Source organism: Capricornis sumatraensis, chromosome 6 (assembly GCF_032405125.1).
Source record: "Capricornis sumatraensis isolate serow.1 chromosome 6, serow.2, whole genome shotgun sequence".
Taxonomy (NCBI): Eukaryota; Metazoa; Chordata; class Mammalia; order Artiodactyla; family Bovidae; genus Capricornis; species Capricornis sumatraensis.
This window is the reverse complement of record NC_091074.1, coordinates 95,217,414-95,505,771: the sequence shown is the minus strand read 5'-3', so window position 1 is coordinate 95,505,771 and position 288,358 is coordinate 95,217,414. Positions and strand designations below refer to the sequence as shown.

The 288,358-nt window shown below is 40.2% G+C and overlaps 1 protein-coding gene across 3 annotated transcripts; it reads right to left on the bottom strand.

The window, feature by feature from the left end:
• Positions 1–21,192: 21,192 nt before the first annotated feature.
• Positions 21,193–34,109, bottom strand: NFIL3 (nuclear factor, interleukin 3 regulated). Of its 3 annotated transcripts, none has more exons than XM_068974265.1 (2): positions 33,986–34,109; positions 21,193–22,952 (listed from the first exon to the last, which is right to left on the bottom strand). In XM_068974265.1, exon 2 carries the CDS (start codon positions 22,778–22,780, stop codon positions 21,392–21,394), a length of 1,389 nt encoding a protein of 462 aa, XP_068830366.1. In that variant the 5' UTR covers positions 22,781–22,952; positions 33,986–34,109; the 3' UTR covers positions 21,193–21,391. The 3 variants fall into 3 exon arrangements, with proteins under 3 accessions (XP_068830366.1, XP_068830368.1, XP_068830367.1); XM_068974267.1 differs by lacking the exon at positions 33,986–34,109 and adding an exon at positions 27,696–27,748; XM_068974266.1 differs by lacking the exon at positions 33,986–34,109 and adding an exon at positions 26,678–26,794.
• Positions 34,110–288,358: the final 254,249 nt, after the last annotated feature.

The following is a 288,358-nucleotide window of genomic DNA, read 5'->3' as shown; positions in this document are numbered from 1 at the left end:
TTACCAGATAAAAGATATGTTCACCAGTTTTTTGCATTTGTTTTTCTAAGTAAATTACAGACATCATGACTCTTCATTGCTAAATGTTTCAACATGTATTCCTTAAGAATGAGAAAATTCTGTCTCCATATGTATACTCACTATCACATCTCAAACCTAAAAACTGGTCCAAAGGATCATTTATACTTAGAATTTCTGAGAATGTCATCCATAGCTTTTTCCTACTTAAAATTCCTATATTGCACGAGTGATGCCTCTTTCAGTTCAGTTCAGTTCAGTCACTCAGTCATGTCCGACTCTTTGAGACCCCACGAATCGCAGTACTCTAGGCCTCCCTGTCCATCACCAACTCCCAGAGTTCACCCAAACTCATGTGCATTGAGCCAGTGATGCCATCCAGCCATCTCATCCTCTGTCATCCCCTTGTCTTCCTGCCCTCAATCCCTCCCAGCATCAGGGTCTTTTCCAATGAGTCAACTGTTCGCATGAGATGGCCAAAGTATTGGAGTTTCAGATGCCTCTTTAGTCTCTTTTAATTTAGAACCTTATTGACTTTTTAAAAAGAGTTTGACAGGCCAGTTGTCTTGTAGAATGTCTGGATTTCAGGTTTCACTGATTATTTCCTGAGGGTGAGGTCCAGGCCACATACTCACATCACATCAGAATTTCACTCTGCCTCATTCTGTTAACTGCTGTTTGATCACTTGACTGTGGGAGGTTTGTATTTGCTTTTTTGTTGTGCTGCTAGATTGGCATTCTTTTGATAGAAAAGTAAACATTTCTGGTTGTTTAAACACTGGGATATAAAGAAAATAAGACAGCGGTACCATCAAGGGACAAAGATAGCAAATTTAGCTTCATTGAGAGGAGGCTGTATTTGCCACCTCCTGCTAGGTTGGGGGCAGGACAGTGAGGAAGGGAGATGTGAGGATGTGGGATCTGCTGCTCCTGCCCACAACATTGACACCTCCAAGATACCTGTGTTGAGTGACAGTGACTTGAGTAATGAGTATGCTGTGTGCTAAATAGCTTCAGTTGTGTCTGACTTTGAGACCCTATAGACTGTAGCCTGCCAGGCTCCTCTTGTCCATGGGATTCTCCAGGCAAGAACACTGGAGTGGGTTGCTCAACCCTCCTCTGGGGGGTCTTCCAGACCCAGGGATCGAACCCACATCTCATGTCTCCTGCATTGGTAGGTGGGCTTTTTACCACTAGCACCACCTGGTAATGAGAACACAAAGTAAAGTCAAAGTTGCTCGGTTATGTCCAAGCCCATGGACTGTACAGTCCATGGAATTCTTCAGGCCTGAATACTGGAGTGGCTAGCTGTTCCCTTCTCCAGGGGATCTTTCCAACCCAGGGACTGAACCCAGGTCCCCTGCATTGCAGGCAGATTCTTTACCAGCTGAGCCACCAGGAAAGCCCAATGAGAACATGTTCCAAATCAACTTGTCTTTCTCTTAATTTCATCCTCTGCATTGTCATAGCATCCAACAGATCATGGTAGTCCAGCAGGCTTTCACATTCATTCTCTGGTGTGATACTCCAGTCATCATTGTGGTGGTCCAAGGGCACAGCATCCTTTTTCTCTTTCCTACAATATTGCTGCTTATGGCTCTCCCTACCAATCTCTTGCCCTTAACCACCACTCTAGTTTATCCCACGGGGTGTATGGCTGGATCACTTCACTCTTCTACTTAAAAGTCTTCACCAGATCCTCATTTCTTACAGGGCAAATTCAAATATTTTCTTGGGACACAAATTTCCCATCCTGTTTTTCAGTGTAATGTCTTTATCAATAAACTTTGTTAGTTGAAATATAACACATGTACAGGAAAGTGCAGAATAATAAGTACACAGTTTGATCAGTCTTCACAAAGTGACCTGCCTGGTCAGGAAACAGCTTTGGCAACATCCCAGAAGCCCTCCTCAATTCTTCCCCCAGTTACCTCTCCCTCCCTAAAATTTACCAATGTGCTCCTGACTTCTAACACTATAGGGTAGTTTTGCCCCTTTCAAAAAAACTTTATGCAAATAGAATTATATAGTGTGTATTTTTTAAGTCTGGTTTCTTTTGTGCAATATTATATTTGTAAATTTTACCCAGGTTGTTCATTGTCTTCATTGTGTGACTATACCAAGATTAATTGATCAATTAATTGATCTGTTCTACTGTTGATGGGTATTTGGATTATTTTCAGTTTTTAGGTGTTGGGAGTAACATTGCTATACAAACATTTGTGTACAGGTTTTTTGGGTGGATGATGTCTTCATTTCCATAGGGGATGTATCTAGAAGCACAATTGCTGGTTATAAGGTATGCATATATCTATCTTTATCAGTAACTGACAAGTTGATTTCAAAGTAATTGTACTAATTTACAGTCCTACCAACAGTGTATGAACATTTCACTTGCTCCATATCCTTGTCCAAACTTGGTATTTTAAGCTTTAAAGTTTTAGCCATTCTGGTGAGTATATAGTGTCCACTGTGGTTTTAATTTGTGTTTCTCATATAACTAAGAACATGAGCCAACTGGATATCCTCATTTGTGAAGTCTGTTCTTTTTCTTACAGATTTATACAAGTTCTTACAGATTTATACAACACATTTTATGACTCTCTTGTTGGTTATGCTGAGAGAAATAAAATGTATTGTCAGTCCCTAGCTGTGGGTTGACAATACATTCACCTGGTATATTTTGATGAAGAGACCTTTCTCCTTTCAACATAGTCCAATTGCTGGGGAACTCTTCTTTTGGATGTCAGAGGATGTCTGTGGTTTTCTTGGCCCTCCCTCTGGGCCTGGCAGCCTCATGAGACTTTATCTAATGATAGAGAAAACCATTTGTAGACAGCTTTCCTCTTATCAGGAGAAGAAACAGATCACTCTCAGCAGTATAAGTGAATTCCCTTATATTATGCTTACAAATCAGGTCACATCTCCCCTGCTAGCTGCAAGGGAGTCCACGAAAGTGAGCATCTATTTTGTTCCTATTTCTATATTCTGAGAAGGCAAGAGGGAAGGAATTAGAAATAGTTGTTAAGAGTCCAATGGGCAAGGTCTACACAAGAAAAGAATTGAGTGCTAGGGCTTTCTGCTATTATTGGCAAGTGGAAGTCCTGTTATTTGCCCCTCCCCTCATTGAAAGGTGTTGATTATCTGTCAAGTTGAGTCGTTAAATGAATTCCACTGAAATTGCATTATGAAACTGGGATATTAAGATGGGTGACATGACTGATAAAAGTGAAATGGGTATGAAAATACCTCCATATGGAATCTCCATATGTGCATCTCTTTTAGTGTAAATTTCCACATACAAGCCTTTTTAATATGAAAAAATACAAACTTAACATTGGTCATCTTAAGAGGATCACATTAGAAGAGGGAAGCCTTAAAATTTTTCTTCCTATACTTCTATATTTCTCTTATATTTTTATAACTTGAAAAATATTGTGAAAATTGATACATTTGTATCATGTTAGAATCAAATCCCATTTACCAAGGATAAACTGTTTTGGTTCACCACTGTTAATTTAACATTGCCTTCATTTCTGAAATTACCCACTGTTGTAAAAAAAATTAGAAACAGACTTTCCTGGTGATCCAGCCTTTAAGAATCTGCGTGCCAATGCAGGGGACACAGGTTTGATCCCTGGTCAGGGTAGATTCCGGAGAAGGCAATGGTAACCCACTCCAGTACTCTTGCCTGGAAAATGCCATGGACGAAGTAGCCTGGAAGGCTGCAGTCCATGGGGTCGCTGAGGGTCGGACACAACTGAGCGACTTCACTTTCACTTTTCACTTTCATGCATTGGAGAAGGAAATGGCAACCCACTCCAGTGTTCTTGCCTGGAGAATCCCAGGGACGGCGGAGCCTGGTGGGCTGCCGTCTATGCGGTCATACAGAGTTGGACACGACTGAAGTGACTTAGCAGTAGCAGTAGCAGTAGCAGGATAGATTCCACATGCCGCCGGGCAGCTAAGCCCACGCATCACAAATGTTGAGCCTGTGCCCTAGGGCCCATGCTCCACAATAAGAGAAGCCACCATAATCCCATGCACAACTAGAGAGTAAGCCTTCCTTGCTGTTACTAGAGAAAGTGCATGTGCAGCAACTAAGACCCAGCACAGCCAAAAATAAACGAATAAATTTTTTTAAAAACTAGCAGGTTTTTGGAGTGGATAAACCACATAGGAGATACCTTAGCTTTATACTTACTATGCAAAGTTAAATAATTACTTATAGGCTGAATGGTCTCATGTGCATATGCTGACATTCTAACTCCTGACACCTCAGAATGTGACTGCGTTTGGAGATAGGACTTTTATAGAGGAAACAAGGTTAAAATGAGGTTATTAGAGTGAATGCAAATCCAATATTAGTAATATTGGATTCCAAAATTAGTAATGGTTAGTAACTGGTTTCCTTACCTGAAAAGGAAATTAGGACACAGACATGGACAGAGAGAATCATGTGAAGCTGCAGGGAGAAGATGCCACCCACAAGCCAAGGAGAAGGGCCTCAGAAGAAACCAACCTTGCTGGCACCTTGACTCAGACTTCTAGAACCTAAAACTGTGAGAGAATAAATTTCTACTGTTTAGTCCACTCATGCTTTAGTATTTGTTATGCAACCTGCCCTAACTAATGCAGTTACCTAATATTCATATATGGTATACTTTCAGTCCTTTATTTCCATCTTTACTGAGTTATGAAAGAAAGTGAAGTTGCTCAGTCGTGCCTGACTCTTTGAGACCCCATGGATAGTAGCCTGCACCAAGCTCCTCTGTCCATGGGATTTTCAAGGCAAGAGTACTGGAGTGGGTTGCCATTTCCTTCTCCAGGGAATCTTCCCAACCCAGGGATCGAACCCAGGTCTCTCACATTGTAGACAGATGCTTTACCGTTTGAGCCACCAGGGAAGTCCAATTGACAAAATTATAATATATTTAAAGTATACAATGTAATGATTTGATATTCACATACATTTTAAAAGGATTCCCACCATCAAGTTCATTAACACACCCATCACCTTTCATATATACCTATTTTTTTTTTTTTTGGTGAGAACACTTAAGTTCTACTCTCTTAGCAAATGTCAATTATACATTATAGTATTTTTAACTGTAGTTAAAAATTATTAACTATTCTAATGAATCACATTATTCATTAGATCCTCAGACTTTATTCCTCTTATAACTGAAAGCATGTTCCCTTTTATCAGCCTCTATCTATATCTCCCAGCCTTCATCCCCAAACAACCACTTTTCTACTCTGTTTCTGTGCATTCAACTTTGGTATGTCTTCATTCTAGTGGGATGATAAAAGAGAAATTATGGCCTCATACTTACACCTAATCTTTTGTTTAATGTTTTAGCTTTCAACTTGATAAACTCTTTCATAAGTCCTTTCACTGTCAGGATAAATCAGTGAAGTAAAGTAAAGCAAGTGTTCCTGCCTTACAAATAAAGAAACTGAGACCCCTACCAAATAAGACTCAACCAAAGTCACATAATGTGTGAGGGGCAAACTGAGACCAGATTTGGAGATCTAGTCATCTAGACCAGTAGCCCTTTCCATTGACCATTTTCATTCTATCAAATAGAATATTTAATGATAACTATTTCAAACAGGGCTTATTTCCAAGTATGTCAAAGCCACTCAGCAAATGCATATTGAGCATATGCGTGTGTGTGTGTGTGTGTGTGTGTGTGTGTGTTTCTTAGGAGCTGAGAAGACAGTGATAGAATGTGGTGTCTGTTTTTGAGAAGCATGCTGTCTAGATGTGTTGACTGACATCTAAACGAGCAATATTTTATGCAATGTGAAAAGCACTATAATAACAGTGTGAGCAAAGCATCATAGCAACACCATTGAGGAGGACTTCACAGGTATAGACTTTGTGCTGGGCTGGAAGAAAGTGAAGAACTTGTCAGAAGGAGGTCTGGTTTCCAGCAAAGGAACTTCACTCAAGGAGTCCAGAGCTGTGGGAGGTGAAGACTAAAACCTGGTGGCTGGAGAACTAAACGGAGGACAATGGTGGGGATGGGGGCTGGAGGAGGGGTGACAGTTCTAAAGAGCATGTGAGGGACTTTGGCCTTTGCCATAGCAGATATTCTCAGATGATTGCATTTCTTTTACAAGGTAAAGAGTTAATAGCTGTCATACGACTGTTGAATTTTTTACTAAGTAAAATCCAAACTGCTATCATTTGAAATTAACATCATTTTTATAAGGAATAATGCCAAGAATGTAGGTGGGTCATATATCTACTAAAAAAAAAAAAAAGCTGAATACATTAAGCTTTATGAAAAACTCACCATATTCTCCACTTTTCACTAATTTCACCACAACAGAGTTTGGGGGAGGCCACCCTACAGATCACATTTCTCAGACTTTAATGGGGATATGTGAATCACCTGAAGATCTTGTTAGAATGCAGATTCTAATTCTGGGTGGAGCTAAGAGTCCACGATTCTAGAAGCTTCTATGTCAAGTCCTTGCTGCTGGAGTCTCGAACACACTTGAGTAGCAAAGGTTAGTCTACACAGCAAGATTGGCTCGACTGCATTTGTATTTTATAAAGTTAAACCAGAAAACTATGTGTGAAATTGGTTGCAAATGAATTGCTACTGCAGTTAATCGTACAACAAAAGTTCTGCAGACATTTGTCCCATACATTATGAAAAATTACTGTAACTTAGCTTTCTGGTCCCCTGATTCATTGCAGGAATTCTTCAAATGGCAAGAACTCCTCAAAGACTTGCAAAAAATTACATTCTTTGAATGCACTATATATGTTTCCCCTGTTTAATAGTTTGGTCTTACTATAGAAATGGAATTTAGCAAAATTCTTATATGTTGTATATTTCAAGAAGAGAGCATCTACAGCCAAAAATAAAATGATTTTAAAATAGCATAAACTGAAACAGCAGTAGTTGATTTGCTGCCATCTTTTCTCAGGGATTCCAGCAATGATTGAGTCCTGTACACGGAGAACAGATTGTTCCATGTGAGGCCTATTAGAAGTTAACTCCAAAACAGATGTTTTTGAAGATTCTGTTACCATTATAGACAAGCTGTTCTCATTTTGTAGAAAAACAAATATGTAATAATAAATTATCATACTTACCTTAATGACTTAATAATGATTCTTTAGTAAACATTCACAAAAGGGGATAGGAAGTTTAAAAATGTACTATTTAAAATAATATTTTTATTACATTAGAAGCCTAACATATAGTGAGCAATAACAGATGATGAATCTTACAAATATCTTACACTTATTGGGAAGGCTGCTGGAACCCAAGGCAGAAAACAGCAAAAGAGAATGACTTTGGGGTCAGTTGTCATTTTCAAGAAGCTCTAAGTTCAGAGACCAGATGGTATTCTTTAAAAGATTAATCTGGAGATGCTCCCCATAAAATCTTTAATAGGTGATTATTTTTCCAAAGCTATTTGAACTCTAGCCCTCAGAGAACTTACAATTTTTAAAGGGGGTCTTAATATTCTTTGGGCTTCCCTCATAGCTCAGTTGGTAAAGAATCTGCCTGCAATGCAGGAGACTCTGGTTCAATTCCTGGGTCAGGAAGGTCCCCTGGAGATGGGATAGGCTACTCAGTAGCCTATCCAGTCCAGTATTCTTGGGCTTCCCTTGTGGCTCAGCTGGTAAAGAATCAGCCGGCAATGCGGGAGACCTGGGTTCGATCCCTGGGTTGGGATCCTCTGGAGAAGGGAAAGGCTACCCACTTCCGTACTGTGGCCTGGAGAATTCCATGGTCTGTATAGTCCATGGGGTCACAAAGAGTCAGACATGACTAAATGACTTTCACTTAATATTCTTTGGTCTTTTATCCCATAATTGGATACCCAGTACTCGAATAAACACAACCCCTGATGGATTCAAAGCTCAATGTTATGTAGTTCCCAATGCCTCAATAAATTTCGCTTAGTGATACAGCCTTTCCCTGAGCCCTGGGAGAGACTTAGGCAGGCCCATGACTCTCCTGCTCAGTTTAGTAACAGACAGTATTGGGCACCTTGTGAAACTAACCCAGCCTCAGTTCTAAAATATAGTATAGGCATTCAAAATCAGTTCAGTTCAGTCGCTCAGTTGTGTCCGACTCTTTGTGACCCCATGAATCGCAGCACCCCAGACCTCCCTGTCCATCACCAACTCCCAGAGTTCACTCAGACTCACGTCCATTGAGTCAGTGATGCCATCCAGCCATCTCATCCTCTGTCGTCCCCTTCTCCTCCTGCCCCCAATCCCTCCCAGCATCAGAGTCTTTCCCAAAGAGTCAACTCTTCGCATGAGGTGGCCAAAGTACTGGAGTTTCAGCTTTAGCATCATTCCTTCCAAAGAAATCCCAGGGCTGATCTCCTTCAGAATGGACTGGTTGGATCTCCTTGCAGTCCAAGGGACTCTCAAGTGTCTTCTCCAACACCACAGTCCAAAAGCATCAATTCTTCGGCGCTCAGCCTTCTTCACAGTCTAACTCTCACATCCATACATGACCACAGGAAAAACCATAGCCTTGACTAGACAGACCTTAGTCGGCAAAGTAATGTCTCTGCTTTTGAATATGCCATCTAGGTTGGTCATAACTTTTCTTCCAAGGAGTAAGCGTCTTTTAATTTCATGGCTGCAATCACCATCTGCAGTGATTTTGGAGCCCCCCAAAATAAATTCTGACACTGTTAAAATAGTTGAAAATTTTAAAATATTTATATTACCTATAAATATTATGCACTAAAATCTTGGCTAGTGAGAAGAAATAGGAGGAATAAATAGGGATGTGTGTATATCTTTATAATTCAAAAATACTGAGGAGCTTTGAACTGAGGTCCTAAAATACACCTTAAACAAAATTACAAAGAAAGTCCCAATTGGTTCATCAAGTATATGAAGAGCAGTTATACCTCTACTTCTGTGCCCCCTATACAGATCAGTGGTCTTTATGTGGGGTCATCATGTCCAGGATGTTACAAGATTATCCTCCTTGAAAAGGGAACCCTCTTACACTGTTGGTGGGAATGCAACCTAGTACAGCCACTATGGAGAACAGTGTGGAGATTCCTTAAAAAACTGGAAATAGAACTGCCTTACGACCCAGCAATCCCACTGTTGGGCATATACACTGAAGAAACCAGAACTGAAAGAGACACATGCACCCCAATGTTCATCACAGCATGTTTATAATAGCCAGGACATGGAAGCAACCTAGATGTCCATCAGCAGATGAATGGATAAGATAGCTGTGGTACATATACACAATGGAGTATTACTCAGCCATTAAAAAGAATACATTTGAATCAGTTCTAATGAAGTGGATGAAACTGGAGCCTATTATACAGAGTGAAGTAAACCAGAAAGAAAAACACCAATACGGTATACTAATGCATATATGTGGAATTTAGAAAGATGGTAACGATAACCTTGTATGCGAGACAGCAAAAGAGACACAGATGTATAGAACAGTCTTTTGGACTCTGTGGGAGAGAGCGAGGGTGGGATGATTTGGGAGAATGGCACTGAAACATATATATTATCATATGTGAAACGAATCTCCAGTCCAGGTTCGATGCATGATACAGGATGCTCAGGGCTGATGCACTGGGATGACCCAGAGGGATGGTATGGGGAGGGAGGAAGGAGGGGGGTTCAGGGTGGGGAATATATGTACACCCATGGTGGATTCATGTTGATGTATGGCAAAACCAATACAATATTGTAAAGTAATTAGTAATTAGTTATAAAATAACTTTATATTAAAAAAATAAAAAATAAAAAGAATGTATATATACACACACACACATACCTATCACTGAATAACTTTGCTGTACAGCAGAAATTAACACACTGTAAATCAACTATTCTTCAATAAAAAATATTGATAAAGAGTGAAAAAAAAAGATTATCCTCCTTGATGCAGGGAAAATATTGGAATTTCTTTTTACATTTATTTCTCTAAAATCAGTAGATAAAACCTCATTATCATTTAATGCTTTGACTCTAGTACACATACTGAGTGTGAGTGTGAGAACTGGGTGATGTGGATGGAGAGACAGATAAATGGATGGATGGATGTACTTTTTCTTGGTATAGCTAGAACTGTGTGATAAACAAATGAAAGTTGGAAATCTTTGGTCTAAAATACTAGAACAGTTTTCCTTTGCATTTTCAGAGACTTGTCAGGTGACTTAATTTATTCAAATTGTCCGTAAGGGGTATAATATCAAATAATCTTTATCTTTTTTTACATAAAATTTATTTCTATTGAGATATAATTGACATATATCATTGTATTAGTTTTAAATGTACAATGTGAGAACAATTTTTAGATGGAAAAATCAGAAACACTAGTAATAATACATGGTGGTACTTTAGTCGCTAAGTCATGTCTGAGTCTCTGCCTCAAATCTGTGGGTAACAGATAAGACTGGAAAAATCAGTATTGGCCAAAATGTTGAGTGCCAAATAAAGGAGTTCGGCTTTTATTATTTATTAACAAGAGGACCTACTGAGGTTTTAAAAAAGTGAGTGGAGGTCAATCTGCAACAGTGGGCGTGAGGTATGTATATATGTGTGGGCTTAGTCCATCAGTTGTGTCCAGCTCTTTGTGATCCCACGGACAGTAGTCTGCCAGGCTCCTCTGTCCCTGGGGGTTCTCCAGGCAAGAATGCTGGAGTGGGTTGCCATGCCCTCCTCCAGGGGATCTTCCCAACCCAGGGATCGAACCCAGGTCTCCTGCATTGCTGCCAGATTCTTCACCATCTGAGCCACCAGGGAAGCCCTTGTGTATATATATATATGTATATTATATAATTACTATATATAGTATATACACAACACACACATATATGTGTATATTTTTGTTGAGATATAATTGACATATAATATTGTATTAGTTTTAAATATATAACATGAGAACAATTTTTAGATGGAAAATCAGAAATACCAGTAGTAATACATGATGGTGGTTTAGTGTGTTAATACAAACACACACACATATACATATAGACATATATACACACAAAGACATATATATGTGTGTGTGTGTATACTGTATATAGCATATTATATAATATAAGCACAAAGTAAAGAAGATTTGGGAGTTAAGGGACTGCTGTAGCACCCCACAGACATGAGGCAAATAGGCCTAAACCAAGAGGATAATATACTTATTGTCCTTTTTCTTTTTTTCTTTCTTCTTTCTGCCTTTTAAAGCACCGCTAGTTTGAATAACAGGCAGTGTGGACCATAGTCAGGAACATGGCTCCTGAAATCACATCCTGACTCTGCTACCTGCCAGTTCTGTGAGCTTAGGCAGGTGTGATGGTTAGTTTTATGTGTCGACTGACTGGCCACGGGGTGCCTAGATTAAATATGATTCTGGCTGTATTTGTGAGGGTATTTCTGGAGGAGGTTAACATTTGAATCCATGGACTGAGTAAAGCAGGTTGCCCTTCCCAGTGGGCAGGGCCTCATCCAATTTGAGGCGCTGACTAGAACAAAAGGTAGAGGAAGGGAGAATTCTCTCTCTCTCTCTCTCTCTCTCTCTCTCTCTCTCTCTCTCTCTGCCTTACTGCTTGAGCTGGGACATCTCCTCATTTTTTTCTGCCCTCGGACTGAGATTTGCACCATCTGCTCTCCTGGTTCTCAGGCCTTTGCACTCAGATGGTTATACAACTGGCTTGGCTTTCCTGGCTCTGCAGCTTACAGAACCAGATTGTGGGCCTCTCAGGCCCCATATTTGCATGAGCCAATTCCTCATAATAAATCTCAATCTCTCTCTCTCAATAGATGGAGAAGTAGATATAGATATCCTTAAATGCTATTGGTTTTGTTTCTCTAAACACACTTGACTAATACAGCTGGTTAAGTTCACACTTCCCTGATGGACACAAGAGCTCTCAGAAGTATAGACAGTACTGTTCACACTGTGTTGAAACTCAGCGCTCCCACATCCTTACTCTGACCAGCTATATTTCCTAAGGCAAACAATTTCTGTCACTACAGGCAGAATATTCCTCTGAATGAAGTTTCAGAATCTGCTGTCACCACACCCTGGTGTCCCCATCACTTTGTTCTCCAGTCATGTGGGAGTGAGGAAGTGGGGCGGGGATGAGAAAGGAGGGTGCAGAGGAAATGCTGCCTGTGTTCCCGACTTGACACACACAATAATTTTATATGTTTAAAGCCTTGAGTTCTTATAAAGGCATGCTCAGGAATATCACCTGTTATTAGTTCTCTATTATGCTCTCATCAGAAACACATATTACTGTATTTTTAAGGCAGACTTCAATTTTGGCACCCTTGTTCGTGTTTTTTAGGCATCAGAGAAATTGGCAAAAATGTTAGGCAGTGACAAACAAAAAGTAGTAGGTTCTAGTAATTGCTTGTATTTCCTTCTGCTTAGCCATTGTTTATTGCTTTCATCAGTTATTATATTACACTTTTCTCCATCACTGAACATTTTGGCCTGAAGTTAATTTACCTTCAAATTCAGTGAACACAAGAGTGACACTTTCTGCATTTCTGCTTTATTGCATGACTCTAAAGAGATGTTAAGATGATTCCTTCTACCTAGTGAAAACACACTTTCTGAGTGTTTTGCGAGCTTTAGGCCTAATTTGCATATTCATAGCAAGGCAATTATCTTGATTTTTTTTGAAAAAGATGTTCATTTACAATATCAAAAATTTCAGAATCCTTTCACTTGAATTATCAAAATAATTATCACAATTTTGCACAGCAGTGATCTAGATGTGATCTCAGTTGCCACTTGGCCTACAGTACAAAAGCATCTACAAATCAAAGAAGCAAAACATCATTTACTGTGACATTTATCCTACTTTGTAGAAGACTAAGAATACGTTCACTCCAATCCACCTTCTCAGGAACCCTGGTTGGCTCAATTCATTACTGGTGAAGCGTCCAGAAAATGCTGATGCATGCCGGCATGTCAGAGCTTTTCAGCTAAATTTCACACTTGTATTTTTCAGATTGTATGGTGACATGATTTTAAGGAGAGAAAAGAAGCGATCTTATGAACTGTCTGCTGGAAAAGGCTGGTTGTATGGCAACTTAGCAGTTCTCGGTAAGTTCCGAGAAGAAAAACTGCTGCACGACCTCTCTGATTCTGCCCAGGTGAGCCAGCCTCCTGTCCCATCAACTTCCTGGAGTTGCCCCTTTCTCCTGCCAGGAGCCTCCCTGTGGGTTTCTTCTTAGCAGGTTCAGTTCAGCACTGCCATGTTTTCTAACCTTTCTCCCCATCCTCTTTTCTGGAGAATTCTGTGCACACCTGGACAGGTCTAGGGGACCTGCTTGCTGGGAGAAGCTCTGAGTCCAGACTTCAAGACTAAGTGGAAGTGGGTGACTCCGGAGCACCCTTAGGAAATTTCCAACCTGGCAACATGGATGCGTGAAAATGCTCTGTCACTTAATCTGCACCCAGGCCAGGCACAAGGGCGGCTCACGGCTGTAGCGGAGGTCAACGTCAGTGACTGTCAGGGCACAAGGAGAGCGCACACTGTCTGCTCACATTTGCCCAGTGGATTGTGGGGCTCCTGGCATGAGCCCACACCCCAGCCCCACATGACTTCAACCCAGCCCCCCTCCCCAAAACTCTGGAGACCTCTGCTTGTGTGTCTACCCACAGCATCCTTTTCCGTTCACCCTTTGCTCTCTGACCATGAATCTCTCTCCCTGATTCATCCCGGCCTTCCGCAAATCTTTCCCTTCACCCTTGCCCACCTGCTCTCCTGATCGCACACTTGAATTTGTTTTTCAGCAGGCAGTTAGGAGACTGAGACTGTGTTTTCCTCTAGCCATTCCTAAGTGAATCAGGGGTAGTTTTTCAAACCAGGAACTCAAAGTCCTTACACAACAGGTTCTACACTTACTTTTGAATTTTATTTCTTACCAATCTTCTGTCTTTTAAAATTTATTTATTTCTAATTGGAAGATAATTGCTTTACAATATTGTTTTTGGTTTCTGCCATACATCAACCAAATACAGTATCATAAAGCAATTATCCTCCAATTAAAAAAGAAGCAACCTAGATGTTCACTGGCATATGAATGGATAAGGAAGTTGTGGAACATACACACAATCGATTATTATTTAGCTATAAAATGGAATGCATTTGAATCAGTTCTAATGAGGTGGATGAACCTGGAACCTATTATACAGAGTGAAGTCAGTCAGAAAGAGAAAGACAAATACTGTATATTAACTGCATATATATGGAATTTAGAAAGATGGAAGCAACAATCCTATATGCAGGGCAGCGAAGGAGACACATGTAAAGAAAATACTTTTGGACTCAGTGGGAGATGAGGATGGGATGATTTGAGAGAATAGCACTGAAACATGTACATTACCGTTTGTAAAACAGATGACCAGAGCAAGTTTGATGCATGAAGCAGGGCACCCAAAGCCAGTGCTCTGGGACAACCCAGAGGAATAGGGTAGAGAGAGAAGGGAGGGGAGTTCAGGATGGGGTTGAGGGGAACACATGTATACCTGTGGCTGATACATGTTGATGTGTGGCAAAAACCATCATAATACTATAAAGTAATTATCCCCCAATTAAAATAAATTAATTGGGAAAAAGAAAAGGTTTCTGCCATACATCAACGGGCTTCCCAGGTGGCACTGGTTGTAAAGATCCCATCTGCCAATGCAGGATACATAAGAGATACCAGATCAATCCCTGGGTTGGGAAGATCACTTGGAGGACAGCATCACAACCCACTCCAGTATTTTTGCCTGGAGAATCCCATGAATAGAGAAGCCTGGCAGGCTATAGTTCATACGGTTGCACAGAGTCACACGTGATTGAAGCAACTAATACGCTTGCATCCGTCAACATGAATCAGCCACAGGTATGTATATGTCCCCTCCCTCTTGAATCTTCCTCCCACCTCCCACTCATCCCACCCCTCTAGGTTGTCAGAGGGCACCAGGTGTGAGCTCCCTGCATCATATAGCAAATTCACACTGGCTATCTACTTTATATATGGCTTATCAATCTTCTAAATGAATTCACTTCTTCAGGGATCGAGAATACCTGCACTGCTCCTCAGCTCCTCTGTGAGGTCCAAGTGCTAATGCCCCTTGCAGCCCATTCTTTTCTTGCTGGGATGTCCCCCAGGTCCTTGCTATGGCTGCAGTCCACTCTTCATCTTCTCTTGCAGGCATACTTTTCCCCATACATTCTACCTCTTGGTAATGTCTACTGGCTGTTTCCACTTTTAGTGTCTTGGTCTTTCCATCACAAGCAAATCAAAACTCTTCAAGAGGAGAGACTGTCCTTTTTTGCTGTTTCCTCCATAGCACACAGCACAAAGGCATCTAGAGGCAATTCTTAATAATGGGCAGGGCTTCCCTAAGCCCCCAAGATCCAGCTAAGGTGGTCGCCTAGCCTCAGTTACATGGGTGGTCAAGGTCCAGATGCCCATCTAGATTCTGCAGTTTCCTCTGGGTGCCAACCCTCACCACCCCTGCTCTCAGGCGAGTTACCTTGCTCTGCCTAATGCCGACCCAGAGTCAGCAAACAAAAACCCACTCACAAAGCAGCTGAGTGCCTAGTAGGACTTACCGAAAATTTGAGAAGGATATGTTATTAATGTATTTGCCACATACTCATCAGTGGCCTGCTTGGGCCTCCTCTCTCCTGTCTCTCTCCTCTTTTCTCTCTACCCTCATCCTTTCAAAAGTACCCTCCTGAACACAGCACAAACCACCCCACCTTCTTCTGCTCTCATTTTCTCTGCAAAGTAACCTACCTCTTTCTTATGGTGCCCAGCACCTGCTGACATCATTGTTTTCAGGGCTTCCCTTGTGACCCCAGTAGTACATCAAAGTTATTTTCTAAAAAAAAACAGAAGTCCCTTCTCATGGTATATCTGTTAGAATAACTTTATTATTTTTTTTTATTAACTGGGTCTTTTGTTGTTGTTGTTGTTGTTGTTGTTTAGTCACTCAGTCATGTCCAATTCTCTACGACCCCATAGACTATAGCTCGCCAAGCTCCTTCATCCTTGGGATTTCCTGGGCAAGAATGCCGGAGTGGGTTGGCATTTCCTTCTTCAGGGGATCTTCCTGACTCAGGAACTGAACCTCTGGCTCCTGCATCTCTTCCATTGTAGGCAGATTCTCTACCACTGAGACACAAGGGAAGCCCCAGAATAACTTTTGGGAAAACTTGTTACATTGAAATATCTGCTCACTTCAAGGACGGTTCATTCTGAGGCTTCTGCTAGTCTCTCTTTGGTTAAATCACCATGTATTGTTACCAAATGATCTTCCTCTCTTTTCCTATCTTCAGAATTTTACTCGTGTGCACTTTCAAGTGGGTCTTAATCTTGACTTCCAGAACCTTGGACTTTATTCAAGCACTTTCCCCAAAGTAACCTTTTCCTCCTCACGTGGCAAGGCTGACAAAATGGAAATATAAAAAATGGCAGTGGTATCTGTCTGGGTTGCTTTGCTTAGTTTACTTTATGAAGTACTTCTATTTGTTGCCAGTAACACTATCAATGCTCAACAACAGCAATCACGCCTTGGCAATCTCCATCATGGCTCAATGGAGATAGTGGCATGCCCTCCTGACTTTTAAGAAATGTTCTTTGTCACCGTCTAATGTTACCTGCTCTCCTTTGCCAAGACTGCTCCCACTTACCTCCATTAGCTCTTGAATTATTTTTTCCCTTATATTCATTAGAATCAGGAAAAGCTAGCTCTGCAGAAAATGCTGCCAAAGTCTTTAAACCAGTCATATTTTACTTCACCCTCCCATAAGACATCCTAGTTTATGTTTCTAACTCAACTGCAACTCATAATTCTAAAGTCTCTTTATTTCTCTATCTTCACTGGAAACTTGAGTATTCCTTATTTAAATTTTCCTGGTGTGAGTAGTTTGTGGACACCATAATGTCACTCCAGTGGTTGTACTACTTCCTAAACAAGCCCTAGCACCTGCCCCACGAAGTGCATGAACGCACATGCACACACACACACACACATAAATGGGTGCTGCTAGTGATTCTCGCTTTTGAGAAACAATTTTGTTTTCAAAAATAAGCTCAATAGCTACCATTAAAAAAAATCTAACATGGTTTTTTAGACCTACCCAGATGTTAGTGGTTTTCATTTGGGACTATTCGCTCCTTGAAGATGAAAATGAGTCATTACACAACTATGATGTCACTCAAAAGGAGATGCTTACATAGCACTTCCACTAATTTGCAAAGAAAGGGTACTTACAGCTTGGACACCTCCTTAGAGTCCCCCCTTCGTTGCTGCAGATTAGAGAGACTCTCTAGTCTCATCTCCCTGGATTATTTTAGGGGAAAACTAAAGTGTCAGATGATACTTGTCTGGCCGGCCTTGTCCTGGTCCTGTGGGGCCTGGGTTCTGGCTGCTGTGAGAAATCTTGGCAAGTTAACCTCTGAGAGTCCAGGTATTTTCCTTTATAAAGTGGGCACAATAATAATGAGATACTGCTGAACACAGGAGAGGTGTGCTAACAGGGGACACGTATCTGTGTTCTATACATTGGCCCCGCGACACTGCCTGTCTGTCTTGACTTCCCCACCCACCCACCACACTCCTTGCTAACCTCGTCCTGGGGCAGGTGGAGGGGAAATCCAGTTGTTTCTGCTGCAGCCTCTCTCTTAGCTCCACTGCTGACCATTCAGGTTTCCCTCTCTCTGCTCGTGGCCAGTGACTGACATGGGGCCTCTGTGTTTTCCTGGCTGCCACTTTCTGCCTGATAGCCATCTTTCTGGGAATCCCTAAGAATTTTGGTGCTCTGAGGCTTCCCTCTCTTACTTTTTGAGTATAGTTAGAGAATTATTTGGCTTCCCAGGTGGCACCAGTGGTAAAGAACCCACCTGCCAATGCAGAAGACATAAGAGATCCCTGGGTTTGATCCCCTGGATCGGGAAGATCCCCCTGGAGTAGGAAACAGCAACCCACTCTAGTATTCTTGCCTGGAGAATCCCATGGACAGAGGAGCCTGGTGGGCTAGTCTATAGGGTCACAAAGAGTCAGACACGACTGAAGTGACTTAGTACACTCAGATTCATGTGGCTTTAAACACATTTTATACCACTGTTTTGAACCTTGTGAGTGGGACAGAGAAGCGGTAGCATTTCCTCAGCTGACACTGTAGAGCAAAAGTATCACAGTGTTATCTGACTTGATCTCTCTTTGGTTCCTAGTGAGTCTGGAATTCCTTATTTCAACTTTTAATTTTTTTAAGCTTTTTATTTTGTTTTGGGGTATAGCCAATTAGGGGTTCCCTGGTAGCTGAGCTGGTAAAGAATCCACCTGCAATGCAGGAGACTCTGGTTCGATTCCTGGGTCAGGAAGATCCCTAGAGAAGATACAGGCTATCCACTCCAGTATTCTTGACCTTCCCTGGTGGCTCAGATGATAAAGAACTCCCCATGTAATGTGGGAGACCTGGGTTCAGTCCCTGGGTTGGGAAGATCCCCTGGAGGAGGGCATGACAACCCACTTCTGTAATATTGCCCAGAGAATCCCATGGACAGCGGAGCCTGGCTTGCTACAGTCCATGGGGTCGCAAAGAGTTGACACAACTGAATGACTAAGCATAACACATAGCTGATTAACAGTGTGATAATTTCAGGTGAAAAGTGAAGGGATTCATCCACACATATACATACATCCATTCTCCCCCAAACTCCCCTCCCATCTATGTTAACAATGAGCAGAGTTCCATGTGCTATACAATAGGTCCTTGTTGTCCTCCTTTATGCTTAAGAAGTACCATTTTAAATATCCTAGCGATGTCTTCAGTTCAGTCGCTCAGTCGTGTCCAACTCTTTAGGACCCCATGGACTGCAGCATGCCAGTCTTCCCTGTCCATCACCAAACTCATGTCCATCGAATCTTAGATGCTTGAAATTATAAGACAAAATGACTAGGGAGGGGGGCGTCCAGATGCAATATAGTTACCACAATAGCTAACGTTAGCAATTCACAGGGGAGGTAACACAGCCTCAAGTAGGCAGGGTGCTTTGCTCCTGATCTGACAGTCACATTTCAATTCTTCCTGAAAACAACTCAAGATTTACCTTTTTTGCTATTATCCACTTGGACACTTATATAGTAAGTACCACACAGTCTATGGTTCATCCCTTTTGGGGGCAATTTATCAACAGTTTTCTTAATATTTTCTATTTCATAGCTGCAAAATCTCCCTGGGAGCCTACTACTGACTCTCTTGGCAGGCATGCCCCCAGGACAGCAGGGCCGCTGTCTCTTTGTCTGGACACTGCGTTGACACAGCCCAGCACTCCACTGGGCGTGCTGAAGGGAACTAGAGCTTTTTTTCTTCCATGTGGAGTTATTGTTTTCTCCCCAGTTGTGAACTTGGACAGCCTTTTGTTTTCCCACTTAACACAGGAACCTGACTTTACACCTTGTCCTATTTTGATTCATGTTGTTATAGTCATTCCATCCATTCTAGGCTGTGAAATGCTTTTGGAGGTCGACTACCATCCAGTATCTTAACCCTCCTCTGCCCTGTAACATTTGCAGATGATATAGGTGTCCCTCTGGGCCTCATTCAGTCACTAAAAACTGCTGAAAAGACAAGTCCAAGGGCTGAGACTGGCAACACATTCCCTAAGCGTCAGGAGATTTCAGAGCAAACCGGTCACTGTGTCCAAGAGGACAAAGTGGATGGCCTGTGTGTGTGTCCCAGCATTCCCTTTAACTCAAAGGATCTCCTTTTAAAATATAAAAGTGTAGGAAGTTTAAAATACTAAAAATCAGGCAGTCAAAAGGGCAGGGGCCCTCTAAACTGGGATGTTATAATTGGGAGATATGCGTAACAGAGTGAGGGCTAAGTCATCCTTCACATGTATTATGAAGGCTCAAGACCCCCTCCCTATGCCCCCGGCATACACACATACTTCTAGGATGAAAAAGAAGGCAGCGTGGGAACAGTTCTGGAGAGGCTATGGTGAGGAGAACAGCTCTGGAGGAAGCTGTTCTTAACCAACATCCACTCACCCCTTCCAGCCTACCCAGAAGCCAGTCCCACCTTGCAACAGAAGACACACTTGTCTGTATTTAAGGACACTTACTTCTATGGGACGATTGAGGATCCTGGACCAATCATCAGTCATGATCTTGTCATTGGTTTACTTAGAATGATGCTTTCTTCTGGACGTCTATATTATAGTTTCCAAACTGGAGCTATTATTTATAGTCATCATTAACAAACTGTAAAAAGCCAAGTCATTACATATATTCAGGTTGAATATGATGAAATGTGATCATTGATGTGTTCTTTGAAATTTTGGAAACTAAGTAAAAACAGTATTTCACTAGCTTAATTTCCTAGACTGTTATACTCTGGAACTGTTAAGATTTACAATAACATAAAAATGACTTCATCCTTAGTCTTTAATCCACTCTTTTAATAGAACCTCTAAATAACAAAGTGGGTCAATGACTCAACTATTCACTTCCATGTGTCATACTTAAAAGAGATGACTAAAGACATGCTGATGCTAAACAACTTGGGTTTTTCTACTTAAAAACAAAAAGGATATAGAAAACGAAACCTTAAAGAAAAATATATAACAGGGAGTAATTTAGTAAATTACTAGGCTCAAATGCAAGAAAATGCATTCCCCACCCCCTTTTCTCTACTCTCCTCCTATGGAAGGTTTTCAAACTTACCATACCCTGGACCAAACTAGAAAAAGAAAATTATGTGTTGAACTTATGTTTTAGTTTTCCCTCAGACAGTAAAGAATCCACCTGCAGTGTGGAAGACCTGGGTTCGATCCCTGGGTTGGGAAGATCCCCTGAAGGGAACGGCTACCCACTTCAATGTTCTGGCCTGGAGAATTCCATTGACAGAGGAGCTTGTTAGGCTACAGTCCATGGGGTCACAAAGAGTGACTTTCATTTACTACAGGTGGGAGAAAACTCTTCCAAATAAGTAAAATGCAGAGTATCTTAATACAGTATCCACTTTGTTATTTAAATTGCTTTCTTTCCCATAAAACTAAGTGCAATGGAGCAAAAGTTCTGTGTTTGTCACCAATCCTTTATTGAAACTGGTAACTTACACACTTTATAATAGAACAACAAAAATAATGTTCAATATATACAGCCTTTGCGATGGACTATTTGACTATACACAAGGCAGAGTGATAACACAGTCTAATCTTCATAATAATTTGTGCACAAAAAGACACCCAACAGACAACATGTGAATGTTATACAGTGAAATGACATCACAGGTCCAGTGAAAATTCAGCCTAATACAAAACGTACTCATCTATTGCAAATGACATCTCTAAAGGCCCAGAGCTTGTTCAGTAGTAATTTTACCCAGAGTCTGAAGCAGAGATTTGGTGTGTGGCTATAAGTCTTTTAAGTGAGACGACCTCTGCAGACAAGTTTGCTATCCCCTGCTTCAGAAACAAATTCTCTGGGTCAGAGACTTTGTAACCACTGTCTTTCACTTCCACCACTCCAGTTTTGAAACTACTCTGAATTTTGCCATTAAGTTCTTTTTGATGCCAGTGTTCAGATTTGAGAGACCAATCTTGAATGTTAGTCACTTGGACTGAAAAGGGAGTGAGAGAAGAATGTACCAGGTTGGGGGTGGTATGCTTCTCAAGTTCGAAATGTCTCTTCGACGTCATGTCAACAGGAGAGGAAAGTTTTTGCGTGCCCTCAAACTCATGATCGAAGGCTTCCACTTTTATCTGCATGGCTTTGCCTTTAATCCGAAGCTTGTGTGGCAAGGCAGAGGAATTCACTTCTGGAACTTTAACCACTGTGGCGTGGACACGCTGAAGTTCGACGGGAGAGTGGATCGGGCCCTTGGGAACCTGCTGCTCATCTTCTCCATCGGATGACTTTCCTACTGCACCTTCATCAGTTTCCGATGTCCTCGGAGAGTTACTGGAGGACCGGTTGGCCTGCAGCAGAGGGGGAGAGTGCGAGTATCCGGGAAAGGAATTCCCCATGTAGTTCTGATACACGGCCCCTCGGTAGGCACCCCGGTCATCTCTGGGTTCCCTGGCATAGCTCTCCAGTTCCATTGGCTCTTGCTTGATGACCTGGAACTTGCTTTCTGGGCTTCTGCAGCCACTCTGCACAGGGCCCTCCTGTGAATGTTCTAGCGAGGATACTTCTGAAACATCAGACAGAGAACTCTGAGGAGAGTGCTTGATGACAGAAATGCAACTGCTGGCCACCATCGAGGGCTCATGCTCATCCACAAAGGCGCTCACAGTGGATTTGGAAGTCTGGTAGTCTTGAAAGTACACAGCTGTAGAATTACTGAGTTTCTGAATCTCCTGGGCGTAGGCTGTTGAGCTAATTAAACCAAACTTTAATTTTAGGGAAAGCAGTTCAGCTTTTAAAGTGGCGTTTTCTTCTCCCAGTGCAATGAGTTTGTTCTCCAAAACCAGGTCATTCAGTCGACGTTTCTCCCGGGACCTCTTGGCAGCTTCGTTATTTTTCCGCCTCTTTTCCCAATACATGGCATCTTTCTTCTCGTCGGGAATGAATTCCCGTTTCCTCCGACATGCTGAGGACTTGTTTTTCCCCACACTTCCTTCACTGAGAAGGAGTTCTTCCCCTGTCGTCAAGTCTTCGGAGACTTCGGTCAAGGCAGAATTAAGCACCATCATCTTGTCCACACTGGTACCAGCATCAAGAGATGCCTGCTCCTTCTTGACGCTCTGCATTTTTCTCAGCTGCATCGGCTGCACCTTAACGTATATATGCAGTGCAGAAGAAGTTACTTCCTCAGTATTCTCAAGTGCTTTAAAAACTGCAGTTTAAAATCCATCAATATTCTTCCTTTTGTTCTACCATCCAGAATAAATCTCTTCTGCTCTTCTCGCTGAATGAAGTAGGGGTCTTCTAGATGACCTGCAATGCACGAAGAGAAATAGTTATCTATTTGGTAAATATTTATTACCAGCTATGTACAAGAAACTACATGAAGCATTGAGGGGCAATAGTTCTGTCCTTCAAAGAGTTTACAAGTTTGAAAAGAAAGTAAGTACCCAAATATCTATACTGTAAAGTTGTAAAGGACAAGTCCCCACTGAGAACGGTCAGCGGGGGAATATGTGGTCCAGGGGAGTGAGAAAAAAGAACAGATCTGCCCTGGGGAGAAATAGAAGGCGGCTGTGTTTCAGGAGAAAAAACAGTGGGGTGGGGCATGTGGGGATAGGACATTACAGGAAGGAAATGACAGATCGCCTCTGGTTAGTACATTTTTAAATAGTACTTGCATCTTGTGGGGCTTCTGAATACCTTTAGATAGCATTTATATGACTGCCAAGCAAACCAGTTCACCTCATAAAAGGAACTTTTCCAAGAAAACCTTTTAATGTCAGTAGACAGATTCTGTAATTATATGGAAAACAGAAATGGAGCTAGATTTTTATTTCCACAGAAACAAAAATAAAAGTCACACAAACAACTGAGTTGTAGTTGTTTAATTCTTATGTGGTTTATGTCACGGTCATTCTGCCAAGTGACTCAGCACACCTGAAAAGGACTCTTCTCAATAAAGCTGTCTCTTTGACACATTTGTGCTATGAGAAAATGCTTTACTCCCCCCTGGTTCCCTCAAATTCATTTATCAAACATTCACTTAAAGTTGTAGCATCTACAATGCCTTTTTGATCCCGATAATTCTGTCATAATAGATTTCACTGATATAGTAGTTTCAGCCTAAAACAAATGGTTACTATTCAAAGGGATTTTTTTTTTTTTAAGTACAGTGCCTTCTTGAAACTTAAAATTATTTTAAACTGAGAGCATTTAATTATGGAAAGAATTTCTTTCCATTTTACGAATTAGTTTCAAATAAGATATAAGAACTCGAAAACAGGACTATCAACTAGCTCCCTTTTCCACTGATGACAAATTTATAATCTGAATTTGGCCTGACAGGAGATAATAAATCCATATTAGGCTCCAATAACAATCTTTTCATGGTGGTTTCGGATCTGTGTTTCTGGACAGGGTTTCTCTGCCTAGTTTTCCAGTAGGTTATACGTTCATGAAGGAGATATGCTAAAACAACTGTTTATCCAGCACTATCTGTATATAGCACTCTCTCCTGTCCTGTTAGAAAGATTTAATGTTTTCATGTCCCTCTTTCCTGTGCATAGTTTTATATTGACTAATGAAGTTTAATTTTATCAGTTGGAAAAGCCTGCCAGCTTCTTGTGTCTTTTCAAGAAGGAATAGAAGGAATGATGTAATCACTTCAGGATCATCAAGGATAAGGTTTAATGCCACATTTTCGTCCATCAAACTGAGCCAATGCAAACAGTGAGTTGCAATTCAGCAAAACTTAATGGTATGAATACTGAGCTTCTGTTTGTCTTTGATAATATCTTTTAGTGGGAAATGAAGGCAACAAGTCTGCCACAGCAGGCAGTGATGGTGTGAGAAAGGGAGCTTCCTAGTTATCACTTAGTAAACAACACTACTTCCTATATTTGCACTTAACATTTCTTGGTCTGACATGAAAACTCCTTTTCCTTCTACATACTGAATGGATTATTTTCTTGTCAATAATTTGTATTTCTTAAATCTGTTAAGTCCTCCCCACTAAAATCAAATCAATGCTGAAGCAAGAGTAAAAATTCCAACTCCAGGAAGATAACTATATTGAAATTTTCCAAGATGCATTTCAAATCTCCACTGTATCCCCAGGTACTACTATTTATTTCCTTGTACACTATGATCCTAAGTATTTTTTTTCACTTGACAATCTTTCTCTTCCATGCATTTTTAAATTTATCCTTTCCTTGGAAAAAAATTAAATTCCTTCTACATTTCATCTAACCTATGAATTGTTAGTTATGCTTTTGAAATGCCCCACCATTCTGTCTGTATTACTCTTTCTAAACTTTTTGTTCTTTCATCATTTCATATCCGTTTCATCATTTCAAACCTATGTTGAGTGAGTTGAGACTCTAATTTCAATCTCTTGTTCCAAAGAATCACGCTGAGTCTAGTGTGAGTGAGGGCAGGCAGGCAGCCTTTGCCACACCACATAGAGAAAATAATCCTACTTCTGTTTAACAAAAATATCTCACTTATTCTAAAATCTCTTAACCCACTTCTATGTGTCTAAGTACTGTATGTCCACTTTTTCATCTCTGTTTGGTATGTTCAAAACCTGCAGAAAAATCTCATTTCTTTTCAGTTAATCTTCTTCCAATTTCAATTTCACTAGGTATACTAGAATCTGGATTCTTCCCTCATCTGCACATAATAACTGCCTCTATGATTCCACCAGCAAATCACCACATACTACATAAGGGTATTTTCTATAATATTATTTATCAAATAACTTTGCTGTATTGAAAATAATTTATTAGCAGTTCAAGATACTATAGAGAGAGGTGCTGATTTTGTACAATGTTTATCTTCCTACATGTTTGTTTTGTATGCCCAACTAGAATACCGATTAGTTCAGGGAGCATATTAATATATTTGTATCCTAGCAACAAACTGAACCTCTTAGGTGCTCGTCATTTGACTGACACTTATTTGCCTTACGTAAGAGAGCTTTGTAACAAAAACTTGCTGATACATTCTTTTAAATTTGATATTATTACATAAATTATAAAAAAGTTTGTTTTACTTATTAAGAGAGAACTTCTCTTATTCATTACTTGTCTTATGCAACAGATATGGAGCACCTACTGTATATCTGGCACTGAGCCAGACTTGGGGCAGATAAAGACGGAAAGAAGAATCAAACTCCCAAGAATCAAGGGACCCCTTAGTCTTTGGTGAGAGGCAGGCTCATGAATACAGATGAGCACTGTACTCACACACAGGTGTGGCAGGAACGTTGCCAACATGAGGAGTCAGTGTACGTATCATGTTGTTTCTAGCCACGTGGATTTTTTCTTGGTATGGTGACAATAAAAACAATCATTACAGGCGCCATTTACTCAATACTGACTATGCAACAGGCACCCTGAGCCTGGCCTGTCATTATTTCACTGCCCTCATAATAATAACCACTTTCAGATGAGAAAACTAAAGCTGGGAGAAGTTAAGCAACTTGCCCAGTGTCACACAGCTAGTTAGGTGGAAGAGCTAAGATTCTCAGTTCTGTTCTTCTCATTTCTGTGTAATATATACCCATTTACTAAGTGCTTTGGGGGCAGCAAAGCACTATTAGATGTTGCCAGAACTTCTTTCAGACATCAAAAGTACCATCTGGAACTTTTTTCCATCTTCCTCAGAGTTGTTTTATATCCTGTGATTATTTAGTGAATTGAGAAAGCATTCTAAATTTTCATCTCTCTCTAAAATTTTAATCTCCTGGCAGTCCTATATGCTAAAATAAATGAGAAGAAAAGAAAAGTCACAGCTGTTGGCATTGTCATCTGCGATTTTTTTTTCTCACAAACCCAAAATATATCAATTTTCAACATGGGGATAGGGTACAGTTAAAACAAAGAAGACTGAGCGACTTCCCCAAGATCATGCAGCACTAGAAGGCAGAGATGTTGAGGGGAGAGATCTATCTGCCTCAACAATAAATTTAAAGAGCATGCAAAGGTGGATTGCAGTGCTTTCTAAAAACATCAGTATTTATGTTCAACTAATACCTTTATTTCAGATTCCAGTGTTTTCCCTTATGATTAATTTAACAGTCATTTCACCTCTGCCTCAAGTTTTCAGATCACCACTAACGCTGTGTTATATCAGTCACCGCTAGTTTCCTTTCTGGTGAGTAACTGACATTAAATGCCAATTCTATGATGCTGGTGTGTTCAGCAGATCGGTTTCATTACACCCATTAGATAATATGGCTGCTTCTTAAAAACACAAATAAAAAGAGAAATTAAGAGCAGGAATCATCACATTCCAATGACATATTTTCCCACACCTAACACGGACGTGCCATTGCTAATTAATGCTTTTTCATAGTACATCACAAGATTTCTATAGCCAGGAGTTGTTTCGTAAGCCCAGATTTAAAATTCTACTTAAGTCAGATGACCTAAATATTGTTTTTATTAAGATTAAATTTGGTTTAGAAAATTCTCTAAACAAATAAAGCTTTACAACACAAATTCTAGCCCTAGCTTCTTTTTGAGGAGGGACCTTATGACTTACGTTTACAGTAACAGACCTTTATCTTCCCTGGCCTCCAACACATCTCTCAGGGAAATACTAGTGGACAATTTAAACTTATTTCAAAACAAGAAAAGAAACATTTTGTTTCAAGCATCTAAAATCTGACTAATAGCTTAGACATTAAAACCTACTATGAAAAAATTTTATCATCTCTTTAAAGAGACTGCAAATTGCTTCTACTCTATACTCTGATCTTAACATTCTGTCAATACAAGATGAAATACTATTTGGTATGCCCAATGATTTGGAAATATTTTGACAGAATTACCTCATTTTTCCTCTACTCTCTGAATGTACTATTTACACTCTCAGAGATATAGTATAGATACCATTAAAGAAAAAAAATCTTTTATGTTAAACTACATCTCTCCACTAGGAAGACAACAGCTTAGTCTTGAGATAAGTGCCATTTTAGTGAAAAAAGATAAAGTTAATGAATCAATTCACAGTTCTTTAAACTAGTAATACTAGCAAATATTAACCTACATTTTCTTCCTGTGGGTAAAATCCATGATGTGATTGTTTCAATAAAACGCTTTACTTTCTTTTCCTGGATGAAAATAAAATCTGGGGGTGAGGGATGAAAAAACTAAGGAAACACTGAAGTTGCACGAGGATCTTCTAATCAGGCTGAAAAATAAAATGTTTTTTTCAATTAAGAAAACTATGTTAACCCTCATAAATGCCTCCCATTAATAATATAATTCTGTCTCTAGTAACATAGACTTCAACCCTGAAGTCAGAGAGAAATGTATACTTGATCAAGATATGAATACACACACAAACAGATTCTCACACTCTGCCAAAATCTATCCTATAATAGCAACAAACTGACCAACATTTTCTATTCAGGTACTTTTGTAAATGAATGTGTCAAAACCAGAGAAAGTTTATGATAAATGAAAATACTTCAAATTCCTTGCTCTCTCATCTTCAACAAAGGGCTACTTGAAAATTAGATTTAAACTTAATAAGTACAATGACAACATTGCATTTTACTATAGCACTGATATAATTTACGGGATTGAAATACGAAATAGTATAGTATAACCTGACTTTTTTTTTTTTTTTAATAAAAAGAGTCCACTATTTGTAACCGAGCTCTTAATGGAAATATTCTGAAGACTACTGGGGGTAAATGCATAGATGCTAACACAACCAAACAACTTCAAGGCTTGAGGGAGAGGAACTAGAAGGGTGGGGGTGATGAAATACTAATACATTAACAGCAACAAAAACGTGCAGTCACTTCAAAATGGGGACCATCTGCTTTCTTGAAACTTTCAAAAAGATAACTTCTCATTAACTAGCAACTAATCTGAAATCCTAAGGGACACCAATAATCATGAAGTAACCCAGTTATAGGAAATTTCTGCAACAGGTAAGTAATGCCAGAATACATGCAACATGTGGCAATGATGGGGAAAACAGGGCGCATGCGGGGCTGAGTGAGAAAAGGGTATGAAAGGGCAAGGTTTTGAATGTTCCTAATTAAACTGAGGAGTCATTCCAGTTTTCCTCAGCTTGACTTTTTAATTTCTTGTTCACTTTCTTTCCCAGTGAACAGACGATTACACATGTCATTTGCTATGTGCCTCATGAGCAGAACAGATTATTTTAAATGTTTATTTTTAGTGTTTATTTGAAGGCTACTTAATTCCAGTTTTAGATCCCTAGAAAGTTAATTAATAAAAGACACCATGTTCTGAGAACTAAAAGGCTTATAAACACCATTCTGCTTCCAAGGAAAATGAATGCTCAAAGCACAGATTATTACGAAAGGTATCTAGTAAATCTCTACTAAACTTTCTTATCATAAAAACAAGCTAGCATACTCTAATTAAAACCATATGAGAAACAGTGTTTTTTTAACTACAAGAAAGTTATTTGTAATGAAATTTGAGAGATAATTGGGGTGGTGGTAATATAACTTCATTTTGAAACTGAAAAGCTCTTATGTAATGTCTGTGATCAAAGGTCAATGTCTTTCGACATTCTCACACAAGTCCAATCTGGATAAAAATCAACTCAAATGTAATTTAGAAAAATAACAGGATATCAAACAATGTGTTAACCCTGTGAAATACAGGCATACCTTACAAAAACAAGAAATGAATATTAAAGGAAACTTCAATTACATTGTTTCTGTCATATTTTGAATTGAATCCCAAGTGTGCTCTCATTCCTTAATACAAATTAAAAATAAACAACTCTGAACAGCATCAATGCCATCTGGATTACAATGGAAATAATGAAGTATGTGTGATTTTACTTGGGTAAAAATAAAGCCTCGGCAATATGACTGTACCTTTTCCATTCTATGCTGCAATCACATTCACATCTCGGAACTGACTCTATGGACCAAAGCAAGGTCAACTAGAAATATCCACTCAGCTGGTGAGTCAAGCATATTGCTCAACATGGGAAAGGGCCCAAACAAAGGGTTTTAATTTTCAGGTTGTTGCATCACAGTGATGTTATAATTGCACTTAGCAAAGATAAGTCTTTAACACAGAAAAGGAAATTGTTTCAAAAACTCCAGTGAGCTTGCACTCATACTCAGGGAAGAGACAGAGGCCCCCCGCCCTCGCCTCCCCCGCAAACCCATTTTTCAGGTTCCTGGCCTGGACTGCTAATCAATTTCTCCTAAGGTCCACTTTCTTAAGTCTAAACTGGGGATGATAATAGAACAGTCAACACAGTGCCTGGCACAGGCAGGGTCCATGTTTAGTAAATACTAGCTTATCATCTCATTTCTGAAGAATAAGCAGCATTAAGGCAACAATTATGACTAGTTCCAGGCCTAATTTTTGCCTCTTACAATTCTTAGTGAAGCATTGTTCTATGTTACAAGGATAAACCAAATGAAATTTAATTCTACGTTCATCGGTCAACCACTGACAGTTTCATGGGGCATATCCTAGGGTTTTAACCATAAAGGATTCACACACTCCCTCCCAGGATAGCTCATCTGTGAGGTCTAACCAGCCTGTGATCTCAGACTGGAATTTTAGACCCAGAGATTATCCAGGCCCAGGAAAACCATCAAAAGAAGTCAAGGGAACTGGAAAAAGACAGCTGTTTGGCCCTTTTTACACCATTAATGCTACCATCAACTCACCTCTCTCTCCTTTAAACAGTTTCCCCAAACATTAACCCAATGACTTGGGAAGTATGAGGTTCTGCAATCCTGTCAAGAATTTCCTTCAAACTAAAATTACCATTTAATGAAATATCAAATAGTTTTGAGAGAAAAATTAATCATTACTAGAACAACAACAACAACAACAAAAGCACAGTATTTCAAGAAGAATCTTTAACTTTAGGCTTAGTTCAAACTTCAACCCTTATTGCACAGAGACTTAGTGAAAAATAAAGATGAATATTAAAATACACACACACACACACATATCTGCTTCCTGGTCACTTAAGTCACTTAGACAGGAAGCATTTACTGAGCTCCCCACAACTCTCCAGCTAAATAAACAGGTTTTATTCCCTCAGTTTGCCTCGGAGGCCTATCAGGGCAGTGCCCAAGACTGGGGCCTGGGACCCAGCTCTTCTCAGCCCAGAGCCTGTATTCCTAGGTAGCACTTCACTGTTTCCTAGCTACTGACCTGCCTGAAACTCAAGAAAAACCATTAGGGACGGGGGTGTAAGATTTGATCCCATAGAAGCCAACTTTTTAAACAATACACTTTTCGCTGATGGCTTTTAGAGAACTGTGACGCTGCCCTGAATTTACCGCGATTTATTGCATGAGCACAGTCTCAGAAGACTTACTGCCAGGATGAAAGTACCGTAGTCTTACTCAGCAGGACAGCGGTATCCCATCCACACAAGTGTTGTGATTTTTTAAAATACTTAACTCGGGGGGATTCGAGTTCTCTCTACTCTAGCCACATAACTAATGTGCAAAATATATATATACCGACACACACACACACAAAAACATATATATATATATATATATATATACGTGACTCGACAGTCAAGTTGGGGTTCTCCTTGTCATTATCAATACTGAAGCGACCCCCACCCCCCACCCCCAATTTTTGTGGTCTGTTGACATTTGGTGGTTTTCTTAGGTCTTTTTCATTTTACAAGAATCGGAAGCGCTCCTCTCGGACACACAATGACGCTTTCTCGAACAAAGGTGTCGGTGGTTGCTCAGGGGCTCAAGCGCGCAAAAAGAGCAAGAAGGCAGGCCCCTGGAGCAGCCCGGGCCGCGGCGCTGAAGCGCTCAGGGGGCCGGGCAGCCCTCTCCGCGCGGAGCAGCCTCGCCCTGGGTCCCTCCAGCTCGCCCGGCTCCGCTCCCCCAGCTCCAGCTGCCCTCTTTTCTCTCCCTCCTCCCTTCCCCTTTCCCTCATTCCGCGCAAGCGAACCTAGGGAGCACTGCACTCCCCGGCAGCGGACGGTCCCTCGGCGGCCCCCGCCCGTCCCCCGCGCCACGCCCCCCCCGGGCCCGCCCCCGCCGGGTGGGCGGCGCAGCGGGGCCTCGGTGCAGCCTAGACCCCCGCGCCAGAACAAAGGAATGTGGGGAGGGGGCGAGAAGGAGGAGCGCAGGCCGCCTTGCAGCCCCGGTCCAAGCGCCGCCCAAGGGCGCTCCCTGCCGTTGACCGAGGTCCGCGCCCGCCACCCCCACACACCCCCCCCAACCCCAGACCCGAAGGGGCCGCAGTTGGGAGGAACGCGCTGGGAGGAAGGGAGCACCCCTAAGGTCGCGATCGGAAGGTGGCGCTACGCGGCCCCTTCAGGCCCAGGGCTCCCAACCCGAGCTCCTGAGTAGGTCGGGGGTCTGACACTGGGGCTCTGGAGCAATATTAGCTTCTAGGAAAGCGACTTCAATTACTTGGGGGCAATAAATTTGTTCCAGAGGTGAATCTCTGTAATCTTTGTCCCCTTCTCTGCCCGCTCCCCGCCCCTGAAAAACCCTCCACAACCCTGCTCTTTAATTATTTTACTATTACATTAGGGGGAAACAATCTGACATATACACACCATCGTACACATATATTCACACACACACTACATAAGAGTCCAGGAATAAATTTAAAATCTGAGTATATCACATAGTCACATAATTCTCACATGAATAAAACTGGGACATCCATTAAAAAATACAATCTACTAACCTATATCTGTTTCCCATAAATCATATCTGGTCTGGACGAAAAAAAAAATGTGAAATAATACTGCGGCCTCATTCGCTGTTATTTACAAAAGCCAAGACCAAAAGATGACACTCGGTCATCCCCTGCTGTTCTCAGGGAACAGCACTTTCCTAAAGTGTCCTTTAAAAAGATAAATGGGAGTCAGCATCCAGCAAATCACCGGGCTCTGCGAAATGCCTTCCTAAAAATACAATCTTATCAAAGGTCTCTCGGAAGGCGTGGAGTTAAAACTACAGCAAATGGCCTTGAACTTGTATTTGCACACAGCCCTGGAGAAAACACCAGAAATAGCGCTGTGAGGCCACAATTGTTAAAATGCGATAGTTAGGGCTAAATTTAGAAGAACGCACATTTCATTTAGGGCAAAAGACGCACATTCGGCAACATGAGCAAACTCAATGCTTACCCAGTTGTCTACTTGCTTGTTTAAAATATCCTTTTAAAAAACTGTTACAGTGACATTTTAAAGGCTGAGATTGTCCTACTTTCTTTGTAGCAAGATTATAAAATCACGTAATTAGCTCCCTCTTCCTATGCTCACTGCCAGCAAATTCGTCAGTTACATAATGCAACATTTCCAGGAAACTATTATGTGCTGTCTTGTCGTGTCTGAAAAAGCAATGACAATAAGGTGAAAAAAAGGGCTGATCGAACGGAATGCATTAAAATTAGGAAGGTGGGGAGGTGAACGTCACAATGGTTTGTCCCAGATTTAAAAAGAATAGTTCAGAACACCAAAGGGACGAGCTCGGGTAGTATCCAAAATCAGAATGCAACCCGAGGAATTCTTCCTTTTCTGTTTTGTAGGAGTGTTAAAAAAAAAAAAAAAGACACATCCTTTTCGTTTGGGACGTAATATACAGGCAAATAATGATCTAATATCCAACGCTGCACTACAATTACCAAATCATTGCCCACGTACGCGCACATTCCCACATTAACCCTTAATCCTTGCCAGTATTTCACCGTGGGCAGATTATGCAATGTATGCAAGGACAAATCCCACAACCTCCCCGAGCGCTGGTAAAACACGCTGACGACAAACAGGGTGGAAAACGTCTGTGCAGACTCAGCCCCGGACACAAACAAACGCAGCGCAGGCATTCTCTGAATGCCGTCACCGTTCACGCTACCGACGCTCTTTCTCAACGAGAAAATCAAGACTATTCCCCACTACTCAGCCCCCTTCCTCTCCTCCGCTGCCAGTCCCACTGAAGGGACCAGAAAGGAGAGAGCGCAGCCCTTCCCCACGAGATGGCTCAGCCTCCCCGGCGCTCTTCTCTACCAAAACATCAATTTTCCTGAAATCAGGAGACATTATGCAACAGCAGCGGGGGGAGCGCAAGCCAGCCCGGACTACGTGCCGGAGCGAGGGTGCTGCAATCAAAGCAGCCACCTTAAGGTGGCGAGTCCCCCCCTGACAAGGCAGCAAAAGTTTATGTAATGAATGCCCCGCGCACACTCGCAGCCGCGGGCCAGCCCCGCGCACAGCCGGGCCCCACGCACAGCCCGCCCCGCGCCCAGCGCCCGCCGGCCGCGCGCCTCAGGAGCCCGCGGGGAGCCGGGCGCCGGGCCCGGGCCAGCGGTGGGCGGAGCGCTTACCGTGATCCTGCTCTCCGGCTGGCGAGTCGGGGCGGCGGGAAGAAAGAACGGGGGCCAGGAGCCGAGCCGACGGCGTTCGGAGACCGGGGTTCGGCCGGGCCTCCGGGGCGGCAGGCGGCGGTGAGGGCGCGGCGCGGGAGGCAGGCGGCGCGCCTGGTCCGCGGGCGCCGTGGCCGCGCCGGGAGATGTGTGTTAGTAGGTCAGTTCCGAGCGCGGCGCTACGTCGCCACCCGCCAGCCCCGCCGTGACGGGCGGCCCCAGCCCCAATCGCCGCGCCCGCACCCGCCCCCAGCCCGCCGCCAATGGCCGCAGACGGCGGGGGCGGGCTCTCCGATGCCCCGCCCCACTCCGCCCCCGCCCACTCCTCCTCCCGGCAGCGCAGGCAGCGCCGGCAGCGCCACCAGCGCCCGGCCCGCGTCCCTTCCCGGCCGTGGTCACCACCGTCGCTTGAGTACCGGGAGGACCAGCGCTCCGCGCCCCGCGCCCTGCTCCAAGGTTGCGCAACGGCCGGCGAGGCCGCCTCGGTTGGGGCGAGCCTGGGAAGGGGCCGGAGACCTCCGCCTCGCCGTCCGGTTCCCCTCACCGCTGTCTTCACCCTCTCGGTCACCGAGGTGCCTCCCTGAGCCCAGCGACCCTTGCTCGCTCGCCGAGGCGCGTTTTGTTTCCCCGCACGCCGGCCTAGCTACCTGTTGCTGACCGAGTACCGGGGCTGAGAGCCGCAGGCCTCTTCGGCCGGGGCGTGGCAGGGACCTCCGCCGCCTCCTCCGCGCACACTCTTGGAGGACCCCTCCTCCTGGAGGTGGGCGAGAGGGAAGGCGGGGGGCGCTGGCGAGCGGCCAGGACTCCGGGCGGGCCGCGGAGGGGAGAGGGCCAGGCAGCGGATCAGAGCCCAGGGTTGCTGCGTAGGCAGCAGTTACAATGCTCCGCGCGCGTCTCCACTGAGAGCGCGACGGCCGGGAGCGAGGGGTTGGCTAGGTGGGGAAGCGCAATGCACGAATAAATGTCGTTCACTACACAATTAGGACGAAGATGACGGCTGCGAAGTTTTTCCATAATATGACTGGGAAACCAAGCTGGCGGAGGTCCATCTGCCACTCCCCCAACCCCCCTGGCCACGCCGAGAGTGGCTGCCCGGGATGCGGTTTCCCGGGCCCGGTGCGCCCAGCTGATACGCCCGCTGGCGTTTGCTGCTGGGGCTTGAGACGGCCGTTCACGGTCTCCTTGATCTTGAAGCTAGGAGCAAGTCTGGCTTTCTGCCTCTAAGTGGTTGTGGTTGGCTTTTCCCCCAAATTCTCTGGCTACGTAAGAGACATAAAGTGATAGGAGAAAGGGCACCTCGCAACGAGTTAAGTCATGGAGCTACAGACTGAAAAGGCACGTGACATACACAGGGCTCATTTACACATAGAGCAGCAGTGCCTGCCTTTGCGAAGGGAGCCATATTCCTGATGGTGATGCACAGACTTGCCCAAACAGAGAATGTGGCAGGTGCAGAAGGGTCTCCTGGTCTGCTTGGACTATGTGGGAGTTGGGCTAAATGCCTTTCACGAGTGCCCACTTATTTTTTCCTATGATAAAAACTCACTTTTTAGAAAAATAAAAATCCGACCTAAACACCAAAGAGTAGAGTGAACACCCCCCTTCCTCCAGTTACCATCACCGACCTCCATCGTCAATAGAAATTCTGCTTGCTGCTTGTCTGTTTTCTGTCTTCCCCATTCTCATATTACAAAATTATAAGTACCCGAAGACTGATGCTTAAACATGCTTATTACATAGCAGTTAGGTTTTCGGAAGGCTTTACATTTCAAACTATTCTCCAAGGGCAATATTGTGGTTCAGAACACACACATGTTCACAATTCATCTGATCAAGTGTAGACTTACCAACAGGGCCCTGTCAACGCAGACATGCGGTAGGGGTTTTAGCATCTTCCCCAAATTCACCTTTCCAGATGCTCACCAATTCGAGAAGCACATCTGTGTGTGGCTTTTGAGTCAGCTACCTATATTAGACATCTATTTCAAAGAGTTGACTCCCATGATGAAAATGAATCCTGATTTTAGTTTGTATTTTCCACTTCTTTCACTTTTACTAATACATTTCTTTTTTTCCAAATTCTCATAATGCCCATTGTAGCTTTGAAAATCTCTCTTAGATGAAATTAAAACCATATGCATGTGAGTTACCTTTTTCAGGGTTATGAATGCATCTAGTCCCTAGAAGTCCAGAGACACTAAGAGCATATCACCCCAACCCCAACCGACAAACATGTCCACATTGTTCTGTTTTTTAAATAGTTTTGCAGAATTCCAAAGCTGTCCTAGAATGGGTAGTGTAGTGTTAGTTGCTCAGTCGTGTCTGACTTTACTTCTGCATGGGCTGTAACCCACCAGGCTCCTCTGTCCATGGAATTCTCCAGGCAAGAATATGGAGTGGGGAGCCTTTCCCTTCTCCATGGGATATTCCCCACCCAGGAATCGAACCCAGGTCTCCTGCCTTGCAGGTGGATTCTTTCCTGTCTGAGCCACCAGGGATGCCCAGGATGGGTAGTAAGTAGCCTGATAGAAAAACAGATTAGAAATTCAAGAAAGGTAGGGGAAATGCTTGGAGTCATCCCAATTGGTGATAGAGGAGGAATTCTCTGAATCTGGTAACTGGTTCTTTATGCTGAATTTGGAAAACTTTTGTTCCTCTAATTACTTGAGTATATTTGAGATTGTGCCTGCATCATTTTTAATTGCCATCTTACCTGGAAATCATATGAAGCATAAAAGATATCTGTGATACTAGCTTAGAAAATAACTCTTTAGCTCCTCCTGGTGATTAAGAAACCACTAAAGAATATAATGAAGGATCTGTCCCCATGACTCAAGAGGTGATGTGTCCAATGTTATACCCTAGAACATTCACAGACTCGGCAAGCACTTGCAGATTAACAGGAGTAAATGGAGCATACAAACTGAAACATTGGAAACAAATTGCTCAGGTTGGGGAAGCTTCCAGAAAGTCAGCATGAGCCAGAGTGTAGAACAGGCTTGCTACCAGGTCCTTGAGAAGAGGAGGAAGAGGGGTCTGATTGAAGTAGTGAAGTCAAAACTTCCTTACCCTCAGTTCCTTTCAGTGCTGGGGAGGAATGAGGGAAGAGAAGGTCAGGACTGTGATGAGAACTTCTGGCAGAAGACAATGAACCAGCCTCATCTGCTTATACTACCAACATGCTTTCTGACTGAGCAAATATAACAGCAGAGGGGAATGATTAAGAATGTGACCTTATCTTCCTGAAATGGGAAGCACCCTACAATAGCATGTGTTCTGAGGGAGAACATACCTAACAGGACATATGTATTGAGAAGTTTTTACCTGGGGCCCCTTCACACAGGGGTAACAGCTGCAAACTGGGCTATCTAATGAGAATTCAGGTTTCCTGTGTGTGGACCATGGCAGAGAAAAAGAAAATGCCCCATCTAAAGTAAATGGGGGTTGGATGGTCTCCCCTCTGATGGAGGAGTTCTGAAGAGATGCCCCAGGGAAAAGGAGGTTGGGAAGCTGAAAAACAGGCACACTACCCAGCGATCCAGATTGGACAGCTCCACCTAATGTGTTCTAGATATTGGCTTCTGGCTTTCTTTGCAGAAAACTTTCCATAACTAAAAATCCTTTGGGGACCTCAGGGCCCCACAGCCAGCATTTTGTGTCCAGAACCCTTGTCCTTCCACTGCACTGTGTTTTTTTTTAGTCTCTTGTGTCCTTTTATTAAACTTTATGGACAGAAGGTGAAACAATTTCTAGAAATCCATAGGTTATAGTTTCGTTTTGCTTTTGCATTGAGGCTCTAAAATGTGAGATAGGGTGGAAGCAATGGTCAATGCTGGTCACCCACAGGAGGCCTGCCCACACCCATCAGTATGCAATTTATGCTGATGTTTTGACCTAATGAGTCATTGAGTATTCAGGCAGAAACTTCCTGGAATGGCATTTTTTTAATTTCCCTCGTGTACTTTGTTTTATTTCTACACTTCATGTTATTTCCAGTCCTTAGCCTTGCTCTGCTCCTTCCCTTTCCATTCATCCACCGTTGTTGACCTTTATTCTTTCTGAGTTTTTTTCTTTTTGCATTTTTTCTCTTGATTTATTTGATTCATCCTTATTTTTTCCCTTGACCTTTACTCAATCGTCAAATCCTCATTACTCCTTTGGATTCTTTCCTCTACCAACTTTCCACCCCCTTTTTTCTGTTGCCCCCTACCTGGCCCAGCCACAACCCAGATATTGTGAACGTTCAAAATTTCCACTCTGTCTTCCAGCCTCAGCTGCTCAGTCCCCTGCTTCTGCCACATGGTTAAATTAGTATACTTGGCCTTATTCTTCAAAAGCTAGTTTTTGTGGGAAATTGAGTAATAGAAGATGGTCAAATAACACTCACCATGGAAGTACAGTCTTTATGGTAAGTTGAAATGTGTCCTATTAAATGGCGCTTGCTCAAGCTAAGAAAGAAATTGGATCTCTACAGTGATTATATGATTTCCCCAGACAAAAGCAGCTGATGGTCTGAATATGTTTCAAAGCATTGATTTCCAAAAAGACCCAGGAAAAGATCAGAAAGAGGTGATTTTGCAAACGAAGAGAGAATGTTGCAAGTATACCATTACAGAAATTGAAACACGTCTTCAAATTCAGCCGCCACAGATGGCACGCATTTCAATTAGCATTTTTGTTCACTCAGATTCAATGGTCTATGTGAGTAAAGGTGTCAAAATAAAGGAAACTAACAAAAAAGTAGAAGAGAGACAAGCAAATGTACTAAAAATGGTCAAGACTTGGGAAGCAGCTTAATTGTGTTCATTGCAAAACCTGCAGTGATGGAGCAAGCATGTAGCAGCAGTTAGCTGGTGACTGGGACACAGTTAGCTGGGTTACAAGAGTGTGAAATATAAAATTGTGAAATGTGTTCTAACAAAAGTCATTTTACTAAGAATAAGAGATGACACGTCCACTTTGCAATGCAGCTCCAGCCACTGAGGCAAACCTTATCTAAACATTTCTGCAAAGTCACACAGAGTAGTTCGCTGGAAAGAGCCAAGGCTGCAACTGAGGAGGCTGGGGTTCTAATGCATTCCTTACCCCAGACTCACTAAGGGAATCATTCTATCTTTCTGAACCTGCTTTCTTCATATGAGGCCCGAGGGAGTTGGGCAGAGTCTCTGTAGCATGCCTTCTGGCATTGCAATGGGGGTAATCCTTCAACAGAAGCCACAGGCATGCAGTGCAGAAAGGAAACCTTGCAAATTTGGCATTTTCAGAGAAGCTGCCCCAGGTTAATGCTGGCCAACCCACAACCTTTACTTTTCCTAACTGTAGCATGCACCAGAGGAAACTGCACTGTGAAATGTATACAACGACGGATTTAGGGACAAAAATTGTCCTCTGCAGGTGTGGTTTGTTTCAACAAGAGATTAAAATGAATGTTATCAGTTTGGTAAATGCACTAGAAGCCCGGAAATTGGGTGCTTGACCACATTTCTGGTCTTCTGAGAAACTTCCAGTTTAATAGACTCTGAGCAGCTCAGCAGAAGTGCGTGAGACGTTAGCTCAGCTCCTGCTGTGTGATGATCTCCGTAAGCGGTACACACACAAGTGTGGAGGGTTTTTGCTGGGCTGGTGGCCTGTTGGGATGGCAGGAAAGCAGACACTGAGCCAGTCATCCAGACCAACAGGCAATAGAGCCCAGTAGTGAGAAGCAGACAGTGGTGTGTCAGAGTCTCAGCCCCACTGCTCGCAGGCTATATGGCTGGGGCAAGATACTTTCCTTAACTGCATTGGGCCTTGGTTTCTCCTTTTGGCAGCCATTGATAATAATATAATCAATCTCATCAAGTTTTTCTGAGGATAAGCTGAGCTAAGATATGCTAACTGCTTAGGAAAGTATCCAGTATGAGGTAGTGATTCATGTTAGGTATGATTATTATTACCCCAATCAAAATTTGTCTGCATTAGGGAAATGGTATCATCAACTGAAGATGTGTGTGTATATATGTGGGACTCCACACATATATGTGAGTGTGTGTGCAGAGTGTGGATCCCTATTGATTGAATATGGACAATGAATTCTGAGGGATAGTCAGTCCCTTATTCAATTCACTTCAACAAGTGCTTGGTTACATCTTTTTTTAAGAAAAAAAAAATATATATATATATTTATTTTTAGTTGATTGATGGTTGTTTTACAATATTGGTTTGATTTCTGCCATACATCAATGTCAACTAGCCATGGGTGTACTTATATCCCCTCCCTCTTGGACCTTCCTCTCACCTCCCACCTTTCCCACCCCTCTGGTTGTTACAGAGCCCTGGTTTGAGATTCCTGAGTCATACGGCAAGTTTCCTCTGGCTATCTCTTTTACATATGATAGTGTATATACTTCCATGCTACTCTCTCCATTGATCTCACCCTCTCTTTCATCTCCCCAACCCTGGTCCATAAGTTGGCTATCTATATCTGCATCTCCATTGCTGTCCTGTGAATAGGTTCATCGGTACCATCTTCCTGGATTCCATATATATGCATGCTTGGCTCCATCTTGAAGAGAGTATAGCAGAGGTGGATAGGGACAGGAGTTCATGCATTCTTCCATTTAATTGACCATCTTTTGTTGAGGCATTCCTGGGAAAGATGGAAGAGGAAATCTGGCAGTGGGAGAGCAGGGGAGGAAGGCAGACCAGGTCCAGGCCTGGGGAACCCCAAGTGGTCATGCCAATGAGGCTTGTGTGTTGTTCAGGCAGGCAGAGCACAAATGGCTTGAGAAACAAGGTCTACCAAAGGGACACTGTTGTACAGCAGAAACCGACACAACATTGTAAAGCGATTATCCTCCGATTAAAAATAAATTTAAAAAAATTTTTAAAGAGACACAAATGTTTTAAACATATTTTTATGTAAAATGTCATACAGAAGAATCAGTGTGAGGGAGGGGTTGAAAGCCTGGTTTCCAGAGCTCAACAGCCCTGGATTCCATAGATCTCTACCGCATGCTAAACAATCCTGGGTAAGTCACGTGAAACCCTGGTGCCTCAGTTTCCTCATCTAGAAAGTAGTATGATAATGACCTTATACTCGATCCTAACATTGTTGAGAGGAGAATGTGAGGGGATTTCTGGAAGGCCCGGAGTGAAGTGCATGGCAGACGGGCCACTAGCATTGGTCAGGATGGAAGTAACTTCAGACATGTAGAGACAGAATGCCCAGCCACGGGGCTGTGTTTACATACTAGTTTTCTTACTCAAGTGTGACAGAGGACCCTTAGGCCTCGCTGCTCCCTGGGTAGCCTTGCAGACATCCAGAGCCGGCTGTAGTTCTGAAGGAAACAAAGGGCTGGGTGTTTTCTCAGAGCTGTGTGCTAGGCAGGGCCAGCTGGGAGTGGCAAACAGGGTGAATGCTGACAGGAGAGAACTAGAAACGAGTTCTTCATTCAGGTGTAAAGAGCCGAGGTGGAAAGGCATGGGAAGAGGGGACAAGGAAGACGACAAAGAGGCCCTAGAGGAGACAGGCAAGGAGGCAGAGACCCATGGAGTGGGGCCAGGTGAGCATGATAACCCCCCAGTGACCAGGGAGTGCCAGATGTTGGGTGTCCTGGGGCTTTGAGCTGCGGGCCTCCCTCCCACGTGGGGTCTCCCCTGAGATGCTCCCCTTTTGCTCCAGGGAAGGAAGCTGTGTGGTTTCTGGAGGGTGAGTGCAGGTGTCAGCATCAGGGCAGGGAAGTGGTCCCCTTAAGGATTTGTGTGAGTGCCAGCCATCCAGTGAGATGTCTTGTGAATGCCAGGCAAGTGTTTCCATCCCTCCCAAGTGCACCATAATAATGGATTCCTTTAAGGCACCACAAGGGCTTCCCCAGCGGCTCAGCGGGTAAAGAATGCAAAGCAGGAGACACGGGAGATGCAGATTAGATCTCTGAGTCAGGAAGATCCCCTGGAAAAGGGGAATGGCTACCCATCCGGTCTTCTTGCCTGGAAAACCCCATGGACAGAGGAGCCTGGCGGGCTACAGTCCAACGTGTCACAAAGTCAGATACAACTGAGCAGCTAAGCACAAGGGCTAAGGCACCACATTGTTTGATGGGTGTTGTCTGTTTTAAGGCGTTTCACCCATGCAGAGGTGAGAGGTGTTGGGGCCAGGAGTCAGACTTGAAAGGTTGTTGCTGAACCACAAAAAGACACTGGGATTCTTGGCCTCCGGAGGAAAAGAATTCAATCTGGGGCCAGAGACGAGGCTTGATTGCTCAGAGCTTTTTGTGCAAGAGTTTTATTAAAGTATAAAACTTTACATAGACATAGACATCAGAAGGAGCAGAAAGAGTACCCCCGTGCTCGTGTTAGCAATGAAGTTATATACTCCCCAATTAGTTATTACAATGAATAATCCAAAGAATATCTGGAGGTTGTAAAGACCTCACTAGACCTATTCCCATAATTTACATTTTAAGATAACAGGATTAGCCAGAAGGTTTTTTCCAGAGACTGTCCTCGAGCAGGATACAGTATTGTTATGTAATCCTAAGGAATGTAGAGGGGGAAAAAAAGTTTGTCCTTTCTGCCTCCATGAGAATTCCAGACCCCTCTCTCCTTGGAGACCCCTGGACTTCTTATCAACCTGTCTAGGAAATGACTCTCTCAGATTCAGGCTGTCCCTTTTTGACTGCCCGAGGGCTCAGTGCCACACGGGAAACCCGCCATCCTGTGCAGTTACATGCTATGTGACTTCTTCACCCAACCTGGGGACACAGCTCAGCTTGAGACTCTATGGTGTGGAACTGGGCATGAAAGGGTTAACTGGGCAGGAAGCTGAGGCCCATGTGACTTGTGACTTCTGCCTCCAGGTGGTGTTCTTACCTGGAGTGCTGCACCTTGGCCTGTTTGCTCCCAGCCATCTGTGGGTGGTTCCTGAAGCAGGACTCATGCTACCCCATGACTTGTGCCACACAGGATTTTCCCCTAAAGTGCAAGAGGATATCCACTCCCCTTAGAAAAACAGCAGCTGTACAAGCCCTAGCGTGGGCTCCTTCTGGATTCCCTCGGCCTCAGCTAGCCTAGGCCTCAACTGCTTGCCAAGTGGAGAGACCTAGTCTGGGAGACCTTCACCCCTCCAGCTATCTCTGATCCCTGTGGGAGTGTGGCTGGCTACCTTCTGGCTTCTTTCATGCACCAGGTCCAGCAGATCCTGTAGATGTTTGGGCTCCATCACTTAGGAACTCGAACAAACACAAAAGCTGGGGACTGGCCTTTCCCAAAAGCTGCTTATGGGGCAGGTAACACCACCCCAAACCGCAGAGTATTTGGTGCATCGTATGGTGGAATTCTGAGCAGTGAGAGGCAGGAGATGGTACCCACAATGCTTACCAGCATGGTGATCCACATCACTGAGCAAGGGCAGGGTTTGCTTAGGAAGCTCTAGTCAGCTTGGTAACACATCACTGCCTGTTATTTTCCCTGCTTCTATGCATCCCTTTCCCCCACCCCCTTGCAGTTCGAGGGTTGTCCCTCCCAAGAAAGCCTTTGTGCTCCATTTTCTTAGAAATCCAGGCCCAGACACCTTGTTTTTTTCTCTCTTCCAGAAACTGCAGAAGATACAAAAGGCAGTAATATTCTCAAAGATAGGTTTCTTGATAATATATACCTCATTTAAAGGAGCAAACAGAGAAGAACAACATCCCTGGTGCTTCAGTGATTAAAGTGTCTGCCTGGAATGCAGGAGACCAGGATTTGATCCCTGAGTCGGGAAGATCCCCTGGAGAAGGAAATGGCAACCCACTCCAATACTATTGCCTAGAGAATCCCATGGAGGGAGGAGCCTGGTAGGCTACAGTCCATAGGGTCGCAAAGAGTCGGACACTACTGAGCAACTTCACTTTCACTTTTCACATTTAAAGGAGCAAACAGAGAAGAAGAATATTTTTAAGTCTTGCAGAGAAATTGGTGTCCAGTTTTCTTATATCTCACAGGACTGGGAGAGTCCTCTGCTTTATACCCCAGAAATGTTGTTTTGTTTCTTGCCAAGAGGTAATGCTAGTACAAGTTATAGGGCTTAAACAAAAAAAGCATGAGGTTGTCAGAAAAGTGTCAGGCAAGTCCTCTCCAGCACTCTTTTTGAGTATGATATGCGTTTGTTAGAAGACAATTGCTTCTTTCAAGGAAAGCTATGACAATCCTAGAGCTGCAAAGCAAAGAGGTTTGTGTATTGAAAAGCAAAGACATCACTTTGCTGACAAATGTCTGTATAGTCAAAGCTATGGTCTTTTCAGTAGAAATGTACCAATGTGAGAGCTGGACCATAAAGAAGGCAGAGCACTGAAGAACTGGTGCTTTTGAACTGTGGTGCTGGAGAAGACTCTTGAGAGTCCCTTGGAAAGCAAGGACATCAAACCAATCAATACTAAAGGAAATGAACTCTGAATATTCATTAGAAGGACTGATACTGAAGCTGAAGCTCCCATACTTTGGTCACCTGATGCAAATAATGGACTCATTGGAAAAGACCCTGATGTTGGGAAAGATTGAAGGCAGAAGGAGAAGAGGGTAACAGAGGGATGAGATGGTTGGATGGCAGCACCATTTCAGTGGACATGAACTTGCAAAAACTCCAGAATATGGTGAGGGACAGGGAGACCTGGCATGCTGCAGTCCATAGGTTGCAGAGTTGGACACGACTTGGAAACTGACCAAAACCAAACGCATTTGTTAAGTTTACTGGAAACTAGCCAGATATATGGATATTTGTTGTTATAAAAGGAAAACGTTTTAAAGTTATCAACTAAAAAAGATGTCTTACAACTAAAATATATCTGTGTTTACTATAGACTATTTGAAGAGTATTCCTTTTCAGGATAATTTTAACCATTACCTCACAGTGGAACAATAAAGATGTTCAGTTTAAATTGAAAAATAAAAAAGAATAACCATTATTACCTGAAAACAGCAATGAGCAATAAAACATACTCTCACTGTTACAAGGAAGCTATTATTTAACATGTCTGTTAATCTAAAGTATGGAGGAAAACTAAAGCTTGTAGAAATAAAAGGAGAGTTCCTGCCTAGAAAGTGCTTAATAAATTTTAAACTCTTTCACTATATTTAAAATATTATATTTAAGTATATTCAAAATATAATTCAGGAAAGGTAGTATTTATAATAAGAATATAATTTATAATAAAAAGTGGTTAAATAATCAAAAATACTACATCTAATAGAAAAGTACAAGCTGATCTATGTAAAGGAAACTATTAAACACTGAATAAAGACATGAAAGGAGATGTATACATGAAGAGACTGAACACATTTCTGGATTAAAAAAGTCAATGTTATTAAGATTACAGTTATCCCCAAATTAACCAATAAGTCCAAGTGCACCTAATCAAAATTCCAATGGATATTTTGAGAAACTTGAAAAGTTCATTCGCATTTGCCAGTGGATGGTTAAATATTCTAAAATAATGGAACTGACTTTGAAAAAGAAGAAATACGATGAACTTATTTGATTTATGAAACCAGATATTAGAACCGCACTAATTAAAACAATGTGGCATCAGTGAAATACAAATTGATCAATGAAATGGAACTGAAATTCAAAAAAATAGATTCATTTCACATCTAAATGTAAAATCATAAATGATAAAGAAGATCATTGCAATCAAAGACCATATCAGTGCTGGAAATACAAGTTGTTCTTGGTATTTTGGACAGGTGATTTAATATAGGAAATTAGATGTTTACAACACTGTTGGGAGAGCTATGGGAACATGTTCAAGGCTGGGTCTCCTGGAGTAAGGATAAGAAGGGCTGATTCAGTGGGAGCCATAGGAGCTAAATGAGACTCTGTCACCAAAGCTGTGTCAGAAATAAGAAGCCTTGCCTTTGCAACTGTCTGTCACATTCAGGAAACCGGACTGTGGTGTCCAAAACTTAGTCTGGGAATTAAAAGTGACATTAAGAAGGTATCCTTATTCATATTACTTTTGGATTCCCAGGAAGCTGGCAGATGGGCCCTGGAGGACTAATGCTAATGGCAACGTACAAGAGCCATAGGAAGATGATTGTCTTCTGCCTTCCAAAATCTCTCACGAGTTCATTTAAGTGATGGAACATAGCTTCCTTCCAGAACCTCAGTTCTGGGGGAGTCTAGAAAATGTTTTCTTTACTGTTCCATTCTCTCCAAGTAGAAGCCAGATAAAGTGGCCGTGGAGAGAACTGGTCTAAAGTATCTACTAGTAACGGGAAAGTGCCTCGTATTGGGATCACTGGTTATTCCCTCACCTAGTTCTGAACTTAAGAATATTCTCATGCGATTAAAGACTTAACTGTTAAAATTACACATAAAATTACTAAAACAAACTATGGGAGAAAAGGTTTATAATCTTGGGATAGGGTACAAAGTAAAACCCAAAAGATAAGCATATTTAATTAAGTGAAAGTCAAGCAGGTTTTGTTTGATGAAGGACAAACAAAATTAAAAGCAAAAAGTTGGGGAAAATATAATTTTTATTCTAGATAAAGGATGAATATTTTTACTATGTTGAGTTCTTATACAGCCAAAGGAAAAAAAATCAGTGTCTAATGGTACAATAGGTAAGAGATACGAACACAAATAACTCGCTTCTGAAAAAAATCAAATGCAAATTACTTTGAACCATAATGAGTCACTTCATTATTAGTAATAATGAAGAAAATAGCATTAAAATGAAATTTTTTTTACTTATCCATCTGGAAATGATGGAGTGGGATACAATCCATTGTTGGGAGGAGTGTTAGGGAAATCTGGTGCTGCTGCTGCTGCTAAGTTGCTTCAGTTGTGTCCGACCCTGTGCGACCCCACAGACGGCAGCCCACCAGGCTCCTCCGTCCCTGGGATTCTCCAGGCAAGAACACTGGAGTGGGTTGCCATTTCCTTCTCCAGTGCATAAAAGTGAAAAGGGAAAGTGAAGTCATTCAGTCCTGTCTGACTCCTAGCTACCCCACGAACTGCAGCCTACCAGGCTCCTCTGTCCATGGGATTTTCCAGGCAAGAGTACTGGAGAGGGTTGCCATAGCCTTCTCTGAAATCTAGTGCAAATGAATATAGATTTTAAAAGTGAATTTTGACAAGTGTGTATCAGCTTTTAAAATGTCCCCGCCTTTTAACCTAGACACTTCCTAGAATTTGTTTTACAGAACTAGCAACACACTTCTCAGAATCTGTCCCACAGAAATAATCACATAAATGAGCAAAGACAAGCGGCACAAGGATATTGACTGCAGCGATATTTGTACGAGGAAAAATTGAAAACAACTTTTAGTGCTAGTCATCAGGTCATTAGCTAAATAAATAATGATACACTCTACAATGAGCTACTTAGTAGCTATTAAAAAGAAGTAGCTCTATTTATATTGATATTGAAAGATGGCAATATTGTAGTAAGTCAAGTAGATCAGTATAGGTAACATAATCCCACTTGTTCCTAAAGATAAAACATGTGTATTAAGTATGCAGAAACCCTGGAGGGAGGCACACCCAATTGTTCATGGTGGTCATTTCTGGGCTACAAAGGTAGGGGTTCATGTGGGTAAAACATTCACTTTTCTATATGTACTTCAAATTTTAACATCATTTGACTAGTTTCAAAAAGACTTTATTTTAAAAAAATGAAGCTCTGTAAACAAGTAAACTTCCAAATTCAGTCATTTGACATATAAGCAGGGCAGCACAGCCTCTGACCCCCATTAAAGCCAAAAGAAGTTTAGAGCTCACTTGTTGACAGATGCGAAAACTGTGGCTCAAACCTTATTGGTCCCAAGCCTAAATGGAAGGACTTGCATTATTTCCTGAGACCATATTTCTGAATTCTAAAACCAGAATCAAAGAATGCTTTAGCATTTTAAAGTTGCATTGCACCTTTCCCTAGAGAAGCTGCTGCTCCTGGCTTAGGGTGGTCAACTTTTCTTGCCAAGGTTGTCCTGTCTGTAAGATATCTGCCAGGCAACCTTGAGCTGTATGCAGAATTTTTCTTCTCCTTAACACCTGCAGTTACTGCCTCTGGCACTTATTGTCTGCCTCTTGCCTGTCCAATCTGCATATTACGTTTTTGCTTAAACTTAGTCACCTTATCTTGGCTTACTGCTTGCCCCTGCAAGCTGTTGTAATTGGCTGATTGCTGTAATTTCCTGAATACAATCATAGATGTTACATTGCTTAAAAATTTCCTTTGAAATTTTGTACTTGAACTCTTATTCTCAACCCAGTGTCTTCTATAAACCTAATCTTTGGTTCTTTCTTACAAATGACTCAGTATCCAATGTGCTTCAGTTTTTTAAGATCATTTAAAAAATTTTTAATTTATTTTATTGAGGTATAGTTGATTTACAGTACTGTGTTAATTTCTGCTGTACAGCAAAGTGATTCAGTTATACACATATATACATTCTTTTTCATATTCTTTTGCATTATGGTCTATCGTGGGATATTAAATATAGTACCCTGTGCTATATAGGAGTATCTTGCTTATCCATTCTACATGCAATAGTTTGTATCTGATAACCCCGAACCTTCAGTCCACCGCCCCCTCCACTCCCCTTGGCAGCCACACGTCTGTTCTCTGTCTGTGAGTCTGTTTCTGTTCCGTAGATAAGTTCACTTGTGTCATATTTTAGATTCCACATGTAAGTGATATCACATGATCTTTGTCTTTTTCTTTTTGACCTACTTCACTTAGGATGCTAATCTCTAGTTTCACCCATGTTGCTGCAAACGGCATTATTGCATTCTTTTTTAGGACTAAGAAGTATTCCATTTATATATTACCACATCTTCTTTGTTTGTTCATCTGTTGATGGACATTTAGGTTGCTTCCATGTCTTGTGTTATTGTAAATAGTGCTGCTATGAACTTTGGAGTGCGTGTGTCTTCTTGAATTATGGTTTTGTCCAGATATTTGCTCAGGAGTGGGACTGCTGGATCATACAGCAACTCTATAACTTTAGTTTTTTGAGGAACCTACATATTGTTCTCCGTAGTGGCTGCACCAGCTTCCATTTCCACCAACAGTTGTTTGAAGTTTCCCTTCTCTCCTCATCCTCTCTGGCATTTATTACTTGTAGACCCTTTAATGATGGCCATTCTGACCAGTGTGAGGTGGTACCTCACTGTAGTTTTTGATTTGCATTTCTCTAAAGGTCCATCTAGTCAAAGCTATGGTTTTTCCAGTAGCCATGGATGGATGTGAGAGTTGGACTGTGAAGAAGGCTGAGCACCGAAGAATTGATGCTTTTGAACTGCGGTGTTGGAGAAGACTCTTGAGAGTCCCTTGGACTGCAAGGAGATCCAACCAGTCCATTCTGAAGGAGATCAACCCTGGGATTTCTTTGGAAGGAATGATGCTAAAGCTGAAACTCCAGTACTTTGGCCACCTCATGCGAAGAGTTGACTCATTGGAAAAGACTCTGATGCTGGGAGGGATTGGGGGCAGGAGGAGAAGGGGATGACAGAGGATGAGATGGCTGGATGGCATCACTGACTCGATGGACGTGAGTTTGAGTGAACTCCGGGAGTTGGTGATGGACAGGGAGGCCTGGCGTGCTGCGATTCATGGGGTCACAAAGAGTCGGACACTACTGAGCAACTAAACTGAACCGAATGATTAGTAATATTGAACATCTTTTCATGCACCTGTTTGCCATCTCTGTGTTTTCTTTCGAGAAATGTTTATTTAGGTCTTCTGTCCATTTTTCAATTGAGTTTGTTGTTGTTACTGAATTGCATAGGCTGTTTGTACAAAAAAGGCATTTATTTTAAAATTGTCAAAATGGCTGAATTTGGTATGTGGAGAAAGGTAACAGTGTATTGATTGAGAGCATGCATTGGAGCTGCTGTGGCTGTGCCAGTAACCAGCTATGTGGCCCCAGGCACATCGTTTGACCTCTCTGGGCTTCAGTTGCCTCATATATAAATCCTATATTGAGTGCTTATTACATTAAATAAAACAATATTATGGTTGTTGCTGTTATGGTAGTTTTTACTTAATTTTCTGATCAATAAAGCACCTGTATATCATAACTTCATTCATTCAACAAACATTACCTGATTAACAATTTAAGGAGAGCCTCCTGACTGTTAGGGGTTTCCCTGGTGGCTCAGATGGTAAAATATCTGTCTGAAATGAGGAGACGTGGGTTCGACCCCTGGATCTGGAAGGTCCCCTGGAGGAGGGCATGGCAATTCACACCAGTATTCTTGCCTGGAGAATCCCATGGGTGGAGCACCCTGGCAGGCTATAGTCCATAGGGTCTCAAAGAGTTGGACATGACTGAAGCGACTGAGCATCCGCACATGCTTTGATTGTTGGGTAATGACAGTTTTTAGAGGGGTCCAGGTATAGCAGGAAGACCTCCAAAACACATCTCTTATCTAGCCATGTCCTTCCATCTTCATTGCCATCACCTTGGTCCAAGCCACTTTCATCTTCACAACAACCTAACTTCATACAGCATAAAAAAGTGGGCTCTGGTCAGCCCTGATTCAGTGGATTCTCATTATACTCAGGAAAGAAAGCACATTCTAACTGTGATCCTGGTCTGTTCTGCCTTTCAAATTCATCTCACACTTTTCTTCTTGGTCCTTAGTCATCAGAAACACTTTCCCTCCTTCAGTTTTTAAAATATTTTAATCTCTTTCCCACACCAGGGCCTTTTGTTCCCTGTTCCTTTCTGTTCCCTCTGCCTGAAACATTCTTCTCAATGCTTTGTATGGCTTTCTCCTTCTCTTTCTTTAGGTTTAAATATTACTCCCCCTGATAGATAGGTGTTTTCTGCTCAGTACCCACTCCTATTTCCATTTTTTGTATAGTAAGCCCCCCAAATTTCCTTTACAGAAATGTCCTTCCCAGACTCTCCATGGGACTTACACATGATAAGTCACACAAGGTACAGCAAATATGAAGATATGAAAGTCTTTCTTTTAGGTTTTCCAGAGAAGAATCCTTCAGGCATCCTGGTGTTGGGGCAGGAAGAAGCCTGAAGGATAAAAATTACTTTATATCCAGACTTTCAACCAATACCGTCAGCCAATAGCTCCCTACATCACCCCCACATGCCTACTGGTCCCACATCTCCTGGCACCTGAGAAGGGAAACTGAGTCCCTTTTCACTGAACTCCCTTCTCAGGGCCCCTGTGGGGTAGCCACCTCCACTCTGCAAGACCAATTCCTCTTGCTACTAAGTTTGCTGAATTATTTTATCCCTGGATGGTTCCTTTCCCTTATTCTTTGTCTTGGAGGTTAATACCTTTAGAAACTTATCCCTCTCACTGTTTTCCTGCAGTCTGGGGAAGGGAAGAATACTTAAGGAGAATGACTGTGTATAACCAGATCTAACTTCAGGTGGGCCCCTAAAAACTTCTCATTTTCTTCTGTCAGGAGATGACTGTAAACCTTTTCTGCTTTCCGCAGACTTCATTACCTCCTTCCTCAGGCCCAGGAAATGACCTCATGTCTTGCAATCTCACAACGAAAAAATGAATAAACTCCCTCCATTTCTTACCACTCTCCAACAGTGCAAGGTTACCCAAGTACACACACTCCTTTATAGTTTCTCCATCACCAAGGAAGAGACGCCTCCCCTAAGGCTGATAACTGTTCATTTCTCAAGCTCTGTCTCAGTACCCCCATCTTCCCAGAACCTTGCTTAGTAACCGGGTGTCCCTCTCTCTGCATTCAGTATTAATAGATGGTATAACTAGCATCTGAATTTAGAATGACCAACCATCATGTTTACTGGGAAATGAGAGGGTTTCCTGGGCTCATGAGACCCTTTGTGTAAAAACCAGAATGAATTTGTGGCCTATTTTGCCCCATAGTTTGAATTAATCCTCCCTCAACCATACACTCTCTCTTCATCCGGTTTCCTTAATCTCTCCTACTCTCACAACCAAGCTTCTCAAAACAGGTAGTCCGGATAGACTGCTCACCTCCTACTCACTTCAATAAAAGAGGAACATAATCATGACATGACTGAAAGAGAAGTTTCAGGAATCTGCCAGCCATCCTTGCTGTAGGTTGCCCTGGTGTCCTGCAGAGCTTCAGATGGGATTTCTTTCATCCTATCCCACTGCACACTGCCTTCAGCCTCACCATTTCTCTGGGAGTGTTCCTGGCAGGGTTAGCAGCACACACGCAGGTATACCTCCCATCATCATCCCACTGGATGTTCAGTCAGTGATGCTCAACACATGTGAGCCTTGACTTCTGTGCCCGTACATAATCTTAGTGTCCATTGAGTTTTGCATCTTTCTTGCAAGGTCCGTCATCGAATCATAGAATTCCTAGGTCCTCTTCTCATTATATACACTTACCCTGGAGAAGTCATACACTTGCCAGGCTCTACTTTGCCCTCTATATGCTGGTGAATCCAAATCTATGTCCAGTTCAAATCTCTTTTCTGTGGATGAGATTGGTATATCCAGTGCTTACTGGAACTGTCCATTTGGATTGCTCCAAGTAAACTCATGCTCAATTTGTTCAAACTTAATCTCACCATCACCCACTACTTAAACCTGCAGCAATTTCTGTGTACCCATCTCAGACAATGGGACCACTATCTACCAGGTTGCATGGTCCACTGGATATCTAACTTTCATCCCTGACTCTTCCCTCACATACTATATCAGGAAGTGTTCTGAGTTGCTGGCCAGGGAAAGCAACATTGGTTAATCTAAGTTGGAAGAATTTTGGTGAGAGGATTTTCAGTATCTCACAGATTCCACAGCAAGATTAGAAAACAAACGTGCATCTTAGCAGCCACAGAGCCGAAGTGAATCGACCAGTAGAACTGCCACAGATATTTTGCATCACTAGCATTTCTGACCCTAGAACAGGGATGCTACTGCTAAAATTACAACTGATTCCAGTGTTAACACCTTCACTAGAATAGAGTCTGTGTGTTGTTGCTGTTGTTCAGTTACCCAGTTGTGTCCGACTCTTTGTGACCCCATGGCCTGCAGCAGGCCAGGCCTCCCTGTCCCTCACCATGTCCCAAAGTTTGCTCAAGCTCATGTCCATTGTATCGGTGATGCCATCGAGCCATCTTATCCTCTGATTCTGCCTTCTCATTCTGACCTCAATCTTTGCCTGAGTCAGGGACTTTCCCAATGAGTTGGCTGTTCTCATCAGGTGACCAAAGTACTGGACCTTCAGCTTCAGCATCAGTCCTTCCAATGAATATTCAGGCTTGATTTCCTTTAAAATGACTGGTTGGATCTCTTTGCTGTCCAAGGGACTCTCAGGAGTCTTCTCCAGCACCCCAGTTCAAAGGCATCAATTCTTTGGTGCTGTGCTTCTTTATGGTCCAGCTCTCACAACCGTGCATGATCACTGGGAAGACCATTAACTTGACTATATGGACGTTTGCCAGCAGAGTAATGTTTCGATTTTTCAACACACTGTCTAAGTTTGTCATAACTTTCCTGCCAAGAAGCAGTTGTCTTCTGATTTCACCATACGCAGTGATTTTAGAGCCCAAGAAGAGGAAATCTGTCACTGCTTCTACCTTTTCCCCTTCTATTTGCCATGCAGTAATGGGGTCAGATGCCATGATCTTATTTTTTTTTTTTTAATATTTAGCTTTAAGCTGGCTTTTTTGCTCTCTTTCTTCATCCTCGTCAAGAGGTTCTTTAGTTCCTCTTTATTTTCTGCCATTAGAGTGGTATCATCTGCAGATCTGAGGTTGTTGATGTTTCTCCAACCTATCTTGATTTCAGCTTGTAACTCATCCAGCCTGGCATTTCTCATGATGTGCTCAGTGTATAGGTTAAATAAACAGAGTGACAACAGACAGCGCTGTCATACTCCTTTCTCAATACTGAACCAATCAGTTGTTCCATACAGGGTTCTAACTGTTATTTCTTGACCCACATACAGGTTTCTCAGGAGACAGATAGACAATCTTGTATTCCCATTTCTTTAAGAGTTTTCCACAGTTTGGTATGGTCCTCACAGTCAAGGGCTTAAGTATAGTCAATGAAACAGGGACATTTTTTTTGGAATTCCCTTGCTTTCTCTATGATCCAGTGAATGCTGGCAATTTGATCTCTGGTTCCTTTGCCTTTTCTAAACCCAGCTTGGATATCTGGTAGTTCTTGGTTCACATAATGTTGAAGACTAGCATGCAAGATTTTAAGCATGACCTTACTAGCATGGGAGATGAGTGTAACTGTCCAATGGTTTAAGCATTCTTTAGTACTACACTTCTTGGAAAATGGGATGAGGACTGACATTATCCAGTCCCATGGCCACTGCTGGGTCTTCCAGACTTGCTGACATATTGAGTGCAACACTTTGATAGCATCATCTTTTAGGGTTTTGAGTAGCTCTACTGGAATCCCATTGCACCCACTAGCTTTATTGACAGCAGTGTTTCCAAAGGCCCGCTTGAGTTCACATTCCAGAACGTTTGGCTGTGGGTGACTGACTTAATTTGATTCATTAAGATCTTTTTTTGTACAGCTCTTCTGTGTATTCTTTCTGTCTCTTCTTGATCTTTTCTGTGTCTACTAGGTCTCTACCATTTCTGTCTTTTATTGTGCCCATCTTTGGATAAAATGTTCCCTTAAAATTTCCAATTCTCCTGAAGACATCTCTAGTCTTTCCCCTTCTGTTGTTTTCCTCTCTCTCTCTCTCTTTTTTTTAAAATGCATTGTTCATTGAAGACAGCTTGCTTGTCTCTCCTTGCTATTCTTTGGAACTCTGCATTTAGTTGGGTGTACCTTTCCTTTCTCTTTTGGTTTTTGCTTCTCTTCTTTCTTCAGCTATTTGTAAAGCCTCCTCAGACAACCACTTTGCCTTCTTGCTTTTCTTTTCCTTTGGCGTGATTTTGCTTGCTGCTTCCTGTGCAATATCATGGGTCTCCATCCATAGTTATCCACTTTGTTTACTAGATCTAATCCCTTGAATCTATTCATCACCTCCACTGCAAATTCATAGGGGATTTGATTTAAGTCATACCTGCCTGGCCTAATGGTTTTCTCTGCTTTATTTAAGCCTGAAATTTTGCTATGGAAGCTGATGATTTGAGCCACAGTCAGCTCCATGTCTTGCTTCTGCTGACGGTATACAACTTCTCCATCTTTGGCTATGAAGAATGTAATCAATTTGATTTCAATATTGACCATTTGGTGACATCCATGTGTAAAGTCATCTCTTGTGTTGTTGTAAAAGGGTGTTTGCTATGACCAGTGGGCTCTCTTGGCAGAATTCAATTAGCCTTTGCCCTGCTTCATTTTGTTTTCCAAGGCCAAACTTGCCAGTTACTCCAGGTATCTTATGACTTCCTACTTTTGCATTCTAATCCCCAATGATGAACAGAACATCTTTTTTTTTAATGTTAATTTTAGGAGGTCTCCTAGGTCTTCTTAGAAGTGATCAACTTTACCTCTCTGGCATCAGTGGTAAGGGCATAGACCTGAATTATTGTGATGTTGAATTGTTTGCCTTGGAAATGAACCGAGTTCATTCCATCATTTTTGAGGTCACACCCAGTAAAGTACTGCATTTTGGACTCTTTTGTTGAGTATAAGGGCTATGCCATCTTCTATGGGGTTTCAACCCACCATAGTAGATATAATGGTCATCTGAACTAAATTCACCCATTCCTGTCCATTTTAGTTCACTGATTCCTAAGACGTCAATGTTATTTACCATCTCCTGCTTGACCACGTCCAATTTACTTTGATTCATGGACCTAACATTCCAGGCTCCTATGCAGTACTATTCTTTGCAGCATCGGATTTTACTTTCATCAGCCGACATAGCCGCAACTGAGGGTCGTTTCCGCTTTGGCTCAGTTGCTTCCTTCTTTCTGGGGCTATTAGTAGTTTTCTTCCACTCTTCCCCGGTAGCATGTTGGACACCTTCCAACCTGGGGACCTCATTTTTCAGTGTCATATCTTTTTACCTTCTTATACAGCTCATGAGGTTCTCACGGCAAGTACACTGGAGTGGCTTGCCATTCCCTCCTCCAGTGGATCACACTTTGTCAGGACTCTCCACTATGACGCGTCTTTCTTGGGTGGGCGTGAAGAGGAGAATCTGCGTAGCACCTGATTATTTTAATTTGCTAATTTATAACCAGGAAATGGGGGGTGGGGTGGGGGGAAACCAATGCATTTGACTAACACATGTACGTGACCTATACTACAAAGAGAGTTGGGAAGTAGGTATCTGGGGTTTTTGACTTTAGGGTTGAGAGTAGTGGTCTGTATCAAAAGACGGTAGATTCTCCAAACATAGGAATGACGCTCGGATGCCAGGTGACCAGAAAGAATGAATATATTCCTATTCACAGTCCATCCCTTGACTGTTCAATATACCCTCTTTACATTTTTACAAAACGTTTCTTAAAAAATGCTTCTTCCTAGCATAGTGCAACACTGCCTCATTAAAAACACACATGTTTATTGTCTCTCCATCTAATCTTTTACTGCATACAGTGCCAAGTACAGGATACTTAGATAATGACCATTTCTGATCTATTTCTAAAATGACCACATCTCTCTTTTGTGTAATCTAAGGACTAAATAGAGCACCAACATGTCCTTTGTAGTTTGGAAGAAGAAGATAGAAAAGAGAAAAATTTCACAATATACGTAAGTCGAGTCATTATGCTGTATAACTTGAGCTTATACATTGTCCATTATATCTCAGTAAAACAGAAAAAGCCTTATTTTTAAAGGCTTTAAAAGAAAAATTATCTAAAACGATTTTGTTTATACTTGAAATGTAAGGAAGAAAATGCAGGAAACTTTTATGGTCATTGTTTTTGCAATCATTTTAAAGTTCTAATAATCATATCTACCAAGTGATTCTTTGAATTCTTATTCCCTTTCTCTTGTCATTCCTCAGTTAATCTTGTGGGTTAAGGCAAGCAGTCATCTCTGAAAGATCTGAGACAGGATTTGGCGATCCTGTCATCATAAACTTTTGGACTTTCTTTTCTATACTATTGGAAAAGAAGTCAGGAGTTATTAGGGATCCCCAGAAAATCCCTTGAGTCCCTCCATACTCTCCACCGTCCTCCCATGTGTGAAACCATTCTTCTTTCCCTTTGATAATTGAAACCAGTCCTTGCATCTAACGGCACAGTTTCTCACTTATTACCTTTTGACTGAACGTCATATGAAGCCATAAAATGGCCAGATGGCAATTTCACTTCTGATATAAATACACAATTGCAGTGTCAACTGGTGGAAGCATTTCCCTCTTGGATATTTAGTCCTTTAAATGATCAGAGTCTAGAGTTATGAGGATTGGAATAAAATATTTTGATGCAGCTGAATGATAGATTAGTACAAGTGTCAGGCCCTTGGAGATGCTGCCACAGAAAAACCCAATATCTCTATGACCTTTTTCCTGCTGCGGTTGTTAAATCCACAGAAAGATGAGCCTCACCCCTCCTGCACCATCAAATTTTCTCTCAATTTGCATCCAAACCCCAGCTGCAAGAGAAGCTAATAAAGGGAGGGGGGTGGAATTCAGCTTCTGTGGGTACATGAAACGACCCTTTAAGGAGATTGGAGTGGGGCCTGAGTGCCAATTCACCATGGCCCTCCCTCTGAGGCCCAGTCTAATTGGTCTGCTACAAGGGAGCTGCATAGCCACTCTGGTAGTGGCTCAATTATAGTCACTGCTGCAGGCTATAGTCCATAGCGTTGCAAAAAGTTGGACATGCCTGAAGCAACTTAGAGTGTACACACCTTGGCAAACTGGAGACTAGTTTGTCTTATGGGGTAAGGACTAGGATTTTACCATGTCTCCAAGCTGATTATTCTATCCCTTGACAGTGGTTATTCAGACCCCTTGGTCAGCTTTCAGTGAGTACTGTATTCCAGGGTCCACAGTTGATAACCTAGTTCACCATTCACCTATACACACCAGATGCTATTAGTCCTCCTATCTCTAACACTAGCTGGATTTTTGCTCCTTTCAGTTACATATTGTTCAGAAAAATCCATCCCATATTTCACTCAACTTCCTGAGGACCTGGGACAAACTTTTACATCATTCAGCATACTTGGTTGCATGCAACACCGACCATTTCTAACTAAAGCAAGCAGAACAGCCATTTATTCTAAAAACACCAGGCAACTCATAGAACCTATGCACTGGTTGGCAAACCAGGTGTGAAGGCCATGGAGCCAGAAGCCATCCTCCAAAGCAGACTGCAGAAATGGTCCCTTGAAAGCATTGCCATCTCTCTGTTGGTGCTGCCACCAGATTCAATGCCCCTGCAAATGGGATGCAGCCAACTTCACAGGCACTACCCCCACGGGGAAGCAACCTGCATGACTCTACTGTTTCAAATCATCTTCTGATTAGGAGGTGGGGATGAGGAGCTATAAAGAGAGTAGGTATTTCTGATTGTCAGAGATCATGTGCCAGAGCTGTGGCTACCAGGAGGCTGGGAAAATGAACAGATGCTTTTTCAACTTCTGTGATAGGAGGCAGGCTATGTTCTTAAACATAAGAAGAGGTTCAGCTGCTGAGTGGCCAGAAAGAATGACACATATTTTTTACATCCTCATGTATAGTAAATGACAGTTTCCTACTGATTCTACCTCCTAAATCTCTCCTTTTCTAAACAGCTTTATTGAGATACAAGTCACATGCCATAAAACCTATCAATTTAAAGTGTACAATTCAGTGGGATTTGATATGTAACATCAGGTTGTTCATGTTTGTAAATCGTGGTAAAAGATAGCTCAACATTCAGAAACTAAGATCATGGCATCCGGTTCCATCACTTCATGGCAAATAGATGGGGAAACAGTGGAAACAGTGGCTGACTTTATTTTTCTGGGCTCCAAAATCACTGCAGATGGTGATTGCAGCCATGAAATTAAAAGACACTCCTTGGAAGGAAAGTTATGACCAACCCAGACAGCATATTAAAAAGCAGAGACATTACTTTGTCAACAAAGGTCGTCTAGTCAAGGCTATGGTTTTTCCAGTGGTCATGTATGAATGTGAGAGTTGGACTATAAAGAAAGCTGAGGGCTGAAGAATTGATGCTTTTGAACTGTGATGTTGGAGAAGACTCTTGAGAGTCCCTTGAACTGCAAGGAGATCCAACCAGTCCATCCTAAAGCAGATCAGTCTTGGATGTTCATTGGAAGGACTGATGTTGAAGCTGAAACTCCCACACTTCGGCCACCTGATGTGAAGAGCTGATTCATTTGAAAAGACCCAGATTCTGGGAAAGATTGAGGGCAGGAGGAGAAGGGGAAGACAGAGGATAAGATGGTTGGATAGCATCACCAACTCAATGGACATGGGTTTGGGTGGACTTCAGGAGTTGGTGATGGACAGGGAGGCCTGACGTGCGGCAGTTCATGGGGTCACAAAGACTTAGACACGACTGAGCGACTGAACTGAACTGAACTGATATAGCATATTTAAATTTGACATTTTAACCATTTTAAGCATACAATTTCATGGCATTTACTACATTCATGATGTATAACCATTACCACTATTTCTAATTTTTTTTCATCATCCCAAACAGAATCTGTGTAACCAAAGGAATAACTCTCTACTCCCCTTCTCCTAGGTCCCTGGTAATCTCCAATCTACTTTCTGTCTCCATGAATTTGCCCATATTAGAGATTTCGTGTAAGTATAAATATATATGTATATAGATATATTAAATATCTATATCTAATATCTAATATATTCATATTTCCAGTTACACCAATCCCTTTCTTGCCTCCTGGCCTTTGCTTTAATTTTTTATGCTGCTTAGAACTGCCTCTCATTCTTCTTCTCTACCACTTCACATATAGAATTCTTATTGATCCTTTAAGTGTCAATTAAGCTATCAAATCTTACAGGAAACACACATTGACTTCCTTATACAAAATCAGGTAGTCTCCTCATCCTTTTAAAAAATTCCAAGCTTCTATGTATTTTGACACTTTTCATACCACCTAATATTCCATATTGGAATTATCTTTTGGCTTGTTGCTCTCCATCGCTAGAGCCTCTAGCATTGTGCCTGGCACATAATAACTCTGTTGAAGAGGCAAGCCACAGTTGATCCTGAGTATTTTTGCATGTTTTTGCTGAGTATACCAAGAATATAAGGCCTTGAGCACTCTCTTTGGGCCACTTCTCAGAGTTGTTTGCAGTAAGTAATCCTGAGAGATGAGCTCGTGTCTCTTCACAGATAAAGAGGAGGCCTCGTTCCATCTACTATAATAGGGATGATTCTCCTAAAGTTTGTGTTCTCCCGTCCTGTAACGCAACTCATTGCACCTACAGGCATTCATCATGGAACCTTTGTTTTGGCCCTGTGGGATATGCAGGCAATAGGGAACCCATGTACACTTGCTGCTTTTGCCATCAGTAATGAAGTCCTATCTCTGACCCAGGAACCTCATGCCTTCTACTGGCAGTCAAGAAGCATTAACAGGCTAAATATTTAGCTTGGTAGTAGAGTAAAATCCTAGAATATTCACAGTCCTTGATATGATCAAGAGATATTTATTGGCTGTAAGAATGAGAACTGGAATTAACACCTGTTTTAGTTTTCTTGGGCTGCCTTAACAAAGAACCGGAGACTAGGTATATACAACAGAAATTTATTTTCTCACAGTTCTATGAAGCGAGACATCTGTGATTGAAGAGTTAGAAGTTTTATTTCCTTCTGAGGGCTGTAAAGGAGTATCTGCTCCAAATGTCCCTCCTTGGCTGGTAGATGGCCATCTTCTTGTGTTTACACACTGTGTTTTATGTCCAAACTTCTTAGTAGGGCATCAGTCATATTTGATTGTTGTTTATTTGCTAAGTTATGTCTGACTCTTGTGACCTCTTGGACTGTGTAGCCCACCAGGCTCGTCTGTCCATGGGATTTCCCAGGCAAGAATACTGCAGTGGGTTGCCATTTCCTTTTCCAGAGGATCATGCCAACCCAGGGATTGAATCTGTGTCTCCTACTTGGCAGGCGGGTTCTTTACCCACTGAGCCACCTAGGAATGATCTCATACAACTGAATTATCTCTGTAAAGATCCAATCTCCAAATATGGTCACATTCTGAGACTGGACTCAAACATATGAATTTAGAGAATAATACAATTCTGCCCATAACAGCATGATAAACAAAACCAGCATGCAAACATTCATCAGGTTTTATGGCCTAACATCCTTTTTTATATATAATAACCTATTAACAAAAACATTTAAAAATAATCTTGATGGTTTCAAGATTATTTTGGATTGATAAAAACTTAATTTTTGCCTAGATATTTCAAAAACTGTTCTTAAATCCTTGCAATTTGGCATTTTCCTCAAGTGATTATACTGATAGATCTTTTTGATAATTTGAAACTGTATTTTAAAGCAGGGACATTTCTGACAATACACTAAAACAGTCATTTATTACACATATTAGTCTGAATTTTTCTCTGAAATTAAAACATAAGAATAGAGTGAACTTTGTATTGGTAGATATCTAATTAAGAGAACTGATAGAATTAAACCACTATAAGTAGTCATAAAATGAGGACAGTCTATATTGACTTGAGATTTATCTTTATAGTTTACAGTATCTCATCTCTGGTTTTGTTTATTTGATAGAATTAAGCATAAGCTTTTGATGTGGAAAAGAGATTTCAAGTGAATGAGCCTTGAGGAATACAATTAAAGAACAGAATAAATATAATAACTCATAACTTATGTTTCCTAAGTATAAGCAAACAAGACAGTTGTACATGAAAAATTATTCCTATTCCATGGAAAATATCTTTTAGGAAGGCTTTTTATCCCAACAGCATTTGCTGCTTTGTGTGTTTGTTTACAAAATCCAAGGTCTTTGTCTCTGAAAAATACTATCATAGAACCATGGTGCCTTGATTTTGTAGAAGATCCATACATTTTCTATAAAGGGCCATAATAATAATAATAATAATCAAATTTTACTTTCTAAAAGCTTCCATAAGAAACATCACAATTCAGGAGAGACCCAAGATAACGGACAACTAGGAAGAACCTGAGCTTGCCTCCTCCCACAAACACAACACACCTGAACCTACATATAGAGAAATTTTTCCTGAAGAAGACCTGAGGGTTAACTGAACAGCTACTGCACAGAATAGAAATGGGTGGGAAAAAGAGAGACACAGTATCCACAGGAATGCAACTCCTGATGCAAGAAACTGCGGGACAGAGGGATACAACGGAGAGGTCCTAGCACACACTGGCCTGCCTGGAGACACAGCAATAAACCCCCGGAGTTTATAGGGCATTTTGACTATACAGGAAGGAAATCCATTTACTAACCTTAGACTTCCTGCCAAATAGGAAGGAAATTGCTGGAGCCTTTCTGGGGGTTGGAGGCACTGGTGAGTGCTTTTGAGTTCCTCCAGGACTCTGCCCAGACTAAGCCCATTCTCACTTAAGCTGCCCCTCAGTGTGGCACTCTGCAGGGACTGTCCCTGGGCAGGATCCACTCCAGCTCCAGCCCCCATGCGAAGATGGCCTTAGGTTCTGCTCTTCTCAGGGACTGCCCGTGGCCTGTGGCCATGCTGGCTCAGCCAGCTGGCCAGAACTGCCAGGTGCAGGTCGTCTACAAAGGGAATGTTTCTCACAAGACCACTCCTTCAAGATCAGGAGATGTAGCTCTTTCACTTAATTCACAGAAACAAACACGGAAAGTCAAACAAATGAGGAGATGAGGAAATACATTCCAAATGAAAGAACAAAACAAGGAATCCCCACACTGTCTTCCATAGTGGTTTACATTCCCACCAACAGTGCAAGAGGGTTCCCTTTTCTCCACTCTCTCTCCAGCATTTATCGTTTGTAGATTTTTTGATGATGGCCACTCTGATTAAGAGTAAGGTGATACCTCATTGTAGTATTGATTTGCATTTCTCTAATAAAGAGTGATGGTGAGCATCTTTTCATGTGTTTATTAGCCATCTGTATGTCTTCTTTGGAGAAATGTCTGGTTAGGTCTTTTGCCCACTTTTTGATTGGGTTTTTTATTTTTCTGGTCTTGAGTTACATGATCAGTTTGTATATTTTTGAAATTAATACTTTGTCAGTTGTTTCATTTTCTATTATTTCGAAAGAACAAAATAAAACCCCAGAAAAACCCCAATGAAATGGAGATAATTAATTTACCTGATAAAGAATTTTTTAAAAATGGTAATAAGATGCTCACTAAACTCAAGAGAAGAATAGAGGAACTCAGTGAGAACTTCAACAAAGATTTTAAAAGTTAAAAAGAATCAACCATAACTGAAGAATATAATCACTGAAATTAAAAAAAAATACATAGAGGGAATAAGAGCAGATAAGATGTAGAGAAGAAGAGATAAGTGATATAGAAGGTAGAATAATGGAAATCATAGGAAAAGGAAGAAAGACATTTTTAAATTGAGGAGTATTTAAGGAACCTCTGAGACAACATCAAGCATGCTAGCATTCACATTATGGGAATCCCAGAAAGAGAACAGAGAGAGAGAGAGACAGAAAACTTATTTGAAGAATTAATGACTGAAAGCATCCCTAACCTGTGAAAGAGAACAGACATCAGGAACAGGAAGCACAGAGAGTTCCAAACAAGATGATCCCCAGAAAAGCCATACCAACCTACACTGTAGTTAAAATGAGTGAGTGAGTGAGTGAGTGAGTGAAGTCGCTCAGTTGTGTCCCACTCTTTGTGACCTCATGGACTGTAGCCTACCAGGCTCCTCTGTCCATGGGATTTTCCAGGCAATAGTACTGGAGTGGATTGCCATTTCCTTCTCCAGGGAATCTTCCTAACCCAGGGATCGAACCCAGGTCTCCTGCATTGTAGACAGACACTTTACCGTCTGAGCCACCAAGGAAGTCCATAGTTAAAATGGGGGAAGTTAAAGAGAAAATCTTAAAGACAGCAAGAGAAAAACAACTAATCTCATACAAGGGGAACTCTATAAAAATATGAATTGACTTTTCAGCAGGAACTTTACAAGCCAGAAGGAAGTGGCAGAATATATTTAAAGTGCTGAAAGGAAAAAACTTACAACCTGGAATAGTCTATCTGGAAAGATTATCATCAAGATTTGAGAGAGAGATAAAGAGCTTTCCAGACAAGCAGAAATCAAAGGAGATCATCACCACTAAACTGGTGTCCAAAGAAATGTTTAAAGATTTTCTTTAAGCAGAAATACCACATTTAGAAATAAGAAAATATATGAAAGAAAAAATCTCATTGGTATAGGCAAATATATGGTAAAGATAGTGCATAAGTCATTGAAAAAGCTAATATGAAGGTTAAAAGATAAAAATGTAGTACTTTCAGAAAGCGTTTGAACTTAAGCGACTGTCAGTTTAAAATAGAGAGCTATATATAAGGGTATATATAAATGCATGCGTGCATACCAAGTTGCTTCAGTTGTATCTGACTCTTTGTGACACCAAGGACTGTAGCCTGCCAGGCTCCTCTGTCTGTAGGATACTCCAGGCAGGAATACTGGAGTGGGTTGCCATGCCCTCCTTTAGGGGATCTTCCCAGACCGAGGGATTGAACCCGTGTCTCTTACGTCTCCTGCTTTGGCAGATGGGTTTCTTACCTCTAGAGCCACCTGGGAAGCCTATATATACACCTCATGGTAACCACAAATCAAAAACCTACAAGGGACATATGAAAAATAAAGAGCAATCCTAACATAACACTAAAGGAATGCATTAAACAACGAAGGATGGATCCAAGGAAAAAAAGACAAGAACAGAGAAGAATTACCAAAATGACCAAAACACAATAAACAAAATGGCAATAAGTGTATACCTGTCAATACTTACTTCAGACGTAAGTGGACTAAGTGCTCTAATCAAAAGACATAGTATAGCTGGATGGATAAAAATCCAAAACCCATGTGCATGCTGTCTACAAGAGACTCAGCTCAGATCTAAAGACACACATAGACTGAATGTGAAGAGATGGAAAAGGATATTCCATGCAAATAGAAAAGAAAACAAAACTGGGTAGCAATGCTCGTATCAACCATGATAGACTTTAAAACACAGACTATAACAAAAGAAAAAGGTATTGCGATAATCCAACAAAGGATTTTCAATCATTTATGTACTCAACAGAGGAGTACCTAAAGTATGATATTGTTGTTCAGTCACTAAGTCATATCTGACTTTTTGTGACCCCATGAACTGCAGCACACTGGGCTTCCCTGTCCTTCACTATCTCCCAGAATTTGCTCAAACTCATGTTCATTGAGTCAGTGATGCCATTCAACCATCCCATCCTCTGTTGCCCTCTTCTTTTCCTGCCCTCAGTCTTTCCTAGCACCAGGGTATTTTCTAATGAGTCAGCTTTTTGCATCAGGTGGCCAAAGTATTGGAACATCAGCTTTGGCATCAACCCTTCCAATGAATATTCACAGTTGATTTTCTGTAGGATTGGCTGGTTTGATCTCCTTGCAGTCCAAGGAACACTCAAGAGTCTTCTCCAACACCACAGTTCAAAAGCATTAATTCCTCAGTGCTCAACCTTCTTTATGGTCCAACTCTCACATCTGTGCATGACTACTGGGAAAGTTATAGCTTTGACTCGTTGGACTTTTGCTGGCAAAGCAATGTCTCTGCTTTTTAATATGCTGTCTAGGTTTGTCATGGCTTTTCTTTCAGTGGGCAAATTTCGTTTAATTTCATGGCTGCAGTCATTGTCCACAGTGATTTTGGAGTCCAAGAAAATTAAATCTGCCACTGTTTCCATTTTGTCCCCTTCTATTTGCCATGAAGTGATGGGTCCAGATGCCATGATCTTCGTTTTTTGAATGCTAAGTTTTAAGTTAACTTTTTCACCCTCCTCTTTCACCTTCATCAAGAGGCTCTTTAGTTCCTCTTGACTTTCTGCCATTAGGGTGGTTATCATCTGCATATCTGAGGTTGTTGATACTTCTCCTGGCCTGGCGATCTTGATTCCAACTTGTGAGTCATTCAGCCTGGCATTTCTCATAATGTACTCAGCATAGAAGTTAAATAAGCAAATGACAGTATACATCCTTAACATACTCCTTTCCCAACTTTGAACCAGCCCAATTTTCCAGCTCCAGTTCTAATTGTTGTTTTTGACCTACATACAGGTTTCTCAGGAGGCAGGTAAGGTGATCTGATATTCCCATCTCTTTAAGAATTTTCCACAATTTGTTGTGATCCACACAATCAAAAGCTTTATGGTAGTCAATGAAACAGAAGTAGGTGTTTTTCTGGGATTCTCTTGCTTTTTCTATGATCCAGTAGATGTTGGCAACTTGATCTCTGGTGCCTTTACCTTTTCTAATTCAGCTTGTACATCTGGAAGTTTTTGATTTATGTACTGCTGAAGCCTGGCTTGAAAGATTTTGAGCATTACCTTGCTAGCATGTGAAATGAGCACAACTGTATGGTAGTTTGAACACTATTTCTCATTGCCTTTCTTTGGCATTGGAATGAAAATGGACATTTTCCAGTCCCCTGTCCAGTGCTGAGTTTTCCAAATTTACTGACATAATGAGTGCAGCACTTTAACAGCATCATCTTTCAGGATTTGAAATAGCTCAGTTAGAATTCCATCACCTCCACTAGCTTTGTTTCCAGTAATGCTTCCTAAGGCCCACGTGACTTCACACTCCAGGATGTCAGGCTCTAAGTGAGTGACCACACCATTGCGGTTATCCAGGTCATTAAGATCTTTTTTGTACAGTTCTTCTGTGTATTCTTGCCACCTGTTCTTAATATATTCTACTTCTGTTAGGTAGTTGTGGTTTCTGCCCTTTATTGTGCCCATCTTTGCATGAAATGTTCCCTTGGGATTTCTAATTTTCTTGAAGAGATCTCTAGTCTTTCCCATTCTCCTGTTTTTTTCTATTTCTTTGCATTGTTCACTTAAGAAGGCTTTCTTATCTCTCCTTGCTATTCTCCGGAAATCTGCATTCATTTGAGTATATCTTTCCTTTTCTCCTTTGCCTTTTGTTTCTCTCTTCTCATCTATTTGTAAGGCTTCCTCAGACAACCATTTTGCCTTTTTGCATTTCCTTTTCTTTGGGATGGTTTCTGTCACTGCTCCTCAGGGGAACAGAGACTTGACTCTTGGAGAGTGCATACAAGGTTTCATATGCACTGGGAACTAGCACAATGCAGTACCTCCATGGGAATCTGGGGTACATCTACCTAGGGATCTTGGAAGTTCTCCTGAGGAGGTGAATGTAGACTCTTCCTGACTGTGGGTACAGGACACCTGTAGCAGAAGCTCCAGGGAAAATTTATCAAAATGAGCACTCCTGGTATTCTAACATTTCAGCACCAAGACCCAGCTCTACCCAACAACCTACAGGCTCCAATGCTGGAAAGCCTCAGGCCAAACAACCAATAGATAGGAAGACACCCCATCCATCAGGAGACAGGCTGCCAAACATACACCTTGATACAGCTCTGCACATTCTTTTCAAGTGTACATGGAGCATTCTTGAGGATAGAATTAATGTTAGGACACCAAAAAAGACTCAACAAATTTAAGAAGGTTAAAATCATATCAAGCATCTTTTCCCACCACAGTGGTATAGAAATAAACTACAGGAAGAAAATGGGAAAAACAATAAACATGTAAAGACTAAAAACATGCTACCCAGCAATCAATGACCAATAAAAAAAAATCAAAGTGGAAAGTGAAAAATACCTTGAGACAAATGAAAATGGAAAACAGCTGTCCAAAATCAATGAGATGCAGCAAACACAGTTTTAAGAGGGAAGTACAGGCCTACCTCAAGAAAGAAGAAAAATCTCAAATAAACAATCTAAATTTATATTTAAAGGAACTAGAAAAAGAAGAACAAAGTCCAAAGTTAGTAGAAGGAAGAAAGTGATAAGAATCAGAGAGGAAATAAATGAAATAAACACTAAAAAAATAGGAAAGATCAATGACTCTAAGTGCTGATTCTTTGAAAATATTAACAAATCAAAAACCCTTAAGGAGTCTCCTCAAGAAAAAAAAGAACTCAAATAAATAAAATCAGAAATGAAAGAAAAGAAATTACAACAAACACCACAGAAACACAAAGGATCATAAAAATATACAAGACATAATTTTATGTCAAGAAGTTAGACAACTTGGAGAAATGGATAAGCTCCTAGAAATATACAATTTCCAAGAATGAATAATGGAGAAATAGAAAATAGGAAAAGACCAATGACTTAAAATGAAATTGAATCAGTAATTTAAAATTCCCCCAAAGTAAAAGTTAAGGTCCAGATGTCTTTACAGGTTAACTCTACCAAACATTTTAAGAGGAGTTAATACCTATTATTCTCAAATTATTTCCAAAAATTGGAAGGAACACATACAAGTTCATTTTATGAGACTACTATTACCTTGATATAAAGCCAAACCAAAGAAAAAAAGAGAAAAGAAAAAATTTACAGCCCAAAATCTCTGATGAAAATAGATGAAAAATCCTCAACAAAATATTGGCCAACTGTACTCTACCATACATTAAAAAAATACACCATGATCAAGTGAGATTCATTCCAGAGATACAGAAATGATTTAACAGCTGTTAAGTCAATCAATGTGATATACCACACTAACAAAATGAAGAATAAAAAATCATATAATCATCTCAATAGATTCAGAAAAAGCATTTGACAAACTTCAACATCCACTATGATAAAAATTCTTGGAAAGTGGATATAGAAGAAACATCTGCTGCTGCTGTTGCTAAGTCACTTCAGTTGTGCCTGACTCTGTGTGAACCCATAGAAGGCAGCCCATCAGGCTCCTCTGTCCCTGGGATTCTCCAGGCAAGAATACTGGGGTGGGTTGCCATTTTCTTCTCCAACAAGAAGTATACATCAGCATCATAAAGGCTATGTATGACAAACCCATAGCTAGCAATACATCTAATAGTCAAAAGCTGAAAGTTTTTCCTCTAAGATAAAGAACAAGGCAAGGATGCCTTACTCTTGCCACTTTTATTTAACATAGTATTGAAAGTCCTAGCCCCAGAAATTAAGCAAGAAAAAGAAAGAAAAGGCATCCAAATTGGAAAGGAAGATGTAAAAATGTCCCTGTTTGTGGATGACATGATTCTATATGTTAGAAAAAAGCCTCAAATATTTCATCAAAAAATTACTAGAACTAATAAATGAATTCAGTAAAGTTGCAAGAGGATACAAAAATGATATAAAGAAATCTGTTGCATTTCTATACACTAAAATGAACTATAAGAAAAAGAAGTTAAGGAAGCAACTTAATTTGTAATCATATCATAAAATAGTAAAATACCAAGGAATCAATTTAACTAAGGAGGTGAAAGATCTGTATTCTGGAAACTGTAAGATATTGTGGAAGGAAATTGAAGACAATACAAATAAATGGGAAGATTAACTATACTCACAGACTGGAAGTATTAATATTTTTAAATATCTCTATTACCCCATGAAATCTACAGATTCAAGGCAATTATTATTCAAAATACAAATGGAATTTTTCATAGAAACAGTACAAAAATTTTTAAATTTATTTGGAACCACAAAAGACCCCAAATTGCCAAAGCAATCTTGAGAAAAAAGAACAAAGATGGCGGCATCATGCTTTCAGCCTTGAAACTATACTAGAAAGCTATAGTAATTAAAACTGTATGGTACTGGCACAAAAAACAGACAGACACATGGATCAATGAGAAAGACTAGGGAGTTTAGAAGTAAAAACCACTATCATATGTTCAATTAACCTATGACAAAGGAAAACATCTATTTCAGAAAATAATCTACTTCTGCTTCACTGACTACATTAAACCCTTTAACTGTGTGAATCATAACAAACTGGAAAATTCTTAAAGTGATGGGAATACCAGATGACCTTACCTGCCTCCTGAGAAACCTGTATGCAGGTCAAGAAGCAACAGTGAACTGGACATGGAACAACAGACTGGTTCCAAATTGGGAAAGTAGTACGTCAAGGCTGTATATTGTCACCTTGCTTATTTAACTTATGTACAGAGTACATCATGAGAAATGCTGGGCCAGAAGAAGCACAAGCTGGATTCAAGATTGACAGAAGATATATCAATAACCTCAGATATACAGATGACACCACCCTTATAATAATGGCAAGCGAAGAACTTCAGGGCCTCTTGATGAAGGTGAAAGAGGAGAGTGAAAAAGCTGGCTTAAAACTCAACATTCATTAAACAAAGATCATTGCATCTGGTCCCATCACTTCATGACAAATAGAAGAGGAAACAATGGAAAGTAACATTTTATTTTCTTGGGTTCCAAAATCACTGCAGATGGTGACTGCAGCCACAGAATTAAAAGACACCTGCTCCTTGGAAGGAAAGCTATGAGAAACCTAGACAGTGTATTAAAAAGCAGAGACATTACTTTGCCGACAAAGGTCCGTCTAGTCAAAGCTATGATTTTTCCAGTAGTCATGTATGAATGTGAAAGTTATACAATAAAGAAGGCTGAGTGCCAAAGAATTGATGCTTTTGAACTGTGGTGCTGGAGAAGATTCTTGAGTGTCCCTTGGACTTCAAGGAGATCAAACCAGTCAATCCTAAAGGAAATCAATCCTGAATATTCATTAGAAAGACTGATGTTGAAGCTGAATCTCCAATACTTTGGCCACCTGATTCGAAGAGCTGACTCAGTAGAAAAGACTCTAATGCTGGGAAAGATTGAAGGCAAGAGATGAAGGGGACAACAGAGAATGAGATGGTTGGATGGCATCACCAACTCAATGGACATGAGTTTGAGCAGGCTCCGGGAGATGGCGAAGGACAGGGAAACCTGGTGAAATGCAATCCATGGAGCTGCAAAGAGTTGGACATAACTGAGCGAGTGAACAACAACAACATGACAAAGGAAGCAAGAGTACAAAATGAAGAAAATATAGCCTCTTCAATAAATGGTGTTGGGGAAACTAGAGAGCTACATGCAAAAGAATTAAATTGTGCTACTTTCTTATACCATACACAAAATAATCACAAATGTATTAAAGACTTAAGTATGATACCTGAAATCATAGAACTTATAGAAGAAGACATGGGCAGTAACCACAGTGACATCAATCTTAGCACCCCTTTTTTGGATATGTCTCCTAAAGCAAAAAAAAACAAAGTAAAACTACAAACTAAAAAGACTTGTACAGCAAAGGAAACCATCGACAAAATAAAAAAGCGATCTACTGGATGGGAGAAGAGATTTGCAAATGATATACTTGATAAAAGGTTGATATCCAAAATATACGAAGAGCTTATACAACTCAATATCAAAGCACCAACCTGGTTTAGAAATGGGCAAAGCACCTGAATAGACATTTTTCCAAAGAAGACCTCAGATGAACAATGGACACTTGAAATCATTAACCATCAGGAAAATGCAAGTTGAAATCACAATGAGGTATAACTTTACACCTGTCAGAATGCCTATTATCAAAAAGATAAGAAACAATAATTGTTGGTGAGGATGTGAAAAGGGGAACCCTGGTGTACTGTTAAAGGAACTGGAAATCGGTGCAGTTGTTATGGAAAATATTATGGAGATCCCTCCAAAAATTAGAAGTAGAACTACCTTATGATTCAGCAATTCACACTCCTAGATATATATCTGAAGAAATTAAAACACTGATTGAAAAAGATACAGGTACTACAATGTTCACAGAAGCATTATTTAGAATAGCCAAGATAGGGAAGCAACCTGAGTATCTGTCAAAAATGAATGGATAAAGAAATTTAAAAATGTATTTTTAGCCATAAAAATATCAAATCTTGTCATTTGTGGCAACATGGGTGGACCTGGAGGATATTATGTTAAGTGGAATAAGTCAGAGAAAAACAAATACTGTATAATTTCACTTATATGTGTATTCTAAAAAAATAAAACTAATGAGGAAACCAAGCAAAACAGAAAAAGACTCAAATACAGAGAAAAAAAATGCTGGTTGCCAGAGGAGAGGAGTGGAGGGACAGATGAAATAGGGTTGAAGAGGTATAAACTTCCAGCTAAAATAAATGTCATGTGAATATACACCTAAGGAAAACATCAATAATACCGCAACACTTTGTATGGTGACAGATGGAATAGTTTATTGCAGTGATCATTTCATGATGTATAAAAATATTATAGGTTGTACACTAATATAATATTGCATGTTAATTATAATTCAACAAAAAAAAGCATCATAATTCTTTTCAGTAAGTGGAACACTTTTCCATTTCATCATTCAATACATACTGATTAAATGACTTTAACATTTGAAGCATCATGATAATTGCTAGGAGATTCAGTGGCAAACATGGCACATGTTTTTTTTTAATAAGGAAATGCTGTCTCTTCTCTTATTTATTTATTTCATAAAATCAGTATGAGCACATAGGAGTTTCCCAGGTGGCGCTAGTGGTAAAGAACCCACCTACCAATGCAGGAGATGCAAGAGACGTGGGTTTGATCCTTGGATCAGAAAGATCCACTATACGGAATTTCTCCCCATTTGCATACTCTTTCCTGGGAAATTCCATTGACCAAGAAGCCTGGTGGGCTACAGTCCATGGGGCTGCAAAGAGTTGGGCACGACTGAGTCATTGCATGTGAACATATGGATATTTATTTTATTCTATTCAATAGTATTAGTTATTTTATGGCTTAAATTGCTCTAGCTGGGGCCCTTAGGAGCTCCTTCAGGTTGGTTCCTGCGCCCTATTGATAAGTCTCATCACTTTTTCTTATAAATCTCTTTCAGGATTTGTTCTGAACCTATCGTCTATCAGGAGCTCATTTATTGCTTTATTTTACATGGCATTTTTTTTTTTTTGGTCTTTAAATAACTGATTTATTGATTTTTTTAAAAAAGGATTTTCTGATGTTAAAATCTTCTGATTCTTCATAGTTTCTAAAATTTATGTAGTGGAAGTCACACAAATTTCTTTCTGGCTTCTTTTATCAGCATAATTATTTTAAGATATTCCATATTACTGTGTATATCAATATTTAATTTCTTTTTATTGCTGAGTAATATTCTACTGCATGGATATATCACTATTATTCCATACTCTGTTTATCTGTTGATGGATATGTTGGCTGTTTCTTGATTTTCTTATTACAGATAAGTTGATATGAACAGTCTTACTATAAAAGTTTTTGTATGAACTGGAAGATCTTGGGAAGGGTTGGAGAGAAGGTGTAGAGACTGGGATTTTATATGCTCCTTTCAGGAAACATTTTTGAAAAACAATGTCTGGTCCAGGAGGACCCAGATAGAGTCTGAGGCATGGACTTATATGTAGGTAGTTTGATAAGTAATCCCAGGAGCAAAAATGAAACACAGAAGTGAGTGAGACAGGGAGGAAGTAAAATCAATATAAGGTGCTTTTTTGAGGTTGCCATCTTGAGCAATGGGAGCTTGATTATTAATGGACAACTTGTGAAGCCAGAATCATCCATCTGATGGATAGAAGGTGGGAATGCCTACCCACCAGATCTTATTTCCTCTTGTTCAAGGGTTTTCTGTGGAGGAATTACTTAATACTTCTGAACTATGCATGTGCCAAAGCCCAGCAAACAGAGCTTGACTTTGTAGTTATTAAACAGGAAAGTAAAAAATGAGCATCTGGCTCATTATGCATGGCATATGGTGTGAGTGCATCGGGTACCCTCTGAAAAGCATCATAAATCCAATAGTACTATTTTTCTTATATCATGAAAGCTGCAAAAATACCTCATCCATCTTCAACATATGGGCAATACAGAAAGATTTAGAATAGAAATGAAACATTACATTGCAATCCAATTCCTTCTGTGTAACTTTAAGGGCAATGAATAAACTGCTTTCATTATTTTCATGCCTGGGAATTTCTACGTTCTGTGCCCTCCAAGTATGTAATCTATACTATGTTTGTAGTTGCTCATGCTTCTTGGGTGAAAACTTATTCCTGTTCATTGATTTGTGGAAGATTTACTCAATCAGCAATGATTATGGAGAACTTAAGCTACACTGTGTTTAGAGCAATAAAGGAATTCAGTTATTTTGTCAGTTCTACAGTTTTACATGTTCCAATTGATACATGGAATAAGAATACATAGCCTTAGGAAATGAGGTTAGTTTGACCTTTCAAAGCTTTATAAACTAAACATGAAATACTGATAAAAAATGTAAAACAGTAGAACATAAAGCAGAAAGTAATAAAACTAGAAGAAAAATTGAATTGACCTTAAAAATCAAAAGATAATTGTGTTAGTTTACTAGGGCTCCTATAATAAATTACCATTAAGGTGGAGGCTTAGAACAAGAGAAATGTATTTGCTCACAGTTTTGCAGGCCAGAAATCTGAAATCAAGATGTGGACAGGGCTGCACTTCCTCTTCAGGATCTAGAGGAGGACACTTCCACGACTCCTCCAGCTTCTGGTGGCTATGGGCAATTCTTGGCTTCCTTAGCTTGTGGTCACATCCCTCCAATGTCTGCCTTCATCTTCATATTACTTTCTCCTCTGTGCTGGAGTCTTCTCTTTTGCCTCAACTCTTCCTCTACGTTTCTCTTACAAAGAAACTTTCATTGGGTTTAGGGTTCACTCAGATAATTGTTGAAATGAGGATGATTTTCTCTTCTCAAAATTCTTAATTACCTCTGAAAGGGTTGTTTTTCCAAACAAAGTAACATTCAGGTTCTGAAGATTAAGAACTGGACATATTTTTTGGAGGGGAGTCACCATTTAACCCAGTACAGTAATTCTTTGAAAAAAGTAATAAAACAGGTATATACCATGTAAGTTAGATCAAGAAAAATAGAGAAGGCACAACAAAAGAATGGTAGCATAGGAAAGGAGGCATAATAAAAGAAACAGAGATTTAAAATTACAGGGTAATGAAACATACAGCTTTATAACAAGACATTTAAAAACTTAAGTAAATTTGACAATTTTCTAAAATGCTCTAATTTGTTTTTCACTTGACTCCAAAAAGGCATAACTAAACAGACCGTGAATCAGAAGAGAATTGGAAATAAGTCAAACATCTTCAAAAATAGATATTATTCAAAATGAAAAAAAGATTTATTTGTATATTTTTTATTTTTGACTGTGCTGGGTCTTCATTGCTCTATGCAGGCTTTCCCTAGTTGCAGTGAGCGAGGGCTACTCTCTAGTTGTGGTGTAGGCTTCTTGTGGTGGTGGTTTCTCTTGTTGTGGAGCACAGACTCTAGGGCTTGTAAATATCAGTAGTTGCAGCGCACAGGCTTAGTTGCCCTGCAGCATGTTGAATCTTCCTGGACCAGGGATCAAACCTAGGTCTCCTGCCTTGGCAGACAATTCCGTACCACTGGACCACTAGGGAAGTCTCAACTGGTTTTATGGATAAGTTCTAACAAACCTTCAAGGAATAGAAAATATTATCTTATATTCTGAAAGAGAAGTAGAAGAAGGAGGAGGAGAAGAAGAACAAAGAGGAGAAGTAGGGGAAGTAGAGGAAGTAGGGAAGGGAGGAGAAAAAGGAGGGGGAGGGAGAGAAAACATTATGTTATTTGGCTTGAGCTGCCATAATAAAATACCACAGGTTGGGTGGCTTTAAAAACAGCCATTTACAGTTGCACAAATTCAGAGGTGAGAAGTTCAAGTTCAAAGTTAAAAAAAAATTCAGATTCCTGTGAGACCTTTCTTTCTGGCTTGCAGTTGGCCACGTTCTTGCTGTGTCTTCTTGCAGACTTTTCTCTGTATGCAGAAACAGAGATATCTTTCTTTTCCTATGGGGACACCAGTTCCATAACATTAGGGCTCTACTCTTATGAATTAATTGTAACCCTAATTACATCTTTAATGTCTTTTTCTACAATACCATCACATGGGGGTTAGAGATTCAACATATGAATTCGAGGAGAGAATATAATTCAGTCCAGAATGAAGATAAAAAGTAAATGCCTGATTTTAAGCCTAGAGCATAAATCTGTTATCAGAACAGGAAAAGAACATTGGAAATACTAATTTATAGGTAAATGCAGAGAAGGCAATGGCACCCCACTCCAGTACTCTTGCCTGGAAAATCCCATGGATGGAGGAGCCTGATAGGCTGCAGTCCATGGAGTTGCTTAGAGTCAGACACGACTGAGAGACTTCACTTTCACTTTTCACTTTCATGCATTGGAGAAGGAAATGGCAACCCACTCCAGTGTTCTTGCCTGGAGAATCCCAGGGACGGGGAGCCTGGTGGTCTGCTGTCTATGGGGTCGCACAGAGTCAGACACGACTGAAATGACTTAGCAGCAGCAGCTGCTTACCTATGTGTATAGATGGGAAATTCTTAAAGTTTTAAGATAAAATAAATGTGCAAGGAATGGGGAATGCTTCAAAACAACGACAACAAAAATACCTGTTAATTTTTTCAATGCAGGATAATATTAAAAATCAAATTCCATATTATTTTCAATTCGACACTATGATATGAAAAAAAGCATAGTTTGGAAAAATTCATCTTAGTAGAAAACTGCCTAAACTTGGTACCTAATAAAAATTTTCTTCAGATATCAGAATATGCTGGTTAAGATCAGAAACAAAAAAGTGGCTTGTTACTATGCCTGTGTAACATTATACTGAAAGTTCTATCTCATGTTTACGCATGTGTGTGTTCGTGTGCACGCAATGCTAAGTAACTCAGTCATGTCTGACTCTATGTGACCCTGTGGACTATAGCTCGCCAGGCTCCTCTATCCATGGGGATTCTCCAGGCAAGAATACTGGAGTGAGAGGGATCAAACCTATGTTTCTTATGTCTCCTGCATTGGCAGGCAGGCGCTTTACTACTAGCGTCACCCGGGAAGCCGGAAGGTTTTAGCTCAAGTAATAACAAACAGAAAGAGGCATAAACATCAGGAAGGAAGAAATAACAGTGTGATTTTCAAATGACGTGATTTCTATCTATAAAAAATCTAGGGGTGTCAACTGACAAACTGTCAGTTCCAACAAAGTAATTCAATCAGACCACCAGACACAAGATGAATATAAAAAAAAAGTAGCACTTTTAGATGACCATAACCAATTACAGCAACAGCAGAATTTTAATATCTGTAAGAATAAATCTCATATAATGAGTGGAAGATTTATATAGGGAAATCTGTAAAATATTACTGGATGAGTTTGAAGAAAATTTAATAAATAGGGAAATATTCCCAAACTTCATTTCTAAACTCAATGAATAGCAATCAAGTTCTCAACTAATACATTTCATAGAAATTAACTATCTGATTTTAAGATTCATATGGAGCTATAAATGTGCATAAATATCCTAGACATTTTTAAAAGAGGAGATGAGACTGTTTCACAGGTATAAAAATATTACAAATTTGCTGTACCAGATGTTGTTAGTGGTCTACCCAGTATACATTCTTCCCTCTGTCCTACTAACACAATGCTAAATTTATTTGGGGTGGTAAAATTCTCAATTTCCCCTGCTCCTTTTGAAAGAGTCATTTCCTAGGTAGGTTGATAAGAAGTCTAGGGGTCCCCAAGGAAAGAAGGGTCTGGAATTCTAAAGGAGGAAGAAAGGACAAATTTTTTTTCCCTCTACATTCCTTAGGATTATATAACAATAATGTATCCTGCCTGAGGACAGTCTGTGGATTAAACCTTCTGGCTAATGCTGTTATCTTAAAATGTAAATTATGGGAGTAGATCTGGTGAGGTCTTTACAACCTCCAGACATTCTTTGGATTCATTGGAGAGTATATAACTCCACTGTTAACACTAGCAAGGGGGTACTCTTTCTGCCCCCTTCTGAGGCCTATGTCAGAAGCTTTCTCTATCTCCTTTATACTTTAATAAAATTTTATTTCACAAAAGCTCTGAGTGATTAAGCCTCGTCTCTGGCCCTGGATTGAATTCCTCTCCTCCAGAAGCCAAGAATCCCAGCATCTTTTTGTGGTTCAGCAACAACCTTACACTTTGCTCTTAAAGTGGCCCTGTGACATAGTTTTGGCTGAGAAGATTTAAGAAAAGTTTTTCACGTGAGGCTCCTGAGAGAAGTATAGTTTTCTCAACAAAAAGGGATATACTCATATTAGATATAGCTTTTTCCCAGGTCTAACTCCCTCCCCCTTTAATGTATCTATTATGATATGATCCCTAGGGGTTCATCAGCTATCTGGCAACCTTGAGGACCAAAGCTAATGTTAAAACAAGCAGCAAAGTTAAAAGTAAGAATGATTCTGGGTCCCAGATGTATTCTTAGCCTCGCCATCCCTGACTTGGACCAACCAACCCTGGCATTTTGGTTACATGAGAAGAACTAACTCCAGTTCAGCCACTGTTATCAGGACTTTGTAACATGTAGCCAAATACAGTGCTAACTGATAATAGCTATATTATGAAAACATCCTGCTATTGATATTGACAGAGGCATAGACAAATTGACCTATTGAACAGAATACAAAATCCTAAATGAGACTCATGGAAGAATGTGATTTTGTATAAAGCAACTGTAAGTTGCATGTTAAATCAATGAAGAAAGAATGGGCTAGTAAATGCATTTTGATTGGCTACCCCTTTAAGAAAAAACTGAGATATTTACCTCATACAGTTGGAAGTGAGTTTGAGCAAACTCTGGGAAAGAGTGAAGGACACGGAAGCCTGGTGTGCTGCAGTCCATGGGGTCACAAAGAGCCAGACACAACTGAGTTTCTGAACAACAGTTGTAAAAGAGTAAATATTGTAAGAAGTAGGGCGACTTCACGTCTTGGTTTCCTCAGGACAGCCAGTTTAATCCCGTCATTGATGTGTAAGTATCAATAGCCTTCCATTTCAGGCTCAAAAATGAATAGTATGGCCACTTTCACTTGAGAAAGGAAATTGACAAAAATGCTGGTGAGTTTTGCTTGGTCTAGGACCTGTAAGATCCTGTAGTGCCCAGGGTGTGAACATAACTATAGCTTTTGACTAGTTACTGAAATGAATTGCCTGCTGGCATGGAGAATGTGTTCAACATTCCCATTATCACTGTAGGGCAGGGAGTCAGAATCATTCAGGTCAGATCTGGTTCTAGACTTAGGGCCTTGGGGCACCATGTGAGCAAAAAAGAGCTTTTTAAAAAAATATAGAATCAAAACAAATCTCTGAATCATAATTACAAAGCACACTAAGGAATCAAATAATTAACCAGATAATTTTGAAAGTGATTTACTCCATGTGAATTTTGTAAAAAACAGCTTTTAATACTTTTAAATAAGTATGTGAGGGCCCTTAAATGAAAGAATAATGTCTTTTAAAAAGAAATAAGACATTGTAAAATGCAAAGTCAAAAATCAAACAATAACAGTTGCTTCTAAAAATTAATCAATTAGAAATCTTGAAAACAAGATGTATAATCTTCTTAAAAATTAACAAACTTTATTTTCTAGAGGAATTTTAGGTTTACAGAAAAATTGAACAGAAGGTACACAAGATGCTATATACCTGCCATCTCCTCCCTACCAACAGATTCCCTTGTTATTAACATATCACGTTACTGTGGTATATTTGCTACAATTGATGAACTGATAGTGATATATATTAGCTACAGTCCGTAGCTTCCATTTGATTTCACTCTTTGTGTTGTATATTCTATGGGTTTTGACAAACATGTGTCATGTACCTAGCATTACACTACCATATGGTTTCACTACCTTAAAAATCAGATATATAATTTTCAAATATAAAAAATACTTAAACAGAAAACAATCTATATTGAACACACTAAAAGCAAGAAAGTGGTAAAGTGAAGATATGTTCATTATGTTTTTAATACTCAAGTGATTAGTAGTAATGATCCTTCTATTTGTAATATTGATAATTTATGTCTTCTTTCTTTTTATCTTGGGTAGCCTATCTAATGGTTTCTCAATCTTTTAGAAGAATTAGCTTTAAATTTAACTGATTATTTTCTATATAGGCTTTCTGTTTTCAATCTAATTGTTGTCCTCTTTAATTTTTATTATTTCCTTTATTTAGCTTGCTTTAGACTTAAATTACCTTTTTTTCCCCTCTAGTATCAGAATAGGGAAGCTTGGTTATTGATTTTAGATTTATCTTTCCTAAAGGTCCATCTAGTCAAGGCTATGGTTTTTCCAGTGGTCATGTATGGATGTGAGAGTTGGACTGTGAAGAAAGCTGAGTGCAGAAGACTTTTGAGAGTCCCTTGGACTGCAAGGAGATCCAACCAGTCCATTCTGAAGGAGATCAGCCCTGGGATATCTTTGGAGGGAATGGTGCTGAAGCTGAAACTCCAGTACTTTGGCCACCTCATGCGAAGAGTTGACTCATTGGAAAAGACTCTGATGCTGGGAGGAATTGGGGGCAGGAGGAGAAGGGGACGAGATGGCTGGATGGCATCACTGACTCGATGGACGTGAGTTTGAGTAAACTTCGGGAGGTGGTGATGGACAGGGAGGCCTGGCGTGCTGCGATTTATGGGGTCGCAAAGAGTCAGACACAACTGAGCAACTGAACTGAACTGAACTGACCCTTTACTTCTAATCTCTCTGTTTGTATTTAAAGCATCTTTCTTGTAAACAACATAGAGCTTTTTGTTTTTATGTTCTCTGACAATTTGTTGCACTTAGACATTTAAACTGATTATTGATACGATTGGATTAATATCCCTCATCTTGTTTTGCTGAATTTACTGCACTTTTTCTCTATTATTCACTGTCCTCCACCATTTTCTGCCCTCTCTGGTTTTATTTTGAAATTTTTTATTGAAGTATATTTGATTTACAATATTATACTAGTTTCAGCTGTACAAGATAGTGATTCAAGTTTTCTGCAGATTATAGTCCATTCATAATTATTATAAAATATTGGCTCTATTCTCTGTGCTGTACAGTATATCCTCAAGCTTATTTGCTTTATAAATAGTAGTTTGTATCTATTAACCCCCTCCCTAACATTGCCCCTCCCCTTTTTCTCTTGCTCTTGGTAACCACTAGTTTGTGCTCTATGTTTTTCCTAGTTTTTATAGTCATTTGTTTTACTTCTTGGATTCCACATATAAATGATATCATACAGTATTTGTCTTTGATTTATTTCACTAAGCATGATAACCACATGGTTGCAAAAGGCAAATTCCATTCTTTTCTGGCTGAATAGTATTCCATTGTATTCCAATAGTATTTCCTTTCTCGTCTTCTTTATCCATTCATCTGTGATGAGCACTTCAGTTGCTTCCATATCATGGCTATTGTAAATAATGCTGCTATGAACATTGGGGTACATGTACCATTTTCAATTAGAGTTTTCATTTTCTTCAGATATATACGCAAGAGTTGAATGGCTGGATCTTATGGTAGCTCTATTTTTAGCCTTTTGACAGACCTCCATACTGGTTTTCACAATGGCTGCACTGATTTCCACTCCCACCAATGGTGAATGAGGGTTCCCTCTTCTCCGCATCCTTGCCAACTTTTGTTATTTACAGTCTTTTTGATGATAGTCATTCTGACAGATGTAAGGTGATATCTCATTGTGATTTTGATTTGTATCTCTCTAATAATTAGCAATGTTGGGCATCTTTTCATTTCTGTTGGCCATCTGTGTATCTTCTCTGAAAAAATGTCTATTGAGGTCTTTGGCCTAGTTTTTAATCAGGTTATTATCTTTTTATATTGAGTTATATGAACATTTATATATTTTAGATATTATCCCCTTATTTGTCATATCATTTGTAAATATTTTCTCCCATTTAATAGGTTGTATTTTCATTTTGTCATGGTTTTCTTTGTTATGAAAAAACACTTTTAAGTTAAATTAGGTTCCATTTGTTTATTTTTGCTTTTGAAAAAACTAGGTAATTAGTCTTACGAGGTTTCCCATAGTCAGAATTTTACTGATTATTTCTCTGTTCCTTGTATTCCCTGTAAAGTGAGAGTAGGGGAAAATTTGATCAGATTCAGATTCCTCTTTGTTCCCCTCTTTTTGGACATGATTATTTCATAACTAACTGCTGCATAGGGTTCCATCTGGAGGTACAGGATGCTATACAGGGACATTTATAGACCTAATCCATGACTTCATTAGGGATGCCAAAACACAGTTTTACAACTCACAAAGCCATCTTCAATTCCTTGCTGGAACATTTCTATAGAGAAGGACTTTCCCTTATGAGACTGCGACTAGGCCATGGTGGTGGGCGTGAAGTTGCCCTTCAGTGATGTGCAATCAGGTGGGCTCTGAGGGTAGGGCAAGGAGGACCAGCAGGAATTGAGTTCTCCTGTTTACTCTCTCTTTGTGGAGACAGCATGTTGCGATTCAAAACCTATACAACTGCCTCCACGATCCCCCAGAATTCCCACATGTAATCCATTTAAAAATGAAGCAAAAATGGCAAAATATTGAAGTGTTTTAGAATTGGGCACTAGACGTGGGTATTTATTATATTCTTTTCTAAACTTTTCTGAATCTTAAAGTATCTTTTGACAGCATTTTTTTAAAGGGTAAGAAAATATGTTCATGACCTTGAGGCAGTGAAAACTTATGTAAATAATTTCTACAAAATCATAAGACTACCAGGGTGAACGAACATGTGAATAGATTATTAGTCAATCTCACCAATATCAAGACAATGCAAACTTAGGTAAGTGTAAGATGTAAGATGGGCTTCCCAGGTGGTGCTAGTGGTAAAGAATCCACCTGCCAATGCAGGAGACATAAGAAACCTGGTTTGATCCCCGGATTGGGAAGATACCCTGGAAGAGGGCATGGCAACCCACTCTAGTATTCTTGTCTGGAGAATCCCATGGACAGAGGAGACTGGTCCAACTCCACAGAGCATTGCACATGACTGAAGTGACTTGGCACACACAAGATGTAAGATATATTAACTTACATTTACTTTTATTCTTTGGTACTTAGCAATGGAAGTGTTTGGGGTCTAGACTTTTCCATTAAGTACCACTTAGCTAAATGCCATAGTTTTGAAATGTACATTATAAAAATGCATTACTTGTTAGGTATTGTACAATTTTGATTTTGAATGCCTTTTTGGGTCCAAATTTGTTTATTGTCTAATAGGGGGTTAGATGTTTTTTGATGTTTGGATTTTTCTGGTTGTTAATTTTCTTTTATTTCTCCTCAAAGCATCTTGATATGAAAATGTTATCTGAACTATATCCATCTAGAATTTTTTTGACATTTCATCTGCAGCTTCAAAGACAATCAGTAAATATTTCATGAACAATTCAAAATAAGCTGTATTCTCTTTTTTCAGGCATAGTGTTCAATATCAATTAGATTTGCCTTATTCAGTTTGTCATTTAGATTCTCCATACAGTTTTGCTTTGAAGTGTTGTCTGTGCTTCAGAATCATCTGGAGAGTGTATTAAGTTCAGATTCTTTAGTGTTGATCCACACCTACTGGACTAGAGTATTCTGAATGGCATTTTAAAAGCATCACAGATAATTCTGATGCACATTGCATTTTGAAAACTATTTTCTATATTCTTACTTTATTGTTCTCTGCTTGATCTGTCAGTAACAGATTGGTCAGTTTTTGCTATTGGACTTCCATGACTCCTTGTGTTTTTAGCATTTTTTGTTTTATTAATTTTGATACCAGATTACTTGGGACATGGAGATCAGTGATTGCTCTTCATGTATGTTGTACCCTTTATTGTGATAAAGTGAGCCTGCTCATTTAATGCTCTTTGCCTCAAATTTAATCTTTATTATTACTTCCATGCTTTCTTCTAGTTCAGTGTTTGCTGAATACTTCTTTGCCTGTCTTTTGTAATTTCAAGTCTTCTGTCTCATTTGTTTTGTCTTTGCCACATTTGTTTCTAAAGACAACTTTTAGATGGGTTTTGATTCAATCTAGAAATAATTTTCCCTTTAAAACACTATCCATTACTTGATATTATGCATACATTTGCCTTTACCTCTTCATTTTTCTGTCTTCCTTGCTTCTTTTTTCTTTGAGTCTTTGGCTATATGGCTTTTCTTTTTGAGTGTGTTGGTATTTTCCTTTTGATAATTTTGAAGATTTATAGCCAATTTTATTTCTTCTAGCTTAAATCCTTTTTACTTTAATAATAGCTGCAAACTTTAATAATAGCTATGGATTCCCTATAATGAAACAAGCGCTTCCCTTACCTTCTAATCTTTATATTATAATATGTTTGGCAAGTGTTTTCTTTTATATCTTTTAATGTACTTCCTCCATTCAAACTTTTCCCTTGGACTCTAGATTTTCTATTTAATATTACTACTAGGGGAGTTCCCAGATGGTCTGGTGGTTAAGACTGCATGTTACCACTACAGGCAGCGAAGGTTTGATCCCTGGTTGAGGAACTAAGTCCCACACGACTCAACTAAGAGTTTGCATGCTGCAACGAGGATGGAAGATTTTGCATGCAGCAATATCACTACTGAGTGTCTGAATAAGTATCTCCATCTTGATATGCACAACCAAATTGTGGTTCTAGTTTCCCAAATGTCTGTCTTTCACATTCTTCCACATTTCAATAAAGATATTACTCTCTACCTATTAGTTAAAGCCAAAAACTGAGGGGTCATTCCTAGGTTCTCCTTTGTCCTTATCCAACAGATTCAACTCAACATTTCATCTTCAAAACATATGTGAAGTCATTCGTTTCTCTCTCTCATGACCCCGGTCACCTCAGTTCAAGACACCAGCATCTTTAGTTGGAGGAGGCAGTCCCCTTGACAGCTCATTCTTCTGGCCTCCACCCCGTCACACTTTTACCGTCTCCAATCCATTTATCTGAAACAGAGAGAGAGAGCAGAGCTGTCCTGCTTTAGACCCTTGGAGGATCCTACTATCCTTAGAATGAAATCCACTCTTCTTCTCACTGTCTATGAGGCAGGCCTCTATTGGGGCCACACTCAGATCATAGGGCAGCCCCTTCTTATCTATATCACCCCTACACAGTTATTAATAGTGCCCTCTTTCCTTCTCCGACTGTCTTTGGGCACTAAATCACAGAATCATCTTAGCTTCTGCCTATCTTGCCCACCTCAAACTCAGACCTCTCTCCCTCCTCCTCTCTCTGTCCTTGCAGTTGCCCCTCAGAGAGGACTTTCTTGACCCAGATTCTGAAGCAGGCCCTCCTCTTCTTCCTTCTCATCACATCTCTGCATTATTATCTTTATAATGACGGCCACCACGTTATACAATCTTGCTTCTTTCTTGACTTGTAGTCTGTCTGCTCCCTTCACTAGAATACAAGCCCTGTGAAGACTTGTCTGCCAAGTTCATGGCTGTCTATCATGAGAGGATGCAAGCTGAAATATAATGAAAGGATGGAGTGGGGTGGGAAATGTGAGACAGACTAGATGGGAAGCAGTGGCACAGGGAGAAATTGTAACAGTAGGATCTTAGGGGAGCAAAAGTAGTGAGACTATATGCAGTGTTAAGTTACATGTCAGACTAACAATCACAGAACTCAAGAACTGTGGTCATCAGCTGGAAGGGAAATAGAAGCAAGAAGGAAACACGAATACTGAGAAGACCGTGGAGCTGGAGACGATGAGGAAGTATAAAGCAAGCAAGTTTCTCAACTTCTGTGGTAGGAAACTGTTATGTACTGCCTAGATTTGATAAATGATAAAGATGATTAAGTATATGCATTTATTCATTCAACAAATACTTTTCACGAACACATGATGAACCAGGCACAGGCCTGGGGTAAATAGCTGTGAACTGAGCAGACATGGTCCAGGAAGTTTTCTCCTTTTAAACCTACCTATTCTGGGACTTCCTGGGTGGTCCAGTGGTTAAGAGCCTGCCTGCTGATGCAGGGAAACAGGTTCTATCCCCGGTTTGAGAGGATCCCACAGGCCACGGGCCCTCAGGATGATGTCCAGTTGTCAGCAGGCCAGGCTCTTATCTGGAGGCCTGGACAAGAATCCACTTGCAAACACATTCAAATTCTCAATCAAATTCAGTCACTTGCATCTGTAGGACTAAGGGCTCCACTTCCTTGTTGGCTGTTGAATCTGGCATCTCTGGTTATCTGCTTTTCTTCTCACCTGGCCTCCTCCATCCCCAACCAGCAGCATCCCACCGAGTCATTCCTTCACTTCAAATCTGACTTCCTTCTCCTCATTCACTCTGACTCTGCTTTTAAAGGGTCTTATGTGACAGAATTAGGTCCCTAGGGATAATCGTTCTGTTTTAAGGTCAACTGTGTCATATAGCATAATGGAGTCATCAAGTGGTACCTCACCCGCATCACAGTTCTGGGCATTAGGGCATGAAAACTTGGGGGGCACATTTAGAACTCTCCTGACCACATGTCCGTATATTTTAAAATATTTTTTAAACTGCAAGCTGGCATTGTAAGTAATTTAAGAAGGGAAGTAGAATGGTGCTGTTTTGTGAGCTCTTCTTTAACATATACATTGTGATATTTTTTCTCCCATCAAATGTTTTTCTAGAATGTGATGTTTTAGGACTGCAGGATAGTCTGTTGGATAGAGGTACAGAATCTATTTTATCATGCCTGTATTACTAAGCATTTGCACTGTTTCAAAATTTTCTATCTTACAAACCATGCAGCAGTGAACTAATTCAATATGTGTGTCTCATAAACTCTTGGGTGTGAATTGCTGTGTCAAAGGGGATAAGTAGTTTGTGGCTTCTAGGACATACGGCCAAACTGGCCTCATGCCAGCTCATACTCCAGCCTTGCGTAAGCAGCTCACTTCCGTGTGGGAGTGTTGACATTGGATGACCCTTTTTGTTTAAAGAAGATAACAGCAATTTGAGACTATGACGCTATGGACAAGCCAAACTTTAACACCCATGCTTCGTGATTCTGGTTGCCCATAGCATTTCCCCTCCCCTGTGCATTGTCACTGGGAGAGCGGACATTGAACACCTCAACATTCTTGCCACCCACAGGGTCACATTATCTCATAATCTTCTGCAAAGGCTACAATTAGAGTCCCTCCCTACTGATGGACCTCGACAGTGAAAACTAGTGACTTGAACTCTCCAAGATTGTGAGGATCTTGGCTGCTCAAGTCTCCTGGCCTCGCTATTTATCATCCTCAGTCCTTCTTGGAATAACCCTTTTGCTCTTTTAGCCATTTCTGTCATTTAGTCCCATTCTGGCACTCTGCTGTGCTTTCCTGGGATGAAGCCAAACTATGCATCTCCCTGAAACACTAAGCCTTTCTTTAGGAGAGGTAGGTGTGGTGCCAGGGTCTAGACTCAAGAGGGTGTGAATCTGGGACCCCAATCTGCAGTCCGGATGCTATGTGTCCAGGCAAGGTCTTCTTCCACAACCAGGAGAGTGTAATCTGGTCAGTGCAGATCCTCCCATGATGGTCAAGTCCGTTCAGGCCAAATGGCTGCCCAACACTCCTTAGATCTCCTCCAATCAGAGTCCCTGTATCAGAAAATAACATGAAGTGCTGAGTTGGGTTCCCTTAGGGGACTTCAGCTTTTAAGGGTGGTTGTTAATGACAGTGGTTTCACATGGGTTTGAAGTATGGCAATGCAGTCACATGCTGAGACCCTCTGCAATCACCATGGCCTCCTCTTCTGTATCGAACTTGGTAACCATTGCCAGAATGCCAACAACTTCATCATGAGAGTGTCCTGGGTGACGCTGCTAAGTAGGGTGGGCTCAAAGACATGTTTTCCTCATTGATGTCATTTCCCACCTGTTGTTATAGTGGTCCTGTTAGAGCCTGCCTTTCCATGGCTTTCCACTTTAAGAGGTGGCCTTGCTTTCACTTGGCTCAAGTTCATGAAACAAACCTCTAACTGTAGGCTTTTGTAGATTGCAGACTCAGTAAAAAAAAAAAAAATGTAGGTTTTTAACCAGAGCCCTAAAACTACACCAGAGTAAGCTAACTACTTGGTCTATATGTACAGTCAGCCTGTAAAAGGAGACCTTTTGTCTGATAAATAACTTTAGTATTGGCTTATGAGAAAACTCACATTTACCATAGCTAGTCAGTGAAGACTTTCCCCAGGACTCAACACTCATTTATAAACAATACTTTTATGTAGTTCCACGGCCAGAGAATTTGCTTTGAGTCAAAACAATAGATACTAATGGTTTTTCTAATGGAAACATTTTATGTAGTTTTGAATTTAGGATCCAATGCCTGACTTGATAGAAGTGACAAAAGTTATCACATTTATTGAACACTGAATGGAGTGACTTAGATATAAAGCTTCCCACAGTCTGAATTGATTATTCAATGCAGCATAATACGTGATCATAGAAATGGATAATGACATCAACAGCAATTCAGATATTGTATATCCTTTATTGATAACTCAGGTTTTATTTTGTGCAAATAAAATACAGAAGGTCCTATGATAAAGAAGCACCATCATTGTTACGGGTACATTTTCACATGCAGATGTGAAGGGGATGTTCAGGGAGACTCGGGGCCATTTGAGGACCACTGGTGCTGGTGAATCAGTTGTGCTGTTACAAAGTCTGAATTCACAGGTGCCCCACTGTGAATGCAGTGCTGAGACTGATCCTGGGCACGTTAAATCAATCCACAAGCCCAATACAGCATTTTTTTTATGCTGAATTATAGCCACTGCAGAAAGCCATATTTCTCTTTGTACATGATTTCTTAAATCTAGTAAGCAACCTATAAAGCTAAGAGTTTCTTTTTAAAAAAAAATACATCCCAATGGGGCTCTGTGTCAAGGTGTGTGTGTGTTTATCATTGTTGTGGATGCTATTGCTCCAGACTGTTTTGGAACTTGGGTATTGACTTCAGGGCCAGTTTACTGGTGAAAGAAGCAGATGGATATTCTTAAATGCAGTCTGAGGACAGTGCACACAGCAACATGTCTGCTTCTCAACTTCTCTCCTTTCCCCCATGCTTTCCTTCTTCAATAGTCAGGATAAGATACCAGTGATTCCCAGAGACAAGCTGCATTGCTCTCCTCCAGCACTCAGCAATCTTAGAGCGACAAGCTTACGGAAGTGAAATTGAAGCAAAAGAAGGCAGAGTGGTGGTGTCAGTCAGCCCATGGCCAGGGCCAGGTGAGAATCCAGCAGGAAACGACAGCATCATCATTACAACCTTCATCACAGCTAACACGTGGCTCTCTCCCATGGCACTGTGCATTTCTCAAACCTCACAAAACCAGATGAGGAGGATGCTCATCAACAGGTGAGACACTGAGGTGCTGAGAAATCTAGGACTCACCCACATTCACATTTCAGAAAGTCATGGCTTTCTCACACTTCAGGAAGCATCACAAGGACTGCTTCCTCAGATGCATTTCCTGACCATCTCCCTCAGTCTCCTGAGGTCAGAACTAGGTCCTGATGCTCCCTGGGAGTCACGTGCTTGCCTTGTCTCTGGGTTTAATCTGTTGCTTTGATATTGCTTCCTTAGTCCTCTGCTCTTTCACTGGGCTGCTGCTAAAGGCAGCACAGCTTGATTGTGAGGAATTTAGACCTAAAGTCAGACTGCCTGGGTCTCAGCCCCAGCTCTGCTACCTGGGAGTGGCAGAACACAGAGAAAGTAACTTACCTTTTCTGTGCTTTTATTTCCTTATCTGCAAAATGGGACTCCCCTTCATGGATCACAGCCTTGCCATGGAGAAGAGGCTTGCATAACGCAATGAAGCTATGAGCCATGCCCTGCAGGGCCACCCAAGACAGACGGGTCATAGTGGAGAGTTCTGACAAAATGATCAAATTGCCAGCATTCACTGAATCACAGAGAAAGCAGAAAAACATCTACTGATTCATTGACATTGCTAAAGCCTTTGTCTGTGTGGATCACAACAAATGGTGGAATATTCTTGGGAATACCAGATCATCTTACCTATCTCTTGAGAACATGTATGTAGGTCAAGAAGCAACAATTAGAACAGGACATGGAACAACTGACTGGGTTCAAAATCGGGAAAGGAGTATGTCAAGGCTCTATATTGTCACCTTGCTTATTTAACTTCTATGCAGAGTACATCATGCAAAATGCTGGGCTGGATAAATCACAAGCTGAAATCAAGACTGCTGGGAGAAATATCAACAACCTCAGATATGCAGATGCATGCATCTGTGCTAAGTCACTTCAGTCATGTCTGACTCTGTGATCCTCTGAACAGTAGCACACCAGACTTGTCTGTCAGTGGGTTCTCCAGGCAAGAGTAATGAGGTGGGCTGTCATATTCTCCTCCAGGGGATCTTCCCGACCCAGTGATTGAAATTGCATCTTTTACGTCTCCTGCATTGGCAGGCAGGTTCTTTACCACTAGTGCTACCTGGGAAGCCCCAGATATGCAGATGATACCATTCTAATGGCAGAAAGTGAAGAAGAACTTAAGAGTCTCTTGATGAGAGTGAAAAAGTGGCTTAAAACTTAACATTCAAAAAACTAAGATTGTGACATCTGGTTCCATCATTTCATGGCAGTTAGAAGGGTAGAAACTGGAAACAGTGACAGATTTTATTCTCTTGGGCTCCAAAATCACTGCAGACAGTGACTGCAGCCATGAAATTAAAAGATGCTCGTTCCTTGGAAAGAAATCTATGACAAACGTAGACAGCATGTTAAAAAGCAGAGACATCATTTTGTTGACAAAGTTCCATATAGTCAAACCTGTGTTTTTTCCAGGAGTCATGTACAGATGTGAGAGTTGGACCATAAAGAAAGCTGAGCACCAAAGAATTGATGCTTTTGAATTGTGGTTTTGGAGAAGACTGTTGAGAGTCCCTTGGACAGCAAGGAGATCCAACCAGTCCATCCTAAAGGAAATCAACGTTGAATAGCCATTGGAAGGACTGATGCTGAAACTGAAGCTCCAATACTTTGACCACCTGATGTGAAGAGCCAACTCATTGGAAAAGACCCTGATACTGGGAAAGATTGAAGGCAAAAGGAGAAGAGGAGACAGAGGATGAGCTAGTTGGATGGCATCACTGACTCAATGGACATGAGTTTGAGCAAACTCTGGGAGATAATGAAGGACAGGGAAGCCTGGTGTGCTGCAGTTTATGGGGTCACAAAGAGTAGGATACAACTGAACAAAAATGATAATAAAATAATAATAATGATACCTACTTATAGGATCATTTTGGGAATTAAATGAGTCAACAGTTGGAAGAGATTTAAAACAGCTCATGGTGCACAGTATTAGAAAAGTGCAAATGTGTGACAGCAATGGGCCACAGGGACAACACAACAGGGACCATGTCTGTACGTTTGCCACTTTATCTCCAGAGTTGAGAGTGTCAAACACAACACCTGTTATGTACTATGCTCAATATATTGTTGTGGAACATTGCCTACTGTTGTATTAAAGTATGCTGCATAGCAAAAGCCATAGTTTTAGTTACTATAGTTACACTGCCTCTCTAAGATGTCAAATTTTCCCTAACCACAGTGCTTGAAGTTACAAAATTGCCCTAATTCCAGTGCTGAAAACTACAGCATATGATTGGCATTTAGATGTATATGGAATATTATTAAGTAAAAAAAGGGAATTCTCAAGCCACGAAAAGACATGGAGGAAATTAAGTGCATTTTGCTTAAGTAAAGAAGCCAATCTGAAAAGGCTAGATAGTGTATGATTCCAGTAACATGACATTTTGTAAAAATAAAGCCATGGAGACAGTTCAAAGGGCAGTGGTTCTGGGGATTAGCAGGAAAGGAAGGATGAATAGACAGAGCAGAGGATTTTTTTAGGGCAGTGAAACTATGCTGTGTGATGCCGTAGTGGTGGATATGTGATAGTGTGCATCTGGCAAAACTCATAGAACTTCGAAACACAGAGTCAACCCTAGTGTAAACTATAGAATTTAGCTAATAGTAAGATATCAATATTGGTTCATCAATTTTAATAAATGTACCATACTAATGCCAAGATGTTAACAGTAGGCAGTGTGGATGAGGGAGAGGGGGTACATAGGGAGCTCTCTGTACTGTTGAAACAATTTTTCTATAAACCTGAAACTGCTCTAACATTCTGTTAAAATAAAATTTTTAAAAGCATATGAGGGAGAGGGGAGGGAAGGTCTGGGAGTTTGGGATTAGCATATTCAACATTTATATATAGGATGGATAAACAACAAGATCCTACTATATAGCACAAGGGACTATATTCAATTTCCTTTAATGAACAGTGATGGAAAATAATATGAAAAAGAATACATATATACATATGAAAGAAAGTGAAAGTGAAGTCGCTCAGTTGTGTCCAACTCTTTGCGACCCCATAGACTGTAGCCCACCAGGCTCCTCTGTCCATGGGATTCTCCAGGCAAGAATACTGGAGTGGGTTGCCATTTCCTTCTCCAGGGGATCTTCCCAACCCATGGATTGAACCCAGGTCTCCCACATTGCAGGCAGATGCTTTAACCTAGGCAGACGCTTTAACCTCTGAGCCACCAGGGAAGCCCATATATATGGCTCAGATGTTAAAGCATCTGCTGGCAGTGCAAGAGACCCAGGTTCGATCCCTGGGTTGGGAAGATCCCCTGGAGAAGAAAATGGCAACCCACTCTAGTACTCTTACCTGGAAAATTCCATGTACTGAGGAGCCTGGTAGGCTACAGTCCATATGAAACTGAGTTACTTTGCTGTACAGGAGAAATTAACACAACATTGTAAATCAACTGGACTTCAATAAAATTTTTTTAAAAAGCATATGAGAACTCCACCTCATCTCCAAATCAAAGAAAGAATAAGCACTAACTTTCATTAAGTACATATAGCTTGCTAAGCATTTTGTTTATCTTGTTTAATCGCCACAACAATAATAAAGTATGATTTTCATGAGTAGAAGCCAAAAGATGGGTACATTGTATTTGTATCTTCTGATTTCTCCCCAATCAGGAGGAGATTGTTTTCTCGGCCTGACTATGTCTTTTCAAGTATGAAACACAATATTTATCTAATTTGACTGAGTTATCCCTTAGCCAGTATTAAGTTTCTTTCAAACCCACTTGAAGTACTTTTTTGCTTTTTAAACACATTGAAAGAGAAGTGACATTTTTTAAAACAAAACTTTCCAAGAACACAAAGGAAGACTGAGGGAGTATTTCAACTGAATAAAATATTCCAGACTCTGGGAAAGTAACCCCAGACTCTGCTTTATCCTGGAAAGATAACAAAGTATTACTAAGCTTATCCTTCCTTTTCAATCTCCTTCTCACAACAGTTCTCTGATTTCCATTTTGCCTCTTTTAGGTTGTATGTGTGTGTTAGTTGCTCAGTTGTGTCTGACTCTTTGCTACCCCGTGGACTGTAGCCCGACAGGCTCCTCTATCCATGGAATTCTCCAGGCAAGAATACTGGAGTGGGTTACATTCCCTTCTCCAAGGGATCTTCCTGACCCAGGGATAGAGCCTGGGTCTCCTGCATTGCAGGCAGATTCTTCTTCTTTTTTTTTTTTTCTAACTTTATTTTACTTTACAATACTGTATTGGTTTTGCCATACATCAACATGAATCCGCCACGGGTGTACATGTGTTCCCAATCCAGAACCCCACTTCCACCTCCCTCCCCATACCATCTCTCTGGGTCATCCCAGTGCACCAGCCCCAAGCATTCTGTATCCTGCATTGAACCTAGACTGGCAATTCATTTCTTACATGATATTATACATGTTTCAATGCCATTCTCCCAAATCATCCCACCCTCTCCCTCTCCCACAGAGTTCAAAAGACTGTTCTATACATCTGTGTGTCTCAGAACTAGGGAAGTACACTATCTCAGTCATTCATGAGATATTTATTGAGCACCATGTGCCAAATACCACTTAGTGTTGAATACAGAGTGAAAGAAAAAGAGGCTCCCAATTCTCCTCCTTTCCCAGCCCTGTACCCTTAACACTATTCTACCTTTCACTCACATACTGTCTGTCTGTTTTCCAATGTTCTGCTGAGGGCTTCTTCCTTCTTCAGAAGGCAGTTGACGACATCCAATTCCTAAGAAATTGCCAGTAAGACACTGTCATAGTGTAATGGATGACTAGTGAAACACTGAATGTGACCTTCCAATATGCTGTCACTCTTCAAGCATCTATGCCATTTAGCAGAAGGACTGATTGTTAGCTGATGATACTCACTCATGTATGTGTCAGGGGGTAAATTTTAGTTTTGTGGATTGACGACGTATACTCAGTAAGACTCAATTGCTGGTTTTTTGTCTACCTTAAATTTCCAAAAAATTTAATTATGTTGAGTACTTGTTCTGAGAATCTAGAGTCATTTTAAGGTCATTTTTTCAGATTCCATCTATCTTCTTTTATCCAACTTTGTTAAACCTTATCTCTCTCTTCCCTGATGGTATGATGAGGTTCTACAATGAGAAGGAGATTCCACTTCCTGCCGATGTTTACCAGTTGGCCAGATCTCCTCTGGAACACTTTTTCTTTTGAAATACCATCTACTGTTAGTTGTTGTGTAACACTTCCTGTCAGTGGAGTTGTTTCAATAAGGCATTCCTGAAAATTACCTTATTCCAACAATCATTTTTCAGTTTCGGGAGGGAGGAACTCAGAGCTTTGAAGAATCCACTTGAAGGATGGTGTAACAGGGCCACTGGCAAAACCATTTGAGTTTTTTACTTTGCCATAACATTCTGTTGTGGTTCGTAATTGTTCTGTGATAAAGCTTGTCAGTGAAAGAGGAGAGTGAAAAAGTTGGCTTAAAGCTCAACATTCAGAAAATGAAGATCATGGCATCCGGTCCCATCACTCCATGGGAAATAGATGGGGAAGCAGTGAAAACAGTGTCAGAATTTATTTTTTGGGCTCCAAAATCACTGCAGATGGTTAGTGCAGCCATGAAATTAAAAGACACTTACTCCTTGGAAGAAAAGTTATGACCAACCTAGATAGCATATTCAAAAGCAGAATTATTACTTTGCTGACTAAGGTCTGTCTAGTCAAGGCTATGGTTTTTCCAGTAATCATGTATGGGTGTGAGAGTTGGACTGTGAAGAAGGCTGAGCGCTGAAGAATTGATGCTTTTGAACTGTAGTGTTGGAGAAGACGCTTGAGAGTCCCTTGGACTGCAACGAGATCCAACCAGTCCATTCTGGAGATCAGCCCTGGGATTTCTTTGGAAGGAATGATGCTAAAGCTGAAACTCCAGTACTTTGGCCACCTCATGCGAAGAGTTGACTCATTGGAAAAGTCTCTGATGCTGGGAGGGATTGGGGGTAGGAGGAGAATTGGGACGACAGAGGATGAGATGGCTGGATGGCATCACAGACTTGATGGACGTGAGTCTGAGTGAACTCGGGGAGATGGTGATGGACAGGGAGGCCTGGCGTGCTGCGATTCATGGGGTCGCAAATAGTTGGACACAACTGAGAGACTGAACTGAACTGAACTGAAAGCTTGTCAATCTCTGTAGTTATCAAAAGGTGTTAAGACTGACATAATGGTTTCAGCAGACATCAACAGTGCATGTGAGTTCCTTCAAATACATGTAAAGGATCATATAGTGTCCACCTAGCAAAGCAGCCCCAGCCTGCCCTCAAGTCCCTGTGAAGGTACCTGGCTGGATCATAACATCTGCCTGGGAAGGATTCCACTGGGTGCTTCAGGAAGTTCCACTCGGCATTCTCTGGGCTGATTTTATCCTCTTGGACCCTCTCTTTTTTCTGGAGACTGGCTATGCGCTTGCCTGGTCCCTGAGTGCAAGAGATTATAAGATTCCTCTATTTCTGAGTTCTTCCAGAGTCACTACATTTCCCAGGTACACATTCCTTTTACAGAAGGGGTTCAGATCCTTCTGGAATCCATCCTTCAGTCACATTTGCATGCGTACTGAGTCATGTCTGACTCTTTGTGACCCCATGGGCTGTAGCCTGCCAGGCTCCTCTGTCCATGGAGTTTTCCAGGCAAGAATACCAGAGTGGGTTGCCATTTACTACTCCAGAAGATCTTCCCTACCCAAAGGCTGAATCCAAGTCTCTTGCATTTCTTGCACTGGCAAGCAGATTCTTTACCACTTTAATACCTGGGAAGCCCTCAATCACCCTTGATAAAGGCTAAATATTCTAGCAGAGTCAAGTCAGCATTACTGATTTTTCTCTTAGAAACTTTTCTTGCATCTGAGACAGAAAACAAAACAGATATATTCCCTGCTGATACAATAACTATTTGAACTAAATGATAAGAAGAAAATATATTAATTAAACCGGTACTTCTCATACTTTTGATCTCAAGATTCCTTTATAATTTTAAAAAGAATTGAGTCCCTACCCCACAAATTTTATTAGTTTACTGATATTTATTGTAGCAGAAATTAAACCTGAGCTTAAAACATAATTAATTCATTTAAAATAGCAAAGATAAATTCATTATATATTAATGTAAATAACATATTTTAAGCAAAAATAAAAATTCCTGAACAAAACAATTGTGAGCAGAGTGGCAGCATTGTCCATTCTTGCAAATCTTTTTCTTATCAGCTTCTTAGATGGAGGGTGAGCTTTCATCTCTGCTTCTGTGCTGAATCTGTGTGACAGCGCAGATTGTGAAGCTTCTGGAAACCTTTACTGCACGCTCATGAAAGGATGAGACTGAAAAAGACAAATACTGTCTTAGCACTATGATAAAGAATTTGACCTCATGAAATACCATGTATCTGTGAACCACACTGAACAGTCATGTGTTAAACAAACCAAGTGTTTTACCTAATAATAATAATAGAGAACAATAGTAGTGGTATAATTTGTTCCTTTGTTTACTTCTTTTTTCATGTTGGGGGAATCCTATACCTCTACAGCCCAACATTAATTCACTCTAGAGGCACGTCTCTCCTCTAGCATATTTGATGTGATTTGGACCTTTTGCATATTAACAAGTACTTACAGCTTTTCACACATTTAAATGATTCCAGTGGACCCAAATCTTTGCTTTCTTTTTGATGTTGAAGTCATCATTACTAGGACCTGAATACAGAGTTCCAAAGAATAGCAAGGAGAGATAAGAAATCTTTCTTAAGTGAACAGTGCAAAGAAACAGAGGAATGCAAGAGAATGGGAAAGATGAGATCTCTTAAAGAAAATTAGAGATACCAAGAGAACATTTCATACAAAGATGGGTACAATAAAGGACAGAAATGGCAAGGACGTAACAGAAGCAGAAGAGATTAAGAAGACGTGGCAAGAATACACAGAACTATACAAAAAAAAGGCCTTAACAACCCAGATTATCATGATGGTGTGATCAGTCACCTAAGAACACACATCCTGGACTGTGAAGTCAAGTGGGCCTTAAGAAACATTACTATGAACAAAGCTAGTGGAAGTGATGGAATTCCAGCTGAGCTAATCCTAAAAGATGATGCTGTTCTCAATACACCAGCAAATTTGGAAAACTCAGCAATGGCCACAGGACTGGGAAAGGTCAGTTTTCATTCCAATCCCAAAGAAAGGCAATGCCAAAGAATGCTCAAACTACTGCACAGTTGTACTCATCTCACATGTTAGTAAAGTAATGCTCAAAGTTCTCCAAGCCAGGCTTCAACAGTACATGAACTGTGAACTTCCAGATGTTGAAGCTGGATTTAGAAAAGGCAGAGGAACCAGAGATCAAATTGCCAACATCCGCTGGATCATCAAAAAGCAAGAGAGTTCCAGAAAAACATCTGCTTTTGCTTTATTGACTATGCCAAAGCCTTTGACTGTGTGAAAGTGAAAGTCACTCAGTTGTGTCTGACTCTTTGCTCACAACAAACTGAAAAATTCTTAAAGAGATGGGAATAACATACCACCTTACCTGTCTCCTGAGAAACCTGTATTCAGGTCAAGAAGCAACAGAATCAGACATGGAACAATGGACAGGTTCAAAATTGGGAAAGGAGCATGCCAAGGCTGCATATTGTCACCTCTCTTATTTAACTTCTATGCAGAGTACATCATGAAAAATGCTGGGCTGGATGAAGCACAAGCTGGAATCAAAAACTGCTGGGAGAAATATCAACAACCTCAGATATGCAGATGATACTACTCTAATGGCAGAAAGTGTTGAGGAGCTAAAAGTCTCTTGATGAAGGTGAAAAAGAGTGAAAAAGCTGGCCTAAAACTCAACATTCACTTCATGGCAAATAGAAGTGGAAAAAATGGAAGCAGTGACAGATTTTATTTTCTTGGGCTCCAAAATCAATGCAGATGGTGACTACAGTCATGAAATTGAAAGATGCTTGTCCTTGGAAGAAAAGCTATGACAAACCTAGATAGCATATTAAAAAGTGGAGACATCACTTTGCCAACAAAGGTCCATCTAGTCAAAGCTATTGTTTTTCCAGTAGTCATGTACAGATATGAGAGTTGGACCACAAAGAAAAATTGATACTTTTGAATTGTGGTGCTAGAGAAGACTTTTGAGAGTCCTTTGGACAGCAAGGAGATCAAATCAGTCAATCCTAAAGGAAATTAACCTTGAATGTTCATTGGAAGGACTGATGTTGAAGCTGAAACTCCAATACTTTGGCCACCTGATGCGAAGAACTGACTCACTGGAAAAGACTCTGATGGTGGGAAAGATTGAAGGCAAAAGGAGAAGGGGGCAGAAGAGGATGAGATGGTTAGATAGTATCACTGACTCAATGGACATGAATTTGATCAAACTCCAGGAGATAGTAGAGGACAGGGGAGCTTGGCGAGCTGCCGTCTATGGAGTCACAGAGTCAGACATGACTTAGTAACTGAACAACAGCAACATACATTATACCAAACAATATGTTTGAATTACAGTATGTCCTCACATGTAGAAGTCTTTATTATCTGTTTCCAGTTGTGACCTTTGGTTCAAGATCTTGGAACCAAAGTCTACATATTCAAACATCTTCCTTACCACCATCACTGATGAATACAGAAAGAAATCAACAGCCTTTCAAGAGAACACAAAAGAATTCAATGCAGCAGCAGAGTTGAGTAGTTGCAACAAAAATGCTAAGGTCACGAAGCACAAAATTTTACTATCTAGCTGTTTACCAAAAAAGTTTGTTGCCTTTTTGTCAAATTCATCTTAATGCATAGATATCCAATTTATTGACATCACTGGAAAACTATCTTTTCTCCAATGGTCTGCTTTTGCATTTTTGTTCTTACATACATTGACCATAAATGTAAGGTTTATGGCTGAATTTTCCCTTTTCTTCCATAGACCTATATATCTGCAGATACCCTGTATTATAAAATTTTAGTTGCTACAGCTTTATAAAACATTTTGAAACTGGTAACTGTCCCTTCTAAGTTTGTTCTTTTTCAAAATAATTTTGGCTATATGGGTACTCCACATTTCCATATCATTTTCAGGGTCAATTTTTCCTGTGAAATAGCCTGCTGGTACTTTGATAGATAGTAACATCAAAGCCATAAATCAACTTAGGAAAAATGGTCACCCTAACACTGTCGTCTTCCATTATGAATATGAAATAGCTCTCCATTTATTTAGCTCTTTGATATTTCTCAGTAATATTTTATAGTTTTTAGTGTGTAAGTCTTACATTTATTTCGTGGAATGTATTCCTAAGTTGTTTCCTTTAATGTTGTTATGCATGGAATTGTTTTCTTAGCGTATAGAAATACAATTGGCTTTTGCATATTCATCTGCTATCCTGTGATGTTGCTGAACTTATTATTTCTAGTGGGTTCTTTCTATGGGATACTTAGGAATTTCTATGTATAAGACTATATTATCTATGACAGAAGACAGATTTATTTCTTTGTTCCACTCTGGATACCTTTAATTTCCATCTTCTGTTTTGGTTTTGTTTTTGCCTTATTATTCTGGCTGAAACTTCCTGTACTATGTTGAACAGCAGTGGTAAAATGCACATCCTTGTCTTGTTCCTAATTCAAGTATAAAGCATTTGTGGGATAAATCTTATTTGATAATATTGAATAAGCATTTTTATATGTTGCTGGATTGTTTGTTAATGTTTTATTGAGAACCTTTTGGTCTGTATTTATTGGGATTATTGGTTTATATGTTTCTTTTCTTGTGATACCTTTGCCTAGCTTTGTTATTGGGATAATACTGGTCTCAAACAATCAGTTCTTCTTCAATTCACCTGTGAAGTCATCTGGTTTAGGAATTATTCTTTGTGGGAAGATTTATTTCTCTTTTTTATTGTGGTAAAATCTGAATTTATTTATTTATGGGGTCCTTTTCATCAATCTACATGTATTCTTTCATCACTTCATTTTGTTAATGTCATGTATTATTCGGATTGATTTGTGTATGTTGAGCTATCTTTGTGTCCCAGGAATAAATTTCACTTGGTCATGTTATATAATCTTTTAATATACTGTAGTTTTTGTTGTGATCGCATTTGCTGAAAATTTTTGCATCAATATTCATAAAACATATTGGTTTATAGTTTTTCTTTCCTGTGGTGTCTTTGTCTGGTTTTGGTATCAGTGTAATGCTGTATTTTTCAGCTTTGGAATTTCTGTTTGGTTCTTTTAAAAAAGAATTTATAACTCTTTGTTGATATTCTCATTATTTTCATGAATCATTTTCCTGAATTCCTTTAGTTTTTTAATCATAGTGTTTTAGTCTTTGTCTAGTAAGTCCAATGTCTGTGTCATTCAGTTCAATTCAGTCACTCAGTTGTGTCCGACTCTTTGCGACCCCATGAATTGCAGCATGCCAGGCCTCCCTGTCCTCCCTGTCTGTGTCATTACCATCTTTCTAAATTCTATATAAATGCATTGATACACAGCATTTGTCTTTTTCTTACTTCACTCTGTATAATAGGCTCCAGTTTCATCCACCTCATTAGGACTGACTCTAATGTGTTCCTTTACATACCTGAGTAATATTCCATTACTTATGTACAACAACTTCCTTATTCATTAATCTGCCGATGGACATCTAGGTTGCTTTCATGTCTTCAGTTCAGTTCAGTTCAGTCGCTCAGTCATGTCCGACTCTTTGAGACCCGATGAATCACGGCATGCCAGGCCTCCCTGTCTACAACCAAATCCGGGAGTTCACCCAAACTCATGTGCATTGAGTTGGTGATGCCACCCAGCCATCTCATGCTCTGTTGTCTCTTTCTCCTCCTGCCCCCAATCCCTCCCAGCATCAGGGTCTTTTCCGATGAGTCAACTCTTTGCATGAGATGGCCGAAGTATTGGAGTTTCAGCCTCAGCATAAGTCCTTCCAATGAACACCCAGGACTGGTCGCTTTCATGTCCTGGCTACTGTAAATAGTGCTTCAGTGAACACAGGGGTACATGTGTCACTTTCAGTTCTGGTTTCCTTGGTGTGTGCGCCCAGCAGTAGGATTGGTGGGTCGTATAGTAGTTCTGTTCCTAGTTTTTAAAGGAATCTCCACACTGTTCTCCATAGTGGGCTGTACCAGTTTGCATTTCCACCAACAGTGTAAGAGGGTTCCCTTTTCTCCACATCCTCTCCAGGATTTATTGTTTGTAGACTTTTTGGTGATGGCCATTCTAATGAGCGTGAGATGATACCTCATTGTGGTATCATTTTACTGATTTTTGTGGGTTTTTTTTTCTATTTTATTAGTAAATTTATTAGGATATATTTTATCTGTTATGTAAATCACAAATTTCAAGTGTACAATTCAAAGATATTTTAGCAAGTTTGCCAAGTCATACAAATGGTTACTTTTATGTGCCAACTTGGTTGGGCCATAGGCTTTTCAGACATTATTCTGGGTATGTCAATGAGGGTATTTCTAGATGAGATTAACTTTTGAATCAGTAGACTGAGTGAACCAATTGCCCTCCCTAATTTGGGTGCCTATGCCATGCTAAGTCGCTTCAGTTGTGTCCGATTCTTTGCAACACTATGGACTGTAGCCTGCCAGGCTCCTCTTGTCCATGGGATTCTCCTGGCAAGGATACTGGATTGGGTTGCCATTTCCTTCTCTAGAGGATCTTCCTGACCCAGGAATAGAATCCATGTCTACTGCAGCTCCTGCCTTGTAGGAGGATTCTTTACCATTGAGCCACTGGGGAGGCCCCCTGCCCTGAAGACTTGTATAGAACAAAAAGGCTAAATAGAAAACTCCTGTCTTTTTGACTTCTTAAGCTGTGATATCAGTGTTTTTTTCCCTTGTACTCAAACTGAAACACTAGTTCTTCTTGTCTTGAGCCTGCCAGCTTTTGGACTGGATCTAATGCTATTGGCGCTCCTTGTTCTCAGTCCTTCATACTCACAGTGAAAGTACACAGTTGACTCTCCTGTGTCTCTAGCCTGCCAGCTGGAGATCTTGGTAATTCTTAGCCTCCATAATGATGTAAGCCAATTCATTAATATAAATTTCTGTACATCTTACTGATTCTGTTCCTCTGGAGAATCTTAATACAGCAATTATGATCATAAATCAATTTTAGAACATTTTCATCACCTCCAAGAGATTCCTTATGCACCTTCACCATTAATCTCCCTCAATACCCTCTCTTCCACTCTAAATAATCAATAATCTACTTTTTGTTTGTACAGATTTGCCTTATTTGGACATTTTTTATAAATGGAATCATACAATACTTCACCCTAATATTTATTATTTCTTTTCTTCTGTTTGTCTTGTATTAATTTTTTTTCTTTTTTCTAGTTTCTTAATGTGGAAGCTTAGGTTATTGATTTAAGATCTTTTTTTCTTTTATAATATAGTCTCTTAAGGCAATAACTTATACTCTAATCTTTGTTCCATTTGCATAGCATTTTTGTTTTCACTTTCATTTGGTTTAAAATATTTTAAATATTAAAATCACGATCTTTTGTGATTTCTATTTTGACCCATCTTCTTTCAGAAATGTGTTATTTAAGTTCTAAATATTAGAGAGTTTCTCAATTTTCTTACCTGTTTTTGATTTCTAATTTAATGCATTATTCTTGGAGACCATGTTTTGCATGATTTCAACCTTTTAAAATGTATTGATATTTGCTTTATTGCCTAGAATAGGATCTGTCTTGGAGAATGTTCATATGCACTTGAAAATATATGAATTCTGCTGTTATTGGGTAGAGTGTCTTATATATGCCTGTTATGTTAATTGGTTGATATTGTTATTCATGTTTTCTATGTCCTTCCTGATTTTCTATATAATTTTTCATCTATTATTGAAAGAGGAGCATTAAAACATTTCACCACAATTATTAAATTATTTTTCTTTTAAAATTTGTCAGGTTTTATGACTCTGTTGTTAAAAGTGTCTAGGTTTATAATTATGTTTTTCTGATACTTTGACCATTTTATCATTATGAAATATTTTCTTTGTCTCTCTCTAATAATATTTTTAATTAAGATCTATTTTATCTAATATTGGTGTAGCTGCTCTTGCTCTATTATGGTTACTGTTTGCATGTTCTATCTTTTTCCATTCTTGTATTCTGAAATTATTTGTGTTTTCAAATTTATGGTATGTCTCTTGTAGACAGCATATGATTGGACCTTGTTCTTTGTTTTTCATATGGTTGGACCTTGCCTTTTGTTTGCTTTTCAAATTCAGCCTGATAATCTCTATGTTTTGGTTGGACTATTTAAACCATTCATATTTAAAGTACTTATTGATACAAATGGAATTATGTGCATTTTTCTATTTGTTTTCCTTATTTCTCAGATCTTTTTTTACTTCCTCTTTTACTGTCTTTTGTGTTAAGTTGATATTTTCTGTATGTCATCTTATTCCCTTTGTCTTTTATTATATTATTTGAATTATTTTCTTGATTTATTGCAATATACTTCAGATTAATGTCACATTAATTTCATAAAAGAGACAAACTTTGCTCCAATGTAGCTTCTTAGTGCTTTATTGTCATAAATGTAACATCTTTATATAACTCCAATGGCATGGTTTTATAATTATAGTTTTATGCAGTCTTTAAAATAGGATTAAAGGAAATAGAAAAAAATTTTAGTCTATTATATTTACCAACATATTTACCTCTTCCAGTGATCTGTGCTTCTTTGTGTGGACTTGAGTCACTCTTTGGTTTCCTTCAGTTTTAGCCTGAATGATTTCTTGTAAGACAGGTTTTCTAACAAGGAATTCTCTTAATCTTTGTGCATCTGGAAATGATTTTGTTTTGCTTTAATTGATGAAGAATAATTTTTCTGGATACAGAATTCTTGGTTAATTTTTCTTTTCTTTCAGCACTTTGAATATGCCATCTCATTTCCCATGACTTTCACTATTTCTGTGATATGGACTTTGTTGAGCTTTTTAAATCTATAAATTAATGCCTGTTAAAATCAAGTAGGTTTCCCTGGTGGCACAGATGGTAAAGAATTTGCCTGCCAATGCAGAAGATGAGGGTTCAATCTCTGTTGGGAAGATCCCCTGGAGGAGGGCCTGGCAACCCACTTCAGTGTTCTTGCCTGGAGAATCCCCATAGAAAGAGGAGCCTGGAGTGCTACAGTCCATGGGGTCGCAGAGTCGGACACGACTGAGTGAATCAGCACAGCACAACAAAATCAAATTTTTGGATTTTATGAAGGGGTTAGTCTTTCTTCAAATATTTTTTTCTCCCTCTCTCCTTCCTCTTCTGAGACTTTTATCACACAAATGTTGGTGCACTGGACGGTGTTCCATGGATCTCTGAGGCTCTGCATTTTTTCAGATCATGGGTCTCTGTTTACGTTTTGTTGTTGTTGTTATTCTTATGTTTGAACATTTTTATAACAGTTGCTTCAGAATCTTTGTCTCTTAACTTCAACATTTGGGCCTCCTCAGAGACAATTTCTATAAGCTGTTTATTTTCCTGAGTATAAGTCACAGTTTCCTGTTTCTTAGGCTGTCTCATAATATTTTGTTGAAGCCTAAACATCTTAAATAATTTAGTATAATTATGATTCCCTCCCTGCCTTATAACATGGGTTGTTGTTGCTGTTGCTCTTTTTCTTTTGTTTGCTTTTTTTTTTCTATTTTGACAATTTGCCTTAACTTATTCAGTGGTATCTATGTCCTCTGTGGAAGGTGGCTACTGATGTCTCTAGTCTTTCTTTCTTTCTTCATTTATATTCTTGTTTCATTTTCCATGCTTGAATTCTTTTGGGTGACTGTGTGTCAGTATACTTTAGTGGTTACCAGATGATTGCTCAGGGATTGTGTTCAAATACATTGGATGAGTAAGGATTCCTCTCTTTGTCAAGAGATCTGTCTGTGACTGGGGAACTCATTCAAAATTCAGGTCAAAATTCAAGTCAGACTTGTCCTGATTTCTTTTACTTTCCAATCAGCCTTTTTGTCTCTCTCATGTGGGCACACAGGTGTGTGTGTGTGTATGTGTGTATGAGAGTGGCTTCATATTAAGCCAGATTTGAGGATTGCTAAGGTGCTCTCTGTTCTTTTCTGAGTATGCGTGTGGCCTTGGGCATATGCACAACCTTCCAGATTCCGACTGAAATATGTGGGAACTTATCGAGGTCACTAAGTCTGCTTCATTCCCTGGACTTCCTAATTAAATTCTGGTCTGCTGGTCATCTGACCCCAACCAGAATCGTAATCTCAGCTATTCATCCCCATTTATTTGCTTTTGGACTTGCTACTGTTTCCAACAATATCAGGGACATGAGTTTCCTCAAACTCTACTCCAGATCAAATCATCACCATCTGGTAGAAAGGTACAGTTTTCATGTCCTGATAGAAATCTCTCCTATAGAGGTGGGGTCTGGGGGCAGGACCAGCTTCAGATAAAATTGCCACAAACTCTGCCTGTTCTTACTTGAAGTTCAGTGATAGTACTGAACAAAACACTTCTCAATTTGTTGTATGCCTTTGGTTGAACTTAGCAGTCTTGAAATGATGATCATTGACCATTTTTTTCTAGTCTTATTGTTTCTAGTTTTGGAAATAATTTGCCACATTACTCTTACTCCACCACTGTGAAAGTCTTGCCCTCAGCAATCTGTGTTTTAACAAACTCTTCATACTTTTCTGATATGTGTTAAAGTTTGAGGACTAATGTCAGAGATGAATTAGCTCTACTTCTACCTAAGCAAAGTTTTATTTTATTTTCTAAGCAAAGTTTTAAACTGTGCAATGGATTATTTCCCTTTATGTGCTTAAGAGCAGCAGTATTAGCACTCCTTCTTGAGCAGTCCATCTGAAGACCATTTCAGTGGCTTTACCAACTGTCATCCTCTTCTCCTAATTATCAACATGACCACATCTTCACCTCCCTTAAATCTATTCAAAGTTCATCTCAGTATGTAATACCTGAGTCTCCTGCATTGCAGGCAGATTCTACCATCTGAGCCACCAGGAAAGCTTACATAAAGTTTACCTTCAGTCAGTTCATTTCAGTTGCTCAGTCATGTCCGACTCTTTGCGACCCATGAATTGCAGCTCGCCAGGCCTCCCTGTCCATCACCATCTCCCAGAGTTCACTCAGACTCACGTCCATTGAGTCAGTGATGCCATTCAGCCATCTCATCCTCTGTCGTCCCCTTTTCCTCCTGCCCCCAATCCCTCCCAGCATCAGAGTCTTTTCCAGTGAGTCAACTCTTCGCATGAGGTGGCCAGAATACTGGAGTTTCAGCTTTAGCATCATACCTTACTCCCTTACATAAAATTGCAAGTTGTCTTATTTATTATGCTTCTAATTTGCATTTGTTTCTTGTTACTAGAATGTATGCTCCAAAAAAGCAGGAGTCTTTGTCAGTTTATTTGTTGATGTATCTCAGGAGTCAGAAACAGCCTCTCAGTTCAATTCAGTCACTCAGTCATGTGTGACTCTTTGCGACCCCATAAACTGCAGCACACCAGGCCTCCCTGTCCATCACCAACTCCTGGAGTTTACTCGAACTCATGTCTATTGAGTCGGTGATGCCATCCAATCATCTCATCCTTGTCGTCCCCTTCTCCTCCTGCCTTCAGTTTTTCCTAGCATCAGAGTCTCTTCAAATGAGTCAGCTCTTCACATCAGGTGGCCAAAGTAGTGGAGTTTCTGCTTCAACATCAGTCCTTCCAATGAACACCCAGGACTGATCTCCTTTAGGATGGACTGGCTGGATCTCCTTTCAGTCCAAGGGACTCTCAGAGTTTTCTTCAACGCCACAGTTCAAAAGCATCAATTCTGTGCTCAGCATTATTTATAGTGCAACTCTCACATCCGTACATGACCACAGGAAAAACCATAGCATTGACTAGACAGACCTTTGTTGGCAAAGTAGTCTCTGCTTTTTAATATGCTATCTAGGTTGGTCATAACTTTCCTTCCAAGGAGTAAGCATCTTTTAATTTCATGGCTGCTGTCACCATCTGCAGTGATTTTGGAGCCCAAAAATAAAGTCAGTCACTGTTTTCACTGTTTCCCCATCTATCTGCCATGATGTGATGGGACTGGATGCCATGATCTTCGTTTTCTGAATGTTGAGCTTTAAGCCAACTTTTTCACTCTCCTCTTTCATTTTCATCAAGAAGCTCTTTAGTTCTTCACTTTCTGCCTTAACGGTGGTGTCATCTGCATATCTGAGGTTATTGATATTTCTCCCAGCAATCTTGATTACAGCTTGTGTTTCATCCAGCCCAGAGTTTCTCATGACGTAATCTGCATAGAAGTTAAATAAGCAGGGCGACAATATACAGCCTTGACATACTCCTTTTCCTATTTGGAACCAGTCTGTTGTTCCATGTCCAATTCTAACTCTTGCTTCCTGACCTGCATACAGGTTTCTCAAGAGGCAGGTCAGGTGGTCTGGTATTCCCATTTCCTTCAGAATTTTCCACAGTTTATTGAGATCCACACAGTCAAATGCTTTGGCATAGTCAATAAAGCAGAAATAGATGTTTTTCTGGAACTCTCTTGCTTTTTCCATGATCCAGCGGATGTTGACAATTTGATCTCTGGTTCCTCTGCCTTTTCTAAAACCGACTTGAACATCTGGAAGTTCACGGTTCATGTATTGCTGAAGCCTGACTTGGAGAATTTTGAGCATTACTTTACTAGTATCTGAGATGAGTGCAATTGTGTGATAGTTTGAGCATTCTTTGGCATTGCCTTTCTTTGGGATTGGAATGAAAACTGACCTTTTCCAGTCCTGTGGCCTCTGCTGAGTTTTCCAAATTTGCTGGCATATTGAGTGCAGCACTTTCACACCATCATCTTTTAGGATTTGAAATAGTGCAACTTGAATTCCATCACCTCCACTAGCTTTGTTTGTAGTGATGCTTCCTAAGGCCCACATGACTTCACATTCCAGGATGTCTGGCTCTAGGTGAGTGTGAGTGATCACACCATCATGATTATCTGGGTCATGAAGATCTTTTTTGTACAGTTCTTCCGTGTATTCTTTCCAGCTCTTCTTAATATCTTCTGCCTTTGTTAGATCCATACAATTTCTGTCCTTTATTGAGCACATCTTGGGGCCACCCCAGATGGAGGTGTCATGGTGGAAAGGTCTGACAAAATGAGTTCCACTAGAGAAGGGAATGGCAAACCACTTCAGTATTCTTGCCTTGAGAACCCCATGAACAGTATGAAAAGGCAAAAAGATAGGACACTGAAAGATGAACTCCCCAGGTCAGTAGGTGCCCAATATGCTATTGGAGATCAGTGGAGAAATAACTCCAGAAAGAATGAAGGGACGGAGCCAAAGCAAAAATAACACTCAGTTGTGGATGGGACTGGTGATGGAAGCAAGGTCCGATGCTGTAAAGAGCAATATTGCATTGGAACCTGGAATGTTTGTTAGGTCCATGAATCAAGGCAAATTGGAAGTGGTCAAACAGGAGATGGCAAGAGTGAACATCAACATTCTAGGAATCAGCAAACCTAGATGGACTGGAATGGGTGAATTTAATTCAGATGACCATTATATGTACTACTGTGGGCAAGAATCCCTTAGAATAAATGGAGTGCCATCATAGTCAACAAAAGAGTCCAAAATGCAGTACTTGGATGTAATCTCAAAAATGACAGAATGATCTCTGTTCATTTCCAAGGCAAACCATTCAAAATCACGGTAATCCAAGTCTATGCTCTGATCAGTAATCCTGAAGAAGCTGAAGTTGAATGATTCTATGAAGACCTAAATACCTTCTAGAACTAACACCCGAAAGAGATGTCCTTTTCATTATAGGAATGCAAAAGTAGGAAGTCAAGAAACACCTGGAGTAACAGGCAAATTTGTCCTTGGAGTACAGAATGAAGCAGGGCAAAGGCTAACAGAGTTCTGCCAAGAGAATGCACTGGTCATAGCAAACACCCCCTTCCAACAGCACAAGAGAAGACTCTACACATGGACATCACCAGATGGTCAACACTGAAATCAGATTGATTATACTGTAGCCAAAGATGGAGAAGCTCTATACAGTTAGCAAAAACAAGACTGGGAGCTGACTGTGGCTCAGATCATGAACTCCTTATTGCCAAATTCAGACTGAAATTGAAGAAAGTGGGGAAAACCACTAGACCATTCAGGTATGACCTAAATGAAATCCCTTATGACTATACAGTGGAAGTGAGAAATAGATTTAAGGGACTAGATCTGATAGACAGAGTGCCTGATGAACTATGGATGGTATGACGTTGTACAGGAGACAGGAATCAAGGCCATCCCCAAGAAAAAAAGAAACAATCTTTGGAGTATAATAAATACTTGCTGAATGAATGAGTTCAGTACCTAAAAATGTATCCTGAGAGTAAGTGTTGTTACTTCATTTTATGTAATTTAGTGCATTGGTTCAGTCCCATAGCTCAGTCGTCTCCAACTCTTTGTGACCCTGTGGACTGCAACACACCAGGCTTCCCTGCCCATCACCAACTCCCAGAGCTTACTTAGACTCATGTCCATTGAGTCAGTGATGCCATCCAAACATCATCCTCTGTCACCCTTTCTCCTGCCTTCAATCTTTCCCAGCATCAGAGTTATCCAGTGAGTCAGTTCTTCAGATCAGGTGGCCAAAGAATTGGAGTTTCAGCTTCAGCATCAGTCCTTCCAAACACCCAGGACTGATCTCCTTTAGGACGGACTGGTTGGATCTCCTTGCAGTCCAAGGGATTCTCAAGAGTCTTCAACACCACAGTTCAAAGGCATCAATTCTTCGATGCTCAGCTTTCTTTATGGTCCAACTCTCACATCCATACATGACTACTGGAAAGGCCATAGCTTTAACTAGATAGACCTTTGTTGGCAAAGTAATGTCTCTGCTTTTTAGTATGCTGTTTAGGTTGGTCATAGCTTTTCTTCCAAGGAGAAAACATCTTCTAATTTCATGGCTGCAGTCACTATCTGCAGTGATTTTGGAGCCCAAGAAAACAAAGTCTGTCACTGTTTCCATTGTCTCCTCATCTATTTGCCATGAAGTGATGGGACCGGATGCCTTGATAGTTTTTTCAATGTTGAGTTTTAAGCCAACTTTTTCACTCTCCTCTTTCACTTTCATCAAGAGGCTTTTTAGTTCCTCTTCGCTTTCTGCCATAAGGGTGGTGTCATCTGTGTATCTGAAGTTGTTGATATTTCTCCTGGCAATCTTGATTCTAGCTTGTGCTTCATCCAGTCCATCACTTCTCATGATGTACTCTGCATCTAAGTTAAATAAGAAGGGTAATAATATATATCCTTGATGTACTCCTTTTCCAGTTTGGGACCAGTCTGTTGTTCCATGTCTGGTTCTAACTGTTGCTTCTTGACTTGCATACAGATTTCTCAGGAGGCAGGTAAGGTGGTCTGGTATTCCCATCTCTTGAAGAATTTTCCACAGAGTTGTGATCTACATAGTCAAAGGCTTTGGCATAATCAACAAAGCAGAAGTAGATGTTTTTCTCTAATTCTCTTGCTTTTTTGATGATCCAGCAGATGTTGGCAATTTGATCTCTGGTTCCTCTGCCTTTTCTAAATCCAGCTTCAACATCTGGAAGTTCAAAGTTCACTTACCTTTGAAGCCTGGTTGGACAATTTTGAGCATTACTTTGCCAGAATCTGAGATGAGTGCAATTGTGCAGAAGTGTGAAAATTCTTTGGTATTGCCCTTCTTTGGGATTGGAATAAAAACTGACCTTTTCCAGTCTTGTGACCACTGCTGAGTTTTCCAAATTTGCTAGCATATTGAGTGTAGCACTTTAACAGCATCATCTTTTAGCACATAAAGTTTAATTATTTCCTCAAGACTGGAATGTCATTTTGTGTAAATTCTAAGAGGTGCCACAGGCATTGGACTTCTTGGCTGAATTTTGGCAAAGCTGGGAAGAGGAAAGAGAAGGAATTACAAATTTATTTTCAGGTAAACCTTACCTATGTAATGCTTTGGAGTCTGATTGCTTTGAATTATTTTGCTCTTGCATGCATGTTAAGTCGCTTCAGTAGGTTCTGACCCTTTGCTGTCCTATGAACTGTAGCCTGCCAGGCTCCTCTGTCCATGAGATTCTCCAGGCAAGAATTCTGGAGTGGGTTTCCATTTCCTTCTCCAGGGGATCTTCCCAACCCAGCGATGGAACCTGCGAATCTTTAGTCTCCTGCATTGGCCGATGTGTTCTTTACCACTAGCACTGCCTGGGAAGCCCCTGTATTGGAGGATGGTAAAACCAGTTTCTTCTTGTTTTATTGTTAGCACCTGATTGTAGGAAGGAAGTAACTATTACCCTGAAGGCTCTCTATCATCTCCCCTTTACAATTTCTCCACCTCCAGGCAAAGCACCAATCATCCTGAAAAGAAAGGTCACAACACCCTGCGGCAGGAGTTACTTTGTCTTGCTTCACTGGTTTCCAGCATGTGACTATTATGCCATTTTTACCATGATTATATCTGAGCTGGTGATAGCAGAGTGGTGGTTTTGTGCCCCCATGATTGGCACATGTTCCCATCGCACTCAGTATTCATTTTCAAAGGTATTTTTAGAAAACTTGGATATTAAATCCTCCATCATTCTATAAGCCACTGATTTAAATGTTTCATTTTGAAGAGCAAAAGGACTGTTTAGTGTTTTCATTCATTCAACTAGAAAACCACCAAGAATCAACAGGTGACCAATAAAGAAGGCAAAGGAGCAAAAGACAATTGACATTGAGACAATATGATTATAGGCCAGTTTTTACATGCACTTATCCAAAACAAAGTTTTAAATAATAGGATAGTCAAATACTAGAAAGTATTTGCTTTAAATTTCATTTTTTTTAAGATGATATGCATGATTTAATTGGGCTTCCCAGGTGGTGCCAGTGATAAAGAATCTGGGGACACAAGGAGATGTGGGTTCCATCCCCTTGTGGGGAAGATCCCCTGGAGTAGGGAATAGCAGCCCAGTCCTGTATTGTTGCCTGCAAAATTTCATGGACAGAAGAGCCTTGCAGGCTACAATCCATGGGATCTCAAAGAGTCAGACACAACTGAGCATGCACTCACATGATTTAATCAAGTGATAACAGTGGATGAAATAAAACCACGCAATATGTATACAGAAATAAGGCATATTAGTTTCTTATTACTACAATAACAAATTAGGACGAGCATAGCTTAAAACAGCAGAAATTTATTCTCACATAATTCTGGAGGCCAGAAGTTCAACCTCAGTTTCACTGGGCTGAAATCAAGTAGGGCCAGGCTCTGCATGCAAGTTCCAGGAGAGACTGTTTCCGTCAGTTTCAGTGCTGCCAGGGTTCCTTTGCCTGTGCTTCTCAAAAGGATACACATAATGACATTTAGATCCCACTCAGATAATCCAGGATAATCTTGTCATGTAACATCCGTAACTTAGTCATACCTGCAAAGGCTGTTTTCCTTTATAAAATAACATTTACAGTTTCTATGGATTAGGACCTGGTATCTTTGGGGCCACTATTAGGCCGACTACATAAAGTGAAATCAGCAATCAAGTGAGGAAAGACCACGTCATCTATGCAGCTGTGAGGTTTGTCATTGGAACATGTTCTCCCTTTAGTTTACTCAGAAACCTTTTCTAATTCCTAAGAAGAACTGAAAATTGTTCTCTTCATTTGCGTTGTATTAAGTCGTGATTGCTTTAAAATCAAGAGACGGGTAAGATTATTTCCATTTTAACTTCATTTCTTTCTACACATTTTGCTAAAGGGATGAAAGATATAGTGGAATTAATGATCTTTTCATAAAATGAAATTGTAGTTTTTAAAAAATCTGTAGTTTGTGTTTCTGAAATATGAGCTGCTTCTCTCTTCTTTTTAGCCAGAATAACTGCTTTTAAATTTAAACCAGCATTGAGTCTGGTCTGAGTCACTGTCATTTTTCTTCCATTATAAGTGGTCATTTTGATAGTCAAAGTGCAGAAAAACTTGGGGCATGTGGGGTTGATCCCAAGCTGGCATTTAGATGCTTGATAAGATGAAAAGGAAGACAGCATGGAAACAGCATGGAAAAGTGTGCTTGATTACTCTCCCCCCACCCACACCTCCTCCCCCATCATCTGCTATGAATCATGCTGGATTAGCAACACTTTTGAGACAAAGACATTGGATTGTATTAGCATGCTGGTAAAGAAATGACATTAAATGTCCTCAGTGAAGTTACTTCAGAAAAGTCTTATCCTGTGAACCAATCTTCATCTAGTAAAATGAGAGCAAGGGTCACATAGAATCAAAGAGTGTTTTTTGTGGCTTACTGCAGCCAGCGGCAGGGTTTAATGGGCAGATGTTCATCCTGCCACGCAATGTGGATGACTTCACATGTGGGGGGAGGCTACTCACCATTGCAGCGGCTTGTTTTCCTCCAGGACTACATCATCACCACTTCTTGACGGTAGATTTTATGAGCAATGTAGAACACTGTGAACACAGCCATGCCTGTTTTTGTTTTTAACTGGTTTTGTTTCTCTGAGGCAATCCCAAACTGATTTTTGTTTTGTTTTGTTTTCCAAATCTAAATTTCTAATGTGTGATTAAAAGTATGATGCTCTTTTCTTAGCATTTCTATTCATGATTCATATACCTTTCCCTTTATTCTGGGTCTCATAATTTGTGTTGCTAATTTACCAGGGATCACTTAGTAATTAAGATATTACAAATCTACAACTGTGTGCTTAAAATGCAAAGTAAATTGGATTTTTTGATGGAATAAAATGCAAATAGCTTGTTAAAATTTATTTCAGGATTCTGGTCCAAGTTTACTTCTCTCCCCAGAGGCCAACTTAAAACAACAAAATGAATGAGCAATAGAAAAGAAAATACGTCCATGGGATTTTCCAGGGAAGAGTGCTGGAGTGGATTGCCATTTCCTTTTCCAATTTTCATTGATAATACATGCTAAACCCAAAGTTACAAAGGATAGCTGCCAAATACAAAAACATTTGGAACAAAGTGAGACATGACACCAAAAAGCATATGCATTCCACCCCTCCAAAAGACAGGTATTTTCTAGCCTACAGTTTAGGGGTCCAACTGAAGGTCCTAGTTTGAGGTGTCCACACCTAGCATTGCATGTAAACCAGGACTGCAAAGAAACCGTAAAGATGCCCATTCTGAAAAGCACAAGGGGTTACAGAAGGAGTCCTCATGGCAGTCATCTTAGTATTATTTGCTTTAATATCCCAAGTACCCAGTAACATCGGGAATTGCTGTAAATCACAGGCCTGCTTGGCATGGAATGGGCCGCTGAAATTGGGGAACAGATCTCATTTCTACTCAGAGGACACTGAGCCATAGAAAGTATATCCCAAAAGATATACTTGAGTTAAACCTACTGCTCTCCCCCAGATTCATCCTTTCCCCCAACAATTTTTAGCAAATAGCTAATCCGGAGAGAACTATCCTTATTAGCATGGATAATTCTCCTCTAAAAAGAGGACAGTAACAACCAGTAAAGACAGATGAGGAATAACCATCTTCATGGATGCAAATGAAAAATGACAATGAATAGTTCTTACTTGAGCAAGTGAGAGAGAACGTAATCTCATCAAAATAAGAGCTTAAAGGAAAATAGATGTCAAAGATGAGATAATAATACAACAGAAGAAAATGAAAAGTAGCCTGTGAGAGCTTAGGAAAAATGGAAAAGAAGGACCAAACAATATAGAAATGAAGACCTTTTGAGAGGCAACTGTCATAGACTAGTTCCCCATGAAGTAGACTCCGAGGTGAGAGTGGCATGTGAGAGATGTGTTAAGAATGCTCATAGGAGCAACACTTTGGAAGGGAAGGGAAAGACTCAGAGGATGAAGTTAAGCTTCAGTGCAATTCTGTGTCAGTTCGGTCTTCTAAGTGGTTTCCAAGAAGAGTTTAGATGTGTAAGAGATTTATTGGAGGAAATAACTGATACACTAAATAATTCAAATAGCTTCCCTTATTCAGCCTTTCATTCTGGCTCCCTTGAAAGCACCCTCGGATCCGCCATGGACCCCTCAGCACTTACTGGTACTTGCCAACCAGGTTCGGCAGCTTCCTGAGATGCAGTTGCTTTCCTCGCTTTCTGGCCCAGCAATGCCAGGCTGGTTTGTGACGTGACTTAACCTGAGTAACTGGCCTGGAAACCAGGAGGGGAAGTAGGTGCAGGTTCTGAGAGAGGCATCTGGGTTATGTGAAGGAGAAGAACTGGAATCATTGAATACCAGGAAATGCTAGCCTTCATCTGGTGGCCACTTAGGCAGGTTCAGGCTGGGGAAGTTGGGAGATTTACAAGTTGGGGAAGCATTCACTTAGATGTCTCCATCCTATATGTCAGTGCCCCATTTTCCCCAGCTATGGCCTGACCTTGCCTTTGTTCTGCCTTGGTTGAGTGTATCCTTACATGGCATTCTGGTACTCTCACAATTAAGCTGTGGTCCTGATTCTCAACTTTCTCTGCTCTTGCACTGCAAGAGATAAGAACCTCTTCATATATAAAAGTTTATATATAAGTTAAAAGTTTCAGTTCAGTTCAGTTCAGTTCAGTCACTCAGTTGTGTCTGATTCTTTGTGACCCCATGGACCACAGCACTACAGGCTTCCCTGTCTATCACCAACTCCCGGAGGCTACTCAAACTCATGTCCATTGAGCTGGTGATACCATCCAACCATCTCATCCTCTGTCATCCCCTCTCCTCCCACCTTCAATCTTTCCCAGCATCAGGGGCTTTTCCAATGAGTCAGTTCTTCGCATCAGGTGGCCAAAGTATTGGAGTTTCAGCTTCAGCATCAGTCCTTCCAATGAATATTAAGGATTGATTTAAGTTTTAATGTTCAGCCTTTAGTTACTAATTGATTGATCTTCACTTTTTATTATCTTTTCCCAAAGCCAATCAACCCAATACCATTTTCCTTTTAGTTACTATTTCCCCCAATTTTCTCATACCCTGATATATGACCTCCATTAATATACTGCCTTCTTCCAGTACACTGCCAATGGAAACTTTAATAACTGTATCACTTCTTTATGCTGGGCTGTCTGTGTGTCATCTATCTCCAGCAGTGGGATCCTCACTGTCAGGAAGATGGGTTTTCCAGTAGGAAATTCCATTCCAATGACCACTTTTTAAGCCTACTTTTGATACCTGTTGTTATAAATTGGGGTCCCTGGTAAACAGACTTTGAGAAGGTGCGTAGCATGTAGGAGTTTTATTAGGTAAAACCCTTGAGAACAAGCCCTAAGAAGAGTTAAGGATACAGCATTGGGCAGAAGGAGAAACTGATCTGCCATGCAGTTCCAGTGATAGTGTGAGGTAGTCCTATAAGTCCCCCTGAAACTGGGATGACCCTTCAGATTTGCCTGAGCTGGAGTGAGTAGGCATGGTCTTTATTCCCCTTCATTGACCAGTCAGTGATTGTGGCCTGCCCCTGGAAAGAGATATGACCTTGGGCCAGGTCATTTCTTCAGCTGAATTAGCCCCCAAGGAGTGCTGACAGCTGAGTTTTCTTCTCTTTTGTACTGCCAGGGGCTGGGGAGACCAGATATTCTGACAGCTGACATTTTAATAGGAACAATGGAAGCAGAATGTATTGGAATGATTGCTTTGATGGGATGAGAGAACATAACTGACAACATGTAATCCTATCCTAGTGAAAAGATCTTTCCAGAATAAGGGTGTATAAGACCCTTATACAATTTCAGACTTATAGAGTTGGCAGCCAAGAGGTCTGCTGTAATTTTCTATATAGTGATTTTTAGGTGAGAGAAAGCAGTGCCAGATGGAAAGTCAAAGATGCAGGAAAGAGTGAAGAGCAATGAAAATGGCAAATGTGTTGAAATCTAAAATAATACTGACTTCATAAGGCATTATTTATAATCTCTCACATGGTGAAAAATGCATGCAAATGTGTAAAAATAAAGCAGCACGTAAGAATGAATGGGGTATATGGTGTTCTGTTCTAAGATCTTGGGTTAGCTAGGATCAGAACATAAGTAAAAACTGATATTAGACCTAGGTGAGTTAGCAATGCATTTTGTGATTTTTAAAATAACTGCTCGGCCATTAAAAGAATAGAAAATGAATGTATAATTTTACAACAAATAAAAGGATAAAATGGAATAAAAAAGCTCTTGATCACTACAAATATGGTAAGAAAAAAATGAAAAATAACAAGGATGAGGTGGAAAAATAGAAAGACACTGCAAACATAAGAATACAGAAGGATTGAAACAACAGATGAAAAAAAAAGTACCTTCTAGTGCTAAACAAAATTAAGTTGGCACAGCTTATACAAATACCAGGAAAAAAAAGCTTTGATGAATTAAGCTATCAGAGACAACAAGATGCCAAAGAATGTACAAACTACCACACAATTGCACTCATTTCACACACTAGCAAAGCAATGCTGAAAATTCTCCAAGCTAGGCCTCAACAGTATGTGAACCATGAACTTACAGATATTCAAGCTGGATTTAGAAAATGCAGAGGAACCAGAAATCAAATTGCCAACATTCACTGGATCTTTGACTGTGTAGATCACAACAAGCTGTGAAAAATTCTTCAAGAGATGGGGATACCAGGCCAGCTGACCTGCTTCCTGAGAAATCTGTATGCAGGTCAAGAAGCAACAGTTAGAACCAGACACGAAACAATGGACCGGATCCAAATTGGGAAAGGAGTGTATCAAGTCTGTATATTTTCATCCTGCTTATTTAACTTATATGCAGAGTACATCATGAGAAATGCCAGACTGTATGAAGCACAAGCTGGAGGCAAGATTGCAGGGAGAAATATCAATAGCCTCAGATATGCAGCTGACACCACCCTTATAGCAGAAAGCGAAGAGGAACTAAAGAGCCTCTTGATGAAAGTGAAAGAGAAGAGTGAAAAAGTTGGCTTAAAACTCAACATTCAGAAAACTAAGATCATGGCATCTGGTCCCATTGCTTCATGGCAAATACATGGGGAAACAATGGAAACAGTGAGTGATTTTATTTTCTTGGGCTCCAAAATCACTGCAGATGGTGACTGAAGCCATAAAATTAAAAGACACTTGTTCCTTGAAAGAAAAGCTATAACCAACCTATAAACAACATATTACAAAGCAGACAAAGGTCTGTCTAGTCAAAGCTATGGTTTTTCATGTAGTTGTGTATGGATGTGAGAGTGCTGAAGAATTGATGTTTTTGAACTGTGGTGCTGGAGAAGACTCTTGAGAGTTCCATGGACACCAAGGAGATCAAATCAATCAGTCATAAAGGAAATCAGTCCTGAATATTCACTGGAAGGACTGATGCTGAAGGTCCAATACTTTGACTATCTAATGTGAAGAGCTGACTCATTGGAGAAGACCCTGATGCTGGCAAAGAATGAAGGCAGGGAGAGAAGGGTTCAGTAGAGAATAAGATGATTGGATGACATCACTAACTTGATGGACATGAGTTTGAGCAAGCTCCAGGAGTTGGTGAAGGACAGGGAAGCCTGGCGTGCTGCAGTCCATGGGGACACAAACAGTCGGACACAACTGAGCAACTGAACTGAACTGATAAAATGACAAAATATTGAAATCACCTGGACAATTTAGCCTCAAAACATGTAAAGCGAAAACTGACAAAACTACGAGAACCAAATCACGGTGGGAGATTTGAGTATGTAGCTCTCAGTAATTGACTGAATAATAACAAGTCAAAAATCCAGAAGGGAAAGATTTGCTCAACTTGATCTTAACCTAACAGGCTTTATGACATATTTCCTTGACTCTAAGAAGTCAATGACTGTAACACCTGCTATATTTGATGGGTCATTAAGAAAAAAGAAAATGTCGACTATGACACAGTGATTCCTCATCACCTAGAATTGTTATTCCACATTTAAGCTCTTTTATATTTAATTATGTTATCCTTATGCATATATAAAAAGGAAAACATAAGAGAAATAAATTGAATAAGGTATTTTCAATCATCTTTGAGAATTCTTTTCTTTGGAATCTATTCAAGATTCAGAATCATCAATGGTCATGTGTCTTCACATACTTATAATCTCGCTTGGAGATTCCTAAGAAAGAGCTTCATTACTATCTACCCAGTGATACTGTCTCTGAGGCTCTGCTGCTTGATCTTACCTGAAAGTGACAATGGAATATTTTTAGACAGAAATGGGATACACATTATATCCCCTAAATGGTCTTTAAAATACTTGTCTATAGAAAGTTCAGTTCAGTTCAGTTCAGTCGCTCAATCGTGTCTGACTCTTTGCTACCCGATGGACTGCAGCACACCAGTCCTCCCTGTCCATCACCAAATCCCAGAGCTTACTCAAACTCATGTCCGTTGAGTTGGTGATTGCCATCCAACCATCTCATCCTCTGTGATCCCATTGTCCTCCCACCCTCAATCTTTGCCAGCATCAGGGTCTTTTCCAATGAGTTGGTTCTTCACTTCAGGTGGCCAAAGTATTGGCGCTTCAGCTTTAGCATCAGTCCTTCCACTGAATATTCAGGGTTCATCTCCTTTGCGATGTACTGGTTTGGTCTCCTTGCTGTCCAGGTAACTCTCAAGAGTCTTCTCCAGCACCACAGTTCAAAAGCATCAGTTCTTCGGTGCTCAGCCTTCTGTGGACTTCCCTGGTGGCTCAGATGGTAGACTTCACATGTAATCCAGGAGATATGGGTTCAATCCCTGGGCTGGGAAGATTTCCTGTAGAAGGAAATGGAAACCCACTCCAGTATTCTTGCCTCAAGAATTCCATGGACAGAGGAGCCTGGTGGACTGCAGTCCATATGGTCGAAAAGAGTTGGACATGACTGTATGACTATCACTTTCACAGACTTCTTTATGATCCAACTCTTATATCTATACACGACTACTGGAAAAACCATAGCTTTGACTATACAACTATTTGTCAGCAAAGTGATGTTTCTGTTTTTTAATACACTGTCCAGTTTTGTCACAGCTTTTCTTCTAAGGAGCAAGCTTATTTTAATTTTGTGACTGCAGTCACTATCCGCAGTGATTTTGGAGCCCAAGAAAACTAAATCTGTCACTGTTTCCACTTTTTTCCCCAACTATATGCCATAAAGTGATGGGACTGGATGCCATGATCTTAGTTTTGAATGTTGAGTTTTAAGCTAGCTTTGCTACTACATATATACACACATTGATGCAGGCACAGCAATGACAGTACCATCACAGATTGTCACTTATTCTTCTTTGATTATTAAAGTACACTCTAGTTTTCACAAAATTGAGATGTGGAAAACACATGGCTAAAAATCATTGAAATGCAGCAAAACACTTCACCCAGCAATTTCACAGTATACAATATTTTTCAGCACATGCAAAAAATTTACAAAAATTGGCCACATAGTGTCTCAACACATTGTAATGGATAATTTATATAGTGTTTTCTCTGATCACAGTACTATTATGTTTGAAATCTATACCAAAAGGAAAGCTAAAATAATCCCATATATTTGAGAATAAAATTATACTTCTAAGTAACCAATAGGTCAAATAAAATATTACAATGGCTGAAATACTTTAAAAGGAACTTAAAAATTTTTCATTTTAAACAAATATACTGTACTAGGCAGGAAGGAAAAATAAAATTGGAAAAATAACAGAAAAGTAATCCCGAAGAAAATAGGAAGAGGGAAATGAAGGTAAGAACAGATATTAATGAAATAGCAAACAAATATGCTAAAGAGATGAGTGATGCACATCTGGTTCTTTGAGTAGGTAAACCTCTAACGAGAAGGATCAAAGATGAACGCCTCCTGGGGCCTGCATTTGAGAGTATGTTGCTGAGATGTCTGCCTCCAGGGAAAGAGGTTAGTCCATTCTGTCACTTTCATGTCACTTTCTTAACTCACAGAGAGATTTTGTTTTCCCTGAGATGTCCTTAACCTTGCTTTTGTCGCCCCTGGGGCTCTGCCTCAGGAATGGGGATAGTCAGAACCCTGCACAGGCTTTGCATCACTGATCTCAAAGAGTGGACACTGGCCAGGAGCTTCAGCACTATCTGTAGGTTTGTTAGAAATGCAGAGTCTCAACCCTAGCTCCAAACTCACTGACGCAGAATCTGCCTTGGAGCGAGATCCTCAGAAGATTCTATGCACAATCAGGTCTGAGGAATGCTGGCCTCAAAAGATCATATGAAAGGACGCTTATTGTCACCTGACCGTCAGGTAGACTCAAGCAGGTAGTCCCTGCAGCCCCTAATCTCCACCCAATGAAGATCATGAAATTGATTCCCATCCCCACTTCCTTCTCCTTATTTCAACTTGCAGTACTGGAAGATCTGTTTCCTTGTTCTTTTCTTTCTTTCTTTCTTTTTAAAAAATATATTAATTGGCTAATCTGAGAAGATTTGGAAACAGAAAATGCCATTTTCTCACATGCTATCAGATAACTTCATTTAGTTGTATTGGTACCTCTAGCACAGAAACCCCTCCCTGTGGGACGGATAAGTAATCTTAACACTGACTGCATTGCCTCAAAAGGCAAGTGGGCCCACATCAAGCTCCGAGATGAACAAACAAAAAAGACCAAAGGAAGTTAAAAGAGGAAGAGAGAAAGCAGGTCACATACCCTCCCAGACAGGCTGGTCAATCACCCCTAACAAGAGGGATGCAATAGCAGTTGGGCATGTTGGCTTGTGGGTTGTCATGCTATCATCCTGGGTAGCTTCTTGAGCTCCTGCAGACTTTTCTACCAGAAAACTGTCTGAGCATCACCTTCAGTGTGGGGTAAAGAACAACTCTTTTTAACAATCAATTTTTTTTTTTTTTGTCTTTTGGAAATTTATTATGGATATTCTGTCTCCTTTTTTGGATAGGTTTGAGTGGGTTATACTAGAGCATAATTTCATAGAAACATTTGCATATATCTCTTTTCAGAGTATGAATTACTTTAGGTCAGGGAAGCAGCTGAGTTTTGTCTGAGGAGAGGTTCCATTGATGATAGAGGAATAGAAAGCAAATGCAAATTTGCATCCTCTCAGGGTTGGCTTAGGGATTCTTGCAAGTTTTATTATAGACTCTACATACATTGGGTATCATATACACCAAAGGGTGTTCAGTATCAGGGCCCAGGAGATATTCATGTGTGTATGTGTGTGCTCAGTTGTGTGCAACTCTTTGTGACGTTATGAACAAATAACTTGCCGGGCTTCTCTGCCCATGAGATTTTTCCAGGTGAGGATACTGGAGTGGGTTGACATTTCCTCCTCTAGGGGATCTTCTCAATCCAGGGATCAAACCCACGTCTCCTGCGTCTCCTGCATTGGCAGTTAGATTCTTTACAACTGAACCACTGGGGTTCAGCACTGTACAAGTCAGGATTAAGCAGGATATGGTTTACCTGTAGAATCCGTGGGAACAGTGGAACCACAGTGAACAGGCAACAGCTATGTGTTCATGGAGTCTTCCATGAATGCATGGAAGATGAAGAGACTTCAACCTGTGGGAACATTGCTTAAACTAGCCACGAGGTCCAAAGCAATTCCTGTCCTGTTAGAATGCCAGGACGGCTTTCTCTCTTTTAGTTAGCTTACGTTTTTAAAAGAGTCGACATGCCAAATTCCCCCCAGTGTGGAATCTTTTGACCCTTTAAAGTTCTACAGTGGTAATTTGAGCACTTCTGTGACTTATTTTCAGTACTCCTAAAGCTTAATAAGGAAGCCAGACATTTACAGTAGTAAGTCCACAGAGGCTAGCTGGGATGGCCTGTTTCTTTCTTTTCACAAGCCTGGGATCTAGCTCACTTAATGCTGTTTTTATCTTGGTTTACTGCTGTGAGTTATCATTTTTGCTGTTACTGAGCTTTATTTGTAGAATTTATTCATTTTTCCTTAATGAAAGCAATCAGGTTAGTATAATGCTTGAAGTTTCCATGGGTATAAATATTACCGTAGGACCCCTTGGTGACTAGAAAGAGCTACTGGCCCAAATAACTGCTCCTCTCTTGGCCATCATAGTTCCTAAATCTAGAGAAAAATCTGATCAGATTAGGAAGTCCTGGTCTGGAAGTCATGCATCTGCTTCCAAACAACTTGAGGAACATGTTCTCATAAAACTTTAAGGGGCAGATTATTACTCATGTTTTTTTCTATGTTTGTGGTCAAGGATTTTTTTTTTTAACTCTGATTACAGAACCTGAGGAAGATAGCATAGAAAAATTAACTATCAAGTGATTTTACTTTATGACTTGTGGTGCAAAAAATCTTAAATATATATTATCAGATATAGCATATTTAAACAAAAAATATAACAAACCATGATGAAGTAAGTTTACTCTAAGACAGTGCAACCTTGAGAATTTCTACAAATATAATTTATGTCACTAATTTGTCACAAAAATAGAAAAAAATAGGATCACATCTGTAGAAAGCAAGAGGCATTTTGCAATGTTTCGGATTTTTTAAAAATAGGACCATTTTAGTACACTAAGAATGAGTTAAAATGTCCTTAATAAAGAGTATTTATAAAAACTAAAGATGAATATTGTACTTAATCATCTTTATCACTCTGAACATTCATTAATTCAACAAACATTACCTGAGAATGTTCTGGGCACTTGATACCTCTCTCTGGATTTGTGAGCCCCATGGACACATACATAAAAGCAATGGTTTGCCTTGAAGTTGCTGGGAAATTCTTAGATGCCTTAATGCCACCAGCCATGGGACTTTTAAGCCTCTCTCCCTTCCTCCACCACCTTTAGATAAATTGCACACATCAGAAATGGTGCATTTCACAGTCTCACATTTGTATAAGGTTACTTCCCCTGCTCTGCAACTAACCTACAATATATTCCCAGCTTGCTGAGAATTTTTATTGTGAATGAGCGTTAAATTTTGTTAAATGTTTTTTCTGCCTCTAGATTTGCTTGTATCCAAGCAATGTGGTAAATTACATCGATAGCTTTTAAAAACATAAACCAATCTCAACTTTCATGTGTGTGTGTGTTCACTCCGTAATGTCCAATTCTTCAAGGCCCTATGGACTGTAGCTCACCATCTTTCTGTCCATGGAATTTTCCAGGCAAGAATATTGAAGTGGGTTGCCATTTCCTCTTCCAGGGGCTCTTACTGCCCCAGGGATCAAAGCCACATCTCCTGTGTCTCCTGCATTGGCAGGAGAATTCTTCACCACTGTGCCACTGTGGAAGCCCCTAACTTTCTAGGATAACACCTCTTTAGTCAAAATGTGTCTAGGTTTGATTTGCTGACATTTTTGCGAAGGATTTTTATGTCTATGCTCATGAGGGATGTTTATATCTGTAATTCTCTCACAATGTCTTTGTTTAGTTTTGTATCAAGGTTATGTTGACCTCATAAAGTCACTCTCTCTTCCTCCTGAAGTATTCTCTCTGTTCTATTTTCTGGAGAAAATAGTTTTCAGATTCTGCCTGTGTCATTTCCCCTATGTTTGAAGGAGAACTCTTTATTATTTCTTACATCACAGTTCTGTTGAAGACACTTTTTTTTCTCTAAAAATGCCATTTTTATTTTTGGAGACTGTATCAGTCAAAGTTTAACCAGAGAAGCAGAGTCAGTCCTTCTGGAAGCTTCTCTCCCTACTGGTTCCTCAGGAGACTGGCGGCTACATCAGGATCATGATAATGAAGGGACACACGGATGTAGAGGAGGCTGTGCCTGACTGAGTGACACTCAAGTCTCCCTACATCCTCACTTCCACAAATCAGTTCACTTCAATGTTCCTCCTTGATGTCTGTTTCTTTGTATTCATCACTGAAGATTTTTCACTCTCTTGGGTTGATCGCTGGGTGTGCTCCCTAGCCTAGACTTCCCAAATAAATTTTATTTTATTTTTTTTTGCTACATGTGGTCTTTGTTGCTATGCACGGGGTTTCTCTCATTGCCGTGCACGGGCTTCTCTGCGGTGGCCTCTCTTGTTGCGGAACACGGGCTCTAGAGCATGCAGGCTTCAGGACTGTGGCTCATGGGCTAGAGAGCACAGGCCTTGCAGTTGTGGTACACTGGTTTAGTTGCCCCACCACATGTGGGATCTTCCAGGACCAGGGATGGAACCCCTTTCCCCTGCATTGGCAGAGGGATTCTTAACCACTGGGCCACCAGGGAAATCTAAAAGTAGTCTTTATTTCAAACATTGTACTATTCTAGATCACTGTCCCTGTAAGCTGGAAAAATAGGAAATCTTTTCCAGACTTTGTTTTGTAGTTTTGCCTACTGAATTATTGGAGAAAAGGTAAAATGTGGTGCCTTATTTTATGTTTGTTCAGATTCCTAGAAAAGGGAGCTTTAAAGGTTTGAAAAGCAAATTGAGGTATAGAGTTCCTCATTCAGAACTCAGAGGCTCAAGATATTCATGGATGAAATACAAGGTCATTTTATTTCTTAGCTGGGCATTCTGTGACAGGTGGGAATCATCTCTTTGGGAACATAAGTCAATACTAAACTGAAACCGTCCCTTCGATATATAGGTTCGGCATTCCTATATAAGAATTCTCATCAGTCTTTTTACACGAGCCTCAAAACACTTCAGACAGAGGAAGTGTAGCTTCTTTGATTTGAAAAGCAGGTCCATAGCTCTTTTTTTTTTTTTTCTTTCCACAGCGAACTGCAGAGAAAGAAATAGCTTCCTCTACTCAGCTGCTCACTTTGTCTCTTCCCCCTTTAATTCCCTTGTGGCTCTCAATGTGGTCTTTTGGGGTTTCCCTAAGAGTGCCTGTGTCACATATGAAGTAAAAGTTGGAGTCTCCTTCCTTCCTGGGGGTCTGAATTTAATCTTTCCTGGATGATTCAACTGATGTAATTGTCTGATACTTCGGTGTGTTAAGTCGCTTCAGTCTTCAGCTCTTTGAGATGAACTGTAGCCCGCCAGGCTTCTCTGTCCATGGGGTTCTCTAGACAAGAATACTGCAGTCAGTTGCCATGACCTCCTCCAGGGGATCTTCAAGACCCAGGGATCGAACCTGCATTTCTTATGTCTCCTGCATTGGCAAGCAGGTTCTTTACCACCTGTGCCACTTTTGGGGCCCCCGGTAAATGTTGCTGCCTGATATTTACACCCTTATGTGGTTCCCTCCCCTTGAATCTGGTGTCTTTGTAACTCAACTAAGAAAATGAGGCAGAAGTGACACTTTGTGAGGTCCAGGCCTTAGTCTTAAGAAATTCTGGCAGCTTTCATTTTTAGATTCTTAAGGAAATGAGCATCCCTATACCCTAATAAGCCTACCCTGTCTACAAGGAGGTGCCACAAGGAGGATGGAGGTCAATAGCTCTGGCAGAACTCCCAGTCAACAGCCAGCTCTGACCGATCATCTTGAAGTGGATTTTCCAGCCTCCATTCTAGCTGTCCTCCTGATGTCGCAGGGAGGAGAGTGTTGTCTGCAACCATACACAAATTGCAGAATCATGAACAAGTCAATGGTTGCTGATATTTAAATCACTTAAGTAACTTTAAAATGAGCAATAGGAGCATGAAAGTTAAACTGTGCTGAGATTGCATCAACCTTAGAAAGAATGCTCTGAAGTGCATGTAAGTATATGAAATATATATGTACATATATATGAATGAATATATGAGTATATGAACTAGATATATAAACACATACGATGTATAAGGAAGTCCTTACAATTCATTTCTTGTGGTTTTTCTCCTCTGGGCTTTACTAGAAGCTCATCTATTATTTCTTGCTGATGTTGAAGTTTATAAAATGGACCTTTGAGTCTTTGGAAGAGCTAGTAAGTAGGTATGAATGAGGGGATCAGATGAGTGTAAGAAGAAAGCAGCACGACGGATGATTGGTTCTGAAAAATGGAAAGATGAATTTTTAGTGTTAATGAGCACAAGGGAGTAAGGAAGAGCCTTAAAAAGATTCATTCAGATATAAATGCTATTAGTTAACAGCAAAAACTTATGAATAAGCTATTAAACACCTGTACATTGGCTATTTAACATGATAATCTAGGAAATAAAAGATCAGTTATAAAATTTATTTCAGGATATGTGGAGTTAGGAATAATTTTTTAAAATGCTTCAAAATTAATTTTATTGAAATTCTCAATAAATGACTAGATATAATTTTATGTAGTTAGAAGTTTGAGGGTTTTCCTTACCCTCATAAATCTCTTTAGGATATTTTTAATTAAAACATACTTAGTGGTTGATTAGTCTAAATAATTATGCTCTGATGAAAACCACTGATAAATGCTTTCTCCATTGGCAATCCTGTGGTGTATAGAGGTCCCTCTTGGAATTCTCTGTATATTTCAACTCTCAATTATGGTGGAAACATTATCTATGAAAATTGTTAATTCTCTATGACAAACATTCCACCATCATGAGGATTTAAGAGCTTAATTGTTTTAGAAAGGGAAATGTGAGCCATTTTCCTTATTTCTTCATCAATATGCAAATGGCCCATTAAACATAAGTAGATCAAAGTTTGGGTCAGTAAAGAGCCAGATGTGTGCTACATGAATTTTGGGCAATTAGGTCACAAATAGGGCTAAATTACCTCTTCTGAAAGTTTTTAATACCTTTAATAGTGCTTCAGCTGTAGACTCCACATTTGTCTTCTGTACATGGGAAACGCACTTGTGGCTAAGAACCTTTCAGTCTTAACTTTTACCCAAGTGGAAGTGAAAATGTAGACCTCAGTAATTCCTTAAACAAAGAGTGTATTGCTTATTGTGTGCAAGACCCTGCCTTAGAGTCTTAAGCTCCTTCAGTAACTTACCATCTAGCTCTTATTAACATTTACCCTGATTCCTGCCAGTGATATCGTGATCTATTTAAAATGATAAAAATCTTGCAATTCATATACATATAACCACATTCCACAGATTATCGTGTCAAGTGTACAGTCATCAGCTGGATTTCCCCCTTTTCTTTTAAAATATTTCAAACTTGCAGGAGGGTGAAATAATTGTCAGGAACATCTGTAAAGTTTCCTCCAAACTCACCAGTTGTTAATATTTTGCCACATTTACTTTTTCTCTCTCGCTTTTCTGTACACACACAGACACACATGCACATACTTCTGTTAAACCATTTGAAAATAAGCTACAGCTATCAACTGTACTTCAACATTATTGTGCTTTAACATTAATAATCTTCATTAGGTTTTTTTAAAAATTCAGAGTGCAATCAAAGATCATGCATTCCATTTGGTTATTATGACTGTTTAGTCAACTTCAGTTTAAGACAATCCATCTACTTTTATTTGCTTTTCATGACTTTGGCATTTTTGAAGAGTCTAGGCCACTGTCTTATAGAATATCCCACTATCTGAATTTGTAAATTGTTTCTCTTCATTAGTTTTATGTTTAACTTCTTTAACAAGAAAACGCTTGGTGATGTAGAAAGCTTCCTTTTACATCATTTGTTGTCCAGTGATGGATGATGCTGACTTTGATCTCTTCTTGAAGGTGGATCCTTTTATTTTTTGTAATTAATTAATAACCTGTGTAGTGATGCTTTGAGGTTGGGTTCCTCACATCTCTTCACCTGATTACTTTAGGATTCATTGGTAAGCCTTGCCTAAATAGTCATTAACTTGATAGTAGCAAAATTGAATTTTTGAGTTCCTTCCATCTTTATTATAATAATATTATTCTAAGTAGAACAGTTTCTTCCCATTTTAAAGATATTGCTAAGGACTTTTTCATTAATGTATTATAACTCTTTTTAAAAAAAATGCAAAAAAAATAAAAAAAATAAAAAAATGCTCAAATTGTCCAAGTACAGTCAGTGTGAATCCCTTTAAGTGAACACTTGTGTCCTTTTCATATGTCCCCATCAGTTTGTTTAAGTACTTGCTTTCTGGTATAATAAGGTGCTCCTAGCTTACCTTGTATTTGTATCCTATGGTTAGACATCGAAGTTTCTTTCATCATTAGCTACTACCAATCATGGCACAATGAATAACTTGTATGGATATGAACTAATTTATAGCTACGGTATGGTACCTGTAAAGAAGACACTATTGTATCCTCTACTCTGTTCTCATGACATTTTGGACATCAGATATGTGTTTTCTCCCACACCAAGTAATTCTTGTCATAATCCATGTGTGGGCTGGAAAAGAATTCCCATGTACAAGTCATAATGAAAGAGAATAAAGTTTATTAGAGTAGGGTAATGGAGAAGGCAATGACACCCCACTCCAGTACTCTTGCCTGGAAAATCCCATGGATGGAGGAGCCTGGTAGGCTGCAGTCCATGCGGTTGCTAACAGTCAGACAAGACTGAGCGACTTCACTTTCTCTTTTCACTTTCAGGCCTTGGAGAAGGAAATGGCAACCCACTCCAGTGCTCTTGCCTGAGAATCCCAGGGGCGGGGAAGCCTGGTGGGCTGCCGCTTATGGGGTCGCACAGAGTCAGATACGACTGAAGCAACTTAGCAGCAGCAGAGTCGGGAAAGAAGGGTTGCTGCCACTATAACAGGCCAGGTTACTGACAGGGAGAGCCAAACTTGAACATGGGTCCTTGGATTGTTTTTATAGCCAGGGGACAAGAAGTACGCTAGAGGCCTTGTGAGTCATTTGCTGATTGGGTGAGGTATTAGGCTGGAGAAGTGTAAGGAAATACCTTTTCCTTAAACGGGGTCGGAGGAGAGACGGGCTATACTATTCAGGAGGGTCCAAAAATTTCTCAATGGTTACAATATGTGGGGGAAGGGTGATAAGAGTCTTTTTTGTTGTTGTTGTTCCTGCATTCCAAGACCCTTCTTTTTCACCTTGTTTTTTTTCATCCTTGGGGCACCACAGTTCTCCAATTCTAGGAAGACACCAACTGGGTGTCCTACAATTTAACTCAAATCTGACATGATCTACATGGAGATGGTGTCAGTTTCCACAAGTGAAGGCCCAGTCTCACGAGGCTTCATATCTTCAGATGAAAATAACAAATCCAGGTGGCCACTTGTGCTTTTGACAGACTTGACTATAAGTTCAAGGTGTCCACAACTCCTTTCTCAATTCGATAATTTGCTAGAATGTTTCACAGGACTCAGGAAAATAGTTTGCTTGCTAGATTAGCAGTTTATTATTAAAAGACACAACTCAGAAAGAGATGCATAGGGTAAAGTATAAGATGAGGGATACAGACCTATGGTGCCCTCTCCAGGCATGTCACCTTCACCCCAGCACCTCCATGTGGTCACTAATCTGGAAACTCTCCAAATCCTTTGGGTCATAGAAAAAGCAAGAGAATTCCAGAAAAGCATCTACTTCTGCTTCATTGAATATGCTAAAGCATTTGACTGAGTGGATCATTCATAACAAACTGTGGACATTTCTTAAAGAGATGGGAATACCAGACCACCATATTTGCCTCCTGAGAAGCCTGTATGAAAGTCAAGAAACAACAGTTAGAACTGGACATGGAACAACAGACTGGTTCCAAATGGGGAAAGAAGTGCATTAAGGCTGTATATTGTCACCCTGCTTGTTTAACTTATATTCAGAGTACATCATGTAAAATGTTGGGCTGGATGAATCACAAGCTAGAATCAAGATTGCTGGGACAAATATCAATAATCTCAGATATGCAGATGACACCACCATTATGGCCAAAAGTGAAGAAGAACTAAAGAGCCTCTTGACGAAAGTGAAAGAGGACAGTGAATAAGTTGGCTTAAAACTCAACATTCAAAAAACTAAGATCATGGCTTCTGGTTCCATCACTTCAGAGCAAATAGATGGGGAAACAATGGAAACAGTGACAGATTTTATTTTGTTGGGCTCCAAAATCACTGTGGATGGTGACTGCAGTCATGAAATTAAAAGACACTTGCTCCTTGGAAGGAAAGCTATGACCAGCTTAGACAGCGTATTAAAAAGCAGAGACATTACTTTCCAACAAAGGTCTAGGCAAAGCTCTGGTTTTTCCAGTGGTCATGTATGGATATGAAGGTTATACCATAAAGAAGGCTGAACGCCAAAGAACTGATGCTTTTGAACTGTGGTTTTGGAGAAGACTCTTGAGAGTTCCTTGGACTGCAAGGAGATCAAATCAGTCAACTCTAAAGGAAATCAATCTTGAATATTCATTGGAAGGACTGATTCTGAAGCAGAAGCTCCAATACTTTGGCTACCTGATGTGAAGGGCTGACTCACTGGAAAATACCTTGAGGCTGGGAAAGATAGAAGACAGGAGAAGAGTTCCACAGAGGACAAGATGGTTGATGGTACCACCAATTCAATGGACATGAGTTTGAGCAAGCTCAGGGAGATGGTGAAGGACAGGGAAGCCTGGTGTGCTGCAGTCCATTGCATTACAAAGAGTTGGACACGACTGAGCAACTGAACAACAACCACCACCAAATCCTTTCATTTAGGATTTACTATGAAGGCTTCATTACACAGGCACAATTTATTAAATAATTGAGCACTGGTGATTAATTCAGCCTCCTGCCACTCTCTGGAAAAGGAAATGGCAACCCACTCCAGTATTCTTGCCTAGAAAATCCTATGGGCAGAGGAGACTAGTGGGCTGCTGTCCATGGGGTCACACAGAGTCAAACACGACTGAAGCGCCTTAGCATGCATGGGAGAAGGAAATGGCAGCCCATTCCAGTATTCTTGCCTGGAGATTCCCAGGGATGGAGGAGCCTGGTGGGCTGCCGTCTATGGGGTTGCACAGAGTTGGACACAACTGGTGTGACTTAGCAGCAGCAGCAGCAGCCATTCTCCATTCCCTGGAGATTGGAGGCAGGGCTGAAGGTTCCAGTTCTTTAATCAAAAGGTTGATTTCTCTGGCAACTGACTCCCCTCTCTTTAAGTGCTTTCCAAAATCCACTTCATTAATATATACTTGGGTGTGGTCAGAAGAGGCCTGTTATGAATAAAGAAAGATGCTCCTTCCACCTCTATTTCTCCAGACATGTTTCCAGGGCCTGAAGCGAAAACCAAGTAGGAAATTGCAAGGACTTTATAAGATTTGTGCTAGAAACTGTTGATTGATATATATATATTTCTTATTTTATCACAGTATCTCAAGAGAAAACATTTTTCTAGAAGAGTTGTAACATTTTATACACTTATTAGCAATATATAGGAGTGCCAGCTTGATACTTTTATAATCACATTTTGAAATACATTTCTCATTTAAAGCAGTCAATATTCTGCAACTCCATTTTTACTTTCAGTCCTTTCATCACAATCTTAAATTGTTTTATTCTTAGCAAATCTTTGTCATGTGTGATTTTATTTGAGGATATTTTTATCCCAACTTCTATTTTATTTTACTTGCTATAAAAATAATACGAGTGACATCAGCAAGTTGGCAATATAAGAATTCTCTACCATCCCCCCCAACCCCCCACCACTCCACTGCCATATAATATCAGTTTGGGCAGTTGCCCACAGATGAGAATGCCTGTGTGGACATCTGAGAGCCTGATGGAGAAGTTCCAACATACAATTTGGGGGGATGGGGCGGTGGAATCCAAGAATATACACATTGAAAAACGTAACAAGACCAGTTTCACTTTGCCTGCATCACTTCTCCCACAAGGCTGAATGGTTCAGTGCCAGGAGAGACACTTTACAGTTTCTCCTATTGGGGAAAGTAAGAATGTGGAGTGCCTGGTTTCCCCAGCTGTGTGGGATGCTGCCTAGAGGACCCACTTTTTTATTGTTTCATTCAGAATACTGAGGTATTCTTTATGGTTGAGAGTTTAGGAAAGATTGGGAGCACAGCAGCCAGGGCTCAGAATTCATCAAAGGGACACTAATACCCACTTTGTGATTCATCTTACTGACCTTTGGCTGGCTCCTTGCACATACTGCTGTGAATGGTGATAGCTAGCCTCTGTAGGTATCTAGTAGGCAAGAGTAGAAACTTCTATTGACTCTTCAGGATGGGGAGAAGTCTCACAAATCATGGCATTTTGGGGCACCACCCCAGGAAAAACATTTGAGAGGCTCTTAGCACCCATCCTGGCTTTCTGAGGTTAAGAGAAGCATATAATTAAGAATTCCCCAGGAGGGAGCAAGAACTCTGGAGTGGGTGCAGCCACAGAAAAGATCTGAGAAAGCCTCAGGATCCCTAGCCAGACTGGTAGATGAAGGTGTCTTTTTTATAAAGTCACTTAGCAAAGACTGGAAGAGGTGATTTGCTGCTTCACATGCAAAGATAGCAAAGAAAGGCCTCAAGAAACACCAAAATCAAGGAAACATGATACTATCAAATAATTGACCCTAAAGAAATAGAGATCTACAAATGGTCTGACAAAGAATTCAAAGTACTTTTACAGAGGCTCAGTGAGCTACAAGAGAATAGAGAGATGGTCCAGTGACATCAGGGAAACAATACTTGAATAAAAATGAGAAGTTCAGTCTAGAGATAGAAATCATAAGCAAGAACCAAACAGAAATTTTGAAGCTGAGTAATATAATGAAAAAAATTTTTACATGCAATAGAGTATCAAGAGAAGATTTGTTCAAGCAGAAGAAGGGATCTTTGAACTCAAAATACATTATTTGAAATTGTTCAAAAAAGAAAAAAAAAAAGACTGAAAAAGAGTTAATAGCACCTACATGAATTAGAGGATACTACTAAAAGAAACAATATTTGTCTTATGGGAGTGATAGGAGGAGAAGAGGGATAGAAAGAGGCAGAAAGCTTATTTAAAGAAATAATGACTGAAGCCTTCCCAAATCTGGGGAGTGATACATTCAGATACATCAAGTTCATAGGTCATGCAGATTCAACTCAAAGAGAGCTTCGTCAAAATACATTACAATAAAACTTTCAAGGATAAAAAAAGATAGAAAATTGAAAACAGCAAAAGAAAAGAAACATTACATACAAAGGAATCCCCGTAAGAATATCAGCAGATTTCTCATGAGAAAGCTTGCTGGGATAGAGTGGGAGAATATATTCTAAATGCTAAAGTAAAAAACTGCCAACCAAGAATGTTTAATACATCAAAGCTGTCCTTTAGAAATAAAGGAGAGAGAGACTTTCCCAGAAAAACAAAATCTTAGGGAGTTCACACCACCAGATATGGCTTAGTAGAAATGCTAAATTAAGTTCTTCAAGCTGAAATAAAAACATGCTAATGAATAATATAAAAACTTTTGAAAGTATAAAACTGACGAAGGTAAATATATTGTCAAATTCAGAATATTCTGATATTGTGATGCTAGTGTGTCAATTACTTATAACTTTAGTGTAAAGGTTAAAATACAAAAGTATTAAAATAACTATAATTATTTAGTAATAGATACATAATATGAAAGGATGTAAGTTGTAAAGGGGCGAGGAATAAAGTACAGAGTATTTGTATGCAATTAAAGTTAAATTGCTATCAGCTTAAATAGACTGTTATAACTATAACATATTTTATATAAGCCTCATGGTAGCATAAGGCAAAAACCTATAGAAAATACACAAAAGATAAAAAAGATCAAAGCATGCCCCTTTAGAAGGTAATCAAATCACACAGAACAAAAGCAAGAGAGGAAGGAAGGAACTATGAAACAGCCAGAAAACAGTTAACATGTTGTCAACAGAAAGTTCTTATCTATAAAAATTACTTTAAATGTAAAAGGATTAAATTCTCCAATGAAAAGACATAGAGTGGCTGAATGGATTAAAAAATATGAGACCCAACAATATGCTGCTTGGAGAGATTCATTCAGCTTTAGGGACACACACACATATGCATATACACATACACAAAGAAAAGGGATTGAAAAAGATATTCCATGTAAACAGCAACCAAAAGAAAGCAGGGGAAGCGACGCTTATATTACTGTGCTCCCAGATAGCGCTAGTGGTAAAGAGTCCACCTGCCAATGAAGGAGACATAAGAGATGCAAGTTTGATCCCTGGGTCAGGAAGATTCCCTGGAGGAGGGCATGGCAACCCACTTCAGTATTCTTGCCTGGAGAATCCTGTGGACAAGGAGCTTGGACGGCTACAGTTCATAGGGTCACACAGAGTCAAGTGTTACTTCACATGACTAAAGTAACTTAGCATGCATGCTAAGTCTACTTATATTAGACTAAACAGATTGCAACAAGAGATTAAAAGGTCACTATATGATGACAAAAGGTCAATTCATCAAAAGATTTAATGTTAGCAAATATTTATGCACACAACATAGGAGCATTCAATTATATAAAGTAAATATTAACAGATCTGAAGGGAGAAATAGATAGCAATAAAGTAATGGTAGGGGAATTCAGTACCTCACTTTCAACACTGGATAGATCATCCAGACAGAAAATCAGTAAGGAAATAATGGACCTGGCTACATTTTAACTAAATGAACCTCACAGACATATGCAAAACATTCCATCCAACAGCAACACAATATCCATTCTTCTAAAGCGCGGAAAGAACATTCTCCAGCATAAATCATATGCCAGGTCACAAAATAAATTTTAAAAATTTAAGAAGGTTGAGAGCTTTCCAAGAAATTTTTTCTGACCACAATTGTATGACTCTAGCAATCGCTAATAGAAGGAAAGCTGAAAAATTCACAGATATGTGAAAATTAAACAACACACTCCTGAACAATCAATGGCTCAAAGAAGAAATCAAAAGAGAAATTTTTAAAATGAGATGAAAGACAATGTACAGAATGGGAGAAAATATTTGCAAACTATACACAGTAAGTCCCCTTCATACAAATGAGATCCATTCTGAGACTGCATTTGTAAGCCCAATTTGTTTGTAAATCCAACAAAGTTAACCTGGGTACCAAACTAACACAACCAGCCACATAGTGCTGTACTGTAAAAGGTTTACAATACTTTTCACACAAATAGCACATTAAAAAACACACCCCTCAAAAGAAAACATTTTAAATGTTACAGTACAATACCCTAAAAAGTACAGTAGTATAGTACAATGGCTGGCATACAGGGGCTAGCATCCAGTGAACAGGCAAGAAGAGTCACTGTGGAGGAGGGAGACGAAGTGGGGGATGGTAGAGCTGAAGGACCTTCAGCAATCAATAGGAGATGGAGGGCAAGCTGCCGTTTCATTCACAGTTGATGCTGCTGGCGCAGATTCTGTTTCCTTGCTAGATTCAAGCCTATTTCAGTTCAGTTCAGTCGCTCAGTCATGTTCGACTCTTTGCGACCCCATGAACCACAACACGCCAGGCCTCCCTGTCCATCACCAACTCCCAGAGTTTACTCAAACTCATGTCCATTGAATCGGTGATGCCAAAAAAATGATTCAGTGATGTCTGGGTAGTATGTCTTTTTAATTTTTTTCTTGTCATGATGGCATGATAGCAGTGAACTGGGTCCTGAATAGCTGCTGCAATCTTCATGTACTGTTCTACATTCGGGTCCAAATAAATAAAAACCCCTTGCCATTTCCTGCTCCTTGAGTCTCTTGGGTTTTTCTGTTACTTCTTCTTCCTCTTGTCTCTCTTCATCCTTTCTCTGGGCCTCCAATATCATCAGGTCTTCATTAGTAAGTTCCACGTTTGCCTCTTGAAAGTTCTCAACCTAATGGTTTTTATATGGGGACTTAGTGTAAAGGATAAGGGGTTAATTTCTAAAATATATAAGGAGCTCAAGCAACTCAAGAGCAAAAAACCTCAAAATTATCCAGTTAAAACTGGGCAAAGCCTCTGAATAGACATATTTCCAAAGAAGACATACAAATGGTTAGCAGGTTCATGAAAAGATCTTCAATTATCAGGCAAATGTAGGTCAAAACCGCAATGAGGTATGGCTTCACATTTGTTAGGATGGCTATTATCAAAAAATAAGAGACTACAAGTGCTGGTGAGGATGTTGAGAGAAAAGAGAAGGATGGTTCATTTCTGGTGGCAATGGAAAACAGTATGGAGATACTTCAAAATTTAAAAATAGAGCTACCATATGATTTGGCTTCCCTGATAGCTCAGTTGGTAAAGAATCCACCTGCAATGCTGGAGACCCTGGTTTGGTTCCTGGGTTGGTAAGATCCCCTGGAGAAGGGAAAGGCTACCCACTCCAGTATTCTGGCATGGAGAATTCCATGGACTATATAGTCCAAGGGGTCACAAAGAATTGGACACAAGTGAGCGAATTTCACTTTTACCATGATTCAACAGTCCCACTTCCTTATACATCCTAAAGAAATGAAAACAGTATCTCAAGGAAATAGCTGCACTCCCGTGTTCTTTGCAGCATTATTCACTATAAGGAAACAATCTAAATGTCTACTGATGGATGAATGGATAAAGAAAATGTAGTACGTATATACAGTGGAATATAATTCAGCCACAAGAAAGAAGAAGGATATCCTGACTTTTCCAACAATACAGATGAAACTGGAAGGCATTATGAAACAGTGAAGTAAACCAGAGAAAGGCAAATAGAATATAGTATCATCTGTGTATGGAACCTGAAAAAAAAAAGATTAAACTCAGAGAAACTCAGTAGTATAGTGGTTTCCAGGAATGCAAGTTTGGAAACAGTAAGAGGTTGTTCAAAGAGGACATGCTTTCAGTTATAAGATGAATAAGTTCTGAGCATGTAAAGAGATGGGAATACCAGACCATCTGATCTGCCTCTTGAGAAACCTGTATGCAAGTCAGGAAGCAACAGTGAGAACTGGACATGGAACAACAGACTGGTTCCAAATAGGAGAAGGAGTCCATCAAGGCTGTATATTGTCACCCTGCTTATTTCACTTATATGCAGACTACATCATGAGAAACGCTGGGCTGGAAGAAGCACAAGCTGGAATCAAGATTGCTGGGAGAAATATCAATAACCTCAGATATGCAGATGATACCACCCTTACGGCAGAAAGTAAAGAAGAACTAAAGAGCCTCTTGATGAAAGTGAAGGAGAGTGAAAAAGTTGGCTTAAAGCTCAACTTTCAGAAAACTAAGATCATGGCATCCGGTCCCGTCACTTCAAGGCAAATAGACGGGGAAACAATGGAAGCAGTGGCTGACTTTATTTTGGGGAGCTCTAAAATGACTGCAGATGGTGATTGCAGCCATGAAATTAAAAGACACTTACTCCTTGGAAGGGAAGTTATGACCAACCTCCTGCTGCTAAGTTGCTTCAGTCGTGTCCGACTCTGTATGACCCCAGAGACAGCAGCCCACCAGGCTCCCCCGTCCCTGGGATTCCCCAGGCAAGAACACTGGAGTGGGTTGCCATTTCCTTCTCCAGTCCATGAAAGTGAAAAGTGAAAGTGAAGTCACTCAATCGTGTCCGACTCCTAGTGACCACATGGACTGCAGCCTACCAGGCTTCTCCATCCATGGGATTTTCCAGGGAAGAGTACTGGAGTGGGTTGCCATTGCCTTCTCCAATGACCAACCTAGACAGCATATTAAAAAGCAGAGACATTACTTTGTCAACAAAGGTCCATCTAGTCAAGGCTATGGTTTTTCCAGTGGTCATGTATGGATGTGAGAGTTGGACTATAAAGAAAGCTGAGTGCAGAAGAATTGATGCTTTTGAAGTGTGGTGTTGGAGAAGACTCTTGAGAGTTCCTTGGACTGCAAGGAGATCCAACCAGTCCATCCTAAAGGAGATCAGTCCTGGGTGTTCATTGGAAGGACTGATGTTGAAGCTGAAACTCCAATATTTTGGCCACCTCATACGAAGAGCTGATTCATTTGAAAAGACCCTGATGCTGGGAAAGATTGAGGGCAGGAGGAGAAGGGGACAATAGAGGATGAGATGGCTGGATGGCATCACTGACTCGATGCACATGAGTTTGGGTGAACTCTGGGAGTTGGTGATGGACAGGGAGGCCTGGTATGCTGCAGTTCATGGGGCTGCAAAGAGTCAGACACAACTGAGCGACTGAACTGAACTAAACTGAATGGTACAGCATAGTACCTATAGTTAATATTACTAACACAATATTGTATTCTTGACATTTGCTAAGAGAATACATCTTAAGTATTATCACATTCGCATACACAAGACAACTGTGTAAGGTTGTAGATGTGTTAATAAACTTTATTGTGGTAAATATTTCACAATGGTTATGTACCATCACATACATGTTTAATAAATACAATTTTCTTTGTCCATTATATATCAACAAAGGTAAAAAAAAGTACATGCTCAGCAATTTGATTTTTTTTTTATTTTATTTTATACAGCATTTGCAAACCAAGTTAAATCATTTTGTTTTGTTATTGCAGTTTAAGAGATTGGCCACAAAATAAGATAAACTTCATATTTTTAAGTCCATTTCCAAATTGAAACTCAAACCATTTTCAGCAATTTCAGCATCATCTGAATAATATAAGGCCTTACCAAGTAATACTTTAAAAGATAACATGATTTCAACTCATCAGTATCATTATATCAATGTGTTTTCCTTTAGGAAATAATATTTCATAGTCACTCTGCTTTTTGTTTGTTTCTGATGATACAAATCTACCCTAAGAATAAATAAACATTTTTATTTAAAAGAAACAAATTCAATTGCATGCTAATTAAAATATACTCAATGGCTAAAATGTTTCATTCTTGTGCTATATGCAAAACAAGAAACTTCAAACTAGACAGATATTAAGTTATAGGGTGGTGCTGTCAACTGTTTAGTTAAGTATTGAGTTGATAAGACATATTTTCATACCATCATTAACAAACACTTTCAGTACATTTCAGATTAATGCCAACTTGGTGATTTAATTAAATGAACTAAAAACACTAGCTTAAACCAAATTATAAGTTAGGTTGAACACATATAAAAGTATCAGCTGAGAAGCTGGTTCAGTTAACTAATGGATATAAAGATTTTTAGGCAATGCCATTTCCATTATTGGCAACCTTTGTTATTATTGTGGGTAGCTTGAATATTGGCGGTCACTTTTTCAGTTCGCATCTGCAAATCCAGGACTTCAGTAGTGGCACCTTTGCTCTCATAGTCTGCCAGTAGATGTCTCATATATAATCCCAGGTAGATATCACTATGAATTTCCCAAACCTGCATAGAAGGGCAATATATAATCCAGCTTCTTATACTGAATAAACTCACACAAATAAAACCACATGTTGTTTGTATTATTACATAGCTTTATTTATACTGAGTGCCTACTGTAGTCATTAACTGAGTTTCACCCTTTTATATAAAATCCTAAATAATTTCACATAGAACCTACTTGTTGTTTAGTCACTAAATTGTGTCTGATTCTTTTGCTATGCCATGGACTGTAGGCAGCCAGGCTCCTCTGTCCACAGGATTTCCCAGGCAAGAAGACTGGAGTGGGTTGTCATTTCCTTCTCCAGGGGAATCGTCCTGACTAAGGATTGAACCCACGTCTCCTGCATTGACAGGAGGATTCTTCTGTGAGCCATTGGGGAAGGCCATAATCTACTTAATCTAATCTAATCTGGAAAGGAGGGTACCACTCTTCCCTGGAATGGATGATGGTGGTGGGTTTCAAGAGATTAAATGACATGACCATCAGAAAGAATGTATTGACCATGTGTTTCCAATTGCTTTGTTGTTGCTGTTCAGTCACTAAGTCGTGGCGAACTCTTTGCGACTCCAAGGACTGCAGCATTCCAGACTTCTCTGTCCTTCACTATCCCTCAGAGTTTGCTCAAACTCATGTCCATTGAGTCAGTGAAACTATCTAATCATTTCATCTGCCACCCCCTCTCCATTTGCCTTCAATCGTTCCCAGCATCAGGGTCTTTCCTGATTAAGTTGGCTCTTTGCATCAGGTGGCCAAAGTATTCAGCTTCAGCATCAGTCCTTCCAGTGAATATTCAGGATTGATTTCCTTTAGGATTGATTGGTTGGATCTCCTTGCAGACCAAGGGACTCTCAAGTGTCTTCTTCAGTGCCACAATTTGAAAGCATCAATTCTTCTGCGCTCAGCACATCTGTACACGACTAATGAAAAAGCCATAGCTTTGACTAGACGGACCTTTGCAGGCAAAGTGATGTCTCTGCTTTTTAGGTTGGTCACAGCTTTTCTTCCAAGGAGCAAGTGTCTTTAAATTTTGTGGCTGCAGTCACAGTCCACAGTGATTTTGGAGCCCAAGAAAATAAAGTCTGTCAATACTTCTACTTTTTCCCCTTTTATTTGCCATGAAATGACAGGACCAGATGCCACGATCTTAGTTTCTTTTTCTTTTTTTTTACTTTATTTTACTTTACAATACTGTATTGGTTTTGCCATACATTGACATGAATCCACCACGGGTGTACATGAGTTCCCAATCCTGAACCCCCTTCCCACCTCCGACCCCATATCATCTCTCTGGATCATCCCTGTGCATCAGCCCCAAGCATCCTGTATCCTGTATCGAACATAGACTGGCGATTCGTTTCTTACATGATAGTATACATGTTTCAGTGCCATTCTCCCAAATCAGCCCACCCTCTCCCTCTCCCTCAGAGTCCAAAAGTCCGTTCGTTTTTTGAATGTTGAGTTTTAAGCCAGCTTTTTCCACTTGCTTCTTCCACCCTCATCAAGAGACTCTTTAGTTCCTCTTTTTATTGCTTAGCAACACTAAATATAATTAAATATATTTTATAATATAAATACTTGCTTATTAACATTAAATATAATACAGTCATACTGTCTAGGTAAAAGCAGATCTTTACTCAAAAATCTCAAAGTATACCTCACTTGACTTTGATTTTCCTACTGCAAGTCTCTGCATGATGGTAGCATCATTTCTCTTGCTGCAGTTGCCTGAGGTGGGGGTGCCAACCCACCTTTGATTCCTTCCATGCCCACTGTTTTGATGATAAGGCTGCCTTCCACACAGGCTGGAAAGGCCAGGGGGCACTTCCAGCTTCCTTTGAAGCTAGCATGGGGATGTTAAGCAATCCTGGCTAACAGGAAGTCTGCTGGGAGCCAAAGAAGGAAAAAGTTTGTATGTGGCAGCAACAATCATTTGTGCGAGGATGCGACACTCGCCATCAGAAACAGCGAAGCCCTCACTAAGGATGGTAGGAAGGAAGCTGCAGTGAGTCTGGTTCTTGCTGGAATCTCAAGTTGCTGCACCAGCCTGGGAATGTCCACTATCTTGATGTACAAGACAGTTATGACCCTGGTTTTTAAAGAGTTTTTACTCAAAGTAAAGTGTGGCCCATGGGCCAGCAATATCACCATTACCTGAAGCTTGTTAGAAATTCAGGATCTGGGGTCCATGGAGACCTACTGATGAGCATCTGCATTTTAACCAGATGCCCTGGTGAGCAAATGCAAGTGCGAATGTCTTCTATTGGCTTAAACACTGCTAACTATTCTGTTACTTGCAACTTGAAGCACCTAACTGACTCAGATGTGGTTCCGCAGTCTGTGGGCACTGCCTGCACTGTGCAGCTCCACATGGCATATTGTTAGGGTAGTCTGCCCTTTACATTCTCAGAAGCTCCTTCAAACTGTGTGATGCTCTCTGAACTGCTTTCTTCAGATGAAAAGAACTTTTCCTCAGTACAAGTCGTATGCATCAGAAGGCTGAGGGGTTTGTAGGAAAGTCTGACGTGGCCTCAAACTAAGCATGAGGTTTCTCCAGGGCTGACCGTGCTGACTCATTATGACTCCATACGCTGTTTCATTTTCCTTCTCTCTTTTTTTTCTTTTCTTTCCTTTTCTGTATTGTCTTCCATTCCACTTTCTCGGATTCCCCTATTACTTTAAGAGGTACATTTTAATAGAACATCAAAGAGAAAAAGGACAGTCTTAGAATGATCATGAGAGTAAGCTGGCAGAGTAATAGGAACAGAGAAACTGGGATACTGCTTTTTTCCCACTTTAGATCTCCTTTAGTACACTTTAAAGAAATTGAATAGGCATGTCTTAATGTATAACATCACAACGTATGTGTACGTAAGCAATGGAAAATGCTTTTAATAGATTATAGGTTTAAATAAGCAACATCTAGCATAACCTAATTATTGGCATTTAGCAACCCAAAACTAGGAAACGTAGAGAAAGTCAAGATGTTTTCCCAGTTCCCAGAACATAATTTTGTATCATGGGAATTATTTTGACAGTTTTAGCAAATGGGAGCTTTTTTCCGTCTAGTTTCTGGACATGAAATTGGACCTTTAGGGCTTTACACAAGTGATTATTAATCTTTCCAGATTTCCACTTTTTAAAAAAGTCCATAAAGTAGTTATGCAGAACACAATACTATAACTGAACACAGTCTGAAGACAGATGACTAATTTCCTAAACTATTTCTGGATTTTCCCTTTTACTCCTTATAGCCTCAAACAGCTCCAACAGAAAATTTTACCGTGAAGTCCTTTCCCCTCCCCTGCCAGCCCCCTCTTCCCTTGAGAGGTAGAAAGTGAAAGGTTAATAATGAAATACTTAAAAAATGATTCCACTGGGCCCTGCCTGCTATTCACTAGCAAGGAATGTGGTTGTGCTTATACAGCCGAGGTTAGTCTAAAAGAATTTTCATAAACCACCAATTGCATTACATCAATGCATCATTTAAATCCCATGGTGATTTTCCTAAACATAACTAGCTCACTGGCTTCAAACATACGATCTCTTCTTGTCATTGCAAAAAATTCCCTAAATGTTTATACTCTTGCAAGTCAGTACTAAAATGGCCAGTTAGCTAATGCGGAATACTGAGGAAAAAAGTATTGTATAACCTGTCAGGAAATATGACTGAGATGGAAAATATAGCCATCAAGTTAAACTGTCAGAATATCATGCCTTCCCAAAAATGTGATATGAAGCTTTCCACTAACTGCTTTGTCTCTGTATATTTCTCTCCTTCTTTGGGAGAGAAAGGACAGAGGCTGGCGATGACAGGTAAACTGCAGAGGGATTCAGAGAACCCTATTTCTCTTTCTAAAACATCAGGTAACAAAAATGTTCTCCACCCGCAGCCCTGGCTTCTCTCCTGAGCTCCAGATGCAAACATTCAGCTACTTCCAGAGCATCCCCATTGGGTTGTTCTTACACCTCACGATGACCCAGCTCTGCCCTGGGCTGCAGGTCACCTCCCAGAACCCCTGAGGACCTCCCTGCTTGGCAGCTCGCTATTCCCTTAGCACAGGCCTCGGAGTGGGGGCTCATGTGGAGCCGCAGTCTGCCCATCACGGTGGAGCTCTCTGTGCCCCAACCCTCACCACAGAGGCTGAACAAATGGCCTTCTGAGGGAAGAGAAGGGAGTAATGAGACAGAAATATGATGTGCTTGGGGCAAGCAGTTAAAACTGAGTGCTACAGGGAACTCAGTGTTCTGCAGCGACTTAAATGGGAAGGAAATCCAAAAAAGAGGGGATATAGACACACATATATATAGCTGATATATGTGTATCGCTGATTCACTTTGCTCTACAGTAGAAACTAACACAACAACATCATATATGAAACGAATCGCCAGTCCAGGTTCAACGCATGATACTGGATGCTCGGGGCTGGTGCACTGAGACGACCCAGAGGGATGGTACGGGGAGGGAAGAGGGAGGGGGAACATGTGTATACCTGTGGCAGATTCATGCTGATGTATCGCAAAACCAATACAATATTGTAAAGTAATTAACCTCCAATTAAAATAAATAAATTTACACTTAAAAAAATAAAATAAAGAAACTAACAAAACATTGTAAAACAACTATACTCATACCAAGAAAAGAAAGACTAATTTTATAAGGACTATCTGAGTATCCAAGGGAAAAGTCAGAAACCCCTGCGCTTCTCCCAAGATGGCTTGTGGGCACAGCCCAGAGCCTCCCAACTGCCCGCTTTGAGCTGCAACAGGGTGACTCCCAGCCCCTTAGGGAAGCCCACCCAGATTGCTCTAGCTGTCACTGTTTTTCCAGCGCCCCTCTAGGGCCCTTTGCTCCAGTCATCCTATTTGTTATCTCTCCAAAAGCCTCAAGTTGTTTCACCCTCCCTGTCTTCACACTTATTTTTCCTGGACTTTCTTCATCTTGCAGCCACTCTAACTGGCTTCTTCTAAACCTCCCTGGTTCTTGTCTCAAGGATCCCCTTACTTGAAACCTCAGCTGAGTTAGAGGTCTGTCAGTATCAGCGCGGATGCCACTCTCCCACGCCTCCCTGTAACTCTGGACTCATCTCCTCCTCTCATGCAAGTCCTCTAACTCGGAAGCTTTGCCTTCTCAGCCCTTGGCCCAGCATTTGGTACATAATATGTCATCAATATTTTTTGGAAGGATGAATGCTGTAAAGAATAGTATGCTTGTGCCTGAGACTGGGATCAATGTTCCACTTTGCTACTTGCACATGTGCGTTTTTGTGAGATAGCTTCATTTCCCAGACCTCAGTTCTCTTGTCCACAAAATGGGGGTGATAATATATTCCCTTTTTTATTCTGGTGAGGATCAGTGTCAAAATGGGAGGCCATGGCACACTCAGAAGTCTTATTCAAAAGTAAGCTTCTAGAGGGCTTCCCAGGTGGCTCTAGTGGTAAAAAATCTCCCTGCCTGCAGGAGACACAGGAGACCAGGATTCGATCCCTGGGTCAGGAAGATCCCCTGGAGAAGGGCACGTCAACGCTAGTATTTTTGCCTGGAGAATCCCATGCGCAGAGGAACCTCTCAGGCTACAGTTCACAGGTCACAAAGAGTTGGACATGACTGAGCATCTGAGCAGAGCAAGGGTTTAAAAAGGGAAAAGAGAAACTAACAAGTAGGACAGTCCAAACTTTCCTAGCTCATACAATGTGCCTGGCACTGTTCATTTAAGCCTTGTAAACATCTCAAAACAGAGGTTAAGTCATTTGCCTTGTTGCTGTTCAGTCATTTAAGTTGTGTCTGACTTTGCAGTCTCATGGACTGCAGCACAACAGGCTTCCCTGTCCTTCACTATCTCCTAGGGTTTGGTTAAATTCAAGTAATTTGCCTAGGAGCATAGAATTAAGAAGTGGTGGAGACAGAATTTGAACTCAGGCAGTTCGGTTCCAGAACATACATGCTTAAAAGCCCACTGATGATAATAATGATAAAAGCTAACATAGACTGCATGTTTTCTATTACTATATGCCAAACTCCATGATGAGTATTTTACAAATATTCTGTCCTATATTGTCAGCCCTACTATATGGTCAGCAGGGTAAACAGATGGAAAAATGGGGAAAGTGGGTTTGAGTCACTCGACCGAGCTGCTGTCCAGACTCAAGTGTCTCATCCACAGAGCCCATGTTCTTAACACAGCAGAAAGGACATGGGAAGATAGAAACCAATGGCCAGGCAATGGCCCAGGCATGAGGCTCCATGGAGGAAGCTGAGTCAGGGGTCAAGGATGATGCTGACTGTGATGTCGTTTTGACTCTAAACTCAGCGTTTGATGGTCTTCAAGCCTCTGCAGGAAAAGGAGGATGTGAAACAAAGAGTTAAAGGATTGTTGGGAAATAAGTGGGCTGGCAAATTCCTCTTGAATTTAGAAGAAGAGCCTGAGGCAGGCAGAGCCAAGAAAGGTCCTTTCAAGTTCGGATCCTGCCTTAGTTCTGCCAGGTTTGCTGTGTAAAGGGGTCTCTGGGAGTGTCTCCCCTCTGTAAACAGCCCATTGTTCTAATTTTCTTCTCACTGGGTTAACATTCTAGTGTGTTCAGCTGGATGTTCATGACAGATTCAGGTTATGCACTTTTGGTGGGAACACAACGAAGTAAAATGCTGTGTTTTTCTCAGTGTATCACATCAGGATGCACCTGAAGTCAGTTTGTCCCAATATTGCTGATACTGACTTAGATCACCAAGTGAAGGTGGAGTCAGCCAGGTTCTCCTGCAGTAAAGTTACTGTTTTCTCCTTTGTAATCAATAAGCATTTGGTGCAGAAATCCATCAGAAAAATGTACTTAGCCCATTTCCTCATCAAATTTTCACCCACTAGCATTGATAGATGGTTATCTGAATCCATTATTGCTATGACCGTTGCCAAAAGGCGACTTTCTAATTAATTCGTTCTTTAAACCCCAACTGAAGGACATTTTACAAGAAACTGGCTTGTACTCCTCAAAGCCATGAAAAACTGAGAAACGGGTCCAGATTAAAGGAGACAAGAGACACACCAACTAAATACTGTATGTGACCCTGGGCCAGGATTCTTTGTTCCTTTTGCTCTAAAGGCCATCACTGGGACAATTGGTGAAATTTGAGTAAGGCAGAGAGATTCAGTAATATTATTATATCAATGTTAATTTTCTGATTTTGATCATTGTGCTTGTATAATATAAAAGAATGCCCTTGCTTTCAGGAAGGACACACTGAAGCATTTAGGAATACAGGGGATTTTGGCTACAACATTCTCTCAAATAGTTCAGAAAAAAATAGTATGCGCCTATAGCAAATGATAAGACAAATATGGTAAAATGTTAACATTCAAAAAATCTACATGCAGGGAAAATGGGAGTTGTTTGTACTATTCTTGCAACACTTTAGCGAAATGATTTCAATATGAAAAAGTTTTAAAAATATACCATGAGTCTAAACTGAATGTGTGCTTGGCTCCATTTGACAAGAAATGAGTGGAAGTTGAACTCTTATGGGGAAGGTGGTTGGGATGATCTTGTCTCTGGGGACATAATGGAAGACAGTCTACTCCGTATCATTCTGACAGATGCAGGAATATTTGGTAAAAAGCTGCCTTCTCTATTGTGCTCTTTCTGGAGGGGGAAGCATTGGGTTCAAATCAACAAATGCTGGATTTCTAGAAAACTAACTATTAACCCAGAGCTTTTGCCTCCAAATTCCAATTTCTGGGCATGACACTTGCTACTGTCACAAAACTCCATTCTGTATCAGGTCTCCTGAAATAGATTATTATAGAGCCTGTGACTTCCAAATGACTGAAGATTTCACATGGCAACAGCAGTAAAGGTCTTTAGCCACTAAGCTCAACAATAAAAGACAAGTGCACCGAGTGATTAGACTTCACCAGCACATGAAAAAACTCCTGCCCCCCAGAGCCGCCAGAACACAGGCCCTGAGCTCACATGCCATGAGCTCTTTCAGCCTCCAAAGAGAAGAGAGAAGTGACCCCCAAAATAGATCTTTAAAATCCTCCGTCGTCTTTTGTGACAGCACAATTTGCTGTTTCATTTTAGTCTCTTATCAGGAAGGCTTCTGAATCAGTGCTCTATTTAAAGCACAAAGTCAAGATTTTTGTGGCCTCAGCCAAAGATGTTCACGTGGTGAGATGCTAAGCTGGCTCACTGATTCAGACTCTGACAATTCCTCAAGTCCTTTTGGGTGAGTGGGAAAGGGTTCACCCATAATAGCTCTTTCTTGGCCTTCCCATCCCTTTCCCACCCTGTCCACTTAGCAATACACTAGAGGGGACGTAAAATTCAACATGTGCCAAGAAAATGGACACACTCCACATACAGTAATAGCTCTACAATATTAATAGCCTGCCAAAAGTCAACTATCTCCCTAGGGTATCTTCATTTCTCCCCTTGTGAGTGTCTATTTTTTCTTTCTTTTTTCTTCCTTTCCCTAGCCTTCTTACAGAAGCAGAAGGGCCACTGACACTCCGGGTAGCCAGGAATAGAACCTGTAATTGGGCTTTCCTCTGGTGATCCCTTTCAGTCACTGAGTTTCTTTCATGTGAGTGCTTTACATATGCCATCTCATTCAAATCTATATGGTAACTTATTACATCCCAGTTTTTCAGATGAGAAAATTGAAATTCAAAGAGGATGAATGCTAACTCCAAAGATCCATGGCAAGTATGAGAGGTGAGTTTAAACTCAGTTCTCTTCATTTAGAGAGTGCCAGTATTCCATTTTGCCATGTGTGCATGGGTATTAAGTTACGTCTGACTCCTTTCCATCCTATGGACTGTAGCCTGCCAGATTCCTCCGTCCATGGGATTCTCTAGGCAAGAAGACTAAAATGCGATGCCCTGCCCTCCTCCAGGGAATCTTCCTGACCCTGGAATTAAACCCACAACTCTTACGTCTCCTGCATTGGCAGACGGGCTCTTTACCACTGGTGCCATTTGGGAAGGCCCCCATTCTTCTATAGCTGGATGGTAAATAGAAAGATACCAAGCCTTCTTTCTCTATCTACTTGCTGAGGGCCCCAAATTCTTTTACCAAGTTGGCTTTCGTCCCTAGGTTGCATAAGAATTCATAACTATTAGCACATTTCCACTTGCAGTTGCCTCTTTGGTAACCCTGTTCTGCAAGAAAGTGAACATATTCAAGATTTTACTCAGGTTGGTCATTCCGATTTCTCCCCCACATGTGATCTGGGAAATTGCAGAATGCAAATCTGGGACACTGTCACCACCTACTCCCCGTGCTAGCGAGGTCAGCTACAGTAGCCAGTTCCTGTGTGTTCAGCTCTCTGCTCTAGTTACTAATTTGTCACTTGGCTTTTTGTGAATTGTGTGATATCTGGGCCTGTGAACGATGTTTCCACTTCTCAGGGGATCAGACAGCCTGCTCTGAATGCAACTATCTCTTCACAGTAGGCTCACTGTATGTGTGCGTTTGTGTGCTCAGTCATGTCTGACTCTTTGCAACCCCATGGACTGTAGCCTGCCAGGCTTCTCTGTCTATGGAATTTTCCAGGCAAGAATACTTGGAGTGGGTTGCCATTTCCTACTCCGGCAGGGGTGGGGGTGGGGTGGATCTTCTCAAACCAGGAATTGAACCCACATCTCCTGCATTGCAGGCGGATTCTTTACTGCTAACACCACAGTAGAATTGTTAGACAAGATTATCCATAAAATAATGCTTCCAACAAGTACGCAAGATGACATTTCCTGTAGTGATTGAGTCAGTGCCCCATGGCACTCACCAGAATCATGCGCACTGGTGGGTTCTTACAGAAACATCCGCACCTCTCCGAGGACCCTGTGTGTTTAACACCTGTACACAGGACTGGATCAAAGTGACAGGGAGACGAAGACACCAAAAATGAACCACCAAGAGTTGGTAAATTAAGATTCTTGGTTCTTTAATCCAAGGAGAAGTTCTGTACTTTCCTCCCACCTAAGATTAGTGTGAGTGAGCCACCACTGTCTACAGCAATAACTTCAACAGCACCCTGGACTGGCTTCCTTCTTTCTGTCTCAATTACCCTGCCCTAATCTGTGCTTCCTGGGAGCAACACCCAGTACCTCCATTGTGCTCAGAGCCTGATCTCAGGATGTACTTCTTGAGGAACAAACATTAGACACCCATCAGGCCTGCTTCCTTATGTGCCTAGTTCAGTCAACACACTGTTTTGAATCCTCCACAATAAAGCTGCTGATAAAGGTGGGGGTGGACAGCGCTGGACTCCACACTTAAAATTTTTCACTCCAGAAACTATCTGGAGCTCCCAGTGGATACATAACGGGGGTAGGGTGGGGCGGTATTCAGTGTGGGGAAAATGAAAATGAAGTGGTAGTCACTCAGTTGTTTCTGACTCTAGACAGTCCTATGGACAGTAGCCCGCTAGTCTCCTCTGTCTATGGAATTCTCCAGACAAGAATACTGGAGAGGGTTGCCTTCTTCTCCAGGGCATCCTTCCGACAAGTGGATGGAACCTGGATCTCCTGCATTGCAGGCAGATTCTTTACCCTCTGAGCCACCAGGGAACCACTTCAGAAATGTTAGTGAATTTTCTGTTCCAATGTCCTTACATTGAAAAGAGAGGCCACTTTCGTCCCAAATCTAAGTGGGTGAGGATCTTACACAAAAAGGAGTTTTTATCCATATGGAGAGGAAGAGTTCATCTCCTATAAATTCGCAATACTTCAGGAGAGAAAGAAGACTAAGATGTTTCTTCTTTCTACCTGAAGCTCTCTTCCTTTTCTATCCCAGGTTGCATGCCCCCGACTTAAAGTAATCCAAATGATTTCCACACTGGTGCGATTTCCAGAAATGTCGTGCAACCCACTTCTGCTAGTGGACACTAAGGGACCCACAAGACCCCGATCTCAGACCACTGGGTGGTGAGGCAGAGGAGTGTGTGTTTTCTCCAATCAGCACAGCCTCCAGGAAGTGCTGTGCACTCACTTGCTCTCTCACAGTGATTGGGTCAGCGTGGGTCACATGACACCCTGAGAGCCAACGAGACCTCTGGGCACTTCTGGGGCGGAGCGTTTAGCTGCTTGGTCCTGGATTTTCACATACTATGCCGCATGTTGCTCGCTGCTTGAGTGAGAGAAGCACCTGAGGATGGAGTTGGGGGTGTGGGGTGGGGGTTGGAGGTAGAGCTGACAGGCAGAGTGACACTGAGCTCTTGTCACATAAGCAATGGAATCTGCATATCCTCCTCTGAGCCATTTCTTTTCTTGCTTAATTCAGTTTTAGGCAAGTTTTCTGGCACTTGTAGCAGAGTCCTAAGTGATGCAAACGGAAGGGAGTGGTTTTCTTAACCTGCTTTTGCACCACAACCCGAGATTCTTTTCTGCTGTTCTCTGGCTCAGTGTGGCCCGTGGAGGCTGAAACATGTGGTTCTAGATGCCCCTCAGCATTTGTGTGTGCAGAACGCTTATTCTTGAAATCCTCAGAGGCTATGGAAATGTACTGATTCCTCCAGTAACGAATGACTACACTTATAGGGATTTGTAGTTCAGATGCCCAAGGGTCTGATTCTGACATGCTGAGATTTTATCCCGAAAGTTAAGATTTCATTGAAAATTAAGTTAACACAAAAATATTTGGGTAAATTAAACTTTAAATTCAAGCACAAAATATATCCAGTTTAAATTGGGACCAATGTTTTGAAAAGGAGAAAAATGTTCTGTTGAAAAAAAAAAGAAATAAAATAGACAAGATAGACAATATTTATCCACTAGATCTTTTTAAAAGCTTATAGGCATGGTCATTCTTTAATGGAGAGCCACTCTTTTTACCTCATTTAAATAATCCTTTAATTTCTCTCCAATCTTTTATTATGAAATAGCCTACAGAAGTGTTGCAAAAAATATTCAAATGAATATCTACATGTCCTTCACCTAGATTCATCAGTTGTTAGTATTTTGCAGTGTTTGTGCTAAATACATATATATGTGACACACCTTCAGGCAAAGCTCTTACTTTATATGCACACATACACACACAAATGATGAACTATCTGAGTTAATCACAGATTTTTTTGATGAACCACCTGAGTTAATGAGTTAATCATAGATATTATGACACTTCACTTTTGAATACTTGATCATTTATATTCCAACAAAAATCAAGTAATTGTCACACTCAGGAAAATTAACATTTAAACAATACTATTGTCTTTCCTTACATGTTTGGTGTGATTTAACATTTTTCTATTTGTCCTTCAGGGATGATTTTTGTTGTTGATCCAGAATCCAGCCAAATATCATGCATTATATTTACTAATATTTTACTTTAAACATTATTCTACCATTGTTTTTCTTGTTCTTAACAAAGTAGCTTGGGTTATTGTAAAACCAATATTTATTCTACCAATTATTTATTTTCTATAAATTTCCATTCACTCCATTAACTACTTAGAAAATCAAAGCATGCCAAGAGGCTTGGTGGTCAAAGGTATGATAATACTACTGACTGGTGATGATGATGATATTGAAGAGAAAGGGGAGGAAGGATATAGTGGTGATTTTAACTCAGGTTAACTAAATAAAAGTTTTGCCTGAAGATGGATATATTTCTGCTGCTTTGTATTATAATTGTTTGAAAAAAGGCAAAAGCATATCATTATAGTATCTCCTATATTGCCAGAGACCTGGAAAAGGTCACTTTTCATTCCAATCCCAAAGAAGGGTAATGCCAAAGAATGTTCAAACTACTGCACAATTGCCCTCATCTCACATGCCAGCAAAGCAATGTTGAAAATTCTCCAAGCAAGGCTTCCACAGTACATGAACTGTGAACTTCCAGTTGTTCAAGATGGATTTAGAAAAGGCAGAGGAACCAGAGATCAAATTGCCAACATCCGTTGGATTATTGAAAAAACAAGAGAATTCCAAAAAAAATCTGCTTTTGTTTTATCACACCAAAGCCTTTGACTGTATAGATCACAACAAACTGTGGAAAATTCTTCAAGAGAAGGAAATACCAGATCACCATACCTGCCTGCTGAGAAATCTGTATGCAGGTCAAGAAGCAACAGTTAGAACTGGACATGGAACAACAGACTGGTTCTAAATTGGGAGAGGAGTACATCAAGGCTGTATATTATCACCCTGCTTATTTAACTTATATGCAGAGTACATCATGAGAAACGCTGGGCTGGAAGAAGCACAAGCTGGAATCAAGGTTGCCAGGAGAAATATCAATAACCTCAGATATGCAGGTGACACCACCCTTATGGCAGAAAGTGAAGAGGAACTAAAAAGCCTCTTGATGAAAGTGAAAGAGGAGAGTGAACAAACTGGCTTAAAACTTAACATTCAGAAAATGAAGATCATGGCATCTGGTCCCATCACTTCATAGCAAATAGATGGGGAAACAATGGAAACAGCGACAGATTTTATTTTGTTGGCCTCCAAAATCACTGCAGATGGTGACTGCAGCCATGAAATTAAAAGACACTTGCTCCCTGGAAGAAAAACTATGACCAACCTAGACAGCATACTAAAAAGAAGAGACATTGCTTTGCCAACAAAGGTCCATCTAGTCAAAGCTATGGTTTTTCCAGTAGTCATGTATGGATGTGAGAGTTGAACTATAAAGAAAGCCGAGTGCTGAAGAATTGATGTCTTTGAACTGTGGAGTTGGAGAAGACTCTTGAGAATCCCTTGTACTGCAAAGAGATCCAACCAGTCCATCCTAAAGGAAATCAGTCCTGGGTGTTCATTGGAAGGACTGATACTAAAGCTGAAGCTCCAATACTTTGGTCACCTGATCTGAAGAACTGACTTATTGGAAAAGACCCTGATGCTGGGAAAGACTGAAGGCAAGAGAAGGGGCTGACAGAGGGTGAGATGTTTGGATGGCATCACCAACTCGATGGACATGAGTTTGAGCAAGCTCCAGGAATTGGTGACAGAGAATCCTGGCGTGCTGCAGTCCATGGGGTCACAAAGAGTCAGATACAACAGCGACTGAACTGACTGATAGTATCTCCTGAAAGTGCATGGAGATATTACGGAGGGGGAAACTATCTTCTCCATGATTGTTATGTTGACCTCATTCTCACTAAATCTCTGTAGCATGATGTTAAGCATTCTGCTCATTTCCTGCAGCATCTGGCTGCTTTACTTGAGTTCAATACCATTCAGCAGAACATTCTGCAATGATAAGAATGTTCTAAACATGCACCATCTAGGCCATGTGGCTGTTGAGGACTTTCCATGTGACTAGTCACTGCAGATGGTGACTGCAGCCATGAAATTAAAAGATGCTTAATCCTTGGAAGAAAAGTTATGACCAACCTAGATAGCATATTCAAAAGCAGAGACATTACTTTGCCGACTAAGGTCTGTCTAGTCAAGGCTATGGTTTTTCCAGTGGTCATGTATGGATGAGAGAGTTGGACTGTGAAGAAGGCTGAGCGCCGAAGAATTAATGCTTTTGAACTGTGGTGTTGGAGAAGACTCTTGAGAGTCCCTTGGACTGCAAGGAGATCCAACCAATCCTTTCTAAAGGAGATCAGCCCTGGGATTTCTTTGGAAGGAATGATGCTAAAGCTGAAACTTCAGTACTTTGGCCACCTCATGTGAAGAGTTGACTTATTGGAAAAGACTCTGATGCTGGGAAGGATTGATGCCAGGAGGAGAAGGGGACAGCAGAGGATGAGATGGCTCGATGGCATCACTGACTCCATGGATGTGAGTCTGAGTGAACTCTGGGTGTTGGTGATGGACAGGGAGGCCTGGTGTGCTGCGATTCATGGGGTCACAAAGAGTCGGAGACGACTGAGAGACTGAACTGAACTGAGTGAGACTGAGGACTTGCATTTTAAATTTTACTTGATGTTAGACTAAGTTAGTTAGCAGTTAGTTAGTGTGTGCCCACTTCTCCACACACTCCAGGAAAAGTCTCTGATGAGCCACACAGCTCACATACAGAGAATGATGTTCTTTTTTAAGACACCTTTAGGGGACTTCCCTCATGGTCCAGGGGATAAAAGTTTGCCTTCCAGTGGAAGGGATGTGCAGGTTTGATTCCTGGTTGGAAGGTTAAGATCACATATGCTTCTGGGCCAAAAAAAAAACAAAACATAAAACAGAAGCAATACTGTAACAAATTCAAAAAAGACTTAAAAATGGTCCACACCAAGAAATCTTGGGGAAAAAACACTTCTGGAGTCTTTAAGAGGCTTCTGTTTTACTTCCAGCCTGGAGAGACTGAAGGGCTGCTCATTCTAGCTCCCTAGGATCCCCACTTCAAGAGGATGAGCAGGTGAAGATTTCCTGGGGACTCTTCTGGAGAAGAAGCAGAGGAAGGAAAACAGGAACCCAGATATAGGACAAAAGGGTTTCCAGCCAGGAGATTGTGCCAGCTGGGCCCCTCAGCCCTTACCCAGTGAGGTGGTGGCCATACGTGCACCCCTTGGGGTGATGATGAAGCTCTCTGTGCCCTGTAACCTGTGCCCAAGTGTTGGAAGTTCTTCACCCGATTCTACGTTCAAACTCTTTCAACTCTTTCAGTTCAGTTCAGTTCAGCTCAGTTCAGTTCAATCGCTCAGTCGTGTCCGACTCTTTGCAACCCCATGAATCGCAGCACGCCAGGCCTCCCTGTCCATCACCAACTCCCCGAGTTCACTCAAACTCACGTCCATCGAGTTGGTGATGCCATCCAGCCATCTCATCCTCTGTTGTCCCCTTCTCCTTCTGCCCTCAATCCCTCCCAGGATCAGAGTCTTTTCCAATAAGTCAACTCTTCGCATGAGGTGGCCAAAGTATTGGAGTTTCAGCTTTAGCATCATTCCCTCCAAAGAAATTCCAGGGCTGATCTCCTTCAGAATGGACTGGTTGGATCTCCTTGCAGTCCAAGGGACTCTCAAGAGTCTTCTCCAACACCACAGTTCAAAAGCATCAATTCTTCGGTGCTCAGCTTTCTTCACAGTCCAACTCTCACATCCATACATGACCACTGGAAAAACCATAGCCTTGACTAGACGGACCTTTGTTGGCAAAGTAATGTCTCTGCTTTTCAATATGCTATCTAGGTTGGTCATAACTTTTCTTCCAAGAAGTAAGCGTCTTTTAATTTCAAGGCTATAGTCAACATCTGCAGTGATTTTGGAGCCCCCAAAAATAAAGTCTGACACTGTTTCCACTGTTTCCCCATCTATTTCCCATGAAGTGATGGAGCTCTTTAAAAAGGTTCAGTTACAAAGTAACCTGAAGGACTTCCCTGGCAGTCCAATGGTTAAGACCTTACCTTCCAATGCAGGGGGTGCACCTTTGATCCCTGGTCAGGAAGCTAAGATCCTATGTATCTGGAGGCCAAAAATACCAAAACATAAAATGGAAACAATGTTGTAACAAATTCAATAAAGACTTAAAAAAATAATCTGTGCTCACAGTAAAATCATTATCATCATCTAGGCTTGGTTTTTTTGAATTAAGGTACCACCTCTCACGTCTAACAGCCAGGTATGCCTTTTTTCCAGGCATTTCACAAATTTCACACAAATTAGTGATAATGTTTTACAAAATCATTTTATGTTTTACCAAACTGGACTTAGACTACATATGTTTCTCTGCAAATTGTCTTTCACACTTCTTGTAGTTTATTTTTGTCAAGCCAAAAAGTGCTGCCATAGGCAGCCTCATTTTATAGGATAAATTCCAAGAAGTGAGATTGCTGGGTCAAAGTGTGCATGTATTTTAACTGTTTAATTGATTTTGTCAGATCGCTTTCCAAAATAGTGGTAATTGTTCCAAAGTACACAAGTGCCCTTTCTTTCAAATCCTTGCCAATACTAGGATGTCACTGTTTTTTTTCTCAATTTTGAACTAATATACTAGATGAAATTAGTATCTTATGATGACCTGAATTTTCATTTCTCTGGCTAAAAGTCAAATTAATGAATCACATTTTCATATCTTTATGGGTCATTACTCTTTCCTGTTTTCAAAATTGTCTATTCCTATCTTTGTCATGTTGAGATTTTGAAATCTTTTTCTTACTAATTTTTAAGAGTTTTTGTAGATGGAGATTATTAGCTCTTTATTTGTCAAATATGTTTCTTAATCACTTACCCTTTGACTTATGATATTTTTGCCATGCAATTTTTTTGCATAATAAGTATCATCACTATTTCTTGTGTTGTTTACAAAAAATGTTTAATTACAAGCTCACAATGAAAATAATTAGAAAAGAGTGCAAAGATATACACAGGAATGTATCAGTCGTAAGTTCTGTTTTCCTTAAAAAATGGAAATAACTCGAATGTTCCAATATTAGAGGTATAGTTTAGCTACTAGTGTTTTGGATAGTTTACATTATTATTGCTTTTCTCATTTTTATTTTTTTCTGTCTGAATTGCTGATTTTGCTGTGGTGTTGTTTTCTATACTTTTCATTGCAAATGCAGAGTGTTTTAATTACATTTGGATTGAAAAGTTTCTTATGCGCTGGTTGGATGCCAATGACCAGCTTTAATACACTATAGGAAAGTGAATTCCAAACAGAAAGGAACAAACTTTGAAGGGAAGTTTCAGAATGTGTGAAATGAGGCTGCCTCTAGTGGGCTATAGTCCATGGGGTCGCAAAGAGTCGGACACGACTGAGCGACTTGACTTACTTACTTACTGTTTCATAAAACTTAGACGGGAGATGAGAGATACAAAACAAATAGGCTAACATGACTTGGGACCATGTTTACCAACTTTTTCTTAAATTTTTTTTAAGAGGGGCGGGAAGTGTTCTTTCTTTCTCTCTTTTTTGGGACTGTTTGATAATAGCCACATTTGGAAGCTTCTATCAGTTTCCCTACATCTGCCAGCAATTGGCATCATTCCATTTTACTTGGATAATTTAGTAGCATTGCCTCCCGTGGAAATAGCTGCTTCTGGCAAAACTGTTTAGTTTATCATTTAATCAAAACATTTGCATATTTCCACTCAGTTGGAAAGCAAAAATGGGGTTGATCATTTTTGCATAAAGACAAGTCAAATCAAGGAATGCTTTAAACCATGAAATGAAATTTAGTTAAATATTGGAATGATAAACATTTCACCATGAACAGACATTCTTAAATAATAGTTAAATGATACACAATAGAAATTACAGTTTTATATAGAGAATATTTAGTGGTGACTTAATAAATGTTTCCTAAGATCTTCAGTGCATGTTACTAATGTGCAGCTTTCTCATTTGGGGAGTTAGTTATTCTGTGAAGACAACTTAATGGAGCTTCTCAGACTTTGCAATTGAAATATCCTCAGTGGTAGTAAGCAGTGAGCAAGTTGCCAGGGCTGAAGAGCCTTGCTGTGCTCAACCCCTGCCCTCTCCTGCCTCTACGTGCACAGTGCACTTCACCTCATAACTGTTTGACGTGCATATTTTCATGCTAGAGTAATACTATTCCCTGAAAAATACCTTCACAGACAGGGATACTCCAGGTTGGTACTCCCTATTTAGTCTGTGCCTTCAGAAACTCATGTGGTCACCAGTACATACTGAAGTATGTGTATGATACAGTTTAAGAAGATCTTGAAGGAAATTGGAGAATCTATTGCCCACCCAATACAGAGCTGCTCAGAGGTACTGAATATAACATGAGACTGCGGGACACTTGGAAGCCCGACTAGATCCTGCAGACCTTCAGGTTAAAGTGAAAGTCGCTCAGTCATGTCCTACCCTTTGCAATCCCATGGACTATACAGTCCAAGGAATTCTCCAGGCCAGAATACTGGAGTGGGTAGCCTTTCCCTTCTCCAGGGGATCTTCCCAACCCAGGGATCGAACCAAGGTCTCCCGCATTGCACGCAAATTCTTTACCAGCTGAGCCACAGGGGAAGCCCAAGAATACTGGAGTGGGTAGCCTATCCCTTCTCCAGGGGATCTTCCCAACCCAGGAATTGAACTGGGGTCTCCTGCATTGCAGGCATATTATTTAACAACTGAGCTATCAGGTTAAAGAAAGGGTCTTTTGTAAGGAAAAAAGGAATGTTTCTATGATCTGGATGTGTTAGTCGCTCGGTCGTGTCTTGACTCATCGCAAACCCATGGATTGTAGCCCACCAGGCTCCTCTATCCATGAGATTTTCCAGGCAAGAATACTGGAGTGGGTTGCCATTTCCTTCTCCAAGGGATCTTTTCAACCCAGGGATCGAACTTGGGTCTCCCACATTGCAGGCAGACTCTTTACCATCTGAGCCACCCCCAAAGACCAAGGTCTGCATCCTCAATTATAACACAACTGTGTAGGAAGTCATCCAGGTTTTGGGAAACATCTAACAAGGAAGACAAACAACTTGGTTTGGGACTAAAATCAACAAGCTTGAGACCTCTGAAATGTTTTCTCCTAAATAAGATACTATTCAACATGGTACACTCACGAACTTAAAGTGTACAAATCAATGATTTTAGTATATTGACAAAATTGTACAACCATCACCACAATCTAATTGGAATATTTCATGCCCCTCCCCTAAAGAATCCATATATCCATGAGTAATCACTCTTCATCCCACTCCTACTCACCCACCTGCCCTGAGCAACTACTAAACTACTTTCTGCTTCTATAATTTGCCTTTTGTAGGCATTTCATATATATGGCATCATACAATATGTAGGCTTGTTTGATTGACTTCTTTCACTTAGCATAATATGTTCAAGGTTCATCTATGTTGGGATGACCCAGAGGGATGGGATGGGGAGGTGGAAGCGGGGTTCAGGATGGGGAACACATGTACACCTGTGGCGGATTCATGCCAATATATGGCAAAACCAATACAATATTGTAAAGTAATTAGCCTCCAACTAAAATAAATAAATTTATATTTAAAAATGTAAAAAATAAATAAAATTAATGGGAAAAAAGTGTTGTTACTTCATTCCTTTCTATGGCAAAAGTATTTCCTTGTATGAATATGCCACACTTATGTGTACATCAGTTGATGGACAGCTGGGTTGTTTCCATTTCTTGACTTCCATGAATAACGCAGCTATTCACATTTTTGTACAAGCTTTTGTATGATTTTCAGTTCTCTTAGGTATAAATCTAAATTGCTGAGTCAGATAGTTTAATATTTTGTGTAACTACCAAACTCTTTTCTATAATGGCTTTACTATCTTACATTCCTACCAGTAATGTGGAAAAGGAAATGGCAACCCACTCCAGCACTCTTGCCTGGAAAATCCCATGGACGGAGGAGCCTGATAGGCTACAGTCCATGGGGTCGCAAAGAGTCAGACACAACTGAGCGACTTCACTTTCACTTTCACCAGTAATGTAAAAGGTTCCAATTCCTCCATATCTTTGCCAGCACTTGCTATTGTCTTTTATTTTATTATAGTCATTCTAGTGAGTGTGAAGTGGTATCTCACTGTAGTTTTTCTTTAAAGTTTTATTCTGTACTGGGATATAGCCAATTAACAAATAATGCTGTGATAGTTCAGCCATACATATGAAAAAGCTGGCTTAAAGTTTATCATTCAAAAAACTAAGAGCGTGGCATTGGGTTCCATCACTTCATGGCAAACAGATGGGGAAAACGTGGAAACAGTGAGAGATTTTATTTTCTTGGTCTCCAAAATCAATGTGGATGGTGACTGCAGCCTTGCAATTAAAAGACGCTTGGTCCATGAAAGAAAAGCTATGACAAACCAAGACAGCGTATTAAAAAGCAGAGATATCACTTTGCCAACAAAGGTTCATATAGTCAAAGCTGTGGTTTTTCCAGTAGTCATGTACAGATGTGAGAGTTGGACCATAAAGAAGACTGAGCACCTAAGAACTGATGCCTTCCTTTGAAGTGCTACTTGGCATCTCCTTTCTTCCATGAAGCTCTTAACCATTCAGACATGATTGAGTTGGTCAAACGCTACTTAGTTTGAGTCCTGCTTGCCTCTCTTCAGTCATCTTTGTATGAATCCAATGGTTGGTTTTTGTTTATTTTTTTAAATGGTTTTTAGCTGATGTTCATGAAGAGCAGTGAGTACATAGAACTATGCCAATAAAGAAAGAAAATCTTATCTAAGAAGGTGCATTTCTGTACCAGAGCTGTGTCATAAGCATCCTTTGGGCCCTCTGCTGGAAAAGTAGAATCAAGTCTCAAATAATGCCTTTTTAATTATATCCTCTAGTATTATAGATGTAGGACAGTACTGTATCATACCTCTGTGAATGTAAAATGTCTTGTACCTGCTCTATGATATGTAGTAGTGACCGTGCTTTATCAGATCTGTTTTTAATTCTGTTATTCTAGAACGTTTTCTTTCCAGATGATGATTGAGAAATGTAATTTGAAAAAGAAAAATGGTGCCAGGTACCACAACAGTAACTTTGCTGTTTTCTGAGGTTTTGCTTTTTTACTTTTTTTTTAAATGGAGTGTGCTGGATGTCTCTATAATTTTGTTCGGATCACTGCAGAACTTGGAAAAGCTGTTGCTGCTATTGATGCATAACATACTGCTATTGGTCTTTTTATATATATATATATATATATATATATAATTCGAATTTTTGGAAACTTTATTTATTTATTTATTTTTAGGAGTTTGTTTTTACTTTATTTTACTTTACAATACTGTATTGGTTTTGCCATACATTGACATGAATCCACCATGGGTGTACATGCGATCGCAAACATGAACCCCCCTCCCACCTCCCTCCCCACAACATCCCTCTGGGTCATCCCCGTGCACCAGTCCCAAGCATGCTGTATCCTGCATTGGACATAGACTGGTGATTCGATTCTTACATGATAGTATACATGTTTCAATGCCATTCTCCCAAATCATCCCACCCTATCCCTCTCCCTCTGAGTCCAAAAGTCCACTATACACATCTGTGTCTTTTTTGCTGTCTTGCATACAGGGCCGTCATTGCCATCTTTCTAAATTCCATATATATGTGTTAGTATACTGTATTGGTGTTTTTCTTTCTGGCTTACTTCACTCTGTATAATCGGCTCCAGTTTCATCCATCTCATCAGAACTGATTCAAATGTATTCTTTTTAATGGCTAATACTCCATTGTGTATATGTACCACAGCTTTCTTATCCATTCATCTGCTGATGGACATCTAGGTTGCTTCCATGTCCTGGCTATTATAAACAGTGCTGCGATGAACATTGGGGTACATGTGTCTCTTTCAATTCTGGTTTCCTCGGTGTGTATGCCCAGCAGTGGGATTGCTGGGTCATATGGCAGTTCTATTTGCAATTTTTAAAGGAATCTCCACAGTGTTTTCCATAGTGGTTGTACTAGTTTGCATTCCCACCAACAGTGTAGGAAGGTTCCCTATTCTCCACACCCTCTCCAGCATTTATTGCTTGCATATTTTTGGATCGCAGACATTCTGACTGGTGTGAAGTGGTACCTCATTGTGGTTTTGATTTGCATTTCTCTAATAATGAGTGATGTTGAGCATCTTTTCACGTGTTTGTTAGCCATCCGTATGTCTTCTTTGGAGAAATGTCTATTTAGTTCTTTGGCCCATTTTTTGATTGGGTAGTTTATTTTTCTGGAATTGAGTTGCATAAGTTGCTTGTATATTTTTGAGATTAGTTGTTTGTCAGTTGTTTCATTTGCTATTATTTTCTCGCATTCAGAAGGCTATCTTTTCACCTTGCTTTTATTTTCCTTTGTTGTGCAGAAGCTTTAAATTTTAATTAGATCCCATTTGTTTATTTTTGCTTTTATTTCCAGAATTCTGGGAGGTGGATCATAGAGGATCCTGCTGTGATTTATGTTGGAGTGTGTTTTGCCTATGTTCTCCTCTAGGAGTTTTATAGTTTCTGGTCTTACATTTAGATCTTTAATCCATTTTGAGTTTATTTTTGTGTGCGGTGTTAGAAAGTGAACTAGTTTCATTCTTTTACAAGTGGTTGACCAGTTTTCCCAGCACCACTTGTTAAAGAGATTGTCTTTACTCCATTGTATATTCTTGCCTCCTTTGTCAAAGATAAAGTGTCCATATGTGTGTGGATTTATCTCTGGGCTTTCTATTTTGTTCCATTGATCTATATTTCTGTCTTTGTGCCAGTACCATACTGTCTTGATGACTGTGGCTTTGTAGTAGAGCCTGAAGTCAGGCAAGTTGATTCCTCCAGTTCCATTCTTCGTTCTCAAGATTGCTTTGACTATTTGAGGTTTTTTGTATTTCCATACAAATCTTGAAATTATTTGTTCTAGTTCTGTGAAAAATATCGCTGGTAGCTTGATAGGGATTGCATTGAATTTGTAAATTGCTTTGGGTAGTATACTCATTTTCACTATATTGATTCTTCCGATCCATGAACATAGTATATTTCTCCATCTATTAGTGTCCTCTTTGATTTCTTTCATCAGTGTTTTATAGTTTTCTATATATAGGTCTTTATATGGAAACTTTAGCTGTGCTGTCAACTTTGGAAAAAGTATCCCAGTTGTACCATGTTGGGTTGACATTGTACAGAAATTAACAGCCATATTGGTCTAGAAATGTTAAACATAATTTTTTCCATTTGTACAGGGGTGACACACTGTATTAAATATGTAAGGTCTTATCTACATGGGTTTGATTACAGAAACTAATAAAATACTCTATAAATAATGAAAAAAAAGAATTGATGCTTTCAAATTGTGGTGCTGGAGAAGATTCTTGAGAGTTCCTTGGACTGCAAGGAGATCAAACCAGTCAATCCTAAAGAAAATCAATCCTGAATATTCACTGGAAGGACTGATGCTGAAGCTGAAGCTCCAATACTTTGGCCACCTGATGGGAAGAGACAACTCATTGAAAAGACCCTGATGCTGGGAAAGATTCAGGGCAGGAGAAGAAGAGGATGACAGAGATAAGATGATTGGATGGCATCACTGACTCAATGTACATGAGTTTGAGCAAACTCTGGGAGATAGTGAAGGTCAGGGAAGCCTGGAGAGCTGCAGTCCATGGGCCTGCAAAGAGTCTGACATGACTTAGCAACTGAACAACAGCAACAATACATACATTTATTCTCCCACAAATTCTCCTCCCATCCAGGCTGCCACATATATTGAGCAGAGTTCCATGTGGTCCTTGTTGGTTATCGATTTTAAATACAGCATGAGTATATGTCCATCCCAAACTGCTCTCCCCATCCTTTTCCCCATCAACCATGTGTTCATTCACAACGTCTGTGAGTCTCTTTCTGCTTTGTAAGTTCATTTATATCATTTCTTTTTGGATTCCACATTTAAGTGATGTCATATGATATTTCTCCTTCTCTGACTTACTTCATTTAGTATGACAAGCTTGCACTTTTGGTGTCATTTCTAATAAACCATTGCTTAACTGAGGTCATGAAAATTTACTCCTGTGTTTTCTTCTAATTGTTGTATTGTTTCAGCTTTTATGTTTGTGTCTGTGATTCATTTTTAGTTAATATTTATGTACAGTGTGATATACGAATCTACTTTATTCTTTTGTATGTGGTTATTATTCACAAATTGTTCTTGAACAATTTGACTATTCTTTCCTTCATTGACTTGTCTTGATGTCCTTGTTGAAAAGCACCATAAGTGTAAGAGTATGTTTCTGGACTCTCAGTTCTACTCTGTTGATCTGTAGTCAAGAATTGTGACTTCTCTAACATTCTCCTTTTTTCAAGATTGTTTTGACTATTCTAGCTTCCTTGCATTTCCATATGAATTTTAAGGTCAATTTGTCAATTTCTGGAAAAAAGCCGCTTGAGATTTTGATAGAGATGGTGCTGACCAAGTTGGAGAGTATTTCCATCTTACCAATAATTAGTTCATGACAATGTCATGATTTCTGTTTATGCAGATCTTCTTTAATTTCTTTCAATACTGATTTGTCATTTCACTGTACAAGTCTTGAATACAAAAATATTTTTACTAAATTTATACTTAAATATTTTATTCTTTTTGATTTTATTACAAATAAAATTGTTTTCTTAATTTTTTTCAGAATGTCCACTACAAGTGTATAGAGATAGAAGAATTTTTTGTATATCTATCTTTTATCTTGCAACCTTAATCAGTTCAATTCTTAGTTCTAACAGTTTTTTAAAAGATTTATTAGTTTTTTAAAAAGATTCAATAGTTTTTTAAAAGATTTTTAAAAGTTTTTTTAAAAAGATTCAATAGTTTTTTAAAAGATTCATTTCTCTATACAAGATTATGTCATCTGTAAATAGAGATAATTAACTTCTTCCTTTTCAATCTGGATACTCTTTTAGTTTCTCTTTTTTTTCTCAAATTCTCTTTTGCTGCTGCTGCTGCTGTCACTTCAGTCATGTCTGACTCTGTGTGACCCCATAGATGGCAGCCCACCAGGCTCCCCCGTCCCTGGGATTCTCAAAGCAAGAACACTGGAGTGGGTTTAGTACAATGTTAAATATAAGTGGCAAGGTTAGACATCCTTATCTTGCTCCTGATCTTAGAGGAGAGCATTCTGTTTTTCACCCAAAGTAGAGGTTAACTGTGGTTTTTTTTGTAGATGGCCTCTATCAGGTGAGGATGTTCTTTTCTATTCCTAGTTCCTTAAGAGTTTTTATTATGCAAGTGTGTTAGATTTTGTTAAAAGCCTTTTCTGTGTCTATTACCCTTTTCCTAATAATATGATTTATTGCATTAATTGAGCCTCCATAAGGATTTTTTGTTATGTTTGCAAATCATACATAGTAACTTGTAGCAAACCCCTCATTTCAGTAAATTTTGGTAAAGAACTGAAGAAAGAAGTTAAAGAAGCTGAACTTAAGTTTAAAAGCACGTTTTTTGAGAGAGGGAAACAAAACTGCAGAAAACTAATGGCAGCTGCTCTAATGATAAAGGGAAAATGATTAGAATCCACACAGAGAAGAACCATATGGCACAGTCAAATTGGTACATTGAGTAGATTTTAATAAAGAGGCTCTTTACAAAAATGAACAGGAAGTGGGAAGCATAGGGCAGTTCCCTCGGGGTAGAAACAGCAGGCTGTTGCCATCCCTAGACATGGAAGGAAAAAGCAACCCAGAGTCCTGGAAAGAGGGACTCATCCCTTCTATGGAGGGATGGAGCTAAAGGATTTACTAAGCAGTCATCAGTCCTTCCCTTTCCTCTCTGCTCCACCACCCTTTTTTCCCACTGCATAACCCAATGGAAAGCCACTTGATGTAGTTCACACCCGTCAATCTCTTGGCGCATAGAGCAAGGTAGAAAAGGGTGATGGCTGAATCTGGTGGGACAAAGAGGAAGTTCTTGTGTATGCAAAGGAAAAAGAAAGCATGTGGGAATTTGACTATGTTATGAAAGTGATCCCTGGGGGTTTTATAAACTGCACAATAAACCTTTTCATCCTAGGTTTCTATATCTTGTCACCAAAAGGTTTCTGTGCCTCTGTATTATAGTCCTTTACCAAACTATGTTTATGGGAAGAACAAAGGCACTTTCTTATCAGCTTTTTCAAATCATCACAAGGCAGATAAGCCACCAAAACCAGAGACACAGATGCATACAGATAATTTTAAGTGTAAAAGGCAATAAAGGGTTGGTATGATTATTGGGGGAAAAGATCTCTCCAAACACAGAAGAAAAAGGAAATGGAAATCATTTTTTCAAGTCTTGGAGAAGAGTTACAGGAAAACCAGTGTATGTTTAACAAATAAGGACCTTTTCAAGAGAGAACAAGTAGATACCTGGGAAATAACAATACAGGGCAATAAATACGCAGGTCTCAGCAGGGTAGAGTAGGGGCTGGAGTCTGCTGGCTTAAGTTTTTTCTCTGCTCCATCACTAACTGTGAGACTTGGAGCAAGTTTCTTTACTTCTCCATCTCAGTTCCTCATTTGTAAAATGGAGATAACAAGAGCAACTCTCTCAAATGACTATTTGGGGCATTAAAATGCATTAACTGTCTGAAGCACTCAGAGCAGGCCCAGCACACAGTCAGTGCTCAACAAACATTAGCCCTTCTTGCCATGTTTTTATTTTTGTGTCTAACTAAAGGATCACTGGGGTATGGAACACAGATATGATGGGACCTGATTTGCAAGTTACCCCAAAATACTCTGTGTATAAGAAAGCAGTTTTGGGGGTGGGTGTGTGTGAAAAGAATGGGTTGTAGGAGGAAAAACAGAAAAATTTAAGACTGCTTCCAAAACCTGTAATTTCTGAAATACAAGTAGGGCTGGAAGGATGTTACTATTGCAGGTAACTACCATACATCGTTTTTGAAAGGTGAGATATAAAAAATAACAACCTGAAGATATTTCATTTTCTCAGATAACATTCAGGGTCCCCACAATTTGGGTTGTTCAGTGCGACCTAGGCCCTGGGTGGGAAACTGCCCTCAGAGTGTAAAGCTCTCTGTGATATTTCAGGGGACTCAAAGGCAGTCTCTCTCATTTACTTCCCCTCCCTCCAGAGAACTGTCCCCACAGAAGACTGTCACAGGGATGGGAGTGGCCCTGCCACCACAGTGAGAGCACATCAAATCGTCAACTGCTGAGGTGACACAGCAGCCTCTAGGTGTCAAGCAGCCACTATCACTGGGGCTGTTCCAGCAAGGGGCACCCACAGAGTGTCAGGCCGGGTGGATTTTGCTGCCCAGAAGCCCCTGTGCCTCCAGCACATCTGAGGTGAATGTGCTGAGGAGAAAGACAGGACATTTCCTTCCAGCAACTGGGTTTGGACTTCAGGCCTCCCAGTTCTGAGAGATCCTAAAATAACCCTGGTCATCTATTGCTGGTTAAGAAAGTAAGTACCAGCTAAAGAGATACCCTCAACTGTGAATTGTGTCTGCACTTTCTTCAAAAATCATTGTCAGTGTTGCAAATTTAAAACTGATGCCAAGGAGATTGGTGGCCCATTGTCTTCTCATTCTTTAGAGAACACAACCAGAGTTACTCACAGTGGTGTGCTAGACTGACTTGTAGGCCAAACGTTGCAGTTGCTGAAATTTTTTTAAAATTAATTAATTTATTTTAATTGGAGGCTAATTATTAAACCATTTGCAGAAATTTTATGAGCCTGTTTTACACACACATCTTTAAAAATAATCTTATGTGAAGTTATAATTTAATTACTCTATAAACAGTAGCAATAAGTCTCAAAAATTCATCACTTTCTATTTTACAATTCTATCATTGTATCTGTTCTTAAAATTATTTGTGTCTATTGTATCTGTGTAATGGAGATACTGTATACTGATGTGCTACTGTGTGTTGTTTCTCAAGTCTGTATTCAGTGAAATCAGGATTGCAGCTTGATTAAGCTACCATGGGAATATTTACTCCACAAAAATCAGTGTATATTACAACTTTTTTTTATGAGCTGGTTGTTAAGCATTTACTAGGATGCCACACTGACATGTCCAGAAGCAAGCAGGTTAGCACAGGGGGAAATTTATATAATTTCTAGATAGGAATGCTGAAGAAAAGTGTGTAACTCCTTTTTTTTTTTTTTTTTCTGGGAAGAATTAAGGGCAGGATAAATTCAATTCAGGAAGGGTTTATTTAAGATGATTTCTTGTGTATTCAGCGCTAGAATACATACTCAGCATGAATGCTTAAAATTATTTATGCAAACGATGCCTCTTTGTGGAGACAGGATTAAATGATTCACAGAAGATTCTTCTTTCAATGAATCTATTCATCTACAAAGAAATACTTCATAAAAAGCCTAGTAGCCAAGATAATTGTTTTTCTCCAGATTGTTGAACTGCAACATCATTTCTTCTATTTGCATTCAAAGCATTCAAGCCATTCAATGGGTCTGTTTGAGCTGTTCCTGGGACATAAACAGATTTTTGAAATGTAGATAATTGATGTTTGGTGTAACACTTTCCTATTGCTTTAAAAATTACTTAGAGAATGCAAATAAATTAACCTTCTTTTAGGGAACAATTGTCTTTCATTAAATTCTGTGCTTATAAGAGCTGTATAATTCAGTTTCCAAGTTGGCATCACTGCCTCCTTCCACTGAGCTACCAATGTACATAGCAAAACACAAGAGGAAAATCCCAATTATGAGAAAAATTCTTCCCTTTGTTATAATCTATTTCCTTTGCTGAACAATGACATAATCTTAATAGCTTAATCTTTCATTTTATTAGAAAGATTCTGTCTGTGCACACAACTGTAGAATGGATTTAAAGATGCTGCTGTTAATAGGAAATGGCCAAAATCTGTTGGTAGTGTTCATAAAGGCCAGAAAATGGGCAAAGGTAGGGTCTGTCAACAGTGAGCCATTCGAGTATAGATGCTAGTGGATTTAATGCTTGAAAATCAAGCAACTCACTATATTAATAGGAAAAAAGAGACAATTTAATGTCAAAAATGAAGAAAAAAAACAACAATAAAAAAATAAATTTTAGCCAGACTGACAAAAAAAAAAAAAAGGACAAAAGCCGTAAATTACCAATATCACAAATCAGAAAGTGGATAGGATCACAGATTCCACAGACACAAAGCATAAAATAATGGAATATTATGGAAAACTTCTGATAACACACATTCAGTTGAGTTCAGTTCATTTCAGTCTCTCAATCGTGTCTGACTCTTTGCGACCCCATGAATCGCAGCACGCCAGGCCTCCCTGTCCATCACCAACTCCTGGAGTTCACTCAGACTCACGTCCATCCAGTCAGTGATGCCATCCAGCCATCTCATCCTCTGTTGTCCCCTTCTCCTCCTGCCCCCAATCCTTCCCAGCATCAGAGTCTTTCCCAATGAGTCAACTCTTCACATGAGGTGGCCAAAGTATTGGAGTTTCAGCTTTAGCATCATTCCTTCCAAAGAAATTCCAGGGCTGATCTCCTTCAGAATGGATTGGTTGGATCTCCTTACAGTCCAAGGAACTCTCAAGAGTCTTCTCCAACACCACAGTCCAAAAGCATCAATTCTTCGGTGCTCAGCTTTCTTCACAGTCCAACACTTACATTGATACATGACCACTGGAAAAACCATAGCCTTGACTAGACAGACCTTAGTCGGCAAAGTAATGTCTCTGCTTTTGAATATGCTATCTAGGTTGGTCATAACTTTTCTTCCAAGGAGTAAGCGTCTTTTAATTTCATGGCTGCTGTCACCATCTGCAGTGATTTTGGAACCCAGAAAAATAAAGTCTGACACTGTTTCCACTGTTTCCCCATCTATTTCCCATGAAGTGATGGGACTGGATGCCATGATCTTCGTTTTCTGAAAGTTGAGCTTTAAGCCAACTTTTTCACTCTCCTCTTTCACTTTCATCAAGAGGCTTTTTAGTTCCTCTTTGCTTTCTACCATAAGGGTGGTGTCATCTGCATATCTGAGGTTATTGATATTTCTCCCAGAAATCTTGATTCCAGCTTGTGCTTCTTCCAGTCCAGCGTTTCTCATGATGTACTCTGCATATAAGTTAAATAAGCAGGGTGAAAATATACAGCCTTGACGTACTCATTTTCCTATTTGGAACCAGTCTGTTGTTCCATGTCCAGTTTTAACTGTTGCTTCCTGACCTGCATATAGGTTTCTCAAATTAAGTAGAAAAATGCCTTGAAGGACATAAACTACCAAAACTCACTCTAGAAGAAATAGATAATTTGAATAGTGCTATATCTATGAAAGAACTAAAAATTGAATTTAGGGTCAAAATCTCCCTCAAAGAATCCCACACCCAGATGGCATCAGTAGTGAATTCTACATTAACTATTTCAGAAAATGTAAGAGTAAGGGACTAGAGGGTGGGATGGGGAGGGAGGTGGGAGGGAGTTCAAGAGGGAAGGGATACATGTGTACCTACGGCTGATTCATGCTGATTTTTGGCAGAAACCAACACAATTCTGTAAACCAATTATCCTTCAATTAAAAAATAAATTAATTTAAAAAAGAATAGGGGAAAATACCTCACTTTATGAGAGCAGTTTTACCCTATAACAAAACCAGACAAAAACCGTATGAGAAAATAAAATTATCAACCAACTTCCCCCATGATCACAGATGATAAATACTTTTTAAAAAATTTAGCAAAATAAATCTAAAAATACTAAAACAGGATAATATCATGACAAAACAAGGATGTCTATTCTCAGTCCTCAAAATCTACACTGAGGTTCTAGCCAATAAAATATGGCAAGGAAAATAAATTAAAATATATCAACTGGAAGGGTAAATGCAAAACTTTTCTTATCTGGAGAAAACATGATTATTTTTGTAGAAAGTGCTAAGGTATTTAGATTAAAAAGAAAGGCAATGCCAAAGAATGCTCAGACTACCACACAATTGCACTCATCTCACATGCTAGTAAAGTAATGCTCAAAATTCTCCAAGCCAGGCTTCAGCAATACATGAACCGTGAACTTCCAGATGTTCAAGCTGGTTTTAGAAAAGGTAGAGGAACCAGAGATCAAATTGTCAACATCCGTTGGATCATCAATAAAGCAAGAGAGTCCAGAAAAACATCTATTTCTGCTTTATTGACTATGCCAAAGCCTTTGACTGTGTGGATCACAATAAACTGTGGAAAATTCTGAAGGAGAGGGCAATACCAAGCCATCTGACCTGCCTCTTGAGACACCTATATGCAGGTCAGGAAGCAACAGTTAGAACTGGACATGGAACAACAGACTGGCTCCAAATAGGAAAAGGAGTACGTCAAGGCTGTATATTGTCACCCTGCTTATTTAACTTCTATGCAGAGTACATCATGAGAAATGCTGGACTGGAAGAAGCACAAGCTGGAATCATGATTGCAGGGAGAAATATCAATAACCTCAGATATGCAGATGACACCACCTTAATGGCATAAAGTAAAGAAGAACTAAAAAGCCTCGTGATGAAAGTGAAAGAGGAGAGGGAGAAAGTTGGCTTAAAGCTCAACATTCAGAAAACTGAGATCATGGTATCCAGTCCCATCACTTCATGGCAAATAGATGGGGAAACAGTGGAAACAGTGGCTGACCTTATTTTTTGAGTCTCCAAAATCACTGCAGATGGTGATTACAGCCATGAAATTAAAAGGCGCTTACTCCTTGGAAGAAAAGTTATGACCAACCTAGGTAGCATATTGAAAAGCAGAGACATTACTTTGTCAACAAAGGTCCGTCTAGTCATGCCATGGTTTTTCCAGTAGTCATGTATGGATGTGAGAGTTGGACTATAGAGAAAACTGAGCACCGAAGAATTGATGCTTTTGAACTGTGGTGTTGGAGAAGACTCTTGAGAGTCCCTTGGACTGCAACGAGATCCAACCAGTCCATCCTAAAGGAGATCAGTCCTGGGTATTCATTGGAAGGACTGATGTTGAAGCTGAAACTCTAATACTCTGGCCACTTGATGTGAAGAGCTGACTCATTGGAAAAGACCCTGATGCTGGGAAACAACAGGGGCACAAGGGGTAGGGGACAACAGAGGATGAGATGATTGGATGACATCACCAACTCAATGGGCATGAGCTTGGGTGAACTCCAGGAGTTGGTGATGGACAGGGAGGCCTGGTCTGCTGCAGTTCATGGGGTTGCAAAGAGTGGGACACAATTGAGCGACTGAACTGAACAATATTACAGCAAGGTGTCTCATGACCTCTTCTTCCACCCAACAGAACAAAGTGACCCAGGCCTGGCATTCTCCAACACTCAACTTATCAACACAAGGAAACCCTAGTAGACACATATCTCTTCTGGACTGAATGAGATTCCCACTAATAACATCAGGTAGTCAACAGTACCAGCAAGGCAGACCAACCAGAAGTCCACTTTTAATATTATTAAAGAAATTCCCTCAAACAGAAATAAAATGATAAAATAAGGAATACTGAAAATTCAGGAAAGAAAAAAAAGCAATTAAAATAGGAGAAAATTATTACATTAAATATACCCTCTTCATCATTAATTTTGTATATGATATTGATTATAAAAGAAAAATTATAGAGAAGTTATTTGTAGGGAAGTTATATTTAAAAAGACAGAAATGAATGTAAGGTATCTATGCTTCACCCAAGGTGGTAATATGGTGATACCAACGTACTGCAATAATTCATATATTTTAATATCTAGATCAACCTTGGAGAAAATTATACCACAACCCCCTCAAAAACACTATAAATAAACCAATGTGGAATCCTAAAAATGTTTAATCATCTATGGGAAGGATTGAAAGGGGACATAAGAAAGAGAAGAACAGGAAACAAACTATAAAAATATATTAATGTAATGTGAATGAGATAAATATACCCACCAAAAGGCAGAGATTGAGCTGATTAAAATGAAACATTATTAATATAAACTGTATGTCTGTTTACAAGAAACTCATCTTAAAGTCAACATATGTGGGTTGCCATAAAAGGATGGAAAATAACATACCATGTAAACATTTCTAACAAGGTATGAGTGATTATATAAATATCAGATTAAGTAGATTTCAAAGCAAAGAAACTTACTAAAAATGAAGAGGAACATTACATAGTAATTAAAGGACCAATCCACCAGAAAGACATCATAATTCTAATTGTGTGCTCAACAGAAAACAGAGACTCAAATTGTATGATACAAAAATAATCGAGTTTAAAGTTTAAAGAGGAAAATCCTGTATTATAAGGAGTCTTCAACCCCTTTGCAGCAACTGATAGAGATACTAGAGGAAAAAAATAAGCTAGGATATAAAAGAATAACACAATCAACAGAATCTAATTAACATATACAGAATGTTACAACCAACAACAGCACATTACACATTTTTTTCCATTGCCATCAAACATTCACCAAGACCATATTCTGGGTCATAAAACAAGCCTCAACAAATTGAAAATGATTATAATCATACATAATATATCCTCTGACCACAACAGAATCAAACTAGAAATTTACAACAGAAAGAAAACAGGAAGTTCTCTAAACACATGGAAATTAAACAACAATTTCTACATAATCTATGGGTCAAATAAGATGTTTATAGGACAAATTAAAACTGAATGATAATAAAAATAAAACATTTTAAGATATATGGGAGGGAGCTCAATAGTTCTGAGAAGGAAATTTATTGCACTAAATGCTTATATTAGAAAAAAAAAGTCTTAAGTCAATAAGGAAATGGCAATCCACTCCAGTACTATTGCCTGGAAAAGCCCATGGAAAGAAGAGCCTGGTAGACTGCAGTCTATGGGATCGCAAAGAGTCAGTCATGACTGAGCGACTTCACTTCACAAGGTTCCTAACTCAGGAAGAACAAAATAAATTCAAAGCAAACACAAGGAAATAATAGATAAGAGCAGAAATCAATAATTGAAAGCAGGAAAACAATAGGAAAAAACTCAGCAAGACTAAAAAAAGTTGGTTCCTTGAAAATATTGATAAATTGACAAACCTCTATCAAGACTGACAAAGAAAAAAAAAAGACAGAAATTACACAAATTAGTAATAACAAAACTGAAACAGAGAGTATGACCATAGATCCTTCTTTTAGTCTGTTTGGAATGTTACAACAAAAATACCATAGACTGGGTGAGTTATAAACAACAAATATTTATTTCTCTAAGTGCTAGGTGGTGAGAAGTCAGGATCAAGCTGTCAGCACACCCAGTCTGGGGAGGGACTTCCTAGTTCATGAGTGGCTTTCTTTTCATTGTATCTTCTCATGGCAGAAAGGGCAAGGGAGCAATCTGGGGTTTCCTTTATAAGGGCATTGTTTCCATTTATGGAAACAATAACATGAGGGTGGAAGGCTCCACCCTCATGACTTAATCACCTCCCAATACTATCACCTGGAAGGGGTCAGGACTTCAGTATTTGAATTTTGGGGGGAAACAAACATGCAGTCTATTACAGTCCTGAAGACTTCAGAATGACAAGGGAAAACCACTAACCACTTTTATGTTAAAACTGACAAATTACACGAAATGGAGCAATGTTTTGAATAATACAAACTACTACAACTCATCCAATATGAAATAGATAACTTGAATCACCTTATAACCATGAAGGAACTTCAATTCATAATATAAAATCTCCTGGGAAAAAAGGAAAAAAGGTCCAGTTGGTTTAATTGCAAATTTCTACTAAACATTGTGTGCAGAGATCCAGAGAATTGCAAAAAGAGATAAAGGCTTTCTCAAATGAACAATGCAAAGAAATAGAGGAACTCAATAGAATGGGAAAGACTAGAGATCTCTTCAAGAAACTTGGAGCAATCAAGGGAACATTTCATGCAAGGATGGGAACTATACAGACAGAAACAGCAAGGACCTACCAGAAGCAGAAGAGCTTAGGAAGTGATGGTAAGAATATATAAGAGAACTATACAAGATTTTGATGAGCCAGATAAGCACAAAGGTGTGGTCACTCACTTAGAGGCAGACATCATGGAGTGGAAAGTCAAGTGGGCCTTAGGAAACATTATGATGAAAAATACTAGTGAAGGTGATGAAATTCTAGTTGAGTTATTTCAAATCCTAAAGGGTGACAAAGGTAAAGTGCTTCACTCAGTATGTCATCAAGTTTGGAAAATTTAGCAGTGGACACGGGACTGGAAAAGGTCAGCTTTCATTCCAATCCCAAAGAAGGGCAATGCCAAAGTATGTTTAATTGTACTCCTTTCACATGCTAGCAAGATGATGCTCAAAATCCTTCAGGCTAGGCTTCAGCAGTATGTGAACCAAGAACATCCAGATGTACAAGCTGGATTTAGAAAAAGTAGAGGAACCAGAGATCAAATTGCCAACATTCACTGGATCATGGCGAAAGCAAGAGAGTTCCAGAAAAAATCTACTTCTGCTTAATTGATTACACCAAACCCTGTGACTATGTGGACCAGGACAAACTGTGGAAAATTTTTAAAGGGATGGGGATATTAGATCACCTTAGCTGTCTCCTGAGAAACCTGTGTGCAGCTCAAGAAGCAACAGTTAGAACCAGACATGGAACAACAAACTTGTTCCAAATTGGAAAAGGTGTTCATCAAGGCTATATATTGTCATCCTGCTTATTTAACTTCTATGCAGAGTATATCATGTGAAATGACAGGCTGGATGAATCACAAGCTGGATGAATCACAAGCTGGAATCAGTATTGCTGGGAGAAATATCAACAATCTCAGATTATGCAGATGATACCACTCTAATGGCAGAAAATGAAGAGGAACTAACAGTGTCTTGATGAAGGCAAAAGAGAAAAATGAAAAAGCTCTCTTAAAACTCAGCATTAAATAAACTAAGATCATGGCATCTGGTCCCATCACTTCATGACAAATAGAAGGGGAAAAGGTATAAGCAGTGACAGATTTTATTTTATTGGGCTCCAATGTCACTGTGGATGAAGAGTGTAGCCTTGAAATTAAAAGATGGCTGCTCTTTGGAAGGAAAACTATGACAAACTCAGATAGCATATTAAAAAGCACAGACATCACTTTGCCAACAAAGGTCTGTATAGTCAAAGCTATGTTTTTTTTCCAGTAGTCATGTACAGATGTGAGTTGATCCATAAAGAAGGCGGAGCACCGAAGAATTGATGCTTTTGAACTGTCGTGCTAGAGAAGACTCTTGAGAGTCACTTGGACAGCAAGGAGATCCAACCAGTCAATCCTAAAATAAATCAACCTGGAATATTCATTGAAAGGATTGATGCTGACGCTGAAACGCCAATACTTTTGCAACATGAAGTGAAGAGCCAACTCATTGGAAAAGACCCTAATGCTGGGAAAGACTGAAAGCAAAAGGAGAAGGGGAGGCAGAGGATTATAGCATCACTGAGTCAATGGACATGAATTTGAGCAAACTCCGGGAGATACCGGAAGACAGAGGAGCCTGGTGTGCTGCAGCCAATAGGGTCACAAAGAGTCAGACACAACTTAGATACTGAACAGCAACAATGACTACAGATTGTATAAACCAATTCTCTGTCATTTTATTAATCAATTTTTATTGGAGTATAGTTGCTTTACTACCATATTGTGTTAGATTCTTCTGTACATCAAAATGAATCAGCTATATATATTCATATATCCCCTCTTTTTTTTGTTTTCCTTCCTATTTATGTTCCACAGAGCACTGAATAGAGTTCCCTACACTACACTGTAGGTTCTCATTAGTTATCTATTTTATATAATTGTAGTATATATATGTCAATCCCAATCTTACAATTCATAACACCCACTCTCCCCCCTTGGTATCCATTTATTATTTCTCTTCATTTGTGTCTCTATTTCAGCTTTGTAAATAAGATCATCTGTATCATTTTTCTAGATTCCACAAATAATCAGTGTTATACAATATTTGTTTTTCTCTCTCTGGATTACTTCTCTTTGTACAACAGTCTTTAGATCCATCCACGTCTCTGCAAATGGCACAGTTTTGTTCCTCTTGATGGCTGAGTAATATTCCATTGTATATATTTACCACTTCTTCCTTATCCATTCTTCTATTGATGGATGTTTAGGTTTTTTTCATGTCCTGGTTATTGTAAATAGTGCTGCAATGAACACTGGGGTGCATGTATCTTCTCAAATTATGGTTTTCTCTGGGCATATGTCCAGGAGTTGGATTGCTAGATCATAGTGTGAAAGTGGAAGTGTTAGTCACTCAGTCATCTCTGATTCTTTGTGACCCCATAGACTAAAGCCCACCAGGCTCTCCTGTCCATGGAATTCTCCAGGCAAGAACACTGGAAAGGGTAGCCATTCCCTTCTGCAGGGAATCTTCCTGACCCAGGAAGATCATAGTGAAGGTATATCATAGGGCACCTTTATTTTTAGTTTTTTAGGGAACCTCCATATGGTTCTCCATAGTGACTGTATCAATTTACATTCCACCAAGAATTTGGACAGTTCTTTTTTCTCTATACCCTCTGCAGCACTTGGTGTTTGTAGATTTTTTGCTGATGGCCATTCTGACTGGTGTGAGATGATACCTTATCATAGTTTGAGTTGGATCTCTCTAATAACTAAAGGTCCATCTAGTCAAGGCTATGGTTTTTCCAATAGTCATGTATGGATGTGAGAGTTGGACTATAAAGAAAGCTGAGCGCCGAAGAACTGATGCTTTTGGACTGTGGTGTTGGAGAAGACTCTTGAGAGTCCCTTGGACTGCAAGGAGATTCAACAAGTCCATCCTAAAGGAGATCAGTCCTGGGTCTGATTGGTAGGACTGATGTTGAAGCTGAAACTCCAATACTTTGGGCACCTCATACATAGAGCTGACTCATTTGAAAAGACCCTGATGCTGGGAAAGATTGAGGTGAGGGCTGGAAGAAAAGGGGATGACAGAGGATGAGACAGCTGGATGGCATCACTGACTCAATGGACATGGGTTTGGGTAGACTCTGGCAGTTGGTGATAGACAGGGAGGCCTGGCTGCTGCAATTCATGGGGTCACAAAGAGTCTGACATGACTGAGCAACTGAACTGAATTGAATAACTAGTGATGTTGAGCATCTTTTCATGTGCTTGAGGATCTATATATCTTCTTTGGAGAAATGTCTATTTAGACCTTCTATTCTTTTGATTGAGTTGCTTTTTTTTTTTTTTTTACGTTGAGCTGCATGAGCTATTTATATATTTTAGAGTTTAAACCTTTGTCAGCTACTTCATTTGCAAATATTTCCTTCCATTCTGAAGGTTGTCTTTTTGTCTTGATTATGGTTTCCATTTTATGTTTAATTAGATCCCATTTGTTTATTTTTGGTTTTATTTTCATTACTCTAGGAGGTGGGACAAAAAAGACTTTGCTGAAATTTATGTCAGAGTGTGTTCTGTCTGTGTTTTTCTCTAAGAGTTTTATAGTATCCAGCCTTACATTTAGATCTTTAATCCATTTTGAGTTTATTTTTATGTCTAGTGTTGATCTTTGCTATTGTTTTTTCATTTTCTTTCAACTATTTCTGCTATGATCTTTATGATCTTTTTTCTTGTAATAATTTTGTGGTTTGTCATTCTTCTTTCTCTCATTGCTTCAGGTTTAGGTTGTTGGGATTTTTGTTTTTTGTTTTAGATTTTTTTGTTTCTTGAGGTAAGATTGTATTGTTATAAACTTCCTTCTTAGGACTGCTTTTGTTGCATCCTGTAAACTTGGGGTCATTATGTTTTCAGGCTTGATTGCCTTTACAATTGACTGGTTTGATCTCCTTGCTGTCCAAGGGACTCTCAAGAGTCTCTCTAGCACCGCAGTTCAAGAGCATCATTTCTTCAGAGCTCAGCCTTCTTTATGGTCCAACTCTCACACCTGTACATGAATACTGCAAAGACCATAGCTTTGACTATACGGACCTTTATCAGTAAGGTGATGTCTCAATCTGTCACTGCTTCCACTTTTTCCCCATCTATCTGCCATGAAGCGATGGGACTGGATGCCATGATCTTAGTTTTTTGAATGTTGAGTTTCAAGCTGGACTTTTAACTCTCCTCGTTCACCCTCAAGAGAGGTTAGTTTCTTTTCACTCTGTTGTTACAATGGTATCATCTGCATATATGAGATTGTTGATATTTCTCCCAGCAATACTGATTCCAGCTTGAGATTCATCCAGTCCGGCATTTCACATGATATACTCTAATAGAAGTTAAGTAAGCAGAGTGACAATATACAGCCTTGATGTACTCCTTTCCCAGTTTGGAACCCGTCCATGGTTCCATGTTCAATTCTAACTGTTGCTTCTTGACCTGCATACAGGTTTCTCAGGAGACAGGTAAGGTGGTCTGGTATTCCTATTTCTTTAAGAATTTTCCATGGTTTGTTGTGATCAACAGAGTCAAAGGCTTTAGTGTAATCAATGAAGCAGAAGTGGATGTTTTTGTGGAACCCCCTTGCTTTCTTCATGATCCAATGTGTATTGGAAATTTGACTTCTGGTTCTTCTGCCTTTTCTAAACCCAGCTTGTACATCTGGAAGTTCTTGGTTCACATACTGCTGAAGCCTAGCGTGAAGGATTTTCAACATAACCTTGCTAGCATGTGAAAGCGGCACAACTGTATGATAGTTTGAACATTCTTTGGCACTACCCTTCTTTGGGATCGGAATGAAAACTGACATTTTCCATTCCTGTGTCCATTGCTGAGTTTTCCAAACTTCCTGACATATTGAGTGCAGCACTTTAGTTGCATCATCTTTTAGGATTTGAAATAGCTCAGCTGGACTTCAATCACTTCCACTTGTTTTATTAATCACAATGATTCCTAGAGCTCAGTTGACTTTACACTCCAGGATGTCTGGCTCTAGGTGAGTGACCACACTGTCATTGTTATCTGGGTTATTAAGATCTATCTTATATAGTATTTCTGTGTATTCTTGCCACTGCTTCTTAATCTCTTCTGCTTCTAATAGGTCCTTACTGTTTCTGCATGTTTCATGCCCATGTTTGCATGAAATGTTCCCTTGATAGCTCCAAACTTTCTTGAAGAGATCTCTAGTCTTTCCCATTCCATTGTTTTACTCTATTTTTTTGCATTTAAGAAGGCCTTCTTATCTCTCCTTGCTATTCTCTGGAATTCTGCATTCAGTTGAATATAACTTCTCCTTTCTCTCTTGCCTTTTGCTTCTCTTCTTTCCTCAGCTATTTGTAAATCCTCCTCAGACAACCTCTTTGCCTTCTTGCATTCATTTTTCTTGGGGATGGTTTTGGTCACTGTCTCCTGTACAATGATATGACCCTCCATCCACAATTCTTCAAGCAATCTGTCTACCAGATGTAATCCCAATGAATCCATTCATCATCCCACTGTAAGGGATTAATGTCATACCTAATGGCCTAGTGGTTTTCCCTACTTTCTTCAATTTAAGCCTGAACTTGGCCAAATGGAGCTCATGATCTGAGCCACAGTCAGCTCCAGATCTTGCTATTGTAGACTGTATAGAGCTTCTCCATCTTCTGTTGCAAAGACCATAATCAGTCTGATTTCCTTATTGACTATCTGGTGATGGTCCATGTATAAAGTCATCTCTCGGATTGTAGAAAAAGGGTGTTTGCTATGATAAGGATATTCTCTCAACAAAACTGTTAGCCTTTGCCATGCTTCATTTTATACTCCAAGGCCAAACTTGCCTGTTACTTCAGGTATCTCTTGACTTCCTAGTTTTGCATTCCAATCCCCTATGATGAAAAATACATCTTTTTTTTTTTTTCTGGTGTTAGTTCTAGAAAATTTTATAGGTCTTCATAGAACCAGTTAACTTTATATTTTTTGGCATCAGTGTTTGAGGCATAGGCTTGGATTACTGTCATGCTGAATGGTTTGCCTTGGAAATGAACTGAGACCATTTCATCATTTTTTAAAGTTTTACCCAACTACTGCATTTCAGACTCTTTTGTTGACTGTGATGGCTACTGCTTTTCTTCTAAGGGATTCTTGCCCACAGTAGTAGATATAATGGTCATCTAAATTGAATTCACCATTCCAGTCCATTTTGGTTCACTGATTCCTACAATATCTACGTTCATTCTTCCCATCTCTGGCTTGACCATGTCCAGTTTATCTTCAGTCATGCACCTAACATTCCAGGTTCCTATGCAGTATTGTTATTTACAGCATCAGACTTTAATTTCACCACCAGACACATCCACAACTGAGCATCATTTCTGCTTTGGCTCAGCCACTTCTGTAGCTATTAGTCGTTGCCCTCCACTCTTCTCCAGCAGCATATAGGATATCTTCCAACCTGAGCGGGAAGACTCATCTTCTGGTTTCATATCTTTTTACCTTTTCATACATTTCATGGGGTTCTACTGGCAAGAGGTCTGGAGTGGGTTGCCGTTTCCTCATCCAGTGGAATGCATTTTGTCAGAAGTCTTAACTACGACATGTCTGTCTTGGGTGGCCCTGCAGGGCATGGCTCATGGCTTCACTGAGGTACAGAAACCCCTTCACCATGACAAAGTTATGATCCATAAAGGGAGCATTTTTTCTAGAGAAACTGTAACTTTTGGTTACACACAAAATGTGTATGCGAATGTTCATAGCATCTTTATTCTTTGTAAACAAATACTGGAAAAACACTCATGTGTCTTATAGTGGGTGAATGGTTAAACAATTGTGGTATATACATACCATGAAATAGTATTCAAAAACAAAAGGAAATAGCCATTAATATACACAGCTTAGATGAAACCCCAAGGAATTTATGCTAAGTTTAAAAATCCATTCCCATTCCCAAAAGGTTACATACTGTGATTTTATTTTAAGAATATTCTTGAAATGAGATCATAAAGATGGGGACCAGATTACTATTTGACAGGGGTGAGGGTTGGGAGAGCCTGGGGGAGGTAAGTGTAGTTATAAAAGGGCAACATAAAAGAATCCTTGAGGGAAATGAAATTGTTCTTTATACTTTGACTGTGGTAATGAATACACAAACCTACGTGTGTAATAAAATTGCATAGGACTAAATACACACGGGAGCATGCGCACATACAGACACACACACACACAAATACAAGTGAAACGGGAGCTCTCTACAAGATTGGTGGGTATCTCAATGTTAGTATCCTGGCTGTGGTATTGTACTATAAATTTGCAACTATTGCTCATACATGGCTAGTGACAATGCAGAATGGTACAACTTTGGAAAGTACTACAGTGGTTTCTTACAAAGTTAACCACATACTTATATGTCCTAGTAATTGCATTTCTAAGTATTTTCCTAAGATAAATGAGAATATAAGTTTACACAAAGATGTAAATACAAATTTTTATATCAACTCTATTTATAATAGCTAAAAAGTAGAAAAAAATCCACGTATCCATCAATCAGTGAATGGTATATCACTTACTTACTTACACACCACTTACTGTGGTGTATCTATACAATGAGATTCTACTTAACAGAAAAAAATAATGGAGTATTGATACACACTACAACATGAATTAATCTCCAAATAATTATGCAGTGTGAAAGAAGCCATTCACAGAATAATATATGATATATGATTCCATTTATATGAAATTTTAGGGCAATGATACAGCAAATTATGGCAAAAGAAAGTAAATCAGAGATTGTATTATGTGGCTAGAAGTTGAAAGTGGAGACTAGCTGTAAGGAAACTTTATGTGGTGCTGGAGATTTGCTACCTTATAACTATGTCATGGTTAAACCATTGTATACAATTGTCAAAAATCATTAAATAGTACTCTTTAAATTTATTAATATTGTTATATATTATATAACAGAAAAACATCTACTACTCCAAAGCCTTTGAATGTGTGGATCACAACAAACTGGAAAATTCTTAAAGAGATGGGAATACCAGACCACCTGACCTGCCTCCTGAGAAATCTACATGCATGTCAAGAAGCAACAGATAGAACTGGACATGGAACAACAGACTGGTCCCAAATTGGGAAAGGAGTACATCAAGGCTGTATATTGTCACCCTGCTTATTTAAATTATATGCAGAGTACTTCATGCAAAATGCCAGGCTGGAGGAAACATAAGTTGAAATCAAGATTGCAGGGAGAAGTATCAATAAACTCAGATATGCAGATGACACCACTGATATGGCAGAAAGCAAAGACGAACTAAAATGCCTCTTGATGAAAGTGAAAGAGGAGAGTGAAAAAGTTGGCTTAAAACTCAACTTTCAGAAAACTAAGGTCATGGCATCTGGTCCCATCACTTCATGGCAAATAGATGGGGAAACAATGGAAACAGTGACAGACTTTATTTTGGGGGGCTCCAAAATCACTGTAGATGGTGACTGCAGCCATGAAATTAAAAGATGCTCGCTCCTTGGAAGAAAAGTTATGACCAACCTAGACAGCATATTAAAAATCAGAGACATTATTTTATCAACAAAGGTCCATCTAGTCAAGGCTATGGTTTTTCCAGTAGTCATGTATGGATGTGAGAGTTGGACTATAAAGAAAGCTGAGCACTGAAGAACTGATGCTTTTGGATTGTGGTGTTAGAGAAGACTCTTGAGAGTCCCTTGGACTGCAAGGAGATCAAACCAGTCAATCCTAAAGGAAATCAGTCCTGAATCTTCATTGGAAGGACTGATGTTGAAGCTGAAACTCCAATATTTTGGCCACTTGATGTGAAGAACTGACTCACTGGAAAAGACCCTGATGCTGGGAAAGACTGAAGTCAGGAGGAGAAGGGGACGACAGAGGATGAGATGGTTGGATGGCATCACCGACTTGAAGAACATGAGTTTGAGTAAACTCCGGGAGTTGGTGATGGACAGGGAAGCCTGGAGTGCTGCAGTCCATGGGGTCGCAAAGAGTCAGATATGCCTGAGTGACTGAACTGAATATATAGCAATAAATAAACCTCAATAAAAATATATCCTAGTAAGCCTGATTTATTTATCTCTGATTAAAGACATTAAGGCTACCAAGGTAGGAAACAATAAGGGAAGAAGTAAATCCAGAATCAACAGACACTTCTAGGAGGCTTGACACAATGTGGAGCTGCATAAAACAAAGAATTTACAGTCTTTTGATAGAGATGGGCAAATATGTACATATATGTGTACATATAAATACAATGTGGTGAGTACCATATAAGTAAGAATCATGCATGTAGACCATACTACCATAATTAGCCACAGGATTTTTCAACATCTTTTTTGACAACTTTATTGAGGTATAAGTTACATTCCATAACATTTTAGTAAATCTGATGGCTTTTAGTATATTTACTCAGTTGTGCAACTATCACCATATTTCATTTTTAGAAAAATTCCAATACTCCCAAAGTTTCTTTCATTCCTCTTTGCAGGCAATTCCTGCTTCAAACACCAGCCTCAGGCAACCACTGACCTCTTTTATGCCTCAGAGTTTTGCTGTTTCTAGAAATTTCATATAAATGGGTTTATATAATATATAGTCTTTTTTATCTGGCTTCTTTCATTTAACAGTGTTTTCAAGGTTCGCTCATGTTATATGCTGTAGTTGTTGATTCCTTTTTCTTATTGGATAGTATTCCACTGAAAATATAGTTTTTTAATCATTCATCAGTTAATGGACTATTAGATTTTTCCAGTTTGAGGCTATTTTTATTAATGTTGCTATGAAATTTTGGTGCAAGTCTTTGTATAAAGATGTTTTCATTTTTGTGTGTGTCAGTATCTAGGAACGGAATGTCTGGGTGCCCTTGTTAAGTCTCTGTTTAACCTTTTAGAAGCTGATGAGATATTTTGCAAATTAGATATACCATTTCCCATTGCAACCATCAATGTACAAGAGTTCCAATTTTTCCACATTTAGATATTGTTGCTTTTTAAAATACGATTTATTTTTATGTCATTTATTTATGTCATTCTACTACATAAAGTGGAATCTCACAGTTTTATGTGCATTACACTAGTGATTAATGGTGTTGAGCATTTTTCCATGTGCTTGCTAGCATATATTATCTATGGTGAAACATCAGTTCAAATCTTCTGTACATTCTATTATTTGGTTGTTTTCCTCTTATTACTGGATTTTCAGAGTTCTTTATAAATTCTGAATACAGGTCTTTTACCATATACATGGGTCACAACAATTTTCTTCCTATTTATGGCTTGTCTTTTAATTTTCCTAGTGGTGTCTCTTGAAGAGCAACAATCTTAATTTTGATGAATTCCAATGAAAATTTTTTGTATTTCGAATTGGGCTTTTAATGTCATATCTAATATATTTTTGTTTACCCCAAGACCATAAAGGGTTTTTTTCTATTCTTTTCTCTAGAAGTTTTGCAGTGTTAGCTCATTCAGTTAATTTTTATGTATGGCATGAGCTAAGGGCCTAATATTTTTGAATATGAATATTTAATTAACAGCATTTGTAGAAAAGACCATGAATTTCCATGGTATTTATATTGAAAATCAATTATATACCACCATCTGTTTTCTGTGAACCTGTTTCTGGGCAATCTATTCTGTTCCACTGATCTATTTATGTTTATCCTTATGCCAATTCCACCCTATCTTGATTACAGTGGCTTTACAGTAAGTTCTGAAATCAGGCAATGTAAGTCCTCCAAATTAGTTCTTTTTTTCAAAATTGTTTTGGTTGTTCAAGATTATTTGAATTCCCTTATGCATTTTAAGATCAGCACGCCTATTTTTTCTTTAAGCCTGCTGGCATTTTAATAGAGATTGCACTGAATACATAGGTTGATTTTAAAAGGACTGAGTTCTTAACATGAATTTTTCAATCTATGAACCTGGTATATCTCTTCAGTTATTTAGAACTTTTTCTCTCAGCATTGTTCTATAGTTTTCAACATATCTTTCTTGCATTTCTTTTAAAACTTATTTCTAAATAACTTATTTCTGATGCTATTATGACTAAACTTGATTCCTTAGCTTTATTTCTGGATAGCTTATGGCTAACATACAGGAATGCCGTTGATCTTATATCCTAGAACTTTAGTATACTTATTAGTTCTTCAACTAATAACATTCCTTAGGACATTCTACACTGACTATACTGCTTTCTGTCAATAAAGATCATTTTACTTCTTTCTATAGAATAAGTATACTGTTAATATTTTTTTCACCTTAATTGCAGTGGTTAGATATTGAAGTCATTTACAATTAAATCTTTCATAAATGTCTCACATTAGTTGTAGGGTTTTCATGGATGCTTTTTATCAAGTACTGGAAATTACTATTTATTTCCAGTTTCTTTTTTATTTTCTGTAAAAGAAATAACAAAATGGAAAAATGCTTTATACTTTTATTTTTTTCCCCCATGGGTCTTTTCTACTGGTTTTTATTATTTTTTTAAAAATTAAATTTATTTATTTTAATTGGAGGCTATTTACTTTACAATATTGTATTGGTTTTGCCATACATCAACATGAATCCACCACAGGTGTACATGTATTCCCCATCCTGAACCCCCCTCCCTCCTCCCTCCTCCCCATACCATCCCTCTGGGTCATCCCAGTGCACCAGCCCCAAGCATCCTGTATCATGCATCAAACCTGGACTGGCGATTCATTTCTTATATGATAGTATACATGTTTCAATGCCATTCTCCCAAATCATCCCACCCTCTCCCTCTCCCACAGAGTCCAAAAGACTGTTCTACACATCTGTGTCTCTTTTGCTGTCTCGCATACAGGGTTATCGTTACCATCTTTCTAAATTCCACATATATGCGTTAGTATACTATATCGGTGTTTTTCTTTCTGGCTTACTTCACTCTGTATAATAGGCTCCAGTTTCATCCACCTCATTAGAACTGATTCAAATGTATTCTTTTTAATGTCTGAGTAATTCTCCATTGTGTATATGTACCACAGCTTTCTTATCCATTTGTCTGCTGATGGGCATCTAGGTTGCTTCCATGTCCTGGTTATTATAAACAGTGCTGCGATGAACATTGGGGTACACGTGTCTCTTTCAATTCTGGTTTCCTCGGTGTGTATGCCCAGCTTGAGAATTTTTACCATAAAAGAGATTTGATTTTTATCAAATTCTTTGAATCTATTGAATGATCATATGGTATCTCTTGATGTGGTGTTTTACATTAACTGATTTTTAGATGTTACACCAATCTTGCTCTCCTGGGAAATACACCACTTGGTCATTGTGCATAATCCTTATCATTGTAAGCTGGATTGGGTGTGTAAGTATCTAAACAGAAATTTTATGTACATGTTTATGAAGGATGTTGATTTGCTGGTTCCTCTCCTTAAGACATTTTCTCCTGGCTTTGAAACCAAGGTAATAACAGCTTCATAAAATAATTTGGGACTCAGAGGGTAAAGAATCTGCCTGCAACGCAGGAGACACAGGAGACATGAGTTTAGTCTCTGGGTCAGGAAGATCCCCTGGAAAAGGAAATGGCAACCCACTCCAGTATTCTTTCCTGGGAAACCCCATGGACAGGCTCCCAGAGGAGCCTGGTGGGCTGCAGTCCACGAGGTTATGGAGTCGGACATGACTGAGCACACAGGCGCACACACCTGGCTCCTCTGTTTTCTGGAGGAGTTTTTGTAGGATTGATATTATTTTTTCCTTCATGTTTCATAGTATCTATCAGTGAAGCCGTCGAAGCTTAGGCTTTCGTTTGTGGGATGTTTAATCAACAATTGTATATAGGTCTATTTAGAGTCTATGTTTTTGGGCTTCCCTCGTGGCTCAGAGGTTAAAGCGTCTGCCTGCAATGCAGGGGACCTGGGTTCGATCCCTGGGTCAGGAAGATCCCCTGGAGAAGGAAATGGCAACCCACTCCAATATTCATGCCTGGAGAATCCCATGGACGGAGGAGCCTGGTGGGCTACAGTCCACGGGGTCGCAAAGAGTCAGACACGACTGAGTGACTTCACTTTCACTTTCACTTTATTTAGAAATAGAATTAAGAAGGGGCTTTCAAGATGGTGGAGGAGTAAGACATGGAGAACTCATTTTCCTCCACACAAATACATCAAAAAAACATCTGAACCTGGAACAACTCCTACAGAACACTTACTGAACACTGGCAGAAGAACTCGGACTTCCAAAGTCAAGCTAATCTCACATAATGAGATAGGGCAAAAGAAATAAGAAAAAAAAGAGACAAAGGAATCAGAATAGGGCCTGTGCCTCTGGAAGATGACTGAAGCAGGGAAAGTTTCCATACACTCAGAAACCCCCTCTGGAGAAGGCAATGGCACCCCACTCCAGTACTCTTGCCTGGGAAATCCCATGGATGGAGGAGCCTGGTAGGCTGTGGTCCATGGGGTCGCTAAGAGTCGGACACGACTGAGTGACTTCACTTTCACTTTTCACTTTTATGCATTGGAGAAGGAAATGGCAACCCACTCCAGTGTTCTTGCCTGGAGAATCCCAGGGAAGGGGGAGCCTGGTGGGCTGCTGTCTATGGGGTCGCACAGAGTCGGACACGACTGAAGCGACTTAGCAGCAGCAGCAGAAACCCCCTCAGAAGCAGAGACAGGGGAGAGCTACAGAACCTCAGAGGGAAGTACAACAGGTGCACAGAAGGCAAGGAGAAGAGAATTCAGCACAGAGATCAGTACTGACCAGCACTTTCCAGCCTGAGATGCTTGTCTGTGCACCTATCATGCTGAGTGGGGGGCTGGGTGCTGAGGCTCAGGCTTCAGAGATCAGTCCCCACGAAGAGGACTGGGGTTGACTGCCAAGTGAAGACAGTCTGAAGGGGTTAGGATAAGACAATTGAGGAAGTCCAAGGAAAAGCCTCAGACTGTCAGAGAAGCAAGAGATCATTGTCACAAGGACCCTCTAATTCCATGTGCTTGCAGATGGCAGGGCACCACCTTCATAAGTGCCATACGTGGGACTAGCCACAGCTGCAGTCTGTGATCCCAGAGGTTGGCATGTCAGCTGCCATCTCTGCCTGAGCAAGTGCCAGAAGTGGGTCAGACTGCGACTGTGATCTCTGACCCCAGAGGTTGGCACAACAGCCACTGAAGCATCCACCAAGCTGTGAGCAGGCACAGGTAACTGCCCACACCTTCCTGGAGCCTATGCAGCCTGGCACTGCCAAGGGACCCACAACTCAGGGCCAATTTCCTTGGGAAATCACACAACCTTCTTCAGGTTGTAGCAGCTTTCTGCAGGCCTCTACCATCGTAGTTACAACTTGCACATCCCAATTTTGTCTGCTGTATCCCACTCTCTCCCTGGGCCAGCTGAGCAAGTGAGCCCTAGTCAGCTGCTGCATTCAACAAGAGTGTCTGGGTGGGAAACAGATGCCAGAGAGCAAACAGAAGAGGGGCCAAAACCAAAACTGAGAACCAAGGGCTTTGTTACCAAAAAAGAAGGGAATTTGCTTACATAACTGCAGGAGCAACAGATTAAATCCCCCAAATTGGCTGGAGGCTATGGACTTGGGGGCAATTGTGGTCTTTGGAAGCAAATACAAGCTGGAGTAAAGTCAGATCTGAATCTAAGCTGACCCCGCAGTGCCCACATCATGTCCGGAGACTTTCCTAGAAATATTGGAGGATTTTCTGAGTAGACAGATTGGCTGAAGCTCACTGTGTAGTGAGGACACTGACAACTGAGGCCACAGGAAAGTATTATTCTTATTACCACTCTGTCTATATATATATTTGCCTTTTTCTCTTTATTGTTTTCTTCTGTTGTCATCCTTTTATATTATTCATTTAATTTTAATTTTTTACTTCTTCCTTTTTAAAATTCTTTTATTTTTAAATAAACTTATTTTATTTTCCTATTTATACAGTGCTTTTTCATTATATTGCATTTTTTCACATGCTTTTGATTTTATATTTTTGCTAGTCTAGTTTTTATTGTCATATAAGTTATATGGGTTTGTCTATTGGTTGCATGAGCTTCTTTTTCCATTCTTACCTGTTTGGTGTTACTTTTACAGTTTCTCTTGGTGTTTTGTTTGTCTACTCTTTTTTGCCTGTATGTTTGTTTGATTTTTTTTTTTTCTATTTCTTTCTTTTTCTCTTCGGAGCTATATGGCTAGTGGCGTCTAAGTGCTCCAGACAGGAGTGGGGCCTGAACCTCCACAGTTGCAGATCTGTGTCCAGGACGTTGGACCACCAGAGAATTCCCAACCCCATGACACATTAATCAGCAAGAGCTCTCCCAAAGGCCTCCGTCTCAACACTAAGACCTGGCCTCACCCAGAGGCCAGTAATCTCCAGAGCCAGACACCTCACACCAAGCAACTGGCCCAATAGGAACATAACACTACCCGTTAGCAGACAGGTAGTCCAAAGCCATACCAAGCCTACAGACATCCCCAAACACACCACTAGGCACAGCACTGCCCTTCAGAGAGACAAGATTTAGCTTTAGCCACCAGAACGCAGGCACTAGTTCCCTCCACCAGGAACGTTCACAAGGCACACGTGCAACCTCACTACTGGGGGCAGCCTCCACAAGCAGGAGGACCTGCAAGCTTGCATCCTTGAAAGGAGACTGGAACATAAGTTAAACCAAATGAAGCAAAGGCTGAGAGAAGTGCAGCAGATGGCGCATGGTAAAAAACTGGAAAGACCAAACAATTGAACAGGAGGAAGTCTACCGGAAAAAGAATTCAGAGTAATGATAGTAAAGAGAATCCAAAATCTCAGAAATAGATTGGAGGCACAGATAAATCGAATGGAGGCGCGGATTGAGAAGATACAAAAATGTTTAACAAGGGCCTCAAAGAAATAAAAGACAGACCATCAACAATGAACAACACAAGAACTGAAAGAAAAAATACACTAGAGGGAACCAACAGCAGAGTCACTTAGAAGAATAGATGAGTGAGCTTAAAGATAGAATTGTGGAAATAACTGAAGGGGAGCAGAATAAATGAAGAAGAATAAAAAGAAATGCAGACACCCTCAGAGACCTCTGGGACAACATTAAACACACCAACATTCAAATTACAGGCTTCTCAGAAGAAAAAGAGAAAAAGAAGGTGTATGAGAAAATCTTTGAGGAGATTATAGTCAAAAACTATCCTAACATGGGAAAGGAACTAGCCACCCATTTCCAGGAAACCCAGAGAGTCCCATATAAGATAAACCCAAAGAAAAAATATGCCAAGACGCATATAAATTAAACTAACAAAAATTAAACATAAAGAAAAAATATTAAAAGCAGCAAAGGAAAAACAACAAATCACATACAAGGAATCTCCTGAAGGATAACAGCTGATCTTTCAGCAGAAACTGCAAGTCAGAACGGAATTGCAGGATATACTTAGAGTGATGAAATGAAAAAACCTACAATCAAGATTACTTAGCAAGGATCTTACTTGGATTTGATACAGAAATCAAAAGATTTACAGAGAAGCAAAAGTTAAGAGAATTCAGCACCACTAAACCAGCTTTACAACAAATGCTAAAAGAACTTTTATAGATAGGAAACACAAGAAAAAGAAAAGGGCTTAAAAAAAAACCAATTAAGTAAATGATAATAGGATCATTGCTTGGTCACTAAGTTATGGTGAATCTTGATGACCCCATGGACTGCAGCATGCCAGGCTTCCCTGACCTTCACTATCTCTCAGAGTTTGCTCAAACTCATGTCCATTGAGTCAGTGATGCCATCCAACTGTTTCATCCACTGTCATCCCCTTCTGCTCCTGCCCTCAGTCACTCCCAGCATCAGGGTATTTTCCAATGAGTTGGCTCATTCTATCAGGTGGTCAAATTATTGGAGCTTCAGCATCAGTCCTTCTGATGAATATTCTGTGTTGATTTCCTTTAGGATTGACTGGTTTTATCTTCTTGCAGTCCAAGTGACTCACAAGAGTCTTCTGAAAGCATCAGTTCTTTGGTGTTCAGCTTTCTTTATGATCCAACTCTCACATCTGTACATGACTAATGGAAAATTTATGGCTTTGACCATACAAAGCGATGACAAAGCGATGTCTCTGCTTTTTAGGTTTGTGATAGCTTTTCTTCCAAGGAGCCAGAGTCCTTAAATTTTGTGGCTGAAGTCACCGTCCACAGTGATTTTGGAGCCCAAGAAAAGAAAATCTGTCACTCTTTCCACTTTCCCCCTTCTATTTGCCATGAAGTGATGGAACCAGATGCCGTGATCTTAGTTTTTTGAATGTTGAGTTTTAAGCCAGCGTTTTCACTCTCATCAAGAGGCTTTTTAGTTCCTCTTCACTTTCTACCATTAGAGTTGTATCATCTGCCTATCTGAGGTTGTTGATATTTCTCCTGGCAATCTTGATTCTAGCTTGTGATTGATTCATCCAGCCTGGTATTTTGCATGATATACTCTGCATAGAGATTAAATAAACAGGGTGACAATATATATCCTTGTCAAACTTCTTTCCCAATTTTGAACCAGTCAGTTCTTCCATGTCAAGTTCTAACTGTTGCTTCTTGACCTGCATTCAGGTTTCTCAGGAGACAGGTAAGGTGGTCTGATATTCCTGTCTCTTTAAGAATTTTCCATGGTTTGTTGTGATCCACACAGTGAAAGGCTTTAGCATAGCTGATGAAGCAGAAGTAAGGTTTTACTGAAATTCTGTTGCTTTCTCTATGATAAAACGAATGTTGGCAATGTGACCTTTGGTTCCTCTGCTGCTGCTTTTTCTAAATCCAGCTTATGTAGCGGCAAGTTCTCAGTTCATGTATTGCTGAAGCCTAGCTTGAAGGATTGTGAGCGTAACCTTACTAACATGGGAAATGACTGCAATTGTCTGGTAGTTTGAATTTTCTTTGGCATTGCCTTTATCTGGGATTGGTTGGAATGAAAAAACTGATCTTTTCCATTCCTGTAGTCACTGATGAGCTTTCCAAACTTGCTGACGTATTGAGTACAGCACTTTAACAGCATCATCTTTTAGATTTTAAATAGTTTAGCTGGAATTCCATTACCTCTACTAGCTCTGTTCATTGTAATGCTTCCTAAGACCCACTTAACTTCACACTCCAGGATGTCTTCAAACTCCAGGATCATACATATCAATGGTTACCTTAAAGGTAAATGTGTTAAATACTCCAACCAAGACACATTGGCTGAATGTATATGAAAACAAGACCCCTATATATTATACTACAAATGGTAACTTGATCAGAAGCTGGAATCTGAAAGAAATGAATTCTGTAGGGCCTCAGGATGGAGTGTGACCTTACTAATCTTTAAAGTTCGGCCTAGTAACACTGCATTTGGACTTCTATACATCAACCAATTGTATCTGTGAACCCAGCCTACCCTTGTGCATGTATCTCAAATTCCTGAGGTTTCCAAAGCTCTGCCAGCTAAATGGCTCTTTGCCCATTTATACCATTTTTCCAGGTACCACAGGTTGAAAATATCTTTCCTTTTCCAACTCGTATGATTTTTTATCTTTCAAAATTTTGTTCAAATCCCTTGTTTTTCCACGATCTTCTATCTAATGGTCAAAATGACTGCCTGAGATCCGGCTACCTGCAGCTCTGGTTATCTGCAGTCCATTCAGCAAGAAAGAGGAAGACATGAAAAAAAGCCCATCCTTGTTTCTTAAAAGATACTTTCTGGAAGTCCCACATGACATGCTGCTGACTTCTCATTGCCTAGGGCCTGACACACAGTTGTACTAAACACAGTGGAAGTTGGAAAATACAGCCTTTATTCACCCACCTAAGATAGTCACACGGAGAAGGCAATGGAACCTCACTCCAGTACTCTTGCCTGGAAAAGCCCATGGACGGAGGAGCCTAGTGGGCTGTGGTCCATTGGGTCGTGAAGAGTCGGACACAACTGAGTGACTTCACTCTCACTTTTCACTTTCACCCATTGGAGAAGGAAACCGCAACCCACTCCAGTTTTCTTGCCTGGAGAATCCCAGGGACGGGGGAGCCTGGTGGGCTGCCATCTATGGGGTCGCACAGAGCTAGACACGACTGAAGTGACTTAGCAGCAGCAGCAGCAAGATAGTCACATGTCCACCTAGAAGCTGGAAGCCAAAGAAAAAGGGCACTGTTTATAATAGCCAGGACATGGAAGCAACCTAGATGCCCATCAGCAGACGAATGGATAAGAAAGCTGTGGTACATACACACAATGGAGAATTACTCAGACATTAAAAAGAATACATTTGAATCAGTTCTATTGAGGTGGATGAAACTGGAGCGTATTATACAGAGTGAAGTAAGCTAGAAAGAAAAACACCAATACAGTATACTAACACATATATATGGAATTTAGAAAGATGGTAACGATAACCCTGTATGCAAGACAGCAAAAGAGACACAGATGTATAGAACAGTCTTATGGACTCTGTGGGAGAGGGCAAGGATGGGATGATTTGGGAGAATGGCATTGAAACATGTATAATATCATATGTGAAACAAAACGCCAGTCCAGGTTTAATGCATGATACAGGATGCTCGGGGCCAGTGCACTGGGATGACCCAGAGGGATGGTATGGGGAGGGAGGTGGGATGGGAGTTCAGGATGGAGAACACATGTACACCCGTGACGGATTCATGTTGATGTATGGCAAAACCAATACAATATTGTAAAGTAATTCAGTTCAGTTCAGTCGCTCAGGCATGTCCGACTCTTTGGAACCCCATGAATTGCAGCACGCCAGGCCTCCCTGTCCATCACCAACTCCTGGAGTTCGCTCACACTCACGTCCATTAAGTCAGTGATGCCATCCAGCCATCTTATCCTCTGTTGTCCCCTTCTCCTCCTGCCCCCAATCCCTCCCAGCATCAGAGTCTTTTCCAATGAGTCAACTCTTCGCATGAGGTGGCCAAAGTACTGAAGTTTCAGCTTTAGCATCATTCCTTCCAAAGAACACCCAGGACTGATCTCCTTTAGAATGGACTGGTTGGATCTCCTTGCAGTCCAAAGGACTCTCAAGAGTCTTCTCCAACACCACAGTCCAAAAGCATCAATTCTTCGGCACTCAGCTTTCTTCACAGTCCGACTCTCACATCCATACATGACCACTGGAAAAACCATAGCCTTGACTAGACAGACCTTTGTTGGCAAAGTAATGTCTCTGTTTTTGAATATGCTATCTAGGTTGGTCATAACTTTCCTTCCAAGGAGTAAGTGTCTTTTAATTTCATGGCTGCAGTCACCATCTACAGTGATCTTGGAGCCCAAGAAAATAAAGTCTGATACTGTTTCCACTGTTTCCCCATCTATTTGCCATGAAGTGATGGGACCGGATACCATGACCTTCATTTTCTGAATGTTGAACTTTAAGCCAACTTTTTCACTCTCCACTTTCACTTTCATCAGGAGGCTTTTTAGTTCCTCTTCACTTTCTGCCATAAGGGTGGTGTCATCTGCATATCTGAGGTTATTGATATTTCTCCCAGCAATCTTGATTCCAGCTTGTGTTTCTTCCAGCCCAGCGTTTCTCATGATGTACTCTGCATAGAAGTTAAATAAGCAGGGTGACAATATACAGCCTTGACGTACTCCTTTTCCTATTTGGAACCAGTCTGTCGTTCCATGTCCAGTTCTACCTGCTGCTTCCTGACCTGCACATAGGTTTCTCAAGAGGCCAGTCAGGTGGTCTGGTATTCCCATCTCTCTCAGAATTTTCCACAGTTTATTGTCATCCACACAGTCAAAGGCTATGGCATAGCCAATAAAGCAGAAATAGATATGGTAACACACCCTGGTATTCTTGCCTGAGAAATCCATCCCATGGACAGAAGACCCTGATGGGCTCCAGTCAAAGAATCAGACATAAATGAGTGACTAATAACAGCACATTGTGTAAATTCAAGGTGTATAACATGCAAATTTAAGGGGTATAGTTTGATATACTTATATATTGCAATATGATCCCCACAATGGCATTAGCTAACATCTCCATCATATCACACAGTTACCATTTTTTTTCTGTGGTGAGAACATTTAACATCAACTCTCTTAGCAACTTTCAAGTGTAGCGTATAGTACTATTCATTATATTCACAATGCTATACATTAGGTTCCCAGAACTTGTTCATTTTTAAACTGGAAGTTTGTCTCCTTTGACCAGTATCTCCCCAATTTTCCCACCCCCTGATAACCACCATTCCACGCCTCATTTCTATGAGTTTTTTTTTTTTTTATTCCGCATATAAGTGACATCATACAGTGTTGTCTTTCTCTGTTGGATCTATTTCACTTAGCATAATGCCCTCCAAGTCCATCCCCATGTTCATCACAGAGTTATTCTCAATAGCCAAGATACTGAGCCAAGTGGCCATCAACAGATGAATGAATAAAGTAGATGTGATATATGTATACAATAGAATATTATTCAGCCTTGAGAAAGAAGGAAATCCTGCCATTTGTGGCAACCGAGGAGAAAAGGTCTTTAGAGAAGTCATCAAGTAAACATGAGTCTTTAGGGTGGGCCTTAACCCAGTGATTGGTGTCCTCATAAGACACATATAGAAGGAAGAGGACATGAAGGCTCACAGAGAGAAAAGATGGCCAAGGAGAAAAATGGAAAACAGCTGCCCTCACAGCCTCAGAAGGAACCAACCTTGCCAACCTTGGCCTCAGACTCTGGCCTCTGGAACTGAGAGAAAACACGTATCTGTAGTGTAAGCCCCCCAGTCTGTGATGCTTTGTTACAACAGCCCTAGTACATTAACATAGAAGCCAACACTTCTATGGTTTTAAAGACCCTCTGTATGCAATGGGAAAAGGTAGGAAGAGTGGAGAGCTGCTATCTCTTATTTCTCATGTTTATCAAAACTCCATCTAGAATTCAGTTGGATCTCTTTGGAGGATTTCTGGAAGTGTTTCAGATGCCCACAGTTTACTCTTCTTCTGCAAAATGGATTTTAAAGTAGTAAACATCTGCCTGGACAAGCAGCTCTTTAAAGACTGAAGTGATTCTGTCTGTTCTTCTGGCTCATCTTTCTCCTCAACAGGGGATATAAAGAAGGTAGATAAAGAAGAAAGAAAGAGCAAAATCAAGTGCTTTTCATTAAATGCCTGAAACCGCCCTTTTTATTCAAATGTAAGGTTCTAGGCTACACATTGTCCTTATTTTCTGAAGATCCTCTTTCTTCAGCTTCCAAGACCTGGCTCTGAGGTATCAGCCTATTGAACTTGGAATTAATAAGGAGTCTCAGCGGTAAAGAATCTGCCAGCAAAGCAGGAGTCACAGGAGACGCAGGTTCAATCCCTAAGTCAGGAAGACCTGCTGGAGAAGGAATTGGCAACCCAATTCCTTCAGTATTCTTCCTTCAGTATTCTTGCCTGGAGAATCCCATGGACAGAGAAGCCTGGTGGGCTACAGTCCACAGGATCACAAAGAGTTTAACGCAACTGAAGCAACTTAGCACATAGCACACATATCTTAATGGTGTTTAAAATTATGGGAGTCCCAGGAAATAACTCTTGGGGAAGATATTCTCTTTAATTTTTTTAAGCTAAAGTATAGTTGGTTTACAATGTGGTGTTAATTTCTGCTGCATAGCAAAGTGATTCAGTTACACATCTATGTATTTTTTTCATTTTCTCTTTCATTATGGCATATCACAGGATATTGAATATAATTCCCTGTGCTATACAGTATGACCTTTTTTATCCAGTCTAGATACAATAGCTTACATTTTCTAACCCAAAACTTCCTCTTCATCCCTTTCCCACCTCCTTCCCCTTTGGCAACCACAAGTCTGCTATCTATGGCTGTGAGTCTGTCTCTGTTCCATAGATTTCTGTGCTCTGGACCTCTTAAGAGGGCACTTCTGCATGCCTTTAATTTACCTCTAAGGGACATAAGATTCTACCTCCCTGTTTTTCCTACAGAGAACAGGTGTCTCCCCAATTTGGGATGCCCTCCCCTCCACCACCCACACCGAGACCACTGGGTCCCAGAAGAAATGCTTCCACCAAAATCAGAAGAATTCATGCAAGCTGCCCAGGAATCATGACATGAAATACACAACTTGAGTTTTATTGCTGTGTTTGTCCTCTTACAGAAAAAGTTCTGTCCCTGAATGCTACACGGAACTTCAAGCATCATACCTTTCAAAGGAGAGGGATGGGGAGAAATCAAGAGCTGGGAGGCAGCATGCTGAAGAATGGCCCAAGGTGAACTCCCTGAAACAGGAGTCCAACCTGTGTCTCTGCAGGGCTGAACTGAGCTTGACATAGCATGAGCAGCTGTGGGAGGGGTGGACGCAAGCACCTTCCTTGGCAATGTGGCTGGAAAAATCCACCATCATCATTCCTCAGCTGGCTGCACAGGGCTCCAAGGTTTGGTGGCAAGTTCCAACATTGCTTCCCATCAAGGACATGTCAGATCCCCACCTGGCCTGGGATTGCCCACAGGGTAATTAATGGAGCTCCCAAGGATCATTTATGAGCTCGTCATTCCTGGTGATGCTTAACTGGCGAGAAGTGCCTCTCTGAGGAGCCAGGATGCAACATTTAGCAAAGGGCTGATTCAAACTTGCATCCTGGAAGGTTCCCTTTCATAAACAGGGTTCCTCGTATCAAATGGACAGGGAGGCCTGGAGACTTCTATAGGCTAGAGAGTTTTTGGATGAAGAAGGCTGCCACTATGTCCCTGTCTGGCTTTGATCCATCCATGTAAGGAAAGCTGGATGAACTGCTCCCACCAGCAAGTTGTGGGAAAGACAGAAAATGGGCCCCAGATGAGGTTGTCATTTTCAGTTTCACTCTCTGCCATTTCTGCTTGGCTGTGATTGTCCCACTGAAGTAAAGGGAGTTGCTCTAGGAGAAAATTCCCTGCAAGGTCCCCAATTAGAGTAGGGACAAGCCCACTTTGCATCCTGCTCCCCGTCCCTGCATCCTGAGTCTGCATCTTCTCATGGAGGGCCAATAACATTCCCACCTGGGCCTTGTCCTTCCCTCCAAACCTCTCTCTTTCTCTACTCCTTATCTTGCTCAACTTTTACATCCTTACACACAGAACCAGTTTCCTCTTGGTGACATGAGAGACTAACTCCTGGCTGGCCATCCTGGTCCTGTCTGCCTCTCTTTTACAGAGCCTTGGGTCTCTCTACCCAGGCTGAAAGGATACTTCAGTCAGACCTCATCTTTGCTCTTAGTATTTGAAGGCAACTTTGGGAATTTCAAATTTCCCTCTTTCTTTACAAAGCCTGGCTTACTAAGATCATTTTCTCACTGAGCACTTTAAAAGTCGGGTTTGGAAGTTAAAAGCTATGCCTTGCCTCTTTCTCTTTGCTCTCCATCTATAAATGTCTAGGCTGAGAGGCACAGGGTCACATCAGAGAAGGTGAAAAGCACAAGAGCATTAACATTTGTTCAAAAAAATATGTTATCCTGGAGTCTAGAAAAGATTTCATTTTTCAGGAGGTTCAAAGGTCTCCTGTCATTTGGCAGAGGGAAGACCTCTAAGTTATCTAGGTAAAGAGAACCCCCATTTCATGTGTTCATACAAATGTAGGAGAAATGAAGGGCAGGACACGATCTGTGGTCCTTGAATGTTTGTGATCTTCAGGAAAGAAAAACATTTCTGAAAGTATTTTTACCACTGTTGTCACTTTTAACATTGTTATTTGCCAAATGATTTCTTGTACAATAATTATTGTTATCCACATACCAAAGTGAAGCCAGAGCTAGTTTTAATAGCTATAAAGGATAACACTGATGTTAGCTATCCAGGGTGGGAAAAAGCTGGCTATTCTGGGATCTGATGGTCCCAGCCAGACCCTTCTCCTCTCTGTCTCAGACAGCACCAGTTTCGCACTCGCCTCCCGCGCCCCACCCCTCTTCCCCCGCCCCACCCCTCCTGGCACAGATTAAAACTGGACTTTCGGGTTACCCACTGAGCTTGCTTTTCAAGAATGTATAGCAGGAAGTAGGTGGAATTTCTCTGCCTCTCAGTTCCTGCCTCTCAGTTCCCACATCTGAAACACCCCTGCTCTCTTGTTGGTATTTCAGGTCAGTTAAAGATAATACAGGCAAAATATCTACATACTCTAGATAACAGGTGGCTACTAGGAAATGCTATCACTATTCCTGAATTTGATGGGGTGGGAAATTTCATCCTCCTGACACAGAAAATATGAAATAATAAATGTCTGCTGTCTTAACATGCTGAATCTGTAAAAATTTCTTTTTGCAGGAATAGAAAACAAATAATCTGGGCTTCTGACTTTCAGTGCTCTTCTGACAGCTATTAACTTTTATTTTATAGGGGACAAGAAAGGTTAAGACACCCTCAGATGGATGCTACATTCTACAAGGGAGAGGTTACGATGACTTGCTTGGCCCCTGCCTTCCCAGCCTTTCGCACTGTGGTTGTTGAAGTATAATGGACAGGCCCCTTACTCCTCCAATGGGAGGCAGGAAGTGGGAGTCACTGGAGGAGAGTGTTTCCATGGCGCAAATGACTCACCACTGTCCCCCTCTCCTTCATTTAGTGATGAGGAAAAATGTGACAAGAGGAGAAATTAAATTTCATTGTTTGTCTTTATCTTTTATTTCTAGGACTGTGCCAAATGGTTAAAAAGAATGTAATGGATTGATGATGAATGAGCAGATTGACAGATGAATGGAAGGATGGCTGGATGGATAGATGGATGAGGAGTTGATAACGAGGCTTGAACTTGTGGTTAGTCTCTGGCGAGCTTGAGCCCACTCTGGGGCCTGGACTAGTGAAGCACTCAAGGTTGAAAGTTGCCAGTGGCCTGCCTGGATCGCTGCATCTTCCCTATTCCTGGGTTCTGGATCCTACCATCTACTCTGTGAGATACCTCCTGGAGCTTTGGCTGCTTACTATCCATGGTCTTCTGAATGCTACCCACTGATAACCCAATTTCTGCTCCCCCTCCCCACCCATGGCTCTGCAGTCCTCAGGACTTCCCCTCCCCCTGGACTGACCTTTCTAATTGTTGCCCATCCACACCTGCCCTGACAGGTGCTATAAAACGTAATCTCAGCAAACATGACCCACATCGTCTGGGATATTTTAGAACAGCATGTGATTACTATCTGGGAAATGCACTCACAGAAATGAGAGTGGCAGCCATCCCCAAGTTTGAAAGGAACCAGGAAAAGTGTTCTCAGTCCTATGGTTGGCTCCTACACACTTCACTGCACAGATGAAGTCAAGGGCAGTGCGTCCACTAGATAAATTGCTACAGGATGGGCTGTGCCCCTTGAGCTTTCCCGAGATGGGCCAAGCTGATTACCCTGATTTTCTCCTTGGGCAAGGGGGCAGATTTGTGGTGCCAACTTGGTCAACTGGCTGAGCAGCTATGGGAGTAGAAAGGGTGAGTGTGGGATTCCATCTCAGAGGAGGGTATAGTGAGCTGCTTCTGCCCACTGCTCTCTTCATACTTTAGAGGGTGGGAGCACCCAGCATGGCCCTTGGTGGCCCCCACCAAGTCCAAGTCAAAGCATGAGGATTCATTAAAGCAAAATTCAAACCAAAGAGCCCAGAGACCATTGCTTCCTAAACCCTGCTGTTCACATGCTGGAAAAGTCAACATGACAGTGTGGTCCCGAGGAACTTTATAGTGTTTTTTCCAAATTTCATAAATGCAATTTTCAGCTGTATTATTTTAACCCCATGGTTAACTTACCTTTCAGGACAGGACCACTTCTTAAAGGTCTAGTGTATTCCTGATGCCAACTGTCTCACTCTGCATGCTATTCACTGAACCCAGCCATAGGCAAGGTGAGCGCCCAGAGACTGGAAAGAGACTTGAGGAGCCTTAGGAACTGCAGACATGTTTATTCTCTCCCGGCTGGTACACTATATTTTCTCCTCTCATGGCTGACCCAAAGGACACAGCCTTCAGGCAGCTATAATGTCTCAGCGTTTTAGGTGAAGCTTACATATCCCTACAGCATAAAGTAGCCCCTGTTGTGCATGCTCAGTGCTGTAAATGATCTCAGCTGTTACATAGTCATTATTTACCAAGTGTGGGGTGAAAGAGCTGGAACATGCCATCTTGGCTAATTTGTTCTCTCTCCACATCTAGCTACCATTTTTGTCCCCTTAGGTCACTTTACATGCTTTTTCTCAATTATTTCTTTTTTTTTCTCTTAAATTTCATTTTATTTTAATTGAAATCCAGTTGATTAACAATGTTGTGTTGTAGTTTCACAGAGTGATGCCGTTACTCCTTTTAATAACCTGGTGGTATATTAATAATAAAATTACTATTATTACTCCAATGTTATCAGTGAAGACACTAACCAAGGCCACACAACCAGTTGCCAACAGAATCAGGGTTCAGGCTGTGGCCACCAGGGTCCAAAGTGTCTCAGCCAAGTCCACCATGCATCTTCCAATATCTACATTATCCAGGATTCTGCTAGCAGAAGACTCTGCAGGCTACACCAAGGAGTCGAAGATTCTTCAGTACCTGCTACCTTCTCAAGGTGCTAGCAAGAGCTTCCGTGTGTCAGGTCAATCCTCAGTCTCACCTCTTGGGTAAGGAGGATGCCAGTAGACATAGGCACCAACAAGGTAAGTCCAGGTTTGGGTGCTATCAGACCTGGCATCAATTTGAGCTCTACCTTACTTTTGTGAACATGGGGATGCTATTCAACCTCTCTCGCTTCTCTTTTTTTAATCTGTCAAATGGGAAGGATAGCAATACCCACTCCTCCTGCATGCATGCAGTTGTGAAGAATCAATTTGCTTAAAGTACCTAATCCAGTGCCTGACACATGATGAGAGTTGAATATTGGTTGGCTGCTATCATGTTCAGTTCAGTCGCTCAGTCGTGTCTGACTCTTTGAGACCCAATGAATTGCAGCACGCCAGGCCTCCCTGTTCATCACCATCTCCTGGAGTTCACTCAGACTCACATCCATTGAGTCCGTGATGCCATCCAGCCATCTCATCCTCGGTCGCCCCCTTCTCCTCCTGCCCCCAATCCCTCCCAGCATCAGAGTCTTTCAATAAATATTGGTTTCACTGGAGAAAAGTTGTCCTTAATGGCCAGGACCCAGAGAAAGCGGCCCTGGATGCCTGACCTGTGTGATTGGCGTGTCATTGCTGAGCTTGGGGCTAAAGATGGGTGATGATGGTGGCTGTGGATACAGGTGACGACACAGCTACATTACTGTCACAAAGTCACAGCTATATTACTTTGCTACATTACTGTCACAAAGTCATGGCTTGAGGTAATATTGAACATCTGTGTCAGAGAGTTCAATCAGTCTTCTCTATTGAAAATCCCAAATTCATTGGCTGAAAGCAGCCCTCTACTAGATGAGAATCCTCTTTATAAAAATCTTCACCAGGACAAATACACACATGCAGTTTCCCAATGCCAACACAGAAGTGCTCCCAGCTTGTTTTTGGAGTTTGAGTTTTAATGATGTCTGGACTGGAGGCAATGCTGGTTGCACTGTTTGAAACAAGCCTCTGCAGAACATGGAGCAACTACCCAACCCAGGACGGTAATTCACAAAGAGAGCCTTGATGTGGTCTACTTGCCAACAAAGGTCTGCCTAGTCAAGGCTATGGTTTTTCCAGTGGTCATGTATGGATGTGAGAGTTGGACTGTGAAGAAGGCTGAGCAGCGGAGAATTGATGCTTTTGAACTGTGGTGTTGGAGAAGACTCTTGAGAGTCCCTTGGACTGCAACGAGATCCAACCAGTCCATTCTAAAGGAGATCAGCCCTGGGTGTTCTTTGGAAGGACTGATGCTAAAGCTGAAACTCCAGTACTTTGGCCACCTCATGCGAAGAGTTGACTCATTGGAAAAGACACTGATGCTGGGAGGGATTGGGGGCAGGAGAAAAAGGGGACGACAGAGAATGAGATGGCTGGATGGCATCACGGACTTGATGGATGTGAGTCTGAGTGAACTCCAAGAGTTGGTGATGGACAGGGAGGCCTGGCATGCTGCGATTCATGGGGTTGCAAAGAGTCAGACATGACTGAGCAACTGAACTGAACTGAACTGCAACCAGAGTGCCCAGCTGACTCTCCTACAGAATATCAACAATACCATCTGCACACACCTGAGCCAAAGTTTCATTCTCACCTTCGGAGCAAATCACAGATTACGGAACACTCTAGAAACATTGCCAGAAAGTGATGAAAGATGTTAATTTGACTTTGACTGTGAAACCTCAACAAAGGGGCCTCATTGTCAGCCAAGAACAACTTTAGACAAGAAAGAAACTAAAAATGTACCACCTAAATTCTGCTCTGAACACCATCAACTGTATGGAGCATCTTAGAGGGAACCATATTTCTCATATGGAATTAACATGAAAATTAACAACAGTCAGACAAGTGCCTTATTTCCTCAGACTACACACAGTAACACATAGGCCACCAGGTCTTTCGGGTCTGAGATTTCCAGGCAAGCACTGAGGTAGGGCTGTGCATTATGGCTTGTTCACCTAGTGCCCCAGAGGGAGCTTCCCATCCACATTTTGGTTCTCTCTCTCCTCTGCTCCCATTCAGATCAGCAGTGGACACAGGGCAGATGTGCTCTGTCTGGTGGGGACTGCTGCTACTGCTGCTGCTACTGCTGCTGCTTCAGTTGTGTCCAACTCTGTGCAACCCCACAGACGGCAGCCCACCTGGTTCCCCCATCCCTAGGATTCTCCAGGCAAGAACACTGGAGTGGGTTGCCATTTCCTTCTCCAATGCATGAAAGCAAAAAGTGAAAGTGAAGTCGTTCAGTTGTGTCCAACTCTTAGTGACCCTGGTTAGGTCCAAATCTCCCCTGGACTACATCTCCATCAGGGGGCTAGGCATTTGCCCACCAACTCTGAGTCCAGGATTTCCTTTGAAACAGAGTCATCATGGCAGTAGTTTCAAGGGGTTGCTGGGAAGATTCCATAAAAAAAACCAATGTGAACTAGAACTTATGTAAATTGCTTAGCACTGTAGACACAAATCTGGAAAATCATTCCATCTTTATAGCCAGTGCAACTCTGGGGAGAGCTGTGTGAACACTCAGAGGGGACCATTTCTATTCTGCTTCTTTGGCAGGTCCCCAAAGAATACTGAGTGCTGTCATTTGTTCAATGAAATGTTTATTAAGAGCGATGCATAGCATGAAATTTACACTTTGGAGTTTTAGACAAGACTCTCATAGTAAAAAAAAAACTAAAATTTAAAAAGAACTGTAAATTCTGTTTGGTCACTGGAGATTTTAATTACATAATGTCTTGCTGACTGCTTTATAAATGAATCTTGCTGTATCTGTGACAGCCCTGGATAAATAGGGTAGTGAAAAAGTGAAATAGTGAAAGAGTTGGTCACTTAGTCATCTCTAACTCTTTGTGACATCATGGACTGTAGCCCACCAGGCTCCTCTGTCCATAGGATTCTTCAGGCAAGAATACTGGAGTGGGTTGCTGTTCCCTCCTCCATGGGATCTTCCTGTCCTAGAGATAGAACCCATGGCTCCTGTGTCTCCTGCATTGCAAGCAAATTCTTTACCTGCTGGGCCATTGGGAAAGCCCCTATAATGGAAATGCCATTAATCTGTGGTTATGGGTCTGTCTCTTTCCTGCATTTTCCATGTAGACAGTGTATCATCTGTAAAAAAAAAAAAAAAAGGTTTTCATTTTTGTTCTACTTTCGACTACATGTCCCATTCTTGGTCTTGTTGTACTACCCAGACCCTACAGAACAAAGCTGATTAGAAGTGTGAGAGTGGTCAGTCCACTTCATATCTGATATAAAAGGGACTGCTTCTAATCTTCTCTTGTTAAGTGGTATTATATTTTCTGAAGGTTTTCAGTAGATAAGGTTTACCAGGCTACGAAAGTTCTATTCTATTACTAGTTTTTAAATGAGTTCATAAGACTAAGTATAGAATTTCATCTGAGGATCCCATGCTTTTCCTTATTATGCTTTAATATGATTAATTATATTAACATATTTCCCAATGTTCAGTTCAGTTGCTCAGTCATGTCTGACTCTTTGCAACCCCATGAATCACAGCACGCCAGGCCTCCCTGTTCATCACCAGCTCCTGGAGTCCACCCAAATCCATGTTCATTGAGTCGGTGATGCCATCCAACCATCTTATTCTCTGACGTCCCCTTCTCCTCCTACCCTCAATCTTTCCCAGCATGACGGTCTTTTCAAATGAGTCAGCTCTTCACATCAGGTGGCCAAAGTATTGGAGTTTCAGCTTTAGCATCAGCCCTTCCAATGAATATTCAGGACTGATCTTTAGGATGGACTAGTTGGATCTCCTTGCAGTCCAAGGGGTTCTCAAGAGTCTTATCCAACACCTCAGTTCAAAAGCATCAGTTCTTCTGCACTCAGTTTCTTTATAGTCCAACTCTCACACCCATACATGACCACTGGAAAAACGATAGCCTTGACTAGATGGACCTTTGTTGACAAAGTAATGTCTCTGCTTTTCAATATGCTATCTAGGTTGGTCATAACGTTCCTTCCAAGGAGTAAGCATCTTTTAATTTCATGGCTGCAATCACCATCTGCAGTGATTTTGGAGCCCAGAAAAATAAAGTCTGACACTGTTTCCACTGTTTCCCCATCTACTTCCCATGAAGTGATGGGACCGGATGCCATGATCTTCATTTTCTAAATGTTGAGCTTTAAGCCAACTTTTTCACTTTCCTCTTTCACTTTCATCAAGAGGCTTTTTAGTTCCTCTTCACTTTCTGCCATAAGGGTGGTGTCATCTTCATATCTGAGGTTATTGATATTTCTCCCGGCAATCTTGATTCCAGCTTGTGCTTCTTCCAGCCCAGCGTTTCTCATGATGTACTCTGCATAGAAGTTAAATAAGCAGGGTGACAATATACAGCCTTGACATACTCCTTTTCCTATTTGGAACCAGTCTGTCGTTCCATGTTCAGTTCTAACTGTGGCTTCCTGATCTGCATACAGATTTCTTAAGAGGCAAGTCAGGTGGTCTGGTTTTCCCATCTCTTTCAGAATTTTCCAGTTTATCGTGACCCACACAGTCAAAAGCTTTGGCATAGTCAATAAAGCAGAAATAGATGTTTTTCTGGAACTCTCTTCCTTTTTTGATGATCCATCGGATGTTGGCAATTTGATCTCTTGTTCCTCTGTTTTTTCTAAAACCAGCTTGAATGTCTGGAAGTTCACGGTTCACGTATTGCTGAAGCCTGGCTTGGAGAATTTTGAGCATCGCTTTACTAGCATGTGGGATGAGTGCAATTGTGCGGTAGTTTGAGGATTCTTTGGCAGTGCCTTTCTTTGGGATTGGAATGAAAACTGACCTTTTCCAGTCCTGTGGCCACTGCTGAGTTTTCCAAATTTGCTGGCATATTGAGTGCAGCACTTTCACAGCATCATCTTTTAGGATTTGAAATAGCTCAACTGGAATTCCATCACCTCTACTAGCTTTGTTCATAGTGATGCTTCCTAAGGCCCACTTGACTTCACATTGCAGATGTCTGGCTCTAGTTGAGTGATCACACCATCGTGATTATCTGGGTCATGAAGCTCTTTTTTGTATAGTTCTTCTGTGTATTCTTACCACCTCTTCTTAATATCTTCTGCTTCTGTTAGATCCCTTTCATTTCTGTCTTTTATTGAGCCCATCTTTGCATGAAATATTCCTAATATTAGCCTTTGCAAATTTTCAGTGACATTCTTATGTGTAATATGCACTGAAACATGTAGTTTATAAATTTTTTGTAGGATTTTGCGTTTACATTCATAATGATATTGGCCTTTTGTTCTTGTCAAGTTTTCTTTCTGTTACTCAACTTCCAGAGTTGAGCACTTAACTCATCAGTTTTTCAGTCTTTTTTTTCCTTTTTTAATAAATTTATTTAGTTCTATTGACTGTTTTTCTTTGCACTGTTTTTTTGCATGTTTTGGTATGTACTGTTTTTGATCAGTTCTATTATTTTAAAGTTTATGATGTTATTCCTCAAACAGAAAGTATCTAAGATTATTTTGTAGATAAAATATTATTACTGATTATAATTATTTTACACTGTGGTCAAAGGATATTGTTTATAGTACAGGGCACAAATCTTCCCTGTAAAGGGCCTTATTGTAAATATGTTCAGTTTGTGGAGATTGTACAGTCTCTGTTCCAACTACAAAACTGCTGTTTTAGGGCAAAAACAGATAAACACACCATGTAAATGAATGAGCATGGCTGTGTTCCAAGAACTCTAATTATGGACACTGAAATTTGCATTTCTTGTAATTCTCACACATCACAAACTATTATCCTTTTTTGATAATTTTTCAGCCACTAAAAATGTACAAGTAATTATTAGCTGTTGTACAAAAATAAGGACTGGGTGGGATTTGGCCCATAGACTGTGGTTTGCTGATCCTACACTAATGTTTTTCCATGTGCTTACTTTCTTACTGACTGAAGATATTTACTGTTTATTTCTCTTTCCTTCTCCTCCAATGAGGTAAGGCAGGAGTTTTTGCCTGATTTATTCCCTGATGTATGTCAAGAACTTAGAAAAATGTGTGCCATATAGTAGAAACTATTCAAAAATAAATAGCTGTTAAATAAACGAAGGTATTGAGAGAGTCCGTTCCTACGCAGGTTGATGAGTCCAGGGTCCTCGAGCAAAAGAAAGGGGGGCTCTCAAGGAGGAAATAGGGGTCTGGAATTCTCAAGGAGGAAGAAAGGACGTTTTTTCCCTACATTCCTTAGTAAGGATTATATAACAATGTATCCTGCTTGGGGACAGTTTCCCCTTTTTGAACACCTTCTGAGTAATCCTATTATGTTAAAATGTATATTATGAGTGTGGGTCTAGGTAGTTCAGTTGCACAGTAGTGTCTGACTCTGCAACTCCATGGACTGCAGAAAACCAGGTCTCCCTGTCCATTACCAACTCCCAGAGTCCATTACCAGATCCCATCCAGCCATCTCATCCTCTGTCGTCCCCTTCTCCTGCCCTCAATCTTTCCCAGCATCAGGATCTTTTCAAATGAGTCAGCTCTTCACAACAGGTGGCCAAAGTATTGGAGTTTCAGCTTCAACATCAGTCCTTCCAATAAACACCCAGGACTGATCTCCCTTACAATGGACTGGTTGGAACTCCCTGCAGTCCAAGGGACTCTCAAGAGTCTTCTCCAACACCACAGTTCAAAAGCATCAATTCTTCGGTGCTCAGCTTTTTTTATAGTCCAACTCTCACATCCATACATGACCACAGGAAAAACCATAGCCTTGACTAGACGGACCTTTGTTGGCAAAGTAATGTCTCTGCTTTTGAATATGCTATCTAGGTTGGTCATAAGTTTCCTTCCAAGGAGTAAGCATCTTTTAATTCCATGACTGCAATCACCATCTACAGTGATTTTGGAGCCCTGAAAAATAAAGTCAGCCACTGTTTCCACTGTTTCCCCATCTATTTCTCATGAAGTGATAGGACCAGATGCCATGATCTCAGTTCTGAACGTTGAGCTTTAAGCCAACTTTTTCACTCTCCTCTTTTACTTTCATCAAGAGGCTCTTTAGTTCTTCTTCACTTTCTGCCATAAGGGTGGTGTCATCTGCACATCTTACATGGCCCTCCATGGCATAGCATGTAGTTTCACTGAGTCAGACAAAGTGTGGTCCATGTGATAAAAAATGGTTAGTTTTCTATGACTGTGGTTTTCATTCTGTCTGCCCTCTGATGGAGGAGGATAGGAGGCTTATGGAAGCTTCCATGGGAGAGACTGACCAAGGGGGAAACTGGGTCTAGTTATGATGGGCAGGGCCATGCTCAGTAAATATTTAATCCAATTTTCTATTGAAGGGTGGGGCTATATTCCTTCCATGTTGTTTGACCTGAGGCCAAACTATGGTGGAGGTAAGAAGATAATGGGGACCTCCTTCAAAAGGTCCCATGCAGGCACTGCCATACTCAGTACCCCCAAACCCTGCAGCAGGCCACCACCGACCCACACCTCTGCCAGAGACTCCTGGACACTGACAGGCAAGTCTGGGTCAGTCTCTTATGGGGTGACTGCTCCTTTCTCCTGGGTCCTGGTGCATACAAGGTTCTGTTTGTGCCCTCACAGAGCCTGTTTCCCCAGTCCTGTGTAAGTTCTGGAAGCTCCATGGTGGGTTAATGGCGACCTCCTCCAAGAGGGCTTATGTCATACCCAGGTCTACTGCTCCCAGAGTCCCTGCCCCCACAGCAGGCCACTGCTGACCTATACCTCCTCAGGAGACACCCAAACACAGTTCTGTCTCAGTCTCTGTGGAGTCTCTGGGTCCTGATGCGCACAAGGTATGTTTGAGCCTTCTAGGATCTCTGGTGGGTGTGGGGTTTGATTATAAACCGGAGAAGCCCTGCTGGGGCTTCTCCTTGGCCCTTGGACATGGATGTGGTAAAATTCTTCTATTGTTAGTTCTAATCCGTCATCTTAAAATGTAAATTGTGGGAGCGGGGCTGATAAGAACTTTAGAACCTTGAGACATTTCTTTGATTTATTGTAATAACTAATTTCTCCAAGCCAGGCTTCAGCAATACGTGAACCGCGACCTTCCAGATGTTCCAGCTGGTTTTAGAAAAGACAGAGGAACCAAAGATCAAATTGCCAACATCTGCTGGATCAGCAAAAAAGCAAGAGAGTTCCAGAAAAACATCTATTTCTGCTTTATTGACTATGCCAAAGCCTTTGACTGTGTGGATCACAAGAAACTGTGGAAAATTCTGAAAGAGATGGGAATACCAGACCACCTGACCTGCCTCTTGAGAAACCTGTATGCAGGACAAGAAGCAACAGTGAGAACTGGACATGGAACAACAGACTGGTTCCAAATAGGAAAAGGAGTACATCAAGGCTGTATATTGTTTAACTTAAATTTAACTTAACTTAAATGCAGAGTACATCATGAGAAACACTGGACTGGAAGAAGCATAAGCTGGAATCAAGATTGCCGGGAGAAATATCAATAACCTCAGATATGCAGATGACACCACCCTTATGGCAGAAAGTAAAGAGGAACTAAAAAGCCTCTTGATGAAAGTGAAAGAGGAGAGTGAAAAAGTTGGCTTAAAGCTCAACTTTCAGAAAATGAAGATCATGGCATCTGGTCCTGTCACTTCATGGCAAATAGATGGGGAAACAGTGGAAACAGTGTCAGACTTTATTTTTCTGGGTTCCAAAATCACTGCAGATAGTGATTGCAGCCATGAAATTAAAAGGCACTTACTCCTTGGAAGGAACATTATGACCAACCTAGACAGCATATTCAAAAGCAGAGACATTACTTTGCCAACAAAGTTCCGTCTAGTCAAGGCTATGGTTTTTCCAGTGGTTATGTATGGATGTGAGAGTTGGACTGTGAAGAAGGCTGAGTGCCAAAGACTTGATGCTTTTGAACTGTGGTGTTGGAGAAGACTCTTGAGAGTCCCTTGGACTGCAACGAGTTCCAACCAGTCCATCCTAAAGGAGATCAGTCCCTGGGTGCTCATTGGAAGGACTGATGCTAAAGCTGAAACTCAAATACTTTGGCCACCTCATGTGAAGAGTTGACTCATTGGAAAAACCCTGATGCTGGGAGGGATTGAGGGCAGGAGGAGAAGGGGACGACAGAGGATGAGATGGTTGGATGGCATCACCGACTTGATGGACATGAGTTTGAATAAGCTCCAGGAGTTGGTGATGGACAGGGAGGCCTGGTGTGCTGCAGTCCATGGGGTCGCAAAAAGTCACACACAATTGAGCGACTGAACTGAAAGGGCAGTCATGGTTCAACTTAATGTTCAGCAGCTGACATCAGGAGCTAAGTGCAATCAGCAACGTGACTGTCCTTAAGGTAAGGAACAAATCCAGGGGAAGAAGGAAAAGAGTTCTCCTGAATGGACAGGGATGGCTCTCAGATGTCCTCTTACAGAGTTCAAGTTCATAGCTAAAGTCCTGCAGCCCTCAGTGTCCAAGACGAGAAGGCCAGTATTCCCTCAAAGGGGGCAAAGTTTATAGTACCAAGAGACACTCTGGTCTTTTCCAAGTTGGCATTTTTTCCAGATTTTCTGCTCTTTTATAACATACTGTTTAAGATTATTCCAAATAAATTGCTGAATGATACCTTGATGAGACTTCCTTTGAAGGTCATCAAAAGAAACAACATTCTGAAGACGCCACCAGATCTAGCAGCATGCACCTGGATATCAACTCTTCTTTAGTTGTTCTTTACCAACTGTTCTTATTACGCTAAGAGAAGTGAAGGCTGCGTAATCAGACTCTGAGCTTTGAGTTCCAGCTCCTTTACCACTACTAGCTGTGCAGACTTGGGCAAGTCACTAGCCTTGCCTGGGGCAGTTTCATCACCTGGGAAACTCAATGGTACTAGAACTTCCCTCCTACAGCTCTTGTAGATGTTTAGTGGGCTCCTATATAGCACTCTATAGGACAAGGCACAGTAATGACTACATTTTATTTCATTAGAAAGTTTTTTCAGATTTTATGATATTTTTCATGGGGTAGCACCAACACATCTGGGTATAAACTTTTTGATCTTGTACATTCTTAACTTTCTTGGGATAGAAGGCCCTCAAGATATAGGATTCATGTTGGGAATGGATTCAGCAGAGAAGGTCATTGACTTTGGAGACACAGGACATGAATTTGACTCTAAACCCTCCTCCCATCAACTACCCATCAACCACCCATCAACCGCCCATCAACCACCCCAGTTCTCTGACCATCCAAGGTAAAAACTACTCCCCTAAGGGTGTAGTCGGGCTGAAATGGAACAGTGTGTGTGTGGGGGTGGGGGGGGGGGCAGGGCGGTGCGGAGGTGGTGGGGGGCGGGGTACTGCAGCTCGAGGTTAGTATGGCTTATGTACTTATGGAATGGCACCTCTTAATATGATGGTGAAATGACCAGGTTTCTGCTAAAATCCTCACATTTATGCCTTTCCATTTTTTCCCCAAGCACCTCTTTATTTTGAAAGGCAAATTATATCATTTATAATTTTGGATATTCAGGTCAGGCACAAAGAGCATTACACTGGAATAAGATCATTTACCAGCAGCATCTTGGTGCCTTAGCAAACACTATTTGCTAGTGCACTGGTAAAGTCCATAGCTACAATAGGAGGCCTTTTTCTTGTAATCAAAAGCAATTGTAAATAGTGCTGCTATGAACATTGGGGTACATGGGTCTTTTTCAATTATGGTGTTCTCAGGATATATGCCCAGTAGTGACATTCCTGGGTTATATAGTAGATTTATTCCTAGCTTTTTAAGGAATCTTCATACTGTTCTCCATAATGGCTGTAGTTGCTCTTGAGCACAGGGAGCCCAGGCTGGCACTCTGTGATGATATGAAGGGATGGAATGGGGAGGGAATGTATGTATAATCGCAGCTGACTTGCAATGTCATATCGCAGAAACCAACACAACATTGTAAAAATTAAAACAACAAACAAAAAAAGAATATGAAAAAGAATGTAAAAGTATAAATATATATTTAGTAAATATATGTAAATACATAGCTGATTCACTTTGCTGTGCAGAAACGTGCATAGAATTGCAGATCAACTATACTTCAATAAAGTAAAATTTTTTTAAAAGGCAATTGAACATTATTTTCTGCCTGTCTTGCATGGTGACAAGCCTTAACCACAATCACAAGTTGACTCATAACACGTGAGTGAGACATGGCCCCAGAGAAGCACCATTCTGCTTGCCCACAGAGCAGTAAACATGGCCCCCATTTGAGCGCCAAGACAGTCTCTGAAAGAGGCTTCCCAAGCTTGTATGCAGTATAACATGCCACTTTGTGCAGATAGCTGGATTTTTTTAGATAGTTTTTTTATTATTAAAAAAAAAAAACTGAGTAAAAGGACTCCATGTGGAAGGAAAACAACTCTTTTTGTCCCAGATAATTTCATCTGAAAATAAAATATGCATGCATGTGTGATAAGTCACTTCAGTGGTGTCTGACTCTGTACGATCCTATGGACTCCAGCCTGCCAGGCTCCTTTGTCCATGGGATTCTCCAGGCAAGAATAATGGAAAGGGTTGCCATGCCCTCCTCCAGGGGATCTCCCCAACCCACGGACTGAACCTGCATCTCTTATGTGTCCTGCACTGGCAGAAGAGTTCTTTACCACTAATGCCACCTCAGTCAGTTCAGTTCAGTTGCTGAGTCATGTCCAACTCTTTGCGACCCCATGAATCCCAGCACGGCAGGCCTCCCTGTCCATCATCAACTCCCGGAGTTCACTCAGACTCACGTCCATCAAGTCAGTGATGCCATCCAGCCACCTCATCCTCTGTCATCCCCTTCTCCTCCTGCCCCCAATCCCTCCCAGCATCAGGGTCTTTTCAAATGAATCAGTTCTTCGCATGAGGTGGCCAAAATATTGGAGTTTCAGCTTCAACATCAGTCCTTCCAATGAACACCCAGGACTGATTTCCTGTAGGATGGACTGGTTGGATCTCCTTGCAGTCCAAGGGGCTCTCAAGAGTCTTCTCCAACACCACACTCCAAAAGCATCAATTCTTTGGTGCTCAGCCTTCTTCACAGTCCAACTCTCACATCCATACATAACCACTGGAAAAACCATAGCCTTGACTAGATGGACCTTAGTCGGCAAAGTAATGTCTCTGCTTTTGAATATGCTATCTAGGTTGGTCATAACTTTTCTTCCAAGGAGTAAGCGTCTTTTAATTTCATGGCTGCAGTCACCATCTGCAGTGATTTTGGAGCCCAAAAATATAAAGTCTGACACTGTTTCCACTGTTTCCCCATCTACTTCCCATGAAGTGACGGGACCAGATGCCATGATCTTCATTTTCTGAATGTTGAGCTTTAAGCCAACTTTTTCACTCTCCTCTTTCACTTTCATCAAGAGGCTTTTTAGTTCCTCTTCACTTTCTGCCATAAGGGTGGTGTCATCTGCATATCTGAGGTTATTGATATTTCTCACAGCAATCTTGATTCCAGCTTGTGTTTCTTCCAGCCCAGTGTTTCTCATGATGTACTCTGCATATAAGTTAAATAAGCAGGGTGACAATATACAACCTTGACGTACTCCTTTTCCTATTTGGAACCAGTCTGTTGTTCCATGTCCAGTTTTAACTGTTGCTTTCTGACCTGCATACAGGTTTCTCAAGAGGAAGTCAGGTGGTCTGGTATTCCCATCTCTTTCAGAATTTTCCACAGTTTCTTGTGATCCACACAGTCAAAGGCTTTGGCATAGTCAATAAAGCAGAAATAGATGTTTTTCTGGAACTCTCTTGCTTTTTCCATGATCCAGCGGATGGTGGCAATTTGATCTCTGGTTCCTCTGCCTTTTCTAAAACCAGCTTGAACATCTGGGAATTCATGGTTCACGTATTGCTGAAGCCTGGCTTGGAGAATTTAGAGCATTACTTTACTATGTGAGATGAGTGCAACTGTGAGGTAGTCTGAGGATTCTTCGACATTGCCTTTCTTTGGGATTGGAATGAAAACTGACCTTTTCCGGTCCTGTGGCCACTGCTGAGTTTTCCAAATTTGCCACCTGGAGAGCCCCAAATCAAGATATATTTATTGGATATCAATAGTTAACCTTGGGCATCTCCCTAAGAAAGTAGTCCCTTTAGAGCATCAAAAGTACATCAAGGCTGTATATTGTCACCCTGCTTATTTAACTTATATGCAGAACACATCATGCAAAATGCCAGGCTAGATGAAGCACAAGCTGGAATCAAGATTTCTGGGAGAAATATCAACAATCTCCGATATGCAGATGATACCATTCTAATAGAAGAAAATGAAGAGAAACTGAAGAGCCTCTTGATGAGGATGAAAGAGGAGGGTGAAAAAGCTGGCTTAAAACTCAACATTCAGAAAAACTAAGATCATGGCATCCAGTCCCATTACTTTGTGGCAAATAGAAGGGAAAAAGTGGAAGGAATGACAGATGTTATTTTCTTGGGCTCCAAAGTCACTGAGAATGGTGACTACAGCCATGAAATTAAAAGACACTTGCTCCTTGGCAGGAAAAGCTATGACAAATCTAGACAGCATATTAAAAAGCAAAGGCATCACTTAGCTGACAAAGGCCCATAAGTCAAAGCTATGGTTTTTCCAGTAGTCATGTATGGGTGTAAGATTTGGACTATAAAGAAGGCTGAGTGCCGAAGAACTGATGCTTTCAAACTGTGGTGCTGGAGAATACTTCAGTCCCTTGAACAGCAAGGAGATAAAACCAGTCAATTCTAAAGGAAATCAACCCTGAATATTCACTGGAAAGATTTATGCTAAAGCTGAAGCTCTAATACTTTGTCCACCCGAGGCAAATAGCTGACATTGGAAAAGACCATGATACTGGGAAAGACTGAAGGCAAAAGGAGAAGAGGGCACAGAGGATGAGATGGTTGGATGGCATCACTGAGTCAGTGCACATGAATGTGAGCAAACTCTGAGAGGTAGTAAAGGACAAGGGAACCTGGTGTGCCGCAGTCCATGGGATTACAGCATCAGACACAACTTAACAATTGAAAAACAATAATTTTGTGAAATATGTTTTTGTTTCCAAATATAATTTTATTTCCAAATATTCTGTATTGAATAAGCTCAATAACATGAACATTGGCATTTTTCTTTTTTATGAAAAACACATATAGTCTTTTATTTGGAAAACTTACTAGGGATGATTACCACCTTGCCTTTTTTGTTTTTGAAGATAAGAAAACTCACCTTTTGAAAACGATGTAACTTGTCATTTTCTAACATTATCTGCAAGCTTTCTAACCTTTATTGAGTGTCTCCTATGGGCAGGCACTCATATATATAACAATTTTATGAAGTAGCTTTATTTATTCCTTTTTTATAGGTGAATAAACTGAACACAGAGAAGGAAACTTATTCCTCTAAGTACTCTGGGAGGGTTGTTATTGTTTTTCAGTCACTCAGTCATGGCCGACTCTTTGAGACCCCATGAACTGCAGCACATGAGACTCCCCTGTCCTTCACTATCTCCTGGAGTTTGCTCAAACTCATGTCCACTGAGTTGGTGATGCCCTCCAACCACCTCATCCTCTGTTGCCCCCTTCTCTTCCTGTCTTCAATCTTTCCCAGCATCAGGGCCTTTTTACTCTACACAAGTCAGCATCATGTCCTGCCACCCTGCTTTCCTCAGGACCTCATGGACCTGTAGACCTGTGATATGCAGTAGGGCAGCTAGTAACCAAATGAGGTTATTTAAACTAGTTATTGATTAATTACATGAAATAAATTCAATACAAAATTCAGTCCCTCAGTAACACTAGTCCCAGTTCAAGTGCTCAAAACCCTTTTGTAGTGAGTGTCTCTTGCATTAAACAGCACAGAATATATACCTCCAAAGGAAAAATGGCACCAAACACTGGTCCTGGTTCTGTGACTTCAACTCTTTGCCCTTTAGATAGTTTTCTGATCCCTTTATCCAGATTTTTTTTGTCCCAGTTTTCTTAGGTTTCAGCATGAGGATTGGACCAAAACTAATCAGATTCTCGAGCATTTCATTTTCCCTGTAGATCTGTCTTCAAGCCTTCTTTTGCTCTAATCCACAGGCTTTTATGTTGCCTGGTGGGGAGCACTTCCAAGCCTGCCTAAAATTTAAAAGAAATGTTGCTGGTAAATCACATCCAGTGGTTGTCCCAAGGGACATTAGCCCCTTGTCATGCATCCAGAAAATTCCATTATCCCCAAGGCCACCAGTCTCTTTGGCCTTCCCCCACACAAGAATCTGCATGGGCAGCAGCATGTGTCCAACAACAGAAAAAGTGGAAGTAATGACAGATTTTATTTTCTTGGGCTCCAAAATCACTGAGAATGATGACTGCAGCCATGAAATTAAAAGATACTTGCTCCTTGAAAGCTATATTAAATGTAGATAGCATATTAAAAATCAAAGACATCATTTTTCTAACAAAGGTCTGTCTAGTCAAAGCAATGGTTTTTCTAGTAGTCATGTACAGATGTGAAAGTTGGACCACAAAGAAGGCTGAGCACTGAAGAATTGATGTTTTTGAACTGTGGTGCTGGAGAAGACTCTTGAGAGTCTCTTGGACAGCAAGGAGATCCAACCAGTCAGCCCTTAAGGAAATCAATCCTGAATAGGCATTGGAAGGACTAATGGTAAAGCTCCAATACTTTGGCCACCTGATGGGAAGAGCCTACTCATTGGAAAATACCCTGATGCTGGGAATGATTGAGGGCAAGAGGAGAAGAGGGCGACAGAGGATGAGATGGTTAGATAGCATCACTAACTCAGTGGATGTGAATTTGAGCAAACTCCAGGAGATAGTGAAGGACAGCGAAACCTAGTGTGCTACAGTCCATGGGGTCACAAAGAATCAGACATAGCTTAGCGACTGAACAACAAACAACAGCACCCATGTCAATGACTGGAAATAAGTACTGGTGTCTTATGAGAGGGAGGGGAAAGGGCACATTTCATATTATTAATATCAGCATGTCTAGTCACCATTTCATCCTTGGCAGGACTTTAAATGCTTTACCCAGTACCCAGTACCCTAGTACCCAGATATGTGTATTAGGTCTATCTTATCCTGCTTCAAAGATTTTTATTTTATTTTTACCTCAACTTGTTATACTGAAGTTTAGTTCTGGCACTGATGACCTGAAGTTAGCACACACCCCCAGAGTAAAGGTCATCACCCTCCTTAAGACTGCCCCCACTTCAGATGCCAGCTACAAGTTCATGGGATCCCAGGTCATCCCCAACTTATGATCAACTGGCAACAACTTCAGGAACTAGTTTCATAATCCACTGGAACAATGCACAGAACTCAGGAAAGTGCTGTACTTACAATTACAGTTTTTTTTCAAAGGACACAACTCAGGATCATTCAAGTGAAGAGACTCGGATGTGGACTGAGAAGGTCCCAAATTTGGTGCTTCCAGGTCCTCACCTCATAGAATCAGGGCATATTACCCTCTTAGCAGATCAGTGTGTTTATCAACCAAGAAACTACCATGAGATTCAGTGTCCAGAGTTTTTACTTTGGTTTCATTAAGGAGATGCATGCATGTGAAGTCACTTCAGTCGTGTCTGACTCTTTGCAACCCTATGGACTGTAGGCCGCCAAGCTCCTCTGTCCAAGGAATTCTCCAGGCAAGCATACTTGAGTTGGTTGCCCTGGCCTCCTCCAGGGGATCTTCATGAACCAGGGATAGAACCTATATCTCCTGAATCTCCGGCATTGGCAGGTGGCTTCTTTACCACTAGTACCAACTAGGATGCCCCATTAAGTAGATACAACTGATCAAATCACTGGTCATGTGATTGACTCTATTTCCACCCAGTTAGCTCTCCCTTCCCTGGAGGTCAGGCTGGCTCAAAGTCCAACTCTCTAATCATGTACTTGATCTTTCTGGTGACCAGTCCCCACCCGAAGCTTTCTAGGGATCCATCCACTCACCCCACTAGCACAAACTCAGGAGTGATCCAAGGGACTTGTGAATAATGAAGACATTCTATTACTCAGGAAGTTCCAAGTGTTTTAGAAACTCCATGCCAGGAGCCTTGGACCTTGACCAGACAAATTCTTTATCATATAAGACTTTATAGCCTGTTCACAGTTGTGTGATGAGATTCTTTTTCACCAAGAGAGGGATGTGAAGTTCTTGCTTCACTACTCAAGAACAGATCTAAATGCATTCTCCTCTTTTGTACAACCTCCTTAAAATCTGTCTGAAAGAAAATTTTGAATTATTTAGTGACAGTAGACCATATTTTTACCTGAAAAAGATAGTATTGCTACTGCTGCCTCTTCCTCCCTCAGGATGAATGATGACTGATCTTGCTCTTTAGGTGTTTACTATATACTACCCTATATACTATATACTACCCTATATACTACTTAAAGCCAATAAATATAAGAGAATCAGAGTACAGAAAATTGTTTCCAAAGTTTGCCTCTTGGAATTGATTTGCACCAAAAGCAAACTTTTTGCATGCTGCACATGTACATGAGCATGAACCATGTGTATAGATATATGAGAATGGTTGGAAAATCAGTTTTGCAAAACCTTAGTGTCAAGCTTGAATGAAAATGCAAACCTGAGTCAAAACCAATTTACAATATGGAACACAGCTGGTTGGATTAAAGTCTGCAGTAAGGCTTGAAAAAAAATTTTTTTAATTAAAGAAAAAACATTTTTGAGAAAAGTTGATGGGGCGAAGGCACGCATTGCCTAGAACCCTGATTCTAACCAGAGGAGTCCTGGAAGACCCATGGCAAGTTCCAATCCTGAATAGGTTGAAGAATGTGGCAGAAACCCTCCTCTGATAAGAATTAATATTGGTATGGTTAAAATGAAGTTATCAAGGGACCATTTTGGCCGTGCTCAAAAGACTAACTACATCTGCCAAGACAATGACATTTCCAAACACTTGATTTTTTGCAACATGCTTATATGAGTTTTCAGTTTCCAGTTTATGCATGACTGAGAAGAAAAGAAAGCACCAGAGAGAAAGTAAAATACTCTTTCATTAACCAGGTGGAGGCTAAGCTGCAGGCTCAGCATCTTGTACACAGCAAGAGTCAGAGTTTAAATTGCCATGCAAAGCGTTGAGGTTGAACAAAAAATGAGTTGGACATATTCCTGCTTTACACCAAAAAGTGTCATGAGTTTTTTCTTTCCTGATCATATAGTATATAAGAGGAGAAGGAAATTGCAACCCACTCCAGTACTCTTGCCTAGAGAATCCCATGGACGAAGGAGCCTGGTGCAGGCTACTGTCCATGGGGTTGCAAAGAGTTGGACACAACTGAGCGATTTCACTTCACTTCACTTCAGTATATAAAAGCAGTTTCTGAATTAGATCCCAGGAGAGTGACTTTTACTAGGCTACCCTAGAAAGAATGTCTATACAGATTCAATGAAGAGTGTTTTTGAAATGTATTTTAGCTTTTGTGTATATATGTGAGTTTGTCCCCAATCTTGCAAGTTCCATGAGTATTAAGAAACAGAGAACAAAGCAAAAGCCTGATAAAATGAAAGAATATCTTACTTTGCTCAGTGGATAAAAGGGTAAACTTTGGGTTGACAGACAAAGCCAAAATTTGAACTTCATGGACTCTTCAAATCCTGCACTGGTGAATTAATGAACAAGACACAGGGTTCTGTTACCAACTGAAAACCCTGATATAGAAGGTCATGCCTCCCCCTTAGTTTTCCTAGCTCAATCTTGCTCCTTGCACTTCATATATTTTCCTAAGAGAAGAGAATGTACTTTACAAGGATTCTCAATACTTTCGAGTTATAACTTTTCTTTCTTTTATTTATTCATCACATATCTGTTGAGTGACTACTTTGTGCCTGGGCTTCTTGGCACGGGTTTCAGCAGTCTCTCTTCTCCCTTGCTTTTCTAGGAAAGAAGCAAAAAATAAATGGAGGAAATTAAAAGTGATTACTATTATTCAATAGTGATAAATGCTATTAGGCAAACGTGATACAGAGGAGGTTAGGGTGAGAGGATAGCAGTGTTCAATGGAATGGCTCCAGAAAGTCAGGCTGAAATGAAACACCATCATTATTGTGTTGAGACTGCACTTCAAAAAGGATTCAGTCCTGCCAAGGTGGCCCAAGGAGAGAATGAGTATTTGAGGGAAATGGTGAGAATTTCAGACAAGAAACATGCAGTGCAAAATGAAAGTGGAAACAAGGTTGGTCTGTTGAAGGAATATAGAGAATTCTCCTGCAGATCAGGCATGCAGACCACGCAGGCCTGAGACCCCAAGTTAAGGTGTTTGGATTTTGTTCTCAGTGTGCTGGAAGGCTCATTTGAGAATTTGCAGCCAGGAAGGCATATATTCTGATTTACACTTTTTAAAAGTCTCTGGCTGGTGTGTGAATTATCACCTGTAAGCACTCACGAAGAGTATTAGGCCCTTCTGACACTGCAGTATTCTAGATACTCTGAAGGATTCTCTCACTGGAACAGTGATGCTAGTCTCCTAAGATAGAAAGGAAAAATTTCAAGCATTAGAAAGGAGGGGGAAAAGTGCTGAAAGAGTGAGTTGAAATCAGAACAGACCAGGTAAACATACATGCAAATCTGGAGGCAAATTCTGAGAATGGCATCGCGAAAAAGAGGCCTAGTTTTGGACCACTGCAGGGTTGAACCACTGAACTCAAGTTCCAGAAGGGGCATGTAGATCCAACTTGGTAGTACCTCAGAAAAAGTAAAATGCTCTAAGTTACAAAATTACCTGCTTTAATTACCTGAGGATTTTCTCAAATTAAGTCCAATCATATATGAGCTCACAATCAATAGTCATCAACACCCAGATAAATAGTAACTTGACTGAAAATTTGAGAAAATCCTCAGGATAAAATACCATTCCCTACTAAAAAGAACCTAGACTTCTTGGAGAAAAGTTGATTCTGAGGCTGAGGTTAGTCAAACAAGGTAAATCTGAAACATTTTTGTCACAGAGTGCAGTAAAATGTTTAAGGAAAGATGGGAACATGGAAAAAACACATAGAAGCAAACATGAAGGGGCTTCTACTGACTAAATCAGTAATAATTTGAATATAAAAATAAATAATGGTAATAAGGGATGATAATGCTTTGAATAAAACAGGAAACCATGCATCCATGCTGATGTACTCACAAAACAAATTGGGAGAAAAGAAAGCTTTTTCAAACAATATAATGTTGATAATAAAAGTGTAACCCACCAAGTATAATATAACTTCTAAGTATAATATACTATTCAAGCATAATATAATAGTAAATGTATAACCTTCCAAGACTGAAACAGGAAGAAACAAAAAATATGAACAGACCAATCACAAGCACAGAAATTGAAACTATAATAAAAAAAAATTTCCAAGAAACAAAAGTACAGGGCCAGATGGCTTCACAGGTGAATTCTATCAAAAGTTTAGAGAAGAGCTAACACCTACTCTGCTGAAAATCTTCCAGAAAATTGAACAGGAAGAAAAACTCCAAGACTCATTCTACAAGGCCACCATTACCCTAATACCAAAACCAGAGAAAGATGACACACAAAAAAGAGAATTACAGGCCAATATCACTGATGAACATATCTACAAAACTCCTCAACAAAATTCTAGCAAACAGAATCCAGCAACACATTTAAAAGATCAAGTGGACTTTATTCATGATCATGATCAAGTGGACTTTATTCCAGGGATACAAGGATTCTTCAATATATGCAAACCATTCAATGTGACACACCATATTAATAAATTAAAAGATAAAAACAATATGATCATCTCAATAGATGCAGAGAAAGCTTTAGACAAAATTCAACACCCATTTATGTAAAAACTCTCCAGAAAGTAGGCATAGAAGGAACATACCTCAATATAATAGAGGCCATATAAGGCCATATATGACAAACCAACAGCACACGTTATTCTCAAAGGTGAAGAACTGAAAGTATTTTCTCTAAGATCAGAACAAGACAAGACTGCCCACTCTTACCACTATTATTCAACATAGTTTTGGAAGTCCTAGCCACAACAATCAAAGAAGAAATAAAAATAACTAAAAGGAATCAAGATTGGAAAAGAAGAAAAATTCTCACTGTTTGCTGATGACATGATACTATACATAGAAAACCCTAATGATGCCATCAGAATATTACTAGAGCTAATCAATGAATACAGTAAAGTTGCAGGATATAAAATTAATACATTGAAATCCCTTGCATTCCTTTACACTAACAATAAACTATCAGAAAGAGAAATTAAGAGACACAATCCTATTCACCATTGCAACAAAAAAGAATAAAACATCTCCAATTAATCTACCTAAAGTGGCTCAGACAGTAAAGAACCTGCCTGCAATGCAGGAGCCCCAAGTTTGATCCATGGATTAGGAAGATCCCCTGGAGAAGGGAATGGCTACTCACTCCAGTAGTCTTGCCTGGAGAATTCCATGAACAGAGAAGCCTGGCAGGCTACAATCTGTGGGGTCACAAAGACTCAGACACAACTGAGTGACTAACAGTTTTCAAAGAGACAAAATACTTGTATGTAGAAAACTATAAGATATTGATGAAAGAAATCAAAGATGACACAAACAGATGGAGAGACAGACCATGTTCTTAGATTGGAAGAATCAATATTGTCAAATTATTACCCAAAACAATCGACAGATTTAATTCAATCCCTATCAAACTACCAATAGTTTCTTTCACAGAACTAGAACAAAAAGTTTCACAATTTGTATGGTAATACAAAGACCCTGAATAGCCAAAGCAATCTTGAGAGAAGAAAATGGAGCTGGAAGAATGAACTTTTCTGAGTTCAGACTATACTACAAAGCAACAGTCATCAAGACAGTATGGTACTGGCACAAAAACAGATATATAGACCAATGGAACAATAGAAGGCCCAGAGATAATCCATGCACCTATGGGCATATTATTTATGACACAGGAGGCAAGAATATGCAATGGAGAAAAGACAGCCTCTTCAGTAAGTCATGCTGGGAAAACCAGACAGCTACATGAAAAAGAATGAAACTAGAACACTTCCTAACACCATACACAAAAATAAATTCATAATTCTTTAAAGACTTAAATATAAGGCCAGGAACTAAAAGACTCTTAGGGGAAAACATAGGCAGTACCGTCCACATAAATGACAGCAAGATTCTCTTTGACTCATCTCCCAGAGTAATGGAAATAAAAATAAACAAATGGGACCAAATTAAACTTGAAAGCTTTTTCATAGCAAAGGAAATACTAAACAAGATGAAAAGACAACCCTCAGAATGAGAGAAAATAATTGCAAACAAAACAACTGACAAAGTATTAATCTCCAAAATATATAAGCAGCTCATACAGTTCAATATCACAAAAACAAACAGCTTGATCAAAAAGATGGGCAGAAAACCTAAACAGACATTTCTCCAAAGAAGACATGTTGTTCAGTCACTCATTTCAGTTCAGTTCAGTTCAGTTCAGTCGCTCAGTTGTGTCTGACTCTTTGCGACCCCATGAATCGCAGCACGCCAGGCCTCCCTGTCCATCACCAACTCCCGGAGTTCACTCAGACTCACGTCCATCGAGTCAGTGATGCCATCCAGCCATCTCATCCTCTGTCGTCCCCTTCTCCTCCTGCCCCCAATCCCTCCCAGCATCAGAGTCTTTTCCAATGAGTCAACTCTTCGCATGAGGTAGCCAAAGTACTGGAGTTTCAGCTTTAGCATCATTCCTTCCAAAGAAATCCCAGGGCTGATCTCCTTCAGAATGGACTGGTTGGATCTCCTTGCAGTCCAAGGGACTCTCAGTCACTCAGTCATGTCCAACTCTGCAACTCCATGGACTACAGCAAGCCAGGTTTCCCTGTCCTTTGCCATCTCCCAGAGTTTGCTCAAACTCATGTTATTGAGTTGGTGGTACCATCCAACCATCTCATCCTCTATCATCCCCTTCTCCTCCTGCCTGCAATTTTTCCCATCATCGGTTCTTTTCCAATGAGTTGGCTCTTCACATCAGATGGACAAAGCATTGGAGCCTCAGTTTCAGCATCAGTCCTTCCAATGAGTATTCAGGGTTAATTTCCTTTAGGATTGACTGGTTTGATCTCCTTGCTGTCCAGGGAACTCTCAAGAACCTTCTTCAGCATCACAGTTTGAAGGCATCAATTCTTCAATGCTCAGCCTTTTTTATTGTCCAGCTCTCTCATTCATACATGACTACTTTGCTTTAACCATATAGACCTTTGTTGGCAAAGTTTAATACATTGTATAGGTTTGTCATTGCTTTTCTTCCAAGGAGCAAGCATCTTTTAATTTCATGACTGCAGTCACCATCCACGGTGATTTTGGAGCCCCCAAAATAAAGTCTGTCATTGTTTCCATTGATTCCCCATCTATTTGCCATGAAGTGATGGACCCAGATGCCATGATCTTCATTTTTTGAATATGAGTTTTAAGCCAGTTTTTTCACTCTCCTATTTCACAGCTTCATCAAAAGGCTCTAAATTCCTCTTCACTTTCTGCCATAAGGCTGGTGTCATCTGCATATCTGAGATTATTGATATTTCGTCCCACAATCTTGATTCCAGCTTGTGCTACAGATGGCCAATAAACACACGAAAAGATTCTAAACATCACTAATTAGAGAAATGCAAATCAAAACTACAATGAGGTATCACCTCACACCAATCAGAATGGCCATCATCGAAAAATCTACAAATGATAAATGCTGGAGAGGATGTGGAGAAAAGGGACCCTCCTGCACTGTTGGTGGGAATGTAAACAGATACAGCCATTTTGGAGAATAGTATGGAGATTCCTTAAAAAACTAGGAATAAAACTATAATATGACCCAGCAACCCCACTACTGGGCATATATCTTGAGAAAGCCAAAATTCTAACAGACACATGTACCCCATTGTTCATTGTTGTACTATTTACAATAGCCAGGACATGGAATTAACCTAGATATCTATCTACAGATGAACAGATAAAGTTGTAGTACAAATATACAACTGCATATTACTCAGCCATAAAAAAGAAGGGATTTGAATCAGGTCTAGTAAGCTGGATGAACCTGGAGCATGTTATATAGAGTGAACTGTCAGAAAGAGAAAAACAAATATTGTATTTTAACACATATATATGGAATGCAGGGGCTTCCCTGGTGGCTCAGATGGTAAAGAATCTGCCTACAACATGGGAAACATAGGTTCAATCTCTGGGTATAGAAGATCTCCTGGAGAAGCTAATGGCAACCCATTCCAGTATTCTTACCTGGAGAATTCCATGGACAGAAGATTCCCTGGTCCATGGGATCACAAAGAGTCGAACATGACTGAGCTACTAAGACACACACACACACACACACACACAACACACACAGAATCTAAAAAAATGGTGTCGATGAACTTATTTGTAGGGAAGGAATGGAGACACAGATGTAGAAAATGGACTTGTGAACAGTGGAGGAAGGAGAGAGTGGGACAAATGGAGAAAGTAGCATCAATATATATACACTATCATGTGTAAAATAGAAAACTGGTGAGATGTTGCTGTATAACACAGGGAACTCAGCCTGGTGCTCTATGACGACCTAGAGGTGTGGGGTGGGGGGAGGGGAGGGAGGCTCATCAGGGAGGGAATATGTGTATAAATACGACTGATTTGGATTGTTGTATGGCAGAAACTGGAGAAGGCAATGGCACCTCACTCCAGTACTCTTGCCTGGAAAATCCCATGGGAAGAGCCTTGTAGGCTGCAGTCCATGGGGTCACTAAGAGTTGGACACGACTGAGTGGCTTCACTTTCACTTTTCATTTTCATGCATTGGAGAAGGAAATGGCAACCCACTCCAGTGTTCTTGCCTGGAGCATCCCAGGGACGGGGGAGCCTGGTAGGCTGCTGTCTATGGGGTCGCACAGAGTCGGACACGACTGAAGTGACTTAGCAGATGGCAGAAACCAACACAACATTGTAAAGCAATTTTCCTCCAATTAAAAAACAAACTTTGAAAACAGAAATGAAACTTTTGCTTATTGCAAAATTTTTAAATTTCAGTGTTATTTCTTTCTGTGAGTTGGTAGCCCAGAAGAACCAGAAACTGAGTAGCTGAATTCAGATATTTATCCAGAAGAAGAGGAGGTAAATATAAAGGACAGTGAATGAGGATATCAAAGAGATAACTGCACCACTCCCATGTCCATTGCAACATTATTCTAATAACCAGGTATGGAAACAGCTTAAATGTCCATCAAGGAATGAATGGATAATGTATCTATATTACTATATATATATGTGTGTGTGTGTGTGCGCGCACGCGCGCGTGTGTGTGTGCGTTTGCATGTGTGCGTGTGCATGTGTGCTGGGTCGCTTCATTAGTGTCTGACTCTTTGCAACCCTGTGGACTGTCGTAGCCCACCAGGCTCCTCTGTCCTTGGGATTCTACAGGCAAGAATACTGGAGTGGATTGCCTCCTCCTCCTCCAAGGGGTCTTCCCAACCCAGGGATTGAACCCACGTTTCCTGCAGCTCCTGCAATTGCAGGTGGCTTCTTTACCACTGAGTCACTGGGAAGCCCCAAATATACATAAACATATATATATATACATATCGGAGAAGACGATGGCACCCCACTCCAGGACTCTTGCCTGGAAAATCCCATGGACGGAGGAGCCTGGTGGGCTGCAGTCCATGGGGTTGTGAAGAGTCAGACATGACTGAGTGACTTCACTTCCACTTCACTTTCATGCATTGGAGAAGGAAATGGCAACCCACTCCAGTGTTCTTGTCTGGAGAATCCCAGGGATGGGGGAGCCTGGTGGGCTGCTGTCTATGGGGTCGCACAGAGTCAGACATGACTGAAGTGACTTAGCAGCAGCAGCATATATACATATAAATAAACACAATAATATAATAAATATATGTAAACTGGCATATTACTCAACCATGAGAAGAAGGAAATCCTTCCCTTTGTGACAACACAGATGGATTTTGACAGCATTGTGCTAAGTAAAATAAGCCAAATAGAGAAAGACAGATACTGTGTGGTGTCATTTATATGTGGAATCTAAATGAAAAGTCAAAATCATAGAAGAGAAAGCAGAAAAGTGGTTGCCAGGCCATGGAGGCATGGGCGAAATAGTAAACAGTTGGTAAAAGTATCCAAACTTTTAACTGTTAGGTGAAAAAGATGATGATCTAATGTATATCATGGTGACTATAGTTGATAACACGGTATTGCAAAATCAAAATTTACTAAGAAAGCAGAACTTATATTTTTACACCTAAATAAATAAATGTTTCAGGTAAAAAAAAACATATTTTAAGTAATAAATGTATAATAAATATAAATGCTACTCATCATTATAATAGTTAACTCAACCAAGAAACATGACTAGGTGTTAAAATGAATGGACACAAGTTTGATAAGGAATTGGAGATTCAAATAGTCTGGAATACTCTTCTACCAAATGTCACTTACAAAGAGAGAAAGAACAGCATTACAGGAGAAAAGCTGGAGCGCATCAACCATCACCCAACTTAGCGTCACCTGGAGTGGGACATATATCACTTACTACCCAGGAGAAGGCATGAGACCTCAGAGCACTTCTGTAATATTCTGCTCAAAATTCATAACCTGCATCCAATTAAAAAAAAAAAGACACAAACCCAAACTGAGGCATTTGCTACAAAATACTGGGCTTTGAGTATCAAGGTATTAACTGTTCCAGAGTGAAGGCGACTGAAAAGACATGACAACTTAGAGCCACACATGATCCTGGGTAGGGTCGTTTGGCTATAAAGAATGTTGTTGGTGAACTTGAGTGGGGTTTGAGGAGTGGGTGATACTTGCACTGGTGTAATGTCCTGATTTTATATGGTTGTTCTGTGATTACCCAGAAAATGTATTTTCGTCAGTTGGTGAACATGCTGAACTATTGGGGAGGGCTAGGCACACTGGCCACAGCTTACTTTCAGATGATTCAGGGGAAAAAAACCAAAATGAGACAACTATTTATTCAATACAGTTCTTGTAACTTTCTAAATATTTGGATTTCAAAATAATATTAGCACATTGAAAACAATTATTCAAGTAGCATTGTGAAGAACCAAGAACATACAGAATCTTTACTAACTTGTTATACTGTTTAGTAGCTTAAAGTTTTTACCTTAACTTCAGATATTAATGATTTTTAAGTCTTCAGGCCTCTGATTAACATTCAGGGGAATGTGTACCAACAGCTTCAATCTTACTTGCTAAGAATGAGAAATAATGAATTAATCAGTTTACACATACTTATACTATGGGTTATATCATCAACACTGTTGCATTTTTCATATGCACAGAAAGCTCAAAAGATTAAGTTAGTTGGCCAAGATCACACAGTAAACATTCCAGCTTGAAATTAGAATAAAGACCACAAGATCTCTGCACCAGCAAGCTTATTAACAGGGTTTATGTTCCTTTTGGATAATGGAGAGCCAAAAGGCAAACTAGGGGTAGTGGTCTGGTGAGAACCAAGGGGAGCATGCCCGGAATAAGAGCCAACGTCCATTATCTTGCACTGCACTGCATTTTGATGGTCACGCTTCCTTGTTGCCCACCGCTGCTTCCTAGAGAACCACAGGGAAGCCCTTGGTTAACAGGCAGTTTCCCTTCACTTCTGACTTAGAATCTTCCAAGAATTTTCTTTGCTGCAGTTAGCCAGGCAATACTGGGAAACATAGCACCATGTAATTATAGTTTTCATAGAACACCCTCTCTGGACCCCTCTGGAATGTCATCTCAGTTAGAAAAGCTTTTCATGACTTTTAATTCTCCTTGGTTATATAAGAAGGCATTTGATTAGTTGAGGATTCAGTACCATTTAATTCTGATTCTAAGAAATTCATTTAATTGTTATTTATTAAGCAAGGGGTGTCGAGATATGAAAAATAAGGGTTTATACTTGCAAAGGCATACATACATTTTTAACCTATAGTTCAAAAGAGTGCCTGTCAGGAGCGAAAGTGAAGTGAAAGTGTGTTAGTCACTCAGTTGTGTCCAACTCTTTGCAACACCCTGGACTATAGCTCAGCAGGCTCCTCTGTGCATAGAATTCTCCAGGCAAGAATACTGGAGTGGGAAGCCATTCCTCTAGATCCTCCCGACCCAGGGATTAAACCATGGTGTCCTGCATTGCAGGCAGATTCTTTACCATCTGAGCCACCAGGAATGCCCTCTGTTAGAAGTACTACACAGGTAAAAGTATCAGATTCTGTAAGGTGTAATATTGGTTTCCTCCTAAGAAAAACCCATCTCTGTTTTTGAAATGGAAGTTAGCTGTTCTCTGAATACTTAGTTCAGTGCTACCACATAGTAGGTATGCAAAAACTATTGTATGGGTAAATTAATGCTGATAACAAGGACCCACTGGCAAGAAAGTTGCCAATATTATTCAAATGCTTAATATACTTGCTCGATTGAAATTCTTTATAATTAAAAATACAGAATTTCCTTGCAGGAAGTTCCCAAATTAATCCCATGATTGTCATTTTGCTAGTTTTCTTCAGCAAAGATGTTTAAATAATTAATTGACAGTGAAAGCACTTTTCACTAATGAAGACATTTGAAAAACTGAAAATGACAACCAAAGAGGATCATGGAGAATTTTAGATAAAAATTATAGCTCTCAATTTTGTGTTTTGATTTTAAAAATTTGGAACATTATCTTTTGAACTTTTATAGTTTAAAATTAAATTTTTGATGACTGTGTGAGATTTGGCATGATACCCCCACGTCCCAGGGACTTCACTACAGAACAGAGAGCACGATAAGTACATATTCTGCATCTATGCTGATTCTTTGCCATTGGCCTTCCAACCCCTCCATGAACTTCGCACCCTGTTCTGCCCTGTACTGTTCTGGAGGCTTGCCTGTACTCTCTGCTCCATAATTCTCTAGGCTCCATTGCCTTCTGGCTTTCCAAGTGAATCCTGCTCACCATCAGGTCATCAGTCATAGAAAGAGAGAGAAGTTGAAGTGTTTGTGTACCCTGCTTATTCCTTGCCTTGTGAAGAATGTTGTCAGGGGTTCCCAAGATCATAAGTTTCTGTGATTAGCTAGAACAGCTTACCGGATGCAGCATATAGTCATACTCAGATTGTGGCTTATTACAGTGAAAGGATACCAAGCAAAAGCATTCAAAGGAAACAGCATTATGGGGCAGTGTCTGGAGAAAGCAGGCACAAACTTCTGAGTCTCTCCCAGGATCGTCCCACAGAATGCACTTAATTCTTTCCACAAAGTTATGAGAGTCCATGTGAAATGTTGCAACTCAGGGAAGCACATTAGAGAACCAAGTTCCAGTGATTTTATTGGAGATCCTCTGCCTAGCCTGAACGAAACTTTCCAGCTCCTAAAAGGCATGCAGATTGGAAAGGAGGAAATAAAATTTTGTTTATTCACAGAAAACGCAAAAGAATAGGAACAAAATCACCTAGAACTAATAAGTGAGTTTAGGAAAGCTGCAGGATAGGAGACCAGTATAAAATATTCTATTTATATTTATTACCAATAATTAATTGGATATTTAAATTTTGGCAACTTCTGCAACCTCTCCTTTTTCATTTCTAATTTTGTTGATTTGATTCTTCTCTTTTTTTCTTTTTTTTGGATGAGTCTAGCTAAAAGTGTGTCAATTTTGTCTATCTTCTCAAAGAAACAGCTTTTAGTTTTATTAATCTTTACTATTGTTTCTTTCATTTCTTTTTCATTTATTTCTGCTCATATCTTTATGATTTCTTTCCTTCTAATAATTTTGGGAGTTTTTGGTTCTTCTTTCTCCAGTTGTTTCAGGTGTAAAGTTAGGTTGTCTAGTCAATGTTTTTCTTGATTCTTGAAGTAGGATTGTATTGCTATAAACTTCCTCCTTAGAACTGCTTTTGCTGCATCACATAGGTTTTGAGTTGTGCTTTCATTGTCATTTGTTTCTAGAAATTTTTTGATTTCCCTTTTGATTTCTTCAGTAAACTATTGGTTATTTAGAAATATATTGTTTAATCTCCATGTATTTGTGTTTCTTACAGTTTTTTTCTTGTAATTGACATCTAGTCTCATAGCATTGTGGCTGGAGAAGATGCTTGATATGATTTCAATTTTCTTAAATTTACTGAGGTTTGATTTGTGATCCAACATGCAGTCTATCCTGGAGAATGTTCCATGTGCACTTGAAAAGAAGGCGTATTCTTCTGCATTTGGATGGAATGTCCTGAAGATATCAAAGAGATCCATCTCATCTAATGTATCACTTAAGACCTGTGTTTCCTTATTCATTTTCTGTTTTGATGATCTGTCCATTGGTGTGAGTGGGGTGTTAAAGTCTCCTACTGTTACTGTGTTATTGTCAATTTCTCCTTTTGTGTCTGTTAGTGTTTGTCTTATGTACTGAGGTGTTCCTAGGTTAAGTGCATAACAATTGTTATGTCTTCCTTTTGGATTGATCCCTTGATCATTAGGTAGTGTCCTTCCTTATCTCTTGTAATCTTTATTTTAAGGTCTATTTTGTCTGATATGAGGATTGAAACTCCAGCTTTCTTTTGCTTCCCATTTGCATGGAATATATTTTTCCATCCTTTCAGATGTGTTTTGAGGTCTGAAGTCTGTTTCTTGTAGAGAGCATATATATGGGTCTTGTTTTTGTATCCATTGACAACTTTATTGAGATATAATTCACAAACATTCAAGGTATCTAAAGTGTACAGTTCAATGGTTGGTAGTATATTCACAGACACATGCAGTCATAAAAATAACCATAGATTATTTTTATCATCTCCAAAAGAAATCCTGTATGATTTAGCAATTATCTCTACCTCCCTCTCCCACCAATCTACTTTCCATCTCTATAGATTTCTCTGTTCTGGAAATTTTATATTAATGGAATCATGTAATATGTGGCCTTTTGTGACTAACTTCTTTCATAGGGTTAGTTTTTGAGGTTCATTCACTCTGTAGCATGTATCCTTTCCACTGTAACATGTATCATTCCCTTTTCTGGATTACTAACATTTCATTGTATGACTATAATAAATTTTGTTTATCCATTCATCAGTTGATACACATTTGGGTTTTTCCCACCTTTTGACCATTATTGATAATTTTACTATAAACATGGGTGTACAAGTTTTTATGTGGATGTATGTCTTTATTTTCTTTGAATGTATACCTAGGAATGAAATTGCTAGGTCATATGATTACTCTACACTTAATAGAGTAATCATATGAGTAACTGTTAGTTTGTTTTATGAAGTGTTTGTGTTATTTTACATTCCTGTGAACAGTGTGTATGGGTTCTGATTTCACATCCATGTCAACACTTATTGTTATCTGGCTTTTTAATTTTAGTTATTCCAGTGAGCATGAAATCATATATCACTGTTGTTTTGCTTGCTTTTCCCTAGTGACTAAGGATTCATGACTAATGACAGTATTCTTGCCTGGAGAATCTCCATGTACAGAGGACCCTGGTAGGCTGCAGTCCATGGGGTTGCAAAGAGTCATGTACGAATGAGTGACTAAGCACAATGACTAAGGCTATCATGCATCTTTTCATGTTTATTGCTCATTTGTATATTTTCCTTGAAGCAATGCCTTTATAGGTCCTTTGTTCATTTTAAAATTGGGTTATTTGTCCTTTTATTATTGAGTTGTAAGAATCTTTATATATTTAGATACAAGGTCCCTATCAGATATATATTTGCAAACATTTTCTCTCATTCTGTGAATCATATTTTTCACTTTAATTATGATGTCCTTGAAGCACAAATGTTTTTAACTATGGTAAGTCCAATTTACCTATTTTTTATTTTATTGACTACATTTGATATCATACCTAAGAATCCTTTGTCAAATCCAAGATCATGAAGATTTACCATTGTGTTTTCCTTTAAGAGTTTTACAGTTTTAGGTTTTACATAACAGTCCTTGATCCATTTTGAGTTAATATTTTATAACTTGTGCCAGTACCACACTGACTTGGTTATTATTGCTTTGTGCCAAGTATGAGTCCTCTTTCTTTTTCTTGGCTATTGTGACAAGTATTTCCGAATTGTTTTGGTTTTTCTGGGTTGTTTGCATATCCCTATGAACTTTAAAATCAAATTGTTGATTTCTGCAAGCAAGTTACCTGAGATTCTGATAGGGACATTGCTGAATCTATAGATCGGTTTGGAGAGTATCACCATCTTAACAATGTTAAGTCTTCTAATCCATGGACACAGGACCTTTACTAATTATTTAAATCTTCTTTAATTTCTTTCAACAATATTTTTTAGTTTTGAATTACAAGTTTTAACTACTTTTGTTAAATTCAGTCCTAAGTATTTTATTCCTTTTGATGCTATTGTGAATGAAATTGTCCTCTTAATTTCATTTTATATTGTTCACCGTCAGTGTATAGAAATACAATTGATTCTTGTATTTAGATCTTGCATCCTTGTATTTTACTGAGCTCATCTTTTAGTTATAATAATATTTAGTGAGTTTCCTAGGGTTTCCTGCTTACAAGATTATGTTATCTGTGAAGAGAAATAATTTTACTTCTTCATTTTCAACTGGGATGTCTTTTATGCATTTTCCTTGCCTAATTGACCTGACTAGACCCTCCAGTTGGAAAAGGTGATGGCACCCCACTCCAGTACTCTGGCCTGGAAAATCCCATGGACAGAGGAGCCTGGTAGGCTGCAGTCCATGGCGTCGCAAAGAGTCAGACACGATTGAGTGACTTCACTTTCACTTTTCACTTTCATGCATTGGAGAAGGAAATGGCAACCCACTCCAGTGTTCTTGCCTGGAGAATCCCAGGGACTGGGGAGCCTGGTGGGCTGCCGTCTGTGGGGTTGCACAGAGTCAGACGTGACTGAAGCAACTTAGCAGCAGCAGCAGCAGCAGACCTTTCAGTATGGTATTGAAGAGAAGAGCCTGAAGCAGACATATTTATCTTGTTCATGATCTTAAGAAGAAAACATAAACATCTAGTATTTTATCAGTAAGTATGATATTAATTGTGGGTTTTCCATAGATGCTTCTTACCAGGTTAAGGAAGTTCCCTTCTATTCCTAATTTGCTGAGTGTTTATATCATGGAATCATATTAGATTTTACCAAGTGCTTTTTCTGAGTCTATTGAGATTATCATATGAGTTCTATACTTTGAGAGTTTTTTTTAGTGGTTGTGCCAGAGTTTACCATATGCATCTTAATGTATCAGAATCAGCTTCATAGTATAACAGCTTATTTCCAGTGATGTATAGAAATGTACCAGTGATATATATCAAATGTATCACAGAAGACAGTGAAAAAGTTGGTTTAAAACTCAACATTCAGAAAACTAAGATCATGGCATCTGGTCCCATCACTTCATGGCAAATAGATGGGGAAACAATGGAAACGGTGACAGACTTTATTTTGGGGGGCTCCAAAATAACTGCAGATGGTGACTGCAGACATGAAATTAAAAGACACTTGCTCCTTGGAAGAAAAGCTATGACCAATGTAGACAGCATATTAAAAAGCAGAGACATTATTTTGCCAGCAAAGTTCCATCTAGTTGAAACTATGATATTTCTAGTAGTCATGTATGGATGTGAGAGTTGGACCATAAAGAAGGCTGATAGCCAAAGAATTGATGCTTTTGAACTGTGGTGTTGGAGAAGATTCTTGAGAGTCCTTTGGACTGCAAGGAGATAAAATCAGTCAATCCTAAAGGAAATCAGTCCTGAATATTCATGGAAGAACTGATATTGAAGCTGAAACTCCAATACTTTGGCCACTTGATGAAAAGAACTGACTCCTTGGAAAAGACCCTGATGCTGGGAAAGATTGAAGGCAAGAGGCAAAGGGGATGACAGAGGATGAGATGGTTGGATGGCATCACCGACTCAATGGACATGAGTTTGAGCAAGGTCTGAGAGTTGATGATGGACAGAGAAGCTTGACACGCTGCAGTCCATGGGGTCTCAAAGAGTTGGACACAACTAAGAGACTGAACTGAACTGATAGAAATGTTAGTTCTGTATAACTTTGTTTTTCTCTCTTTTTGTGGCATTATTATACATATTACATCTATTAATGTTATAAACCCAACAAATATGTTATAATTATTACTTTACCATCTGTAGTTATGTCTTTAATCTCAATAAAGCTTTGCTCACCGTACCTCCTTTGTGCTATTATTGGGAAATATGTGACACATTACATTTCTATATGTGACGGGATCAACAATACATTTCATTCCTATTATACCATTTTAAAAAATCAGTTAAGAGATGACAAGACAAAAATATACCTTTATACTGTCTTTTATAATTATGCCTTGGGACATACACTTGCTCTACAAACTGGTCGAATCAAATTTTGGTTCCTTTAAAGGAGTGGTCTCTGAGGTCATGTTTGCTACTCGTTCTCTGCCCAGAAGGTCTCCTGGCTGCCTTATTCCACAGTTGTCTCCTGCAAACTATTGGGCCTACACTTCAGCTTGTTTCTTGAACCACCTTCCAGTTGCCTTTACAAAATCCCCACTGTTCTTGAGAGTGCCCTTGAGTTTGAACTTCTCCACTTTCAATATGGAAAGAAGTCAATTCCCTTGGGAAGTGATTAGGGGCTGTTTTGTGGCCTTCCTTGTCTCTAGGCAGAATCTCTGAGCCAAAGCGGTAAAGCTAGAGGGAGGAACGAAGACAGCCTCCTCTCTCAGTGACACTCCCACTCTAAAACCTGAATGCTCAGTGGAAGGGAGGCAGAAGCCTGAGATTCTCTCAGCCAACTCTTCTGATGTAAAACCACTGTTTTAAACTGAGGCACGGATTATCATGGCCCCAGTATTCTTTAGATTCCATGCCAGTGTAGAGTCTTCACTCCACAAATGTGGATTGGTGGGAAGAATGCAGCCCCCACTTCACAATGGCAGTAGCCCAAGACTCAGTAATGATAGAAAGGAAGGGACTATCAGAGGCAAAAGGGAACTTTTAGATGTGATGATCATTATGTTAACTGTGATGATGCTTTAATGGATATATACATGTGTCAGAACTTAAGAAGTGTATATGGCCTATGTGTACATGTGTGCACAGTCACCCACCAGGCTCCTCTGTCCATGGGGTTCTCCAGGCAAAAATACTGGATTTGGGTTGCCATTTCCTTCTCCAGGTGATCTTCCCGACCCAGGGGTCAAACCCACACCTCTTGTGTTTCCTGCATTGCAGATGGATTCTTTACCCACTGAGCCACCTGGGAAGCCCATATGTGGCCAATTACATATGTAGGTCAATTACACCTCAATAAAACTGTCACAACGAGAACAATAACTTGGGGAAAATATTTCCAGTATAATAAAAAGTTAGTATAGGAAAAGCTCATATATACCAAGACAATGTAATATAAATGCATTCAACCATGAACTCAGGCATTTTCCATCTGTATCTCTAGAGAGAAATCTTGGATGCGGAAGTGTAGAATAAGGGCAGAATGCCTGGAAGAGAGCCTGGCACTCACAGCATACTCCACAATATTTGTTGCATAAATGCTTGCTGAGCACATTGCCCCTGGAAAGTTACTTTCGTACCCAACAACCCCTAATGTCAGTTTCTCAGTAACATTATCGCTCTCCCAAAACTATTATGATAAATACCCTTTTATCACAATAGGAAGTCATATTACATTAGGATCAAGAGTCATTCAGCATATTTTCTGACGTTGCCTTAGTCATAATAATGAAGAGTGCTGACCTATTAATTACATAGCAACACAGTGGTAGCAATTGCATTTAATTCCTTCATGTATTTTTTTTTAATCTAAAAATCTCAAAGTGCATGTGACAGGTTTTATACATCTTCCATATATTTCCACTTTAGGAAGCTTTGAGCACTGGAAACTGATTCTGAAAGAAATTATATTAATGTTATGCCATGATTTGACTTCTACTACATTCTAATTCTGCTTGCTCACACTTTCCTCCACCAGACTAGTCTCCTCCTTACTCCTGCCTGCATCCCATTGTAATAATGGCCATCATTTTACATCATTTCACCACCATGTATGTCATAGACACTTCATGTCAGCAATAATTCTTAAATCCACCTTCAACATAGCTATTAATTATTCCCCATTTTACAGATGTGAAAATTGATGGTCAGAGAGATAAAATAACTTGCCCAAAGTCTCTCAACAAGTTTCTGTCAGACTCCCCAGACCTGTACCATCAGGCTATCTCTCTATGCCATTCAGATTTTTGTCTTTGCCTTTTTTGCACCTGCCATTTCTCCAGTTTGGATCATTTTCCTTCTCTTCCCTCAAGAGTCTCTCAAACCCAGTCTTACACGCTACAGCACAAGTCTTCCTCTAACATTCTTGGCCCCCAGCTCTTCCTAGTACATCTTACAAGTTCCTTGTTTTGGCAAAGGAAGGAAGAGATGATGGAGAGCAGTAGAGATGGAAATCAGAAGGAAGGCCATTAGAGAAGTCAGGAGGTGAGGGGTGGGGAACTGAAGAGGCAAGCTTGAGAAAAAGAAATTCCAAGTCTTCTCCTTCCCTCTTTAAAAATTATGTAGCCCAATCTAACTTTCAGTTCACTTCAGTCACTCAGTCTTGTCCAACTCTTTGTGACCCCATGAATCGCATCACGCCAGGCCTCCCTGTCCATCACCAACTCCCAGAGTTCACTCAGACTCGCGTCCATCGAGTCAGTGATGCCATCCAGCCATCTCATCCTGGGTCGTCCCTTTCTCCTCCTGCCCCCAATCCCTCCCACCATCAGAGTCTTTTCCAATGAGTCAACTCTTCGCATGAGGTGGCCAAAGTACTGGAGTTTCAGCTTTAGCATCAGTCCTTCCAAAGAAATCCCAGGGCAGAATGGACTGGTCGGATCTCCTTGCAGTCCAAGGGACTCTCAAGAGTCTTCTCCAACACCACAGTTCAAAAGCATCAATTCTTTGGCGCTCAGCCTTTAGAGGGCAAGAAAAGAATACGACGAGCAAGGTGAGGAATGAAAAGGGGTCTAGAAGATTCTCCCTCACCCAGAAATGGTACTAGCACTCATCAGAGCCAGAATCCAGGCTTTGCAGGGGCAGGAGTAAAAGACCATTGCCCATTTATTTAGCCTCCTATAGCCACAGAGTTCCTGAGTTCTCTGTTCATTTTGTTAATTAAACTAAAAATAATTCACTATCAGTCCATCATGCCTCCAAGCCATAGTCTTTAGCTATTGAGCACCCAATTTGGAACAGAAAAGAAATGCACACTCCACTAAGTCAGATTTCAAAAAACAGAGTCCAACACAGGGCCTCTGGGCCAGCAGGTGGAGAAAAGTCTATATGCCCTATTGTTCCATGTAGGTAGGAAAACACTTAAGAAAAAAGAGCTGCCTGAAAATCTTTTTAATTTCTAGATCTGCAAAAGGCCAGGAGAACTTTATAGGGATGGTAGTAATGTTCTGCATCTTGATTGGGGTGGTGGCTACACAGGTATATACATTTGTCAAGTCACCTAATTTATACTTAAGGTATGTGTGTTTTACTGAAGATGCATGGTACTGGTTTATACGGAAGAAGAGAGAAAGGAAAGAAGAAACAAAAGGAGAAAAAAGAGAAAAAATCCTCTCACTTTTGTAAACTTAAACTCTGCTGAAGCAGGAATCCTGATTTCCTTTGGGCAGTGCTTCTACCCAACAGGGAGCTGAGAGAGTATCCTGCTACAATTGCTGCTACAAATACCACCTGGACACTTTGGGTAGTTCGTGTTTATGCACCAGCAGGTGATTTAAGAATTTGCTGCATGATGAAGTAATTGACCCTAGCTGTTATAAGAAGGTGGGGTTGTTGCTACAAAGTGGGGTTGGGAAGAGGAGGTCTGGGATTCAGGGGATTCAGTGGTCCCTCTTGGTGTTTTCGTGCCCAGTGTTGATGGCACACAAGAAATTGCAGCCAGTCTAATCATCAGAGAAGATGGATGGGGAGGGGGACAACAGGCTGGGAGGTAGGAGGCTAATATGTCCATTTTGACATGTCAGTCAAAAGGCTTCTTATGAAGGAGCTTCTGGGTATCCTAATGAGGTTAGCTTGAAACTCACTTCCTTTCCAGTGGACAGAGTGATGGAATGAGGAACCTATTGTAAACCCAGACTGAGTATCTCTCCCATACTCACCATTATTCCTGCATACCCTCTGCACTTCAGGACTGTGTGACCTTCTCCAGCCTGATACATGCTAATTGTTATCTGTTTTATATATGCAAACAGGTTACCTGTAAAAGGTAGAGACTCTTGTGGTGAGTTTCATTAAGGTTGACTCATTGTTTTAATTGGCCAGAAAGATTAAAACATATCACAGAGTACTCATGAGTTTTCAAGTACTAAAAATGAAATAATCTCTGCAAGTTCACTTACTCCTGCAAAGAATTTAGAATAAAAATAGATATGCAGGTAAGGGATCTTTCTCCAGTTCTTTCCTGGTTCCCTTTCCTACTCTAGGTTAATTCTGCTCAGTGCTGTCCAAAATCACCATACCTGTTAATTGTGGGCCCACACAGTTCTTTCAAGTCAACAGTTTTAATTGTATTTACACTCAATTAGGACACCATCCGAGGGCTGGGTTTGTCAAGAGATGGTCTGGATTCCCTCAGGGACTTTCCCAATCTCTTTCAAATGATGAGAAAGGCAAAAGTCGCTTTACCATGTGAATTAATTTTGCAGTCTCTTGATAAATATTATCCAATGCTGTTTTAAAATTTTATTTTTTCAAAATGCCACTTTAAATGGTGGTAAGGCATAGAGTAACTTGTGGTACTTCCAAACCGTGGCACTTGCCAATAGGCATTAGAATGAAACTGTGTTTCTACACATTATATTTTTCACAAAGATGTCATAGATAGAAGTTATCAAGCATAGATAATATATCTGTTTCCTTCATAATGGCTATAGATGTATCTTCTAAGGTTCTCTTTCTGGTTTTGTAATTCTGAAATACTCATGTATATTTCATTCTGTCAACATATTAAAGACAAAATTTACAGCAGGCTACCTAACTAAAGAAAGGAGGGGGGAAGGGGCACGAGAATCCCCAAAGCCAGGCAGAGTCATTGAAAAAAAATTACCCAAAATGGAAATTCTGGGCAACAGAATAACAAAGCATGACGGTGCAATAAATTTCTTTTTTGTCACTTTATCAATGGAGACTGATTTCAGACAGCTTGTCATAAAATGTTTGCCAGTTAGTTTGCTGAGTGAGATAAAAGCCTGGGCTTGAGCAACAAGGGTGCTTTATAAAGCTATTTAATTGAAAAATGTATGGGAATGATTGGATAGAAAATAATGAAAAAGGAGAATGAGGAAACAAAATGAAGGAAAAGCAAAAAAGAAACTATACAGTATATGCAGAAAAAGCCATAAAGTTAAACAATGGACTGTTTCTTACTTTACAAACTGTTTTAATAAAGACATAACAAGAAATTGGTATGACAACATGTAACAGCTACAGTGTCTTCTAACTCAGAACACATTGTCAAAACAAGACACTGCCTACAAGACAGGATCCAGAAAGAAAGTGACATTTTCAAAATATTTCCTGAATAATTTTTCTTTCTAAAAAAAACTGAAAAGCTAAATGAGAAAAGTTTTATTTCTCCAAGGCCTTCTTTCAGTCTTTGTTTGTACCATCCAAGAATAATCCATACATGGAACATTTTTCTTCCTTTCTTTTTCATTCACTTTGTATTAGCCAAGTGAACTTCGTGGATACCAGGGGTTTCACCATTAGGATTCTGGGCAATCAGAGACTTTCCAAGTGGAGTGGAGTAGAATGGATTCTTATCAGAAAATTTTCACAGAAATAAAGATATAACGCCTGTTATCCAGAGTGAAGAAGAAAAGGGTGAGGAACTTGGCTTTCCTCCAGTCTTGTCATTTAAGTTTTACTCTTCTGGTTTAGAGCTTCTTCATTTGACTGCCCGAGTCTCTCTGTTGCTTTGTGAAACTCACTAAGCTTCCCCACCATGTTCCGCTTTGCCTCACAATTGAGCCCAGTTTTCCGGGCAACAACCTTCCAACTCTGGCTTATAGTCTACTTTATAGATTTACAGATATTTTACATTGTGTTATGAAAATTAAAATGGGTGGACTGTAAGCAGACTTTCAAGTAGTCTCATTAGAAGAGGATCTTTCCCCAGTTGAGGCTCTGATCTTTCCCCAGTTGAGAACCCATTTCTAGGTGACATCTTGAGGGTTGCTTTGTGAGATCCTAAGAAGAGGACCCAGCTAAGCAGTGCCCAGATTCTTGACCACAGGTGCTTTGAGAAGAAAAATATATGTTGTTTTAAGCTGCTAAGTTTATGGCATTGTCACATAGCTTAAATAACTAAAAAACATAGACTTAAGGAATATTCATGATGAGAGGGTCTTTTCATCCTCTCCCACCTTATTGATAGGAACATGGCACAGGAGTGGTGGCTGCATGGCACAGGAGCGGCTGAGAGGAGATACCCCACGTCCAAGGTCGGGAGTGGTGGCCGTGAGGAGATACCCCACATCCAAGGTAAGAGAAACCCAAGTAGGGCAGTAGGCATGGAGAGAGGGCATCAGAGGGCAGACAGACTGAAACCACAATTACAGACAACTAGCCAATCTGATCACATGGACCACAGCCTTGTCTAACTCAATGAAACTAAGCCATGCCATGTGGGGCCACCCAAGAAGGGCGGGTCATGGTGGAGAGGTCTGACAGAATGTGGTCCACTGGAGAAGGGAATGGCAAGCCACTTCAGTATTTTTGCCGTGAGAATCCCATGGACAGTATGAAGAGGCAAAAAGATAGGACACTGAAAGATGAACTCCCCAGGTCAGCAGGTGCCCAGTATGCTACTGGAGATCAGTGGAGAAATAACTCTAGAAAGAATGAAGGGATGGAGCCAAAGAAAAAACAACACCCAGTTGTGGATGTGACTGGTGACAGAAGCAAGGTCCAATGCTGTAAAGAACAATATTGCATAGGAACCTGGAATGTTAGGTCCATGAATCAAGGCAAATTGAAAGTGGTCAAACAGGAGATGGCAAGAGTGAATGCCGACATTCTAAAAATCAGTGAACTAAGATGGATTGGAAGGGGTGAATTTTACTTAGATGATCATTATATCTATTATTGTGGGCAGGGACCCTTAAAAGAAATGGAGTAGCCATCATAGTCAACAAAAGAGTCCAAAATGCAGTACTTGGATGCAATCTCAAAAATGACAGAATGATCTCTGTTCATTTCCAGGCAAACCATTCAATATCATGGTAATCCAAGTCTATGCCCCAACCAGTAACACTGAAGAAGCTGATGTTGAACGGTTCTATGAAGACCTACAAGACCTTTTAGAACTAACACCCCAAAAAGATGTCCTTTTCATTATAGGGGACTGGAATGCTAAATTAGGAAGTCAAGAATCATCTGGAGTAACAGGTAAATATGTTCTTGGAGTACAAATTGAAGCAGGGCAAAGGCTAATAGAGTTTTTCCAAGAGAACACACTGGTCATAGCAAACACCTTCTTCCAACAACACAAGAGAAGACTCTACACATGTACATCACCAGATGGCCAACACCAAAATCAGATTGATTATATTCTTTGCAACCAAAGATGGAGAAGCTCTATACAGTCAACAAAAACAAGACCAGGAGCTGACTGTGGCTCAGATCATGAACTCCAAATCAGACTTATATTGAAGAAAGTGAGGAAAACCACTAGACCATTCAGGTATGACTTAAATCAAATACCTTATGATTAAACAATGGAAGTGAAGAATAAATTTAAGGGACTAGACCTACAGACAGTGTGCCTGATGAACTGTGGGTGGATGTTTGTGACATTGTACAGGAAACAGGGATCAAGACCATCTCTAAGAAAAAGAAATGAAAAAAAAGCAAAATTGCTGTCTGACAAGGCCTTGCAAATAGCTTAGAAAGAGAAGCAAAAGCCAAAGGAGAAAAGGAAAGCTATAAGTATCTGAATGAAGAGTTCCAAAGAGTAGCAAGGAGAGATAAGAAAGCCTTCCTCAGCGATCGATGCAAAGATACAGAGGAAAACAACAGAATGGGAAAGACTAGAGATTTCTTCAGGAAAATTAGAGATACCAAGGGAAATTTTCATGCAAAGATGGGCACAGTAAAGGACAGAAATGGTATGACCTAACAGAAGCAGAAGATATTAAGAAGAGGTGGTAAGAATACACAGAAGAACTGTACAAAAAAGAGCTTCATGACCAAGATAATCATGATGGTATGATCACTCACTTAGAACCAGACATCCTGGAATGTGAAGTCAAGTGGGTCTTAGGAAGCATCATGAGGAACAAAGCTAGTGGAGGTGATGGAATTCCAGTTGAGCTATTTCAAATCCTGAAAGATGATGCTGTGAAAGTGCTGCACTAAATATGCCAGCAAATTTGGAAAACTCAGCAGTGGCCATAGGACTGAAAAAGGTCCGTTTCCATTCCAATCCCCAAAAATGGCAATGCCAAAGAATGCTCAAACTATCACACAATTGCACTCATCTCACACAGTAGTAAAGTAATGCTCAAAATTCTCCAAGGCAGACTTCAGCAATACATGAACCGTGAACTTCCAGATGTTCAAGCTGGTTTTAGAAACAATGAGGAACCAGAGATCGAATTGCCAACATCTGCTGGACCATTGATAAAGCAAGAGAGTTCCAGAGAGTTCCAGAAAAACATCTATTTCTGCTTTATTGACTATGTCAAAGCCTTTGACTGTGTGGATCACAATAAACTGTGGAAAATTCTGAAGGTGATGGGAATACCAGACCACCTGACCTGCCTCTTGAGAAACCTGTATGCAGGTCAAGAAGCAATGGTTAGAACTGGACATGGAACAACAGACTGGTTCCAAATAGGAAAAGGAGTATGTCAAGGCTGTATATTGTCATCCCACTTATTTAACTTATATGCAGAGAACATCATGAGAAACACTGGATTAGAGTAAGCACAGCTGGAATCAAAATTGTCAGGAGAGATATCAATAACGTCAGATATACAGATGACACCACTCTGATAGCAGAAAGTGAAGAAGAACTAAAGAGCCTCTTGATGAAAGTGAAAGAGGAGAGAGAAAAAGTTGGCTTAAATCTCAACATTCAGAAAACTAAGATCATGGCATCTGGTCCCATCATTTCATGGCAAAGAGATGGGGAAACAGTGGAAGCAGTGGCTGACTTTATTTTTGGGGCTCTAAAATCACTGCAGATGGTGATTGCAGCTATGAAATTAAAAGATGCTCACTCCTTAGAAGGAAAGTTATGACCAAACTAGACAGCATATTGAAAAGCAGAGAGATTACTTTGTCAACAAAGGTCCATCTAGTCAAGGCTACGGTTTTTCCAGTAGTCATGCATGGATGTGAGAGTTGGACTATAAAGAAATCTGAGCACAGAAGATTGATGCTTTTGAACTGTGACGTTGGATAAGACTTTTGAGAGTCCCTTGGACTGCAAGGAAATCCATCCAGTCCATCCTAAAGGAGATCAGTCCTGGGTGTCCATTGGAAGGACTGATGTTGAAGCTGAAACTCCAATACTTTGGCCACCTGATGCAAAGAATGGACTCATTGGAAAAGACCCTGATGCTGGGAAAGATTGAAGGCAGGAGGCGAAGGGGACGACAGAGGATGAGGTGGTTGGATGGCATCACCAACTCAATGGACATGAGTTTGGGTAGACTCCAGGAATTGGTGATGGACAGGGAGGCCTGGTGAGCTGTGTGTGGTACATTTGGTCACAAAGAGTTGGACACAACTAAGCGACTGAACTGAACTGAACTGATGGTACCTACATGAACCATGGCACTGACCGAAGAGCACTCAGACATGATTTTACCCTAGAGTACTCCTTCCCTGGTCTTATCATCTGAATCTGCATTCCCAGATCTTTCCTTTTCCTATTTCTTATTTTGCTAAAGTGAGATGACAGAAAGAGAAAACAATTTTTGAATCATTGTTTTGATTAATCTTTGATTAGAAACAGAATTCTAAGTTAAAAAGTAGCTTTATTTTAAACCATTGAGGACATTGTTTCATTTTAAGAACTCTGAAGCCAATTTGATTTTAATCCCTTTAAAGAGAAACTTTGTTTGTCTTTATTGTCTCTTGGAGTCTCTAGAAATTCTTTTCTTTGATGTTCTGAAATTTCTTGAAGGTAAGTCCCAAATGGGTCTTCTCTCATTCACTGTACTCAGAAGTCAATATGCCCATTCAGTCTGAAGACTCATATATTTCCGCCCTGGGAATTCATTTTTATTTTTTAGAAATGTTATTTTGTTCTCTTAATTTTCTCTTTACACTCCTTCTGGAAGTCCTGTTGAATTGATGTCTACATTTGAGTTTATTTCTCTTATATTTTTCTTTTTTTCTCCTAGTCTTAGGAGATAATTTGATTTTCCAAGACTTCTATTAAAGTACTCATAAATTATATTTTTACTTTACTAAAGGTCTTTCAGTTTTTGATCACATTTTCATGACATTTAGTATGTTTCATCTAGATATGATGTCTTCTAAATATTTTAAAATTTATTAATTAAAGGAATTTTTAATGTTTCCTTCTGAGTCTCCATTTCTTTCCTGGTCAGTTTTTCTGTTACTTATTTTGGTTTTATCTATTTTATGTTTCTTGAGGTCTTGGTTTATTTTTTTTGTTTGTTTGTTTCCTTAGATACCAGTTAGTTTTCAGTTGCTCATTTCTAGTTAAATCAGAAGGTTGGGTGAATAGTATGGCCTCCTCTGCTGTTGTATACATTCTCTTGTTTTCCGCCTGTCTCACCACTACATGGGAGTTCTTGCTGGGTGCTTTGGGCAGGGTAGGGCATGACAGAGCAAACCATGGCAGACTTTACCTTGGGTAAACAGGAAAGTATTAGCATATAGACTGAAGGCTCCAAAAGCGCCCAAATGAGAAACACACAGGTACACAGTCTCAGACTAGAAGATACAGTTTTATCCAAAGTGCTTTAGCATAATTTCCTTAAAAGAAAGCCCTTTGTTCTTTACTGGGGATTGGTGTTCTACCCAATTTTATTCTGAACATTGAAAATAAATACAGCTTTAAATAGCTAGTTGTCATTGTTAGTTTAATGTCATTGCTAATTTAATGAAAAGCAGTGCAATATAATAAAGGTAAACTAATTCACAAGAAAATAATTCTTTAATGACAAAATGATCAGCATATTAAAAAAGAAAGAAAATTTTGAAATAAAGCAAAGTAAACAGAAAACCAAAAGTAAGGTTATATGAGTTACCATAATAATGATAAATGGGCTAAATTATTCTAATAAAATTAAGCAATGTAAGAATTCTCCATCTTGGGTCTAATACCAAAGTTTGGCTACAAATTTTTTACAACTTATTGTACTACCTGTTAGGCTGTCCTCTCTCGATTTCATGCCTATCCTCCCATATCCAGGTACATGCTATTGGGGCAAGGACTCTGCAAACCACATTTATGTACTGTCAATAGAAAGGAACGTCTGGAGACTGGAGGATGGAAAGGAAAAGCTCTTCTTCACCTGGACAGCACAATTTGTTCTGCTGGAAGGAGTTGGTTCTTGATTAAGATTCTTCCAACACTCCTTGAAACAACCTCACTTCCCCATGCTGATTCATAGATACCAGCACTAGCTGGCCAGTGACCTCTCCCCAGAGACCTATGTCCTGTACTCAGGTGGCCACCTCCTCCAAGTTTTCATAAATCCAGCTGTTTTCCTTTGCTCTTCCAGTTCTTTGGGTTGTAGCTGCTTCCTGCAGTTGCCACCTCCATGACACTTAGAATTACTTTTATATTCTTTTAATTATCTGATTAACACTTTATTCCTGGTTGATGAGACAGATCCACATCATCTTTTAAATGCCATCATAGGGAATTGATGTGAGAAACCACAGAGCAAGGACTCAAGTCACTTTTAGCTTCCTATATGTGAAAGTCAAAGAGGTGAATAGATAAACTAATCCAGAGCTAGGAATTTGCAGGCTGGGAGCAAGGATGGTTCACAGAATTTTAACATGACAGGCATTATTGATATGGTAGATTATATGGCTGGAACAGAATGGAAAACAAGTGAAGAAAAGCCAAAGTCAGTGATAGACTATGAAAAAATTCAGTAGTTGAGGGTCATAAGGTTTGTCAGATATTGAGTTCTGGTATGGTGGGAGAAGGATGGAGAAGGGTGTGTAGTCTTTAAATGAAAGAGTTCAATGTTGAAGGAGTCTTTGGAAATAACAGAATCAGAGGTGTGGGATTAGAGTTGAGATACAGATGAGTATCATGAAAGACAAGGAGATTGTTCTAGTTATTGGTTACTGTATCATAAACTATCCCAAAATTTAGTGACTTAAAACATGAATCATTTTATTGTATATCACAATTTTGGGGTCAGGAATTCAGGCAGGATTAGGCTGAGCAATTCTTCCCTGTGCAGCTGTGTCTGGTCTGGCCTGGGGAGTCCAAGACATGCAGAGTATCTTGTTTGGGATGGCTGGACTAAACTGGGCTCCTTCCAACTCAAAATAGTCTCAGACTCTCTATGCATTTTCTGTAGCAAGCTAGTCAAATATGGTAGCTGAGGACATATAGAGACCAAAGTAGAGCCACCAGTCCTCATAACAAGGTCTGGTATTAGCATAGCATCATTTCCTCAATACTTGATTGATCTAAGCAGTCAGAGACCAGTCCGTATTCAAGAAAAAAGGGAACAAACACTGATTTTTGGTGGAAAGAATACCAATGGATTCGTCATATCATAATCTGCCCCTGAAATCAGAGTACTGCTAATAAAGGAATTAGCTCGCCTCAGAAAAGATTACAAGGATCGGGCTACGGGATCCAGTAGACAGTCACCAATAAATACAAGGGAATAGTCCAAACCAGAGGACACCTACCAGATGGGGCAGAGGGTGATGAATCTGAGTGACACAAGCCTCTGCGGTAAATTAGCACTTATGTTTATTCTCATCACCCCCCCCCCCTTTTGATTTCCTGTACTACAGAGGCTAAAAACTAAATTTCCCAGATTCTCATTGTTGGATTCTAAACGTAAGTTAGCCTCTTCAATTATCCATACTTATTGAAATATAGGATGTGAAAGCAGATGCAGATTATCTTCTTGCATTTTGGCAATTGACTTCTGGCAAGCAAGATTGTGGGGACAGAGAATCGCTGTGGCTAAATTCTGGTGGCCAATCTCTAGCTGATGAAGTTTGAAAGGCAGATGCAGCTCTGGCTGGAATCATAGACAGCATTTCAGATACATGGATAGTGAGAGACAGATGTAGCAACATTAGTAGCAAAAACTTCCTGTTTCCAGTTGCCTGACCCCTGAATTGAAACTATGGCAGCGTGTTCTTCAAGTCAGTGTTACAATGACGACCTACTATTGTCCCACATTTATTATTATCATTGCATTTTCCACTAGCAGGCTGGTTCTACAGTCTTGTGGTTGTATTATTACTAAAATCAAAGATGAAGGTTTACTTGTCCATACCTTCCAACACTTTAGTAAGATCTTAATTCCCTATATTAAAAGTCTTGTAGCTTGAAGCTTCTTCAGTTAACTCAACTAAATGCCAAAGAATCAGCCTCATGGGAAGAGGGGATTTTCCTCAAAATTTTAAAAAAAACACACACACACAATGGTTGGGAAGAATCTGTGGGAGTTAGAATTTATACACTCCTTGTTCACCCTTTGTTATTTAACATGAGAGAACAAAGAGCTCCCTTTCAAGCAGAGAGAAATTCAAAATCATTAAAAATCTAGGGCTGTTCAGTTTCCAGTAAGAGCAAGTTGTTCTTATCTGATCAACCTTTCTGCAAATAACAACCTGAACATAGCACAAACTTGGTGCTAAATATAAAAACAATTACCTGAAAGTACTAAGAGTGATCTGGAGCAGACAGATATTAGAAGAGGGTAGACATGTGGAGGAAGGGAACAGAACAGGGTGTGTTCCCATTTGTTTTGGCGCTTAGCCCGAGTGCAGTCCCCAGTGTACATCGTTAAGTAGATGAAACTCTGACCAAAAAAATTATGAAGTTTTACAGCCTTGAAAAATAGGAAGGCATTGTTCAGAGCAACCACAGCATCTGGAAAGTAAAGGGGAAATCAAAGAAAGGAGGAGGCTACAGGGAGTACCCCAAATTCTGATTATCAACTACCAAAATCTCTGGTTGACTTTAAATATCACATTCTGTGAGGTAGAATTTAAGCAGCCTAGCATAAGGTAGAGAACTAAGTTGAGATTTCAGAGTCAGGCATTTGAATTCATCTGGGTTAAATGCCTACTAAAGAAAACAAGCAAAAATCAGTACTCTTTGGAGTAATATAGAATTCAGACCCGCAACAGCATTTTATTCATAATGTCCATAAACCTTCCACAAAACCTAAAATTACTAGGCATAGAAGAAACAGAAAATACAATAACTTTTATTAAAAGAAAAAGATCACTGAAGGAACATTCATGTTGACTTAGATGTCAGAAGTAACAAACAAGAAATATAAAGCAATTATTATAACTATGCCAAGAAAGAAAATGCATTCAATGAATGAAACTATTTCTCAGCAATGAAACAGAAATGTCAAAAAAAGAGGAAATTCTACAGATGAATAATACAATATAACAGTTTTATAATACAAATAATAGTTTAATAATAGTTTGAAGATGACTAAAGTGAACTTGAAGATTAATTAATAGAAATTATCCATTCTGAAGACAAGAATGTGAAAAGAAAAAAAACAAGCAGACCTTTAACTACCTATGAAAAGATAGCAAAAGGTCTTATGTATGTGTAATTGGAATCTCAGAAGGTGAAGAGAAATTGAGGCATAAAATGTATGTGGAAAAAATAATGTCAAAAATTTCCCAAATTTGTTAAAAGACATGAATTTTCAGATTTAAGAAGCTCAGTAAAGCCCAAGCAGTAATAAAAGCAAAGAAAATCCCATCTAAGAATATCATTAGGCTAATTGCTGAAAACCAAACATAAGGAGAAAACATTAAACAGTTTAAAAATCTGCTGACTTCTCATCATAAATTAAGAAGAATGAAAGAAAATAGACCAATAACTTTAAGTGCTAAAAAAGAAAAAATTGTCAATTCAAAATTCTGTGGTAAGCAAAAACAAAGATATTTTCAGATTAAAAATAATACAGGATAAATTATTACCAGCAAACATTTCATACAAAAATTCCTGTTTTTCAAGCTGAATAAAAAGAACATCATATGGAACCTCAGATCTTCAGCAGCGAATAAAGGGCTCCAGAAATGCAAAATATATAGGCAAATATAAAAGACTATTTGTTGGCTTTAAAATACATATGATTGCTTAATATAAAAACTATTTTTAGTTTAGAGTTTATATATAGATATATATAACACATGTGGTATCTATAACTTAGAAAACAGAAGTGAGAATAGACACCTAGATTATTTTTACATATTATGTGATATGATACAAGATTGTAAGCTACAATCCATAGGGTCACAAAGAGTCATACATGACTGAAGCAATTTAGCACCCATGCACGCATAGGCTGTGAAACTTCAGAGTATATATTATATCTGAAAAAAACAAGAAATATATCTATAACATAAAAAGGTAAACTAAAATAGGATTTTAAATAAATTTTAATTATTTCAACGTAAAGTAAAAAATTCCAATCCCAAAGAAAGGCAATGTCAAAGAATGCCCAAACTACTGCACAATTGCACTGATCTCACATACTAGGAAAGTAATGCTCAAAATCCTCCAAACTAGGCTTCAACAGTCTGTGAACCGTGAACTTCCAAATGTTCAAGCTGAAATGTAGAAAAGGCAGAGATGAAATTGCCAACATCCGATGGATCATCAAAAAAGCAAGAGAGTTCCAGAAAAACATCTACTTCTGCTTTATTAACTATGCCAAAGTCTTTGACTGTGTGGATCACAACAAACTGTGGAAAATTCTTAAAGAGACGTGAATACCAGACCACCTGACCTGCATCCTGAGAAATGTGTATGCAGGTCAAGAAGCAACAGTTAGAAGTGGACATGGAAAAACAGACTGGTTCCAAACTGGGAAATGAGTATGTCAAGACTGTATATTGTCACCCTGCTTATTTAATTTTTATGAAGAGTACATCAAGCGAAATGCCAGGCTGGATGAAACACAAGCTGGAATGAAAATTTCTGGGAGAAATATCAATAACCTCAGATATGCAGATGACACCACCCTGATGGCAGAAAGTGAAGAACTGAAGAGCCTCTTGATGAAAGTGAAAAAGGAGAGTGAAAAGCTGGCTTAAAACTCAACATTCAGAAAACTAAGATCATGGCATCTGGTCTTATCACTTCACGGCCAATAGATGGGGAAAAAATGGAAACGCTGACAGACTTTATTTTCTGGGGCTCCAAAATCACTGCAGATGGTGACTGCAGCCATGAAATTAAAGGATGCTTACGCCTTGGAAGAAAAGCTATGACCAACCTAGACAGTATATTAAAAAGCAGAGACATTACTTTGCCAACAAATGTCCATCTAGTCAAAGCTATGATTTTCCTGTAGTCATGTATGGATGTGAGAGTTGGACCATAAAGAAAGCCGAGTGCTGAAGAATTGATTCTTTTGAACCGTGGTGTTGGAGAGGACTCTTGAGAGTCCCTTGGACTGCAAGGAGATCCAACCAATCCATCCTAAAGGAAATCAGTCCTGAATATTCATTGGAAGGACTTATGCTGTAGCTGAAACTCCCAATACTTTGGCCACCTGATGCGAAGCACTGACTCATTGGAAAAGACCCTGACATTGGGAAAGATTGAAGGCAGGAGGAGAAGGGGATGACACAGAATGAGATGGTTGGATGGCATTTCTGACTTGATGGACATGAGTCTGAGTAAGCTTTGGGAGTCAGTGATGGACAGGGAAGCCTGGTGTTCTGCAGTCTATGGGGTCACAAAGAGTTGGACATGACTGAGTGACTGAACTGACTGAAAGTATAAAAGGAATAATACAGAAACAAAAATATAGAGAGAAAGAGAAAACAAATAATAAAATGAGGGATGGGATGGGGAAGGAGGCAGTAGGGAGGGTCAGGATGGGGAACACATGTATACCCATGGCTGATTCATGTGAATGTATGGCAAAAACTGCCACAATATTGTAAAGTAATTAGCCTCCAATTAAAATTTTAAAAAAGTAAAAAATATATAAAAGAAAAAAAAACAAAACGATAGGCCTAAGTCTAACTACAATAATAATTATATTAAATGCTAACATTCCAGTGAAAAGAAAGCAATGGTCAGACGGGACAAAAATAGAAGATATAGGCACAAAGATTCATATCATCCAGTATAATGTCAATATGAATAAAAGTAATTTAAATATGAATAATAGTAATTTAAATATCTGTATTGAGCAGTTTCTTATATGCCAGATGGTCTACTAATAGCTTTATATGCAATACCTTCTTTAATCCTCAAAGCAGTTCTTTAAAGCAAGAATCAGTTTTATCTCCACCTTGTGGGTGAGGAACTGTGTGAGAGAGAAAAGTAATTTATTGTATTAGAGACACTTATAAATATCCAAGTGTAAATTCAGGTGCATCCAGTAAGTAAATCATTATGCAATCACTTAAAAGTCGAAATTTTAATAATATAATAACCATGAAGAATAAAATTTTGTAGAGCTGTTGAAAGATATTTATTATAATACATATTTTCAGAATCCCCAAATTATACACTATCAATGATTTAACCTATACAAAATATTATGTATGCAGAAAGTCAAATCTGAAAGTTAGTACACACAAGGAAAGACAGTTGATGTGTCCCAGCATACTACAATCCTCTTGATGGCAAGGACTATGTTGCTTTATTTTCCCTCTAGATGATTATTAATCACTGTCTACATATCAGGCTCAACAAGTGGTCAGGCTACAGAAAAGAATAAGAGAGAATAAGGCAAACAGGGGTCCCTCTCCTTAAAGATTTCACCTTATGATACAGGGAGCAAACCATATATTTATGTTCACTTTGATAGTCTCTATATGCGCATTGGCCAAGCGTCTCATAGGGAATAAACAAGGTGATGCAACAAATAATGTGGACATGAGCTGGACCAGAAGTGTAGCTCAATTACTCAGTGCATTCCAGACCACAGTAAGGAATTTCAATTTTATTCCAAGTGGAATTGGATCACCACTGAAGGAGTATAAGCAGGGGAAGTGACCCAACTTAAGTTTTACTTGCAAATGATCACTGCTGTGAAGCAGATGAGCTACTGGGAACAAAATGCTGAGAGACTGTGAAGGAAGCTGTGCAGAAACTTGGATGGTGGGAAGCGGTGCCTTCTCATTGGAGACATCAGTGACACGGCTAGAAATGGAGAGATTTGAGGTGTATGTTGGAGACAGAACCAAGAGAAGTTATCCTGGGAAGGATAATGTGGGAAGGAGGACACAGGGACTAATCTTCAATTTGGGCTTGCAAAACACAAGAAAAAAAACTCTAGGAGAGAAAAGGGTATTTGTTCTTACCCTGTAAGCATGGTCTAAATGGGTGCATAGGAATAATAGTTATGATTCAAATTTGTATTTTGTACACTTATCAGACACTGAGATGAAGTTATCAAGTCAGTAGTTAGTCAGAAGTGTCCACATTTAGGCAAAGAATCTGACTAATCAGCAAAAAGATAGAACATAAAGCTACGGACCAGGTGTGAGTGAGCAGATGGAAAAGAGGAGTTCTCTTGGAATTAATTCTCAGCCTCTATTTTTACCATTGCTTCAAAATCAAGAGGAATGAAGTATTTGGACTTTTTAAAGTAGTATTGAGAATCCTTCTGATAGTGCTCTACTTATCTGAAAAACTGTTGAAATGACTTTTCTCAATATCATACAAATAATTAAGACCCAAACAATACTTTTGGAAACTAGACATAATGGGTCTAGACAAAAAGAGAAAGAACAATTTAGAATGTGGTTATAAGGGATGAAGTTCTTTTAATTATCTTCTGCAGTACCAACTATGTTTCAAGAGCTCAGTATACTGCACATGAAGCCGTCATATTCTATAACAACATAAAAGGAAGCAAAAGAAAAATTCTTTATTATTTTATTAGCTTTAAGTTGATCTTTTATTGATATACACAAATGAATGTGAAAGTCTCTCAGTCGTGTCTGACTCTTTGCAACCCCATGAACAACGGCATGCAGGGCCTCCCTGTCCATTACCAACTCCCAGAGTCTACCCAAACCCATGTCCATTGAATAAGTGACGCCATTCAACAGTCTCATCCTCTGTCATCCCCTTCTCCTGCCCTCAATCTTTTCCAGCATCAGGATCTTTGCAAATGAGTCAGCTCTTTGCATCAGGTGGCCAAAGTATTGGGAGTTTCAACTTCAACATCAGTCCTTCCAATGAACACCCAGGACTGATTTCCTTTAGGATGGACTGGTTGGACCTCCTTTCAGTCCAAGGGACTCTCAAGAGTCTTCTCCAACATCACAGTTCAAAAGCATCAATTTTTGGTTCTCAGCTTTCTTTATAGTTCAACTCTCACATCCATATATGACCACTGGAAAAACCATCTAGCCATCTAGCCTTAACTAGATGGACCTTTGTTGACAAAGAAATGTCTCTGCTTTTTAATATGCTGTCTAGTATGGTCATAACTTTCCTTCCAAGGAGTATGCGTCTTTTAATTTCATGGCTGCAATCACCATCTGCAGTGATGGTGAAAAGTCAGCCACTGTTTCCACTGTTTCCCAATCTATTTCCCATGAAGTGATGGGACCAGATGCCATGATCTTAGTTTCCTGAATGTTGAGATTTAAACTAACTTTTTCAATCTCCTCTTTCACTTTCATCAAGAGGCTCTTTAATTCTTCTTCACTTTCTGCCATAAGGGTGGTGTCATCTGCATATCTGAGGTTATTGATATTTCTCCCGGCAATCTTGATTCCAGCTTGTGCTTCCTCCAGGCCAGCATTTCTCATGATGTACTCTGCATAGAAGTTAAATAAGCAGGGTGACAATATACAGCCTTGACGTACTCTTTTTCCTATTTGGAACCAGTCTGTTTTTCCATGTCCAGTTCTAACTGTTGCTTCCTGACCTGTATACAGGTTTCTCAAGAGGCAAGTCAGATGGTCTGGTATTCCCATCTCCTTCAGAATTTTCCACAGTTTATTGTGATCCACACAGTCAAAGGCTTTGACATAATCAATAAAGCAGAAATAGATGTTTTTCTGGAACTCTCTTGCTTTTTCCATGATCCAGCAAATGTTGGCAATTTGATCTCTGGTTCCTCTGCCTTTTCTAAAACCAGCTTGAACATCTGGGAGTTCACAGTTCACATAGTGCTGAAGCCTGGCTTGGAGAATTTTGAGCATTACTTTACTAGCATGTGAGATGAGTGCAATTGTGCGGTAGTTTGAGCATTCTTTGGCATTGCCTTTCTTTGGGATTGGAATGAAAACTGACCCTTTCCAGTCCTGTGGCCACTGCTGAGTTTTCCAAATTTGCTGGCATATTGAGTGCAGCACTTTCACAGCATCATCTTTCAGGCTTTGAGTAGCTCCACTGGAATTCCATCACCTCCACTAGCTTTGTTCAGTGATGTTTCCTAAAGCCGCTTGACTTCCCATTCCATGATTCTGGCTCTAGGTGAGTGATCACACCATCATGATTATCTGGGTCATGAAGATCTTTTTTGTGCAGTTCTTCTATGTATTCTTGCCACCTCAATATCTTCTGCTTCTGTTAGGTCCTTACCATTTCTGTCCTTTATTGAGCCCATCTTTGCATGAAATGATCCCTTGGTATCTCTAATTTTCTTGAAGAGATCTCTAGTCTTTCCCATTCTACTTTTTTCCTCTATTTCTTTGCATTGACTGCTGAGGAAGGCTTTCTTATCTCTCATTGCTATTCTTTGGAACTCTGCATTCAAATTGGTATATCTTTTCTTTACCATTCCATTACTAGAAATGGAATTCTTTGTGTTGGTTATTATCTCTTGGAAGCATGTATTTGTATTTTATAATCTCCAACAAGAAACTGCAGAAAATAAATAAAAATTATTTATAAAAAACAAAATTTTGTAGATCTAGAGATATACCACTCAAATCTCCCTCAAGGAAGGTTCTTGTGCTCATCTGTGGGGAGTCTGCCTCAGCTGTGTTCTCTATGGTCACAGCCTTCTTGTGAGTACAGATCTCTTCACCAAATAGGGCTAGAAAATGAAAACAAATGTGGGATATGAATGAGCAGAATCTGCTTTAGAGATCCCCAGTGGGTTGATTAAAGGACCTGCATCCCAGTTCAAAAACACTCTCTGCCCAATCCTGCTCTCCCTTTCTTCCCACAGTTAATGATTCCAAATAAACATCCTTCACAGCAAACTTGACTCACTGTCCCCATCTGGACTACCTAATCCATGACCCAAAGACCTATTATTCCTCTTTCTTTCATTTATTTTCTCTTTCCTTCACATCCCTTTCTGAACAATATAGTTCTAAAGGTAATAGATGGAGTCAGCAAGGAACCATCTATACTGGGTAGGGAAGTGAGAAGAGGAAGACAGTGGTCCAAAACAAGTGTGAGAGCTCTGGGGCAGGGGTGGGGGTGGGGGGTTGGAAGAGTGTTAATAGAGCCACTCAGGAACAAGAGACCAAGCAGTATGAAGTGACACGCAGCAGAAGACAAGACAAATGGTCAACATGAAACTTGAACACAGTATTGGGAAATACCAGGCCACCCTACCTGACTCCTGAGAAATCTGTATGCAGGTAAAGAAGCAACAGTTAGAACTGGACGTGAAACAACATACTGGTTCCAAATTGGGAAAGGAGTACATCAAGGCTGTATATTGTCACCCTGTTTATTTAACTTATATGCAGAGTACATCATGAGAAATGCAAGGGCTGGAGGAAGAACAGGTTGGAATCAAGATTGCCAGGAGAAATAGCAATAACCTCAGATATTCAGATGACACCACCCTGATGGCAGAAAGTGAGAACTAAAGAGCCTCTGGATGAAAGTGAAAGAAGAGAGTGAAAAAGTTGGCTTAAAACTCAACATTCAGAAAACAAAGATCATGGCATCTGGTCCCATCACTTCATAGCAAATAGATGGGGAAACAATGGAAACAGTGACAGACTTTATTTTCTTGGGCTCCAAAAATCACTGCAGATGGTAACTGCAGCCATGAAATTAAAAGACACTTACTCCTTGGAAGAAAAGCTATGACCTAACTAGACAGCTTCTTAAAAAGCAGAGACATTTCTTTGTCAACAAAGGTCCATCTAGTCAAAGCTATGATTTTTCCAGTGGTCATGTATGGATGTGAGAGTTGGACTATAAAGAAAGCTGAGTGCTGAAGAATTTATTCTTTAGAACTGTGGTGTTGGAGAAGACTCTTGAGAGTCCCTGGGACTGCAAGGAGTTCCAACCAGTCCATCCTAAAAGAAATCAGTCCTGAATATTCATTGGAAGGACTGATGTTGAAGCTGAAACTCCAATACTTTGGCCACCTGATGTGAAGAACTGACTTATTGCAAAAGACTCTGATGATGGGAAAGATTAAAGGCACGAGTAGAAGGGGGCGACAGAGGATGAGATGGTTAGATGGCATCACTGACTCGATGGACATGAATTTGAGTAAGCTCTGGGAGGTGGTGATGGACAGGGAAGCTTGGCATGCTGCAGTCTATGGGGTTGCAAAGAGTTGGACATGACTGAGCAACTGATCCAAACTGATGAAGTAATGGCATTAATCAAGATAGAACATCTTACTTGAGTCAACTCTTCACTTCAACAGTAGTCATATAAATAAAATCCTTATCTTCTAGACTGAGATTTAGCTCCAGATAGTACCAGACATTTATGATTTTGTCTGACAGTACATGTTGGGACAGCTTCCCCCATGGCTCAGCTGGTAAAGAACCCTCATGCCGATGTGGTAAAGAACCACCCCCATGCCAATGTAAGAGAAGTAAGAGATGCAGGTTTGATCCCTGGAAGATGCCCTGGAGAAGGAAATGGCAACTCACTCCAGTATTTTCGCCTGGAAAATTCAATGGACAGAGTAGCCTGGAGGGCTAGAGCCCACAGGGTTGCAAAGAGTCGGACATGACTGAGCACACACATGGTGAAATGTATGCACTGAAAGAGGACAAGACCAGAGTGGATGTCAGAGCCCAAGGAGAGGGAGGAGGATACCTATGGGGCCTGGTACTAGAGGGCAAGTCTGGCGAAGAACTGGAGCACAGGCAGGGAGGAGAGTATCTTTGAAGCACAGTGGGTGTTATGAGCTGAAAAGTGTGTCCACAAACTCATACATTCAGTTCCTAAAGCACAATTTCTTGGAATCAGACTGTATTTGGAGATAAGAGTTTTTAAAGAGATAATTAAGTGACCTAGGGCCACAAAATGGGCCCTACTCCAGTTTTACAAAGACTGGTCTCTTTATAAAAAGAGGACATTTGGACACAGATATGCATAGACAGCAGACCGCATGGAGACTCAGGGAGAAGACTGCCACCTACAAGTCAAGGAGACAGGCCTCAGAAGAAAGCAGCTCTGCAGACATCTCAGCTAGTCCCCAGAACTGTGAGGAACTAAGTTCATGTTGCTCAAGCCCCCTAGTCTGTGGTATTTTCGTATGGCAACCTCAGGAGACTAATACTCTTTGTGACCTTTATGGGGTGAGGGACTGTTCAGATGGAGTAGGAAGTAAAAGTGAGGATGGGAGAGTGGTTATTTATGGTGTGTGTGTTTGTTAGTTGTTCAGTCATGTCTGACTCTTTGCAACCCCATGGAAGTTACTTACGGTGGAACTGATCAAATTATACAGAGTGAAGTAAGCCAGAAAGAAAAACACCAATACAGTATACTAACACATATATATGGAATTTAGAAAGATGGCAATGACGACCCTGTATGCAAGACAGGAAAAAAGACACAGATGTGTATAACGGACTTTTGGACTCAGAGGGAGAGGGAGAGGGTGGGATAAAAAAAAAAAAAAGAATAATGTCAACCAAGTTTCCCACAGTCAGAAAAGGGAGTTAAATATGGAAAGGGAGAAAATTAGTATATGTGCTGCCGAAGCGAGCACTGGAAAGGGAGAAAATTAGAATGAATCCTCTGGTTTTGAATTGGAGATACAGGGATAGATCCAAGCTTTTCGACACATAAGTAGGTAGGTAAGCAGAGAGATAGGAAGGTAGATGGACAGATATATATAGATAGATAGATAGATATAGATATATATACAGGCATGTAAATACATAATACATACATTTCTTAGCTCTCATAATTGAAAGCACCTGGGAGCAGCAATACCACAAAGGCAATGAGCCCATCTAGAACATGGATCTTGGCATTTAAACACCTTTCTCCACTGAGAGAGGCCTGGGCTCCTTGGAGAAACTGATAATTCCAGTGTTAGGACAGGGAAAGAACAAGATGAACCTAGAATATCTTCTTCTGTCAAAAAAGAATGAAATGATCAAAACATGATGGAAGTTTAATGAAAGATCATGGAAGCCAACTTAAAGGGGGTCTCATTGACCAAACCCAGGACAGTTTGGTTAGCAAAATAAATAATGACAATAATAGATTATAACCCAGTGAGTAAAGAATGAAACCCTTAATCTACAGATGAATCTGTAAAAATAAGTAGATGAAAAAATTGGATATTAAGGAATAGGATATTTCCATAATTCCAAAGTACCACCCCCAGAGGTACTATTAATTACAAAGGGGAAACAGTTCCTTCTATGATGAAGTGTAGTAGACACCAGCTTAATCAAGAGATCCAAGAGAACACAATAAATAATGGGGCAAATCAAAATCATGTGTTGCCCGCTAGTATATGGCGAGAACACAGCATCACTTCTGCAGCATTATTGCCAAAAATGCAAAACCTGAAACAGATTGTGGGAAAATGTCAGAAAAATCCAAACTGAGGGACATTTTGCAAAATAATTTCAGAAGTTTCAAGGTCATGAAAACCAAGGAAGGAAGAATTATTGCAGACTAAACACATGACAACAAAATAGGCCACATGGCCTGGACTGGATACTTTTGCTATAAAGAACATTATTTGGACAGTTGGTGAAACTTAAGTTGGTCCCTTGATTAGGAGCTTGTAATATTTCACTGTTAATTTTCTGATTTTGATGGCTCTTTTGTGGTTATGTAGGAGAATGTCCTTGTTTATAGGAAATACATGTGAAAGTATTTGGGTGTGATCAGTTATCAGATTAACCAAGTACCCTCAAATGGCTCAGGAAAATAAAAATAATTTCTTTATATTGCATTTGCAACTTCTCTAAATGTTTGGGATTGTTTGAAATAAAAAATGCTGATCTCCTTTACCCAGTACAAGTGTCATCTACTTAGTATTAGTCAAAGTCTAGTCAGGAGGCAGGGGAGAAGGAAATGGCAACCCACTCCAGCATTCTTGCCTAGAGAATCCCAGGGACAGAGGAGCCTGGTGGGCTGCTGTCCATAAGGTTGCACAGTCGGACACGACTGAAGTGACTTAGCATGCATGCATGCACTGGAGAAGGAAATGGCAATCCACTCCAGTATTCTTGCCTGGAGAATCCCAGGGACAGAGGAGCCTGGTGGGCTGCCATCTATGGGGTGGCACAGAGTCGGACATGACCAAAGAGACTTAGCAGCAGCAGCAGCAGTAGTCAGGAGACAGAACCATAGAGAATAGAGAGAACTCCTTACAAAGAATTGTTAAGTTAAAAAAGTTATTAACTAGACAACTGAAATGGCAAAAAAGAGAACTCCATGGTACCACAAAGTGGCAGCATCTAGTCTAAGACTTGGGGCATAAAAAAGATTAAGACAAACTTTGAGGAGGACTTGGGGCCTGGCTCCAGACCTCTGAGGAATCTGAGTTCCAGAGGACATTGACACAGACGGTAAGCATGTGGATTCTCTATCGGTGTGTAAAAAAGTTACCCTGAAACTTAGTGGCTTGGAAAAACATATCCCATACTCACTGATTCTATGGGCACTTCAGAAAGGGCACAGTTAACCACGTAGCTTCACCCACCATGATGTTGTTGGTCAGTCACTCAGTCATGTCCAACTACACTTTGCAACCCCATGGACTGCAGCACACCAGGCTTCCCTGTCCTTTCCCATCTCCTAGAGCTTAGTCAAACTCATGTCGATTGTGTCGGTGGTGCCATCCCACCATATTATCCTCTGACATCCCCCCCTCCTCCTGCCTTCAATCTTTCCCAGATCAGGGTCTTTCCCAATGAGTCAGCTCTTTGCATGAGGTGGCCAAAGTATTCAGCTTCAGCATCAGTCCTTCCAATGAATATTCACAGTTGATTGGCTTAATCTCCTTGCAGTCCAAGGGACTCTCAAGAGTCTTCTCCAACACCACAGTTCAAAAGCATCAATTCTTCAGCACTCAGCTTTCTTTATAGTCCAACTCTCACATCCATACAGGACTACTTAGCTATGATTAGATGGACCTTTGTTGACAAAGTAATGTCTCTTCTTTTTAATATGCTGTCAAAGTTTGTCATAGCTTTTCTTTCAAGGAGCAAGCGTCTTTTAATTTCATGGCTGCAGTAACCATCTGCAATGATTTTGGAGCCCCCAAATAAAGTCTCTCACTGTTTCCATTGTTTCTCCATCTATTTGCATGAAGTGATGGGACCAGATGCCATGATCTTAGTTTTCTGAATGTTGAGTTTTAAGCCAGCTTTTCACTCTCCTCTTTCATCTTCATCAAGAGGCTCTTTAGTTCCTCTTCACTTTCTGCCATCAGGGTGGTGTCATCTGCATATCTGAGGTTATTGGTATTTCTCCTGGCGATCTTGATTCCAATTTGTGCTTCATCCAGTCCAGCATTTCTCATGATATACTCTGCATATAAGTTAAATAAGCACGGTGATAATATACAGCCTTGACATACTCCTTTCCAGTTTGGAACCAGTCCTTTGTTCCATGTCTAGTTTTAACTGTAGCTTTTTGACCTGCATACAAGTTTTGCAGGAGGCAGGTAAGGCGGTCTGGTATTCCCTTCTCTTTTAGAATTTTCCACAGTTTGTTGTAATCCACACAGTCAAAGGCTTTAGTGTAGTCAATGAAGCAGAAGTAGATGTTTTTCTGGGATTCTCTTGCTTTTTCTATGATTCAGTGGATGCTGGCAATTTGATCTTAGGTTCCTCTGCCTTTTCTAAATCCAGCTTGAACATCTGAAAGTTCTTGGTTCATGTACTGTTGAAGCCTACCTAGCTTGGAGGATTCTGAGTATTGCTTTGCCAGCATGTAAAATGCGTGCAATTGTGTGGTGGTTTGAACATACTTTGGCATTGCCCTTCTTTGGGACTGGAATGAAAATGGATCTTTTCCAGTCCTGTGGCCACTGCTGAGTTTTCCAAATTTACTGGTCAACTGAATGCAACAATTTCGCAGTGTTCAGTTCAGTTCTTTAGTATTTGAAATAGCTCATCTGGAATTCCATCACTGCCCCCCCCCCCAGCTTTGTTCATAGTGATGCTTTCTAAGGCCCACTTGACTTCACACTCCAAGATGTCGGGGTCTAGGTGAGTGATCACACCATCAAGATTATCTGGGCCATTAAGATCTTTTTTTGTATAGTTCTTCTATGTCTCAAATGGGAGGACCAGAAAGTGGGGAGTTACTCTGTGGCTGGGCTCAGGAATCATCTGGAAACAAAGACCACAGGCAGGTCTAGCAGCAGATGCTGCAGTTGGCCAGCACCTTCCCTGGGGCTGTCAGCCAGAATAACTATATATGGCTTCTCCATGTGGCCCTGTCATCCTCACAGCATCCTCCTACCCAGCTGCTCAGACCTCCAAGAGAACCACCTAGAAACTGTATCACTCTCATACCTAACCTCAGAAGTAACACAGATTCACTGGACTGCCTGTTTACAAGGAAGAAAGCATAGACACTCTCCCCACCCCCATAGGACTATCGGGATCACCCTGAAGAAGAGCCTGTGGAAGAGGAGGGTTGTTGGGGCCAATTTTGGAAAATACAACCTGTCCCAGTAAGTAAAGTTGCAGAACTCATCACGGGAAGACACCCTGCGGATTTCAAGCTGCTATAGAGGAAAATGAAGGAACCAAGATATAAGAGACTCAAAATTACAAATCAGGATCCAACACAAATCTAGATTTTCAAAAGAGGTAGTTCAGAGTCAGTTTCACAATTTGTGATCCCCTCCCCTTCAAGGAGGGAAGAGCATTGGAGAAGAGGATTTCATGGGAAAGACTTGAGAGAGCCCTGGAAGGTTTGAGTCCTGTGGGAGGACGAGCCCTGCCTCTTTCAGGGTAAAATCATGAGATCTTGGGACACATATTGGAGTGGAGCATGATTTTTGCTCAAGGAAATCAAGATGATGAGGAGACTGTGTATCAGCTGTGGGGTTAGAAAGAAATCAAGTGCTTGCATGTCTGAGAAATGCCCTATACTCAGTCAGAAAAGGGGTGGTGGGATCCCAGGAGGCATGATTGCCAAGGACTGGAGGGGAATCTAAAGTTAGAGTATTAGCCAAGACCATTGTTGGTCCTGCCTAGAAGAAGTGACTGGAAGGAGCCATGGACCCAGATCACACTGTGTGAAGTGAAGGGCAGGAGAACTAGGGCTGAGTAGGCTGAGGCCACTAAGTGACCGTTCATCTTAAGGAGACAGTCAGAGCTGCCAGGCAGGGGCTTCTGACAGCCCTTGTGATTTCCACAGGGCCTCACAAGAGAGACAGAACTCACAAGCAAAAGCAGTTAGTGGCTGCTCCCACCAGACTAAGAACCCACCAGGTCACATGACTTTCCTCACACCCTCCACCTGCACTACCAGCCTGCATGGGTCAGTGTGGGCAGCTGGCAGGGCCATGGGCTGAGTGTGAAAGAAGGGGAAACAGTGCCCATCTTGCCTCACCTCCCCTCAGTGCACCAGCTGGACTTGGCAAAAGGCCAAGCACATCCAGGTCTGGGACTCGATTCTTGTCTTGCAAAATATGTCCTGGTGTCCAAGTGGAGGTAAGAGTGTGTAAAAGTCATGGGACCTGCTCAAGCTCTCCAGGGGCAGGGCAAGCTGTGTCATGCTTGTCGAATATGCTGATCACTGTCTTGAGGACTTCCATACATGGGCCATGTGGTGAGGGGCCAGAGGGGCATGGGTGGAGGGGTGCACTCCCAATAGCTGACTGAGAAAATGCCCTGCTGAGAAAAGGAGCCCAGAGACTCTTTCAGGGAAGAAGGGCTGTCAGTTAAGAAGAAGGTGTTAATAGCACTTCTCAGATAGGTAAGCTTTAGAATCCTGTCCAGGAGGAGGGAATGAGGCTCTGAGACCTGAACGAGCTTTTGAAGGAACGCACAACAGCAAGAGAGCTTCAGTTTCACTGGGCAGCTGGGGGTGGGATGTGGACTCAAGAATTACCATGTAAACACTTCCCAGATGATTGAAGTTGTTGGGCCGCGGATCTCACTTTGAGCACTGCTGGTGTGAGAAAAGGCTGATTATAGTGTAGTGTAGTGGCAAAAGTGTTCATCTTCATCCTAGGATCATACTATCTTATTTTAAACATTGTGGTGGAGAGCTGTAAGTAGCATAAAGCTTAACATAGAAATTGGAGATTAATTAAAATACTGCAGAAACCAACAGATAGATCGTGTGCTGTGTGCACAATCTTGGGACCATAAGCTCATAAACAAATACTGCTCTTTCTTGGAGGCAGTGCCCAAGAGAAAGGAACGCAGGCCTTTGAAGGTATAGAGGCTAGTTTACTGGGTCTTGAGCCAAGACAGTATTATCTGAAGTAATGACTGCCTCCTGAAATGAGAATTCTTTCATTTGGTAAATCAATAATTACAAGCACACCAGGGAAATTAAACAGAGAAAATTGCATCACCTCAGTGTTACTGCTAGAATCATAGATGCCTAGAAATAACAAATCAGGAAATCCCCCAGTGGTCATCAATAAGCCACACACATCGCACACTTGCATAGGGGTGTTACAAAGCACGGCAGTTGCTCTTCATCAACGGTAGCATACATATGAGCTGATTATAAAACATGACAGTTATAACAGTTATGGGAACAGTTTTAAATTTTCTGTCATGGGTGCTTGTGTGTGTGTGTGTGCATCAGGAGATGTGTGTGTGTGGTGGGGATTCCCAGGGAAGGCACTGTTTTTCCCTCCAGGGGGGAAAAAAATTAAATGAAAAAAAATGGCAATGGACCATTTTGGAAATCTAAACACCAAATTTAAGGGCCAGCTCACTGTCTCAAAACTACATGGAACTCCCAGTTCAAGGGCTACCAAATTCATTATTGCCTTGCCTCTCAAAAGTTTCAAGGGTAGACCTAAATATTGGTTTGTCCAAAAAGTTCATTTGGGTTTTTCCATAAGCTGTTACAGAAACTCAAATTAACTTTTTGGGCAACACAATGTAAGTATACAGTCGACATGCAGCCAACTTCATCCTGCTGTATTAACAGGGGGTACTCTCTTCCCTGCAAAGCCAGTCCACCTATTATTTTATACCTGTGAGTAATTTCAACCCCCCTCTGCCTGCCTCAGCATTCTGTAATACATCCTTTGATTTTCTTTTCAACAATGTGAGACCACCCTCTTTAAAAGAGAGTCCCTGCTCTACCCACCTGCACATCTTCATAGCCTCCTCAAAATCTTTCTGGATTAACTTCATCTGTCATGTATGCCTCTCTTGTGTTCTCAACAAGATTCATCAACTGGCTTTATTAATTTTCCTCTGCTTATTTAACTTATATACAGAGTACATCATGAGAAACCCTGGACTAGAAGAAGCACAAGCTGGAATCAAGATTGCCGGGAGAAATATCAATAACCTCAGATATGCAGATGACACCACGCTTATGGCAGAAAGTGAAGAGGAGCTGAAAAGCTTCTTGATGAAAGTGAAAGAGGAGAGTGAAAAAGTTGGCTTAAAGCTCAACATTCAGAAAACGAAGATCATGGCATCTGGTCCCATCACTTCATGGGAAATAGGTGGGGAAACAGTGGAAACAGTGTCAGACTTTATTTTTGGGGGCTCCAAAATCACTGCAGATGGTGACTGCAGCCATGAAATTAAAAGACGCTTACTCCTTGGAAGAAAAGTTATGACCAACCTAGATAGTATATTCAAAAGCAGAGACATTACTTTGCCGACTAAGGTCCATCTAGTCAAGGCTATGGTTTTTCCAGTGGTCATGTATGGATGTGAGAGTTGGACTGTGAAGAAGGCTGAGTGCCAAAGAATTGGTGCTTTGAACTGTGGTGTTGGAGAAGACTCTTGAGAGTCCCTTGGACTGCAAGGAGATCCAACCAGTCCATTCTGAAGGAGATCAGCCCTGGGATTTCTTTGGAAGGAATGATGCTAAAGCTGAAGCTCCAGTACTTTGGCCACCTCAAGTGAAGAGTTGACTCATTGGAAAAGATTCTGATGCTGGGAGGGATTGGGGGCAGGAGAAGAAGGGGACAACTGAGGATGGGATGGCTGGATGGCATCACTGACTCAATGGACGTGAGTCTGAGTGAACTCTGGGAGATGGTGATGGACAGGGAGGCCTGGAGTGCTGCAGTTCATGGGGGTTGCAAAGAGTCGGACACGACTGAGCGACTGAACTCTGAACTCTGAACTCACAAGTGTTCCTTCCTGGAATCATGCCCATCTGCTCCAAACATTTCATCAGAAAACTGAAGTAAGTGTCCCTCCTAGACCTGCCCCCTTCCCTTTGGCCACACATATCTGCTAGTGTGAAGACACCATGCCCTCTGGGCACACAGGCTGGTTCGACTGCACTGCAGACATGCTTCCCAAGTGCGTTACATCCCAGGGGAATGCTTTCCCAAGAGAAACATATAGGGCCTCCCAGACTCTAGGACCCAACAACAGTAGCACTCACAATCCACTGTTTTAGCTTTTCTCTGTTCTCTGACTCACTATAGAATCCAGTGGGTTTGTGGTTTTTTTTTTAAGTCCACTGGGCTCACTTTTGCAGGATTCTTGTGAAAAAGACCAGAATGTTTGAAAAGAGGGTACGAACACTGCTGGTTTGCTTATCCCAGCTGCCACATGGAACAATCTTCTAAAAGCTCAAGTGTGGGCACTTCAACAGTGAGGGAGGTTCACTGATAAGCCAAGGAAAAAGAGCTTATACTGGGACACAAGCTAAAGAGAGTAAATTTTTTGAACTAAAGTCAGCCCAACAAAAATAGAAAAACAATGTCTTTGGAGTTTCCCTCTTTGTCTTTTAACTCCTATTATTTTCCTTTAATGGCGGAGTAGGAGGACATGCACTCATCTCCTGCAAGAACTCCAAAATTACAACTCACTGCTGAACAGCCATCCATAGGATAATGTTGGATCCCACCAAACAAAGATATACCATGTCTGAGGACAAAGGAGAAGCCCCAGAAGGATGGTAGGAGGGTCAAAATCATGTTTAGAATCAAACCCCATACCCACCAGAGATGCTTGGAGGACTCAAACAAAAGCTTGGGCACACCAGAAGACACCACAGAGACTGGGCCAGATCTACCTTTGAGTGTCTCATGTGGAGGTACAGGTCAGCAGTAGCCTGCAGCAGGGGCAGGGGCTCTGGGTGCAGCAGACCTGGGTGCGGCATAAGCCCCCTCGGAGGAGGTTACCATTAACCCCACCATAGAGCTGCCAGATCTTACACAGGACTGGGGAAACTGACTCTTGGAGGGTACAAACAAAACCTTGTGTACACCAGGGCCCAGGAGAAAGGAGCAGTGACCCCACAAAAGACTGACCCATACTTGTCCGTGAGTGTCCAGGAGTCTCTGGAGGAGGCATGGGTCGGTGGTAGCCGATGCAGGGTCAGAGGCACTGAGTGCGGCAGTGCGTACATGGGACCTTTTGAAGGAGGTCCATTATCTTCATTACCTCCACCATAGTTTGGCCTCAGGTCGAACAACAGGGAGGGAACATAGCCCCGCCCATCAACAGAAAATTGGATTAAAGATTTTCTGAGCATCAGTTCAGTTCAGTCACTCAGTCTGTGTCCAACTCTTTGCGACCCCATGAATTGTAGCACTCCAGGCCTCCCTGTCCATCACCAACTCCCAGAGTTCACTCAGATTCACGTCCATTGAGTCAGTGATGCCATCCAGCCATCTCATCCTCAGTTGTCCCCTTCTTCTCCTGCCCCCAATCCCTCCCAGCATCAGTGTCTTTTCCAGTGAGTCAACTCTTCACTTGAGGTGGCCAAAGTACTGGAGTTTCAGCTTTAGCATCATTCCTTCCAAAGAAATCCCAGGGCTGATCTCCTTCAGAATGGACTGGTTGGATCTCCTTGCAGTCCAAGGGACTCTCAAGAGTCTTCTCCAACACCACAGTTCAAAAGCATCAATTCTTTGGCACTCAGCTTTCTTCACAGTCCAACTCTCACATCCATACGTGACCACTGGAAAAACCATAGCCTTGACTAGACGGACCTTAGTTGGCAAAGTAATGTCTCTGCTTTTCAGTATGCTATCTAGATTGGTCATAACTTTCCTTCCAAGGAGTAAGCGTCTTTTAATTTCATGGCTGCAGTCACCATCTGCAGTGATTTTGGAGCCCCCAAAAATAAAGTCTGACACTGTTTCCACTGTTTCCCCATCTATTTCCCATGAAGTGATGGGACTGGATGCCATGATCTTCGTTTTCTGAACATTGAGCAAAATCATGTTTAGTTTGCTTAAAGCCAACTTTGTGAAGTGAAGAATAGGTTGTCACAAATCAATGGAAGGAAAAAGAAAAAGATAAAAAAGCCTGAGCAATTGTCTGTTTCATGAGAGTTGACACTTTTTGCATATTTTGACTCAGTTCTCACAATATGTTTATCTTCTGGGATAAGCATATGAGTAAAACCATTTTTCATATGAGGAAACCAGAGCTCAAAGAGATTGAGTAAATTATTCAAGATGGTCAACTAGTATTAGGTAGAGAGAGGATTAGAACGCAGGTCAGTCTGGCTTCCAAAGAAGCATATTGGTTCTAGTTCAGTTCAGTTTAGTTGCTGAGTCGTGTCGGATTCTTTGTGACCCCATGAACCATAGCACGCCAAGCCTCCCTGTCTATCACCAACTCCCAGAGTTTACCCAAAGTCACGTCCATTGAGTCAGTGATGCCATCTAACCATCTCATCCCTTGTCATCCCCTTCTCCTCCTGCCTTCAATCTTTCCCAACATCAGGGTTTTTTCAAATGAGTCAGCTCCTTGCATCAGGTGGCCAAAATATTGGAGTTTCAGCTTCAACATAAGTCCTTCCAATGAACACCCAGGACTGATTTCCTTTAGGATGGACTGGTTGGATCTCCTTGCAGTTCAAGGGACTCTCCAGAGTCTTCTCCAACACCACAGTGCAAAAGCATCAATTCTTCTGCACTCAGCTTTTTCTATAGTCCAACTCTCATATCCATACATGACTACTGGACCTTTGTTGAGAGTTATTGTTGATTCATCTAAGAAATATAAAGTCCCAACCTGGAGTCTCAAACTGTGACTAGCACTCTGAAACTAGAGCAACATCTCATATACTCCCACATGGAGATAAGACCATGAAATACAAATGAATCAGCAAGAACTACCAGTTGGTATATAATTATGTGTTGAATTACATGACACAAGGTAAAGAACTTTAAGGGTTCAAGAGAAGAAAACACTAATGGAAACTAGTTATCTTAAGGTTTAAGATGATCAACAAAATTGTTAAGATTTTATCAACAAAAGTAAAAGAGGAGTTTCTGGTTCCAGACAAGACAGAGTAAGCACATTCCACCCTATTCCTCCTGCTAATTTAAATCAAACTCTCTGGGTAAAATATATAACGCAACTATAGGGAGACTGAAAGTAGAGGACATTGACTAGGGACCTCAAGCCTCCTCCAAGGACAACCTGATGATGAGTTCCTAGGGAGTTTTTGACTTCATATACTGATCCAAGCACTATACAAACGTAGGTTGATTCTGCAACCCAAAATCATGAATGGACACAGACCAAAAAATGTTTTAATCAAAAATAAATAAGCTCCAAGGAAAACCTACTGTCTCCAGCCATAGGAGACATGTCCTAAGAATAGGACATCCCTGCAGAAAAGAATCACATAGGCTATATTTCCTCTACTCAAGACAAATACCATGAAGGAAATCAAAACCTTTGCCACCTGCTCTGAACTTGTGGAGACTCTGGGGTGGAGTGTTGTCAACCATCTCCACCCCTGAACTAACACAAGCATTAATAGCACCCATCCTCTTCACCAGTAGGTATGGTAGAAATGGCAGAAGGGGGCCCTAGTGACTGTTCCTACCTGACACCAAGTGAGCATCAGCAAAGAGATGGTACATCTCCCATACATAGCTGGTACATTAGCCATAGAGACAGTGGAGAGGAGCCATGGTGACAATCTCCTCACTACACTCAGGGAACACAAGCAGAGGTGGTTGCCCTCAGCCTCTTCCACCAGGCGCAGTGGCCATGGAGGCTGTTAAGTGGACTGCAGTCAAATAACCCTGTCTTGTTATGAACAAAAGTAAAGTTGTGGTCGAGTTGGTGGGTGAGGAGAAGTTAAGGAAAGCAATCTTTTAACTTGGGTATAAAGTCCTGGGCATACTCCTAAATAACTGATGCATGAAAGGCAATATTTAAGATAATTATATTATCAGAAGGGAATAGAAGTTTCTAGAGTCCATTGAAAGTGGTTAAATATTGATACTAGAAAACTATAATATATCAAGATAGATTTTTAATCTCTGGAGTGTATACCTACACACAATAAATAAAGATTAATTGACAAAAACTATTGCTGAATTATAATGAAATACTAAAATAATTCCGGGAGTTGGTGAGGACAGGGAGGCCTGGCATGCTGCAGTCCATGAGGTCGCAAAGAGTCAGACATGACTGAGAGACTGAACTGACTGACTGGCTAAAATAACATTCAGGTAATCCACAGAAAGTCAGAAAATGATGAACAGTACAATGAAGAACAGACAGAAAAGTAAACAAATAATAAGATAGACACCCTAAATCCTAGCATAGCAGTAATTACATTAAATGTAAATTGTAAACATCCCAATTAGAAGGTAGAGATGATCAGATTGGGTTTTTTTAACTTGAGTTAACTATATGCTATCTGCAGCAAAAACATTTCAAATATAATTGTATAATATATTATAGATAAAAGGAAGAAAACACTAATAAGGAGAAACCAGGAGTGTCTGTATTAATGTCAGACCAAGTAGTTTTGGAGCAAAGAAAACTACTGAGGATATAGAGGGGCATTACATAATGATTGATTTACCAACAGAATAGAACAAGCCTAAATATGTATGCACCAAACAATAGAGCTTCAGAACCCATAAAGTAAAAACTGATAAACCTGAAAATATAAATAGACAAATACACAGTTATGACTGTGGTCTTCATCACCTGTCTTTTAATAAGAGATGTGATACCTAGACAGAAAATCAGCAAGGACATACAAGAACTGAATAACACCATCAACCTACAGAATCTAAGTAACATTTTAAAACACTTCACCTAACATTAGCAGAATATACAATATTTTCAAGCACATATGGAACATTTATTTAAATAGACTATATTTTGGTTTATAAAACAAAATTTAACACATTTATGTACTTTGACCATAACAGAATTAAACTGGAAATAAATAGCAGAAAAATAATAAGAAAATTTCTGAACTATGGAAATTGAATTATGCAGTTTTTATATAATCCATGGCTCAAAGAGAAAGTCTCAAAGGAAATTGGAATACATTGAACTGAATGAAAATAAAATTGCAAATGAAAAATCTTTGGAATGCAACTAAAGTAGTATGTATGGGAAAATTTATAGTATTAAGGCCTCTAAATGTTACTCTTTCGTAAAACTAGCTTTTGAGTGGATTTTATTCATTATCTTTCAGTTTACAATTTCATCAATTTCTTCTCTCATCTTTATTACTTCTTTCTGCTTGCTTTGGGTTTATTTTATTCTTTTTACCGTTTCTTGAAGTGAAGCTCGAATTGTTAATCTGTGAATTTTCAGTATATACAGGAAAATTTATAGCACTAAAGACCTCTATTTCCCCCCTTTCCATCATCAGTTTACCCCTTTTTATTTTTAATTTCCTCTTTGCAACAGCAACTGCCCATTTCTATCTCAATTTCAACTCCTCATTATTAATTTAACCCACATCAATTTTCCTCTTTCAGACATCAGTTTCTCTTTTTCCAATATCCAATTCCTCTTCCCATCACCAATTTTCTCTCCCTGACATCAGTATCCATCCCCAATATCAACTTTTCCTTCTTCCTGCCTGACAGAGACTCAGTTCTGGGTAGGAGTACTTCTCTCTCCCACATTCATGCTCTTTAGGGAGCCTGGTACTGTCCCCAACCACAAACCATTTGTCCCTGGAATCAGGGTTCTGTTCCACTTTTGTATACAGGGTCACTTCACCCCTGTTTCAATTACCCTTCTCTTAAGGTTCCCAGTCAGATACTGTTTTAGTTACATTAACTTCCACAGTCCAGTAGTATGGGCTTGAGAACATCCTAAATGGACAGCTTCTGACTTACTTCTCTCAACTCATTCTCCTCTCTGAAATTTTGGTCCCAGGGCCCCCTTCTCTCCTCCATCTCTGTCTCTTTCCACAATCCTCCACCCTGGAAGGACTGGTTTTACCTCTTTCCTATGATAACCCTCTGAGGTTTAGCTGCTATTGGCTTGTTTGGTTACCTGTCTTCTAGTGAATCTGGTATCATGGACAAGTCTGTGCATCAAAGCAGACACGCACACCCAGGTTTAAATTCTTGTCTTCCCACTTATTTTGTACCTTGGGGACAACCTCTAATTTCTTTTCTCAATAAAAAACAGGGTTCAGTAATAATCAGTATTTCTTTGAGGAGTAAATGAATTACCAGACTGTGTAGACAGCTGTGAGTAGTGTTTCACTAATCTGACTCCTTCATCTACTCCTTTGAATGTAAAACTTTTGAGACCGAAAGTTTCCCCATCCCAGGAGGGAACAGAATGTTGGAGTGTCAGGAACTATTGCACACTTGTAGATGGGTGCACAGTTTTTGGTTGTCTTCATGTCTTAACATACACACACTCACTTGTTCAAACCCACTCTGAAGATTGTCTATCAGCAGGTAACCGTAAGTTGTGAAGTTCCAATGGGAAGCCTTTGAGAGTAGAAGGGAGCACTGTTGGTTATTACTCTAGGGTGTCAGGCTCGAACTGAGACTGTGTAGATGAACGGAATGTGGAATAAACCCCAGCTTTCAGGAACCATTCTAACAAAGTCTGTCTGTCAACTTCGGCCTGCCTCTCATCTTGGGGAAAGCTGACTCGTGTTCCAGCTTTGGGAGACCAGGGCTGTGTTCTCCACACAAGAGATGCACACATCTGCACTGCTGCAGCCATCAGCACGTGAGGAAAGAAGAGTAGTTTCCAATCCACCAAATCAATAAACAGCGTCCACTGGCTATGAAAGCAAAGTGAGATCACAGGGCCAACAGGTTGGATCACTCCACGAGCTGCTATCCTGGGCCACCTCCAGGTAGAAAGGCCTCCCTCCCTCCTTACATCACAGCAGAATGAGTATAATGAGCGTTTGGGAATAATTAGCAGATGACACACTGCCCTTGAGGGATGATGGGTTAACAGCAGCACAACAAAGCTCAAGAGAATTTCGAAATGTCAGTGACTTTATAAGACACAAAGGGTAGGCAAGCTGTGCCAGAACCAATGTGCGAGGCTGATGCCCCAACCTGTGCCAGCTGCCAATGCTGTGAGAGAACAAAGCAGGGACTTAGCTCTTTTTTCAGTGAGAGCCTGGTGCTGCCCGATTTGGAGGAAAATTAATTAGTAATAGAAAGAAAAGCCTCTAAGTAATTAGGGAATCCTCCTTCTCTATCTGTTTTGTCCTGACTCTCCGCTATCGACAGTGCCCACTCCACCCACTGGTCAGGCTCCATGCATCACTTCATTTCACCATCTTCCCCACCCCCACTTCCTCAGATAGACTGGTAAGAATGCAGGTGCCCATTTCCCAGAGGGTATCCAATGGTAGCAGCTCTCAACCACAGCACTGTCAACACTGGTTGGAAATAAGGATGTATTAGAAATGTAATAAGGATGTAACTAGATTTTCACAGCTAAAATTAAGATAGCATTGCCTCACAAGAGGCTAACACATTCCCTCCTTATGTTGATCGTATATATTATGGTCCAGCTGCAAAAAACCTGAGAGAGGCATTTTGGAAAACACTGTCTCAGGCATACCAAGGCGGAGTGGGAATGGTTCTTCCTGCAGGGGATGTTCTGTCAAGAAAAGCAAGGTGCCCAGAGAAATATTTCCCAATGAAAGATTTCTGACCCTGCATCTCTGTTAATAGGCAAATCTCTCATGCCACCATTGCATCACTAACCCAGTATGAATTCATGCCCTAAAAGCAGCAGGTTTGTAAGGCGGGGGAGAGAAGGTAAGGAAGGGAGGTAAGTGAGTGAATAGGGACTGAAGGGAAATATCACCAATTTCTGTGATGTTGGTGGTCAGAGAGAGTGTGTAGACTGCCAGACAAGCCTACCTGCATGCTGAAGTAAAGTGAAGCAAAGTGAATTGAAGTGAAGTGGAGTGAAGTGAAGTGAAAGTTGCTCAGTCATGTCCAACTCTTTGTGACCCCATGGACTATATAGTCCATGGAATTCTCCAGGCCAGAATACTGAAGTGGGTAGCCATTCCCTTCTCCAGGGAATCTTCCCAACCTAGGGATCAAATCGCAGTCTCCCTCATTGCAGTTGGATTCTTTACCAGCTGAGTCACCAGAGAATCCCAAGAATACTGGAGTGGGTAGCCTATCCTTCTCCAGCGAATCTCCCCAACCTGGGAATCAACCCAGGGTCTCCTGCATTGCAGGCAGATTCTCTACCAGCTGAGCTAACAGGGTTTTAAGTTCCACTACCTGCATGCTAGTGGGACGTAATCACTTCAGTTTAGCAGAGGTACCACTAAGAAGTTTATTGTCTTTTTCAGATGAATGTTTCTTTGTGGACAATCCAGATAATAAATAAGAAGTGCTCAGTGTAGCAGATAAGTCCCTTATGGGGTAACAGATGCCTTTATAATTTAATTCCTGGGTATTCAATGAATATTCATATGCATCAGATGAGAATTGTTTGGCTCCAGTAAAACTATGCAATGTCTCTTTGTCAACAAACAGAAAGAGGTGTAATTCTGCCAAGTTTATGTACTCTGTTCACGCATGTTAACCAAGGCTCTGCCTCAACCACTCAGGTTAGAGCAAAACAGCCTTGTGAGACTTAGAAACAGCCAAGGCACACCTGTCCACTATAGTCTGAGGGTAAAAAATAAAACCTATGCACACAAGGAGGGTGCTACACAGGTAAATAACTCAATTTTATATGCCATCTTGTGGGATAGAATCAGCTTAATATCAACTCTACCCCAATACTCTGCAGTAAAGATGGCCAAAGAGCAAAACATAGACAACTTAAATGGGTCTGAGAAATGCACACAGTGAAAAAGCTCATACATCTGTTCAACACATTTGGACTTTTATACCATTTCCCTCAAAATTAGCTTTTGAATGCTCTAGACCCCAAAGCTGTTTTTCCGTCTGGGCCACAAAATTCAAATCTCCTGATTTCATGCCAATGTGTATGTTCTCTGAAAGGCTCCAAAAATCAATCATTCAACCCCAATTTGAACCATTGTCTTTGATGAGGCCCAGCCTCAGAAGTAACTCCATCTGTTAACGATTTATTTGGAAAACAGGAAAAAAACCTCAACTAGAATTGTGTTTGTTAATTGCTGTATCAATCATTATTTTTGTGGAACAGTTTCTATATATTTTAACCAGTCCCAAGGGACAATTTCAGATTTTCTAGCATGACAAACATTTGAAATTAGAAAAAGGATTTAATGGTTTAATTGTGCAAACCACCAAATACCTTATTCTCAAATTTTAGACAAACATAATGATTACATATGACTTATGATCATATATATTGGCATGTATTGAATATTATATTAATATATACTACATGTGATATAGTCTATATTAGTACATCTTGTTATATATATTATATATTACTGGCTTGGGCAATATTTATCTTCAAGGGATAAAAAGTAAATATTTGGGGCTTGCAAGATGTAAGTTATGTTGTCATTACTTATCTCTGCTATTGTAGCAAAAGCAGCCATAAGTGATATATAAAAAATGAATGTGGCTATGTTCAAATAAAACTTTACAAAAACAGGTGGCCAGCCCTTGAGTCGTGTTTGCAGTCCTTGATATATTATGTGTCATATATCACACTTTATTATATACTATATGTTATAAAATATGACTGTATATTAACTACTAGAAATAGTTTATATATGTGGATTGAATGATAGGGAAAATATATTCACCCCATATACAGTAGGGACTTCCAGGAAGCACTTGGTGAAGGTAATGATAATGATACAGGGATAAAATACATCCATGAAATGCCCCAACATCAACATTAAATTTAAATCTATTTTAAAATGAATGTTGAAATGCGTATTAAGCTGCGTCACTGTCACATTGGAAGCTAGCAGGCATTTTATCCTGGGTCTTGGGTAAGCCACATTGTTTTCCTGGGATTCTTTATGGCAAGAGCTGCTATCCCCCATTACAAATAACAAATTCAAACAGAATTTGTCATATCATATATTGCCTCCTTGATTAGATTTCTCAGCAATGCAAATGATAAATGCTTTGCTAAATCTCACATCTAGCATCTTTGCCATTCACTCTACATCTTTCTTGTCATATTCATGATATATTGACTTGGAACAGCCTTCCTTGATTTTGAGTTGCGTGTTCACATGATGGAGTCCCCATTGCTCCCCTACTCTTGAGAGATTTGCCACAAGACTGGGTCTTGGAGGTCTGTGAGCCTTGTTGGCTCTCCAGTGGGGCCCCATAATTTTCACCTAACAGCTGAATTTCTTGGTGAAACTTGACCAGGGCTAGCTACTCATGGTTCTCCTTTAGCATTGACTTCTAAGCCCCCAATAAATAAAATGTGTGTATAAGTGGGTGTGTGTGCATGTAAGAGAAGTAGAATGTCACCATACGTACTCTCATGATTATGTGAACAAGGGGAGGGGGAAATAAAAACTGATTCCAAAAAAATGAAAGAGAAGAAGAAAGAAAGGCTTATGGTTAAATTTTAAAGTTAAATCCAGCTTAAGAAATGATAGGAAGTTTTGAAAAAAGTGAGCATTAAGGATGACAGGATTGGGGTCCAAGAATACTTTAAGCTGTAGGATGAAGAGTATACATTACAAAGGAAAACGCAGCAGGAGTGTATGTGCGGTCCTGTGCTTGAATCCAAGAAATTAATAGCACAATACAAAACTGAATATGTGAAGGAAGACCGGGAGATGGGCTCAGTAGACAGTAAAAATCAACATCAGTATCAACATCTCTTCAATAAAACTAACGTGGTCATAGAGTATCATAAAGTTAGCCTATCTGGAATAAAGATGTCCATAGTTTCTCCACGGGTGCATTCTCCAGTTATCACTCCCTGGGATAGTCCTGTCTGTATTAAGGAGATGGTGGTGATGCTCAAACCCACTTACCAAGCAGAGGGAAACCAGACGGCCAAATATTAAGACAGAAAGTATAGGGTTCGGTGGACACTGAACCAAGAGTCAAAATTAGTGAAAGCGATGGAGGTTGAGCAAAACTTAAGTCATGAGAGGAAGTGGAGATGATATGACTGCCCCTACACACATGAGCTGGTATTGCTCACCATCTTCATTTTTCAGATCGCTAGAGCCTGGGCTGAGGGGTTCCAAAAACCACACATGTTCTACTCTGAAGATTAAGTCCCTTCCAGAACACTGTGGCTGTTGGCAGGATGCAGTCTACTAAGGTATTACTGAGGGTTGTCTCAAGCAAAGAAACTAGAATATGAGGGGTCAAAAACCCTTGGCAAGTGTGGGGGCACATAGAATTGAGGGTTGAATCCTGGAAAAGAGGAGTAGAAAGGAGAGCAAGCAGGTCATGTGGGAGCTGGCTTTAAATTTGCAAAGAGACCTTCCTTGTTCCCAGTACAGGCTTAAGTCCTGTTTTATGAGTTGCCAACAGATGTTATACAAAGATATATTGATATTTCAAAGAAAAAGTTACAGTCAGTGAAGAGAAATGAGTGAAACCAATGTCAACATAAGAGGATTTCTGTTATAATTTCTATATGAAATGTAGGTGTTCCCCACTCTCCCTCAGGAGGTTTGGAGGAGCTAGAAAGTTGAGCCTGTGTCCTAGCTCTTCTCTAAATAGTGGAAAGACCTTGAGCAAGTCACTTACACACCTCTGCTGTGATGTGTGTCCTGGTCATTCTGAACACTATATCTGAAAATGGTTAACAAATTTCAAAACACAGTAATGTCAGGTATTGTATGTGGTTACAGAATTAAGCATGGTTGCCCTGGATTAACATCAAGATCTCTTTCAACCCCCAGATTCTATGGTTAATGAGACAGTACAAAGTTAGACTGCAGTCTCACACAAGTAGAATTATCAGAAATTCTAAGATATAGACTCGAAATACTCCTGTATCTCTTCCAATTTCCAAAAGTTTGCCACTCACAGACACTGAGTAATGTCAGTGTTCCCACTCCTAGTATGAAGAGGATTTACCATGTTCAGTAACCAGCTCTCAGATTCAGTCACAAAAACATTGGTGAGGAGAATTAAAGAGTTCTTCAACTACCTCACTGACTCTGCTCCCCCATTCCTCAAAGAATTTTGTGATTCAGACAGCAAAGAATCCTCCTGCAATGCAGGAGACCCAGGTTCAATCTCTGGGTCAGTTCCCTGAAGGAGGGTGTGGCAACCCACTCCAGTATTCTTGCCTGGAGGGTTCCATGGACAGAGGAGCGTGGTGGGTTACAACCCATGGGGTGGCGAAGAGTCGAACACGACTGAGTGACTAGCACTTTCAGAGTCTGAAGCACTCCACATCTGCTGCTGGCTTGGTGCACGTGCCACTTTCCTACCCTCTTACTGACACTCCTAGTCTTGCTATGCACCTGCCCCACCCCAGCCCAAAGGCATAGGATTGGTATGTGCTAGAAAACCCTGGCCCAGTAGTACAGCTGACTGATGGCTTGATCTCCTCCTCTCTAGGAGCAGGTGAATAGCTCTGCCCCACCTATTTCCTCAGATTGTTAAGAAAATCAAATGACCCAATGATCATGTATGATGATCAAATGATGTAAAACATTTTTTTATTTTGGCAGCCATTTATTAAGGACTTTCTAATCCCCATGTGTCCATGTCCCTGTATTAAAGCATTTCCCAAGCATTGACTTCTAGTTTTCAAAAGTCTCTGTGATTGTCAATTTTATGTGTTAAACTGACTAGATCACAGAGGCTCAGATATCTGGTCAAACATTATTCTGAGTGTGTCTGTGAGGCTGTTTTTGGATGAGTATAACATTTAAATTGGTAAACTGAGTAAAGTCGACTGCCCTTCCAGATGTGGGTGGGCCTCATCCAATCATTTGAAGGACTGAATAGAACAAAATAGAACCCTATCTAAGCTTTTCTGGTGGCTCAGATGGTAACGAATCCACCTGCAATGCAGCAGACCTGTGCTTGATCCTTGGGTCAGGAAGATCCCCTGGAGCAGGAAATGGCAACCCACTCTAGTATTCTTGTCTGGAGAATCCCACAGACAGAAGAATCTGACGGGCCACAGTCCATGAGGTTGCAGGAGTTTTACACAATTGAACTGTAAGTAAAAGCTAACTCTTCTGCCTGACTGTCTTTGAGCCAAGACATTGGCTTTCTCCTGCTTCGTGGATCTTAAGACTGGCAGCCTTAATACTAGGACAAAACTATCAGTATCCAGGGTCTCCAGTTTGCTGACTCATTCTGCAGCTCATGGGACTTACCAACTTCCAAAATCAAGTGAGCCAATTTCTTTTATTAAATCTCTTTCTATATATCTACCTATACACATCTGACTGGTTCTGTTTCTCTAGAGAACTCTTCTATCATTGTCTCCTGTTAAAATAATGTTTTACATATATATATATATAAAATCTCCTATTAAACACAGGAGGAAGCTGCGATCTATCACGAACTTGTAAACAGCAGTTATTGTTTAGTTGCTAAGTCGTGTCCAACTCTCTTGCGACCCCATAGACTGTAGCCTCCCAGGCTCCTCAGTCCATGGGATTTCCCAGGTGAGAATACTGGGGAGGCTTGCCATTTCTCTCTCCAGGGGGTCTTCCCAAGCCAGGAATCAAACTGGCACCTTCTACATTGGCAGGTAGATTCTTTACCACTGAGCCATCAGGGAAGCCGATAAATAGCAGTACCAGAATTTAAATGTGGCTCTAACTCCAAACACCGTGCCCTTCCCCTCTACTTCTTACACTACTACTTATTATGCCTATTATTTTCACCTTCACACAAAGCAGAGAAGAATTTTGGGGAAAGGAAGATGAAAAGAATAAACCCTGTATTCCTCAGAAATGAGGTTTCTGTATCTTTGTTGGGGCACCAAAAATACTGGGTATAGAGGGCTGAGTGTGAACATAGCACTTGAACTGCTGCAAAACACACACACACACACACCTTCAAGCTGAAACAGACTAGGTGTCAGAATGGTAAAACATCACCCCCTGACAGTTGTAAAATGCTGGAAGAATTTAATTACACTGATGTGTATCTGCTGGAAGACTTCCCAGAGATTCACGCACACCATCAGCATTCTGCAGCCAAATTAATCAACAGATTGTTATCAAGACACAAATCTGCTTGCAAAGATATTTTTGTGGAGTCTAATTTCACAAAGAAAACACTGCTGCTTGTTAATGTAAAAGCAAGTTGTAAAATACTAAGTGAAAACTGTATGCTTGGACGTTCCCAGAACCATTTGAAAAGAAGATTAATAATTTGAACTCAGCAGAAAATCTCGAAGTTAGGGAATATGATCTATTCAGTATAAGCCTAGGAAATAGAGTCTATCTCACCATGTTGTTTTGGGGACAAAACATTCCACATGCCACCAGTTTGTATGGCAGGTTAGTGAAACCAGAGGGAGGGTCTAGAGAGCCCTTGCTATCTTGGGGAAACTTTGGTGACTTCACAATCATACACTAAACTGTCCCCATCCAAGGAAGGGAGGATGAGTTACTCCTATTTACCAGAATAGCTGAGAGAATGCACAGTCTGCTGCTGATTTCCTTTGTCCAACCAACTAAGGCCATTTATACACCAAGGGGATGATCTTGCCCTCTGTCATTTCTTGGCCTTGATACCTCTTAAATCAGTGCAGATGGTCAATTACTTTAGAAATATCAGTGAAGGTTCTACAGAGTTGTGTTCATGAAAACCACAAAGTAGAAAAGTCTATCTATACATATATCTACACTTATGAGTGGGTTTATGAACTGGTCTAATTCATGTTTTCTTCTCTTTAATTTTCAGTGTCATCTCTTTCCTCTCTTCATGATGATTCTTCCTTTGCAAATTATTTTTACCAGAAACCTTTAATCCACACCTAAGATTGGTTTCATTATAAACCCTTTAGTACTGCTTGACATTGTAAACAACATATCTATAGCACTTTGATATAAATTACATTAAAAAAAATGAATCCTTCCCAAATTCCTCACCCCATAGTTCTCTCTAGAAAGTTTTATCAATTTCCTGTGTATCCTTTTATAACTATTCTGTGAATATATAAATATGTACATAATTGCCAACATTTTTGGTAGAAACTTAATTACTCTTCATTTGCTAAAATTCAGGTTTTGATTAAACTACAAGTTTTCTACATTTTAAGTATTTTTAATACAGATCATTCTGAGTCACCATTTTAAAAATTTGCTCAATATCCTAGCATATTGACTATTGAACAAAAGATATTAAAGTGATTCTAACTTTGGACATCTGGAAGTCCACGGTTCATGTATTGCTGAAGCCTGGCTTGGAGAATTTTGAGCATTGCTTTACTACTGTGTGAGACGAGTGCAATTGTGCGGTAGTTTGAGCATTCTTTGGCATTGCCTTTCTTTGGGACTGGAATGAAAACTGATCTTTTCCAGTCCTGTGGCCACTGCTGAGTTTTCCAAATTTGCTGCCATATTGAGTGCAGCACTTTCACAGCATCATCTTTCAGAATTTGAAATAGCTCAACTGGAATTCCATCACCTGCACTAGCTTTGTTTGGAGTGATACTTCCTAAGGCCCACTTGACTTCACATTCCAGGATGTCTGGCTCTAGGTGAGTGATCACACCATTGTGATTATATGGATCACAAAGATCTTTTTTGTGCAGTTCTCCTGTGTATTCTTGCCACCTCTTCTTAATATCTTCTGCTTCTGTTAGGTCCTTACCATTTCTGTCCTTTATCGAGCCCATCTTTGCATAAAATGTTCCCTTGGTATCTCTAATTTTCTTGAGGAGATCTCTAGTCTTTCCCATTCTGTTGTTTTCCTCTATTTCTTTGCATTGATCGCTGAGGAAGGCTTTCTTATCTCTCTTTGCTATTCTTTGGAACTCTGCATTCAGATGCTTATATCTTTCCTTTTCTCCTTTGCTTTTCACTTCTCTTCTTTTCACAGCTATTTGTAAGGCCTCCTCAGACAGCCATTTTGCTTTTCTGCGTTTCTTTTCCACGGGAATGGTCTTGATCCCTGTCTCCTGTGCAATGTCACAAACCTCCGTCCATAGTTCATCAGGCACTCTGTCTATCAGATCTAGTCCCTTAAATCTATTTCTCACCTCCACTGTATAATCATAAGGGATTTGATTTAGGTCATAACTGAATGGTCTAGTGGCTTTCCCCACTTTCTTCAATTTCAGTCTGAATTTGGCAATAAGGAGTTCATGATCTGAGCCACAGTCAGCTCCTGGTCTTGTTTTTGCTGACTGTATGCAGCTTCTCCATCTTTGGCTGCAAAGAATATAATCAATCTGATTTTGGTGTTGACCATCTGGTGATGTCCATGTGTAGAGTCTTCTCTTGTGTTGTTGGAAAAGGGTGTTTGCTATGACTAGTGTGTTCTCTTGGAAAAACTCTATTAGCCTTTGTCCTGCTTCAATTTGTACTCCAAGGCAAAATTTGCCTGTTACTCCAGGTGTTTCTTGACTTCTTACTTTTGCATTCCAGTCCCCTATAATGAAAAGGACATCTTTTTTGGGTTAGGTGAACTTCCAGATGTTCAAGCTGGTTTTAGAAAAGGCAGAGGAACCAGAGATCAAATTGCCAACATCTGCTGGATCATGGAAAAAGCAAGAGAGTTCCAGAAAAACATCTATTTCTGCTTTATTGACTATGCCAAAGCCTTTGACTGTGTGGATCACAATAAACTGGAAAATTCTGAAAGAGAAGGGAATACCAGACCACCTGACCTGCCTCTTGAGAAACCTATATGCAGGTCAGGAAGCAACAGTTAGAACTGGACATGGAACAACAGACTGGTTCCAAATAGGAAAAGGAGTACGTCAAGGCTGTATATTGTCACCCTGCTTATTTAACTTATATGCAGGGTACCTCATGAGAAATGCTGGGCTGGAAGAAACACAAGCTGGAATCAAGATTGCCAGGAGGAATATCAATAACCTCAGACATGCAGATGATACCACCCTTATGGCAGAAATTGAAGAGGAACTAAAAAACCTCTTGATGAAAGTGAAAGAGGAGAGTGAAAAAGTTGGCTTAAAGCTCAACATTCAGAAAACGAAGATCATGGCATCCAGTCCCATCACTTTATGGGAAAAAGATGGGGAAACAGTGGAAACAGTGTCAGACTTTATTTTGGGGGGCTCCAAAATCACTGCTGATGGTGACTGCAGCCATGAAATTAAATGACGTTTACTTCTTGGAAGGAAAGTTATGACCAACCTAGATAGCATATTAAAAAGCAGAGATATTACTTTGCCAACAAAGGTCCATCTAGTCAAGGCTATGGTTTTTCTAGTGGTCATGTATGGATGTGAGAGTTGGACTGTGAAGAAAGCTGACCACTGAAGAATTTATGCTTTTGAACTGTGGTGTTGGAGAAAAACTCTTGAGAGTCCCTTGGACTACAAGGAGATCCAACCAGTCCATCCTAAGGGAGATCAGTCCTGGGTGTTCATTGGAAGGACTGATGCTAAAGCTGAAACTCCAGTACTTTGGCCACCTGATGTGAAGAGTTGACTCATTGGAACAGACCCTGATGCTGGGAGGGATTGGAGGCAGGAGGAGAAAGGGGCGACAGAGGAGATGGCTGGATGGCATCACCGACTCAATGGACATGAGTTTGAGTGAACTCCGGGAGTTGGTTGTGGACAGGGAGGCCTGGCGTGCTGTGATACATGGGGTTGCAAAGAGTCAGACATGACTGAGCAACTGAACTGAACTGAACTGATCTTTGGACAATTTCAAACAATGCTGCAAATAGCTTCCTCTTCATATACAGTCATACCACTGCCCCAGTAATTCTGTAACATAAATGTGAGACATTTAAAGTGCTGAGTCCAGGAGTCATCATCATAAGTTTTCACAGCTGTTGCCAAGTTGTAACCCAGATAATGACACTGTCCAGGAACTCTCTGTGTGTTCATTTCCTCAATCTTCAGAACACAAAGTATGATGAATTGTTTCAAATCACTGCCAATACGATCAATATTTTATATTTGGTTAATATATTCATTTGTATTTAATTGATTATTAGTAAGGCTGAACTTCTTACCGAACATTGTCTGGCATTTTGCTTTTTTTCTTCTCTGTTTATTTCCTTGGTCTATTTTTATATTACCTATTCTCTTTCTCATTAACAGGAGCATATTATGTATTATTCATTGTTGTGTTCCAAATATATTCTCCAAATTTGTCATAGGTCTTGTTTTATTTATGGTATAGCTTACTGAATAAAAATGTATTCTTTCTAAATATCAAGATATCCTTAATCATTGTTATCCTTCAATATCTGTTATCCTTCATTGGGTTCTGGAGTCCACACCATGCTTAGAAGAAATATTTCCACTTGAATATTACAAAAATTGTGTGTGTTTTCTACCACTGGTAAATAAGATTTTAGTTCTTGAACCTTTCTGGAATTTCTTAATAACTTGGCTTATAGATCTAATTTGTTTTGTTTTGGATTGTCAATTTTCTTAGTTAGATAATCTACATTTTCCACACTGATTTGAAATGCCACTGTTACCATGAAACACATTTCCATATTTATTTATTTAAGTTTTTAGACTCTGTTCTGGTCCTTTGATCCTTTATCTTCTACAACACTGTTTTAATTAGTGTAACCTTATGTTTTGTTATTTTTAAATCTTTTAAAATATATAATTATAGATCATAAGAAGTAGCAAAGATAGTAGAAAGAAGGCACAGTACCCTTCTCACTTCTCCCGGTTGTTACATCTTACATAATTATCACACAATATCAGGAGAAGGAAGTTGATATTGTACAGTATGTGTATATATAGTTTGATGTCATCTTATCCAATGTGCAAATCTGTATAACTACAACCACAATTAAGATACAAAAGTATTTCATCACAAAAATCTTCCTTGTGCAACCCTTTATAGTCACACCCATCTCCCACTCTTACCCCATCATTGCTAATCTTTGGCAACCACTAATCTGATTTCTACCTCTATAATTTTGTTATTTCAAGAATGCTATATAAATGGAATCATACGGTATGTTACCTTCTGATAGTATTTTTTTGCTCAGCATAATGCCCTTGAGACCCATCCAAGCTGCCATGTGTATCAATAATCCACTCTATATATGATGGATCACAGTTTGCTTAACCATACATCTGTTAAGGGACATTGTGGTTCTTTCCACATTTGGTTGTTCTTCAGTTGCTCAGTCGTGTCCGACTCTTTGTGACCCCACAGACTTCAGCATGCCAGGCTTCTCTGTCCTTCACCGTTCATTAGATAGACTGATGCTAAAGCTGAAGCTCTAATACTTTGGCCACCTAATGCAAAGAGTCAACTCATTGGAAAAGATCCTAGTGCTGGGAAAGATAAAAGGCAGGAGGTGAAGGGGGTGACAAGGATGAGATGGTTGGATGGCATCGCTGACTCAGTGGACATGAGTTTGAACAAGCTCCAGGAGATGATGAAGGACAGGCAAGCCTGGTATGCTGCAGTCCATGGGGTCACAAAGAGTCAGACAGGACTGAACAACATGAACAACAACAGCAACAACTGTGGGCTTAAGGTTTCATCAATCTGAGTTAAACGTTCAACAGTGCAACTGCTGGATTGTTTGGTGAGTATATGTCTAGTTTCTTAAGAAACTGCAAAACTATTTTCCGGAGTGGCTGTGCCATTTTACATTCCCACCAACAATGCATGAGAAATCCAGTTTCTCTGCTTCCTTACCAGAATTTATAAGTATCACTATTTTTCTGTTTTAGCTGGGGTAATGGATGCATAGTGATA

What these genes read in the sequence shown, in the direction of transcription:
- NFIL3 (XM_068974265.1), bottom strand. Translation starts at nt 22,780, where the DNA reads ATGCAGCTGAGAAAAATGCAGAGCGTCAAGAAGGAGCAGGCATCTCTT.